General features: G+C 48.6%; 6 protein-coding genes, 1 long non-coding RNA gene and 1 other non-coding gene across 21 annotated transcripts; 4 read left to right on the forward strand and 4 right to left on the reverse strand.

Annotated features, from left to right (window-relative positions):
- Positions 1–6,363: 6,363 nt before the first annotated feature.
- SCARA3 (scavenger receptor class A member 3) lies at positions 6,364–41,088 on the forward strand. Its single transcript, XM_035110736.3, has 6 exons — positions 6,364–6,945; positions 18,260–18,316; positions 20,022–20,141; positions 26,724–26,822; positions 29,235–30,278; positions 38,766–41,088. The coding sequence occupies exons 1-6, from the start codon at positions 6,939–6,941 to the stop codon at positions 39,203–39,205; spliced, it is 1,767 nt and encodes a 588-aa protein (XP_034966627.1). The 5' UTR covers positions 6,364–6,938; the 3' UTR covers positions 39,206–41,088.
- Positions 41,089–72,951: 31,863 nt separating this feature from the next.
- On the reverse strand, positions 72,952–93,823 carry CCDC25 (coiled-coil domain containing 25). Its single transcript, XM_060273209.2, has 9 exons — positions 93,695–93,823; positions 92,012–92,062; positions 87,392–87,431; positions 83,141–83,192; positions 82,399–82,474; positions 80,924–81,027; positions 77,943–78,145; positions 76,376–76,421; positions 72,952–74,768 (listed from the first exon to the last, which is right to left on the reverse strand). Exons 1-9 carry the CDS (start codon positions 93,717–93,719, stop codon positions 74,739–74,741), a joined length of 627 nt encoding a protein of 208 aa, XP_060129192.1. The 5' UTR covers positions 93,720–93,823; the 3' UTR covers positions 72,952–74,738.
- A 3,100-nt stretch (positions 93,824–96,923) lies between these two features.
- Positions 96,924–102,652, forward strand: LOC132591849 (uncharacterized). Its single transcript, XR_015949261.1, has 4 exons — positions 96,924–97,291; positions 97,738–98,035; positions 98,375–98,452; positions 102,518–102,652. It is a non-coding gene; the product is annotated as an uncharacterized LOC132591849 (long non-coding RNA).
- An 887-nt stretch (positions 102,653–103,539) lies between these two features.
- ESCO2 (establishment of sister chromatid cohesion N-acetyltransferase 2) lies at positions 103,540–124,934 on the forward strand. Of its 9 annotated transcripts, none has more exons than XM_088666991.1 (12): positions 103,540–103,782; positions 106,577–106,700; positions 113,970–114,029; positions 116,045–117,035; positions 118,993–119,089; positions 119,280–119,340; positions 119,489–119,612; positions 119,812–119,943; positions 120,431–120,520; positions 121,139–121,276; positions 122,743–122,927; positions 124,068–124,934. In XM_088666991.1, the coding sequence occupies exons 1-12, from the start codon at positions 103,557–103,559 to the stop codon at positions 124,198–124,200; spliced, it is 2,361 nt and encodes a 786-aa protein (XP_088523117.1). In that variant the 5' UTR covers positions 103,540–103,556; the 3' UTR covers positions 124,201–124,934. The 9 variants fall into 9 exon arrangements, with proteins under 9 accessions (XP_088523117.1, XP_088523118.1, XP_060129193.1 ...); XM_088666992.1 differs by having other exon boundaries at positions 116,054–117,035; XM_060273210.2 differs by lacking the exon at positions 103,540–103,782 and adding an exon at positions 105,921–106,204.
- Positions 124,935–127,669: 2,735 nt separating this feature from the next.
- Positions 127,670–138,215, reverse strand: PBK (PDZ binding kinase). 4 transcript variants are annotated; one of them, XM_088667002.1, is made up of 9 exons: positions 138,010–138,215; positions 136,620–136,765; positions 135,838–135,909; positions 135,093–135,189; positions 132,752–132,894; positions 130,595–130,764; positions 129,492–129,621; positions 128,639–128,809; positions 127,670–128,246 (listed from the first exon to the last, which is right to left on the reverse strand). In XM_088667002.1, the coding sequence occupies exons 3-9, from the start codon at positions 135,893–135,895 to the stop codon at positions 128,041–128,043; spliced, it is 975 nt and encodes a 324-aa protein (XP_088523128.1). In that variant the 5' UTR covers positions 135,896–135,909; positions 136,620–136,765; positions 138,010–138,215; the 3' UTR covers positions 127,670–128,040. The 4 variants fall into 4 exon arrangements, with proteins under 4 accessions (XP_088523128.1, XP_088523127.1, XP_060129195.2 ...); XM_088667001.1 differs by lacking the exon at positions 136,620–136,765 and having other exon boundaries at positions 138,010–138,032; XM_060273212.2 differs by lacking the exon at positions 138,010–138,215 and having other exon boundaries at positions 136,620–137,706.
- A 425-nt stretch (positions 138,216–138,640) lies between these two features.
- Positions 138,641–203,060, forward strand: SELENOI (selenoprotein I). Of its 2 annotated transcripts, none has more exons than XM_035110738.3 (10): positions 138,641–138,867; positions 177,440–177,508; positions 178,258–178,366; positions 181,930–182,004; positions 184,219–184,481; positions 191,415–191,523; positions 193,678–193,726; positions 194,844–195,024; positions 197,267–197,449; positions 198,623–203,060. In XM_035110738.3, the coding sequence occupies exons 1-10, from the start codon at positions 138,811–138,813 to the stop codon at positions 198,743–198,745; spliced, it is 1,218 nt and encodes a 405-aa protein (XP_034966629.3). In that variant the 5' UTR covers positions 138,641–138,810; the 3' UTR covers positions 198,746–203,060. The 2 variants fall into 2 exon arrangements, with proteins under 2 accessions (XP_034966629.3, XP_088523129.1); XM_088667003.1 differs by lacking the exon at positions 138,641–138,867 and adding an exon at positions 148,563–148,720.
- LOC118083278 (U6 spliceosomal RNA) lies at positions 141,102–141,208 on the reverse strand. Its single transcript, XR_004692357.2, has one exon. It is a non-coding gene; the product is annotated as a U6 spliceosomal RNA (small nuclear RNA).
- A 1,501-nt stretch (positions 203,061–204,561) lies between the features above and the next one.
- Positions 204,562–211,315, reverse strand: LOC132591936 (sterile alpha motif domain-containing protein 12). Of its 2 annotated transcripts, none has more exons than XM_060273213.2 (4): positions 211,027–211,315; positions 208,946–209,096; positions 206,741–207,032; positions 204,562–205,089 (listed from the first exon to the last, which is right to left on the reverse strand). In XM_060273213.2, the coding sequence occupies exons 2-4, from the start codon at positions 209,027–209,029 to the stop codon at positions 205,085–205,087; spliced, it is 381 nt and encodes a 126-aa protein (XP_060129196.2). In that variant the 5' UTR covers positions 209,030–209,096; positions 211,027–211,315; the 3' UTR covers positions 204,562–205,084. The 2 variants fall into 2 exon arrangements, with proteins under 2 accessions (XP_060129196.2, XP_060129197.2); XM_060273214.2 differs by having other exon boundaries at positions 208,946–209,120; positions 211,027–211,161.
- Between the last annotated feature and the right edge of the window lie 4,736 nt (positions 211,316–216,051).

The raw sequence follows: 216,051 nt of genomic DNA on the forward strand, positions 1-216,051 counted from the left end.
TTGGGGTTTGTCAGATCTGAGAGAGGGCAGCTCTGCAGAAGGGGACACACATACACACCTTAGAATCATAGAATCCTAAAGTTGGAAGAGACCACAAGGGCCATCCAGTCCAACCCCCTGCCAAGCAGGAAACACCATCAAAGCATTCTTGTCATATGGCTGTCAAGCCTCTGCTTAAAGACCTCCAAAGAAGGACACTCCACCACACTTCTTGGCAGCAAATTCCACTGCCGAACAGCTCTTACTGTCAGGAAGTTCTTCCTAATGTTTAGGTGGAATCTTCTTTCTTGTAGCTTGAATCCATTGCTCCGTGTCCACTTCTCTGGAGCAGCAGAAAACAATCTTTCTCCCTCCTCTATATGACATGCTTTCATATATTTGAACATGGCTATCATATCACCCCTTAACCTTCTCTTCTCCAGGCTAAACATACCCAGCTCCCTAAGCCGTTCCTCATAAGGCATCGTTTCCAGGCCTTTGACCATTTTGGTTTCCCTCTGGATAGAAACCTCCCTGGATAGCATCATAAGATTCTTGGGGGGGGGTTAGACCCCAATGTGGGAACATTGAGGGTGGCAGGAAAGGATATGTATTCGTTATTAATATCCTTCCTAACTTGTGCTAACAAGTTCCTTTACTTGGCAGAGTTACATTCCCCTTTTTACAAGCACAGCAGATATCTGGGTGCAGGCTCGTGTGAGCCTCTCACTGTTATACAATTCAGTTTGTCTCAGATTGATTTGTATAGTTCCTGGTAAATTCCCTTTCATCCCTCTTAAAAGAATAAAGACACAACGATCTTATTCAAAGTCAATAAAAGAAGTTTACTCACATCAGTTCACAGTTGGATTCCTGAAGGCAGACTTTGTTACAAGTATAATAAAAAAAATTCCTTCAGTAGCACCTTAAAGACCAACTAAGTTTTTATTTTGGTATGAGCTTTCGTGTGCATGCACACTTTGTCAGATACACTGAAACAGAATCAACCAGACCCTTATTTATATTCAGAGGGTGGGGGGGTGGGAATGGGTGATGGGCTGATAGGAGTGGTGAACCTGTTAATGGCTGTTAACGACTGCTGATGACTGCGGATCTACATCATATTTGGGGTGGGGTGGGGTGTTTAATCCCAGTTCCTAGCTACGAAGCTGGTCGAACAAAGAAGAAAGTGAAAAAGCGAGAGAGAGAGAGCTGTGTGACTTGTCCTTTTTGTTACCTGGACAGGTAAGGTCACTCCCACCTCTACTCACATGCAAGGAAGGATGCTCCAGCCAGGAGGAACAGGAAGTTTTGACTGGCTGGACCAACATTCCCTTGCATGTCCACTCTAGGAAAACAAGGACTGTTGTATTTGACTACTCCCAGAGGATTATACCCCACACCCAAAGGGTCATCTCACCTGACCCCTTTCATTCTTAGGTGCACAGTGGGGCATTGCCAAAGACTGCCCTCTGGAGCCAGGGGAAGCTATTATTGTGGGCATCTGTCTCTCTTGGCAGACAGTGGAGGAGTGCACCTTCATGGGTAAAACCAAACCATTGGAGAGTTTCTGCACCTGCTGGGGCTTTAGAGGCCGATACAGGAGAGACATTTTTCATTGCAGCTGGGGCAGATGAAGGTGTCCGGTTGCGCTGTTGCAGATGTACTGTGGTGTTTCTTCTCTAGCCACCCCTTCTCTCGTGTGTGTGTGTGTATGTGTGTGTGTGTGTGTGTGTGTGTGTATATCTGGGAAGCAAATCCAAAAGAGGGTAGCTGTAGGTGGGTAATTTGCACTACGGTGCACAAATAACTACAAAATCCAGGCCGGTGCATGAAATTCAGCGAGTGAGACTCACTCCTATGGTGGCACGATGAGCCCTTCCTTCTCGGATGCAGGAAATGCTGGTGTGATCAGAGAGCAGGACCTTGGCCTAGCTGGGGCCATTCACAGAATTGTATATTTGTAGGGCTGGAAGGGACCCCAACGGTCATCTAGTCCAACCCCCTGAAATGCACGAGATGTGATCAGCAGCTGACAAGGTGGCTGAGATTCTGAGCTGCTGCGTGCCTGCTCAATGCAGAGTAATCACCTGAAGGGGGGGCACAGAGGCTGGCTTTGGGGGGGGAGAAAAGAATGAGCAAGCATTGTGGGGGGGCTTGAAAGTGAGTCTCCATTTCCTGATGGGCCTCCCTTCTGTCAGCAGAGGGCAGCAGGCCCAAGCGATCAAGCCCTCTGTGGGAAGACTCCGAGGGTCTCTTGTTAGCCTGTTGCAAGAAAGATCACCAGGAGAGCCCTGGAGTGCATCCTGTTCTCCCAGCGGCCAACCAGATGCCCATTATGGGATATCTGCAAGCAGGATTCGAGCACAACAATACTCCTGCCCTCCTGCAGTTTCCAGCAACAGGTATTCAGAAGCATTGCTGCCTCCAACTGTTCCCCCTGCAAAAAATAAAATAAAAATTGGGACAGAGCAGAGCCATCCTGGCTCTAGTAGCCCTCACCTCCTCCGTGAATTTCTCTGATGCACATCCCTGCCTCCTGTGGGAGGGAGTTCCACAGTTTAAACATTTGCCGTGTAAGGACTTTTTTCTGCGCCTCCTGAATCTTTAAGCATTCCACTTCATTGGATGGCCTTAGGATCTTAAGCTGCAATCTTAAGCCCACTTACTGGGGGGGGGGCGGGAGGAGGTAAGCCCCCCTCAGTTCAGTGGGACTGACCTCTGAGCAGGCCTGTCTAGGATTGCACTATTGGTGAGGAAACCACCCAAATTTTCACCACCAAGTGTGCGAGCTTCTACATTCTCTAGAACTCTTCATCAGGTTATGTAGATAAACAAACCAGGGTGTGGGGGGCTTTTGGGGGGGAATAGAGAGAAACAGTTGACTGATGTTAAATGTATGGCATGTGTGCATGTGGTCACAGTCCCAAAATGGAATATGGGGGGAATAAATCTTGGAATTGTAGAGTTGGGAGGGGTCCCCAAGGGTCATCTAGTCCAACCCCATGCAATGCTGGAATTTCCAAAGGAGGGAGCAGCCATTGTATGTTCTTTCTTCCCAGAAGTCCTAGGTGCTACCTGAAACATGCAAGGCCCCACCCAGAGCCTCATTTGAATGCCTCCTCCCATCTTCCATCTTTTTTCTCCCCTCTCCCCCTTCGCTTCATTTTTGAAGAATAACTTGAATGCCTGGACACTGTTTTGGGATGTTTTCCTTGGCCTAATAAAGGCCAGTTATTGATTTTGAGATTTTTTTCTTATGGGCCAGCAATGCTATATTTGCTTTTTTTGGGCTGTGTGTTCCTTAGAAACCCAAGTTTGTGAAAACAACTCGAAAGGAACAAATCCAGGAAGGACTTCTACAAACTCACCCCCACCGAAGGTCCCTAAGGCTTGAAGTGATGATGGCTGCAGTTTTTTAAAATATGAACATGTTCTCAATGTGTTCCAGAATGTTAAAGCTGGCACCTCTACAAGATTTTGATTCCTTCTTTAAATAAAAGAAATGGGCAGTTGGCCAGCCACTCTAGAAATCCCCATTTCAAGAGACTCGGAAAGAGATAAATGTAAAACTGTGATAAATGCACATTTCTATTTACATATAGGGTCTGTAACGCATCTGATAATAATGGCATTTGTATGTTTACATGTGTATGCTGTTGTGTGCCTACTCAAGTATGTCATGACAGTGAGTTTTTAAAAAGGCTGAATGGTGTCTGTCCCTTCCCACAAAATGTGACTTTGTTGGAAGGGCCCCCAAACTTTAAATCAACTCAACTGAGACAGTGTGTACCAAGACAGTATCATTTTTCTAACACCTTGACTTGTCAAAGAAATCACTGTTCTACGGTATAAAATGCTCCTTATTTCAAACGAGTCTGCAGTCTCCATTGTGCAGGGCAAGTCACTTTTGCTGTCACTTTACAGATGGGAAATTGTGGCTAGCAGCTCCACACTCAACATATTTAAAGCAAATTCAATGCACACGGCCCCTCAAGAATCCTGGGAACTGCAGTTGGTTAAGAAAGCTGGTACCTCTGTGTAGGGTAAACTACAGTTCCCAAGATTCTTTGGGGAAGTCATGTGCTTTTAAACTGTTGAGTGTGCTTTGGATGATAAACAACTGTTTAGCAAGCAGTGGCTTCCCTTGGTGTTCATCTGCCCACCTGATATTGGGCAGATCCAGACCTCCACGCCACTTATCCAGGCCGCCTTATGCGGCTTAGGACCCTCGTACCTACGGGACCGCCTCTGCCGGTATGACCCGCAGAGGCCATTAAGGTCCACAAATAATAACATACTGGAGATCCCAAGTCACAAGGTGGTTAGGCTGGCCTCGACCAGGACCAGGGCCTTCTCAGTACTGGCCCCAACCTCGTAGAACGCTCTGTCTCAGGAGACTAGGGCCCTGCGGGATTTGTCATCTTTTCGTAGGGCCTGCAAGACAGAGCTGTTCCGTTTGGCCTTTGGACTGACGCAGTCTGACCCCGGGGTTACCCTCCTCTAAGGTTTTATCTTATAATGGTTTTATCTTATTTGTAGAATTTTAATTTTAACATTGTATTAATCTGCATTTTAACTGAATGGTTTTTTTCTATACTTGTGTTGATATTTTCGTTGTTAGCCGCCCTGAGCCCGGTCTTGACTGGGAAGGGCGGGGTATAAATAAAATAATTATTATAATTACTATTATTATTATTATTATTATTATGATCAACGGCACCTGGCAGTGGCTCCCTAGGGTTACGGGCAAGGAATCGTTCCCCAGGCCTACCTGGTGATGCCAGGAATTGAACCCAGAACCTTCTGCATGGAGCTCTATCCCTGAGCTATGACCCTTCCTCAGCTGGTCATACAAAACATCCCGCAAAGCAGAGAGAGGAACATTTTGGCCACAAACTTGCACCTCTTCAAAGTCTGGAAGGGTGGTAAAATCCCCCTAGATGCTTGGCAGGACAACCAGCTACCAGGGCCATGGGATGGCATGTTTGCAGCGGTGATACTTTTCCATTTGCTCATGGCTTGCATGTTTTAATCCGCTTCATAGTGGGTCCATTGCAGAGGACACGGCTGCATAAACAGGTATGCAGCCAGACACACAAACACACAAGCGCTCTCCCTCTCTCTCTCTCTCTCTCTCTCTCTCTCTCTCTCTCTCTCTCTCTCTCTCTGCTTCCAAAAACCACACCCCCATGACATTCACACTGGAACATCCCAGTGTCCTGTTGCCCCCCCTCCCCAACACTTAAACACTGCTATATGCCAAGGGACCCAGGTGGCGCTGTGGGTTAAACCACAGAATCTAGGGCTTGCTGATTAGAAGGTCGGCAGTTCAAATCCCTGCAACGGGGTGAGCTCCCGTTGCTCGGCCCCAGCTCCTGCCCACCTAGCAGTTCGAAAGCACATCAAAGTGCAAGTAGATGAATAGGGACCGCTCCGGCGGGAAGGTAAACGGCATTTCCGTGCGCTGCTCTGGTTCGCCAGAAGCAGCTTTGTCATGCTGGCCACATGACCCAGAAGCTGTCTGCGGACAAACGCCGGCTCCCTCGGCCTATAGAGCGAGATGAGCGTCGCAACCCCAGAGTCGGACACGACTGGACCTGATGGTCAGGGGCCCCTTTACCTTTATATGCCAATATGCACCCAACGAAATGCACCCAACGAAACTGAGCATGGGAAGGCTTCAGGCAGGCGAAAGAAATGATGTCTTCACACAGCACATTGTTAGTCTGTGGAACTCGCACCCACAGGAGGCAGCGATGATCAACCGGGATGGCTTTAAAAGTGGATTAGACAAATGCTTGGAGGAGCAGAAGGCTGTTGGTGGTTACTAGCCCCAGAGCCGTGCTCGCCTCCATGGTCACGATGCTTCTGAATCCCAGTTGCTGGAAGCCGCAGGGGGGGGGGAGTACTGTATTGCTCTTGAGTTCAAATCCTGCCTGCAGGTTTTTCACATGCATCCGGTTGGCTCCTGTGAGGACAGGATCCAGGATGCTGAACTAGGTAGGCCACTTGGCTGATCCAGCAGGCTATTCTTAGGCCCCTCCAGAAAAGGCATGCTTGGGGGTGGGGAGACCCCGGGTCCCCCCATCTCCCCCCACACACACACTGCCTGCCTCCTGCTTGCCGCTTTCTCTCCCCGGGCCCTCCTCTCCCCCCCTTCCCCGGTGAAGAGGACATTTGTTAGCAATTAGGGCTGGAGGGAGGGGACCTAGCGCATATTTCGGCAAAGCTCCAACGCCGCCTCGCCTCCCTTTCCTTTCCTTCCCTCCCTCCCCCACCCCCACCCCCTGCTGGATTTGGGGGCAGCGGCCATGGGAGGGAAGGCTCCAGCCAGCCGGAGAGGCGGCTGGCATATAGAGGAGCCACTCGCCCTGTTTTGAAAGCGCGAGGAAGTTTGTCTGGGCAATGGCCCAGGGGCAGCAGCACGCAGGAGAGGAGAGAGAGCCGTGCGCCCACGAGGCAGCGCAGAGATGCGGCTCTTTGCGCCCTGAGTGAAGGCCACTCTCTGGGGCGAGGGGAGCCAGACAGGGGGTGGATGTTTAGCCAGGAGGAGGAAGGGGAACCCAGCCACCTTCATGGGGCACTGAAGGCGTGAGTCTCGCCCACCTCCCTCGGCGCACCGATGGCCAGGTGAAAAAAAATGGCCCACTTTTAGCCGCGCTGGATGGAAGCGAGGACCCCCTTCTCCAGGCTGCGGGGAAAGGATGTCCACTCCACGCTCCGGAGCCGCGATGCTCTGTTCCCCCCCGAGCCGCGTCCGGTGTCTCTGGGATGGGCTGCTGGGATGTGGCGAGGCCCTCTGAGCTCCATCCTCGAGGACCAGAGACGTCTGGCAAGCTTCGCCTCTTCACCTGCAAGGCCGGCCGGAGTCAAACCTCCCTCCCTCGCTTGCTTGTTTCGGTAGAAGCGGCTCGGACTGGGCCGTGGTGGCCGCAGTCGTCCTCGGGGAGAGGATCATGAAAGGTGAGTCGGAGGCAGCGCAAGCTGCTGAGCGCCACAGAGCTCTTCGTCGCTTCCGCTACAAGAGAAAACGGTGGCGACCCTTCTGGAAATGGAAAGGAAAAAGGTCTCCCTTTAGTGAGCTGAGGTTTGTTTAGAATTGATGCAGCTCTTCAGAGCCACAGTTATGATCTGTCATCTGCCCTGAGGTTCGCACTGGAGAAGGTCCTGGGGGATTGCGCCCCACCTTAACGAATACGGGCAAAGGCGTAGTAGATTTATTTGAGTTTTCTGCCTTGCACACACACCCAATTGACTTGGGCTGGCCCACATTGAACACATATGGTAGCACTGAGCCTGAAGTCTTGTGGTTGACTCTGCAGACATGATGTTAGCCGCAATCAACAGGTTATAGTGTCCAGATCAAGGGAAGGAATTGCTGTTGTTTAGTCGTTTAGTCATGTCCGACTTTTCATGACCCCATGGACCAGAGCATGCCAGGCACTCCTGTCTTGCACCGCCTCCCGCAGTTTGGTCAGACTCATGTTCGTGGCTTTGAGAACACTGTCCAACCATCTCATCCTCTGTCGTCCCCTTCTCCTAGTGCCCTCAATCTTTCCCAACACCAGGGAGTCTTCTCTTCTCATGAGGTGGCCAAAGTATTGGAGCCTCAGCTTCAGGATCTATCCTTCCAGTGAGCACTTAGGGCTGATTTCCTTCTGAAGAAGTGTGCATGCACACGAAAACTCATACCAATGACAAACTTAGTTGGTCTCTAAGATGCTACTGGAAGGAATTTTTTAAAATTTTGTTCCTTCAGAATGGATAGGTTTGATCTTCTTGCAGTCCATGGGACTCTCTTCCAGCACCATAATTCAAAAGCATCAATTCTTCGGCGATCAGCCTTCTTGATGGTCCAGTTCTCACTCTATTCTGCCTAGCTCAGACTACACCTGGAGACCTGTGTCCAGTTCTGGCAGGTGAGGGCGACCGAGTTCATCAAGGGCCTGGAAACCAAGCCTTACGAGGAATGGTTGGGGGAGATGGGGATGCTTTAGCTGAGATTCCTGAATTGCAGGGGGGTTGGACTAGATGACCCCTGGGTTCCCTTCCAACTCCACATTTCTATAATTCATAGCTATCCTATCATTTCTTACGAAAGGCTGTGTTTTGATATATTTCATAGACAGCCTAAATCTCACAGGTGCTTAATTCAAAATGAGCAAATGCTGGAGACCCTGAGATGTTTGTGAGAGAGGGGCAATGCAGAGAGGGAGACTGGGCTAGGAAGGCAGTCAGGAATTGTTACCAGGGGTCTGAGGAAACTCAAGAGCCGGGGGTGGGGAGGGGGAAGTGGATGGGAGAGGCGGGGCCGGTGCGGAGGGAGTCCGGGGTTACGCAGAGGGCTCACAGCTCTGGCTACAACAGCGGCTCATTGCTTGCCTTCCAGTCCTCAGGACACCCCCCCTCCCACTCCCACCCCCACTTTTTGGTCTGACTTCAGAGATCAAAAGTACAGCTCAGATTTCAGAGTGCAAATTACCAGAAAAACAGATGGAGGGGCGGGGTGCGTGTGTGCAAGACGCATCATTTAGCGCTGATATTCATAATTGCTGCGGGCTTGAAACTTGACCCCGCAACTGTCGCTTGGTTCCTGGTGCAGGAAATTGCAGAAGCGCCGTTTGAATCTGCTCTTGGCCCAGGCAGCTTCTCAGTCCTGAACTGAACACGCCCTGAAATTTCGTTTTCCCTCGCTCTCATCCTGCAAGCGCCACCCTCTGGGATCGCTGCGTGCCGGTTCTGCCGCCATGGAGTCACAGAATTGTAGAGTTGGAAGGGACCCCCAAGGGTCATCCAGTCCAACCCCCTGCAGTACAGGGATCGCAGCTGAAGAATGCCTTAATTAGAGGTTTTTAAGCAGAGGTTGGGACGCGGGTGGCGCTGTGGTCTAAACCACTGAGCCTAGGGCTTGGGCATTTCCGTGCGCTGCTCTGGTTTCGCCAGAAGCGGCTTAGTCGTGCAGGCCACATGACCAGAAAAACTGCGGACAAACGCTGGCTCCCTCGGCCAGTAAAGCAAGATGAGCGCCGCAACCCCAGAGTCGTCTGCGACTGGACTTAATGTCAGGGGTCCCTTTACCTTTACCTTTTTTTTTAAAGCAGAGGTTGTATGGCCATCTTTCATGGATGCTTCATCTGAGATTCCTGCATTGCAGGGGGTTGGGCTAGATGCCCTTTGGGGGTCCCTTCCAAATCTACAATCACAACCTGACTTGTGGGAAAATAGCAGTGCTAACCCCACATACCTGTGTGTGTGTGTGTGTGTGTGTGTGTGAGAGAGAGAGAGAGAGAGAGAGAGAGAGAGAGAGAGAGAGAGAGAGTCTTACATATACAAAGACGCTCTGACCTACATCCTAGTGTTGAGACACGAATGCAGCGCAGAACTAGGGCATCATCAGATGGCATGGAGGGGGCAGTTAAGTGGGATTTCCTAGTCATTAGGGACCCAGGTGGCATTGTGGGTTAAACCACAGAGTCTAAAGCTTGCTGATCAGAAGGTCGGCGGTTCGAATCCCTGCAACGGGGTGAGCTCCCGTTGCTCGGTCCCAGCTCCTGCCCACCTAGCAGTTCGAAAGCACATCAAAGTGCAAGTAGATAAATAGGGACCGCTCCGGCGGGAAGGTAAACGGGGTTTCCATGAGCTGCTCTGGTTTGCCAGAAGCAGCTTTGTCATGCTGGCCACATGACCCGGAAGCTGTCTGCGGACAAACGCCAGCTCCCTCGGCCTATAGAGCGAGATGAGCGCCGCAACCCCAGAGTCAGACACGACTGGACCTGATGGTCAGGGGCCCCTTTACCTTTACCTAGGAAGACAATGGACTCAATGGACAACCCCAGAAGAGCGCTGCTGGATGAGGCCAATGCCCAGCCTGCTCTTCTCACAGTGACCGACCTGATGCCTCGAGGGGAAGGAGGATCAGAGCCCACGAGCCCCTCTCCCCTTTCCTGCAACTGGGATTCAGAAGCATTACCACGGATGGCCTTATATCCTCCTCCACAAATCTGTCTAATCCTGTTTTAAAGCCATCTAGTTTGGCGCCCATCACTGCCTCCTGTGGGAGGGAGTTCCATGGTTTAACAATGTGCAGCGTGAAGAAGATGAAGCTTCTCTTAATCTTTCCCGAATCTTCCAGCGTTCAGCTTCATTGGATGCCTGGGATGATGTCTCCTTTTTGCAAATGAATGGGAGCTGGGCAACCAGACCAGACCCTGAGTCCTTCTGTCAAGTCTCTGGATTCCAGCCCCCTGCCCTAAACCAGCTGATATGCAGAACAATCCCTGTTTCTTTTGCTTAAAAGCTGCTCCTGTCCAGACAAAAACCGGAGCTCTCTCCCTCTTGCACGCACCGCAGGCTTCGTTTTTGGCTAACGGAAACCCGTCATTACCAGATCCCAAACCAGAGTTTACAATAAATAAATAAATTAAAGGCCTGCATCTCGCAAACTCACCAGTCCCGAGAGTTCAAGCTAGCAATCATCTCCTTTCCAAATGGAGGGCCTGGTCCCTTCCTTGCTCTCCTTCAAAGGCCTCCTGGAGCTCACCCTGATTTTTGTGGATCCCTTCCATGCTGTAATCACTCAGAAGAGTGACGATCGGCAATCATGCTGGGGAAGTGGAAGGGCTGAGTATTGCGCTGGACCTTGATGAGCATTTGTGCGGATCCCAGACTGGGTTTGGAGCTTATTAATTTGATGATGATGATAATTTTGGGCAAATAAAGGAGTATGTGACAGAGGTTTGGAAAACTCTACACAGGCATGGGGAGAGTAGGCAGAGAACCCTTTTCCTCTTCTCAGCGCCTCCTAAAAGTAGACCCCAGTGAGGATTATCCAGCCAAGCAGGCAGATTCACTCCAGACAAAAGGATGATCCTTGGGGGTCTCTCTCTCCAACACTGCAGCTCTATGATTCACACAAATTCCTGTGGCGTCTACTAATTTTTATGGCTTTAAAGTGAGATTAGACAAATTAGAATCATAGAATCGTAGAGTTGGAAGAGACCACAAGGGCCATCCAGTCCAACCCCCTGCCAAGCAGGAAACACCATCAAAGCATTCCTGACAGATGGCTGTCAAGCCTCTGCTTAAAGACCTCCAAAGAAGGAGACTCCACCACACTCCTTGGCAGCAAATTCCACTGCCAAACAGCTCTTACTGTCAGGAAGTTCTTCCTAATGTTTAGGTGGAATCTTCTTTCTTGAAGTTTGAATCCATTGCTCCGTGTTCGCTTCTCTGGAGCAGCAGAAAACAACCTTTCTCCCTCCTCCATATGACATCCTTTCATATATTTGAACATGGCTATCATATCAGCCCCTTAACCTTCTCTTCTCCAGGCTAAACATACCCAGCTCCCTAAGCCGTTCCTCATAAGGCATCGTTTCCAGGCCTTTGACCATTTTGGTTGCCCTCTTCTGGACACGTTCCAGCTTGTCAGTATCCTTCTTGAACTGTGGTGCCCAGAACTGGACACAGTACTCCAGGTGAGGTCTGACCAGAGCAGAATACAGTGGTACTATTACTTCCCTTGATCTAGATGCTATACTCCTATTGATGCAGCCCAGAATTGCATTGGCTTTTTTAGCTGCTGCATCACACTGCTGACTCATGTCAAGTTTGAATAAGGCTATCTGTTTCTATCAGCTTCCAGGCAGAGAAGCAGCTTGGCCCTTTCCTGAAAAAAAACTCATTTGGTCGAAGGAATAGAATTGTAGCGTTGGAAGGGATCCCCAGGGGTCATCTAGTCCAACTGCAGTGAAAGAATCCCCAACAGATGGCTATCCAGCCTCTGCTTAAAAACCTCCATCACCTTACGAGGGAGTCCATTCCCTTGTCAAAAAGCTCTTGCTGCCAGAGAGTTCTTCTTCCTATTGTTCAGTCGGTGTGTACAAGCAAGCTTTTGAGCTGCACAGGTCTCTTCGTCAGGCACAATGGGAAACATAACTAGACCACAGGTGCCCCTTTCGCAGGCCCTTTCCGCAGGGTGCAGCATACGCCTCTAACTTTGGACCCCAAATCTCCAGGGTGCCCCTCAGCACTAAGATTTTCACCTGGCAGCCCTTGGTCCTTCAGATGGCAAATATTTGCTTGCCTTTGCCGCAGGACGATCTAAAGGGTTAGGGATAAACCCAGGTGCCAGGTCTGCTCTGGAAAACAGCCTGCACCTGGCCGAACCGCTTCTCCCTTCCCCTTGTTGATGTAAGGGAAGGTGGGGGTTTCATAAGCTGTTGACCCAAGGAAGGCTGTCCGATGTTGAAAGGCACACATGGCTCTTTGCAAACCCGTTTGCTGGATTGATTTCGCTCCACATGAAAGGCCGGGCTGAACTCAAGCCCACCGGTAACCATGAGAATGCCACGGGGGCGCAAGGCCTGGGGAAACACAATGCCCGCCCTCTGGGCAGCCACCTGGGAGAGGCTAAGACAGGGGCTCCTGTCTCTCTCGTGTGTGAAGGGCTGCTGCGAGGAGAGCCAGCACCATCACCTGGCAATCTGGGGCATCTGCCAGGGCCCAGTATCGATGCCTGCCCCCGACCTCATAAGATCCCGCTGGATCAGGCCAAAAGCCCACCTTGTCCAGCATCTCTTCTCACCATGGCCAACCAGATGCCCCAATGGGGAACCCTTCAAAAGGTTTTATTTATGTAATGATGAATTCAAATAGGAATCAATTCCAGTATGATAGGCAAATAAAAATAAATTCCAGTGGAAAAAATCCCAGGACAAGGCCCTGTTTCGACAATTCTTCATCAGCAATTACAATTTCAGGTTAAGAATGGACCTCCGGAACGAATCAGCAATGTTTTAATGGTCAGAGTGTACCAAGTATGTAGGCAAACATACTTGGTACACTCTGACCATTAAAACATTGCTGATGAAGAATTCCTATTTGAATTCATCATTACATAAATAAAACCTTTTGAAGATTTATTTGAAATTCATCTTCCTCCTGGCCCGAGTTCTTGCAATTTACTGTTTATTTCCGGACTTCACCAAGAACTCCAATTTCCACACCAATGGGGAACCCAGCAAGCAGGATCCGAGCACATCAGCAATGCTCTCCCCTTCTGTGGTTTCCAGCAAGTGGGATTCAGAAGCATGGATGCCTCTGACCATGGAGGCAATGGATAGGGGCCATCAAGAACCCTCTTCTCCTCCGTGAATTTGTCCCATCCTCTTTTAAAGCCATTCCAGTAGGTGGCCATCACTGTCTCCTGCGGGAAGGAGTTCCATAGTTTAACTCTGTGCTGTGGGAAGAAATCATAGAATCATAGAATCGTAGAGTTGGAAGAGACCACAAGGGCCATCCAGTCCAACCCCCTGCCGAGCAGGAAACACCATCAAAGCAATCTTGACATATGCCTGTCAAGCCTCTGCTTAAAGACCTCCAAAGAAGGAGACTCCACCACACTCCTTGGTAGCAAATTCCACTGTCGAACAGCTCTTACTGTCAGGAAGTTCTTCCTAATGTTTAGGTGGAATCTTCTTTCTTGTAGTTTGAATCCATTGCTCCGTGTCCGCTTCTCTGGAGCAGCAGAAAACAACCTTTCTCCCTCCTCTATATGACATCCTTTTATATCCTTCCTTTTATTTCTCCCAAAAAGCCCAACATTCCATTTCATTAGATTCCAACTCTACAGTTCTATAAGTCCCTTTGTTGTCCTTTTATTTTTATTTTCTGGCTCAGAAACGTCCGCCAGTCTTGCGTTGCTGACAGAGCAAGTCAAACCCTCTCTTTTTATTTTTTAACCCTAGCAGGCACTTAGAGGAATGGGTCTGCAGTTGTGATAATAATGGGTAATGAATTGTTTCCCCTCGCCCTCAAACTGAGACATTGGTTTCCGTCAGCCTCCGGCAACCAGGCGCCATTCACAACCTTTGAACTACAACTCCCTGGGGCCATCTCTTTTGTACCCAGGTTTATGTATGTATTTATTTCGCAAAATTTATATACCACTTAAAAACAACTCTGTAACTCATTCAAAATATAGAATCACCAATCAACTTAAGACAGGTTTTTAGAAGTCCACATTCTACATGTCTGGAGAGGCTTGCCTAAACAAAAAGGTTTTTAGCAGGTGCTTGAAAAGAGTACCGGGAGAGCGTTTGCCTGGTGTCAAGTGGCAGGGAGTTCCAGATTGATTCACTCCCCACTGGTATCTGTATTTTGTACCATCTGTACCACTGTATTCTGCTCTGGTCAGACCTCACCTGGAGTACTGTGTCCAGTTCTGGACACCACAGTTCAAGAAGGATACTGACAAGCTGGAACGTGTCCAGAAGAGGGCAACCAAAATGGTCAAAGGCCTGGAAACGATGCCTTATGAGGAACGGCTTAGGGAGCTGGGTATGTTTAGCCTGGAGAAGAGAAGGTTAAGGGGTGATATGATAGCCATGTTCAAATATATGAAATGATGTCATATGGAGGAGGGAGAAAGATTGTTTTCTGCTGCTCCAGAGAAGCAGACACGGAGCAATGATTTCAAACTACAACAAAGAAGATTCCACCTAAACATTAGGAAGAACTTCCTGCCAGTAAGAGCTGTTTGACAGTGGAATTTGCTACCAAGGAGTGTGGTGGAGTCTCCTTCTTTGGAGGTCTTTAAGCAGAGGCTTGACAGGCATATGTCAAGAATGCTTTGATGGTGTTTCCTGCTTGGCAGGGGGTTGGACTGGATGGCCCTTGTGGTCTCTTCCAACTCTACGATTCTATGATCTGCAGGCAGGGCTTGCCTAAAACCCTGGAGAGCCGCTGCCGGCCAGTGTATACAAGACTGACTCAACATAATGCCGTTTCCACTATTCCTGTATATTCTGGGACCGATCAGATTTGTAGTTCGAAACATCTGGGAGGCTCCAGGTTGGGGGAGACTGGCTTATGTTGCTTTCAAACATAGGGCAGGAGTTGCCTCCTTTCTTATTTGGCTTCGAGGTGTTTCATTGTTTTTTTATGGCCCTATCGCCAGCCACCCTCGGCTTTATGGAGGCAGGATCAAGAGGGAACGGAAAAATCAATAGCAGACTTTGCTGAAATAACTGTGCCCTGAGTGCCTTTGGAAATGAAGCCCTGGCCCTCATCCATAGGAACAGAGGGATCTGCTTTATACAAGGCTGGGCCATTGGTCCATTCAGAATCATAGAACTGTAACGCTGGAAGGGACCCCCCACGGTCATCTAGTCCAACCCCTTGCAAGGCAGGAATCTCTGCTAAAGCTCTGCTTAAATCCAACCTCTGCTTAAAAACCTCCAAGGAAGGAGAGCCCACCATCTTCTGAGGACATCCGTCGTTCCACTGTCAAACAGCTCCTACTGTCAGAAAGTTTTTCCATATGTTGAGTGGAATCTCCTTTCTTGTCACTTGAAGCCATGGGTTCGAGTCCTACCCTCCAGGGCAGGAGAAAATCTTTTATTATTATTTATTACTATATATTGAATTTATATACCGCCCTAAACCCAGAAGTCCCTCTTCCATGTGACAGCCCTTGAGATACTTGAAGATGGCTCTCATATCTCTTCTCAGTGTCCTCTTTTTCCTTCTAAACATATCCCCCCACCCCCCACAACCTTTCCTCACACACATGGGAGCCAACTCCTAGGGGGTCGAAGTCCCTTCGCCCTCCCCTATAAAATATTTGAGGTATCCGCGGGGGCCCCAGGCTGTTGGGCATTGCCATTCAAATGGTGTGTGTGTACCGTGTCATGTGCTTGATTATGTGGGGTGCGGTTTACCTGGGCCCCCCAAAACTTTATTCAAGTTGCCACCCCTGCTCACACACAATACTGTTCCCCAACCTAGCAGCTAGGTGGCATTAGCCCGGAGGAGCCCCTCGCTTAGTTGTAGCTCTCGCATCTTGGCTCCTTCTTCCGAGATGCTGGTGAGGACACACAAGGGGCCAGCGAAGGTCCTTGTTGTGTAAGGAAACTTGTCTGACCAATACAGGAATTGGAAGGGTGGACACCATCTAGACTGACCCCGTACTCCTACCCACAACCGTGTGTATGTTTGTAAACCACAATCCTAGCTGGGATTGGGTGAAGAACCCGCCATGAGGGCTCTTGAAATCTTTCATCTGTCTTCGTCATCCCTCGATGGCCGATGTCTCTGCCAACTTTTATTCTCCTTGTCAGAGTGCCCGGCTTGCGGCTGGTAAAGAAATCCCTGGTGCACCCTCATCTCTTTAATGAACGGCAGCATCCAAGAAACACAGAGCGGGGTGGGGGGGAGCGAGCTCTTTCCCCCCCGAAGCATCCTGCTTGTCTGTGGCCGTCTAGCGCTTTCGAAAAAGGCTGGACGCCTCAAGGGAAGTGGGTCAAAAGGAGGTTCCTGGCCAGAAATTCAAAGTAGCTTGACTGCCACCTGTCTGTCTCAGGAGACAATGAAGGAGTGCACATTCTGGGGTGTAGTCATAGAATCTTAGAGTTGGAAGGGACCCCCAAGGGTCATCTAGTCCAACCCCCTGCGATGCAGGGTTTCAAATCTTGCTTTGCTTTGAATCATGGAGTCATAGAATCATAGAGTTGGAAGAGGGCCATCCAGTCCAACCCCCTGCCAAGCAGGAAACACCATCAAAGCATTATTGACATATACCTGTCAATCCTCTGCTTAAAGACCTCCAAAGAAGGAGACTCCACCACACTCCTTGGTAGCAAATTCCACTGCCGAACAGCTCTTACTGTCAGGAAGTTCTTCCTAATGTTTAGGTGGAATTTTCTTTCTTGCAGTTTGAATCCATTGCTCCGTGTCCGCTTCTCTGGAGCAGCAGAAAACAACCTTTCTCCCTCCTCTATATGACATCCTTTTATATATTTGAGCATGGCTATCATATCACCCCTTAACCTTCTCTTCTCCAGGCTAAACATACCCAGCTCCCTAAGCCATTCCTCATAAGGCATCGTTTCCAGGCCTTTGACCATTTTGGTTGCCCTCCTCTGGACACGTTTCAGCTTGTCAGTATCCTTCTTGAACTGTGGTGCCCAGAACTGGACACAGTACTCCAGGTGAGGTCTGACCAGTCAAACCGTTGGAAGGTTTGCAGGACCTGCTGTGGCTGTAGAGAGCGACACAGGAGAGGCATGTTCAAGCATCCCAGGGGGTGCCGTGAGTGGCAAGTGGCCCGGGGGGTGCCGCCCACGGCGAGCGTCCCAGGGGGACGAGGCAGCGATGTCACACCCCCCCTCAGGGATAATACCCAGGGCGGACCACACTCGCCACACACCCTTTCCTCTGCCAGCAGGCATTTTTTTGTTGCAGCCGGAGCAGAGGAAGGTGTCCGGTTGTGCTGCCGCAGATTCTTCTCTCTACGTTCCTGCCAGTGGTCATTTCTTTGCTCACTGCTGTGCACAACCTGACTGCCAGTTTCCAGGCAATGCGGTCGTCTGCAAGGGATTCTCCTGGGGGGGGGGCAAGTCTGACGTTGCCAGCCTTCATGTCGATGTTTGCAGACATAATTGTACTGCAGAGTTAGTCTGCCAAGGGGCCTGGTGCCAGAGGCCAGCTCCCCATAGAGCGTAGAGGTGTAGGGGGATCGCTCCCCTAATAAAAAAGTTAATCAGATGCCCAACTGATATCTCTCGACTGAAATATTTAATTGCTTTGTACAAGGCTGCTCTTAAACCCTCGTAGACAGGGCAAACAAGTTAGTGGGGTAAGCCTCAGGGGTAAGCTCCAGGCACATTAATGCCACATGGGCAAACTCTCACTTCATAGGGGATCCGGCAATTCTTCAGCTAGGGCCAAGGGCTGTAAAGGCTTTTCTCCATTTGACATTTTCAGTGCTGGTTGCAAAGTGAGGGCAAGGGGTCTGAAGGGGTAGTTTGGCATGCCAAAGGGACAGGTGGCTTGTTTAAAAAATGTTTATTTATTTTTTTTATTAACGTATTTATTAAGGTTTTTTATATATATAAAAAAAGAGAAATATAAAAAGAAGAAACAAAAATGACATACAACAAAAAGAAAAAAGAATACAAAAACACACAAAAAGAAGAAAATTTTACAAAAACCAAAAATTCATATTTGATATCCTTATTACTAATCTAATCTGTTGACTTCCTCTCCCTCCTCCCGCTACGCTTCTTTACATATCTAGCTTAGTAAATTCTTAATCTTACATACTTCTAGATTTGCTTAAATATTATCATAATACCATATCTAGTGATTCTAAACAATTAAACTCTTTTGTTTAAAAAATGTTTAACATCGTGCCCCTTTTGTTCCATGGAAGCAGCTGATCCCTGCACTTTGTTCTTATTTTTTAACAAAGCAATGTTTTCATTTTGTATTTCAGAGGAAGAGCTCATTGGAGAAGACGGCGAGATGCCATCTTTCAGATACAGGCCAAATGGTAAGAGCCGCTGGGCAGGGAGTGTGTTAGAGCCCAAAAAGAAGTGTGTGTGTGTGTGTGTGTGTGTGAGAGAGAGAGAGAGAGAGAGAGAGAGAGAGAGAGAGAGAGAGAGAGAGAGAGAGAGAGAGAGTGCTCGCATGCTTGCAAGCGGTGATGTTAAGAGAGGGAACATACATAAAAGTATTGGGCATTTGAAACATGCCACATGGTGTGTGCAGAGTAGACCACACAGATGGAAACACTGAAGAGACGCAAGAAATATCTTTGCATGGTTTAATAACAAAACTCCTCTAACATACATCTTACATAGTGTCTATAACAGGCATCCCCAAACTGCGGCCCTCCAGATGTTTTCGCCTACAACTCCCATGATCCCTAGCTAACAGGACCAGTGGTCAGGGATGATGGGAATTGTAGTCCAAAACATCTGGAGGGCCGAAGTTTGGGGATGCCTGGTCTATAATCATCACCCACCCACCCACTAGGGGAGAGTAAGGTACATACCCCACATTATACATATCATTCACAATTGCTGACACAGCTAATTTCAGTGACTTACCAGCACCTGCTACACTGCTAAAAGGTAAAGGTAAAGGGACCCCTGACCATTAGGTCCAGTCGTGACCGACTCTGGGGTTGCGGCGCTCATCTCGCATTATTGGCCGAGGGAGCCGGCGTATAGCTTCCGGGTCATGTGGCCAGCATGACAAAGCCGCTTCTGACAAACCAGAGCAGCACATGGAAACGCCGTTTACCTTCCCGCTGGAGCGGTACCTATTTATCTACTTGCATTTTGACGTGCTTTCGAACTGCTAGGTTGGCAGGAGCTGGGACGGAGCAATGGGAGCTCACCCCGTCACAGGGATTCGAACCGCCGACCTTCTGATCAGCAACCCCTAGGCTCTGTGGTTTAACCCACAGCGCCACCTGCACTGTAAAAACTAGGTTAGGGTATGCACTCCTACTTTTAAAGTGGTCCACATCCTGTGGAACAATAATGAACCCTAACATTTAAACAAGATATTTGACAAAAAGTGGCGGCGGCGGCGGCAACGTAATATGAACTAGGACTCCTCCCACAGCTTTGGGGTCCCTCCAGACGTCCTTTTTACTGAACATTAATGATTATTTGTGCTCGTGATGCTATCGGAGTAGTCAGGTGAACGTGATCAAAAAATGGTCAAGGGGATGGAGTGATTCCCTTGCGAAGGGAGTCTGCAGTGTTTGGGACTTTTTCGTTTAGAGCAACGGCAGGCAAGAGAAGACATTATAGAAGTTTATAAAATCATGCAATGCCCAGAATTCTTTGAGGGAAAGAATGTGCTTTAAAGTTAGGGTGTGTCCACATGACAGCATGCACTGAAGAAGGGAACCTGAGCATGGACGGGTAGAGAGCAGAAAGTTGGCTGAGATAATGAACTGTTGTGAATACTTTAGCTGAGATTCCTGCATTGCTGGGGTTGGACTAGATGCCCCTTGGGGGTCCCTTCCAGCTCTACAATTCTATGGTTCTATGATGCCAGCAAGCTTTCTGGGTCATTTGGGGTGGGGGAGTGGAGTGTTCAGGCCAGGGGAGAAACCTCCAGACAAATGTAAACTCCAGCACTTCTGATTAAGACATTTAAATTTGACACTGACACGCAAACACCTCTGCTAGACACACAATAGTCTCCCATCTCTGCTTTATGCCCCTTCCCAAATCCAGGCCGGATGAGGACCAACTGCAGTCAGTGCGAGAAGACCCTGACCCTGCAAACGTCTGTGAAAGTCCTGTATGTCTTTGTCGTCTTGCTCATTGTGGCTGTGGTGGTACTGGCAGCTCTGGGTGAGTAGGACACCCCCCCCCTCCTATCTCTCAGGTCCAGGAAACAGAAACCGAAATCATCAAGGGGGTGGAGTGACTCCACTACGCAGGAAGGTTGCAGAACCCTGGGCCTTTTTAGTTTAGAGAGAAGACCAGGAAGAGGCAACATGGTAGAAGTTTATAAAATTATCCATCGCATGGAGAAAGCAGACGGAGAATTGTTTTCCTCTCTCAAAAAGCTAGGACCAGCGAAGATCCAATGAAGCGGAATGTAGTAAGATTTGGGACAAAGGAAGGGCTTCTTTGCAAAGTGCATAGTTAACCTGTGGAACTCTCTCCCACAGGAAGCAGTGATGGCCACCAACTTGGATGGCTTTATTTTTATATATATATATATAAAGATTTTTATTCAGTTTTCAATAAACAAACAACACACAAACAAAAACAACACAAAACACAATTTCAATCTTTCTTATATCTCCTCATCTCAGTTTCAATCGCTCTGCCGAGCTATGACTTCCCTCCCTCCCGCCATTTGGTTTTATTGATCACTCTTATCTCGCAGTTCATTTTTGTCCACATTTTAACTCGGTTCGTAAGAGTTCTGTGTTCAAGTCCTGCTTTGGGCACCTGGGCAGCCATTGTAAGAACTGGATGCTGGACTAGATGGGCCGCTAGTCTGATGAAGGAGGCTCTACTTCTTACATCGCCTACGAAAAGCCTTCTCACACACGCGAGACAATGTCTGTCCCCAGCCGATCTGCTAGAACAGGGAGGGTGCCTGCCCTCTTTCCATCCCAGGCCTCTCTGCCTGGGGGTCTTTCGCTGCATCCAACCTCTTGGACCAGCATCCAGCTCTCCAGGAAAGGAGGCCCTTCTCTCATCTCTGGGTCTCGGCCGAGACCACCCACTGCCTCTTGGATAGGCTGGCAGACCAGGTGGCCAGTGGGCTGAGAGCCCTTCCTTGGTCTGAGGCAGTAACTTCCCTACTGCCTCCAGGTGGCCTTCCCTGCCGTGTTGTTTTGGGCAGAGAGAAGCCGTCCTCTCTCTCGAGATCACATGCCCCGAAGCTGAACTGAACTTGTGGGCCTGGCGCTCAGCTGAGAGGAGCCTGAGGTTTGAGTCCTGTCCCAGCCCACAGCAGAGCCACAAATTCTGCAGCCCCGGCGGCTGCCTGGGTGGCGAAAGAGCTCTGCATTCATATATTCAATGGCCTGATCCAGCACCAGACTCTCCCTACGGTCTTGCAAGAGAATCGCATAGCACGCCTCAGGTAGCAGATGCCCGATGCCCGATACAAATCGTGCAGACTGATGCAAGAGTCCCCCATTTGCAACCTTCACTCAGAAATCAGAATTTCAGGTTTGCTTGCTGCAAAATTTCAGGGTGTTTTTTTTTTTTTTTAGCCTAAGACCACCTTGTTCCCTCCCACGGCCACCGCTTTGTCGGGGCGCTCCGCTGAGCCCAGCTGGCCAGCGGTCGCCCAGGAGAAGGCCGCAATTCGGCCTCTTTTGGCGGTGGAGGCAAAGGAAGCAGCGGTTGGCAGAGGGGTGGGGGTGGGGAGAGCACGCGTGCGAGTGTGCGTTCCAAGTCTCTGTGTCCAATCCCTGTGTCCGTGGGGCACATGCGCAGTAGCGCAAACCTAGGGACACAGGGAATACTGAACGCAGAGACACTTGCACTTTATTATATAGGATAAAGCGCCAATACTTTTCTAAGCACCATACAGAGATTAAGAGATTGAAACCAGCATGTTCACAGTTGGAGAATCACAGCACAAAATGAACATGACATGGGGAGGGAAGAGGAAAGCAAAGCCAGTCCTTGAAATTAGTAACTGGCAAGGGGGCAGGAGGGGGGAGTTTGTTTGGAAGGAAACCAGATCTGGGTCAGGAGTATTTTTAAAAATAAAGAATCCATTTCTGAAGAATGCCGGAAACTTTGGGAACTGGTACGTTGATCGGCTGCATTGTAAGCATTTTCAACATTGCAAGGTTGGTAAATGAATCTGCACATTTGCCCCAAACCTGGTTTGACGTAAAAAGAAGATTGAAATCACACACACACACACACACACACACACACACACACACTGCATCAACCAAGCAGCGTCACCATTTTCCACCTCATTTTCCCCAGGAAAGGAAACCTCAAGGGTACAATACAAAGCGAAAAGCGAGGATCAGATAACCAGCTGGCTGGGAGGAACCGGTGGGATACGGTGGGCTGCAAGCGAGAAACATGAGTCAGGAAAAGCAGGCGATTGCCAGGAGAGAAGGGGATGTTTCTTGGGGATGCATTAGCCAAAAGAACGTGAAACAGTTCCGCTCTGCTTAGCCCTTGGCTGCAGCCGGGATCTCCACCCTGGAAGGAGGAGGCGGAACAATTTCAGAGGGTAAAACGCAGCAAAGGGGGGGGGTGCAGGAGAGCGGGGCGTCCTGCTTGCAGAAAGGAAAAGAGATTGCCGTTAGCTACATCATTCGAGCCACATGCTTCCCATCCTCTGAATCCAGTGCTAGATTTTGTTGTTGTTTAGTCGTTTAGTCGTGTCCGACTCTTCGTGACCCCATGGACCAGAGCACACCAGGCACTCCTGTCTTCCACTGCCTCCCGCAGTTTGGTCAGACTCATGTTGGTAGCTTCGAGAACACTGTCCAACCATCTCGTCCTCTGTCGTCCCCTTCTCCTAGTGCCCTCCATCTTTCCCAACATCAGGGTCTTTTCCAGGGAGTCTTCTCTTCTCATGAGGTGGCCAAAGTATTGGAGCCTCAGCTTCACGATCTGTCCTTCCAGTGAGCACTCAGGGCTGATTTCCTTCAGAATGGATAGGTTTGATCTTCTTGCAGTCCATGGGACTCTCAAGAGTCTCCTCCAGCACCATAATTCAAAAGCATCAATTCTTCGGCGATCAGCCTTCTTTATGGTCCAGCTCTCACTTCCATACATCACTACTGGGAAAACCATAGCTTTAACTATACAGACCTTTGTCAGCAAGATAATGTCTCTGCTTTTTAAGATGCTGTCTAAAATATTTCCAAAATATGAGATAAAAAACAAATACAATAAAACCTACATTTAGCAACAGTGTTTTGTTTTGTGTTGTGTAGGCTCCTATTTGTTATGTGCAAATGGCTTGAGATACCTATGAGGTCCATAAATGACCATATAGCATCTATTCAACACAAAAAACAGCGACAATTTGTTGTTGAAAAAAGACAGCTGGAAATATAAAGGGCCCCATTACCTTCAGTAGCTTAAGCCCTGACCGAATCCATAGATGAATTATGCAAAGCCTTGTTGATTCATTCCCAGAAGTTCATATCAATTGGACTATCATCAATACTGGGGCAGATCCGCACCATATATTTAAAGTACTTGCAACACCCCAGGGCACCTCCTTCTATTCCCGCTCAACCACTGAGATCACTTGCAAGAGTGTTGTTGGTCATTCCCCAAGTCGGTGAGGCTTGTTCAACAATAACCAGAAACCGAGCCTTCTGTGTCATCAGCCCAGACCCGTGGAACTCTCTGCCACTGGAGATTCAGCAAGTGTCAACTTTTTAGAAACCGTTGGAAAATTTTCTATTCCACTAGGCCTGTGCGGGCAATTAAGACTGCGTCCTTCCCCAATGTCTGTTTCAAACTACTTTTATACAGCTTTTATCGTCCGGCTTTATGTTTTTATTGCTGTAAACTGCTTTTATATATATATATATATATATATATATATATATATATATACACACACACCCTGTTTCTCAAATTTTAAGACATACCCATAAAATAAGCCATAGCAGGATTTTTAAGCATTCAAGGAATATAAGACATACCCCGAAAATAAGACATAGTGATAGGCGCAGCAGCAATGCCGGCTGCAGCAGGAGGAGGAGGAAAAAAATAAGACATCCCTTGAAAATAAGCCATAGTGTGTTTTTTTGGAGAAAAACACACACACACACACACACACACACACACACACACATATATATATATATACCGTGTTTCCCCCTTTTTAATACGTAGTCATAAAGTAAGCCAGGGCAGGATTTTTAAGCAGTTGTGAAATCTAAGACACCCCCTGAAAATAAGCCATACCTTGTTGCGTTCCTTTAGAGCGCAAGCGCTCGCCTGGCAGGGTAGAGTTACACGGAGGGATGCGGAGGAGGGAAAGCGCTCCCCCATCCCCCATCCCCCATCCCTGCCAGTTTCCATGTCCTGAGGCTGAGCGGCGGCGGGAGGCCCGCGGGTCCTTCCACGCCGCCGGGGCGACGGACGCCGGCGAGAGCGCTGCTGGCTCCTTCTGCGCCGACGGAGTGTCGTGGGCTGCATGGCCCAAAGCTGAGCGGCGGCGGGAGGCCCGCAGGTCCTTCCGCACCGCAGGGGCGACGGACGCCAGCGAGAGCGCTGCTGGCTCCTTCCGTGCCGACGGAGTGTCGTGGGCTGCATGGCCCAAAGCTGAGCGGCGGCGGGAGGCCCGCAGGTCCTTCCGCGCCGCAGGGGCGACGGACGCCGGCGAGAGCGCTGCTGGCTCCTTCCGTGCCGATGGAGTGTCGTGGGCTGCATGGCCCAAAGCTGAGCAGTGGTGGGAGGTCCGCAGGTCCTTTCGCGCCACCGGGGTGACGGGCGGCGAGAGCACTGCTGGCCCCTTCCGCCAGATCAAGGAAGCGGCCTGCCGGGTCGGTGCCCAGCAGCGCCGCGCGGAGCACCAGATCGAGTAAGCGGCCTGCAGAGTCAGCGCCCAGCAGCGCCGCACGGAGCACCGCCTCCTCAATCCAGCTCGGGGCTGCTGGGCACTGACTTGATCTGGTGCTCCGCGCAGCGCTGCTGGGCACCGACCCGGCAGGCCGCTTCCTTCATCCGGCTGAAGGGGCCAGCAGTGCTCCCACTGCCATCCGTCATCCCGGCGGCGCGGAAGGACCCGCGGACCTCCCGCCGCCACTCAGCTTCGGGCCATGCAGCCCACGACGCTCCGGCGGCGCGGAAGGGACCAGCAGCGCTTCCGCCGGCGCCCTGGTGGCAGGGAAGGACCCGCGGACCTCCTGCCGCCGCTCAGCTTCGGGCCATGCAGGCCAACCAGACCCAGTAGGCCGCCTCCGGGATCTGGCAGCAGCAGGAGGCGGCTTGCTGCGTGTCCCGAGCCCTGAGCCAGCAGGACCCAGTAAGGAGGTACCGTACTTATAGTAACAATAAAAAAGACACCCCCCGAAAATAAGCCATAGGCTTATTTTCTTGAGTGAAATAAACATAAGACGGTGTCTTATAATGTGGGAAACACGGTGTATATATGTGTGTGTATATATATATATATATATATATATATATATATATATATATATATGAGATGGCACAGTGATGCACAAGTATTTTTTGTATAATTAATTAAATGAAACACATTTAGAGCAGGGGTTGCCAACTCCCAAGAGAGTGTGATCTACTTTCAGAATTAAAATCTGGTGGTGATCTACCCCCATTTTTTGGGGTTCAGCTCAAAGTTGTTGAGCTTTTTTAGGGAGAAAGAAAGGGGGGTGAGCAGATTTGGTAACCTTTTTGGGGGGAGCACTGCCCAAATACTTTTCTTACGGGGGACAACAGAAACTTTTAGAGATTTCTTGGGAGAGACTTGCATAAAAGCACTCACAACCCCCCCCCCCAAGCTGGAAGCCAGCTAGGGGCCCCCATCCACCTCTCTCTCTCTCTTTCTCCCCCAACCCCAGCTGGGAGCCAGCTAGGGGCACCCATCTACCCCCCTCTCTCCCTCCCCCACCCCCAGCTGGAAGCCAGCTAGGGGCAGGGTGGGAAATCCCTCTGTGAGTTGGGGCTCCCGCTTTCCTCCAGCTACTCACTCAGGCCCTTTTACGTCCTGAGGAAAGCGGAGCCATCCCACACATGCAGACAAACTCACACACACCCCTCCCTCTCTGCCGGCATGAGGGAGGAGGAGCCGGGGAGCTCTAGGCAGGCAAGAGGAATGGGGAGCAATCCAGCCATTCTGTGCAATGCACTAACACAGTCACACATAAACTGGTAAGCTCTGTATCGGAAAGAGGGAAGGAGCTCTCCCTGCAATTGAGCTTTTTTGTGGGGGAGAGACAAGCGTTCTTGAGGGGTTTTTTAGGGGGAGAGCTCTTTCTTTTCTTTTAGGCTGGCAATCACTAAGGAACCCACAATCTACCCGGGATCTACCAGAAACGTCCTGGGGATCTACAGGTAGATTGCGACCTACCTGTTGGCCATGCCTGATTTAGAGCACACGACTTCTCCCCGAAGAATCCTGGGAACGGTAGTTTGTTCGAGGTGCTGGGAATTGTAGCTCTGTGAAGGGGGAGGGGTCTTTGGGGGGAAGGCATGTGTTCCAAATGTGTGTCGGATAGTGTGTGGGTCTGCCCTTTCCATTTTTTGCATGTCTTGCTTGCCGTATAAGTGTGAAAATGAAGCAATTGAAAGGGACTATTAAAGGAAGCTCTTCCTCCGAGGCTGGGAGGACGTCTCCTGCAGAGGCTCCAGCAACCCACCCCAGAATTCACACCTATCAAGGTGAGCTTGTGTGTTCAAAGCCAGGTAGCCCCAGGGATAATGTGCACACTTTTTGTGTCGTCCTTGCAGTCTTCAAGAAGGTGGATTCTATAGCTGACGATGTTAACTCGGCCCAGACATACTATGAGAAGAAAATCGGGTCGGTCCAGGAGAATCTCCAAGAGCTGGGTAAGTTAGAGGTTTTTATAGAAAGATTAGGGATCTGCCAGGGATTCCTTACCTGTGATTCCTGCACTGCAGAGGGTTGGGCTCGATGAGCCTTGGGGTTCCCCTCTGATTCTGTGATCCAACTAACTCAGTATTGATTACAGCAGCTCCCCAGACTGAGGTTGCTCCCAGCCCTGCCTGAACACGACAGGGATTCAAACCAGGACCTTCTGCATGCCAAGCAGGTGTCCTGCCTTTGAACTACGGACCCAGGTAAACCACAGCCAACCTCGGTCTCCTCCACCAAATCTAGAAAAGGCTGCAGCCTCAATGTTACCTCTCAGGGCAGAGCAGGGAGACTTCCCCCACAGCTCCTTTAACAGGTGATGTTGGAAGGGACACCTCCTCCTCTGAGTTATCGATCTGTAGGTACAGGCATGATTAAAATTGCCAGGCTGCACAGGGGGTTGGACTAGATGGCCTTCGGGGGTCCCTTTCAACTTGACAGTTCTACAGTTCTGCGCACAGCTAGCTTTCCACGCTGCTTTCTGCTGCTGGGATGAGCAGTTTCCACCCTGGTGACTATAAATGTAAGCTTCCGCCACGTGCTTAGGAACAGCTCTGCGCTGCGCTCGGAGGTCTCTGTTTAGCAGGTCTTGCAAGATCTTGCTTGCAGAGGAAATGGATGAGTAAGACTTTGAAACGAGAAGAACCAACATCTGCTTAATTGCTGAGCAACACGTCTTGTGAGGGAGCGAGAAAGTTTGCTGTCAGTCAGCAAACTGAGGGTTGGATTTTGCAAGCATCTGCAAGCAATTGGGACGTCTCTCTGACTCACTGTCAGGAACTGGAGGAAGCCAGTCTAGCAGTCCCCTCCTAAGCTAAGATATCAAGGGGGCTTACTCCCTAGTTCAGCGGCTCCCAAACTTTTTGCAGGGGTGTCACTGTCCTCAGGCTTCCAGCTCATCCCCAGTGTTACCCTTCCTACACTGAGGTCCAGCTCCGAGGGCCTTCTGGCGGTTCCCTCGTTGCGAGAAGCCAAGTTGCAGGGAACCAGGCAGAGGGCCTTCTCGGTGGTGGCGCCTGCCCTGTGGAACGCCCTCCCAACAGATGTCAAAGAGGAAAACAACTACCAGACTTTTAGAAGACATCTGAAGGCAGCCCTGTTCAGGGAGGCTTTTAATGTTTAATAGATTATTGTGTTTTATTTTTCTGTTGGAAGCCGCCCAGAGTGGCTGGGGAGACCCAGCCAGATGGGCGGGGTATAAATAATAAATTATTATTATTATTATTATTATTATTATTATTATTACCCTATAAAAAGGATTATTCAGAGCAGTGGTTTGAACAACCCTCTTGAGGAGAGAATAACACAACAGTAGCAACTAATTCGATTTTCAAAATCCAATCAAAACTCTTTCGTTTAATGAATTCCACGAAATGGATGAACCTGATCTAGTGATACCAGCTTTTCAAAGTCTGATAGTCATTTATACCTCCAGCCCAGGAAATTTTGGAGCCTTCCTGCCCTCCAATTGCAGAGGCAGAGCTAACAGCCACTGAAGGCCCCCTCCTTCTCCATGAAATTGTCCAATCCTCTTTCAAAGCCATTTAGGTTTGTGGCCATCACTGTCTCCTGTGGGAGGGAGTTCCACAGTTTAACCCTGCACTGCATGAAGAAGGATTTTCTTTTATGTGTCCTGAATCCAGCTTCACTGGATGTCTGTGAATGCTAGTCTTATGATAGAGAGAGAGAAAAATACTTTTCTCCATCTGCTTTCTCTATGCCAGGCATACATTTATAAACGTCTATCATATACTAGAAAGCCTCAAATGTGGCCTCCTTTCTTGACTTGATCTATCTCATGGGTGGCCAACTTTCAAGAGACTGTGATCTACTCACAGAGTTAAAAACTGGCAGTGATCTACCCCTTTTGGGGGGGGGTTCAGGTCGAGGTTGTTGAGCTTTTTTAGGAAGGAAAGGCATCCATGTTTTGGGGGGTTCGGGTCAAAGTTGAGCTCTTTTTTTTTAGGAAGGAAAGCCCTGTTAGGGGGGCTTCTGTTAGGGCAAAGTTGTAGAGGGAGCCAAAGTTGCTGAGCTTCTTTGGGTGGAGCCAGTGATCTACCAGTGATCTACCACAGACATCCAGTGATCTACCAGTAGATCACGCTCTACCTGTTGGACATGCCTGATCTATCTCGTTGCCCTTTTCTGTGCCTTTTCCAGCTGTTCGATACCCTTTTTGAGCTGAGGCGACCAGAACAGTGAACAGTAATCAGGCAAATCCGCAGAGTTTTATTTCGGTGGTGCGTTCTGCAGTTTAGCCACGGGGAAGGACAAGGCCTGGTCAACTGCTGGGTATGTGCTAGAAGCTGTTTAACCAGACACTTCAACCTGCTTTCTTTTTTTCTCCACCCCACCCTCCAATCCAGATCAGAAATCCGCGGGCAACTGCTCCTTCTGCCATGATGCAGGCCAGCTGGGACAGGAGATCAGCAGGCTGCAAGAGGAGCTGGAGGAGATTCAGAAGAAGCTTTTGGCACAGGAGGTGTTGCTCGACCGGGCTGGCCAGACCCACCAGCAGCTCTCGTCCGCCAGCAACAAGATCAACGACGAGGTGGACGGTTGCTTCTCCGCCATCCAGCGAGTCAACCAGAGCCTGGCGCTCTTCCTGGCACAGGTGAGGGGCTGGCAGGGGGCCACTTCCGAGCTGGGCAGCTCGCTGAAGGAGCTGTCGCAAGAGCGCTTCGACATGGAGGCCGCCGTGCAGCAAATGAACTTCACCGTCGGCCAGACCTCGGACTGGGTGCACATCATCCAGAGGAAGATGAATGAGGAGACCCTGACGCTGCAGAAGATCGTGTCCGACTGGCAGAACTACACCCGACTGCTGGGGGGCTTGAGGGCCACCTCCTCCAAAACGGGGGAGCTGGTCAAGAGCATCCAGACCAGCCTGGGCATCACCTCGCAGAGGATTGGCCAGAACTCGGAGGGCATGCACGACCTGGTCTTGCAGGTGATGAGCCTGCAGCTGCAGCTGGACAACGTCTCCTCCTTCCTGGACGACCACGAGGAGAACATGCACGACCTCCAGTACCACGCCCGCTACACGCAGAACCGGACGGCTGAGCGGTTCGAGACCCTCGAGGGCCGCATGGCCTCCCACGAGATCGAGATCAGCACCATCTTCACCAACATCAACGCCACCGACAGCCACGTCCACAGCATGCTCAAATACCTGGACGACGTCCGGCTCTCGTGCACGCTGGGCTTCCATGCGCATGCCGAGGAGCTCTACTACCTGAACAGGTCGGTCAGCCTCATGCTCAGCGCCACCGACCTCCTGCGGGAGCGCTTCAGCCTTCTCAGCGCCCGCCTGGACTTTGACATCCGGAACCTCTCCATGGTCATGGAAGAGATGAAGGCGGTGGACACTCGCCACGGGCAGATCCTCCGGAACGTCACTGTCTTGCGAGGTGAGAAGCGGCGTCGGGGAGGCAAGCGGGAGGGACAGGGTTGTTTTGATTATTGCTTGTTAAATTCATTAGCCACCCTTTTCGTGATGGCGACTCAAAGTGACTTATGAAAAATAAAACGATAGATGCATACATTTAAACCGGGGGACAGGATATACATTAAAGGATCTCTCACCCACTCCAAAAGGCCATAGACAGTTAAAAAGCCTAGTTGACATTGTTATTACTATGATTATAATTACAGTGGAACCTTGGTTCTCGAACACCTTGATACTCAAAACATTTCAGCTCTCGAATGCCAAAAACCTGGAAGTTAAGTGTTCCGGCTTTCAAATGTTTTTCGGAAGCCGAATGTCCATGCAGTTGTCAGCTATTGTTTCCGGGGTGCCTGCACCATTCAGAAGCTGCACCTTGGTTTTCGAATGTTTTGGAAGGCGAACGGATTGTGTCCAAGAACCAAGGTACCACTGTATTTATATCCCAGTTTCTTCCCCGTCCAGGACTCAAAGTGGCTTACACAGATAAAGGAATGTTTTTGCACAGTGCTTGAAAATATGCAATGAAGGTGCCAGCCAAGCCTCTCTGGGGAAAGCGTTCCACAAACAGGGAGCCACCACAGAAAAGACCCCGCCTTCTCCTATTGCTGCAGGTGCCTTCTGTGCTAACTATTAGGCACCTGCTGGAAACTTTTCGTTTCCACCGGGCCGATGCAGGCAATTCAATGTACGTCCTTCCACTATGGTTAAATGCGGTCTGTTTTTAACTTTTTGTGTTTTTCTGGTATGCTTTAGGTTTTTATTGCTGGAAGCCACTTTGACCTATACAAATATTTTAAGAAATAAATGAAATAATGAAAGACATCTTCCCTGCCCCCGCGGCCAGCTCTTGTGCCAGGGACTCTGTGCCCTCCCTGCCCCAGGGTGTCTTGTGACCCCCAGGTGATCCAGTTTGGACTCAGGGAGGCCTAGATCCTGACCTGCACATTGTGGACTTCTGGGGGCCACTCTAGCCCCCAGCCACCCATGCAACAGAGTGGTAAGGGCTGCTTTCGATGTGTGGATTTGGGTTTTTGCAGCCCCTCCCGAATCTCCAGAGCAGGTTTATTTGGGCTGCCAAACCCAAATAAATAGATGAGTCACGGGCTTGGGCGACAACCTCTAATATTTCGTAAGCTTGTTTTTGCCAATTTGAAGAGCTGTCTTTCCCACCAGCTGCTGGCCTCTCAAAACAAACTTTATTCAGGGGCTAACCAAAGTGGATGTCCATATAAGAAAAGAACATAAGAAAATCTGCTGGAATGCGAAGCATTGCTGCCTCTAACTGTGAGAGCTATCAAGAGCCCTCTTCTCCTCCTCCATGAATTTGTCTAAGCCTCTTTTGAAGCCATCCAGGTTGGTGGCCATCACTGCCTCCTGTGGCAGGGAGTTCCACAGTTTCAACTCTGCACTGCATGAAGAAGTCCTTTCTTCGGCCTGTCCTGAATCTTCCAGCTTTCAGCTTCAGTGGACGCCCGGGAGTTCTAGGAAAGAGAGAGAAACAAAATCCGCCCTCCCTCCACTTCCTCCATGCCATGCTTAAGTTTGTAAACTTCTGTCGTGTCACATCTTCCTCGCTGTTTCTCTAAGCCAAAAAGTCCCAAACCGTTCTTCATAAGGGAGTCACTCCAGCCCCTCAGTCATTTTTGTTGCCTTGGATAGCCTGCTTTTATTCCAGATTCACTAACCAGAATAGCTATTTTAAAAAAAACCTGCTTAGAAGCAAACAGACAACCAGTAACAATGAGATCACACCAGGCATAATTTTCTAACTTTCTCTCATGTCGCCTCCTGCTTGCTTTCCCTCTAAACTAAAAAGCCTCCAAACTCTGCAACTTTTCCTCATGGGAAAGATCTGCTTCCCCATCTCAGGAATATAAATTGCGGGGTCCCCAGCAGTAGAAGAAATGCCTGTTCAGACAACGTGTCACATTGAGTTGCCCTTTCGGCCCCAATCTACGGTGGTCGCAGGAGCATAAGAACATATGTGCTCATTTCAGCTGATAAAGTCATTCCTTCACTTGGTGACCTGCAGGGAAAAAAAGAGTTTCCAAACTAGCTTCTTTTAGGCCAAAGATGATCGATGGAGGATTAATGTGCAGGCGGAAAGTCCTGCTGGGAATGTTATCATAGAATTGTGGAGTTGGAAGGGACCTCCGAATGTCATCTAGTTGAAACCACAGTGGTGCAGGAATCACAGCTAAAGAATCCTTGATGGATCCAGTCTCTGCTTAAAAACCTCCAATGAAGGAGAGTTCATCACCTTCCGAGGGAGTCGGTCCCACTATCCAATGGCTCTTAACAAGCTGGAACGTGTCCAGAAGAGGGCAACGAAAATGGTCAAAGGCCTGGAAACAATGCCTTATGAGGAACGGCTTAGGGAGCTGGGTATGTTTAGCCTGGAGAAGAGAAGGTTAAGGGGTGATATGATAGCCATGTTCAAATATATCAAAGGATGTCATATAGAGGAGGGAGAAAAATTGTTTTCTGCTGCTCCAGAGAAGCGGACACGGAGCAATGGATTCAAACTACAAGAAAGAAGATTCCACCTAAACATTAGGAAGAACTTCCTGGCAGTAAGAGCTGTTCGGCAGTGGAATTTGCTGCCAAGGAGTGTGGTGGAGTCTACTCCTTTGGAGGTCTTTAAGCAGAAGCTTGACAGGCATATGTCAAGAATGCTTTGATGGTGTTTCCTGCTCGGCAGGGGGTTGGACTGGATGACCCTTGTGGTCTCTTCCAACTCTACGATTCTATGATTCTATGATTCTATGATTCTATGATCAGAAGGTTATTCTGAAGGTTTAGTCGGAATCTCCTTCCTTGCCATTTGAATCCACTGGTTCAGACCCTCCCCACTGGAGCAGCAGAAAAGCTTGCTCCATCTTCCATGGGACAGCCCTTAAGGTGTGTGGAGATGTCTGTCATGTCACCTCCCAGCCCCTTCTTTCCTCCAGGCTAAACATCCCCAACTCCCTCAACCATTTGTGGCCTGATCTGCTGCCAGGCTGCCACCGAATCCCTTGAAGGAGCAGGTGGCGCTGTGGTCTAAACCACTGAGCCTCTTGCGCTTGCTGATCGGAAGGTCGGCGGTTCAAATCCCCGCGACGGGGTGAGCCCCCGTTGCTCTTTCCCAGCTCCTGCCAACCTAGCAGTTCGAAAGCACAGCAGTGCAAGTAGATAAATAGGTACTGCTGCGGCAGGAAGGTAAGCGGTGTTTTTGTGCGCTCTGGCTTCAGCTACAGTGTCCCGTTGCGCCAGAAGTGGTTTAGTCCTGCTGGCCACATGACCTGGAAAGCTGTCGGTGGACAAACGCCGGCTCCCTTGGCCTGAAAGCAAGATGAGCGCCACAACCCCATAGTCACCTTTGACTGGACTTAACCATCCAGGGGTCCTTTACCTTTACCTTATCTAATCCCTTGAAAATGCCGCCAGGCCACGAGCGACCTAGGCATCAAGTAGGCCAGAGGCAAGGCATCTGTTTGCATGTGAGCGCGGCGTTCGGGGCGCAGCAGCGTTAAGGACGTGGTCCCCGCAGGTGGTTCCCATTTGAAACACGCTGCAGCATGCATCATAAAAAACACACAGGCCTTTGATTGGAAGCAGCTGAGTGCCAGCGCTCTGGCTGTGACTCCAGCCTTTTAGGAAGATGCTTCACACATTGCAGCAGGGAGTGAAATAATAATAATAATAATAATAATAATAATAATAATAATAATAATAATAATTTATTATTTATACCCCGCCCATCTGGCCGGGTCTCCCCAGCCACTCTGGGCGGCTTCCAACAAAAGAATAAAACACAATAATCTATTAAACATTAAAAGCCTCCCTGAACAGGGCTGCCTTCAGATGTCTTCTAAAAGTCTGGTAGTTGTTTTCCTCTTTGACATCTGTTGGGAGGGCGTTCCACGGGGCAGGCGCCACCACCGAGAAGGCCCTCTGCCTGGTTCCCTGCAACTTGGCATCTCGCAACGAGGGAACCGCCAGAAGGCCCTCGGCGCTGGACCTCAGTGTCCGGGCAGAATGATGGGGGTGGAGACGCTCCTTCAGGTATACTGGACCAGGGCCATTTAGGGCTTTAAATGTCAGCACCAACACTTTGAATTGTGCTCGGAAACGTACTGGGAGCCAATGTAGATCTGAAAGTCTATGGCGTGTGGGGGAACCCTGCTGCAATGCGAGGATCTGCTCAGCCCCCCCCCCCCAGGGTGCGCTGCTGCTACGGCTGCCGTCTCAGCGCATTGGACTTTTGCGTGCTGCCGAAATTCCAGACCTGGGCCTGTGCATAGTTAAACTGTGGAACAACTGACCTCCACAGAAGGCCATGATGGCCACCAACCGAGATGGCTTGGAAAGAGGATTGGACAAATTCGTGAAGAAGGAGAGGGCTCTCGATGCCACTAGCCAGAACGGCTCAACTCTGCCTCCATAGTCAGAAAGAGCAATGCTTCTGAAATCACAGGAGGGAAGAGTGTTGCCCTTGTGCTCGGATCCTGCTTGCAGGTTTCCCCACAGGGATCCGATTGGCTACTGTGAGAACAGGATGCTGAGCTAGACCAACCATTGGCTTCCTAGAATTGATGCAATGGACCAAGTCTGATACTGGTCTGAGTCTCCCTAGTTGCCTGGAAGCTGGCAATAATTACTTAGTGATGAGAGCACTCTGCATATGCTCAGAGTCCTCCTCTATTTCTCCCACACACCTTTCAGGACAGAGTTGGAAACGATGCCTTATGAGAAACGATGCCTTATGAGGAACGACTTAGGGAGCTGGGTATGTTTAGCCTGGAGAAGAGAAGGTTAAGGGGTGATATGATAGCCATGTTCAAATATATGAAAGGATGTCATATGGAGGAGGGAGAAAGGTTGTTTTCTGCTGCTCCAGAGAAGCGGACACGGAGCAATGGATTCAAACTACAAGAAAGAAGATTCCACCTCAACATTAGGAAGAACTTCCTGACAGTAAGAGCTGTTTGGCAGTGGAAGAATGCTTTGATGGTGTTTCCTGCTCGGCAGGGGGTTGAACTGGATGGCCCTTGTGGTCTCTTCCAACTCTATGATTCTATGATTTTATGAGTTCCTGATTTTGGAGCTGAGCCTTCGATCAAACAAAGCCCTAGATTTGGGGTGCCAAGCCGGGACCTTCGCCCCCCCCCCACCTCCCTTAAGTTTCGAGCCTCTTAGGAGCTGGCCCGGTTGCCACAGCTTCAGCAAAGGTTCCCCCTCTTCCCTGGCCCAGCTGCTCTGAGTGCTGTTTATCCTTCCTGCTGCTGAGCTCTGTTATTTTTTTATTATTATTGCTATGGAAAAAGAGTGCAATGCACAGCGAGCTGGCGCAAGGCAGAACCACCCCTGGGTACTGGCTCAGACTGGCCAGTTATGTGCGTGGCCTGGCAGAATGGTCTGAGTCAATACAGGATTGCATCCCAAGCCGGCAGGGCTGTGAGCTTGCAAACGCCAGCTGGGGTGGGGTGGGGGCGAAGAACCTCCTGGAGGTTTTCTTTGGCTTTCTCTGGGTGGGAGTTGAGCGCTCCAGGCCGCTCTGGATCTCTGTGCTTGCAGATCCGAGCACATTGAGTTCCCAGACCCTCCCAGCCAGGTAGTCAGATCCAAGCGCTGCCAGGCTTCACCCTCAGGTTGGCAAGGAGAACATCGCGCAGTTGCCCGTGACGTGACATGTTGTTGCAGAAAGACACCAGCCCAGAGGTGCCTCCGCGCAGTCTCTGGGAGGCATGTTTGTTTGCAAATGTCCCAGCTCAGCTTCCAAATCCTAGAGGCCGAGCAATAGAGCCAAGAATCTCAGCGAGACTGCTTTGCTGCTGTCAACCCCTCCAGAGGGGCCGCATTCTGCATAGGTTGCTTCCAAACGACCTGTTCCATGAGCATTTGGCCCGTTTTGTTTGCAAAGAGATTACTTGACCGCAGCTCTATTTATTCAGCAGTCGTTCCGATTGGTTTGTGGGAAGATCAGACGACATTGTGCCAAGCAAGACTTACCCCCTAGTGCTTTTTTCTGGGGGTACTCAAGTAAAGGTAAAGGGACCCCTGGCCATTAGGTCCAGTCGTGACTGACTCTGGGGTTGCGCGCCCATCTCACATTATTGGCCGAGGCAGCCGGCGTACAGCTTCCGGGTCATGTGGCCAGCATGACAAAGCCACTTCTGGCGAACCAGAGCAGCACATGGAAACGCCGTTTACCTTCCCGCTGTAGCGGTTCCTATTTAGCTACTTGCATTTTGATGTGCTTTCGAACTGCTAGGTTGGCAGGAGCTGGGACCGAGCAACGGGAGCTCACCCCATCACAGGGATTTGAACCGCTGACCTTCTGATCAGCAAGCCCTAGGCTCAGTGGTTTAACCCACAGAGCCACCTGGGTTAAGACTTGCCCCCTAGTGCTTTTTTCTGGGGGTACTCAAGTACCATCACATTTTTTTTAATGTTAAAAGTGTGGCACTTACTGTAACAGTTTCATGGTGAGCAACAGCATCCTTTTCCAAAAAAAGAGAGAGGCACTGGTTATCCCCACAGTTACCAGGGCATTCTCTTTGCCTATTAAGATTTTTATTGAAGATTCCCGCCCCCCGCCCCAAAAAAACCAAATGATACTCGAAGATACGAATGTAAATAAAAAACAAGAACAGCTACGGAAAGTACAAACAGAACATGTCGTCCTCTCTTAAAGCTAGTTCTCTACTTCCCACAAGTTAGATTAGTGGAGATTCCTGCATCGTAGGGGGTTGGACTAGATGACCCTTGGGTTCCCTTCCAACTCTAAGATTCTATGTTTCTATGAAAAGGTAGTAGCCCCTCCCAACTCTCACCTGGCTTCTTTCCTTTCTTCTCCCAGTCTCCCACCCTGGGAGACCAGCACTTCCCTCACCTGCCTCCCACCCCCAGGGTACCAGGGCTTGGCCCATCACCATTCTCATTGCAAAGAATTCCAGTCTGTGGGGAATGTGGGTTTGTTGGGCAAGAGCTTTGGATCCAGCACAGAGCAGGCAGGTCTCTGTGTCTCCAGCTCCCAGCCTGCTTCCGGCTCAGCTCACACACACCCCAAACTCTGGCTCATGTTCCCCCACCTTGCAGCTGGGTGAAGGGGCTGGGGAAATGGCCCACCCATCAACAACAACAACAACAATTCATTTATACACCACCCATTTGGCTGGGTTTCCACAGCCACTCTGGGCAGCTCCCAACAGGACATTAAAAACACGATAAAAGATCAAACATTAAAAACTTTCCTGAACAGGGCTTCAGGTGTCTTCTAAAAGTCAGATACCGTATATTCCGGCGTATAAGACGACTGGGCGTATAAGACGACCCCCAACTTTTCCAGTTAAAATATAGAGTTTGGGATATACTCGCCATATAAGAAATACGACCCGACGTATAAGACGACTCCCGACTTTTGAGAAGATTTTCATGGGTTAAAAAGTAGTCTTATACGCAGGAATATACAGTAGTTGTTTATTTCCTTGACATCTGGTGGGAGGGCGTTCCACAGAGCGGGTGCCACTACCAAGAAGGCCCTCTGCCTGGTTCCATGTAACCTCACTTCTCGCAGACAGGGAACCGCCAGAAGGCCCTCGGAGCTGGACCTCAGTGTCCAGGATGAATGATGGGGGTGGAGACGCTCCTTCAGGTATACTGGACCGAGGCTGTTTAGGGCTTTAAAGGTCAGCACCAACACTTTGAATTGTGCTCAGGAACATACTGGGAACCAATGTAGGTCTTTCAGGACTGGTGTTATGTGGTCTCGGTGGCTGCTCCCAGTCACCAGTCCAGCTGCCGCATTCTGGATTAGTTGTAGTTTCCAGGTCACCTTCAAAGGTAGCCCCACGTAGAGTGTGTTGCAGTAGTCCAAGCGAGATATAACCAGAGCATGCACCACTCTGGCGAGACAATCTGCAGGCAGGTAGGGTCTCATCCTGCATACCAGATGGAGCTGGTGGACAGCTGCCCTGGACACAGAATTGACCTGCGCCTCCATAGACAGCTGTGAGTCCAAAATGTCTCCCAGGCTGCGCACCTGGTCTTTCAGAGGCACAGTTACCCCATTCAGGACCAAGGAGTCCTCCATACTCACCCGCCCCTTGTCTCCCAAAACAGTACTTCTGTCTTGTCAGGATTCAACCTCCATCTGTTAGCCGCCATCCATCCTCCAACTGCCTCCAGACATTGGAGGGCCCCAGCACTTAGCTGTAGCTCTTACAACTCAGATCCTTATTTTGGGATGCCGATGAGGATATTCAAGTGGTCATTTTTCTTACAAAGAAACCTGTACAGTTCAGCAATCTCTTCTATAGGATCCCAAGCCTCACTTGAAAAGGGGACTCAGGGCATCATCCAGACTGACCCCCATCATAGTCTCATACTGATACCCTGCCCCAGATGTTGTTGCATAGTTTGCTGTTGCTGACCCCTGCCCATATTCCCCTCTCTTCCTATCCAGGTGTCCCTGGGCCCCCCGGCCCCCGAGGATTCAGAGGCGACATTGGCGTCAAAGGGCCGACCGGGAGCAGAGGAGCGAAAGGCGACTCCGGGAGCCTGGGTCCACCGGGGCCCCCAGGAGCCCAGGGCCCCCCGGGCAACCCAGGCCCTCCAGGCGAGAGGGGCCTTGTGGGCGCCAAAGGCCTCCCTGGCTTCAAAGGGGCCAAGGGAAGCTTCGGACAAGGGGGCGCCAAAGGGCAAGCGGGCCCCAAGGGCGATGTGGGGCCCCCAGGGCCTGGGGGGCCACCGGGACCAGCTGGACCTCCTGGGCTGCAGGGGAAGCCGGGCATCCCAGGGAAAATGGGGCCGCCGGGCCCCATTGGGCCGACCGGGCCAAAAGGGGACCCTGGGATTCAGGGTCGGCCGGGGCTACCAGGGCCCCCGGGACCCCCGGGGATGTGAGCGGTTCCTTTCTCCCCCATACAAAAGGCGGTGGTGGTAGATGTGTTGGAGGGGGGCAGGCAGGCAGACTCTTTTCTACTGCAGCCACCTGCCCCCCACACCCCTGAAAGGCGCAGCCCCACCACCCCAGATCCTGCCCTCATTTATTCTGCACAGTTCAGGGCAGCAGCTTGGGGGGGGGGACTGGAGAACCACCCAAGGCAAAGTGTTGCAGCTGCTAACCTCCAGCCCCCCCCGCCTTGTCTCAAGCACCTTCTTTGCCCTCCGCTCTGCCCCCCCCCCCGCAGCCACCCCAGGACCACAGAGATCGAACCGCTAAACAGATCACCAGATCCCTGGCAATTTGCCCTTCCAAAGGCTCCATTGGTCAACCTACGCGTGAGTGAGGGTGTTTTCCATTGCAGTGGAAGAGCAAAATTTGTACATGTGTAGATTTGGGTGTGTGCATATGTGCGTGTGAAAGGTTGCCACCTTTTCCCCTTGCCCTGCTCCTGTGCCTTTTAGCAGCAGCCCAACACATAAGAACCCATAGTTAAGCTATGGAACTCCCTCCCACTGGAGATGGCCACCGACTTGGATGGCTGCACAGTTGCCTTATGAAGATGCCTTATGAAGAACGGCTTAGGGAGCTGGGTATGTTTAGCCTGGAGAAGAGAAGGTTAAGGGGTGACATGATAGCCATGTTCAAAGATATCAAAGGATGTCAAATAGAGGAGGGAGAAAGGTTGTTTTCTGCTGCTCCAGAGAAGCGGACACAGAGCAATGGATTCAAACTACAAGAAAGAAGATTCCACCTAAACATTAGGAAGACCTTCCTGACAGTAAGAGCTGTTCGGCAGTGGAATTTGCTACCAAGGAGTGTGGTGGAGTCTCCTTCTTTGGAGGTCTTTAAGCAGAGGCTTGACAGCCATATGTCAAGAATGCTTTGATGGTGTTTCCTGCTTGGCAGGGGGTTGGACTGGATGGCCCCTGTGGTCTCTTCCAACTCTATGATTCTATGATCCCCAGCCTCTCACGGAGCAACACCTCCATTGCCTGGAATCGCAGAATCGTAGGAAGGGACCCCAAGGGTCATCTAGACCAACCCCCTGCAATGCAGGAATTGCAGATGGATCATCCCCAACAGGTGGCCATCCAGTCCCTGCTGAAAAGCCTCCAAAGCTGTCCTGAGTGAGGAGGCTGCCTTATCCCTAGTCAGGGGGAGATCTGTCACTCTCCAGAGACTCGGCCAGAGGAGGGTTTTTCCTCCAGAACCTGCTGGAGCCCCGCCAGAGACTGAACCCGGGATCTTTCACATGGAGAGGCTACAGAATACTATCTGACCTTCTGGGCGGGATCCACAGAATATATACAAGCGTGTTCTAGCCTCTCTCACCTTCGCACAGTGAAACACACACCCCCGCCCCTGTTTCAGGAATTGGTGCCCCACCACCGGGAGGTCAGCCTGGAGGAGGAGCGGGCAGTGGGCCAACATGCCAGCTCTAGCTGAGGAAGACCTCGGTGGGCTGGAGGCAGCTGCAGACACCCCAAAAAGATTGCACACGTGCACCCCACAATCCCCAAATTTTCCCCCAATGTACCCTCTGCAGCGATGCAAAGGACTGTGGGGTGCAAGATCGTTCACCCTCCAAAATATTGTTGCCCCACAAGGCTGCCCGTTCTTGCGACAGCTGTGTGTGTGTTGTGTGGGGATCGGTTGCAGTGCTGCCTGTTGCGTGCGTGATGCGTTGTTTCTGTGGGCGCATGCATGCCCATGCGCCCGTTCTATGGTGCAGCTGGTTTGCGTCATCAGTCCCCTGCCGATGTGTAACCCTGGTATCCATGTATCATGTAACAGCAGCCACATGTATAATTCCAAGACCAATAAAGATACGGATGTACAAGTCTCATCGCTTGACTCCCTTGGGTGCAGGGTGGCGGGGGGGGGGGGAAGGCACCCTAAAACCAAGGAGAGACGGAGGGCAAAGGGGTCCCAGCCTGCATTCAATCGGAGAGCTGTTGAAAGGCTTCATAAAGAGTTTGATATACAGGGGGGAAACACCCTTTTTTGTACTCACAGGACGAGTAACATATCCATATTTTCATTCCATTTATCCCAGCTTTTCCCTCAAGGCGGCTCAGACAATTTAAAACAACACAGATAATACGCAAAACAAGTTGGGAAGATAATAATTAAACAGTAATTAAGCTCTGGTAGATATATTAAAATGCAGGTAATTCTTTGTTTGTTACTATGCTATGCATTTTTTGTGTTTTTATACTCTAAACCGGCCCGTGATCCTTGGATGAAGGACGGTATAGAAATTTAATAAATGATAATAGTAATAGTAATAATAATAATAATAATAATAATAATAATAATAATAATAATAATAGCAGCACAGCATTGCTACAAGCCCTTTCCTTATAAACAGTCAAAAAGGAAAACAGCTACCAGATTTTTAGAAGACATCTGAAGGCAGCCCTGTTTAGGGAGGCTTTTAATGTTTAAGAAATTAGTGTATTTTAATGTTTCTGTTGTAAGCCGCCCAGAGTGGCTGGGGAAACCCAGCCAGATGGGCGGGGTATAAATAATAAATTATTATTATTATTATTATTATTATTAACAAGCCAGTTCCCTAAGGCCTGATGGAAGAAGAAAGTCTTTACCTACCAGTGGAAAGACAACAAGGAGGGAAGCAGTCTAGCTTCTCTAGGCAGGGAGTTCCAAAGTTGCCTCTCCAACATTTCCACCAAGCAGGCCTGGGAGGCTGGAGAAGATCTCAGAGCCTGGGTAAGTTCATGCAAGGGAATATGGCATTTCAGACAGTTGGAGCTAAACTGTATATAATTCATGCAGCTCCCTTGGAAAAGGAAAAAATAAAGCTGCCCCCACTCTCATCGAGTTACCGGTATGTCTCACCATTTTCAAACTCTCAAATATGGCACAGTTTCTCCCTCACAGCCCATTTGAGAGCATGCTCTCTCTTTTTTTCCCCCATGTGAAATTGACTAGACCAGAAGCCCCATAATCTGGTCCAGTTAATTTCTCCTGTACAGTGGCAGGGAATTCCCGCAAGGCACACACTAATGGAATTGCCTTTGAAAAGGACACAGAAACTTCAGAACACAGCGGCGGATACAGAAGCCTGCTTTTCCAACAGTCGGATGTGGATCATCAGATCTTCTTGCACCTTCCTTGGCTCCCAGTGAACTATATGTAAACTCGTGCACTGGCTAAGGTCCTCAGATGAGGCCTCATCCTGCTTCCAACTAGATTAGCAGAGCAGGTTAGGAGAGCTCAAAACAAAGAACTTCCTTCCTTCCTTCCAGCATTTCAGTCTTGCCAAGGCAGCCAAGGATAACAAAATAATAATAATAATAATAATAATAATAATAATAATAATAATAATAATAATATTTGGGGGGGGGACCAAAGCATTGCAAAATACATAAATGGTGCAACAGCCAGCAAAGTGGAAAACCAAAACAAGATAAATAAAACATTAAAGAGCAAGAATAGAGAACAGCAGAGCAGAAATGAGAAAAACAAAAGCCAGAGATCTTTAATCATAAGAACTGATTAAAAGTTCAAGAGCTGCCAAAAATAACATTTCAGGGCCTGGGAGCCAACACTGAAAAGGCCTGGCCTTCATAACCTGCCCATTTTAGGGAGTGGTCCTCCTGCCAGGGGTGCCAACTTGAATAAAATATGGGGGGAAGCCCCGCCCCACATAATCACAAGATGCAGTGCACACACACCATTTGAATGGCAATGCCCATCAATTGGGGAGGGGGAAGGCCCCTCAAATATTTTACTGGGGGAACCAAAGGGACCTCAGCCCCTAGGAGTTGGCACCTATGGGCCCCGCCAACCATCTTCCTCCTCCGTCTCTGCGTTGCCCGTGCAGCAGGGAGAAGGGGGAAGGGGACCAAACTAGGATTAGAAGGCTTTGCCTGTCATTGTCTCTAGCGCCACCTACTGTCGGGCTCCCTGCCATCTGCCCTATGGGTACCAGTCACCAAGGACCCTACAGTCTTGAGCAGGTGCCAAGCCAGATGATTGTGGTGCGATAACTGGAGAGGGGAAGGCCTGTTTCCGCCTCCACTGTGTTGACAAAGACGTGGGCACGCTCCGCCTGTGCCCACACCAGCACGCCTCATGCTCATAAACCCCCCTTTGCAAATCCACATGGCTTCCGTGTACAGATGTGGACTCTTCCGCACAGCAGTTGCAAGGGCGAACGGGCTTCCAGGCGCCTCCTCGCTCGACTCCCAGCTGCGAGCATCTGGAGAACAGCTCCCCGAAGCCACAGGTCTGTTCCCGGATGGGAAGCAGACGTAGAATAAAGCAGAGTAGCTGCTGGACAGCAAATGCTTATCTCATCCTCAGAGGAAGGCTGAGCCTTGTGGACAGACATTCGGAGGGTCTGTTCTGGGCAGCGTGAGCCATAGAGTCATAGAATCATAGTGACCACAAAGGGACGCAGGTGGCGATGTGGTCTAAACCACTGAGCCTCTGGGGCTTGCCGATCGGAAGGTCGGCGGTTCGAACGGGATGAGCTCCTGTTGCTCTGTCCAAGCTCCTGCCAACCTAGCCAGTGCAAGTAGATAAATAGGTACCGCTGCAGCGGGAAGGTAAACGGCGTTTCCGTGCACTCTGGCTTCCATCACGGTGTTCCATTGTGCCAGAAGCAGTTTAGTCATGCTGCCCACCTGACCCGGAAAAGTTGTCTGTGGACAAACGCCGGCTCCCTTGGCCTGAAAGCGAGATGAGCCCCGCAACCCCATAGTCGCCTTTGACTGGGGTCCTAGTTACAAGTAGGTAGCCGTGTTGGTCTGCTGCCAAAACAGAATAAAAACAAAATAGAAAAATTCCTTCCAGTAGCACCTTAGAGACCAACTAAGTTTGTCATTGGTATGAGCTTTCATGTGCATGCACACTTCTTCAGATACACGAAAGCTCATACCAATGACAAACTTAGTTGGTCTCTAAGGTGCTACTGGAAGGAATTTTTCTATTTTGTTTTTTATTTTGTCCAGGGGGTCCTTTACCTTTACCTTTAGTGACTCCAAATGTCATCTAGTCCAACCCCCTGCAATGCAGGAATCTTTTTGCCCAACATAGGGCTCGAACCCATGACCCTGAGATTAACAGTAGCATGCCACACCGACTGAATATATTGGCAAACACAGCACCCAAAAATGCATCACGTTGTTTGCAAAAATGTGTACCTGACTCACAACAGTGTTTATCAGGGGACGTGCTCACTAAAATGCCAGTGAATTTGCATGAGATTTTCCTTCCTAACAATTAAAACAAAACCCGCTCCAGAAATGTGCAGACCCAAATGTAAGACTGGAAGAATGGGGAACGGAGACAGCAGTCATTGACAGATCCTTCCGTCCCTTCTGGAAAGGGCAAAGGCTAAGCCTCCAAGGACCAAGGAAGAAGATTGAAAAGCATAACCAGAAATTAATAAACAGCAAAAGAGGGACCCAGAGGGATTGTGGTCTGCGCAGGAGGGCCTTTCAGCTGCCTTCTTTCCCCATCTGGCTTCATTCAGGAAGTGGGTCATTCTAATCTTTCAACCCGTATCCAATCTGTTGTGTTTTGCTGTGTTTTTTGTTTTGTTTTTTTTTAGGCAGAAAATCAAACAATTTAGCCTCTGGAAAATGGGGATAGGGGGTGGGAGCGATCACAATGTGTTTATTTATCTGGAAATGCTTTTGTGTTTCAATGCAACAAGCTCAGTCCACGATAAAATCACACCACCCCGACTTCTGACCAGTTCCCAGTTTGGGCGAGTGCCTGGGAATGGCCCAGGGGGACATGGGTCTGATAGCCCTGAATTATAAAGGGAGAATAACAAGACTTATCGCAACAATAGGAATTTATTTCACAACAGGCCGGATCTCTCTTGAAGATGTAGAGCAAGAAACATGGAGGCTGCAGTCTTCCACACACTTACCAGGGAGTAACGCCTGCCCGCCCCCCCAAATATGTGGAGCTGCCTTCTGAGTAAGCATGCAGGGCGTCAACTGGGCGGTGTGCCCAAATGTTACAAAGGAAGATGATAAAAAACCAACCTAACCATAGCCTGGCAACTGAAGTTGGGAGTTGATGTATTGTTGTTGTTGTTTAGTCGTTTAGTCGTGTCCGACTCTTCGTGACCCCATGGACCAGAGCACGCCAGGCACTCCTGTCTTCCACTGCCTCCCGCAGTTTGGTCAAACTCATGTTCGTAGCTTCAAGAACACTGTCCAACCATCTTGTCCTCTGACGTCCCCTTCTCCTTGTGCCCTCCATCTTTCCCAACATCAGGGTCTTTTCCAAGGATTCTTCTCTTCTCATGAGGTGGCCAAAGTATTGGAGCCTCAGCTTCACGATCTGTCCTTCCAGTGAGCACTCAGGGCTGATTTCCTTCAGAATGGATAGGTCTGATCTTCTTGCAGTCCATGGGACTCTCAAGACTCCTCCAGCACCATAATTCAAAAGCATCAATTCTTCGGCGATCAGCCTTCTTTATGGTCCAGCTCTCACTTCCATACATCACTACAGTACAGTACTGGGAAAACGAGTAGTTGATGTATTACTTTGTTTTATTTATTGGAGATACTTTGTATTTTTATACAGTGGTGCCTTGGTTCTTGAACTTAATCTGTTCTGGGAGTCCGTTCGACTCCCGAAACCGTTCGAAAACCAAAGTGCGGATTCCGATTGGCTGCAGGAGCTTCCTGCACTCAAGCAGAAGCCGCATCGGATGTTCGGCTTCCGGAGAACATTTGCAAACCGGAAGATACACTTCCGGGTTTGCGGCATTCGGGAGCCGATTTGTTGGGGAGTCAAGCCAGTTGAGTACCAAGGTACCACTGTATATTGTATTTTCAAATTGCAGTCTTCTTCTTCATCAACCTGGCAAAAAATTTTTAAAATGAAAGGCAGCCTCAAGAGGTTGCAGTTTTGAGAGGAAGGGCATTAAAGGGGAATTTAAGCTACCCACAACCACCAGGGCTTTTCTCACTCACCTGGAGTACTGTGACCAGTTCTGGGCACCACAGTTCAAGAAGGATACTGACAAGCTGGAACGTGTCCAGAAGAGGGCAACCAAAATGGTCAAAGGCCTGGAAACGATGCCTTATGAGGAACGGCTTAGGGAGCTGGGTATGTTTAGCCTGGAGAAGAGAAGGTTAAGGGGTGATATGATAGCCATGTTCAAATATATGAAAGGATGTCACATAGAGGAGGGAGAAAGATTGTTGTCTGCTGCTCCAGAGAAGCGGACACGGAGCAATGGATTCAAGCTACAAGAAAGAAGATTCCACCTAAACATTAGGAAGAACTTCCTGACTGTAAGAGCTGTTCGGCAGTGGAATTTGCTACCAAGGAGTGTGGTGGAGTCTCCTTCTTTGGAGGTCTTTAAGCAGAGGCTTGACAGGCATATGTCAAGAATGCTTTGGTGGTGTTTCCTGCTTGGCAGGGGGTTGGACTGGATGGCCCTTGTGGTCTCTTCCAACTCTAGGATTCTATGATTCTATGATACTCAAATTCCCTCCTGCTTGCATTGCCAACTGCAGTCTCCCACTCGCTGGATCATCGCCTTGTCGTGGTGTGAGGGCTTGCACATTCCTATGACCCTTGTGAGCGAAGCCGTCGGGAATCTAGTACTCCCAGCAGGGTCACCCAAGGCAGTAAGGTCAAAGGGGAGGAGCTAGACAAAGAATGATCCAAGAAGTCCTCTTTCATAAAAAAATAAATAAATTCATTTTTATTAAATTCATTTTTATTAAAAAACAGCCAATTAACATATCCATAATCATAATCCAATTAAAAACAATAAACTAAAATAAAAAACCAAATTACAGTACAAAGTATTCATTATTAATTTTTCCAGGCTCCCTATCGTCTGGACCTCTTGAAGTAAATCTCCAATATCTTCGTTCCTGCCTTCTTCTTGTTGTTCTCATATTTTCCACATTCAATCTTAACGCTTTAAAGTTCTCCGTCCCTGGCTATGTGACTCTCAATCATGTCAGAAATCATATATTCTTTCATCCATCGAATACAGCTTTATTTGTAAATATGTGTTTTTCCAACTGTCTATTTGCCAGCGCAGCTTTTCCTGACTTCATTCCAATCTTCCAAGTCTATCGTTTAGAGTTTAATGACGCAGCAACTCCCATGTTGTTAAGTTATTTCAAGCCGGGCTGTTGTCCAAGCCTGTTGTTTGATGTTAAGTATACTGTTTGCAATACTGCAATGTAAATGAACTGTATTCCTCAGATATAAGTCATTTGGCGATCAATCAGCTTTCAGAGACCACACGATCCCCCTTCTGGGCCCTAGAAGGGGGGCTGCTAGACATCCATTTAGCCTTCTCTCTCGCTCATAATGAAGAAATTCTGCAAACAATGGATCCCACTGCTAAAGTCTCCTGTCTCACATCTACTTTGCCCTTTGCTCTGCCACCAGGGCGACTCCAGAGTTGATCTTGACTTCCATATCCTTGCATTTTTTTGAAAGCAACACCTGGGCCCTGATTCTGAAGAGAAAGAGAAGGGGGTCCAGCCCTTGTCTTAAGATGCTCCTGCAGAGTGGGGGAGTGGTGTAAGAAGATCCACAACGGAAAACAGGCACCAAATATCAAGCCCAACTTTTTCCTTTTTGTGGTCAAGTCACACATGTGTTGATCATTTGCTGGCCTTTCTGAAATGCGCCAGATATTTGCTGACCAACCAAGCCACAGCTGGCCAGCTGGTATGCTATTTAAATCACAGAAAGAAATAAAAAAAATGCACACGTTTTTGCCCAAGAATTAAACAGGCTTTTCTTTTTTAAAAAAACAAACCCACCAACACTTCTGTTTCAGATACCTCCTCCTCCAGCTCCTCTTCTGCCAAAATCTTATTTGTTCTGTAGGCCTAAGCATGTGGCAAAATTAAGCGAGGGAAAGGCAGATGCGGAACAGCTGGAGGAAGACCCGCCAGTTCTTCCAACAAGGATGTAAGCACCAAAGAAAAACCTGCTGGATCAGGCCAATGATGGCCCAACTGGTCCAGCACCATGCACTCACAGTGGCCGAGCAGATGCCCCAAACGGAGACCCACAAGCAGGACCTGAGCACAAGAGAGGCATTCTCCCCTCTTGTGGTTTCCAGCAACTGGTGCTGTGTTCAGAAGCATTGCTGCTGCCAACCGTGGAGGCAGAACGCAGCCATCCTGGTTAGCAGCCATCGATAGCCCTCTCCTCCTCCAGGAATTTGTCTCGCCCTCAGGATCACTCTCTTCATTGGTTTGGGTCCTCCCCTTCCTGATGGGAGCATCAGGAAAGAAGCCAGCTCCATCTTCCCTTTGAGATATCTGACTGCTATCTCCTCTCAGTCTCCTCTTCTCCAACAACCATTCCTCATAAGGCTTGGTTATTGTTAGGGAATTTTATAAGGGGGGGGCACCCAAACGAGGCTTCATTTGGGAATCAAGATTGGCACAAATGCCCTCAAGGGGACCCCATTTGATCCCACAGCACCACTCTAGTATCGCACCGACACGAACCCCTCAAGATCAAGCCCTGTGTAATAAAGGCTCCCTTTCCTACCCTTTCTCTGTTGCCTGAGACTCTATGAAACCATATTTCTTTATGAATGAATACCGTGTATCTGTATTTCTAAATGAAACCACCTTTTGCGACTCTGTCCAAGGGCTCTCAGGGATGCAGGGAACAGCCATAATCCTTTAAGCGAGAGGTCAGGTAGCCAGGGTGGTGCTCCTCTGCATATCCATAATCCATTCAGGTACCATCTCCTGACATTCCCGACCCTCCGAAGCCAGAGGCAATACTCACACCTGGACCCATTGTTTTTCCCCGGCCAGGTACTCAAGGATCCCCTCCCAGATACTTACTGGTACTTGCTTAACAACGTCCTGGGACATCGTGCATTGTTACCTTATGCTAATCCTGCTTACCTCCTGTTTACCTCCCACCACCCTCTGTATATATATATAGGGTCTGACACTTCTGTTTCTAGTGTATCTGAAGAAGTGTGCATGCACACGAAAGCTCATACCAAAATATAAACTTAGTTGGTCTTTAAGGTGCTACTGAAGGAATTTTTTTATTTTGCTTCGACTCAGACCAACACGGCTACCTACCTGTAACTCCTGTTTACCTGTATGCTAATGCCCCTTGCACCTTCCCCTTTTCTGACGTTTTACCCTGTCACAAGTGATGTATGTATGATGCTTTCGATGTGCATTATGGGATGGTGGTGGGAACTTTTAAAAGTTCTTGCAGCCCTGTTCACGGTGTTCAGTCTGGCATTGAACCTGCTGCGCAGTAATAAACCTTGCTGTTTGCTCCGGATCGTGGCTGGACTCCTTCCTTTTATACTCCGCAACGACCACAGGCCCTTGCCTGATGAGCTGGGTGGCTGAGCATTCTCACACCCAGAATTTTGCCCTAACAGCAAGCAAAAAGACAATGGGAAGGCTTTCCCCATTTGCCTCCCTTCCTGCAGAGGAATATTTGAGGTCACTGGGAGAGTTGAAATGGCTCCAGGATTGCTCTGTTCCAGGCACATGGTTCATATACCGTATTTAGATATGTGTGCATTTATGAATATTTATATTTCAGACCTTAAAATGCTTATAACAATGGCAAAGTTTTGCCCAGAGACGCACAAAGGCAGGGAGGAGCAGCAGGGGTTCCAAGGAGGCCAGCTTTTCAGAGGCTGCTGGATTAGGCCGGTGGCCCATCTAGTCCTGCATACAGCCAGATACTCCCCCTGGAAAAGCCACAGAGAGGACTTGAGCAACACCCCTGCGGTGTTTTCCAGCAACTGGGATTCCGAAGTATTGTTGCTTCCGACCGGTGGAAGCAGAGCAGAGCCATCCTCATTTGGAGCAGCAGCCTCAGACACCCTCGCCTTCCATCCCTGGCTGCTGGGGGTCCCTGGAATTTAATCCCTGCTTAGCAGGACTATCTCAATTCATGTCCCCACCTCCCCGGCCACATCCACCCCAGGCAGCCTGCCTGGCTCCAGAAAAGCCATGAAGGGCTGAGGAATTAAAACAAAGCTGCTCTCCGCCTCCCCTTCTCCAAACATCCCCCCACCCCCCACCCCCACCCCCCAGACACACAGGCACACCCTGCATTTTGGGAGCAGCCAGCAGCGTGGGAAATAGCCAGGGTGCTGACTGCCTTCGAATCAAATGAAGGGTTGAATAAAACCACAAACCCCCCCGCCCCCTTTCCAGCAACTGGGGGGAGAGACCGTTGCTGGATTTCCATTCTCCAAAGTAAATTGCCCAGCCTCACGCAATATGGCTTTTCTTACACAAACACACATATATATTATTGCACACCACACCAGTCTCCGAAAGTTTGGTTTCCTTGCACTGGAGGAAGGTCAGCGGGGACTGGGGGGTCTTTAAGATATTTGGTTTTATTTGCATAAATACACAAACTCAGCATAGGGTGGAGGGGCTTGAGAAAAATCAGGTTTCAGGGTGACCTTAACGGATTGGAGAACTGGGTCCAAACTGAGAAAGTGGATTTCCGTTGGGATAAATGTCAGGTTCTGCACTTAGGCAGGAATGACCAGATTTACTAATATAAGACGGGGGACACCTGGCTTACTAACAGTCCATGTGAAAAGGATCGAGGGGTCTTGGTGGACCACAAGCTTAACGTGAGTCACCCGTGTGATTCAGCAGCAAAAAAAGCTAATGCTATTCTAGGCTGCATCAACCGAAGTCTAGTGTCCAGGTCAAGGGAAGGAATAGTCCCACTCTATTCTGCCTTGGTCAGACCACACCTGGAATACTGTGTCCAGCACTGGGCACCACAATTAAAGGAGGATGTGACAAGCTGGAAGGTGGGCAGAGGAGGGCAACCAAGATGATCCAGGGTCTGGAAACCAAGCCTTGTGAGGAGCGGTTGAAGGAGCTGGATATGTTTAGCCTCAGCAAGAGGAGACTGAGAGGAGATATGGGTACAGATATGAGAGTCATATTCCAATATCTCAAGGGCTGTCACATGGAAGAGGGAGCAAGCTTGTTGTCTCCTGCCCTGGAGGCAGGGGCGGAGGAAGCGGGATGCAGTGGGGGCGGTCTGGCCCGGGTGTCACCACTGAGGGGGGTGACAAAATGCCAGGCAGCACTCACCGCAGGCACTGGCGGAGCTTCATGCTCCGGCACCAGGGGCGGGGGCGGGGTGCACGTTCTGGGGGCAGGGCGCCCAGCGCGGGGGAATGGGCAGCCACCATGGTGCCCTCGGGATCGCGCTGCCCAGGGTGGAGTGCCCCCATCACCCCTCCTTTCCGACGCCCCTGACTGCAGGGCCTGCAGAGCGCCCGAGCCATGCGTCTCTCCTGGGAGTGATGTGGTGGCTTGGGCACCCACAGGCTCCGCGCTGCCCCAAATGGTCCACCCACTGCCTCCCCCTCAGCTGTAGGGCAGCTGAGGGGGAGGAGGCAGGCAGACTCCTCGGAGGCCTTGCAGACCATCCTGCCCCAGCTCGCCCTGCCCTGCTGTAGCCTTATCAGCTACTAAGGGTCCTTTAAGTTGCGCCCAGGCAGGGACAGAGACAGCCAATAATGACACCGGGGGTTGAATCCAGAGAAAGAGTTTAATTCTTAAATTTACGAGACTCTCGGTGATCAGCTCACGACAAGAGTAAAGAAACACAAATTTGCAAAGCTCCTTATACACTTCTTGGGCTCCTTTCCCCCCTCCTCTGTAAGAGTGCGCACGCAAGGGGGTAATGGGTTACAAATCCATATAAGGAAAATCCGTATCCTGTCCTTCTCATAAACACAAAGGGGGTCACAAGTACATATAAGGAAGATCTGTGTCCGGTCCTGTGCATAAACACATGCTGACTCATGCTACCCCGGTAGCATCCTCACTCAGCCTTGAGTAAGACTATGCGTCAAGCATAGCAGCTTCCAGCGTCAAGCTCATCCACTGATAAGCCTTTCTCTGTGTTCCAGACAAGGCCAGCTTATTCGGCCTTGATAGGAAGCTGTCTCACTTACATTACACTTTGGCACACAGAGAGGCAAAGAGGAAAGCATTTTAAGAAGCATTTTAGGAGGAAAGCATCCCAGGGATATGGGGGGGGCGCTAAGCCATACAGTCAGAATTATACAATGCAGGTAATGCAAACTATAGGATCAGATTTAGCTCAATAATACAATTAGCAAATCTCTCTCCACACTGCAAGCGGCTGGCCCCACCCCTGGGCGCAGGGCACGCATGCCGTCCCAAGTGCCCGATCGGCTTGCTCCGCCGCTGCCTGGAGGGTAGGACTCAAACCAATGGATTCCAGTGACAAAGAAGGAGATTCCGACTAAACATCAGGAAGAACTTTTTGACAGTAAGAGCTGTTTGGTAGTGGAACAGATGCCCACAAGAGGTTGTGGATTCTCCTTCCCTGGAGGTTTCTAAGCAGAGGTTGAATGGCTACCTGTCATGGATGCTTTAGCAGGGATTCCTGCATTGCAGGGGGTTGGACTAGAGGACCCTTGGGTTTCCCTTCCAGCTCTACAATTCTATTATTCTAACTCCTGGAGGTCACTGCAAGGTCTGTGCTTCACCAGCAGTTGTTGGATATCAAATCAATGCTGGGCTTGTACAAATCCTCTCCTAAACCTGTGAAACCATACTGGTCCCATACTGGTGAACTAGAAAGCAGGCTCAGAAAGGAGGTTTCTGTGTCCCGTGACCAGGGAGAAATCATCTCCAGGATCCAAATGCTCAGGCACATTCTGGGGCAGAAGGAATCTCCCCTCCGAGCTGCATGGCCTGGTTTGCATTACGGAAAAGTTTGGCCGGGGGCCTTGTTGACAGGCGTCCAGGCGAGGTTGACACGCTACCCTGTGATTGTGGGAGAAAGGGAGCCGTTCACAAGAAGAGACTTGGAGGGGTTGGCATCTGCGGGGAGGAAGAGAAAAGCCGCAGAACCACCAACGTGGAGGGAGCTGGTCGCCGAGCAGCAAGGCTCAGTGGTCATCACCCGGCGGAGCTCTTGAATTCTCCGCAGTTTGGGCATCACAACTGAAAGACGGCAAGCGCTCAGCCCAACAAGGAGGCCTCCAGCGTCTGTTCCATTCAGATGAATGGGATTCATGCAAGAGCACTAGGGGAGATGCCATGTCCCTGCAGTGAATGATCAATAAATAATAATAATAATAATAATAATAATAATAATAATAATAATAATAATAAATTTTATTTATACCCCACCCTCCCCAGCCAAGGGCTCAGGGCAGCTATAGATATAAAACAACTGATTAAAATGCAACTTAAGAACAAGACTAAATATATAAAAATTAATAAATAATAAATAATAAGAATAATAATTTATTGTTTGTACCCTGCCCATCTGGCCGAGTCTCCCCGGCCACTCTGGGTGGCTTCCAATCGAATATTAAGACAATACAGCATTAAAATGCAAATTAAAAATTAAAAGTCAAGCAGGGTGAACATGCAGGACCCCCCATCCAATGGTCCCTATTTCCCAGGGACGTCCCTCATTTAAAGAAGCCATCCCAGTTTCTGATTTGATCCTGGAATGTCCCACTTTTCCTCAGGACGTCCCTATTTTAATTGGAGAAATGTTGGAGGGTATGGAGTTATGCGACTCAGTCCCAAGCCATCTGAAGGCAATCTTGTATAGGGAAGGTTTTTTTAATGTTTAATTATTTTATGTTTTTATATATGTTGGAAGCTGCCCAGAGTGGCTGGGACAACCCAGTAAGATATGTGGTGTATAAACAGTAAAATGATCATTATGGAATGGGGCGTCCCTATTTTCATTGGATAAATGTTGGAAGGCATGGAACAAGGTCTGCTCCCCCTGCAAGAATTCTGTGGCCATTATGCGACTTTTGCTCTCCAAAGTTCAAACGCTCAGGCTCCAGACAAGTATTCCGGAACTGAGAACAAAGGAAAAAAGAAATGGAAGCCCCAGAAGTCAATAGAAGTTCTGTTAGTTTGCTGTACAGTATTTGCAACATAAATTCTATTAATTGGGGGGGGGGAGATGTTTGGGTGGGGGTGGGGGTGTAAGGGGGGGACTCCAGGTTAATGGTTAGGAGACTTAGAACAAGATGAATTTTAACAAGGAGAAATGTAAGGTACTACACTTCATTGGGCAAAAAAAATGAAAGGCACAAATACAGGATGGGTGACACCTGGCTTGAGAGCAGTACATGTGAAAAGGACCTAGGAGTCTTGGTAGACCACAAACTTGACATGAGTCAGCAGTGTGATGCAGCAGCTAAAAAAGCCAATGCAATTCTGGGCTGCATCAATAGGAGTATAGCATCTAGATCAAGGGAAGTAATAGTACCACTGTATTCTGCTCTGGTCAGACCTCACCTGGAGTACTGTGTCCAGTTCTGGGCACCACAGTTCAAGAAGGATACTGATAAGCTGGAACGTGTTCAGAAGAGGGCAACCAAAATGGTCAAAGGCCTGGAAACGATGCCTTATGAGGAACGGCTTAGGGAGCTGGGTATGTTTAGCCTGGAGAAGAGAAAGTTAAGGGGTGATATGATAGTCATGTTCAAATATATAAAAGGATGTCATATAGAGGAGGGAGAAAGGTTGTTTTCTGCTGCTCCAGAGAAGCGGACACGGAGCAATGGATTCAAACTACAAGAAAGAAGATTCCACCTAAACATTAGGAAGAACTTCCTGTCAGTAAGAGCTGTTAGACAGTGGAATTTGCTGCCAAGGAGTGTGGTGGAGTCTCCTTCTTTGGAGGTCTTTAAGCTGAGGCTTGACAGGCATATGTCAAGAATGCTTTGATGGTGTTTCCTGCTTGGCAGGGGGTTGGACTGGATGGCCCTTGTGGTCTCTTCCAACTCTAGGATTCTATGAGAAGCAAGCCAGATAATTTTCAAAGCAGATAAAAACTGCTCTGAGGAGGTGGGAAACGGGGCGCACGATGTCACTGGTTCCAGCCAATCGGTGATGTGCACAGCCAGATTCAGCTCACAATGCACAGAACCCATAAAAGGCTGCAGCAGCCTTTGCCAACCTGGTGCCCTCCAGCAGTTTTGGACTCCCATCAGCCCCAGATGAGTCCCATCTCACTTCCTGCCCCACCTCTTGGTCCACAAAAGTCCCCCCACTCCATCACAGAAGGGCCCAGAAGTCCCATGTGTTTACTGGACGGCGATGCCTCATTTTTACACTTTTCTGGCTCCCCGCGACACAGTCAGGAGGCCTGCTTATCTGTGCTTGACTCTGTTGGCTTCCAAGGCTGAGCCAGGAGAGGTGGAGGCTTAAGAGCTTGTTTTGGTTGGGTTTCTACGTTTTCCGTTAAGTGACGTTCTGGCACGCAACTGTGAAGAAACGGCAAGAGCCGCCCGCCTCTCTGGGAAAAGAGCCCAGCACCTCGGGGCAACCAAGTGACTCACAGCCATGAGGGGTCCTATTGCAAAACAGGGCAGGGAGAAAAGGACAAATTGCCATCTTGCTTGGTTTACAGGAATGTTGCCGGCCTGTCATGGGACACCAGAAGACAGCTGAAGTCAGCAGTGGCAAGTTAGCCGTCATAGGCTCTGAGATCCAGGCGTAGGAGGAGGGAGCTGTGTGCCAGATTTGGTGGGGCGAGGGAGCCTGGGTGGTTGGGAGGCATCAGGCAAGAAGGTACAAGACGGTGCCATGGAAAAGAGAACTGCCATAAAGAGTGGAGTAAATTTGTAGACTATGCCAAAGATAAATATAAAGGAATGAAAACGCTAGCGGTTATGAGTTAAATCCTATATCTTTGATTTTAAGCTGAATTGGATAATATGCCAGAAGATTGAACTAATTTACCTGCTGGGAGGAGGAGGGAAGTCAGAGCTGGGAAAAGCTACGTATTGTATAGTTGTTAAACATTTATTGTACAAATTGTTAAAATTTGAAAAAGAAATCAATTAAAAAAAATTGGTCCAAAAAAAAAAAAGGAAAAGAGAACTGCCAATATCTTCATGGCCCTCCTTTTGGTGCAGCAATAAAACCGACAGCACATTTGCAAAGCTAAACAGGGTCAGGTATGGTTTCAAATTGGATGGGATAATGCATGTTGAGATTCCTGCATTACAGGGGGTTGGACTAGATCAGGCATCCCCAAACTGTGGCCCTCCAGATGTTTTGGCCTACAACTCCCATGATCCCTAGCTAACAGGACCGGCGGTCAGGGATGATGGGAATTGTAGTCCAAAATATCTGGAGGCCAAAGTTTGGGGATGCCTCGACTAGATGATCCTCGGGGTCCCTTCCCACTCTACAATTCTATGATCTTGCCATCACACAAATCTATAGTGCTGTTGCATTTGGAATGCTGGGTTCAGTTCCGGTCGCCTCACCTCAAAAAGGATGTTGCAGACTTGGGAGAAGTCCAGAAAACAGCCACCAAAATTGCATGGAGGATGGAGCAACTCCCCTATGAAGAAAGGTTGCAGCGCTTGATGTTGTGTTTTTACTTTTTTTTGTTGAGAGCCACCCAGAGTGGCTGGGGCAATCCAGTCAGATGGGTGGCATATATTATTATTATTATTATTATTATTATTATTATTATTATTAGGCTTAGAGAAAAAAGTGCCTGCCAGGATACTTGACAATGGTCATTGATTGCATTACCTGGGCAGCCTGGCCATTCTGTTGTGATAGTTAATACTCTAGTCCTACTCTATACCCTATTCATACACAAATATGCCCTTAAGACAAAGCAAAATAAAAAAAATCCTTCCAGTAGCACCTTAGAGACCAACTAAGCTTGTCATTGGTATGAGCTTTCTGTGAAGTGTGCATGCAGACAAAAGCTCATACCAATGACAAACTTAGTTGGTCTCTAAGGTGCTACTGGAAGGATTTTTTTTATTTTGTTTCGACTACGGCAGACCAACACAGCTACCTGCCTGCCCTTAAGACGGGATGTGCAAGCAAAATGACAATGGGAATGCTTCCCCCATTTGCCTCCCTTCCTGCAGAGGAATATTGGAGGTCATTGGGAGAGTCAAAATGGTTTCAGGATTGCTCTCCTGTACTATTCCAGACACAAGGTTTATATACTTATGTATGTGTTTACCTTTCCCAATTTTGAACCAATCAGTTGTTCATGGAGTTTTCTTGGCAGGGATACTGGAGTGGCTTGCCGGTTCCTGCTTCAGGTGGATCACGTTCAGGCAAAACTCTCCACTATGACCTGTCCGTCTTGGGTGGCCCTGCACGGCATAGCTCATAGCTTCTCTGAGTTGTTCAAGCCCCTTCGCCACGACAAGGCAGTGATCCATGAAGGACAAGGTACAACAAGGCTGTATATTGTCTCCCTGCTTATTTAACTTATATGCAGAATTCATCATGTGAAAGGCTGGACTGGGTGAATCCCAAACCGGAATTAAGATTGCCAGAAGAAATATCAACAACCTCAGATTTGCAGATGACACAACCTTGATGGCGGAAAGTGAGGAGGAACTAAAGAACCTTTTAATGAGGGTGAAAGAGGAGAGCGCAAAATATGGGGATTTGAACTACCGACCTTCCTATCAGCAAGCGCAAGAGGTTCAGTGATTTAGACCACAGCGCCACCTGCTCCTTCAAGGAATTCGGTGGCAGCAGATCAGCCCACAAAGGGTTGAGGGAGTTGGGGATGTTTAGCCTGGAGAAACCAAGCCGGAATTAAGATTGCTGGAAAAAATATCAACAACCTCAGATATGCAGATGACACAACCTTGATGGCAGAAAGCGAGGAGGAATTAAAGAACCTTTTAATGAGGGTGAAAGAGGAGAGCGCAAAATATGGTCTGAAGCTCAACATCAAAAAAACCAAGATCATGGCCACTGGTCCCATCACCTCCTGGCAAATAGAAGGGGAAGAAATGGAGGCAGTGAGAGATTTTACTTTCTTGGGCTCCTTGATCACTGCAGATGGTGACAGCAGTCACGAAATTAAAAGACGCCTGCTTCTTGGGAGAAAAGCAATGACAAACCTAGACAGCATCTTAAAAAGCAGAGACATCACCTTGCCGACAAAGGTCCGTATAGTTATAGCTATGGTTTTCCCAGTAGTGATGTATGGAAGTGAGAGCTGGACCATAAAGAAAGCTGATCGCCGAAGAATCGATGCTTTTGAATTATGGTGCTGGAGGAGACTCTTGAGAGTCCCATGGACTGCAAAAAGATCAAACCTATCCATTCTGAAGGAAATCAGCCCTGAGTGCTCACTGGAAGGACAGATCCTGAAGCTGAGGCGCCAATACTTTGGCCACCTCATGAGAAGAGAAGAATCCTTGGAAAAGACCCTGATGTTGGGAAAGATTGAGGGCACTAGGAGAAGGGGACGACAGAGGACAAGATGGTTGGACAGTGTTCTCGAAGCTACGAACATGAGTTTGACCAAACTGCGGGAGGCAGTGGAAGATAGGAGTGCCTGGCGTGCTATGGTCCATGGGGTCACGAAGAGTCGGACACGACTAAACGACTAAACAACAACAAATGTGTTTACCTTGTACATTTATGAGCATTTAGTTTATATATATATATATAAACTATATAGTTATAGTATATATATATATATATATATATATATATATATATATATATATATATATAAACTATATATATAGTTTATACACACACACACACACACACACACACACACACACACACATATATAACATTACATTGTCAAGAGCTGCTTTGAACCTGCTTCTGCCATGGAAAAGTGGCATACAAATAAACTCTGATTGCCTCTGGCTAGCCTTCCCTCGCAGGTGCTTTCGAGTCCATGTGGCCGTGCCTGATTTAAGGTCATGCCAGGGCACAGGAGGGGCGAGCTGGCAAATACCCGAGCCGCTTCCTCTCTCCAAAACAACTGCTCTCCCCACGCAGAGCTGCAGGCGAAGCCAGGGGCCTCTTTCCCATGAACTCCTGGACCCCCTCCAGGCTGCTATGGCAGGGAGAGCAAATCTCCTTTGGGAAGAAGAGAGGGAGGAGGGAGGGTAGAGGCACTCCAACAACAAATGATGGGGTGGAAGTGGGGGGGGAGAGGAGAAAGAGGGTCTCCAACAGCCCTCCCAGAAGAGGACATTAGATCTCTGTGGGGAGGCCACTATTTGTGGATGGCAGCTCCCGACATTTATTTTTTGAAATACTTTTCTGCGGGGATGGAAATTCTGCTAAGGTAGCACTTTATGGTTGTTAATATAGGGAGGGGAGAGGGGGGAGGAGGAGAGGCTGGCAAGGTTGCGGAGGGACTGCAGAGTAGAATTTCAATCACGTTAGCAGAAAACCTTGAAAAGTCAACTTGTTTTCTGCTTCTCCGGAGAGTAGGACCTGCTCCAGTGGAGTCCAGTTACGAGAAAGGAGGTTCTGACTAATTATTAGGAAGACGGTAAAAGCTGTTTTACAGTGCAGTAGATCACCTCTGAACTAGGGACCCAGGTGGCGCTGTGGGTTAACCCACTGAGCCTAGGGCTTGCTGATCAGAAGGTCATCGGTTCGAATCCCTGTGACGGGGTGAGCTCCCGTTGCTTGGTCCCAGTTCCGGCCAACCTAGCAGTTCGAAAGCATGTCAAAATGCAAGTAGATAAATAGGAACCGCTACAGCGGGAAGGTAAACGGCGTTTCCATGTGCTGCTCTGGTTTGCCAGAAGCGGCTTTGTCATGCTGGCCACATGACCTGGAAGCTATACGCCGGCTCCCTCGGCCAATAATGCGAGATGAGCGCGCAACCCCAGAGTCGGTCTCGACTGGACCTAATGGTCAGGGGTCCCTTTACCTTTACCTTTAGATCACCTCTGAAGGTGGGGGCCCTCTGGCAGGGATTTTTTCGCTGTCATTCCTGCATTGCAGGGGGTTGGACTAGATGGCCCCTGGGGGCACCTTCCAACTCTAGGATTCTGTGATTCTATGAAAAATCAGACAGGCAGCATCATCTGGAGAAGAGATGATTAAGGGGTGATATGATAGCTATGTTCAAATATATAAAAGGATGCCATATAGAGGAGGGAGAAAGGTTGTTTTCTGCTGCTCCAGAGAAGCGGACACGGAGCAATGGATTCAAACTACAAGAAAGAAGATTCCACCTAAACATTAGGAAGAACTTCCTGACAGTAAGAGCTGTTCGGCAGTGGAATTTGCTGCCAAGGAGTGTGGTGGAGTCTCCTTCTTTGGAGGTCTTTAAGTGGAGAATTGACAGCCATCTGTCAGAAATGCTTTGATGGTGTTTCCTGCTTGGCAGGGGGTTGGACTGGATGGCCCTTGTGGTCTCTTCCAACTCTATGATTCTATGATCTGACAGCAGGCCAAAGACGGTGACTGCTGAAGGCTCTGGGCTGGAGAGCTGAGCTCCTCAGTGTCACCTCCCAGCTCCAGGCCGGCTGATGGAGTGGGCTATCTCCTCATTTTCCTCCTCTGAGTTGCTGTTGAACACACTTTCCCCATGGAGAGCCCTCCAGGTGTTTTGGCACATCAGCCTCGGCCAGTCATTGGCAGCTGCTCTGGAGAGCAACTTGATTCCAGATGCAGGAACCCACTTCTCATCAGATGCCAAGAGCCAGGGAGACAGGGGGCCACTCAACCAGGGTGGAAGAGGGGGCAAGATCTTGGCTGTCCGATGGAATACAATCGTTGCAGAAGATCGCCTTAAAATGCTCTACCATAACATAGATGGAATCAATGTCAGTCGATGACCTTGGGTCTGGGGGGGGGGTCTGCAATAACCTTATCCCTGCCTTATCCCTGAACCCTCCAGATCCACTTAACCTTTTCTCTCGGCCAGCCTCTTCCACCTTTGCTGAAAGGCTCCTTGTGTTTTTGGGAGCCTGGCAAAAGCGCCTCTTGTGGAAAAGTTACTTTGTCATCAGAACCAGGCCTGCCAGCGGCCCCAACAGCTGGGGAAATGTTGACCTTGGCCGGCAAGGCTGGAGCGAATGTAAACCCGAAAAGACCGCTGCCCTCGGACACCCCTCCCTCCCGCTGAGCCAGCAGTGCAAAGTCTGAGCTGGCTGAAGGAGGGCTGGCCATCAACCGCTGCTCTCTGACCCTGGGAGGGGAACCTTTTGTCCCTCCAGGGGTTTTCGTGAAGAGTTGACAGCACACCTGCTTACTGCAGCTAGAACGGCCATCGCACAGTTTGTGAGAGATTTAGACACAGTCAAACCTTGTTATAAGAAAAACCTGCTCCAAAACTCAACAACTTCAACCCTGCAGTGGCTGAGGAGGGAGGGAGCACAAGGCGAGCTGAGCTTGGGAGACACTCTGTAGGTTTTGTGGGTTTGTCACTGTATTCTGCTCTGGTCAGACCTCACCTGGAGTACTGTGTCCAGTTCTGGGCAGCACAGTTCAAGAAGGATACTGACAAGCTGGAACGTGTCCAGAAGAGGGCAACCAAAATGGTCAAAGGCCTGGAAACGATGCCTTATGAGGAACGGCTTAGGGAGCTGGGTATGTTTAGCCTGGAGAAGAGAAGGTTGAGGGGTGATATGATAGCCATGTTCAAATATATGAAAGGATGTCATATGGAGGAGGGAGAAAGGTTGTTTTCTGCTGCTCCAGAGAAGCGGACACGGAGCAATGGATTCAAACTACAAGAAAGAAGATTCTACCTAAACATTAGAAAGAACTTCCTGACAGTAAGAGCTGTTCGGCAGTGGAATTTGCTACCAAGGAGTGTGGTGGAGTCTCCTTCTTTGGAGGTCTTTAAGCAGAGGCTTGACAGGCATATGTCAAGAATGCTTTGATGGTGTTTCCTGCTCGGCAGAGGGTTGGACTGGATGGCCCTTGTGGTCTCTTCCAACTCTACGATTCTATGATTCTAACCCTAAAAAAGCTCAACAACTTTGGTTGGCCCTCATGGCCCTTCACTTCGTCAAATTGAAAAACGTTTGGACACCACTGCCTTACGGGGTACCCAAGAGCCCGTCTAGAGTCCTCTTTTTAGGTTCTCTATCGGTAGGAGAAAATAACAGAGGCCAACCAGAGAATATTGAGAAGCAAAGCGGCTAGTAAGCCTGATCTTTATTAAAGTACTAGCTGGCCCTGCCACGTGTTGCTGTGGCTAAGCCCTGTGACTGATCCTGTGTTGATCCATGACATAGCCCACCCCCTCCTCCCCCCACCCCCGGCTTTCCCCTGTGATTTCCCCCAACCTGTCCCGTCCCATGACGTATCACGCCCCCTCTTCCCACCACCCCCAGGTCATGACAAGCTGGAACGTGTCCAGAAGAGGGCAACGGAAATGGTCAAAGGCCTGGAAACGATGCCTTATGAGGAACGGCTTAGGGAGCTGGGTATGTTTAGCCTGGAGAAGAGAAGGTTAAGGGGTGATATGATAGCCATGTTCAAATATATCAAAGGATGTCATATAGAGGAGGGTGAAAGGTTGTTTTCTGCTGCTCCAGAGAAGCGGACACGGAGCAATGGATTCAAACGACAAGAAAGAAGATTCCACCTAAACATTAGGAAGAAGTTCCTGACAGTAAGAGCTGTTCAGCAGTGGAATTTGCTACCAAGGAGTGTGGTGGAGTCTCCTTCTTTGGAGGTCGTTAAGCAGAGGCTTGACAGGCATATGTCAAGAATGCTTTGATGGTGTTTCCTGCTTGGCAGGGGGTTGGACTGGATGGCCCTTGTGGTCTCTTCCAACTCTACGATTCTATGATCCCTTTTTAAGACTGGAATTATGACAACTTTCCCCTGCAATATAAAGTTTTGCTGTATCAGGAAAACGTGATCTATGTTGTGTTTATTTGTAGGACATATGTCGGGGTTTCTATTAAGCCAACCTGTAACTGGATTTTTGCACTGCTCCTGCTGCTATTAGAAGCCAAGTCATGGTTTGACTTACCAATATATGTGCAAACCCAGACTTATGGTTTGTCTTGTTCCAAACAATCGGCAAACAGTAGCCAAGTTTTGTTTCCTTCTTTTGGTTTGCTTGGGAGACACAAACCAAAAGTCCAGGTTGACATGTAAAACGTTTTTAGTAGTGCTGCACCAGCAGGACCAAGGAAGGAACTAAGCGGTCACAATTTTCTAAATGTGGCCTGTCAGGCTTGCTAAATAATTGTTTGGCTAAGTGTGAAATTGTGAAGAAAGGAAGAAGTTAGTTAACGTTTTGAGGTGAGGTATTTATTTTTGTCTTTTGGAGAGGCCCAGGGCTGTTGTGGAGGCAGCCTGGTCCGTGAGGGTGGCGTTATCGGCGACGGCGGGATCTGTGGGGTAGGCAGGACCGTCTTAAGCGCCCCTGGCACCGTGGTGCGCCGGATCTCTCCAGCGCCCTCCCGCCCTGGGGGTAGGGGTGGGGTGGGTCGGTGTGATCTCAGTGTGGTGGTGGGTCCCGGGAGGCGGCGGGATCAGCGGGGGTGCGATCCGTGGGGTGGGGGTGTGTGGAGTGGGCTTGCTCGGGGGGAGGGGGTCGCGGGAGGTTAAGGGATGAGGGGCGGGATCCGTAGGGTGGGGGTGTATGTGGAGTGGGCTTGCTCAGGGTGGGGCAGGGTCACGGGAGGCGGCGGAATCGGCGGGGGCGGGATCTGTGCGGTAGGGGTGTGTGTGGAGTGGGCTTGGTCGGGGGTCGCTGGTATGTGATCTCCTGGACGGGCGTGGGTCCCTGGGGAGCGTCTTGGTCTCGGGGCGGTTTGCTCTCTGTTGGAGGCGTGGTCTCCGGGGCGTGAGGGATTGTGGGAGTATGTTTGTCCGTTGTTCATTGAATGTCCACTGGAGGGCGCAATTTTTTGACCACAAATCCAGGTTTTTACCTGTCTTAGGGGTGTCAGCTGGTCAGTGTAAGTGCATGATTACCTGCTCACATGTGAGTTTGAGGTTGTGGCCAAATTTCAGGACGGTCGGGTAAGTGCTTGTGGGAGAAAAGTGGGGAATAACACACATGCACCTCCACCACTTAGATAGATAGATGATAGATAGATAGATAGATAGATAGATAGATAGATAGATAGATAGATAGATAGATAGATTGCAACAGGGTCCTCACTCACCCCATGCAGGAGGGAGCAGAGGAACCCAGAACATTGGTGTGCAAGCTCTTATATAGACTATTGAAATTACTCAAGACCACCCCCCAAAACATCATATATACAGTACATCACAGAAAGAGGTGGTCCCCAGCAGAAATTGGAGTGTGTTGCTTCTCTCCTGTCTGCCGGGATACCTTATAATGCAGGGGTCAGCAACCTTTTGCAGCTGTGGGCTGGTCCGCCATCTCTCAGACCATGTGGTGGGCCGGACTATATTTTGGGGAAGAAAAGAATGAATTCCTATGCCCCACAAATAACCCAGAGATGCATTTTAAATACTTCATTCCTGAATCTCTTACGCATATTGAGAGTGTGCGCAGCTTAACAGATACTAGCCAGACTGTATTTACAGGGAGGCGTAAGCCCCTACAGTCCATAGACAGTTTGAAAGCTTTTCCCATTTCCTTCCTCCTTGCAGAGAAATATTTGATGTCAATTTGGGAGAGTCAAAATGGCTTCAGGATTGCTCTCCTGTACTATTTCAGACACATGGTCTATATACTTATGTATGTGTATTTACCTTGTGCATTTATGAACATTTATTTTATATATATAAGACCTTAGAATTTCTATAACAACCTTCATACACTAAAGTGTGGGATGTTGCCCTAATGGAAAAACTAATAACCTGAGAGTCCTTAAGGGCCAAAGCAGAAAAGGACAATTTCGTACCTGTTTGGTCAGACTTTAAGCCTCTTCCGCCTTCCCTGCGCTTTCTAGGCAAGGCCCTGAAAAGTTTTCCCATTGCTCTGCCCCGGGGAAAACCCGTCGTTCATAGTTGGGAGGGGGATTATAGGGACAGAACTACGGAAACTGCATAGAAACTTGTTCATGTTTGCTACTACAGCGGCAAGGATATTATTCGCCCCAAAATGGAAAGACGCAGAAGTCCCAGCAAAGGATGAATAGATAGAAAAGCTGATGGAATATGCAGAAATGGCAAAACTTACCAGAATAAGAAATCAAGTAACAAACTTTTTCTAAAAGAATGGAAATGGTTTATTGAATATTTGCGGATAAATTGTAAACAGATAAAAACATTGGCAGGATTATTGTAATAACCTGCAGTTTGGTAAGAGTATATATTTAAAGTAGATGAATAAATGAGCAAATTAATTTGGATACGCAGAAGATATTAAAAATAAATTTAAGGAACCGCAGAAAGAGGGGGAAGGAAGTCAAGTTTTAAATGTTAAAATGATTGTAAAATGTATAAACTTTAAAAGCATAAATAAATAAATTTAAAAGAGAGAAAGAAAGAAAAGAAAAAGAAAACTCGGTGTTTACCACTGAATCGTAACAAACATCAATCAGGTTTTTTTGTGGACTGACGTTTGTTCCAATTCATCAGTAAACAACACGGGACAAGTGGAAGTAGAAGGTATAACAAGGGCCCATGTTTTGCAACCTTGTCTTGTTTTTTTAGCATTATGCCTATGCCGTAAATGGTTCCGCTTTGCTACCTGCGACACATTCACATACCTGTTGTTTGTTTTGGTTTCATTGTATGTCTGTATTTGTTCAGTGGTGATCTCCAATTGTCGTTTGGACTTTGTGTATATTGTTACAAAGGTTGGACGCCACTTCCAATCTCTGCAGGGCTGTGGCAGAGAATCAAGACGTAGCGGAGGAGGTTGTCGTAGGTTTAAGAAATAGGATCAATTCACATATTCACACCTGAATTTAGAGGAGGGGTTTCAGACCTTGCGGAAAGACCTACATTGGCTCCCAGTACGTTTCCAAGCACAATTCAAAGTGTTGGTGCTGACATTTAAAGCCCTAAATGGCCTCGGTCCAGTATACCTGAAGGAGCGTCTCCACCCCCATCGTTCTGCCCGGACACGGAGGTCCAGCTCCAAGGGCCTTCTGATGGTTCCCTCCCTGTGAGAAGCCAAGTTCCAGGTAGAGGGCCTTCCCGGTGGTGGCTCCCGCTCTGTGGAACACCCTCCCATCGGATGTCAAGGAAATAAACAACTATCTGACTTTTAGAAGACATCTGAAGGCAGCCCTGTTTGGGGAAGTTTTTAATGTCTGGTGTTTTTAATATTCTGTTGGGAGCCAGCCAGAGTGGCTGAGGAATAAATTATTATTATTATTATTATTATTATTATTATTATTATTATTATTATTAATGGATCACTGCCTTGTCGTGGCGAAGGGGCTTGAATAACTCAGGGAAGCTATGAGTTGATATTATTACTATTATTATTATTATTATTATTATTATTATTATTACCTGCTCCACTGTTCTGTGATTCTGTGATTCAGAGCTGGTGTGTGGGTCTTGTTCCTCCAGCCAACCCAGACCGGTCAGGAGGCGATAAAAGCTACAGCTAGGCCTGGATAGAGCCCAGTTGCTGACTCAGCCATCCGAGGGGATGAAGAAGGAAGGAAGGAAAGGCCATGAACTTTTTTAGGTCCAAGACATGAGGCAGTCTAACCTCACTTGGCCCTGAGGAAGAGAGTATGGGGTGGGGAACTGGGACAGATCTTGCTGCCTGTCTGATTTTTCACAGAATCACAGAACTGTAGAGTTGGAAGGTACCCCCAAGGATCATCTAGTCCAACCCCCTGCTATGCAGGAATCTCAACTAAAGCATCCATGGCGGATGGCCATCCAACCTCATATCTCAGCCTAATCTACCCCACAGAGTTGTAGGAATAAAGTGGGGAGGAGTAGGAGGAGTTTTATATACCTCCTTGAGTTCCTTAGAGGAAAGGTGTGACCAAAATGCAATAAAATAAATGTAATATGCAGGACATCTCCACAGCAGTCTCTACAAGGGCAGGCCAGTCTTTGGACCACCGTCCTGCCTTTCCGAGCCTCGCAGGCACCTAGTTGGCCACAGTTAGAAGACGGGCCTGATCCAGGAGGCCCTTTTGAGGTCCTGAGGTTATTATTAGGAGGCCCAGCCAAAGAAATGACGGAGGCCTCCCACGCTGGCTGGGCAGGAAGCCGCTGAGCGAGCCAGGAGGCATCATGAGACCAGCAGCAGGAAAGACTCACGATGTTCTGCAGATCCCTCCAGAACAAGCAAGAGGAGAAGGCGAGGAAGTCCCCACCCAGCAGTGTCTTCTCTGGGCAGCTGGCTGGCGGACACTTGCCAGCCAGTCTGGAAAAACAAAAACTGCTCCAGGCAGGGGCACCATCCTGCAAGCTCTGAACTGGGAAAAGGACAAGGAAACAATGCAGAGAGGACTGGACTCTCTGCACAACCGTGGACTCACCTGGGCCGTTGGAGACAGTGGCTTCACAAGGCCAGCAGTGTCCCGATTATTTGTCTGCTGCATCAAAAGTGTGCTTGTGTTTACATTGTTCCTTAAGAACGTAAGAAGAGACTGGTGGATCAGGCCGGTGGCCCCTCTAGTCCAGCATCTTGTCCGAAAGTAGCAAGCAGGATCCGAGCACAGAGGCACTCTCCTTAACTGAGTGCGCTCAGAAGCACTGCCTAGCCATCAATAGCCATATCCTCCCTGAAGTTGCCTGATGCTATCTTCAAGCCATCCAGGTTGGTGGCCATTGCTGCCTCGGGATTATTATTATTATTATTATTATTATTAAACAGATTCAATAACAGCAAACTTATTAGGGGATGGGGAAGAATTTGATCAGTTTACTGCATTTATTATTGGCTGGGCCTCCTAATAATAACCTCAGGACCTCAAAAGGGCCTCCTGGATCAGGCCCGTCTTCTAACTGTGGCCAACTAGGTTCCTGCGAGGCTCGGAAAGGCAGGATGGTGGTCCAAAGACTGGCTTGCCATTGCAGAGACAGCAGTCACGAAATCAAAAGACGCCTGCTTCTTGGGAGAAAAGCAATGACAAACCTAGACAGCATCTTAAAAAGCAGAGACATCACCTTGCCTACAAAGGTCTGTATAGTTAAAGCTATGGTTTTCCCAGTAGTGATGTATGGAAGTGAGAGCTGGACCATCAAGAAGGCTGATCGCCGAAGAATTGATGCTTTTGAATTATGGTGCTGGAGGAGACTCTTGAGAGTCCCATGGACTGCAAGAAGATCAAACCTATCCATTCTGAAGGAAATCAGCCCTGAGTGCTCCCTGGAAGGACAGATCGTGAAGCTGAGGCTCCAATACTTTGGCCACCTCATGAGAAGAGAAGAATCCTTGGAAAAGACCCTGATGTTGGGAAAGATGGAGGGCACAAGGAGAAGGGGACAACAGAGAACGAGATGGTTGGACAGTGTTCTCGAAGCTACGAACATGAGTTTGACCAAACTGCGGGAGGCAGTGGAAGATAGGAGTGCCTGGCGTGCTCTGGTCCATGGGGTCACGAAGAGTCGGACACAACTAAACGACTCAACAACAACACTGCAAGAGAAGTACACAAATCTGGTGTTTTCCTAGTGGCCCTTTTCTAAGTTTTTAAAGATGGATGTAGCTTGACAAACATTTCATTAGCCCAGGTGACTTTCTGCAGCTCGGTTTTCCTTTGCCCTGCTGCATGACACTGCCCCGAATGTGAACTCGGGTTTACGTACTGTATGTGGGCTTAGCATTTCAAGGCAGCTCCTGCTACATGGTGTCTCTGTCTCCTGCTGGCTTTTGCAGCAGTAGCCATAGCGGAGTTTATTGCCTTTAAATGTTTTGAGCTTCCTTGTGGCAACAGTTTGGGGAAATCTGGATTATTTCATTTTTTTAAAGAAGAAGCTGAGCCTGGCTTACCGCATCTCTAGATCTAAGAAAACAGAACAGAGCAAAACAAGAGCTTTGTTTGAAGTGATGCAGCCCCAATTATGTGTGATTCATGTTGTGCAATTTATTTGATTTCTGCAGTGAAGAGCCTCAAAACATTGTGGCCTGTGTATGTTTTGGCAAGTTATGCAAACAGCTTCCCTTAATCGGCGAGGAGCTCATGGAAAAACAAACCCTTCCTCGTCTTGCAAAGAACACCATGAATCAAAGGATACGAATCTAAGAGTTTACCAAGAGCTCCACCTATGTGGAGCTGGCACTCTGCACATGCCTCCAAAGCTACTGGATTCCCTTAGGTTCCACTCTGTGCAGCAGGTATGAGCTCCGGTGTGTAGTAGTGGCAATGGCATCAGAGTGGGACCTGGGAGAGACCACGGTTCAAATTCCAACTCAGTCATGAAGCTCACTGGGCGACGTTGGCGGCCAGCACCAGCCTCTCAGCCTCACCAACCTCACAGGGTTGTTGTGAGAATTCAGTGGGGGGCAGGGAGAACCATGACCAGGAATCAGCAAAGTTTTTGTGGCTTGGGCAAGTTCACGGTCCCGAAGAAGCCACAGTGGGCCAGAGTGTGTGCATGCGCATGCGCAAACACTATTTCCAGTGCGGAGGAGACGTGCGCAGCTTCCTGCAGCCAATGGGAAGCTGGCCAGCATCACGTAATGCGGTCCCCGCTCTGCTCTGCGCCGGTTTAGCGTGGTGCACGGGAGCCAACCAAGTGGGTGGCGGGAGTCCATGGGCCGGTTAAACAACCCCCATAGGTTGCCGACCCCTGACCATGACCGTCACTTGGGAGTTCCTTGGAGAATAAGTTGGGCTATAAATGCAAATGATAGTAATAAGAAGTAAGCGAGCTCTGTCTCAGGCCATCACCCATCTCTAGGTATAGAATTGTGAGGAGCACAAGGCTCCAAATGTGAGCTAATGCTCTCTTATGCATCTGCCACATTCGCCACCACTGCTACCTTGAGGAGACACTCTTATCCAGCCGTTTATTGGCTGTGGGAGAGAACAAAGGCCTCTTGTTCAGACCTCACCTGGAGTACTGCGTCAAAGTTCTGGTCACCCCAATTTTAGGAGGATATTGACAAGCTGGAAGGAGTGCAGAGGAGGGCGGCAAGGGTGGTGGCCTGGAAACCAAGCCTTACAAGGAACAATTGAGGGAGTTGGGGGTGTTCCACCTGGGGAAACTGAGACTGGGAGCTGGTGTGAAGACCGCCTGCAAATATTCAAAAGGACTGTCCCGTGGAAGATGGAGCAAGCTTGTTCTCTGCTTCTTCTGAGGGTAGGACTCAAAACAACAGATTCCAATGTCGACGAGGAGGAGGAGTTTGGATTTGATATCCCGCTTTATCACTACCCGAAGGAGTCTCAAAGTGGCTAACATTCTCCTTTCCCTTCCTCCCCCACAACAAACACTCTGTGAGGTGAGTGAGGCTGAGAGACTTCAGAGAAGTGTGACCAGCCCAAGGTCACCCAGCAGCTGCATGTGGAGGAGCGGGGAAGCGAACCCGGTTCACCAGATTACGAGTCCACCGCTCTTAAGCACTACACCATGCTGGCTCAAGGAAGGAGATTCTGACTTAGCATGAGGAAGAACTTTCTGATGGCAAGAGCCGTTCCGACGGTGCAATGGGCCACCTCAGAAGCCGGTGGATCCTCCTTCATTGGAGGTTTTAAGGCAAAGGTTGGAGGAAGACCTGCTGGGGATTCCTCAGCTGCAATTCCTGCACTGTGGGGAGTTGGGACTAAATAACCAATCCTACAAACCTATGATTCTAAGCAACCATCAGACTTCCTGACTCCAGAGTTGCAAAGAGGATCAAACTGATAAAGTAACTGGCTACCAGGAAAGACATGCTTCTCCTTTTTAAGGGTAAACACTGATGCCTTAATTTAGGACACCTTAAAATTAGGAAGATGGGAGATGTTTTCCCAAAATGCCAATTTCTGCTCTCTTCACCCCAAATTCATCCCACATAGGCAACAATGGTAATCTTAAGGAACAGACGTTAAAACAGACACGTCAAAGGAATGTTTCCGTGTCTCCTTTGTGCACAAGCATTCCCCCTTCTTCTCCATAGGAATAGATGAGATCCCAAAAATGTACAGTCATACCTCGGTTTAAGTACGGCTCGGTTTGAGTATTTTCAGTTTAAGTACTCCACGGACCTGTCTGGAACGGATTAATCCACTTTCCATTACTTTCAATGGGAAAGTTCACTTCAGGTTAAGTACGGACTTCTGGAACCAATTGCACTCATACTTCGGGTTAAGTACGCTTCAGGTTGAGTACTCCGCGGACCCATCTGGAACGGATTAATCCACCTTCCATTACTTTCAATGGGAAAGTTTGCTTCAGGTTAAGTACGCTTCAGTTTAAGTACTCCACGGACCGTCTGGAACGGATTAATCCACTTTCCATTACTTTCAATGGGAAAGTTCGCTTCAGGTTAAGTACAGACTTCCGGAACCAATTGTGTTTGTAAACCGAGGTACCACTGTATTTAAGGTATAAAAGGTATAAAGGTATATAAGGTATAAAAGAGAACAACAATTACCAGACCTTTAGAAGGCATCTGAAGGCAGCCCTGTTTAGGGAAGCTTTTAATGTTTGATGGATTTCTGTATTTTAATGTTTGATGGATTTCTGTATTTTAGAATTTCTGTTTTGTTGGAAGCCGCCCAGAGTGGCTGGGGGAACCCGGCCAGATGGGCGGGGTATAAATAAATTATTATTATTATTATTATTATTATTATTATTATTATTATTATTAGTTTGATGTTGGTCAAATGAGCATCTTTCGGGCTCCAGGACTTTTCTCCATACTCAGCATCACTCACCGGGACAATGGCAGAGCCCTGTTGGGCCGGGCAAAAGGGTGAGCTCTCCATAGCCTGACAGCTTGCAGATTTGAGAGAGGGGGGAGAACCTAACTCTTAACAAGCACAGAAATCTTAATCTTTACTCTTGAGTCCTCACTTTCTTCTAGATAAGGTATACACCCTGCTCTCTTACTCTTATAATTTCAGGTCTGTAACAAATAAAAGACGGATAAAATGCTTTTTCATGCAGCAGTTAAGCCATCACTTGCTCCCACAGGAAGCGGGGATGGCCACCAATTTGGCTGGCTTTTTTTAAAAAATAGACTAAATATCTTGTCAAAAGAACTGCTCTTATATATGATCTGGGCAGCACAAGCAGTAATTGTGACTCAATGGGAAACAGCCCAAAATCTTACACCAGACCCATGGTTCTGCTCACTCTGGAAGAGCTATAATGAAGAAAGCCATGCATAATTTGAGAACGTCCACACTCGTATTTATGTGATCTGGAATTCCTTTATGACATATAAAGCGAAACCATCATTTTCAAGACAACCATCGCACAAGCCTGGCAAATCCGGAACAATACTCTTGCAATCTGATACAGTCGAAAGTTTTTACTTGGACTTCATGATTTTAACCCATGTGCAACCGGACTCATTTTCTGTGCCTATTTTTATTGTTTTTCATCCTTTAACGTTCGTCTGTTGCTGCAATTGTTCTCCCTGTTTCATATACATAACACCACGAAATAATGGAAAATTCTACCCCACCAAAGAGATTAGACAAATTCAGGGACAAGGGGGCTATTGATGGCTCTTAGCCACACCAGACGTGCAATGCCAGCACGGGAGGAGGCTGTGGTGCTTCTGGGTACCAGTTGCTAGAAGCCACAGGACAGGAGGGGGTTTTGGGGCTCAGATCCTGCTTTTGGGTTCCCCACAGGCATCTGGTTGGTCACTGTGAGAACAGGATGCTGGGCTCCCTTTGGCCTGACCCAGCAAGCTTTTCTGTGGTTCTTATGAATGTTATGCTCACTTTCTGTTTCTTGGAACTCCGGGATCTGTTACCTTTAAGCCAGGAATGTGAATGGACGAGCATTAAAACTGCCGCCTGCATCTATCTTTGCACTATAAATTACACAATGGATTGTAGCATGCACACTACCTTTTCCTTGCAAATAAACCAATCACTCGTCCATTAGCTCTTGGTGTGCAAGTTTTTTTTATTAGGCATCAGGGTTGCAGCAACAGGCACACATTCAAGCAATGTGTGTTAACTCTGCGCCAAAGATCCCATTTCTCACAGAAGGGCATGCTGAGCCTCTCATGCAGACTGCACACGTGTGAAGGTTCAGACATACGCACTTAACCTCCTCTAGAGTCGTTCTTGAGGACAGGCAGAGCGCTGATCTGTAGACATGATGGAGGTGTTAGGGGAAGCCCTAGGCCAGACTCTCCCCAACCTGACGCCCCCAAACGTTTGGCCCACAAAGTCCACCCAGCATGGCCGCTTGACTAGAACCATAATCCAAAACATCAAGAGGGCATCATGTTGGGGAGAGCTGGCCTAGGCTGAGGTTGGCGCTTCTTCATCTAAGGTCCCTGATGGGGTAGCAGGAGCATATGGTTGGTCCTGACCCCAGGGCAACGTGAAAGGCGTTTTCTGGGAAGCCTGGGAGTCAGGTCTTGTGGTAGGAACTTCGAGCCTCTGGAGGGGACAAGGGCTGTCCTGTGCTCTTCTGCACTCTCACCGATGCTGTTGGAGGAACTGGGAACTCAACCCCCACAATCTGAGGCTTCCCTGTCTGGTCTTAAAAAGCAGCTGCTTCTCCGCTTTGAAAAACGTCAGAGAGGACCTGTGATGCCCCTGCTTGAGAAATTTCAAGGACTGCATCTTGCAAGCTTCCCCACTGAGGCGAACCATACAGCTGTGAGCCCTGCTGGCCGGAGGGACACCCCCTCTGCAACCCCAAGCTTTGCAAAGGAGACGCTGAGGATGAGAAGTGGAGGAGAGAAAAAGCCAAAACGCAGGCGGGGGCGTGGAAAAGACACAGAGAAACCAACAGATTGCCTAACTGCAGAAAGAGAGCATACTGAGGGAGAATCTCGTTGCCAGCCTTTTTTTTAAAAAAAAAAGACTGAAAAAAGGGGCGGTTAAAGTTTGTTATGGAGGGATCCGTCAAAGGAGAGCTTTTCCTGAGCAGCTGCTACTACTAGGGGAACAGACAGAAGAGAAGCAAGCAAGGAGTCCCTCACACGGGAACTGCTGGTAGCCGAGGGTGGAGAGGTGCAATTCTGCCACCAGAGAACCTGGGATGATCCGACAGCCAGCCTCACTCAGGGCACTAGTGGGCTGCACAGAGATCACATGGAAGTCCAGTTTTGCTTGAACAGGGGCAGTGAGCTTTGTGGGGCCCCGGAATGGAAGTCCTGTCCCATCCCTCCCCCCCCCCCCCCGGTTACATGACTGCTCAAATGAGTGATGCTCTCGAGATCCAGGCAAGCGTTTTACAGCACAGGCGATGCAGCTGCGCTGAGCAGATTCCTACAGAGTTTAAAGAGAGAACCAGACTCTTGACACAGTTGCACTCGCCCAAAGGGAGGAGGGGGACCACAAACCCATCACTTTAAAAAAAAAATACCCTAAACCCAAACACTGTGAAATGAAGACGTCCCCAACAGGTCACAGACTCCGATTCAAAGGTCCTCAGGAGGCTTCGGGCATGAAAAGCCACAGCCGCCACCACCTCCCCAAGTTCCCCTGGAAAGGTGCACGCCTCTGAGCGGCTCTGGAATTGGAAGGTGGCAGCCACAGAGCACCTGCCGGGATGCTCAGTCCAGGAAGGAGAGCCGCCCACCTCCTCCCAGACGCCAGCCAGAATGATGAAACGGGCGCAGAGACTCCCGAGTTTGCTTGCTTATTTTTGGCACCGACAGCAAAGAGCTCAGGTCCATCTTCATTGTCCAAGAGGAGGGTGCCTTGCTTTACATGAATTCATCTGAGTCGTTGCCGTCCTGCGGGAGGAGAGGACAGAAAAGGATGTTTTAAGGGCAGGCAGGCTTTGCAGGGCTTTGGGCAACTCTCAGGCTGCATCCCAGACTTAATTCTCCCTCACTGGGTCCGCATCTACCTGATCATCACTGAAAGATGAGTGCCATCGAAAGCCCCCCCCCCCCATGAACTTGTCTAATCCTCTTTTGGAGTCATCCAAATTGGTGGCCATCACTGCCTCCTGTGGGAGGGAGTTCCACAGCTAAGCAATGTGAAGCAGCTGGGCACAGGGAGTTCACAGGATTAAGTCCTTACTGCCTGCTCATTCTAGTCACATCACTCCAACCCTTACAGGCAAATGAGTCTGGAGTTCACTTTCTGGCTGGGAAGCCTCTTCTGCCTCCTGGGCACAGCCAGGGGCCGCTTGTCTCCCACCCAGAGGCTAAATTCTTGCTGGGCCCATCTAGCTTTTTGAGTCTAGAGACAAAAGCAACGGCACAGTGGATAAATGCAAGACTCCTTTCAACGTTTTTTCAAAAGGGAGGCATGGGGAAGCCACAAGGCAGTCCAATTAATTTTTTCTTTATGCTCCACTCTCGAGCTAAGATTGGCTTAAAGTTATAATAATAATTACACTAATAATTTTTTTTTTATTACCCTGCCCAACTGGTAGCTCCAGCCACTCTGGGTGGCATCCAATAAATATAAAAATCTAATAAAACATCAAACATTAAAAACTTCCCTAAACAGGGCTACCATCAAATGTCTTCTAAAAGTTGTACAGTACAAGTTATTTATCTCCTTGACATCTGATGGGAGGGCATTCTGTAAGGTGGGTGCTTCTACCGAAAAGGCCCACTTATGAACAGGGAGAAAGGGCCCCAAAGGAGAGAAACAAAAGGCAAAGGTAAAGGACCCCTGGACAGTTAAGTCCAGTCAAAGGCGACTATGGGATGCAGCACTCATCTCGCTTTCAGGCCAAGGGAGCTGGCGTTTGACCACAGACAGCTTTTCCAGGTGATGTGGCCAGCAGGACTAAACTGCTTCTGGCGCAACAGAACACCGTGACGGAGACCAGAGTGCATGGAAACGCCGTTTACCTTCCCGCCGCAGCGGTACCTATTTATCTACTCGAACTGGCATGCTTTTGAACTGCTAAGTTGGCAGGAGCTGGGACAGAGCAACGGGAGCTCACCCCGTCGTGGGGATTTGAACCGCCGACCTTCCGATCAGCAAGCCCAAGAGGCTCAGTGGTTTAGACCGCAGCGCCACCCACGTCCCACCAGGGAAAAAGAGGAGTGGTGGGAGTGCCCCTCTTTTCACAGGGCTCTTGCTGCCCAGCTTGACCAAGAGGTACTGGAGAGGCACTGGCAGCGCCCTTGCATAATAAGGGTGCGGACTTTCCCCAGCTGAGGAAGCCTGCAAGGGGAAAGCATGAACTGTAGAATCATCAAGCTGGAAGGGCACTCAAAGGCCATCCAGCCCAACCCAGCTTGCTCTCTCTACCCAGGGATTTTGCTCAGCAAAGGCGAACGTCAGCGGTGGAACTGAAAGGAGCTGGCCACCCCGCCCATCCAGCCTGCTGCTCACTAGGGCAACAGGCTCCTCGCGAGAAGCACCCTGGACATACCTGGTTGGAGGACATGTTTTCCGCCTTCATTAAGGAAGAGTAACTCCTGCAAAAAAAAGGCAACAGTGCATTCAGACATTGCTCAGCTAGAGAAAACCTGGCTGGCAAAAGAGTACGGAGATCCCTTTGGCCCTCTAATGCAGGGGTGGGGAACAGAATCTGGTTGGCAGGACTGTGACTAGCCAGGACGGCTCTGCTCCGCTTCCAAAGGGCTCGGAGGCAGCGATGCTTCTGAGTGCCAGTCGCTGGCAGCCACAGGGGCAGAAAAGGATCTTGGGCTTGGGTCCTGCTTGCAGGCTTCCCTTGGGGGAATCTGGCCAGCCGCTGGGAGAACAGGATGCTGGGCCAGATGAGCCACTGGCCTGATCCACCAGGCTCTCCTTCTGTGCTTATGAGCCACCTGCCTATCACCTGAAATCAGGTAAGCCAATTTCAAAAGGAAAGGAGCAGAGGGGCACTCACAAGTCTTACGTAGCCCACAAACAAGGATCCCATATGAAAGCAGGTGACCCCCGAGGGGCTTACTTTAAGCATCAGCCAACAGACTGGCGCTTACAGCAAGGATGACTTGCCGAGGAACAACCACGTTTTCAAGGCTCCTGATTTCTCCTTTGCAGACACGTTTTTACTTGCCCTACACATGACAGCACCTATGCTGTGGGCACGGTTTGGGTGAAAACGGGGCCAAATTATTATCCCTCCAGGGCCTAATTTGGCCCACAGGCTGCAGCATTCCCACTGTTGCTCTAATAGTTCCTTCAAGAGCTTGCAAGATCAGAAAAGCTGGAATCCAAAAGAATTCCATTTCCCACAACTGACGGTCAGCCTCCCACCTGCAAAGGTGAAGGGACCCCCCGGATCGGCACCCCATGAGGCTCAAAGGGCTGCTGCAACCAACCTTTTTTAAAAAAAACCACAGAAGTCGCACATAGAGACCCACACACCCTCGGTCATCTCTGGACCTTGGCCAAAGTCAAACCCAGGCAGCCCAAACACCACTGTTTCCTGACACAGCCAAGGAAGAGGAGCCCAGGAGGCAGGGAACTGCAACCAAAGCCTAGCAGGCAGGAGGCAGGGTGCATGGGCCAATCCCGGCCTGCTTGAAAGCACCCTAGTGGGGCACTCGCATGCTTATGCCATTGGCCAGCACCAACGAGGAAGGGCTGGCAAGAGAAACACTGGCCAAGGAACCAACCATTGTCATGGGGGTGGGGTTGTGCCTCTCCCGCCCCCCACAACCCCCTGCCAGAAAGCTGCTTGCCTATGTCTGCAGCAAGGCCAAGAGGCATCGCTCCCGCTGCTCGGAGAGCCTCTCAGCGCAACACATTGCTGGCCCGCAGAGCCAATGGAGGCAGGTCCTAAATCGTGGCATAATATCACGGTTATTTAACAGTTATGTTTGAATTCACCTAGAAAGGGAAGACAAATCTGAGCCTAGCCCTGTTGCTCAGGAAAGCAGGCCGGCTGCCTTTGTTTTCTGCTTTTTTCCCTACACCCACCCACACACCCCATTCAACTGGGACGGGCCCAACTCGACTTCCCAAAAGGGGCTCATTGACTTGCTCACCTGAGCTCTTCCATCTCTTTCTTCTTCTTCACCTCCTCCTTCTCTTTCCGCTTCATCTCCTGGATCTGGGCTTTCTTCTCGTTCCTCTCCTCCCGGTCGCGGGATTCCTTCTCAGCAGCCAGGTCCGGGAAGCGCTCCACTTTGGTCTTCTCCAGCCGGTTCAGGATCTCATTCACCCTCTTCTCCACCGTGACAATCTTCACCTGGGGGACAGAAAAGAACGGCGATCGGCATTTGGGAGACCTGCACCCACCTTCCCTGGACAGCACAAACGGCAACTGAATCACAGTCAAGCAGGAAGACACAGCATCCCCGAGAAACCTCACCTTTCCCACCCCCATGAAGTAAACACAGGAGGGAAAGCACAGGGCCCTGCTCTCCTTCACATCTCTAAGGAGGGAATGAGGCCAGATGCTGCTGCGGCTCCTGCCAGGACCAAGCAGAAGGTTGCCATTGTCACACTTCCACTTCTAATTATTAAGAACTGAGGTTGTTTTGAACAGCTGTCAGACACGACTCTGCCCTTCCATCATGTCACTAGTTCAAAACATTAAGTCAGCAACTTCCTGCCTTCATTTGCTTAAAAATACATTTTTTAAAAAAATTAATCCCATGCTACAGGGCCTCCAGTATCTGATTCAATCCTTCTGATGTCATTGGAAAGGCTTCTTTCTTCCAGGCTCAAGAGATTACACCACTCGCCCAGAGTAACACAGGAAGTCTGCGCAACGGCCAAAGCACACCCCCAGGAGGCCAGGCTGCCTGGTTCACTGCATCCATCCCCTCTTGGAGGCCATCACCACTTCCCACCTCCCCTTGCTATCCCTCAATCCTGGCCACATCGCCAGGGCTTCAAGCCCGAGCGACCCTGTGGGGAAGTCTCACGCACAGGAGAGGAGAGGGATGAAACGCATCAACAAGTCACAGGCCCATGTTAAGTGTTGAAATCAAAAAATGCACCTCTGAAATGTTCCGCTGCTTGGAGTAGCTCAGGAACTTGAAGGAGAAGGAGAAAATGGGGTTTCTCATCCCCAATTATAGGCCACTGGCTGTGTTTTACAGGTCTGCCTCTGGCTGGTGGCTTTCCTTTGAATTCCAGGCTTAACTTTCCACACACAAAAAGTGGGGAGGGAGGTGATGTGCTTTTAGGCCCCAGGTTTGCAAGGGCAATGCTGAACATGGGAGAAGCATGAACTTTGCAAGGCGCCTTGTAAACAAGTGGAGGCATTGGCCCATTTGGCCCAGCCTGGGAGCTCTGGCCAGAGTCTCTTCCCAACAGGCTTTGAAAGAGGAGTAGACAAATTCCTGGAGGAGAGGCCTATCAATGGCTGCTAGCCATGATGGCTATGCTTTGTCTCCAAGTTCAAGGCTGCTGGAAATCTCAGCAGAGAAGAGTTGCTCTTGGGCTTGAATCCTGCTTGCAGGTTTCCCAAGGGGGCATCTGGTTGGCCACTGTGAGAACAGGATGCTGGACTCAATGGGACACCAGGCGCTTCTTATGTTCCCAAACTCATTTTCTAAGGTTTTTTTTTTTTTAATTTGGGGGGTGGTGGTGGACCAAAAGTGTATTGAGGCATCTTAAGGCCCAACACACAAGCACATTCCGAGGTGATGACAAGAAAGCACCCAGCTCAATCCCTGTGGTCATCTCCAAGAGCCCTGCACAGCCCCTCTGAAAATGAAGCAGTGGAGACTCAGCCCTTCCCAGCTAAAGGTGATGCAGGTGGGGCTTCATCAGTCTGTCCTGCAAACATGGATCTTGACCCCGCCTACACGCGTCTCTGCCTCAGCTGGACCATACTTCCATTACCCAAAGAGCTTTGGCACACTTTCCTAACAGAAAGGCTGCAACCAAAACAAATCACATAAATGAAAGAGAGTGGAAAGAGAAGTTGCTGAATTGGAACTCATTACCAAGCTTAAAACCATGGAGCCACCTGGGATGAATAAAGACATCAGATTCTTATCTCATTATGCATGATCAAGCTTTCTTTAGCACCTCAGCCCTTGCTCCCCACCCCAGGACTAATTGCAGCCATCAGCAGTCGTTAACAGCCATCTACAGGTTTACCACTCCCATCCGCCCATCACCCATTCCCACCCACCCCCACCACCCTCTGTATATATATAAGGGTCTGACACTTCTGTTTCAAGTGTATCTGAAGAAGTGTGCATGCACACGAAAGCTCATGCCAAAATAAAAACTTAGTTGGTCTTTAAGGTGCTACTGAAGGAATTTTTTTATTTCACATAAATGAAGTGAGCCTGCAGCACTTTGAACTGATCTGAACGTAGGAACTAGCAGAAGGGGCCACCAGGTCAGAATATTAGAATGCTAAGCAAGTTAAGAACCTAATATGAGCGTGCTGGATCAGGGCAAGGGCCCATCTTGGTCCAGCATCCTGTTCTCACAGTGGCCCAACCATTAGGGGAAACCTACAAGCAAGAGCCCTCTCCCCCCCCCAAGAAACTGGCCTTTGGAAGCACTGCGGCCTCAAACTGTGGAGGCAGAGCCTCGCCATCCTGGCTAGTAGCCATCATTTGCCCTCTCCCCCTCCAGGAATTTGTCTCATCCTCTTTTAAAGCCATCTAAGTTGGTGGCTTTAAAGTAAGTGCGGATAGAGGCAGGCGTGCACACACACACAAAGGAGAGTAGCGTACAGCCACTGTCCGCTTCAAGCCTTACTTAACCTTTGTGGCTTCTCACATGAAATCATAAATGGTTGCTGCATAACGCACAGCTTGGCAGCGCGAACGCAGTTCCCCCCTGCAAACCACCCCCACCAGCAATCCATGCACCGCACAAACAGTGACCTCAGTGGGAGGGAAGCCAAAGGGTGCTGTGATGCCTGAAGAATGGCAGCAGGAACTCCCACCCACTCCTTCCTCACTTTACCCATCCATGCGGCAAAGCTCCCTCTATTTCCTTGGAGCCAGGAGGTGGGTGTCTGAGAAGATGGGAGCAGGGGCAAGACACTTACATCCTTCTGGCGATGAAACCCGATCTGCCCCACGTCCATTTCTGCCGTCTTCTTTAAGTTGGCCCATGAAGTGTACACAATGTTGACATTATTCATTTTGCAGCCTAGAAGAACAAAGAGGGGCCGTTCTGTTCACCAAGCTGATTCTTCTCTCCCGCACACCCACTTTCAACCATATTTCCTAACAACTCTTCGTAAGACTCGGTAAGCCAGCATGGTGTATAGTGGTTAGTGTTGGACTGGGTCCTGGGAGAGATCAGGGTTCAAATTCCCACTTGGCCATGAGGCTCGCTGGGTGACCTTGGGGGCCAGACACTGCCTCTCATGAGCCTAACCTACCTTAGAGGGGTGTTTTGGGGATTAAACTGAGGAAAGGGGGAGAGCCTGGTGCACCACCCTGAGCTCCTAGGAGGAAAATGGTGGGATACAAATGTAATAAATATAAACGAATCCTATATAATAAAGTCCCTGTGTCTCTGTGTCCAGATTATGTGTGTCCCTGGGTTACTGCGCATGTGTCCCAGGGACACAGGGATTGGAGGCAGAGACAACCGCCAACCGCCGCTCCGAAGCCCCGTCTCATGCTGGAGGTGCGCTGCGAGGCGGCGGGGGAGAGAAGCACTCCCCCCCCCCGTCGCCTTGCCACGCACCGCCGGCATGGGACAGCGCTTCCTCGGCGAAGGCAAGCAGGCGAACTGTCTGCCTGCTTGCCGTAGCCGAGGAAGTCGAAGCGGCAGCGGGCAATTCGGCTGTGGGACTGGCTTGGCGGCGGCGGGGAAAAGGGGAGGCATTCCTCCCCTTCTTCCTGCCACCGCCAAGCCAGTCCCGGAGCCGAAGTATGGCGTGGTGGGGGTTTTCGCCGTTTGCCTCCCCCTGGGGGGAAGGCAAACGGCAAAAAGCCCCCGCTGCGGGGTTGCTGGCTCTGTCGGGTGGGGGGGGGGAGAAGCAGAAGATCCGATCGGTCTTCGGCTTCTCCCTCCCCCTGCCCAACAGAGCCGGCATTTGGCTCTGTCAGGTGGGGGGAAGGGAGAAGCAGAGGATCGGATTGCTTCTCCCTCCCCCCACCCGACCCAGGGTTCGGAGAAGCGCTGCGCAAGCACTTCTCTGAACCCCGGGATGTTCTAGCGCCCGTTATTGAACGGGCTGAAATACACTAGTAAAGAATAAGAGTCCTTTAGGTTGGCAACAATGCAATGTCAGCAGCTGTTCCCCAAGAGACTGGTCACCTCTCCAGAAATGTTCCGTCAGAGAGTTGGTTGTTGACTGGGCTGGCAAAGGAGGGGAGGGAGGATGTCTTAAGCAGCTCCTGTGATGCCTGCCCCTTGCACGACAACAGGTGGGAGAAGCCACACCACCAGAGCAGTGTCAACTGGCTCCAGCTGCCCCCAAAGGCCTCATTCTCCACCCAGGATTCCTCTCTGAATCCTTGCTGGTTTCTCCAGGCCAGGGCATGCTGCAGAACAGCAACGCCTTACCTTGAATGCTGTTGGCTTTCACCAGGTGGGCGCAATCTATCAAAACCTCCCTTGGGATGTCATCCATCGTCTGCCCCTGAAAGGAAGCAAGGTCGGGAGTGAGCAGCTCATGCGGAGGAGGAGAAGACAAAAGGCATGCTGGGAAGGAAGCGGACTCTGCAGGCAGAGTGAGGGCTCCCTGCGACCGAACTGCAAGCACGGGGCCATTGCAATTAGTCTGTTCCCGCAAAGCTAACCACCAAATTAGTCAGAGTAGACCCATCAAAACCCAGAGATTCCAACGGGTCTGCTCTCATCTCAGGAGAACTTAGTCGGAAGCAACCTGAATAGTTTTGCAGCACTTTAAATGCTAAGAGAATTACGGAATAAAACTTTGCAGAGTAGATGCATCCGACATAGTCCACAAAAATCAGTGAATTTGGCTTTCAGAGACTACAAGATGTTGAAGAAAGCCAGTCACAGGGGCTCTTCCTTTTATGCAGAATATTTTATAGGCTTTATAATAAAATGGCCTTGATCAACTCCGACAAAACCTGCAGAGTGTTGCAAGCATATATCAGAGGACCTCTTTCAAACATGATAGTTTTCAGCAGCTGGTGCATTAGCTTGGGGGAGGCTGACAGGCCCTGAGAGGAGGGGGCGATGGCTGCAGCCCCCAAAGTGGACAAGTGGCCCTCCCTCCCCACCCCTTGGCTGAGTAAGAACCACCACAGAGGGCAAGAAGCAGAGCAAGGCTGTTTACCTTGTGCAGCCGGAGGTACACATGGGCAGAGGAGAGCTTGTCCACATGGAACCTACACACAATACAGCAGAGATTTGAGTGAGATGATTCAACCCAAAAGAAATGTTGCCCTACGTACCACTCCAAGAGGCTGGTGGCCACCTGGCTATCAGCATCTTGAAGCATGCATACTTGATAGCGGGGGAAGGAATTTTTACGGCTTATCACGCTCACATCTCTGCAAAAGTATGTAATGGCCTGAAGAGGAAATTGAAAGGCTGGAGGAAACAGCTGCTCAAACAGCGCCAATTCCCTCTGAGCCAAGTGCTCCCTCTAGTGATCCAAAGGCCAACAATGCGAGATGAATGAGACTAGGCCTGCGCATAGTAAAACCATAGAACTTGCTCACACATCATGGAGGAAGAGCGGGTTCACAGTCTGAGCAGCAATGCTTCTGAATAACAACAGCTGGAAACCACGGGAGGGGAGAGGGCTCTTGTGCTGGAATCCTGCTGGTGGGTTTCTCATTGGGGCATCTGATCGGCCACTGTGAGAACAGGATGCTGGACTGGATGGGCTACTGGCCTGATCCAGCAAGCCCTGCTTAGGTTCTTATGTGGAGCTTTAGAACCAGGTGAGGAACGTGAAGATGTTGTCCGACTCCCAACTCCTACCAGCCCTGGCCATGATGGCCAACAGGAACATGGGAAGCTGCCTTATACAGAGTCAGGTCATTGGTCTACTCAGCTCCGTACTGTCTGCACTGACTGGCAGAAGCTCTCCGGGGTTTCAGGAAGGGGACCTTCCTAGCCCTATCTTGGAGATGCCGCTAGGGATTGAAACAGGGACCTTCTCCAGCATTGTCCGAAGGGTGCAGTGTTACCTTGCTTTACAAAAACCTCTATAGCCATTTCCCCCACCAAGGAATAGAGCCAGTCTATGAATCATCCCATTCTGAAGCTTGCATTTCCACTAGCTTCCAATGGCTAAGAAATATCAACAAACCTGGGTAATCTGCCTTATTGCTCAGCAAGACATGGGCCCTAAAAACGTTCCAAACACATCAGACACCTTCAACCAGTCACCCTGAAGGATGAAGCTGACCAGTCCATCCTTCTGACTGGTCCACAAGCCCCTCTCCACTGTGGCTCAAAGAGGCAGCATCTACAAGAGGGAACATGCAGCAGCTCCTAGTTTCTGTTTCATAATCTGCCCTCACCTGCTGTCTGTTCAACTACAGTGGTACCTCGTGTTACAGACGGGATCCATTCCAGAGGCCCATCCGTAACGTGTAAAGCCCGCAACTCATAGTGCTGTGTCTGCGCAGGCGTGCGGTGCAATTTGGCACTTTTGCACATGCACGAAGCGCAGTTTAGCGCTTCTGCGCTCATGCGAGCGGCGAAACCTGGAACTAACCCATTCCGGTACTTCTGGGTTGCCGCGGGACGCAAGACGAAAACACGCAACTTGAAGCGGACGTAACGTGAGGTATGACTGTACTGTCATTGATTACATTATTCACTGTAGTCATTGCTTTAACGGCTCATTTCATTCTTCATATTTGAAATAAACCAAAATAAAAAGCACAGCAACCTTTTGGGGGTTAATGGTGGGGGGGGAGAGAGAATGAATTATGTTGCATTTGCTTTGCTTAATATACAAAATGGCTTGTGTAAAATCTGTTGGTGGATCTACTGAAGTGCAAAAAGATTATCATGTTAAATCCTTTGGATCCTCGCTGCCTTTGGGTGTAACCTAGGCACCACTTTCTGTGCCAAGGCAGAAGTGCATTTGTTTGCCAGGAACCTGATCATTCAACACCCACTCCTTTGTTTACAACATTTCTGTGCTGCCATTATCTAAACAGATCCCAGGGGACTGTAGAGTTATCTATTCGTTAAAGTCTAACAGAATAAAACAGCAACATTAGCAAATGTAATAAGAGACAGCAGATAAAAATTACAAAGCTACCAAGTGATTACAGAAATAAAAATGCCAAAAAGATAGCAAAGTAGACATGGAAAGGCCTGGAGCCAGCTGGACTCAGATTAAAGAGAAAATATAAGGAAGGATACTCCAGTAGTACAAAACATTTGGCAGGACAACAAACATCACAACTGGATGTTGGGAAATTATCACTGGAAGCTTTTTGGGATGCGGGGGGGGGGGGGCAGAACAAGACAATCTTGAATTATTGAAAGCTGCTGCATACACCTGTATTGTGGGAAGCTATCAAATCAAGGTTCTGGCCCCTGATATACTGGGGGAGGGGCATGATAAGCAGGGGGGGGGCGTTTCTTTGCATTTAGAGTAAAATGTAAAAATAGGATCCCACCTCCAGTCTTATACAATGCAGTGCAGTGCTGGAAGCGCTCTAAAATGTTATTTTGCTGTCAGCTTTACTAAGGAGCGTGATTCATTTCACAGACTAAATGACCATCACAAGTACAAAAGAAGATCACCTGCTGGATCAGGCCAATGACCTATCCAGTCCAGCCTCCTGTTCTCACAGTGGTTGACCAGATGCCCCAACGGTAAACCCGCAAGCAGGATCCGAACACAAGAGCACCATCACTCATAGAATCATAGAATCATAGAGTTGGAAGAGACCACAAGGGCCATCCAGTCCAACCCCCTGCCAAGCAGGAAACACCATCAAAGCATTCTTGACATATGGCTGTCAAGCCTCTGCTTAAAGACCTCCAAAGAAGGAGACTCCGCCACACTTCTTGGCAGCAAATTCCACTGTCGAACAGCTCTTACTGTCAGGAAGTTCTTCCTAAGGTTTAGGTGGAATCTTCTTTCTTGTAGTTTGAATCCATTGCTCCGTGTCCGCTTCTCTGGAGCAGCAGAAAACAACCTTTCTCCCTCCTCTATATGACATCCTTTAATACAGTGTTCCTCAACCTTGGGCCTCCAGCTGTTTTGGAACTACAACTCCCATCATCCCCGGCCACTGGTCCTGCTAGCTAAGGATGATGGGAGTTGTAGTCCCAAAAAAGCTGGAGGCCCAAGGTTGAGGAACACTGCTTTAATATATTTGAACATGGCTATCATATCACCCCTTAACCTTCTCTTCTCCAGGCTAAACATACCCAGCTCCCTAAGCCGTTCCTCATAGGGCATCGTTTCCAGGCCTTTGACCATTTTGGTTGCCCTCCTCTGGACATGTTCCAGCTTGTCAGTATCCTCCTTGAACTGTGGTGCCCAGAACTGGACACAGTACTCCAGGTGAGGTCTGACCAGAGCAGAATACAGTGGTACTATTACTTCCCTAGATCTATTACTCTCCCCTCCTGTGGATTCCAGCAACTGTTTTCTGAAGCATTGCTGCCTCTGATTGTGGCGGCAGAGCAGAGCCCTCCTGGCTAATAGTCACGGATAGCCTTATGCTCCATGAATGAAGAAGACATCTGAAGGCAGCCCTGTTTAGGGAGGCTTTTATTGCTTAATAGATTATTTTATTTCATTTTTCTGTTGGAAGCCGCCAGATGGGCGGGGTATAAATAATAAATTATTATTATGTGTCTAATCCTTTTTAAGCCACCCAGGTTGGTGGCCATCCCTGCCTCATGCAGGACTCAGAGCAACGTCCATAGTCCATCTCTGTGCTGCACGAAGAAGGACTTTCTTTTTATCTTTCCTGGGAGTTCCAACATTCATTTTCTTTTTATGTCAACGAGTTCTGACGTTATGAGGAAAAAAAATTCTCTATTCAGTTTCTCCACACTATGCACAATTTTTTAAATTTCATGTCACCTCTTGCTTGCCTTTTCTCTAAACTAAGAAGTCCCAAATGCTGTGTAACCTTTCCTCACCGTGTGTGTGTGTGTGTGTGTGTGTGTGTGTGCTTTTCTGAACCGAACTCTACAATAACTGTCACTGCCAAACTACATTTGTCATTACCACCCATTGGCTCAGTTTAGAGGGGTCCTTTTGGAACTCTTCTTAATCTGTTTTTGTTTTAGCCACCCTGAACAATTCCAGCAAACTCAGCCACCTCACTGCTCACCCCTAAGTCTGGACCATTTAAGAACAAGTTAAAAAGCCAAGGTCCCAATATTGATCCTTGGGAGACTGCACTTTCTGCATCCCTCCACCTGGAAAACTGTCCATTTATTCCTACTCTCTGCTTCTTGCTACTTAACCAGTTCCTTATCCATATCTTCTCCTATTTCATGTCTGCTAATCTTACTCAGGGAGTCCTTACTACCTTATTGAAACCTTGCACCCCAGTGCATAAAGAGAGGCTCAGATCAGATCAGTACTTACCAAACATCTTCCGGCCAGCCATGTTTTATTAGGTCTTCATCTGCGAGGAAAAAACCAAGCCAAGCAGTGAGCAGAAATAATTCCCTTTAGGCAAGCTTTTAATATTTAATGCTGTATTGTGTTAATATTCAATTGGGAGCCGCCCAGAGTGGCTGGGGAGACTCAGCCAGATGGGCGGGGTATAAATAATAAATTATTATAATTATTATTATTATTCAGCCCTCCCTGAGTGTCAGGTTACAACTGGACCTTTGGGATTATCGCTTGAGTCCATTGGGTCACAAACCAAACTGTGAAATAGGAAGATCTCTCTGGAAACAACGGAATTCAGCGCTAAACTTTCAAGACAGGAACCATTATTTCAGTTTGAACCATGCTGCAAAATTTGAATGCTGAAGTTCCTAACAGGATCCGAGCAGATCTGTAGCATTGCTGAACGCTTAATGCAGCACTAGCAGTTCAAAAAGGTGATGTAGACACACACGTTTAAGTACCATGGGACAATAGAGTTCTAACCTCTTATACTTTGGCTTCATCTGGTTAGACGTGCACAAGATTGTGCTGCTAAATGTTTCTTCAGTTTAAAAACACAAACAGATTTCAAGAGAGATATTGGGAGAATAGCTCAGAAATAATTCAGAAGCAGCTGTTTTATTTCAATAAAGGTGCTCTAAACAACCACCACTGTACAGCAAATATAAGTAAGTAGGGAAAGGCCCTGTGTAATTAATATTACTAAATATATTTATGTCTCTGAAAATGACCTCATAAGATTTAAGTGACCCTTAACAAAAAGGGACGGATGGTTGCTACTTAATCTTATGAAAGACTTCTTACATTAGCACAATTTGGGACAATTGCCTGGTAGTACCGTGTTTCTCCTAAAATAAGACACGTCTTATATTTATTTTTCTTTTAAAAAAATACATTGTGGCTTATTTTCGGGGGATGTCTTATTGTTACGTATGGTACGGGGCTTTCTTGCACCGCCCGCTGAGCCTGCTGCTGGGTCCCAGGGCTTCATGCGGCACGGCTGTGGCTGCTGCCGGCTCCTGCCGGGTCCTGCAGCATTGCGCGCCGCCCGCTGCTGGGTCCTGTGGCTTCGCGCGCCGCCCGTTGAGCCCGCTGCCTGGTCCTGGGGCTTCGTGCGGCGCGGCTGAGGCTGCTGCTGCTGGCTCCTGTGGCGCCGCGCGCCGCCCGCTGCCGGGTCCCTGGGCTTCACGCGGTGCGGTGCGGCGCGGCGCGGCGCGGCACGGCGCGGCGTGGCTGGGGCTGCTGCCGGCTCCTGCCGGGTGCTGCGGCTTCGTGCGCCGCCCGCTGAGCCCGCTGCCGGGTCCCTGGGCTTCACGCGGCGCGGCTGGGACTGCTGCCGGCTCCTGCCGAGTCCTGCGGCTTCGCGCGCCGCACCGCACTGCGTGAAGCCCAGGGACCCGGCAGCGGGCGGCGCGCGAAGCCGCAGGAGCCGGCAGCAGCCCCAGCCGCGCCGCACCACGTGAAGCCCAGGGACCCGGCAGCGGGCGGCACGCGAAGCCGCAGGACCCGGCAGGAGCCAGCAGCCTCAGCCGTGCCGCGCGAAGCCCCAGGACCCGCTGCTGGGTCCCTGGGCTTCACGCAGTGCAGCGCGGCGCGGCTGGGGCTGCTGCCGGGTCCTGCGGCTTTGCGCGCCGCCCGCTGCCGGGTCCTGGGGCCCGTTCAGCCAGAGCTCCGCGCGTCGCTGTGCTGGGGCTCCTGCTGTGCTGGGGCTCGGCGCAGCGCGCGCTGCTGCGTTTGCCGGCTCGCTCTGGGTCGTCCCGCTGGCTCCCCCAACACGTCTTATTTTGGGGGGATGTCTTACATTTTTTGGCCTTCAAAAGATCGTGCCATGGCTTATTTTAGAGGCACGTCTTATTTTAGGAGAAACACGGTAGAGAGGACATAAATTCAGAGGAGATTTCAAAGGTTATTTTAAAGGGACCAAGCACAAACAACAGAACAATTCTGGAAAACATTTTCCTTAGGATTAAAAATAATGTTGGTTTCTGAAAAGTCATGGGTGACCATCAAAGAGTAATTTTAACAGTTGCATGTGCAAAAATAATCAACCAGCTGATGTATTTCAAGGAACTGCTCATTAATTTCTTGAACTCCTACCCAAAAAAATTGCTTCCACAATTTCAATATTATAACATTGGATAGTCTGTAACAAGGTACTGTAAATAGAAACTGTTTTCCCTTTCTTTTGAAAATCAGGCAACTTTTGGGCTACAAACTAATCAGAAAAAAAGAATCTAGAAGATGACTTGCTTTTGAGAAAGTACCGGTATTTCAAAGCTGTTGCTTCTTAACAAAAACTGGATAGAGATACACACCATTTAGCTAAATACCAGTTTATACATCAGAATTGCCTGACTGGCCTCCTTGGATTCCAATTTTAAGATAAAATTCCCCACCCAATCTCAGTGGGGCTGAGATCATGGATCAAGCACTTGTTCGCAGTCCTATGTTAGGAAGTTCACTAAAAGCAAGAACATGCTCAAATGAGGAATGTTTTACACAGAAATGACATAAACATGTTTATGCCATCAGCCTTTTGCTGAAATGCAGTCTGAGGCACCCAAGAATTGACTCTATTAGTTCCATCCCCAATAGCGGGTCAAGAAGCCAGTTTCTGCACATGCTGTAGAGCAGGCATCCCCAAACTTCGGCCCTCCAGATGTTTTGGACTACAATTCCCATCTTCCCCAACCACTGGTCCTGTTAGCTAGGGATCATGGGAGTTGTAGGCCAAAACATCTGGAGGGCCGCAGTTTGGGGATGCCTGCTGTAGAGGGAACTGAGGGGCAGATGGGGCTTGTCAACCTGGGAAGGGAGCCCATCTAGGAGAAGAAAAGCTCTTGATCAGGGGTCCCCAGACTACGGCCCGCAGGCCAGATGCGGCCCAATTTGCCTCCCAATCCGGCCCGCAACGACCCCCGCCACCCGCTGCTGCCGCCTGCTCTTACAGCATGCAGCGCAGCGGCGCTCTTCCAGGTCGAAAAAAGCGCCAAAAATCGTTTGTGCGCATGCGTATGGGCATGCGTATGAGGTCATTTCCGGGTTGGGGGAGGCCCATACGCTTGCACACAAACGATTTACGGCGCTTTTTCCGACCTGGAAGCGCACCACCGCGCCAGTAAGTGTGTGTGCGCATGCGCACGGGCGCGCACTCCCCCGCCCCGCGATCGGCATGGCAGGCACCAGCCCAAAGCTGGGTAAGTCTGGGGACCCCTGCTCTTGATCCTAAACCTCTCCTGCCTCGTGGGGTATCTTCGGGAGGAGAAAAGGCTAAGGAGTAAACCCTACACAAATCCGGAGCGGAGTCCCTAAGACAGTTGGATGGCACCTTGAATGCCTCCTTCCAGCAGCTCCTGCTGGTTCCAAATGTCTTGCTCTGCTTTCCTTTGAACCACATCAGTGAGGCCAGAGGGGGGGGGGAGTCTTCTCAACTGGGCAGTCCAGGACCTCCATGCACAATGCCCAGCACCCTAGGAAGGTCATTTCGGTGCTCCTATTGCAGCAGTTTGACTTCACCCCTGGAGGCACACTATTGTCTCTCAAGACAGACAAACGCCAACAATGTCTGCATGCTTAACACCGGTCCTGAAAGACCTACATTGGCTCCCAGTACGTTTCCGAGCACAATTCAAAGTGTTGGTGCTGACCTTTAAAGCCCTAAATGGCCTCGGTCCAGTATACCTGAAGGAGCGTCTCCTCCCCCATCATTTTGCCCGGACACTGAGATCCAGCTCCAAGGCCTTCTGGCAGTTCCCTCGCTACGAGAAGCCAAGTTACAGGGAACCAGGCAGAGGGCCTTCTCGGTTGTGGCACCCACCCTGTGGAATGCCCTCCCACCAGAGGTCAAAGAGAATAACAATTACCAGACCTTTAGAAGGCATCTTAAGGCAGCCCTGTTTAGGGAGGCTTTTAATGTTTGATGGATTTCTGTATTTTAATATTTTGTTGGAAGCCGCCCAGAGTGGCTGGGGGAACCCGGCCAGATGGGCGGGGTATAAATAATAATAATATATTATTATTATTATTATTATTATTATTATTATTATTATTATTATTATTATGCTTGTGCAACAGGATTCTCGGTTTCCCTCCCTTCCAGCACTTGCAGAGCAGATTTTGGGGACACACAGTGGCTGCAAGCCAGAGAAAATGTGGAAGCAGGCAAACTCCCATCCACTGGCTCCTCTAATGGTTGCTGCGTTAAGGGCGGACTTCTTCTTTTTTGCATGTTTTTATATTAAATTAGTGTTAATGCAGTTGCCTTTCACTTCAGCGTATCTAGAGGTACTTATGTTTCCCATGAATTTTACTCCTGGACACTGTTTTGAGAGCAGCATGTATCAAGCTACCATAAAGTGTCAGGGGTTTAATCCTAAAACGGTTTTTGTTTTCTAAAACAATGCTGGGCAAAGAAATCCCCACTGATCCGGATAAAGGCTTGTTTTCTGCCATACCAAAGAGCCAATGAGTTCTGACTGAAGATGCACAACTTATCAGAAGGTTTGTTTTAAAATAAAAATGGGGTCAAACACAAAATACATAAAATCGATTCCATCTTGACAGGCATATCCAGAGTATTGTACTTACTTTCATATTTATCTTTTCCCATGTAAATTGTGTATGCAGCGCCAGGAACAACTGAGAGGATGGAAAAGGAAAACAAAATGAGCAAGTTTTGGATCAAACCCCACACAGACATACAGTGCTCCCCCCCAACTTATTTGCATCCCACCCACAACACAATCCACTCTAGGTCCTGCTCTAGCTCAGAGGTTCAGAAGCTCTGTTCCAGGACCACAAGTTCTCCCAGAAGTTCTTTCAGGTGGTCCAGATGTGAAAATGCGAAGAGGCAACCCCTCTTCAGTCTCACACCTTTGGCAAGGACAAAGAGGGGGGGAACCCCCAATAATTCTAACAACCTACAGCACAGGACTGTTGCAAGAATGAAATGGAGGGGGGGGGATTAACTAGGTATGCCACCCTTGATTTTTTTGCCTTTGGAAGGTTTTTTTAAAAAAGCCTTCAATGTTGTGGCCCCAAAGCTGCCAGAGGGGGCCGGAGCTGAAGCATTCAGGGAAGTGGATCAGGATTCTGATGTCCATATCAGCTCCAAAGACTTTGAATTGACAATGAGCTACGGACAGGATACTTTGTCAGCGCTTCCTCTGCCCCAAAGTATGTTTCCTAATGAAAGCAGCCAAAGGAAAAACTCCACAGCTAAGGTTGCCTGAAATCTACGAAACATTTTCCTTCAGAGTCTTTTTAAAAAAAACGAATCAAGGCAGATATGATGCCATGGACCAGCTACCTTTCTAACCCTCCATAGCATGTACAGTCTTTAAACATATTCTGGTTCTCAGGACTGAGGTTGAATCCTGACAAGACAGAAGTACTGTATTGTTTTGGGGGGACAGGGGCAGGATGGTGTGGGGGGTACCCTGGTCCTGAATGGGGTAACTGTGCCCCTGAATGACCAGGTGTGCAGCCTGGGAGACATTTTGGACTCACAGCTGTCCATGGAGGCGCAGGTTAATTCTGTATCCAGGGCAGCTGTCTACCAGCTCCATCTGGTCCGCAGGATGAGACCCTACCTGCCCCGCAGACTGTCTTGCCAGAGTGGTAAATGCTCTGGTTATCTCCCGCTTGGACTACTGCCATGCGCTCTACGTGGGGCTACCTTCGAAGGTCACCAGGAAAACAAAACTACAGTAATCCAAAATGTGGCAGCTAGACTGGTGACTGGGAGTGGCCACCTGTTTAGGGAAGCTTTTAATGTTTGATGTTTTATTGTATTTTAATATTTTAATGGAAGCCGCCCAGTGGCTGGGGGAACCCAGCCAGATGGGCGGAGTATAAATAATAAATAAATCACCATCATCATCATCATCATCATCATTCTCTCTCCCCCCCAATGCTTTTTGTACCTTGAAAAATAATAAAGAAAGAAACTGTGTGTGCGTAGAACTACTATGTGCGCGACCCTTGAGCTCCCCTGAAGGAAAGCAGCAGCCTCGAACTACCTCGCGGGGTTGTTGTGAGGATGAAATGGTGCGCTGGGGGGACCCCCCCTCCGTGCTCCCCCCTCCAGCTCCTCTGAGGAAAAAGGGGGATGCCAATAAAATAATAATAATAGTGATAATTAAGTAGATACAGGGCGAATAAACCGAGGCGAGGAGCCCCCCCCCGGGCCCTATGGAGAGCGGAATGAACAAGGTGGGCGTGGCCGGCGCCGTCCCCTCCCCCCTCAACCCCCCCCCCCGCGCCGCCTACCGTTGGACGTGAAGTAGAACACCATGGCAACGGGCCGCCGGACGGGTCTCCTTCGCGTCCGCACCGGGTGGGGGGGAAGCGCGAAGGAAGCCAGAGGCGCTTCTGAGCTCCGCGAGAACAGCGGTCAGCGACTTCCGGCGGCGACGGCTTCCCGGAAGTGACGCTCCCTCACGTCCCATAGAGCTAGGAACAAATGGGAAGGGGCCCTCGGAGGCCGTTCGGCCTAGTGGGCTCGATGAGGAGAGCGCGGCGCCGGGGTGGGAGCCTCGGGTTCAAATCCCCTCTCCTCCGGCGAGGGCAGTCGCCACCTCTCGCCCCGGGAACGAGGAGCCCGTGGGGGGGGGGGTGGAAACCCGTCAGACATTTCGGACTACGACTCCCGTCAACCCCTGACCATAGGAGTCGCCGATGGGGCTGATGGGAGTTGGAGTCCGAAAGAACTTCGGGCGGCGGGAAACGGATCCTCAATTGCGAAGCCTACCTCGCGGGGGTGTTGTGTGAGGGGCGAAGCGCTGAGGAAAGGAGGTCCTTGGATGTTCTTCATAGAATTGTAGGTTTGGAAGAGGACACCAAGGGTCATCTAGTCCGACCCCCTGAAATGCGGGGATTTTTTTTGCCCCATGTGGGGCTCAAACACACCACCCTGAGATTCAGAGGCTCATGCGCTATTTTAATTATTTTAAAAAAATATATATGCTGGCTGGCTGCACCCTTCGTTGCAATTAATGGATTGTTTTTCAAATGTTTATTTTCCATCAATTATTGATGGTAATAATTAGAAATAAATGATCCCCGAGAAGGGCACAATAAAACAATTATGATAATGCAACAATAGACTCCCAGCTCATCACATGGCCCTGCACGGCACATGGTTTCCCCGCAGAACATCCTGGGAACTGTAGTTCCCAGAGCTACAATTCCCAGGAAGCTTAACAAACTACAGTACCCATGCTGCTTTCAGAGGGGGAGGGAATCACGTACTGTACTTTAAATGTGAAAATATTGCGTTTTCAATCTGCTGGACGCACTTGATCTGCCCTTGTTTGTTTGTTTTTTTTAAAAAAAAACACCCAACAATACCCTAAAACAATAGCATATGAGAAACAAATATCAGCAGAAATGAATATGATGATGATGATTTATTTATACCCCGTCCATCTGGCTGGGCTTCGCAATCCCAAACCACTCTGGGCAGCTTCCAGCAACAGAGCCGTCTTTCCCATAGGGTTTATTACCGCGCCAGGGCGCAGTGGCAGGAAAGGGCTGGAGAAGCGCTCCGGGGACCAGCGAGGGAGGGATGGAGGCTGATCGCTGCGTGCCCGGCTCGCCGCCGCCGATCACCTCCTCCTGCCTTCCCCAGAACTGGACACAGGACTCCAGGTGTGGTCTGAGCGAGGCAGAATAGAGTGAGAGCTGGACCATAAAGAAGGCTGATCGCCGAAGGATTGATGCTTTTGAATTATGGTGCTGGAGGAGACTCTTGAGAGTCCCATGGACTGCAAGAAGATCAAACCTATCCATTCTTCAGGAAATCAGCCCTGAGTGCTCAATGGAAGGACAGATCCTGAAGCTGAGGCTCCAATACATGGTCACCTCATGAGAAGAGAAGAGAAGACTCCCTGGAAAAGACCCTGATGTTGGGAAAGATGGAGGGCACAAGGAGAAGGGGACGACAGAGGACAAGATGGTTGGACAGTGTTCTCGAAGCTACGAACATGAGTTTGACCAAACTGCGGGAGGCAGTGCAAGACAGGAGTGCCTGGCGTGCTCTGGTCCATGGGGTCATGAAGAGTCAGACATGACTAAATGACTAAACAACAACAAAGGTGCTATTTTTTTTATTTTGTTTCGGCTTGAGCTTCAGGTCCTCTCACTTCAGAATCGAAACCTCATTCTCAGGGTCAGGGGGCAGTTGCCTCTCAGCCCAGCCCAGCTCAGAGGGCTGGATGAATGCCACCCATTTTGCTGCTGGCTGGCTGATCACAGAGAGGCCCTGAGCATCACAGAATGTCACAGAAGACATTTGTGATGCAGGCGTTACCACGGGAGACAACAGAACTCCCTGCCTGAAGTCCGGTCAGAGCAGCAGAGCAGTTGTCCCAACTGGCAAACATGATGGAGGACATCGACCGTTGGTTGTCATTGCTTCTGCTTCTTTCCTGCCTGTGGGTAAGTAAGCTGCTACCTACTTTTTAAGCAGAGCTTGGACAGCCATCTGTCATGGATGCTTTTAATTGAGATTCCTGCCTCGCAGTGGGTTGGACTAGAGGACCCTTGGGTGTCCCTTCTAACTCTACAATTCTGAGCCTAGGGCTTGCCGATCAGAAGGTCGGCGGTTCGAATCCCCGCGACGGGGTGAGCTCCAGTTGTTTGGTCCCAGCTCCTGCCAACCTAGCAGTTCGAAAGCACGTCAAAGTGCAAGTAGATAAATAGGTACCGCTCCGGCAGGAAGGTGAACGGTGTTTCTGTGTGCTCCTCTGGTTCGCCAGAAGCGGCTTAGTCCTGCTGGCCACATGACCTGGAAGCTGTACGCTGGCTCCCTCGGCCAAGAATGTGAGATGAGTGCCGCAACCCCAGAGTCGGTCACGACTGGACCTAATGGTCAGGGGTCCCTTTATCTTTACCTTTAGCCCTCTCCTGGCTTGTGATTCCTAGCTGCCAGTGGCTTTCAGATGCAGATCACCTCTGACAGTGGAGGCAGAGGGACAGATGCCTCTCTGCACTCTTTTTGTACGGGCATTTCTCCTGCCTGGACAAAATGACCCCCCTCCCATCTCTCCCTCTGTGCTGTTCTGATGCTTTCAGAGGAAGCAGTGAGGGCCAATTTAAAGAAGGGGATTGGAAAAGTTCACGGAGGAAGAGAAGGCTATGGCTGGCTCCCAGCCACAATGGCTCGGCTCTGCCTCCACATTCAGAGGCAGGAAGGCTTGCGAATTCAAGTTGCTGGGATCCACAGGAGGCAAGGGTGCTCTTGGGCTCAGATCCTGCACCCACTAAACCAAGCCACTGTCCTCGGGGTGTCAGGGAGGATGTTGAAATAAGATTCAGCCGTCTGCCTGGGAGGAGGAAACTCCTTGCCCTTTGCTTCAGGCGGCAGAAAGCCTTGAACAGGCCCTGCAGACTATGAAAGGGATTCAGACCCATTCACCTCCCCGCCCCGCCCCCGCCTCTGTTGCCGTCGCTCTGTTGCCTTCAGCTCTGTTCTTTTTGCCTTGCTGTTCTCCAACAGGTTCTTCTTCGTCTCAAAAGAAGAAAAAGCACCGTGCAGCAGCACACAGATGAGTCTTGATTCCTGAAGTGCAGGGGGTTGGACTAGATTACTTTGGGGGTACCCTTTCAACTCTACAATTCTGTGATTCCATGAAAAATCAGACAGGCTGCATCATCTGTCCCAGTTCTCCAAAGGTCATAGAATTGTAGACACTGAGAGTCATCTAGATGGACCACTGGCCTGATCCAGCAGACTCTTATTATGCTCTTTTGTTGCCCTGCTTCTCTGGTTTTTCTTAGGTCGTGCAGGATCCTGACCTTATATCTGCACAACTTGGACAGGAAAGTGAAGCATCTCGCCCAGCAAAGGCAACTGATCTGCCGCAGGTAAGGCACTCCTAGAAACCGCCATGCGCTTGCAGTCTGAGGGGATGCAGATCCGAGGTTCCTTGTGCTCTTACATAAATAAAATATATTATTCACTTTATCATATCAAATAACTGGGTTAATATAACAGTTATTTATATAACAGTTACTGGGTCTTCTGCTTACTCTGTTGAACTTCATGAGTTATTTCCGTTGAACTCTAAGTTATTTGATATGATATAGTGAATAAGAGCACAACCGGTTACATCTTGTGTGTTTGTCAAAATACCATGAAACCTACAAAAGCAGATAGGCTCAAATGGAGAAGCAAGGACACCTGACCTAAAATTATTATTTTTTAATACCCCTGCACTCCTCTCTTCCCAGCTGAGTCTGCTGTCCCTAAAGTCCTGGTTTGGGGAAAAGGGTTTTAAAATATCTTTTTAAAATATGTGTTTTCTTCACAGAGCAAGGATGCGCTGCACCGGTGGACCTGACACCTGTCATCGCAGGAACTGCCGGGATGTGCTTCCTCCCCTTTGCAGTGACTGTTGCCGTCCATAAGTAACACCACCATTGCTTACTGCAGAGGTCTCCAATGTGGCGGGTTCAATCCCTGGCCTTCTTGTGGGTTGGACTGGGTGACCCTTGGGGGTCCCTTCCACCTCTACCACTGTATAATTCGGTGTTGAGATTCCTGCACTGAAGGGCAGTTGGACTACATGAGCCTCAGTTTCGCCCAGTTCCTTGCCTAACTTCCTCCAGGTAAAGGTCAATCAATCAATTAACCAACATAATATGGGCCTCTGGTCTATATATATAAAAATGTAGGTGCATGTTTGTACGGCCGCACCTTTCTCCACAACCGCTTGCCCGATCGCCCTCAAATTTGCCCACAACATCAGGTGCTCATGTGGGAGTGTCTCTATCCACTTACATTGGCCAGATGACACACGTAGGACAGGTAGAAACCTGGATTTCTGTACAAAAAAGTGCCCCCTCCAGTGGACATCCAACAAACAACATCCAACATACTGGCAAAATCCCGCCCACTCCCCATTTTTTAAAATTCCCCTTAATTTAGACCTTTATGCCTCTCCACAGGTCAAACAGCCCCCCGAGATCCATCCTGCCCCAGGACCAAGCCCGCCCAAGGAGACAGACCGCAGGGCCCAGGGATAGGTAAGACCTTGCCTGGGTGGGATAGGGGCGACCGAAATAGGGGGCAGGGATAGGTAAGCCCTTGCCTGGGTTGAGTGGGGGGTGGGACCGAATACGAGTCAGGGATAAGTCAAGCCTTGCCTGGGTGGGGTACGGGAGGCCAGAATAGGAGACAGGGATAGGTAATGGGACGGTACAGAGTGGGGGGAGACACAGGGATACGCCTATCTAAACATAACACACGGAAAACAGGGGGACTCTGACGGTCAGGGGAGTCTGAAGGGGGTCTCTGAACCTCCATTTAACAAACTGAGCCACAGCAACGCGTGGCAGGGCCAGCTAATAATCTATAAAACAATGTTAACAATGTTAACAAAATAGCAACTACCGTGTTTCCCCCTTTTTAAGACGTAGTCATAATATAAGACGTAGCAGGATTTTCAAGCATTTGAGAAATATAAGCCACACCCCGAAAATAAGCCATACCTAAGACGGCCCTGGATAGAGCTCCTGAGGGTGGCCAGCCTCGCTATCGCCACCTCCGCTACTGCTGCCACCCCGCACGCTCTTCGTCCCCCTGTTGTTGTTTTAGTTAGTTTCTCCCCGCTGCAGCGTCTCCCGGGTCCCGCATGCTGAAGCGCGGGCAGATAAAGGTTCGCTCCGCATAGGATCGGCCTGCCGCGGCTGCAGACCGGAGCACCGAGCCAGCGGCCTAGCCTCTTTCTCTTTTTTTGCCCAGCTGAGGAGGCCTGCAGCCCCGCCGCCGGAATCGGCGGCTGCAGGGCGGAGCGCTCCGCAGCGCCGAGCGCTGGGAGAGCCTTGCAGCGGGCGGAGCGCCGAGCCAACAGCCTGGCCTCTTCCTGCCCCAGCCGAGGTGGTCTGCCGCCCCGCCGTCAGAATCGGCGGCTGCAGAGCGGAGCGCTCCGCAGCGCCGAGTGCGCGGAGCGCCGAGCCAGCGGCCTGGCCTCTTCCTGGCCCGGCCGAGGAGACCTGCCGCCCCGCCATTGGAATCGGCGGCTGCAGGGCGGAGCGCTCCGCAGCGCCGAGCGCTCGGAGCGTCCTGCAGCGGGCGGAGCGCCGAGCCAGCGGCCTGGCCTCTTCCTGGCCCGGCCAAGGAGACCTGCCGCCCCGCCGCTGGAATCGGCGGCTGCAGGGCGGAGCGCTCCGCAGCGCCGAGCGCCCGGCAGCGCTGGGCAGAGCAAAGAGCCAGCGACCTGTCACCTCGGTGCCTGGAACCTGCTGCTGCTGCGCAGAGCGCCCAGCAGCACCATGCAGAGCACCCAGCAGCACCCCGAGCCCTCGGCCCGGCCCGGCCAAGGAGGCCTTAAGGTACCATAAAAACATAATTAAAAAATTAAGACATCCCCTGAAAATAAGACACCGTGTGTTTTTTTGATGAAAAAATGTTATAAGACGGTGTCTTAAAAAAGGGGAAACACGGTAACAACATAAGCTAAGCACTGTTAAGGTCATACACACTCTCTCTACACCTAGGGCTGCCATATTTCAAACAGTGAAAATCCTGACAGAGCTTTTTTGGCAAAATTGCTTTTTTAAAAATGCCGTTTTAGGGGGAAACGGCAAAACGGCATTGCCAACGTGAGCAGCTATACGTCTGGCTTTTCCCAGACATTTTCCCAATTTCATAGCTGCCAAGTTCTCCCTTTTTTTAAGGGAAATTCCCTTATGCTGAATAGGCTTCCTCGCGAGAAAAGGGAAAACTTGGCAGCTATGCAATTTCCACCCAGACGCTACTGCCGCCTGCAGAATTCTCGGAGATATAGCAAACCTATCTACCCCCCGTGACTCATTGCTGTTGCACTGAGCGGATCAATTTTCCAGGGGTTCCAGGCACAGGGCCCATGTTTCCTTCTGGAAATGAGGCACATTAAAACACCACAGATATATGGTTTATTCACACATATATACAAGCTGAGGCTACGATGGAGGGCTTCACAGCATTAACATCTCCAAAGGGCCTTGCTTTGCCAAGCCACAGCCTTGGAGTCAAAGAGAAATCAAGCATCGCTCTGTTTCTCTCATAGAACAGAATAATAGAACAGATTGGGAAAGGACCCCAAGGTCATCCAGTCCAACCCCCTGCAACGCAGGAACCTTTAGCCCAACATGGGACTCCAACCCATGACCTTGAGATTAAGAACCTCATGCTAAGTTATATAAGTTCCCATTACCTCACCAGGAAGCTGGCCTGGCTATTCTGAGAATTAGAAGGATGCCAAGGCTTTCAGCCTAACGCCAACTGATAAAACATTTTATTATCTTTGTACTTTTGTCCCTCTGGCCAAGGGTCCTTTCTGGTTTATTTCTTTTTATCCTTCTGTTTTCTTTCACAATGTTCTTCTTTTTGTTCTAATAAGACTGCTCCCTTTCCCTTATGGGATATTCTAGAGCCCGTATAGCCATGAGTAACCAAACTAAGGCCCGGGGGCCAGATCCGACCCAATCGCCTTCTAAATCTGGCCCACGGATGGTCCGGGAATCAGCATGTTTTTACATGAATAGAATGTGCCCTTTTATTTAAAATGCATCTCTGGGTTATTTGTGAGGCATAGGATTTCGTTCTCCCCCCCCCCCCAAAAAAATAGTCCAGCCCTCCACAAGGTCTGAGGGACAGTGGACTGGCCCCCTGCTGAAAATGTTTGCTGACCCCTGCCGTGCTGAGTCCTTTTGTAGGTTCTCTGTCAGTAGGGGAAAACAACAGAGGCCAACCAGAGAATATTGAGAAGCAAAGCAGCTTCTGCAACAGGGTCCCTGTTCCCCACACACAGGAGGAAGGAGAACCCTGAACAATGGTGCGCAAGTCCTTATATAGACTTTTGAAATTGCCCACCCTGTAGTCCAAGACCACCACCCCAAACATCATACATACTTCACAGGAGGAGGCGGTCTACAGCAGAACTCCTGCCTGCCAGGATACCTGATAATGATCACTGATTGCATTGCCTCGGCAGCCTGGCCATTCTTTTGTGATGGTCAATATTCTAGTTCCTGAGGCCAGGTCACAGGCTCACCCTGACCCTTAAGACAGGATTTGCAAGCAAAAAGACAATGGGAAGGCTTTCCCCATCTGCCTCCCTTCCTGCAGGGGAATATTGGAGGTCATTGGGAGAGTCAAAATGGCTTCAGGATTGCTCTCCCATACTATTTTCAGACACATGGTTCATATAATTAGATAGGTGTGCATTTATGAGTAAGGTAAAAGGTAAAGGAAACCCCAACAGTTCAGTCGCAGGCGACTCTGGGGTCGCGGCACTCATCTTGCATTATTGGCCGAGGGAGCCGGCGTACAGCTTCCAGGTCATGTGGCCAGCATGACAAAGCCGCTTCTGGCAAACCAGAGCAGCACATGGAAACGCCGTTTACCTTCACACTTGGAGCGGTACCTATTTATCTACTTGCACTTTGACGTGTTTTCGAACTGCTAGGTGGGCAGGAGCTGGGACCGAGCAAGGGGAGCTCACCCCGTCACGGGGTTTCGAACCGCCGACCTTCTGATCGGCAAGCCCTAGGCTCTGTGGTTTAACCCACAGCACCACCCACGTCCCAAAACTCATTTATGAGTATTTATTCTATATTTGGGGACATAGATGGTGCTGTGGGTTAAACCACAGAGCCTAGGGCTTGCTGATCAGAAGGTCGGTGGTTCGAATCCCTGCGACAGGGTGAGCTCCCGTCTCGGTCCCAGCTCCTGCCAACCTAGCAGTTCGAAAGCACGTCAAAGTGCAAGTAGATAAATAGGTACCGCTACAGCGGGAAGGTAAACGGCGTTTCTGTGTGCTGCTCTGGTTTGCCAGAAGCGGCTTTGTCATGCTGGCCACATGACCCGGAAGCTGTACGCCGGCTCCCTTGGCCAATAATGCAAGATGAGCGCCGCGACCCCAGAGTCGGTCACGACTGGACCTAATGGCCCGGGGTCCCTTTACCTTTTATTCTATATTTGAGACCTTAACATTCTTATAACATTCTGTTGCTGGTGACAAACAAGACAAAGTGAATGAAGGCCTGTTCTGACCTCCTTCCTTTGCCTTTCTGCCTCTCCCACCTGACGCCCTCCAAAAACCCCAGCGGCCCGGCCCACCCACCGGAACCATCCAACAACATCAGCTTCCTGGACTACAAGTCCCAAGAGTCCCGATGCCACTGCGCCTGAAGCCCCAAGTCCCGATGCCACTGCGCCTGAAGCCCCAAGGCCGCTGGCAACCAGCGATGCAGAGCGCCACCAGCCCGCCCACCCGCCAGTCCTGGATCTGTCGTTATTCAGGGCCCAGCCAAGCTGTACCAGGAGGCGTGCCAGTCTGCTGAGAAGGTGTGCCAGCCTGCTGTGCCTGGCCCACCAGCTGCGGGCGTCGCTGGAGCAGAGACAAGGGGCTGGAGAAGGGGCGCAATGGGCCATACATGGAGTACCCTCTCTGCCTGCTTTGCGGCCGCTGCAACCCCTACTGCATCCACCCGCCCACGCAGTACAGCCCTTCCCTCGTGGTTTGAGCATGCTGAGTGGCTGAGCGTGCAGGAAGGCAAGGTCCACATGCCGAACTCCTCCTGGATGCGCCTGGGCAAATGAAGTCCGAGCAAGAACTGTCAATGCCGGGCCCCAGCACGATGCTTCCCGTGTCCCCCAAGAAGCGCCCCAACATCCTGAAGCGGTTGCATCTCCGCATTAAGCAGTCCGAGGCCAATGAGTGGGGGCTGGTGTTGAAGCTGGACGCCTCCCGGACGTGCCCAGGCAAAGAGGGGCTGCCCTCCAAGCTGGACAGGAACAAAGGCAAGTGGTGGATGAGCAAGGCAGCTGCCCCCCAGCCTCGGTACCCAGAGAAAACCGTCCGCCTGCCCAGGAAGGTCTTGGCAGAGAGGCTGGACCTGAGCCTTAAAATCCACAGCAGGAGCATCCCAAAACCCATCCTGCAACCGAAAATGAAGCTCGAGACAGAACCGCCAATGTCGGCCCCCAGCACGATGCTTCCCGTGCCCCCAATCAGGCGCCGCAGAATCCTGGAGCCGCTGATTCTCTGGATTAAGAACTTCTTGCCGAGGGTGTGAGGCCAAGCCGGCAAGCCCCCCAAGAGGCAGTCCCCCGAGATGCCGTGGTCCCCTTCGTCCTCTCCCGATGCCTCCAAAACACGAGGGGATCTTGCCGCACAGGCAGGACTCTCAGGAGCCCGCAGAAAAGTCCGGGGCGCTGAAGAAATTGTCCAGTGCAATTCAGGAAGGCCTCGTCCAAGCAGGAATCCCGCCTTGGCAAAGACGCTCAGCCCTCTTGCCTTTGCGTGGAAAAGGCCCCTTGGCCAGAGGGACCTTGGCTTTCCTTATCCTCCACAGGCAGGACACACCAGGTCTGTGTTGCTTCTTTCTCTGTGAGCTGGGGGGGGGGGCAGAGAAAGAGGCCATCGCCGCCTCTTGTGGGAGAGAGTTCCACAGTTCGACTGCAGGGTGCGTGATGGGCTGGAATGGATCTAGTCCCCCCATCCCAGACCCATCAACTGCCCCAGTTTGAGCAAAGCATCCTGGAATTACAGCAGCAGCCATGCCAGCTCGATCCCAGGCCTGAGGAGACGCTGGCTGTCCTTGACGTGACCAGGCCAGCAGGACAGGACAGGGGACCCTTTCCGGCGCTGCCAAGAGAAGGAGGCCGGTGACACTTATCGCCCCCCCCCCTTCCTTGTTATCAGCAGGTGCCAAGGGACGGGCACTTTCCCCACCCGCATCGTGTTGCCTGGCAGAAGTGTGACGGAGCCGGGCCAGAGTCTGGCCCATCCAGCCCCCCAGAAATCCCACCAGAGGGATGGAGCCTCTCTCTGATTGGCCAGCAGCCCTTTTGGAGGGAAAATAAAAGGAGCCGTTTCTGAGGGAGAGAGTTTGGTTTGGGAGAAGAGGCAGGGGGGAGATAGGGAGGAGGAGAGGGCTTGCGTGAGGGAGAACTGGGTCTGACTGGGCCTGATCCTTCACCCTGAGGAGAGGAAAGGCCCTCCCAGTTTGGAGAGGGAGACCCGGCTGGGGGTCTGGCCTGGGGAAGCAGCTCCCCCTGGGTCTCCTTCCAGGGCCTCTAGGGAGAAAAGACCCCCAAGCCAGTCACTGGGGGGGGAGGGGATCCCCTGAGGCTCCCTTTGCTTCTTCCTCCCTCCCTGGAACCTGCAGGTTCTGAGCCAGGCACCCCCAAACTCCGGCCCTCCAGATGTTTTGAGACTACAATTCCCAGCATCCCTGCCTGGCCACTGGTCCTGTTAGCTAGGGATCATGGGAGTTGTAGTCCCAAAACATCTGGAGGGCCGCAGTTTGGGGGTGCCTGTAGACTGAGCTCCTCAGGAAGGACAAAGGCGGCTGAACCTGCAAACCTAGCCAGGATGGAAGGAGGAAGAGAATAATAATAATAATAATAACAACAACAACAACAACAACAACAATAATTTATTATTTATACCCCACCCAACAACAACAACAACAACAACAACAACAATAATAATTTATTATTTATACCCCGCCCATCTGGCTGGGTTTCCCCAGCCACTCTGGGCGGCTTCCAACCGAATATTAAAAACAGTACAGCATCTTCGAGTAAAAAGGGAAGGAAATAGTTTGGATTTGCAGAAATTGGGATGCTTAAAGCAACATGAGTGTGAAACGATAGGTAAAAACAGAGACAGTATTGATTGTATATACATTCGACAATAAAAGGAAAAAAAAAGGTATGCTGATGGAGATAACAGGAAGTCCAAAGTTAAAACATTCTTCTTCTTTTTTAACGTATTTGTATATACAGTTTTCTTAATCTTTAAGTTTTCTTTTTGTTGTTTTAGTGCTTTTTGTATTTATATATACTTTTCCCCCCTCCCTTTCTCCTTTTTGTTGAGAAAGGAGGGCCTGAGACATTGTATGGAAAGTGTAAAAAATGTATATGTTTGGTGAAGGAAAAATAAATAAATATTATTTTTATTAAAAAACAACAACAGTACAGCATCAAACATTAAAAACTTCCCTAAATTCTCAGTTGACCTTCTCCTGCATCCCTCCGAACACCCTCTGGGCCTTTTCTCCCAGGGCCCTGGGTCTGTCATGCCTCAGGAGTGGTCATGGTGATGATCTGGTGATGTTCTTGAGAGTTGCATGGACCCCTTCCCCTAAATGGGTGGGGGGAGAAGGCGGGAGGGAGACTGCAGTGCCAGAGTTCTAAGATAATAATAATAATAATAATAATAATAATTATTATTATTATTATTATTATTATTTATTATTTATACCCCGCCCATCTGGCTGGGTTTCTCCAGCCACTCTGGGCGGCTTCCAACAGAAAATTAAAACACAGTAATCTATTAAACCTTAAAAGCCTCCCTGAACAGGGCTGCCTTCAGATGTCTTCTAAAAGTCTGGTAGTTGTTTTCCTCTTTGACATCTGTTGGCAGGGCGTTCCACAGGGCAGGCGCCACCACCGAGAAGGCCCTCTGCCTAGATGGCAGAGAGAAAAGGTAGACCGGAAAGGGAAGGAGTGTTTTTTTAATGGGGGAGTGACAAAGTCTCTTTTTCAGGCATGACTCTGCTGGGGTTCAGGAGGAAGTCACCCTTCTTTTCCTGTAGGCAGGAGGAGTTGCTGGGGGGGCCACTTGGGGAGGGAAATCTCTGCAGAGGTCTTGGGCTGCCTGTGCTTCCTCCCTCCCTCCCAGGACTCCACAACTTGTTTAAACTTTGAGCTCTGCAAAATAGTTGAAAAGAGGCTGTATCAGCAATCCTAGAAATCATCCTCATGATCCGAGGCTGGGAGAGGTGTGCTGAGTTCCAGGGGGTTGTGGGTGGAAAAGGAGAAATGGATGGATGGGGAACACACCCTAAACAAAAAAGTCAAGAAAGCCCGGGAGGGAGGGGAGCATCCTTCTTCAAAGTCTCTTACCTGGTGCATGTTTCTGGGTGTCAGAAGAGGAGGAATATGCAGAGCAGGTCTTGCAGATGGACTCATAAGTAATCCCCAGTGGCAGAAGACAGATTGAATTGGTATCACCAAAAAAAACCTTTGAAAATGGGGCTCCTGTTGGGAAGGGGGTACCCCATTTGGGCTTCTCTAGGGGCAGCAGAATGTTTTGGGCCGGAGAATCCCTGCAGGGCCTCTGAGGCTCCCTTTGCTTCTTCTTTCTCTCCCAGGACCCCGCAGCTTGTTTTCACTTATTGACTCCTCGAAGATGGACGGTGGACCTGGTCAGGTTGTCTCCTGCATCCCTCCCCACAACCGCTGGACGTTTTCTCCTAGGGCCCTCCGAGACATCTGGTGAGTTCCAGGGGAGTGGAGATGGGAACACAGATGGATTGAGAGATGGATGGTGAAGAGGAAAACCACCCAGGCAGGCTTTTGAATTTTAGGTGGTATGTCTACTGCAGATTCCTGGCTAGTTCTTGGTCAAGGTTCTTTTTTTAAAAAAAATGGTTGCTGTTTTTTAAGTAACAAATACATTTATAACAAAATAAATTACAAATCCTTTTATTTAATTTTTTATTTCAATGTTGCCATACATGTACATAATCTTTACATATTAATATGTGTATAATACTTATAACTGTTAACGGAAAATCTGAGGGCTCCCCTTGGACAAAACAAGACTCCAGCCAAGAATATCAGAGCAAAACAGCAGCCAGTAGGTTTGGCCTTTATTAAAGAAAGTACTGTCGCGACAGGGCTCCACCTGCAACAAGGTGAAGCAAGATGGAGACCCCGAACAAAGGGGGTCTTCCCTTTTTATTAGCATCCCACCACCAATGTACACCCCTAAAGATACATCACTAATATGTCACTAATATGTCATTGATACATCACAGAAAGGAGGGGTTCAGAGGTAGAAATTTGAGTACCTGGCCAGCTGCTCCTGGCCTCCTGTCACCCCCTCCCTGTTACATTCCACGGGACAAAGAGAAGTTTCACAGTCATTATGAAGGTGATAGCTGTTCTTTGATTTGATCCTGAGTCAATCCAGTTTGGGAGGAAGATCCATTGTGTAGAAGATAGTCTGCTGTCTGGCACAGTTGGAGGTAGAAATTCCCTTGCCAGAGGAGGCTGCATATGTGTTGCGTTGGGTCAACCCTCCAAGATCCCCCCTTTGATAGTGAACCTATGTATTATAAGAAGAATGAAGGGGGGGGGGTATTTTTCCTACAACAACATATATATTTTATTATGTTTATAACCTGTTTGCAAGTATTTCAGCATAAATTTTGTAATCTGTATTTAATAACAATATAGGTCTATACTGTAATTCTGTGTCATTTCTCTATTTGTTCCCGGTTTTGGAAGTAATATTTCCACGTGTCTGGTAATTTTCCTTCTTCTAATATATTGTTTAGGAGTAATTTTAAGGGTAATGATAATACATGTTTTAATTTATTATAGTGAATAGCTGGTAGGCCATCTTTACCTGGAGATTTCCCAGTTTTACTTTTTGAGATGGCTTTTGAGATGGTATGGAAGTGTTTGAAAACCTGTTTCCTGTTCATTTATTTCATAACACGTCTCCCCCATCCTGTCTACAGAGGACCTCAAGATACTGACATTGTTCTTCCAACGCACCTGTTTTATTCTCACAGCAACCTTGTGAGCTGGATTTAATGGTGGGAGGTAGCCTTGCTGGGTCCATTGAGGGCAGGATCACCTACGACGGGGATTTGTAACTAACAGATTGTGCCTTCTAAAGGGCGTTCATGGTTACTCAGGAGTCTAGGCAGGGGTTCAAATCCCCTCCATGGGTTAGAGCGTGATGCTTATAACACCAAGGTTGCAGGCTCGATCCCCATATGCATTGCAGCTGCGTTGCAGGGGTTGGATTAGAGGGGCTCCTCGGAGAAAAGAGTGACCACCATCCTGAGAAGGGAGCAAAAAAATGTTCACGACCCTCAATCCTTTAGAGAAGTCCCAGGAGTTCCAATGAGATTAAAAGGTAAAGGACCCCTGATGGTTACGTCCAGTCGCAGACGACTCTGGGGTTGCGGCGCTCATCTTGTTTTACAGGCCGAGGGAGCCGGTGTTTGTCTGCAGACAGTTTTTCCGGGTCATGTGGGTAGCATGACTAAGCTGCTTCTGGCGCAACGGAACACCGAAACCAGAGCAGCGCATGGAAACGGCGTTTACCTTGCCGCCAGAGCGGTACCTATTTATCTACTTGCACTTTTTGGCGTGCTTTCGAACTGCTAGGTTGGCAGAAGATGGGATAGAGCAACGGGAGCTCACCCTGTTGCGGGGAATCGAACCGCCGACCTTCTGATCGGCAAGCCCTAGGCTCAGTGGTTTAGACCACAGCGCCACCCGTGTCCCTTTCCAATGAGATTAGGTAAAGGTAAAGGGACCCTTGACCATTAGGTCCAGACGTGACCGACTCTGGGGTTGCACGCTCATCTCGCATTACAGTGGTACCTCGGTTTATGAACACAATTGGTTCCGGAAGTCTGTTCATAAACTGAAGCGTTCATAAACTGAAGTGAACTTTCCCATTGAAAGTAATGGAAAGTGGATTAATCCGTTCCAGACGGTCCGCGGAGTAACCGTTCATAAATTGAAGCGAACTTTTCCATTGAAAGTAATGGAAAGTGGATTAATCCGTTCCAGACGGGTCCGCGAAGTACTTAAACTGAAGCGTTCATAAACTGAAACATGGGTATAATTGGTTTCGGAAGTCTGTTCATAAACTGAAGCGTTCATAAACTGAAGCGAACTTTCCCATTAAAAGTAATGGAAAGTGAATTAATCCGTTCCAGATGGGTCCGCGGCGTTCATAAACTGAAAATTCATAAACCGAGGTGTTCATAAACAGAGGTTCCACTGTATTGGCCGAGTGAGCCGGCGTACAGCTTCCAGGTCATGTGGCCAGCATGACAAAGCCGCTTCTGGCAAACCAGAGCAGCACATGGAAACGCCGTTTACCTTCCCGCTGCAGCGGTTCCTATTTATCTACTTGCATTTTGACGTGCTTTCGAACTGCTAGGTTGGCAGGAGCTGGGACCAAGCAACGGGAGCTCACCCCATCACAGGGATTCGAACCGCCGACCTTCTGATCAGCAAGCCCTAGGCTCAGTGGTTTAGCCCACAGCGCCACCTGGTTCCCTTTTTCCAATGAGATTATTTGCAGGTAAATCCAGCAGCGATCCAGCGCTGGCTGAGGAGAGGTATTTGTTTCTGAAAAAGCAAGCAGAGAAGCAGCAGCGACCCTCTCTCTGAGATCATTTGGAAGAGATCCCCAAGGATCATTTTCTAGTCCAACCCCCTGCAATGCAGGAATCTCGGGATCTCCCTGAACTGCACTGAGCCTAGCAATCCAACCAGCAAGCCACCAGACGTGCAATTTGATCCACTGCGTGGATCCCACGCCACTCCCAGCCCAGGGACACTACTTGCCGAGAAACTACAATCCCCACAATGCCTTGCGCCAAAACCCGGGCTTCTCCCATCATCTGATTGGCCAGGACTTGTTGACAGTGAGAGGTTGGCGCTATTGGTCGGGTAGCCCGCGAAAGGCGGGCTTCTTCCTTTACTCCCGCCTCCAGAGGCTACGCTCTGTGCTCGGGCCAATGATCGCCGAGGCAGCGATCGGACTGACCAATGGGCATGAAGGCGCGAATGGGGAGAGTTTCGAACGGAGCCGCGGCGCCGTGAGGGGAAAAGAGTGGCGGGAGCTCTGAGGCGCCTTTGGGTGGGAAACGTGAGGTAAGAAATGGAGCAAAGGCGCGTTTTTTGTGAGGGGGAAAGTGGGCGCAGGTAGAAAGAGGCGGGAGGCGAAGTTTTTAGGGCGGTTGGGGGGGGGTCCGAAATCTACCCTGGCTAAGAAGCCTCGGTCGAGGGAAGGGGCGCCTCGGCCTACTTTGGCGCGGAACTCCCCGCACGTAGAAAAGAAGCCCCTCAGGGAGAAAGCGCGGAGGGGTTTCCCTAACAAATAAAAGATAAAGCCATAAATAAAATGAAGCAGGGAAGGGGGGAGAGAGCCATAGAAACAGTTCTTCTTCCTGGCGCCGGTGCTTGTGGCCACGCAGCGAAGCTGGAGGCTGTGGGCTTCGGGACAGAGAAAAGAAAGGCAGGGTGAAGCTGCGGAACTTCCTGCCACCGGGGCGGCTTCGGAGATGGGGGTGAGCTTCGTGGCAGCAGCCAAAGGCCACGGCATAGGGAGAGAAATAACTAGAAGCCCATCGATCTCTATATGGAGAAGCAGAACCTCTCTTTCCTCAGATGTGTGTGTGTGTGTAATCTATATATATAATCTATATAAAAATAGCTTTAAAAGAGGATTAGACAAATTCACGGGGGGGGCTGGGGGCTGGACTAGATGACCCCCTGGATCCCATTCCTGTTGGCTCTGGTTTCAAACCCTGGACTATCTGCAACAGAGAGCCAATGAATTGCAAAGACAGGGAGGATCCATGGTAAATACTTAAATTTGGGAGCCCCAATCCTCCTCTCTCTTTTATATCAATTAACAATTTATATTTTATTCTGGCTGGTTTATTATTCCAAATGAATTTTATTAAATCTTTATTCCATTGCTTGAAAATTTTTGCCCCTGTCCCCAGGATTGGCAGCATTTGAAACATAAATAACATTCTTGGCAGTATATTCATTTTGATAGCCGCTATCTTCCCTAGAAATGTTAAATTTAATCTTTTCCATGTTTCTAGGTCTTTCTTCACGCTGTTCCAAACTTTTATATAATTATATTTCACCAAATTATTTGTGTTGTTAGAAATCCATATTCCTAGCTATTTAGCTTTCTTCACCACTTTCAGGCCTACCCTTTCCTGTAGATTTTCTATCTCTTCTTTCCTTAAATTCTTGACTAGAATATTCGTTTTATCTTTATTTATATTAAACCCCGCTAGATCCCCAAATTCTCTAATTTTCTCCAATGCTCGAGGTATACTCCCTTCTGGGTCTTCCAATGTGAGTATGACATCATCTGCAAATGCCTTTAATTTGTGGATATCTTTCCCAATTGTTATGCCTTTAATCTTTTCATCCTCTCTTATATTTTTTAACAAGAACTCTAAATGTAAAATGAATAATAATGGAGAGAGGGGACAACCTTGCCTGGTTCCCCTCTTTATATGAATTTCTTCTGTTAATTCACTGTTTATAATTAATTTGGCTCTTTGTTTACTATAAATTGCCCCTATACCCTTTCACGAATTTCCCCCCAAATCCTATTTTTTTCATAAATATCCATAAAATTTTGTCGAATGCCTTTTCGGCATCCAACAGCAAAAGGGCCGCTTTTTTGTTTATCTTAACACTTAGGTATTCCAGAATTGCATAACACTTGATAGATTCTCCAGCAGGGAAACAGACAGCAAGCACAGTTTTATACAGAAGCGAATATACTGGTAGCTGGTTATTTCATATAAAAACAGGTTCAATAATCATTTCTGGCCCCACATTCCTACTCTAAAATTCTCTTATTCTACTCTCGCAAGAGGCAAGGGTTCTCTGGTTCTCCCATCAGAGGCAGCAATGCTTCTGAATAGCAGTTGCTGGAAAGTGTGCTTTTTCTCTAAGCTTGCTTGTGGGTTTCCCTGTGGGGCATCTGGTTAACTGGATGGGCCCCCATTTGGACGGACCCAGAAGCCTCTCCTCTTTATAACTGGATTTTTAAAATATCATCTTCCATTATGTATGTGTTATAAGAATTTTGAGGTCATATATATATATATAATAATTGTTCATAAAACATGTACATGGATGTACAGAAACATGTCTGAAGCAGCACAGGAAGACAGGACTGACTGACACCATTTTGACTCTCTCAGACCTGGCGTTCCTCTGCAAGGAAGAAGGGGGGGGGAACCTTCTCATTGTCTCAGGAATTAAAGTGATAATCCCTGGCATCCTGATACCTGGGTGCCAGACAAAAGGGTGTGATTAACTTGGCTGGGAAACAGGGAAATGTAAATATCTCTTTTTGTTGATTAGGTTTTGGGGGCAGGGTCCAGGATGCTCAGATTACTGCCACCAGACCTCCCCTTTCATGATGTACCTATGATGAATCTAGGGAGAGGGGTCTTGGGCTACACCCCTTCTGTGACATATGGATGATGCTTCTGGGGGGTGGGCTGAAACCAATTTCAAATTTCTTTTTAAGGGCAAGACACCTTTGTTTGGGGTTCCTTCCTTGTTCTCCTGCGTGAGAGGAAGGACCCTGTTGCAACAGCGAAAATAAAGGCTTTGCTTCTCAAACTTCTCTGGTTGGCCTCTGTTATATTCTCCAACCGATGGAGAACCCAATAAGGGAATAAGGGCAGATTTTTGCCCATATATGTATTTGTCATCTTACACATCCACCACACGTGGAAATTTTCAATTTCGGTGTACCAAATTTCAGTATCTTCAACTGCCTAATCTAGCTCTCTTAAAACAGTGTTTCTCAACCTTTTTTGGGCCAAGGCACACTTGTTCCATGAAAAAAATCACGAGGCACACCACCATTAAAAAAGTTAACAAATTTAACTCTGTGCCGCCCTATATTGACTATATAATTATGACTGTAAGAAACACTTGCCAATTGCTGTGTTGGTTGCAATCTCCTGTAATAAGGCTTCACAAGCCGCTGATTTCTCTGCCACCACAATCCTTTGCTCAGCAAGTTTCAGGTTGAGCTCATCCAGCCAGCTCCTTTAAGTTTGTCTAAAACCACCCTCCCGTGGTGGTGGCTGTTGAGAGCTGCGCTCGCCCCGCATCATGACCCGGCCGGCTTCCTTTCCGGCGCGTTAGTGCTGTATATTGGCGGCCGCCAGGCACGTGACAATGCAAATCGCCCTTCTCGTCGCCGCACGTCGCGGCACACCAGCCAGCGTCTCGCGGCACACTAGTGTGCCGCGGAACAGCGGTTGAGAAACACTGTCTTAAAAGATTGCATAGGTTCTGCTAAAGTTAGAATGAAGTGTGCTTTTTCTCTAAGCTTGCTTGTGGGTTTCCCTGTAGGGCATCTGGTTAACTGGATGGGCCCCCATTTGGCCTGATCCGGAAGGGTCTCCTTCCTTAAGCACCTAGGCCAGGCATAGGCAACCTTGGCTCTCCAGATGTTTTGGAACTACAACTCCCATGATCCCTGACCACTGGCCCTGTTAGCTAGGGATCATGGGAGTTGTAGTTTCAAAATATCTGGCGCGCCAAGGTTGCCTATGCCTGACCTAGGCGGCTCCGGCCCAGCCAGTTAATGGGGCCCCTTGGCCCAGGGCTGCTAGGCCTGCTCCCCCAGTGCTTTGCACCGCAGCTCCCCTCAGCTCCACCAGGATGCAGAAACTACCGGTACTCTGCTGCTGATTTTTGGTTGAAGCACATGAGCTCCTTGTTGGAAGAAGCGAAAAGACCCAGGCTGCTTTATGCTGCTGTCCCAAGGCTAAAAGGTCTACCAGTGTAAACGGGTGGTGGTGGTGGGGGGTCAGGAATATTGGTGGCATGCAAAGATAGGCAAGGGATGCAAACATGAATTCTCATTCTAGTCCAAGCTCTGCAGGCAGATAGACCACATCTGTCAACACATGACTGACTAACCCACCTGCCTCTGACTTGTAGGCGCTTTGCTGAGGACATGGCGTTTGTTACTCCAAGGAAGCGAAAATGCAGTGATGACGGGTGAGATTGCTGTTGCAAGTTATCCGAGAGCTTGAACTATTGCTGTGGATGGATTTATTTCTATACATGTATTTTATACATGAATGCCACAAAATGTTTGGAATGTACAAAATCCTGCCCTCTTCCTCTTAGCTGCTTTCATTCTTCACTTTCCTAATTAAGGATTAAGAGGTTTGGTTTAATGTTTTCCCAGTTGGAGTAAGATGTATTGCAAGAGACACTGTTGTAAACAAAAGCTGCCCTTTTTCCCTTATGGGTATTCAAGAGCCGTATAGAGTCTTTAAGTGGATTCCCTATTGGTAGGAGAAAATAACACAGACCAACCAGAGAATATTGAGAAGCAAAGCAGCTGATCTTTATTATACTGTTGCAACAGGGTGCTCCCCACACACACAGGAGAGAGGAGGAGGAGAACCCAGAACAAAGGTGTGCCAGCCCTTATGTAGACTTTTCAAATTGCCCACCCTCCAACTCCAGACCACCACCAGAAACATCATACATAGATACAACACAGGAGGGGTGTAGCCCAGCACCACCTCCCCCAATACATTATACCGTACATACAACACAGGAGGTGGTCTGAAACAGAATCCTGAGTGTGTTGTCTGGCAGATTACCTGATTGCATTATCTGGGTTTTGGCCACTCTTGTTATAACTACAGTACTTAATTCCTGAATCCAGGTCCCAGGCTCACCCTATTCACACCTTAAATGTGTCCTTGCAGAGAAACATTTAGTCAGTTTGGGAGAGTCAAAATGGTTTCAGGACTGTCTTCCTGTACTGTTTCAGACATGTGTATATATTTATGTGCATGTTTGCCTTGTACATTTAATTTATATATTTGATACCTTAAATTCTTATAACAACTGTAATGTGCTATTTAACTTAGATCCAGTTTGTGATCTCCAATATCGTGCATAATGAATTTTGGCTCCTGTGATAATACAGGAAACTACGGTACCATCTCAAAGGAATGGCCAGATATCAGAAAAGGCAATCAGATAAGGCATTATCAGATAACCTGGTAGACAGGAAAAACAACATTCAAATTTCTGTTGTAGACTGCCTTTTCTGTGATGTAGGTATTATGTTTGTAAGGGGTGGTCTTGGGCTACACCCCTTCTGTGATGTATGTATGATGTATGGAGGGGTGGTCTTGAGGGCAGGGAATTTCAAAATGGCTATGCAGTCATACCTCGGGTTACAGACGCTTCAGGTTGTGTCTTTTCGGGTTACGCACCGTGTGAACCTGGAAGTACCCTAACAGGTTACTTCCGTGTTTTGGCGCATGCGCGTAAGCGCTAAATCACACTTTGTGCATGCACAGAAGCACCGAATTGGGACCCATGCGTGCGCAGACGCGGCACTGTGGGTTGCAAACTGGCCTCTCGCATGGATCATGTTCGCAACCCGAGTGTCCACTGTACAAGGGGCAAGCACACATGGTTTGTGGTCCTCCTCTCTCCTGCATGGGAGGGGAGCACCCTGTTGCAACAGCTTTAATAAAGATCAGGCTTACTAGCTGTTTTGCTTCCCAATATTCTCTGGTTGGCCTCTGTTACGGTATTTTCTCCTACCAATGGAGAACCTAGAAAGGACTCTATAAGGACTCTTGTGTACCCCATAAGGGAATAAGGGCAGGTTTTGTTTACAACAGAGTGAAATATTAACTCCATATTATTGTAATGGATTACACTTCCTCACACCAGCCAGACTCCGACACCCAGCCCAATGCCCGAGCCATCGAGGATGTAGTGACTCCCTCAGGAGCCTCTGGGGAATGTAATGGAAATTCTTGCTGGGAAAAACTTTTTCCAGAGTCTCCTGAAGGACAGTGTCCACCATACTGGGAGAGCCTTCATGGTTTACTAGTTATCTGGAGGAAGCAATTTACAGTGCGCTGTTTCTTTCATATGGTCTGTGTATGATTCTTTGGATATGGAGTTGTCACTGGCTATGGTTGGTATTTTACTGTGTTATGTTTATGCATAATGAAAATAAATATTAACTTTAGATTTTGCAGCTTGTTATTAGTACACAGGAATCCAGTGAAAAAACTCAGGATGGAATTCGTTGAGGATCTGCCTATAACGGATCCTGCAGGACACAGGACTGTATCTCAAATGTTGAGTTTCCAAGATGAAGAAAACGAAAATCAAAACCCGTCCCAAGCATCAAGAGTATCACAGAAGCTCGATAAGTCTCCACTACAAACAGCCAGTGTGCCAAAGCGGATACAAAGAACGTCTCCTGAGTGTGGCACTGCATACTGTTCCACTGTACCCACCAGCTCCTTTTACAACAAAGGGAAGCAATATCTAAACCTACTGGAGAGGAAACTAGCAAAGGAAAGCCACCCTCTTAATCCAATAAATGATGGCGGAAACCTACCTACTGCCAACAAGACTGAGACAACACAGCTGAAAGTGACGACAAGCAGGAGCAGAATTTCAAAAACACCCAAGCGCCCTGCTGCTTCCAGGCAGGCCAAGGCTTTGCCAAGAAACACCAAAAAAGCCAAGATGGCGGTGGTGCTTCCCAAGCCTGTGGAGGGGAACAAGGATGCTAACTGTGCTATTGAAAATAAAGTGGAGACTCCTTTCAAAGTATTAAGCATGAAATTCAAACCTGTGCCGAAACTCCAGACAGGGGCAGCATTCTTTGCCACTAGAAAGGAATGGCAGCCTGGCTCTAAGAAGAAACTTTCATCTCCCTTGTCCCCCCGCTCAGTTAGCAAGCCCACAGTAAAAGAGAGACAGGGCAGACACTTGACTCATTCCAAGCTCTACTTGTCCACTGAAAGCAAAGCAACTGAAGCAGGCAGGAAAGGAAGCCCAAAAGAGAGAAAACTTGATCGTGTGGAAGATGGTGTGAAATTGATCTGCAACACAAGCCAGGAGACTGTGTGTGAACTGAACCTGTTGCAAGATACCAGCCCTCTCCAAACGTCTCATTCTGGTTGCTCAGAGACTCTGGTAGAAAAGGAAACTGATGCTGGAACTCAGGTATGTAGAATCTATGAAAACTGGTAACCAAAGTTTGCATTTATGGAATTTCTGTTGCAACATTTTTGGAACTTCACCGTGTAGACAATGGGTTGGTTTTTTAATAATTTTTATTCATTTTCAATTAATAACTTTCCAATTAATGACAAATCAATTCCAATCATGCCAAATCGTAATACAAACAATACAGCCAATTAAGCAGTCTGAATTTTTTAAAAAAATTAAATTCAGAAGGGGGCTTCCTATGTTCTGCATATTGAGAGAAAATGTCCTTCATTTGTTTTCTGTTTTTCTTCCTTGTTGTTTTCCACTTTCATAGTTCCGATCTTAACCGTCCTTATCTTCTCCATCAGCCACTGGTGTATGACTCACTATCTTATTTAAATAAAAAAATTCAGTAGCACCTTAAAGACCAACTAAGTTTTTATTTTGGTATGAGATTTTGTGTGCATGCACACTTCTTCAGAAAGTGTGCATGCACACGAAAGCTCATACCAAAATAAAAACTTAGTTGGTCTTTAAGGTGCTACTGAAAGAATTTTTTATTTTGCTTCGACTCAGACCAACACAGCTACCTACCTGTAACTATCTTATTTAACAATGTTTTGTCCATTGAATATTTATTTTAATTTGTATACTGCCCTTCACCTGAAGAGTGATTCAAACATAAAAATACAAAATGAGAACACATAATACATAATAAAGCAAATACAAACCAATAACCCCACCCCCTCCCACAAACAAATTTTAAAAGGCCATAGAATGGCAATCAGCCAGATGCCTGGTTGAAGAGAAACATTTTCACTTGGCGCCTAAAGATAGGCAATGAAGGCTCCAAGTGAGCATCTCTGTGTGGAGCATTCCACAAACCGGGAGCATAAAATGCCCTTTCTTGTGTTGTTGCCCTCCGGACCTCTCGTGGAAGAGGCATAAAAAGAAGGGCCACAAATGATGGCTGCAGGGTCTGGATCTGTTCATATGGGGAGACCGAACCTTCAGGTATTACGGTTCTGAATGGTGTTGAATGCACTGTACATCAGCAGGTTATATGCCATCCTTTAATCCTTTTTAAAATCTCACAAGCAAGCAAAGAAAATTTCAATTAATATAACACTGTATAATAAACACTTAATATTAAAGCAGGTGTTAAAATCAGTAAGATCCAATAAAGCCATAAATTAAAACTACAGTGGTACCTCTGGTTAAGAACTTAATTCGTTCTGGAAGTCTGCTCCTAACCTGAGGTACCACTGTAGCTAATGGGGCCTCCCGCTGCCGCCACACGATTTCTGTTCTCATCCTGGGGCAAAGTTCTTAACCCGGGATACTACCGGGTTAGCGGAGTCTGTAACCTGAAGCATTTGTAACCTGAGGTACCATTGTACTTCAGAAAAAATACTGAAAGGCCAAGGCCAAAAATTCATAAAATTTGGTATCTGGGTAGCCTCTCTGGAGTAGGCTTTCCATGTATAAGATGTCAGAATTGCCGGGGGGGGGATGGAAACACCTCTAGTCACCACATATTTTAACTTTCAGCAACTTGGAGACTTGAAAAAAGGTCTCATAACCTTCAGCAGTAAAAAGGAGGATTTTGCAGAAATCTCTGCTTTCCATTCACAGAATTCACTGGGCCAACAAGCCTCTTGTTAGCACGGCAACAGTTTTAGATATGGCTACTATGCCATGGTGACTCTGGCATTGCATGACAGCTAGTGAATCTTATTAAATCCCACCTTTCTTTCATGACATGGAAGGTGGTGTTTGCAGTGGTGGTTTTCTATTAAGCCACTGACCAGACCTAGATCTATGCTTCTTTTCAGCAAGGTTGCTCCATTGCATTTCTTCATATCATTCCCTGAGACCTTAAATGGAAACTTCTGAAGGGGTAACCAAGTAGCAAAACTTACTATTGGGGCACCTTGAAAATTTGCCTTGTTGAAAAACTTTTGTTCATTAGGACCCTGAAGAAATCTTGCAGGGATCACCAAAATACATGGACAAGCACAAGACTGCCTCTTCCAGCAAGCTTTCTAGTACGATAATCAAGGATAAGCGTAAGTAACCTTGAGAATGTACTGTATTACAATTTCAGATGCATCTGTTCTGTGGCCATAGAAAGCTTGGTAGGCCACCCTATCCTATTCATCACAATACTCTGAATAGAAAAAGTTCTCCATGTCATTGGGACCTGGGACAAATTGCCAATGGAGGATAGAAATCACAATATTTTTCTCCTTTCCCCAGAGCCATCTTCAGCAAGTGACACCCATCCATTTTTCAACACACCTTCCAGCAACAAAAAAAGGTATGGCAATCTTGTTCTGATATTCAGAAGTGATATGTAGGTGAAAAGAGTTCTTCAGTATACTTTTCTTTATGAATCTGTTTTCCCCTGTGAATATTTACTATATAACCAATTACTACAAGATATAAATTCCTTCAATAAATTTCAGGCCACACATTTTCTCAGATGAGCAGTCTTCAGCTGTGGTGCTCAGTCCAGTAGGACAGAAGGTCCCTGCCATTCTGAGAACCAGCAAGAAGACAAAGGAATTGAGCAAAGATCAGATGATCATTGTAAGTATATTTCTGAATATATTGTTAATGACTGTCCGGTCAACTACTGCCATGCAACATGGAGTTTCTATTTTAGAATAGAAAATCTTAGCCGCTAATCAGCTTTATATGTACTCCTAAAACATTGTACAGTTTTTTTCCTGATGCTTCAGGCTGGTTTGGGCATTGCAACATGGTCACTCCCTCTTTCCCTACACAGGATGCTGGCCAGAAATATTTTGGTGCTACTGTCTGCAAATCATGTGGTATGGTCTACTCAGCTGCAAGCCCAGAAGATGAAACACAGCATGCCCAGTATCATCAGCGGTTCCTTGAAGGAATAAAATATGTGGTAAGACACAAACTAAATGCACCATGGTTTACTTTGTGAATTGATTTTGTTTTGGACAACAGAATTCCCTAGAGCATTCCTTGCTAAATGGAACAGGGAATTCTTAGGAATCTGAGCACAAATGTTATCTGAGAGGGATCTCCACAATCCAGCACACACTCCAGCATTTTGCGTGTGTTGCCATATAAAAATCATGGAAGTACTTCACTTGAGTGTATTTCACATTGCTGAGACTCAACCTGGTGCCCTCCAGATGTTTGGAGTACAAATCACATGGTTCCTGAATATCGGCCTTGCTGGCTAGGGCTGATGGAAGTTGGAGCCCAACATCTGGAGGGCCAGAGGTTGGGGAAGACTGCCATAAAGGAACATGCAGGTTGTTTTAATGACAGATTTAATATATATATAGTGGTTTACAACTCTCACTAATTAAACTCTTGGGCATCTACACTTTTTGCCCTCTGCTGTCTTTTTCTCCTTTTGATAGAGCTGGAAGAATGAACATGTTGCTGCAGAATTCTGGGATGGAAAAATTGTCTTGATTCTTCAGGATGATCCAAAATATGCCATCAAAAAGGTGCAGTGCTGACTTTCTTCTAGCTTTGCTCCTCCAAATGGAACTGGTCTGCTACTTGATGCAAAGGAAGAATCTGGAGCAAACTTGAATACACTCCTGATTCTTTTTTCTTTTAGTTGTGGCTTGACCCTTTTCACAAAGGTGGGTGTGGTTTACCCCAAACAGCTTGGTAGGTCTGCAGACTGGAGATTCTCCACAACTGCTGTAAAATATTTGCCCTACTTCCAAGTAAAATGAACTCATTTTAAATTGTGTATGTGTTCTTGGGTTTTTTTTAATAAGGGAAAGTCTCCACCTTCCTTACCATATCAGTTCTATTTACTTTTTTTGGCTCTTTTCCTTTTTAGTTTGTTAAATTTGAATTTTAAAAAATGATCTTGTTTGGAGCAAAATTAGGGTGTTTTTTTCCAGCCACACTTCCTGTATTGTTACCAAAAAAAGTATACCTGTTGCCTCAGATTTTAGGATTTAATCAAGAGATCTTCAGTTGTTTCTGCAGATAATGTAGGTATTTAGGTACCAATGTAGGTATTTAGAAGAAAAATGTTTGTTGTGATCTGGGTTGAGTTTTGTCTGGTTTAGATGCTGAGCTTTGTATATGGCATTTTCCTTGCACAGGCTGAAGCTGTACGGGAGCTTGTAGATAATGAGCTTGGATTTAAACACGTTGTGTTGCGCTGTCCAACCCAAACATACCTGTTTGTATCCACTGAAAAGAAGATTGTTGGCTGCTTAATTGCTGAGCCAGTCAGACAGGTGAGTAGCTTGCCAAGTGGAAAGAGTGATAATCTGGTTCAGGGCAGACCCTTGATACTGGAGTTCATCCTTAGAGGTGTTTGTGACTTGGCAAAGAGAAGGAGCAATGCAGTTGACTGGACCTCCTTCAGCCATGTGTCTTGCTACTTGAATAAAGCAAACCACTTAAGTCCTAAGAACCAGGTTTGCAGGTAACTCTTGAATTGCAACTTATCACCAAGCTCAAAACCATGGAGGGACCTGGTTTGAACAGAGATATCGGGTTCTTATCTCATTATACATGATAAGCGATCTTCAGCCATCTCAACCCTTGCTTTTTCATGCAAAACCATTTGCAGTCGTTTGCGGTCATCAACAGCTATCAGTCAGTCAATCACCCATTTCCACCACCCTTCTGAGTGATCCCCCCTCCCCATCCCCACCCCTCCCCACCCCTTCTCTACATAAGTGCCTGGAAACTTCCATTTCACTGTATCTGAAGAAGTGTGCATGCACACGAAAGCTCATACCAAAATAAAAACTTAGTTGGTCTTTAAGGTGCTACTGAAGGAATTTTTTTTAGGTAACTCTTACTGCACTGAAAGCAGGATTTTGTCACTTGGAGCAAACTCTTTTGACAGTATGGAAACCATTTAAAAGCGGTTGGGAGTTTCTGCTGTTCATTCTTAGTTGTGAAGGGAAACATATTGCTAGACTAGGGAAGTAAAAGTTACTCATCAAGTTTGATAAATGTGGAGTGGAGCTCTGGCTGCAAGTCTCCACAGTGCCTGGCAACTCCTCTTTCTGCTTGTAGTTCTAGGCCCTTGCTAGATGGGACTCAAGGGGCTTATCCTTTCCTTAGCTAGTGGATTCTCTTGGGTTACGTAGTTCCCTTTACAGAGAAAGAAGTGTCACCTGCTTAACAGAGCTGCACAATATATGTGTTCCAGAGCATTAAATTGCTCTTGTCCTAGATAAAGGAAAAAGTAAATGGGGAGGAGAGGCCAATTGCAAGAAAAATTAATTTTCTCTGCTGTCTTGTATGTCAGAACAAATCTGTCTCTTAGAGCCTTTTAGCTGGTGTCTTATTCTGATCTAACAGCATTCTAAATGAGTTTCTGGGCTGGTATCCATTCCACTGCGGCTCTCCCCCAGAGATGAGCCCACTGACACATTCCCATCCATGCCTAGATGGCTGGCTGTTGATAGCATTTTAATTCTGGTAATTGTTAATCTGTTGCTGTAAAAATAGCTTCTTGAAGGCTAACAAATGTCTTATGGATAACATTTGTAGGTAACTCTCTACTTCAAGAATAATTGAGGCACTTCTGGCATTTGGTACAGATGCCCCAAACAACATGTGCCAACCTGCTTTGGGCATCGTGGTGCGTCCCATTGAAGCCTTGCATAAGGTGTGATTTGTTAGAGGCTTGCTGCTGTTTCCCCCACCCCACTGCCTTGCTCTAAGCGTATCCTGTTGTTCCTAGGCTTACCAAGTGCTTTCAGAGCCTACAACCGTGTCAGGGTCTCCTACTAATGACAGTCTAGAGCATCAGCGTGCCTGGTGCTGCTCAACGAAGCCAGAGAAGGTGTTCTGTGGGATCAGCAGAATCTGGGTGTTCAGCCTGATGCGGAGAAGAGGCATTGCCAGCCGTCTAGTGGATGTGATGAGGTAAGGAAATGTAATATCTGAAAGAAAAGTATACAGCTCAGAGATGACCTTCTGGGATCACAGCCAGTTTTCAGCTTGTTTTAAAGGAGGTTTACCAGCAAGTAATACTTAGGAGCTGGTTCCTGCTGAAAGACCTGGTGTATGAATCACATACAGCAGGGTGTTGAGAGAACCTTGGACTTAACTGCCTCTTTGACTCCCAAGCCTGGTGCATATGCTTTGGTCAGTGATAGTTTGGGGCTCTGTATAACAGAAACGAAACAATTACAGTGGTACCTCGGGTTATGAACAGAATTGGTTCCGGAAGTCTGTTCATAAACTGAAGCGTTCATAAACTGAAGTGAACTTTCCCATTGAAAGTAATGGAAAGTGGATTAATCTGTTCCAGACGGGTCCCCGGAGTACTCAACCTGAAGCGTACTTAACCCGAAGCATGGGTGTAATTGGTTCCGGAAGTATGTTCATAAACCGAAGTGTTCATAAACTGAAGCAAACTTTCCCATTGAAAGTAATGGAAAGTGAATTAATCCGTTCCAGATGGGTCCGCAGCGTTCGTAAACTGAAAATTCATAAACCGAGGTGTTCATAAACCGAGGTTCCACTGTATTCCTTCCTCCTCACCCCACCCACCCCAAGGCCCACTTTCTGATGCAGATCACATCCTTGCAACCACCCAATGAATAAAACATTCTTCATGAACCAAGGCTTGTGAGAATACATTACCATACAAGTATGCCCCAAGCATCACCCACGAGAGAAGGTTTGCAGATCATACACAACACATTGAAGCTTGGTGTGAGGCTTAAGTTTTGGATAACACTAGTTTTTTAAAACAAGCTTTTCCTTCTAATCCAGAAAAATGTGCACACCGATTGTGAGTGTTTAGTGATGAGAGAAAAGGCACTCCTTGCATGTCTGGTGTGTTCCCCATTTCTTTAAATCTGACAAATTTAAATATACAAACTGACAGTAAATTGAAATGAGCATGAAAACAGGACTGAATCCTTGCGTTACATTCCTTCAGTAGCACCTTAAAGACCAACTAAGTTTATATTTTGGTATGAGCTTTCGTGTGCATGCACACTTCTTCAGATACCTGAAGATTAGTTATTACCAGATAACTTTTCTTTTCTTTTCCAGACGTACATTCTTATTTGGCTCTTTCTTAAACACCAACGAAATTGCTTTTTCTGATCCCACACCAGATGGCAAGCTATTTGCAGCCAGGTATTGCCAAACACCCAACTTCCTTGTTTATAATTTCATTAGTTAAGGTCAGTTGAAGGTGTCTTCCTACAGCATGAGCTCCCCTTCTACGAAGATTCAACAAGCTATTTTGTCATTTTCCTTGTGTTATATTCTGCATTTTAACATTGTAATATAAATTAGGAGCGGCAACAAACCATGTTTGTGTTGCTTTAAAAAGTTTTATTCTGAAAGTTGAAACTTTCAAAGTTGATTGTAAGTTTTAGATGGTATGAAGAAAAGGCCAATTTAGTCTATCTACAGCTGACATCTGCTTGAGCTATTTGAATACTCTGCCCCCAGTGTTCCGAAGCTTTGAACTCCTTCCGTCAAACCTATTAGTATAATAGAAGATTGGCTTCTTTCTTTAGCCAGCTGGATCAGAGGTGAGAGTTTGAAGTCAGGGGCCAGTGGTCCTTCAGATATTGGACCTAATGGTCAGAGATGACTAGAGGTGTAGTTCTGCAACATCTAGAAGGTGACTGATTCTCCATTCATGTTTTAAGCTAAAGAAAGTCACTCTTGACAAAGTAAAATCTTCCTTGCAGAATGGAGGTAGGAAGAGTCTGAGGTGTTTGAATGCTGCTATGGACCAGTTAACTATTCTTTTTGCACCTGTTGGTAGCTCCCCAGCACTTGAGGCTACTTCTGTAATCCTAAAGCATTGGATTTTGAATCCTGAGCCTGTGTCTGTGAACTGCTGCAATTATTGCACTAAACTTTGTTCAAACAAGTCTGTTCAAATAAAATATTTGTAATTTAGTCTCTGTGTTCATGTCAATATTGCTGTGTCTGGTGGGGTTTGTTGGCTTCCATCTGTCTTGGGAAACAATGGAAGCGTATGCCTTTGTGGGCAAAGTCTTTCAGGAATATGACAGGGATACCAAAAAGCCTGGCCCATAAAAAGAACTTGTAGCAGTCCTCACAAGTTTAAACGGGGTTAAAACAAAAATCACCTATATCCTTTCACTTGTAATGAAAACAATCGATAGCTAACTTACTACACTATTGTCTTTTCTATATGCTTTTCTAGTCTACGTGCTCCAGAAATGTAAAGCCTATAAGGCACAGAGACTTCCACTTGAGTAACAGTGGCTGAAAAGAACTGAAAAGCTCCCTCCCTTGCCCATTAGAAAAGCTTCCCCCCCCCCATGCTGATTAGATTGCTAAGAGAATGTGGGGTCAGGGAGATAGAGAAGAGAACCAGGTGTAGATTTTTGTGTGAAAAGATGTAGGGTTGATTCCGATATTGATCATGAATTACTGGGCTGAGCTTGTGCTCAGTGACACCGTCCGTAATTCTTCATTGTATCTGGTTCCTGCTGCAGGGGTTGGATCACAATCTTATAATAGAATTTCCAACTGTACAGGTTCTATGATTCTGTGTCTGCCTGCTTCAGCCATGTCCTTGCACTCTGCTCTAGTTGATAATTTCAGGGTCCTGGGGTAGGAAAGAAACTAGATCCCACAAACTTGGGAGTAGGCCCACCTCTGCTCTTTTGTGCATCATTCTAGTTCTACTAGTAGTGGCATCTGTTGGGAGACAATGGAGTTACAGTGGTGCCTCGCTTAATGAACGCCCTATAAGACAAAATTTTCGCTTAAAGAAAGGATTTTTCTAGCAGAGGTTGCCTTGCTAGACGAATTCGTTTTACGAAAAACTCGTCTAGCGAATCACGGTTTCCCATAGGAATGCATTGAAATTCAATTAATGCGTTCCTATGGGCAAAAAAATTTTTCAAAAAAATTCGATGCATTCCTATGGGATTCGCTAGACAAATTTTTCGTTATAAGAATAGACCCATGGAACGAATTAAATTCGTCTAGCGAGGCACCACTGTACTTGTAATTAAATGACAGAAGGAAAAGATTCACAATGGGCAAACACATCCTATCAAGCCTCTTGAAATTGAAAGGGGAGTTGATCTCACTGAAATGGAGGTACAGAAGCTGGAAATGGGGCCTTGCTTTGTTATGTAATTTATCTTTATCACCTAAGAGGAAGCTTCCCGGCTATCTCTTTCACTATGGCCTTGAGCTAATATTCTGCTACACATACAGCCTATTTGCTGAAAATGGGACTTTTGCCAGAAGGTTTAAATAAAACTCAACCTGGAGTGGCAGGGGATTGCTTGCATCAATTTTCAGGAAGTTGGTGCACCAATGAGCTCTTACTTGTTTTACTCCTCTAAGTGGATGCACAGCAATGCCATTGGGATGATAGAATACTAACAACACAAATACACCTGTTAGACTCAACAGCTTATGATGCATTTTAGGAAAGTATTTTGTAGCTGTTTGTGTCAGATTGTAGGTGTTTGTGTCAGATTCAAATGAAGGAGGCTGCCTCTGGGTTTATCAGAGTAGAATATCTTTAATATAATGGTCTTAATCCCCACATGGAATCCTTTCAGATGTCTTGTGCATGAGGTGGGATAGTCTTCTATAATCCACACTGCTTTTATGTCCACTATTCTGTACCAAACACTACGTAGTTTCCCCATCTGGGCTCAGAGCCTTATGGCATCAGCATATAAACAGCTAAACGTCGTGTGCCTGTATGGTTGTCATGCCATTTTGTTTGCCATTGCAGAGTTCTATCCCATCCTACATGAATGATCTGGAATAGGAACACTCCAATATTTCTCCCAATTCCTCCTCAGTAATTAACCAATCTAAGCCTCAACTCCACCATCTCAGCTGTCTTGTCTAGCTTTGACCCCCCAAGCATGTTGTAAGAAAAACTGGGAGTATACTAACAAAGGTGCTGGATTTCAATTTCCTACCTCACAAGCTCCTTGGAGCTTTGGATTCATCTGGGAATGAAACCCAGACCATCTTGATCCTTAGCCCAACAAGTAGTTGAATGCAGAGGGACCTGACTTTACATTAGACCAGTGTTTCTCAACCTTTTTTGGGCCAAGGCACACTTGTTCCATGAAAAAAATCACGAGGCACACCACCATTAAAAAAGTTAAAAAATTTAACTCTGGGCCGCCCTATATTGACTATATAATTATGACTGTAAGAAACACTTGCCAATTGCTGTGTTGGTTGCAATCTCCTGTAATAAGGCTTCACAAGCCGCTGATTTCTCTGCCAGCACAATCCTTTGCTCAGCAAGTTTCAGGTTGAGCTCATCCAGCCAGCTCCTTTAAGTTTGTCTAAAACCACCCTCCCGTGGTGGTGGCTGTTGAGAGCTGCGCTTGCTCCACATCGTGACGCGGCCGGCTTCCTTTCCGGCGGGTTAGTGTTGTATATTGGCGGCCGCCAGGCACGTGACAATGCAAATCGCCGTTCTCGTTGCCGCACGTCGCGGCACACCAGCCAGCATCTCGCGGCACACTAGTGTGCCGCGGAACAGCGGTTGAGAAACGCTGCATTAGACAAGAGAACCCAGCGTAAAATCAGCGGCCACACCGAAGGAGAATTGGTGCAAAGCCAAAAGATAAGCAAGGAACATCACCTCACTGCCAAACAGCCAGAGGAAAGAGGCATTTTCTTTTGTGCCAAACTGACAAGTTTGAAAGGTTTTATTTCAATAGCCACAAATGTTCTGATATTTACTCATAAGAGAAAAGTACAAGTCAAGATCAAACACAACCAGAACAAGAGGAGGAGCAGGGAAGGGAATTGAAAGACCAAGTTGCTTTATATTTACAATACTAAAAAACTAATTACAAGGCTGCTAAGCATCAGCTTATCAGGTGTGTGTGTGTGTGTCACTTAAGACACAACTTTGTGGGATATGGAATATTTACAGTCAGCGTCTAAATAGCTTGATATGAAACCTTGTCAAAAGCCCCCAGTTCTAATATAAAACTACGGGAAACTAACTGCCATAGTGCAGGGTTGTTTAAGAGGGCACTTATTGTATGGATCCTTCCGCCTCCAAAACACCCACAATATGTGCAGCTGCAGGGCGCTTTTCCGGCTCCTCCATAGTGCAGAGAGAAAACAGCTCAATGACTTTTTGATAGGAAGGATCCAACTCTTCGATGTTGAGTGGTGGCCGAGTCCCAAGGGCGGCGTAATAGGCGTCTTCATCGAAGTCATCTTCATCAAAAGAAGACTCTAGAGAGACATGACAAACAGGCCAGAGCAAGCCAGTCACCAGATGAAATAAAGGCCCTCGCGGTTGTTATGCTGGTATCAAAGGAGGAGAGAAAGGGGATAGAAGGAGCATGCTCTAGGAAAGGCACAAAATTAAATCACTTGAGGATCTTTGTAAAATGCAAATTTTACACACACAAAAGTCTTTCTCTTATCACTTGGAAATGTTAAATAAGTACAACTGAGTAAAAGTTGTATTAAACCTTCCAAATATTGGGCTGTAAAATAATGTCCAAAAGTCCCTAGGCCAGAGCCGGCTCCCCAAGACCATACATAGAAAGCTTGGTCCAACAGAAAGCCAGTTTCATGAGCAAGTCTGCACTCGGCTGGACCAAAAGGAAGCACAAACTCACCTTCATCTTCTTCCTCCAGGTTAAGATGAGGTATCGAGAGGGTCATCATTTCCCAGAGTGTAAGCCCAAATGCAAAGATGTCAGCCTTGTCGGTGATGATGCCATCTCCCTCAAGAGCTTCCTTGGGCTTCCAGGGCTCCGTGCCAATATAATGAGCTTCTGGGTCACTCACTGCATGGAAACATAATCCAAATCAAGTTACAGGAAGGTAGCCACTTTGGTCTGCTGTAGTCGAAACAAACAAAAAATCCTTCCAGTAGCAACCTTAGAGACCAACTAAGTTTGTCATTGGTATGAGCTTTCATGTGCATACACACTTCTTCAGATACACTGAAACAAGTCACCAGACCCTTAAATAATAATAATAAATTTATTATTTATACCCCGCCCATCTGGCAGTCTCCCCTGCCACTCGGGGCGGCTCCCAATTGAATATTTAAACAATACAGCATTAAATATTAAAAGCTTCCCTAAACAGGGCTGCCTTCAGATGTCTTCAAATTAAGATAGCTGCTTATTTCCTTGACATCTGATGGGAGGGCATTCCACAGGGCGGGTGCCGCTACCGAGAAGGCCCTCTGCCTGGTTCCCTGTAACCTCGCAATGAGGGAACCGCCAGAAGGCCCTCGGCGCTGGACCTCAGTGTCCGGGCTGGACGATGGGGGTGGAGACGCTCCTTCAGGTATACAGGACTAAGGCCGTATACCTAGAGAGAGAGGGTGGGAAGGGGTATTACTCAGGAGGGTGGTGGGAATGGGTGATTGACTGATAGGTGTGGTAAGGGAAGATGCAGCAAAGAGGACTTGGCCCTTGAGACAGCAGCCATTAGGACATTAAAAGACGCCACACATACCCATCATATTCTCATCCAGAGTCAGTGAAACACCCACGTCGCAGATCTTTATTGACTCAAAGTCCCCTTTAATGACGACATTGGAAGATTTGATGTCACCGTGAAGCAAGTTCTTGTCGTTGTGTAGATACTGAAAGTCAGAGATGAGGATGAGTGCCTTGCTACCAAGGGGAATAAGAACTGAAAGATAATTTCAGAACAGGTGTGGGCTTTAACGCAAGTCTCTCTTCAGGAAATGCCTCTCAAGTTTTCGCCTCAAGTGCCAGGCACCGTTAAGGCGAAGGGTAGAGAGTTCAAGGCCCCCTGCTTTGAGGGATCCTGCCCTAATTCACTCAGGATCCTTGGACCACACATCTTGGAAAGGCCTCACCTTTAAGCAATGTGGATGTTGGTAGGCACCCGAGTTTAAAATCCTGCAATGTGACACCTTCAAAGGGCACGAATAGTGTCAGTAAGTGATTTCAATGAGTTAAAGCGGCTTGCGATGGTGCCAGCATTGCCAAGAGACAGAAATGTTAGAAAAGCATGTGACCAACATACGGTGACAAGCCAGATAACTCACCTAGCTAACTGTATAACCCCCCGCTGACTTCCTCAGGACACCTCTGTCAAATTCCTCTCCTTCTGTCGAGTCATCCCTACTCAGCCGTCCTGAAATTCCTGCCCTGGTTCCATGCCACTCTTTGTAAATGGGGGCCACATCACTTCCATGTGCTATACATCAGTTATTACTGCTGAAACTAATTGACTGCGCAACGGACCACCAGCCTTGCAGCAGTAGACATGACATCACCACTCTGCATTCTAAGGGGCTTTCCAACCGTGAACCAGCCTCCCCCAGTCCAAATTCCCTGTTTGCCCCCTGCACAGCTTGTTGCTCCCGCTGTGAACTGGACCTTTATTTGTCTCCTGAAGGTCCCTTGGGACCTCTTATCCCTGGCACTCCAACCTCAGACAGCCACTTTCCTCTGAGAGAGACTCTTCCCTTTGCTTCAGAACCAGAGAAGCATCGTGTTCAAGAGCATCGTGCCAAGCTCGTGTTCTTGAGACCAATGACTCTCCCGTCGCTACAACATCACATGCCAAAGCCTCCACAGACCTACCTTCAGGCCCCTTGCCATGTGCAAGGCAACTTTCAGGATGGTCGCAGCCGGAAAGGGCCCCAGCTTTTTCGTGTTCCTATCTTCAATTAGGTCATTGAGAGACTTTTCTCCCCCATATTCCATGGCAAGGCACATGCTCCCATCTTTAGCTTCAGCAAACGCACGATAGCCTTCAAAGACAAGCGCACAGCCATTTGTTTACGGGCCAGAAAAGCGATCTCCATCTAATGCCAGCCCACATTGCAGTTATTCCCAACCTGGAATAATGTAAACCTTCAATGAACCAGGTTGGCATTCAGCCGGGGAAAAGCCAGGTTTTATCCTTGTTACACAGTTTCCCCCATGTTCAAGTACAGTACTGCTATTTTATTGATAAAGCTTCTATCACTGTTTCAAAAACAAGATAAAAGATAACACATACAGTGGTACCTCGGTTTAAGTACACAATTGGTTCTGGAAGTCTGTACTTAACCTGAAGCGTACTTAACCTGAAGTGAACTTTCCCATTGAAATGGTTACAGGTAGGTAGCCGTGTTGGTCTGGGTCGAAGTAAAATAAAAAAATTCCTTCAGTAGCACCTTAAAGACCAACTAAGTTTTTATTTTGGTATGAGCTTTCGTGTGCATGCACACTTCAGATACAGTGAAATAGAAGTCCCCAGGCACTTATGTAGAGAAGGGGTGGGGAGGGGTGGGGATGGGGAGGGGGGATCACTCAGAAGGGTGGTGGAAGTGGGTGATTGACTGACTGATAGCTGTTGATGACCGAAAACGACTGCAAATGGTTTTGCATGAAAAAGCAAGGGTTGAGATGGCTTGCGATGGTGCCAAACCAGGTCCCTCCATGGTTTTGAGCTTGGTGATAAGTTGCTGAATTACAACTTATCACCAAGCTCAAAACCATGGAAGGACCTGGTTTGAACAGAGATATCGGATTCTTATCTCATTATACATGATAAGCGATCTTCAGCCATCTCAACCCTTGCTTTTTCATGCAAAACCATTTGCAGTCGTTTTCGGTCATCAACAGCTATCAGTCAGTCAATCACCCACTTCCACCACCCTTCTGAGTGATCCCCCCTCCCCACCCCTTCTCTACATAAGTGCCTGGGGACTTCTATTTCACTGTATCTGAAGAAGTGTGCATGCACACGAAAGCTCATACCAAAATAAAAACTTAGTTGGTCTTTAAGGTGCTACTGAAGGAATTTTTTTATTTCCCATTGAAAGTAATGGAAAGTGGATTAATCTGTTCCAGGCGGAGTACTTAAACTGAAAGTACTCAAACCGAGGCATACTTAAACCGAGGTATGACTGTATTTATTATACTGTCATACCTTGGTTCTTGAACGCAATCCATTCCGGAAGTCCATTTGACTTCCAAAAACATTCGAAAACCAAGGCGTGGCTTCCAATTGGCTGCAGGAGCTTCCTGCACAAGTTCGGGTTCCAAAGAATGCTTGAAAACCGGAACACTTACTTCCAGGTTTTCGGCATTCAGGAGCCAAAACGTACGAGTACCAAGGCGTTCGAGAACCTAGGTACGACTGTAATGGCATTAAAAGTACACCTTGGAGAATAAGGATAAAAATTTTGCAACTACGTGTGCCTCCCTAGGGAGATAATCCGGGTACCGCCATCAAGAAGGCTCTCAGCTCATCACCCATTTTAACTCAGATGGCGAAGAACGTGGAAGGGCATTTAAAGATCACTTCAATAGACAGGCAAGTTCGTAGGTTGCTTTGCAATTCCTAGCCGCTAGTCGAGGCAGGTGCCTTATTCACAATTTACAGCTAGGGAACAAAAGCTGTTTGGACACCCCTGGATAATTTCGAAGAGCCACCTCCAGCCCATTGGCAGGAACAGTGCCGGGCCCCGTCCTCACGTGCTTAAATGCAGGCTTCTTCAACATGCCATAGCCTGGCAGTCCGCAGCTGGTCTACAACTGCCCACCCTGCCCACTGCTACATTCCCATGGGACAGAACAGTGGACCCTACTCTTTAATGCCAGTTATGGCTGGACCATTTGAGGCTGCAGGCTCCTGCATGTCCGCAGATAGGCAAATGGAACCTCGGGAATATCAGCCTGGGGGAAACCGCCTCTGGCTAATGGGTCTGAATGAGGATCCCCCATTCCCCCCCCCCATTCAAAGCTTACCCACAATGTTTGGGTGCTGAAGGGTTTTTAGAACCTTGGCTTCTTCAGTCAGCATTTGTTGATACGTATCTCTCCGGGTGGCGTCACATTTGAGATTGATTTTCTTCACAGCCCAGGGAGAGCAAGAGATACCTTTGGGGGACCTGGGAACAAACTATGGAAATCAGAGAGGGGGATCTGGCCAAACCAGATTACTTGGACCACAGGAACGTCCGTTTTCTTCTACTCTGATGATAGCTGAGGTAGCAGATTCAATCAGTTTTAATCACGAGGCTATAGTATGATGACGTTTAGGAGGAAACGGCACATATTTCTCTTACCCCAACCCTAGATCAGGTACGCTGACAAATCCAGAATTAATTTTACTATAATATGTCTCTAAATACACCCTCACATCAGCCCAGAAATCCTTTGATGTGTCAGCCTCAGGGTGGATAAAAATCAATGTTTTTTTTAAAAAAAATCAAAAAAATTGATTTTTTATTTAAATTGGATTTTTTTGATTTAAATCGATTTTTTTTATTTAAATTGGATTTTTTTAAATAAAATGCTTTTTGAGGAAAATATATTACCATCCAAAGGTTATTCCATCATGAAATAAAGATTAGTTTTTTAATTATGTAGAATAAGGTTGTATATGTTTAATTTTTTTGGTAAATAAATTCCATTAATCCATTCACAATGTCATGCTCTTCCAGAGGTTTTTGTAAGATTATAAGATTATTGGGCAGTTTCTCTGCCTACAAGATATTATCACAGGTGCTTGGTTTACTTTTGCAGTTCTCAAAACTGAATTTGACTCAACAGAGATCACATGCCTCTTCTTCACAGCAAAAATGTTATAACATGGACAGAGTTGAGAAAAAGACCTTAATCCTATTGTTCTACAAACCTATGAATACAGAAACAACCCCTTCAGTGCTAAGTTTGAAGAAGTTCAAAGAATAGAATAGAAACAATATTTTTCTGATTGTTTGGAGTGAACAGTATTTAAGTTTTTCATGTGTAGGCTGGGCTGACAGTCTAAGTTTCTTAAAATATATATATTTTGTTTTTGTTTAGCCAAATTAGTTAACAAACATGGATGTTTGTTTAAGCAAATAACATATGCTGTAATGTTATTGTTTCAGTTGAATAAATCTATTTAAATTGTTATTATTAAGGTAATGATTATTTTTCTCCTTCCTAAGTACAACAGTAAAGTTGTCCAAATATGAATAACCCATTAAACTGGGGATAAAAAACTAATCTGAAAAGTTGTTATTCTAAAAATCTTCATCTACTTGCATATTAAAGTTATACCAGCAAGAATTAGTCTTTATGTAGAAAACTATGATTTAAATCAAGCCTTACTGACTAGTGATTTAAATCTTGATTTAAATCAGTTTGATTTAAATCAAATCCACCCTGGTCAGCCTCAGACCCTCAGCCAATCCAGATTGCAGTGCATATTAAGAACAGCCAGGAGGCACCATATCAATGAGCCTGCACAACAGACAAGCGTTTCCAGCATCTGAGCCACAGGGAAAGACAACTCACCCCAAGAGGCATATTGACCCAGGGGAGACCGCCTTCTCTACCCTGAATCTGGCAGTTAGGTGCTTTACTAAACCAAATATTCCTGGCAGCTTTTAAATTACTACCTGTGAGAGTATCTGTTGCTAGAAGTAGTTTTGTTTTTTTAATTGCACTTGTTTTATTTTGAGTTTTTAACACCAATGTGCCCTGGGCTCCTTAGGGAGGAAGGGGCAAGATGCGTATTTAATAAATACATCTTCTTTCCCAGCCCCCAGCAGCATAAATCCACTCCACTCAGCAATCTCAGTCTTGCTGCTTGAAGTCCCCACCGTCCTTTAAGACAGTGTTTCTCAACCTTTTTTGGGCCAAGGCACACTTGTTCCATGAAAAAAATCACGAGGCACACCACCATTAAAAAAGTTAAAAAATTTAACTCTGTGCCACCCTATATTGACTATATAATTATGACTGTAAGAAACACTTGCCAATTGCTGTGTTGGTTGCAATCTCCTGTAATAAGGCTTCACAAGCCGCTGATTTCTCTGCCAGCACAATCCTTTGCTCAGCAAGTTTCAGGTTGAGCTCATCCAGCCAGCTTCTTTAAGTTTGTCTAAAACCACCCTCCCGTGGTGGTGGCTGTTGAGAGCTGCGCTCGCTCCGCGTCGTGACACGGCCGGCTTCCTTTCCGGCGGGTCAGTGTTGTATATTGGCGGCCGCCAGGCACGTGACAATGCAAATCGCCCTTCTCGTCGCCGCACACCAGCCAGCGTCTCTAGTGTGCCGCGGAACAGCGGTTGAGAAATGCTGCTTTAAGACAACTTACCTTTTCATAAGATAAACATTGACTCCAGTTCCATACCCAAGCTTCTGCATGAAGGGAGAGGCTGGAATAGTTATTGAGGGTGAAGAGCTACCCTGCCCTGTATTTGCAAAAACAGAGATGTTGCTTTTGTTATTAGACATGCAAGAAAAAAATCACCACTCCATGTGTTTTCCATATACAACGGAACAGTAACGCACCTGATACTTTCTTCCCCTTGTTAAGGATGGCAAACCCCCTCCTGTTACAACAGTTTTTCAAACAGAGCAAGGTATGGCAACACCCCATTTGAATCCTTCTAGTCCCAATATTTAGAGGCCATTCACTCACTGCCCTGGAGGAGAAGAGCAGTAGCAGCAGCAAAACAAAAACCTCTCAACTGCTTCTGCCAGGGAGGTTTATGGGAGCTACAGCAGGGATGGGGGCTGTGTGGCCCTCAAGATGTGGCTGGATGCCAAATCCCATGAATGCAAGCCAGGATGACCAGTGCTCAGAGATTTTGGGCCACAGATTCCCCATCTCTAGCATAGAGGGAAACATCTATAAAGATGTTTAAAGATTCTTTTAAAGACTGTCTTATGACAAAAAGACTTGATGCTCTTAAGGAAGCTTTTTCGATCATCTTTTAATATATTTTTTTGGAAACTCTCTCATCTTGTTATTTTAGAGGGAAACATTTATAGTTAAAATGAGCACCCAATTTTGCCCGTAACACTCCCTAACACACATTGACAAAGCATAGCCTCACCTGATCTCTTCCCCCCAGGTGGCTTGCTGGGGGTCTTGAAAGCAGTTTCTGCATCCATGGCTGAGAATTCTTCTGTTGGGAGAGAAAGAAGAGTTCTTACAATAGTCCCAATTGCTCTCCCCACAGTTGTTATCATTGCCAATATTTACCCACCCTTCAACCCTAAGTTCCCAGGATTTTTTAATTTTGCTTCGACTCAGACCAACACAGCTACCTACCTGTTCCCAGGATGGGTTAGGGCACTTAAAACCGCGAAATTAAAAGCAGTTTTAAACAACTTTCAATCATAAAAATTAAAGGCTTGGGGGCAGGGGAATTTTGGGAGCATTTGGGGTGTGGGTTTGTAAGGACTGGGGCTCGTGCAAACCCACTGCACCCCACTTCGACACCCTCACATGACCCCCAATCCTAAGAAAAACTCCCCCTCAAGTGCCACGTCTTCTAGATTTTTAATTTCGACGGGGGAGGGAGGAAATCCCTAAACGAACCGCCCCACCCCCCAGCCAGGGTCCTTTGCAACCCCCAAAATAAAAAGCTGCGGGGGAGTTTTGGGAGGATCGGGGGGGCAGTTAGGGGCCAGGGCTTGCGAGCCCCCAAAGGTCCTGCGCAATCCAAGGACTCCCCGCCATTGGACCCCCTCTTCCTTGGGAAATGAGGGGCGACGTCCTGGGGCCGCTTTTCCCCCCAAGCGTTTAATTTAAAGCCGGGGGGGATCGCCGGACGCCCCCTCCTCAGGGTCATTGGGCGGGGGCTCCCTCCCTCTGCGACCCCCGCCCCCTCACCTTGAAGAGCCGGAGACCGACTGACTGGCCCCTTCCCAGCTGCCTCCGTTTGAATCTTGGCGGGAGCGAGAGAGGGGACGACGGTGGCCGGCGAGGCAGGCTCAGGAAGCGGGGGGGGGGGAAGGGGCGGGGCCAAAGGGGAGGAGCTAGAGAGAGGAAAGAAAGAAAGAAAGAAAGAAAGAAAGAAAGAAAGAAAGAAAGAAAGAAAGAAAGAAAGAAAGAAAGAAAGAAAGAAAGAAAGAAAGAAAGAAAGATGAATGAAAGGGGGGGTTGGGTGCAGGAGGGGAGTAAGTAACACCCCAACCTTTATAAACATTCCTGTAACAGAAGTTTTATCGTGTTTTTAACATTCTGTTGGGAGCCGGCTAGAGTGGCTGGGGAAACCTAGCCAGATGAAGGGACAAGGTATAAAAAAACCAATAAAATAAAATAAAATCCTTCCAGTAGCACCTTGAGAGACCCACTAAGTTTGTCATTGGTATGAGCTTCCTTTTGCATGCACACTTCTTCAGATGCTTCAGACCAACACGGCTACCTGCCTGCAACTAGAAGGTATAAAAAATTATTACTATGATGATGTGCCTTTCCTGTGACCAGCCTCTGTATCAGGCTCGCGGCCCATCTTCCCTCCCAAAGGAAACGCGCAACCGAATCGCTCTAAAGCAGCCGGGTTTCCCAGCCTTGGGTCTCCAGCTGTTTGGGGACTACGGTACAATTCTCATCATCCCTGACCACTGGTCTTGTTAGCTAGGGATGTTGGGAGTTGTAGTGCAAAAACAGCTGGAGACCCAAGGGTGGGAAATACTGCAGGGACGTCCAACTCCCAATAGACTGCGATCTACACACAGTATTAAAAAAAACTGGCAGTGATCTACCCATTGTCATAAAAAAAATCTAGCAGTGATCTACCCAAAGTTTTTGAGTTTTGGGAAGCAAGAGTTGTTCAGCTTTTGTAGGAAGCCAAAGTTGTGGAGCTTTTATAGAAAGCCAAAGTTGTTGTTGTTTTACTTTTTTTTTTTTTTTTTTTTGCTTCTTCCAAAGAATCATAGAATCATAGAGTTGGAAGACACCACACGGGCCATCCAGTCCAACCCCCTGCCAAGCAGGAAACACCATCAAAGCATTCTTGACATATGCCTGTCAAGCCTCTGCTTAAAGACCTCCAAAGAAGGAGACTCCACCACACTCCTTGGCAGCAAATTCCACTGCCGAACAGCTCTTACTGTCAGGAAGTTCTTCCTAATGTTGAGGTGGAATCTTCTTTCTTGTAAGATCTACCAGTAGATCACAATCTACCTGGTGGACATGCCTGTGCTAAAGCATTGCAATACAGTAGAAGCAGCGCGAATCAAAGCGCGCCATTAAGCCGTCGGGTTGAAAAAAGATACACATTAAAACCCAGGACTCGGGCCAGGAGACGCTGGGGAGGCCTGCGTGTTCCCAAAGGGTGGCAGAATGCCCATGGAGATGCGGGGCAAAAAGTCCCTCGCATTTCAGCCAGAAGCGCCGCAGTAGAGGAAAGAGGGCAGCGGAGGGCAGAGAAGAACGGAGCCTCGGCACAAACGGAGGGAGAGCGCCCCTTCCGGCCGGCCGGGCGGCGGAAAGACGGAGGCAGGGAGGCGGGCGCAAGTAGAGAACAGCCGTCCGCAGCCTCCAACCCGGTGCCTGCAGCCCTCCGTAGGTTTCTCCCGAGTCCCGCCCAATCAGAAGCTTCCAGGCAGAGTGGGTGGGAGGGAGCCGCCCATCAATCAATAGGGAAGGCAAGGACCGGGAAGAATTAAAGGAGCCGTATTGGACCCCAGGCCTTGAGTGACAGGGCTCGGTACCCATTGGGCGTGCCGCCGTCTCGCGTATGCAGGCGGCGGGGAGGTGCCTCGCTGACGTCACGGGTGGGCCGATGGCGCGCGTTGGAGGTTGTCATCCTTGCCTCTTCCAAGATGGCTCCGCTGGAGCGAGGAAAGGAGGGAGGGAGGGAGGGCAGCGCCTTGCTGACGTCACGGGTGGGCTGATCTCCTGCGGCGAGCGGGAAGGCGGGGGCGGGGCGAGGTACGGAAGCCGGCGAGGGAGGGCCGCGTCGCTCATTCCCGAAGCCGGGCGTGCGCGCTGTGAAGGAGCTGCCCGGCGGCGCCTGTTACGGCGGGCAGGCGCGTCTCTCTCTCTGTCTCTCTCTCGTTCTCCGACAGCAGCCGCCATGTCCGGCTACGAGTACGTGAGCGCCGAGCAGCTGGCCGGCTTCGACAAGTACAAGGTGGGCGCGCTGAGGGGGCGGCGGGCGCGGGACCGGCTGGATGACCCTCGGGGACCCCCTTCCTCCTCTCCCGGGCGCGGCCGAGGCGCTGCTGCTGCTGCTGCGCGCGGGACCCGCCCTTCCTCTCGTGGCGCGGCCGAGGGGCCTCTGCGTCTCCCGCCGGGGCCTCCTCCCTCCGCCACCCTCGCCGGCCCCCCTGCCTTTGGCCTCAAAGGGTCGGCGAGGGAAAGGGCCCCCGCGCCCGGGCAGGGTGTCTGCGGAACTCCCTGCTGGGCGGCCATGCAGAAGAAAGACCTGCCGGGCGCGAGTGCGCAGCTGCCCCGCGTTGGCCGGGTCTGGCGTGCCTGCGCTGCAATGTGGGCCGAGCCGCTTGGGGGGTTCCCTGGGGCAGTTCGGGGGTCCAGCGAGGACCCGGGCGAGACCCGGGCTCAGGTCCCTTCCGCTGGACTGCGGAGCTCCCTGGGGGCGGCCTTGGGCCTCGCAGCCCGACCTACTTCGCAGGGTGGTTGTGGGGGTCATGGGCGCCCCCTTGAGCTCCTTGACCCCAATCACTTGATCAGCGTAGAGCCATAGGATGGTAGAGTTGGAAAGGAACGTTCCCAAGGGTCATCTAGCCCAACCCCATGCCATGCACGAAATAGAATCGTAGGGCAGATTCCCATGAATGATTCCCCGGTTTGGATTCCCACGTGGGAAGAGAGTGTAAGGGGGCAGCTGCACGCACATGAGAATCCTCTCCTGCAGGGAGCAAGGGTCTCCACACAGAGCCCCTGGGACAACTTTTGGGATTCAGGTTTCCCCTTCTTAGCCCTGTGGTGCCAAAGTTTAAGAGGGACCTTTCACCTCCCCAAAGGGGTGACATGCATACTTCTCCTCCTACTGTTATTTTAAGTTTGCCAGACATGTGCTGACTGTCAGGACTGCATCTGGTGAGAGAGCCACGCGGGAATAAATGGGAGAGGAGGGTGAAATTGTAAAATCTCAGCGGCTTAGTTCAAGCAATACCAAATGTTCTTTCCTTTGGCAAGGCGCAGATTGCAGGGTGTGGCTGGTAGTTACAACTTTGTGGCAGAGCAGTCGTGGCTTCAGTCCCCATCTTCTCCAGTAGGGCTCAAAAAGACTCATGGTCCAAAGTCCTGCAAAGACATTGCCTGTCGGTGTCAACAATACTCAGCTAGAGGGACAGTGATTATGACCCACTATTGATAGCCCACCTTTTCCGCAAGGAGCACAAGGTGGTGTACCTATGTCTCCCAATGTTATTCTCATAGAATCATAGAGTTGGAAGAGACCACAAGGGCCATCCAGTCCAACCCCCTGCCAAGCAGGAAACACCATCAAAGCATTCTTGACATATGCCTGTCAAGCCTCTGCTTAAAGACCTCCAAAGAAGGAGACTCCACCACACTCCTTGGGAGCAAATTCCACTGCCGAACAGCTCTTACTGTCAGGGAGTTCTTCCTAATGTTGAGGTGGAATCTTCTTTCTTGAAGTTTGAATCCATTGCTCCGTGTCCGCTTCTATGGAACAGCAGAAAACAACCTTTCTCCCTCCTCTATATGACATCCTTTTATATATTGAACATGGCTATCATATCACCCCTTAACCTTCTCTTCTCCAGGCTAAACATGCCCAGCTCCCTAAGCCGTTCCTCATAAGGCATTGTTTCCAGGCCTTTGACCATTTTGGTTGCCCTCTTCTGGACACGTTCCAGCTTGTCAGTATCCTCATGGCAACCCTGTGATATAGTGTGTGTTTATGATACATCATGGCCAAGTGGGCTTTCCCAGGTCATGGTCTGGCACTCTACCCACTACACCACACTGCCTTTCTTAGCAATGGAGTGGCCAAACCACTGCTGCCTTTCCTCCCAATCTTGGAGCGGGGTAGAGATGCCTATGAAACTCCAGGGCTGATCACCACCAACTTTTGCAGCTCCAAGGCTGTGAAGGGGGCTCAGCTCATCATTAAATGAGTCAGGGGAGAACCATATATGCCCCCTTGAGCTATTTGGGATAGAAATGTCATCCTGAACATCTTGGGGCTCCTTGGCTGAGTGGCAGCCAAATGGGCGGCTTCGTTTTCCCTGGGAAAGGGAGGCTGGAGTCTTGCTTGGCAGCCATGTGGCTGAGGCACCTAGAGCACATTGCCCAAGAGAGGACCACACAGGCTAGCTGAAGGCCTCCTGCTCTTTTTTCTTTTCTTTCTTAGCTAAGCGTTTATTGTTTTGAACTAAAAATATGGAACACTTGACGAATTTGTGTGTCATCCTTGCGCAGGGGCCATGCTAATCTTCTCTGTATCGTTCAAATTTTAGTCTATGTGCTGCCGAAGCGAGCACAGGCCTCCTAGCTCTTGTTGGAAAATGAGATTGGGGTGGGGCTTGCTTAGGCACAAACTGTCCAGAGGCTGTCACCCTTTTTCCCCTTTTTCGTTAACAAGGCTAGTCAACAATTGTGCATCCTTGTAGATGAGTGGTTTGACTGGAGGAAACCATTTCAGTTTGCAAAACAGATTTTCTTACAAATGTCTGTTACTCTCCTGATGATATTTGGGGGATTGGGGTTGGAGAAATACAAGGGGGACGTGTAACCAACTGCTTCTCTGTGTCCCCAGTCTGCTCCCCCCTTCTCGTTCTCCTCCCCCCCCCCCAACCGCTTACTGTTCTTCCTGTTTCCATCCTCCCTGCACACCAAGGTGAGGGCCAGCATAAATGTTTGTGGTGATGATGATGATGATGATAAATGTCCTCAGAGGTTAAAATTCATGCTGCCCTATATACCGTATGAGTGTTTTGCTCAATGCCCCTCACTTTTCTATCCTGCTGTTGTCCCCTTGAGCAAGTGCATTTTTATACAGTTCTTAATTTTTCTGGTGCTTTGGAGGGGGGGAAGAGTGTTTTCTTCTTCTTGTTGTTGTTTACTTCTTTAAATCTTGGGGTAGAATGCCTCAGTCTTTCAGTAGGAGAGTTTTGCAGTCAGAACGGCTGGCCGGTCACCATGGTTCTGCAGTCCGTTGGGACTGTGGTTTTCCGCACAAATTATTCCTCTAAAAATCCACCTCTGAGTGCTCACCCACATCACGTTCAGTTTGCATGGTCATAGTTGCTGAACCTTGGGCGTAGGAAGGCACCCTGTCTTATCTGGTACAGATTGCCCCCCTTGGGAATAAACCTTTTGCTTCCATCTGCACCTTTCTGCCATATGCGAGACTCAAATGGTCAAGACTTCCTTTCTCTAATTATAGAAGCTGGTTCAATAAGAGACAGAGATTTCCCAGTTTTGAACATTGCTCCGTGGTGCCGACACGGTTACCTGCATGCCTTGCAATTTTTGCAGTAGCCGTGGATTTGGAGTGGCCTGATTATTACCGGCTTAACTTGAGGTGGGCTGAGTCACTTGAGATTTCTGAATTGCTCTTGAGAGTTATGTATAGGAACGAGCTGATTATCTGAGAGGCAGCCTTTTTTGGGGGGGGGGGACGCAGCCTCTTTGTCAACAGGAGGAGTTCATGTCTGCACATTGATAATGATCTTAGAATGTGAGACGAACCCTGCAGGATCACACCAAAGGCCCACCTAGTCCAGAATCCTGTTTTCTTCTGTTGTCTTCCAGGGGGCCTGACACTGGAGCTCATAAATGGCCATTATGAGTAGTAGCCTTTGATAGCTTTAGCCTCCATGATGCTCCCTAAATGCCTTTTTAAGCCATCAAAGTGGATGGTGGTTGCAACATCTTAAGAGTATCAGATTCCATAGTTTAGCTGTGTATATATTATGTGAAGAAGCTCCCCCTGATCGTTTTGGTTGCCCTTGTTTCCACCTTCCCCACCTTCTATATTCTAATATCCTTCCTAGATGCAGGAGCCAGAATCAGTGACTTGGATCAGAAGCAGATTTAAAGGTCTCGGCTCTGGATAATCACGGTGCTGCAGCCTTTTCTCCCTGTCAAAACAGGCTAACCAACTAATTGTAGTTTGTGTGGGGCTTCAGTTTAGATTTCCAAGAAAGCAAATTACAAAGCAAATAACAGAAGACCTACGGTAGGAACTTTCAGCTGCCTGAGGACAAAATCAATTTTTTTTCCCAGGCAGGAAATTGGAGCTTATAACTGTGATGGTCACAAAGAAAAAACAGATAATGTGTAGGCAATTTCCGTTGAAGGTGGAGGCTGTCCGGATTAAACTTTCATTAGACACACAACACAGTTGTTTGTCCCTCTCTCCTGACCTCATTTTCACTGTTTCGTTACCAGGGAGTATACCCAAAAGCCTGTCTAGGAAGATTTATAAAGCTCCCGCCCTGGTCCATTTTGGGACAGCCAGAATAGTACTTTCGCAAGGATAAGTGCACACAAATTTAATAATTCATTCTGTTCACAAAACCTGATTTCTGGAAAATCTGAATATTTATTCTGTCGTCTTCTTCTTTGGCGATCACTTGTAGCCGAGTAAGATTGTCTTCCATAAACACGGTTTTAACAATGGGTCCGTAAGTGCCTGTGGAGGCCAATTCTGGACCCACACGTCCTTCCACAGTGGGGACATTGGTTTCATGGCGAGAGTTGATCACGGTGTGGATTTGCCAAGTGTGCCTTCCTCTTAGCACGTTTCCCCCTTGTGTCCTGAGATCGAGTTTCTTCAAAGCCCAGGACACCTTTGGTAAAGGCAGTATTCCAATCGGAGTGCTTGCAGGTGAGTGTTTCCCAGTTGTCAGTGTTTATACTACAGTAGATTTTTTAAGATTTGCCTTGAGACAGTCTTCAAACCTCTTTAGTTGACCACCAGCATTACGCTTTCCATTTCTAAGTTTGGAAGAGAGTAGTTGCTTTGGAAGACGATCATCAGGCATCCGCACAACATGACCAGTCCAACGAAGTTGATGTTGAAGAACTAGCATTAGTTCGCCTGTCTTCCCAAGTGATGTGTAAAAATTTTCAGACACACCATTGATGGAATCTTTCGAGGAGTTGGAGATGGCGTTTATAAGTGGTCCGTGTTTCACAAGCATATAGGAAGGTTGGTAGTACAATAGCTTTGTAAACAAGCATTTTGGTTTCCCTGCAAATGTCCCGGTCCTCGAACACTCTGCACTTCAATCGGAAGAAAGCCGCACTTGCAGAGCTCAGGCGATGCTGGATTTCGGCATCAATGTTGGCCCTTGTGGAAAGATAACTGCCCAGGTAGGAGAAGTGATCAACATTTCCCAACGTTACACCACGGAATTGGATTTGTGGCGCTGCAGAGGGGTTATTTTGTACTTGTTGGTGCAGCACTTTGGTTTTTTGGATGTTGAGTGGTAGGTCAAGCTTTTCGTAAGCTTCTGCAAAGATATTTAGGATGGTTTGGAGGTCATCCTCTGAGTGTGCGCACACTACGTTGTCATCAGCATACTGAAGCTCTATGACGGAAGTTACGGTAACCTTACTCTTTGCTTTCAGCCTGCTCAGATTGAAGAGCTTTCCATCTGTTTGATATATGATTTCTACTCTGGTGGGGAGTTTCCCGTCGACAAAGTGTAGGATCATGGCAGTGAAAATAATGAATAGAGTTGGGGCAATAACACAACCCTTCATTTATTCTGTAGTGATTATAACAGACCATCACTCAGTCGGCAGAGATGTGCATGCTTCTGGGAATTTTGAATAAGACACAATCCAACTGGCATGTCTAGATTATCTGTAACGTAATGCTTCCCTCATCCAATCCCAAGTGTTCACACACATTCATAAAACACATTAGTGCGTGATATATATTGAATGCTTTCAAGGGTTGGTCACCTGGAAAAATAAAACACAACTTTCAGATTGTCCAACTTGACTGCTGTACTCTTTATTTATTTATTTATTTATTTATTTATTTATTTAACGTATTAATTCCACAAAACAAGGCATTTCTAAAAGTGGAACATTTTATTTAGTAAAACGAGGTACAGTGGTACCTCGGGTTATAAACGCTTCAGGTTACAGACTCCGCTAACCCAGAAATAGTACCTCAGGTTAAGAACTTTGCTTCAGGATGAGAACAGAAATTGTGCTCCGGCGGTGCTCCAGCGGCAGCGGGAGGCCCCATTAGCTAAAGTCAGGCTTCCTCAAACTCGGCCCTCCAGATGTTTTTGGCCTACAACTCCCATGATCCCTAGCTAGCAGGACCAGTGGTCAGGGATGATGGGAATTGTAGTCTCAAAACATCTGGAGGGCTGAGTTTGAGGAAGCCTGGCTAAAGTTGTGCTTCAGGTTAAGAACAGTTTCAGGTTAAGAACGGACCTCCGGAACGAATTAAGTTCTTAACCAGAGGTACTACTGTAATGGGGGGGAAAATTCCAGCCCTTTCACTGGTGCTCAAGTTACAGTGGTACCACTGGTTAAGAACTTAATTCGTTCCGGAGGTCCGTTCTTAACCTGAAACTGTTCTTAACCTGAAGCACCACTTTAGCTAATGGGGCTGCCGCGCCGCCGGAGCATGATTTCTGTTCTCATCCTGAAGCAAAGTTCTTAACCAGAGGTACTATTTCTGGGTTAGAGGGGTCTGTAACCTGAAGCGTTTGTAACCCGAGGTACCACTGTACTCTGTGTTGATTTTTTTGCCACTAAATTGCATTGTGGTTTAATGAGTGGGGCAGGATTCTCTCCCCTCCCCCCCCAGCTCCCCACTGTGTCTGCTGGGGGGTAGAACCTTGCCCCAAGCAGGTGGGTCTGCGCAGTCTCCTTTGCAAATGACTCGAGCGCTGCAAGATTCCATTAAAGAGTTGATTCCGGGTTTTCCTGTTGGAGCTTAAACTGAATACTGTACTCATATGAGGTTATCCTGGGGACACTGAGCTGATGGTCTTTAATTGCAACAGCCCCGTCAAACTCCACTGTTGACAGCAGCATGAGTGGCAGCCCGGGCTTGTCCTACTCAGAGTAGACTCCTTGAAATTAATATACATGACTTGTTTATTTATTTAGAGCGTTTGGCACCCCGCTCTTCAGCCCCAAAGGCTCCCAATTGAAACAAGACAGTCCCTACCCACCGGCTTACAATCTAAAACCCACAGCACACAAGGAAAAAGGAACAGGGCTGAATGAGGAAAATGAAAACTCAGGCAGCAGATTCTAAGTTTTTGTGGCTTGGGCCGGTTCACAGTCCTGCAGACGGCACGGTGGGCCGGTGTGTGTGTGCGTGCGTGCGTGCACACACGCATGCGCAAACTATTTCCGGCATGGAGGAGGCATGCGCAGCTTGCCAGCTCCTGCCGCCAATGGAAAGCCGGCCAGCGTCATGAAAGGCGGCCCCTGCTCTGCTCCGTGCTGGTTTAGCACGGCACACGGGAGCTGACCGAGCAGGCGGCAGGGGTCCATGGGCTGGTTAAATGACCCCCCCCCCATGGGCCACAAGCGGTTGCCGACCCCTGTTCTAAACACTTGCTCCTATAATGACCCGCTGGCATAGTTCAGGGCCAGGAGGTGCCTCATGGAGCTGGCCTGTCACTAATGGAGCGAGCTCCGCTTCTCACTTTGTTGGATACAGCCCTATATTTCAGAATACCAGCTGGTGGGAATCACAGGTGGGGAGAGTGCTGCTCTTGTGTTTGAATCCTGCTCGTGGGCTCCCCTTTGGGGCATCTGCTTGACCGCTGTGAGAACAGGATGCCGCCGGACTAGATGGGCCGTTGGACTGGCCCAGCAGGCTCCTCTTTATGTTCTTAAGTGAAACTTCCTGGGAGCAAAGCAGCCTTCTAGAGCAGACAGCCCAGTGCTTGTCTCTTCCTCGGCTGCCTGTTTTCTTCAGGGGTTCTAGGTAAGCAAGGGATTTCCCTGCCCTCTCATGCATGCCTTTGCACGCTCCAAAAACAAAGAGGCATTGTGTGGCAGCCCTGGCTTCTTAACGTTCAGAGTCCAAGCTGGAGCTTGCGTGAGGCTCGCGCTGCCGTCCTGTGACCCTGGCTCTGTGGGTCCTACTTCTTCTCCAGGGTGCAAAGTCCTCTACTCTTCCGGTTTCCGGCTCGATGCCTCTGGGTGGAGAGTTTTAAGGGGAGCGATCAGTTCGCTTCATTCACTTGGACATGAGAACAAGCTGTTGCTGGAATGAGTGGGAGGTTTCAGAGAAGCCGAAGCGGAGCTGAATGCTGTGTGAAACGATGGCTTTCCACGGGGCAGCTTTTGCCTCTTATTATCAGGAAGTATATTGAGAAAACCAAGATAAGCATGTGGCAACAGTACCTTAAGCTTCTCATGCCTTGGTATCCGTGTTCTCTGTTCAATCCGCACCCAAAAATCTGCCTGCATTTGACATGGTTTTCATAGGTTGCGATACTGGAAAGCTGTTCGCTTAAGTCAAGCAATTCCCAAGCTATCAAAGAAATATAATGACTAACTTGTAGCAGAGCAAATTCAATGTATGTATTCTCACCTTTCCTCCCAAAGGTATGTGTACTTTGGCCCCAGGTATATGAGGCTGGGTATATCACAACAGCGAAAACCTGTGCATTGTCAGGGCTCAGAATCCCTGCCTCTGTGGAATTGGGACACCCAGCTTTTGCCTTTTAAGAGCTTGGAATCTTTTAGCAAGAGGAAGGGGTAGAATCATGGAGCTGTAGAGTTGGAAGGGAGCCCAAGGGTCATATAGTCCGACCCTCTCCTCCTCCATGTATTTGTCTAATCCTCTTTTGAAGCCATCCAGTTTGGTGGCCATGCCTGCCTACAGGAGTGCACTGCTTGAATAATACTTTCATAGAATCTTTCTATGAACTTTCTTAACAACGTTCCCTCTCCTGCATTACAGTGATGTTAAACAGAACACTTCAGTGGTCATTTCTGGCTTTGGAGACGTTGTTTACGCCTCTTCAACCCTGGAGGCGATCCTGCAGCTGCCTTGAAACTAGAAACTCTGGCCTGTGTGAGCGAGGCTCTGAGCCTGGCCACTTAAGTGATATTCTAGACCCCTTCACAAATGTTTAGCCTTTTTAGAAGGAAACCTGTCTTCGGTTTCTGGATATACGAGGACTGGGCCAACATGCAGGCTGAGTAATGGCTCAGTCAGACATAAATCCTTGTTCACTTAGGAACATAGGAATCTGTGCACATGGTAGACAGATGCCATGGAAAGCAGCACAAAAACACATTCTGAAACTGCACCTTTTTCGTAGGAGCAGGAAGCGGCCTTATACAGATGAAGGACATTCCCAGTTCTACCTGGCCTGACCCTGGGACCTTCAGCAAAGCAGATGCTCTCCTACTGAGCTTCTGCCCTTGGTGAAGGGAAGAAAGGAGCAGGGTGGCCGTACTTCAGAAAGATACACAGGGACACTTGCCGCCTGGGTGTATGAAAGCCACAAATGTAAACATTGAATTAAGATGCCCATCCCATAACATCAGACATACGGGGCTGGCTTGTGGCTGCTGCATTTCTTCCAGTTTAGTACTGCAATCTCATCTACGGCACTCTTTAACATTCGCTTGGGGTCTGCAAGACTAAAAATAATTTGCTCCCCTTAGCGTGCTACCTTGATGGGCAGCAAAACAACTGTCAGCTGGTTTGAGAAAACAGCGCTTGGTAGGGGGAATTCTCCCCTACTCTGCCCTCTCCAAACCCAGGAAGGTGTTAACACAGATGAAGATGTGTTGGCTGTTGGATTTCATCTCAGTTTGCAGTTCAGAGAAGGTCATGTGTGTCTCCTCCACCACCAAGCAAGTTATTTTGATGTGGAGCAAATCATTGCTGTGGGAGTTGTAGTTGGTGTAAGGCAGAAAAGCGGGTGGCCGGGGGGGGAGTGGAGAGAAGAGAACCCCGTAGTCTATGCTGCTGGGATTACTGGAAGTCCTGACTCTTGTCTTTAGTGAGAGGAAGGGGAAGATGATGCAGCGATGGATAGGTGAGAGTCTTGTGGCGAATGGAGTGAGGATCTTGTGGCGAATGGAGTGAGAATGGAGTGAGGACTGTGGAACTGGCGCACAGTGGCAAATAGAAATTGCTCTTTTTTAAAGTCCCTAATATGCTTGACCTGTGGTACAAGATTTCCAAGGGACAGCATCCTTTGGTCTGCAGGAGGGAAACGAATGAGACGTTGGCAACCACCCTGGGACCTGGACAGCAGGAAGCTAGGAGGAGATTGCAAGCACAGTTTAAGAACGTATGAACTGCTCTATGGCAAATATATCACACGTTCACATCTGAAAGCAAGGCTGATGGGTGCTTCTGTGTTTGGGGGCAGGAGGGGAGGTGGCGGTGGATGCTTGTGTAAGACTTGGGAGGAGAGAAGATTACGTATACTGTATGGTGATACAATGCCTAATACAGGTAGGTAGCCGTGTTGGTCTGAGTCGAAGCAAAATAAAAAAATTCCTTCAGTAGCACCTTAAAGACCAACTAAGTTTTTATTTTGGTATGAGCTTTCGTGTGCATGCACACTTTGTCAGATACACTGAAACAGAATCCACCAGACCCTTATGTATATTCAGAGGGGGAATGGGTGATGGGCTGATGGGAGTGGTGAACCTGTAGATGGCTGATAATGACTGGAAACAGTTTCAGGAACAGACTGGAAAGAGAAGTTGCTGAATTGGAACTCATTACCAAGCTTAAAACCATGGAGCCACCTGGGATGAACAAAGACATTGGATTCTTATCTCATTATGCATGATCAAGCTTTCTTTAGCGCCTCAGCCCTTGCTTTTCCCCCGCAGGACCAATTGCAGTCATCAGCAGTCGTTGACAGCCATCTACAGGTTTACCACTCCCACCCCTCTGAATATACATAAGGGTCTGGTGGATTCTGTTTCAGTGTATCTGATGAAGTGTGCATGCACACGAAAGCTCATACCAAAATAAAAACTTAGTTGGTCTTTAAGGAGCTACTGAAGGAATTTTTTTATTTTACAATGCCTAATAGTTGGGGAAGGAGATGGCCTGGGTCAGGGACTGCCTCTTTTGTAGCTTTTGGTTACAGGAAGCTGTTGGCAATGCTGCAGGTGTTTCTTTAATCCCTCTTGGGGTTGAAAGCTAGCCAGGGAGGGAGGGAGGACAGGGCAGGGCCACTTTCCCTGCAACTCAAGGAGCAAGCTCTTTTAACCACCTGGGGATCGGCATGTGCTATCTTGAGATTATAATTGAGGTGTCCCATTCCTCCTCCGCACACACACACACACACACACACACACACACATAGTTCAGCTGCATTGTGTAATACTGTAAACCGCAGACCCAGGCCAACGTGGGTCAATGTGGGTTTTGAAGGGCGGGCAGGGTGGTTGTAGAGATGATGGTACGATTGCACCAGCCTATTGACTTGGCTTTCTTTTGGGGATTTTGTGTGTGTCCTTCTGGTGGTCATGTGGCCGCCTGTCATCGGCCCTGCGAGTTAATGCTGTTTGCAGCTGGCTTCTTCGTCCTAGGCCAACACAACATGTGCTAGGAAAGAGTTTAGGCTGGCAGGGCGATAGGGTGGGTCCTTCTCGGTTGCCCTGCCTGAGCTTTGGAGATGCATTTGTCTCCTTTCCTGGTGACATTCCAAGATGAAGTGCTTTGTCCTGGCAAGCCTTTGGTCGGTTGGCTCTTAGAGTCTATTCTTCTTTGACTTTTCTGGCAGCCTGTTTCTGAAGAAGTATCTGAAGAAGTGTGCATGCACACGAAAGCTCATACCAATGACAAACTTAGTTGGTCTCTAAGGACGCGGGTGGCGCTGTGGGTTAAACCACAGAGCCTAGGGCTTACCGATCAGAAGGTTGGCGGTTCGAATCCCTGTGAGGGGGGGGGGTTCCCGTTGCTCGGTCCCAGCTCCTGCCAACCTAGCAGCTCGAAAGCACGTCAAAGTGCAAGTAGATAAATAGGTACCGCTCTGGCGGGAAGGTAAACGGCGTTTCCGTGCGCTGCTCTGGTTCGCCAGAAGCGGCTTCGTCATGCTGGCCACATGACATCATGATGGAAGCTGTATGTCAGCTCCCTAGGCCAATAATGCAAGATGAGTGCCGCAACCCCAGAGTCGGTCACGACTGGACCTAATGGTCAGGGCTCCCTTTACCTTTAAGGTGCTACTGGAAGGAATTTTTTTTATTTTGTTTCCTTGGCAGTATTTGATTTATATTGTCGGCTGTCTCCTGGGAATTTTTTGTAGTGTGCCTCTTGATTGATGTGTGTGTGTGTGTCTTTCATCTTCTTGTGAGCCACCTTGAGTGCCTCATGTGGAGCAGGAATACAAACCAGGAGCGAGGAACCTGTGGCTCTCCAGGTAATGCTAGACTACAACTTGTGACAACGCCCATCGTGTGTGAAAAGGATCTGGGGGGTCTCAGTAGATCGCAAGCTGAACATGAGCCAACCTTGTGATGCAGCACCAAAAAAGGTGAATGCTATTCTAGGCTGTATCAACGTGTGTCCAGTTTGGGGCACCACAATTTAAGAAGGATGTTGACAAGCTGGAAGGTGTGCAGAGGAGGGCGACCAAGAGAATCACAGAGTTGGAAGAGACCACAAGGGCCATCCAGTCCAACCCCCTGCCAAGCAGGAAACACCATCAAAGCATTCCTGACAGATGGCTGTCAAGCCTCCACTTAAAGACCTCCAAAGAAGGAGACTCCACCATCAAGGGTCTGGAAACTAAGCCTTATGAGGAGCGGTTGAAGGACCTGGGTATGTTTAGCCTGGAGAAGAGGAGACTGAGAGGAGATAGGATAGTCACCCGAAAGGCTGCCCCATGGAAGATGGAGCAAGCTTGTTTTCTCCTGCTCTGAAAGGTAGAGAACCCAAACCTACGGCTACAAGTTGCAAGAAGGGAGATTCCGACTAAACACCGGGAATAATTTTCTGACAGTCAGAGCTGTTTGAGAGTGGAACAGTCTCCCTCGGGAGGTAGAATCATAGAATCCTAGAGTTGGAAGAGACCACAAGGGCCATCCAGTCCAACCCCCTGCCGAGCAGGAAACACCATCAAAGCATTCCTGACATATGCCTGTCAAGCCTCTGCTTAAAGACCTCCAAAGGAGGAGACTCCACCACACTCCTTGGTAGCAAATTCCACTGCCGAACAGCTCTTACTGTCAGGAAGTTCTTCCTAATGTTTAGGTGCTGGTCTCTGTTTCCCTGGAGGTTTTTAAGCAGAGGTTGGATGGTCCCCTGCCATGGAAGCTTCAGTTGAGATTCCTGCACTGCAGAAGGCTAGGCTGCACAATGTCATGATCCTTTGGTGAGCCTGGCTGGGGCTGGTGGGAACTGCAGTGCAGCAACGGCTGCAGAGGAACAGGTCCGGGAATGCTGGTGGTGGCTTTCCAGGGTTCCTTTCCAAGGGACTTTTCTAGCCCTGCCTGGATATTGTTTCCTACAAAGGCGCCTAGGAAGCTACCTGTTGTTGAGTCAGAGTGCTGCTCCATCTAGTTCAGCGCTGACTTGCCGTGGCTCTCCAGGGTTTCAGACAAGGAATCGGCCTTGAGATGGTGTGGGTTGAACCTGGGGGGGTACGATTCAGACGCTCCACCCCCTGAGCAATGAGCCTTCCCTGGGGGAGTGTTCTTAGGTGAACAAGCAGCCAGAGGTACATTGCAGTAAATGGCCCTTTTCTTGCTAAGTGAGCTGTAATTAGCTAGGCAGCCTGGCTGACTTTTAATTTATGAGCAGATCTGCGCTGGTGACCAGCACCTCCCCACCATTCTGCTCTGACTTTATGGGGGCCCATTTGGGAAATTCCTTTTTGTGTGCTGCAAGATTGCTACTTTTCCGAATTGGGTGTCAAGTGTGAAAAATCCTGTGTGAAGCATTATGGGTTTTTTCAGGGCTAAGCTACCGGATTGGTGATCCGCTTGTGAATGTCTGTAGCCAGAGAGGGTTTTTTTTTTGGGGGGGGGGTGTTCCGGTGATCAGAGAAGGGAGGTGAGTGTGACTTTTCACTCTCTTCTTGTCCATCTCCTTGCCTCCGTTGCCCAGCCCACCTGCCTCCGTCTCCTTGGATAGAATAGAACGGGTTTCCTGAATTGATTTTGTGCCCTAATGTCCTGCCTTCCTTCTGTCGGTAGGTAGCTTGCTGCCCCTTATTTATTACTGTCTAGCCACAGTGTTTGCTCTGTCCTGCCTTTCATCGAATCCATGCACCCAGGAGGGTTTTTGCAAACAGAGCAGGAACAATAAGTGCACAAAAAGCAAACCGTGGAACAATAAAATGGTCCATAGTGTCATTAAGCATGCATAGTTCGAGTTGGTTAACTGCATGCTGGGATAAAGCTGTCTTTGTTAGCTGAAAGCCAGGCAGCGAAGGAGCCTGGGTGGGCCCCGTTGTGCTGGGAAGGCAGGCAGGACGCCTCCATCACCCTCCCTCCAGTCCAGCAAACTTGAAAGAGCAAAAGCAATAAGGAAATTTCATTAGAGAGGGACAAGGGCAGGCATAGGCAAACTCGGCCCTCCAGATGTTTTGGGACTACAACTCCCATCATCCTTGACCACTGGTCCTGTTAGCTAGGGATGATGGGAGTTGCAATCCCAAAACATCTGGAGGGCCGAGTTTACCCATGCCTGGACAAGGGGAATTGGATGGGGATGATAAATACTGTGTACTGTTCTGATCGCCTCACTTCAAACAGACATTGTAGACCTGGGAAAGGCTGCAAAAAGGAGAAGCAAAATGATCAAGGAGATGGAGCAACTGTTAAAAGGTTTGCAGGGGACCACTGCAGAGGGTTTGGCAAAATCCCCGTTCCCCATTTGTGGCCCACAAATAGCGAGGAGAGTTTTGGCTCACCCCTGGTATAAGCTGCTCTTCTGAGAAGCTCCGGGCATAATAATAATAATAATAATAATAATAATAATAATAATAATTTATTTTTACCCCGCCCATCTGGCTGGGTTTCCCCAGCCACTCTGGGCGGCTTACAACAGAAAAATGAAATAAAACAATTAAACATTAAAAGCCTCCCTAAACAGGGCTGCCTTCAGATGTCTTCTAAAAATCTGGTAGCTGTTTTTCTCTTTGACATCTGATGGGAGGGCGTTCCACAGGGCAGGCACCACCACCGAGAAGGCCCTCTGCCTGGTTCCCTGCAACTTGGCTTCTCGCAACAAGGGAACCGCCGGAAGGCCCTCGGTGCTGGACCTCAGTGTCCGGGCAGAATGGTGGGGGTGGAGACGCTCCTTCAGGTATACAGGACCGAGGCCATTTAGGGCTTTAAAGGTCAGCACCAACACTCTGAATTGTGCTCGGAAACATACTGGGAGCCAATGTAGATCTTTCAAGACTGGTGTTATGTGGTCTCGGCGGCCGCTCCCAGTCACCAGTCTAGCTGCCGCATTCTGGATTAGTTGGAGTTTCCGGGTCACCTTCAAAGGTAGCCCCACGTAGAGCGCATTGCAGTAGTCCAAGCGGGAGATAACCAGAGCATGCACCACTCTGGCGAGACAGTCTGCAGGCAGGGAGGGTCTCAGCCTCAGGGTAGCTGCTTAGCTGGACTTATTTCCCCGTAAGGTACATTGCGCTGTGCTCGCTATTTCCACATTGCAGCACATTGCGATTGTGTCATTTTTTTATTTGTAAGTTCCTTGCAGGAGGGACCTGTTTTCTTGCTGACCAGTCTTAAGGTCTCACCTGGTGAGCTTGTGGCTGAGTAGGGGAGGAGAGCCACAGCATAAAAATCCTCAGTTCACCGTTAGGTTGGGAAACAGTTTGCGGCATCTCCTGAGGAAGCTGGACCTCAGTGACTGGGGGGGGGGCTGCTAGCTAGAACTGCTGTGCGTGAGTGGATGCAAAAAGGAGCAGGTAATAACAAAACTGGTGTCCTCCTCAGCTTGCCTGTGCAATTCTTTCCTCTCAATCGAGAGATGAGCCAGGAACTGTTCAAGGTCCCTTGCGCTGCTTTGCTGCCGTTTGCTCAGGGAAATACCTTTGATCATGGTGGAAACGGAATGATTTCCACGTAGGAACTTCAAATATTTGTTTTATTTCAGTGGCTGACAAAACGGAGATTAAATTTTAACAGTCAGGCATTTCAGCTCCTGCCTCCATCGGGTCCTCTGGCGTCAGTCGAAGGATGCTGTTGCCAAGGTGATTTTAGTTTAGATTTTGCTGCAACCTGCCAGAACCCAAACTTGTATGAAGTGCCGTGCGGAGCTTTAAAGACTGTGCATATACACATGCTCTGCTAAGCATTATCAATGCACAACAATGAACCTGGGCTACGTACACAATATTTTCACACCACACGAAACGTAACTGGCTGATGATCACAATACTAATATATCATATTCTGTAAATCACCTTAACATGAGACACACATAACGCCCAAATCAGTCACATAATATATAGTCTTATAAAGTTCAGTATCAGTCCAAACGAGAGAAGTAACAATTCCATGAAGTAATAAAAAGAGAGAAGTAATGTAGGTGCCTTAGGGATCCTGAGGCCTCTGGGAATCAAATTAATTTTTACATACTTTATTCAGTCAGCGTTGCTGCATGCATCTCTAATCGCACCTTCTGTTTTGATATTGTAAATAGCAAAGTGTCTTCCTTTTCATCATGAGGAAAATGAAACATTCCCAATAACTTGTCTTTTTCTAAATCAGTGTATCCAAACTTCTTAGAAAGCTCAGCCATGGTATTACAACCAATGCACAACAATGAACCTGGGCTACGTACACAATATTTTCACACCACACTAAACGTAACCGGCTGGTTATCACAATACTAATATATCATATTCTGTAATCACCTTAACATGAGACACACATGTCCTAGAATCATAGAGTTGGGAGGGACCCCCAAGCAGGGAAGATTTGATTTAAATGAAATTGATTTAAATCACTCGTCAGTAAGACTTGATTAAATTCATTTTTTTACAGAAAGGTTCGACCTTGCTGGTATAATCTTAATATTTACAACCAGCTGGAGGTTTCGTTTTTGGAGTCATAAATTTTCAGAGTAGTTTTTACAGTTTTATTAAAAAATTCCTGATTTGGTTATACCATTAGAAATACATAGGCAGATAATTATGAAATTATTGTTTATATTTGGACAACTTTTCTGCTGTACTTTATTGGAAGGAGAAAAATAATCATTTCCTTAATAACAATTTAAACAAATTTATTTAACTGAAACGATAACATTATAGCATATGTATCCATGTTTGTTAACTGATGTGGTTAAACGGTTTAAAAAAACAGACTGAGTTTTAGCACACATGAAAAACTTAAAACAAATCCTTATTTCCTGATGAATAGCCTTTGGACTATATTGTAAATGTAACTTAAATAGAAAACCATCTTTAGAAAGATTTTTCCTCCAAAAGCATTTTATTTTGAAAATCCGATTTAAATAAACAAATCAATTTTTTAAAAAATAATTTATTTTTACCCACCCTGCCCCCAAGTGTCATCTCGTCCAACTCTCTACAATGCAGGAATACACAGGTGGCCTGTATGGGGCTCGAACCTGCAACCATGGCGTTATCAGACGTCTGAAAACTTCTTTGTGTCCTTCTCTTTTCCTCCTGCTACTGGAACTTGTCTGATGGGCAGTTTGCAGCTTGCATTCAGACTTTAAGAGCAGCTCAGTTGTTTGCAGAAAGCCTTGAGGAAGGGCTATAGCTCAGAGGTAGAGCACTTGCTTTGCATGCACCCAGGCGCCAGCCTCTGCAGAGATTGACCTCCTCCTTCCATCTGCAGGGGCCTTTGGCCTCCCCCCCCCCCAAAAAAAATTGGGGGCGCTGGGCAGTTTTTTGCACCCTGGCGCTGCATGTGCTAAAGACGGCCCTGCCTAGTTAGCACCTCCCAAATAAGGCTGAGAAAAAGACCCCTGCCTTGAAACCCCGGAGAAGCGCTGCCTATCAGTGTGCACAGTATTGAGCTAGATGGGCCAAGAGTATAAATAAGTTTCCTGTGTTTCCCCTAGAGGCACCCCAGGGCATTCATGCAGTGCTCCTTCTCCCTGCCCCCACCCCACCTGCAGTTCTGTGCTGCTGCAACCCAAACCTCCTTGAACTTTGCAGACTCCAGCAAGGAAGGAATTTAGACCATGCTTCCATCTGCAACGACTGTGCATAATTTAAGGGGTTGGTTTCCTCATGCAAGTAGCGCAAGGCAAAGGCACTTCAGGCTTTGTGTCAGAGGTGGAAAAGACAATAGGTTTATAGCAGCGTTGCACCCATCCAGCGTTTGAAATTAACCAGGCGCCAAGGCACATTTCCCACCTGGCTGTTGGTCACTTGCGACCAAGTAAAGACGCCCAGGTGCCAGGATGCTGCCTGAGGACTCTCCTGTCTGGAGGTGCAATGCCTGGGAATCCTTGACTCTGGCCTGTTTTAACACACCAGCAAGATCTCCTCTAGAATTCTGTCTGTGATATTTCACCTGCACAATCAGAACGAATTTCAAAAAGCCATATTGAAAAATATGGCTTTTGAGCCGTCTGGCCCCCAAATGGCAACTAGGCATTCCGTTTTGGCAACTGTAACCCTGGTTTAAGGAGCTATTTGGTGCCTAGCCTATACAGTGGTACCTCTACTTACGAATTTAATGCATTCCAAACGCATATTTGTAAGTAGAAAAAAATTGTAAGTTGAATCCCATAGGAATGCATTGGGAGAAAAAATTCGTAAGTAGAAAAAATCCTATCTAAAAATTCGTAAGTAGAAAAAATCTAAACCGCATCCAAGATGGCGGACGGAGCTCCATTCGTAAGTAGAAACATTCGTAAGTAGAATTATTCATAAGTAGAGGTACCACTGTATATATCTTGAGTTATATAAAGCTGCACCCATCTTAAATTGCTCCAGGTGTGCAATGGGGCCAGCCCATTCTGCCCACATGAAAAACATCCGCAATCATTTTAACAACTGGTTCTGTTTTTTCCTTGGCGTTGTAACCATGTGCCTTGGAGGTCTACATGGCAACTTGGCGAGGTGTATTCCTGTTGGTGTGATCACAGGTGGGGACTATGGTTATCAGGCCGGTTTAGGATAAGAGTGATTGGTGACCTTAAACCTTTTCACTCTTCTGATCTCCCCCCCCCCCCATGGTTCCTGGAGGCCTTGCCAGCCCTGCCCTCGGGACTGTTGAATCTACTTCCCAATGCCAGGTTGGTCCATAATATCTATTATTATTTTTATTTTTATTACACTTAATTATGACTCTCATAACACTAGACGTCTTGGACATCCAACAAAGCTGAATGTTTGAAAATTCAAGGCAAACAAAAGGAAGTCTTTCACACAAAGCATAGTTAAACTGTGGAACTCTCTCCCCCAGGTGTGAGTTGTCCATCCAAGTTGCATTTAAAAGACAATCAGGCAAATTCATGGAGGGCTATCCATGGTTCCTAGCCAGGATGGCTCTGCTCTGCCTCCACAGTCGTCATCGTCTTCTTCTTCTTTAGTGACCACTCGTAGTTGAGAAAGATTGTCTTCCATTGTTGTTGTTGTTTAGTCGTGTCCGACTCCTCGTGACCCCATGGACCAGAGCACGCCAGGCACTCCTGTCCTGCACTGCCTCCTGCAGTTTGGTCAGACTCATGTTCGTAGCTTCGAGAACACTGTCCAACCATCTCGTCCTCTGTCGTCCCCTTCTCCTAGTGCCCTCCATCTTTCCCAACATCAGGGTCTTTTCCAGGGAGTCTTCTCTTCTCATGAGGTGGCCAAAGTATTGGAGCCTCAGCTTCTTCCATAAACATGGTTTTAACAGTGAGTCCGTAGGCGAGAGGCAGCAATGCTTCTGGATCCCAGTAATGATTATAAAAGAGGCATACTGGCCATTGTTAAAATTCATAAAACTGGCGACTGCCAGAGACACGAGGTCCAAAATGCATGTGGCAATGAATCAATGGGCAACCCTACCAAGTAAATTTGGGGAGATTGGGAACCGCTGGTGGTCTAGAGGCATCCCCCTTGCCCCTTCCTGCCTCTTTTCCAGCAGTCTGCCAGCTCTCTGAGTGTCTGTCCCTTGTCTTGGGCTCTGGGAACAGGTTGGGGATTCTGAGTGTCCTTCGCACTCATTTGCGGAGATTGTCTTGGATGTGGCATTGAATGCCCCTGAACTGCTGTCCTAGGGAACAGAGTGGCTCACTCTGTGGTTGCCATGACAACCGTGGCGCTGTCCCAATGCGTTATCGGGTTGGTGCATGTGGCAGGACACCCTATTGATCTGCTTTTTCTCAGGCAGGGAAGAGGGAAGGGTGTTGGAAAATGGAGATTTTTTAACACACAGTCCTTCGTCATTGTCAGACCAGTGCCAAGGTTTAGGCTTTCAGCAGCCTTTTTCCTCCGCAAGGGGTGGGGACCTGTTAGGATGGTGTGGTTCCAAAGGCTGATGGATCCAGATGTATCTCGGAGGACTCTGGGCCGGGTGATTTTTCCATCTGATGTGACTGGTGCTTCTTTCAGAGTCCCAGTTAGAATCATAGATAGAATCATAGAATCATAGAGTTGGAAGAGACCACAAGGGCCATCCAGTCCAACCCCCTGCCAAGCAGGAAACACAATCAAAGCATTCTTGACATATGCCTGTCAAGCCTCTGCTTAAAGACCTCCAAAGAAGGAGACTCCACCACACTCCTTGGCAGCAAATTCCACTGCCGAACAGCTCTTACTGTCAGGAAGTTCTTCCTAATGTTTGGGTGGAATCTTCTTTCTTGTAGCTTGAATCCATTGCTCCGTGTCCGCTTCTCTGGAGCAGCAGAAAACAACCTTTCTCCCTCCTCTATATGACATCCTTTTATATATTTGAACATGGCTATCATATCACCCCTTAACCTTCTCTTCTGCAGGCTAAACATACCCAGCTCCCTAAGGCATTCCTCATAAGGCATCGTTTCCAGGCCTTTGACCATTTGGGATGTGAAGATGACTGTAGCTGTTGACGCGATTATATATTGCAGTCTATTGCGTTAAAATTTAAGTTCCGTTGAGTTCAAATCCTAACCTCATAGTTACAATCTAAGAAATGAAGGAAGCAATAAAAAATACAGTTGGAAATAAATATGAATACAGTGGTACCTCATGTTGCGCACCCTCCAGGTTACAGAATCTTTAGGTACTTCCAGGTTTCGCCACATGCACAGAAGCGCTCTGCGTGCCATGCGCAGAAGTGGCAGCTCTAGTTACGGATTTCCCGGGGTGCGCACAGCGCCCCAAAACAAATTAAATCTCCTGCCTTCAACTGTGCATCCCGAGACACACCATGGACCACCTGAATGAAGCTCACAGGCCACTGGACCGCAAATCAGGAAGCCCACATATTTTTTCTCTTCTCGTATCACTAATTTCTCTTGCACACCTGGTTTGCATGTGATCCTAGCACAAATGGCCAGGCATGAGTGTGTAGGCACTCCCAGGAAAATGATGACTGCCTTTCCCAGGTGTTTAGGAGCTTGGCGCAGTCTCTCCTCGCGGGACATATCCAGTGAGATATGTCCATTCAGCCCTCAGCGGCACCCTGTGACATTTTCGCAAGTCCTTTTCAATAGAATGTCATTTGCATCTCTTGCGCCAAGTTTCAGGTCTCCACGTTCAATGCAGTTCCGTTAGTGGAGGCGTCCAGGGTGCTATTTGACGTCTTTCGATTGTTGAGGCCTGAGGATGTGGGAGAGGCAGTTGGACGTGTTTGGCTGGTGGCTACCTTTGAAGCGTAAGCTGGTCCAAAAGAGGGCGGCGAGGTTGCAATTGGGGAGTGGTAGATAGATATGATCTGTTTGGAGGTTTCTCATAATGGGCATCTAGGGGCACCATTGGCCTGATCCAGCAGATGCTCTTCTTGAACACAAGAACTCTCTTTCAAATCAGAACCAGTGAAGGCAGTGAAGGTCCTGTGTGAGTGCCTGGAGGCAGTTGGAGGATGGATGGCGGCAAACAGATTGAGGTTGAATCCTGACAAGACAGAAGTACTGTTCGTGGGGGACAGGAGGCGGGCAGGTGTGGGGGACTCCCTGGTCCTGAATGGGGTAACTGTGCCCCTGAAGGACCAGGTGCGCAGCCTGGGAGTCATTTTGGACTCACAGCTGTCCATGGAGGCACAGGTCAACTCTGTGTCCAGGGCAGCTGTTTATCAGCTCCATCTGGTACGCAGGATGAGACCCTACCTGCCTGCAGACTGTCTCACCAGAGTGGTGCATGCTCTAGTTATCTCCCGCTTGGACTACTGCAATGAGCTCTACGTGGGGCTACCTTTGAAGGTGACTCGGAAACTACAACTAACCCAGAATGCGGCAGCTAGACTGGTGAGTGGGAGCGGCCACCAAGACCACATAACACTGGTCTTGAAAGATCTACATTGGCTCCCAGTACGTTTCCGAGCACAATTCAAAGTGTTGGTGTTGACCTTTAAAGCCCTAAATGGCCTCGGTCCAGTATACCTGAAGGAGTGTCTCCACCTCCATCGTTCTGCCCGGACACTGAGGTCCAGCACCGAGGGCCTTCTGGCGGTTCCCTCGTTGCGAGAAGCCAAGTTGCAGGGAACTAGGCAGAGGGCCTTCTCGGTGGTGGCGCCTACCCTGTGGAACGCCCTCCCAACAGATGTCAAAAAGGAAAACAACTACCAGACTTTTAGAAGACATCTGAAGGCAGCCCTGTTCAGGGAGGCTTTTAATGTTTAATAGATTATTGTGTTTTATTCTTCTGTTGGAAGCCGCCCAGAGTGGCTGGGGAGACCCGGCCAGATGGGCGGGGTATAAATAATAAATTATTATAAATTATTATTATTAACACTCTTGATGCCCCGCCCCCACTGTGGTTTCCAGCAACTGGTATTCAGAAGCATTGCTCCTGATGTGGTCGCTTCATTTTGTGTTCTGTTTCCCAGCTGGAAGGATGAAGGGGCGTTTTTTTAAAAAAAAAATTCAAAGGGTTTTGCGGGAAAGGGCATTATTTTTTAGAGGTTTGTGCTTATTTTGGCCCTGTGTTCCATCTAAAACTCTGCAATCACAATAACATACTATGAAATGCCTTGGGAGCATGTGACTTCTGGCGTGGTCAACTCAGGGCCCGCCAGGCACCTGATACCTGAAACACAAGTTCCTCCAGGTTGCTAGTACTCAGTAAGATATAAATACTTTCTTGGGTAGTATCCAGACCAGTCAAGCTGCCTCCTTGCAACTGTGGGTTGACTGAGTTCATGTTGCCCCCGGTCTCCTCTCCTCCTCTGCTCGGTCCAAGATATGTTGGTCCATTGGGATAAAAACAAATCTGAACCATCAACGGGATTATGCTCCTTGAGGAGGACCAGCTCAAAGCTTACAAAGTAGGTAGCAAGCTTCGAAGAACTCATCTCCATGTTGATTACCCAAGGTGATTGGGCTTGAGGGCATGGTAAGAAAAAGAAGCCCCCAGTATTGGCCAAGGTGTCATTTCAGAAATATAGGGAATGTCATTTCAGATTTAAAATGGGAGGTGTTCTTTCTTGTCTCATGGCTATGGTTGGCATTCAACTGTAGGTTTCACTTGACGTATACCAGGCATAGGCAAACACTGGCCCTCCAGATGTTTGGGACTACAATTCCCATCATGCCTAGCTAACAGGACCAGTGGGCAGGGATGATGGGAATTGTAGTCCCAAAATCTGGAGGGCCGGAGTTTGCCTATGCCTGGTATATACCCACTGACGTTAATGCATCTAGCGAGGGCCTTCCCAGATCGCTCAGACGGCAGATCATGAGACTCAATCTCAGGGTTGTGGGTTCGGGCCCCACATTCGGGGCCAAAATGATTCCTGCATTCTGCAGGGGGTTGGACAAGGTGACCCTCATGGTCCCAACTCTACAGCTCTGTGATTCTACGTTATTTTCAGTGGGTGTATTCTGAGTAACCCTCGTTGAATACAACCCATTGTCTATATGGGATGGGAGTCTGATACGCATGTGGGACGGGCTCCATGGTGCTTGCCTCCCCCTCAAAAGAAATGAATGGTTGGGCCAGCGAAATCACATTGCATGGTGCTAAACTGCTTCAGCGAGCAGAGTGGTACAGCCGTCCACTTAATATATAGCCGATATGTTTTTCAGTCCATTCAAAGTGTTGGTGCTGACCTTGAAAGCCCTAAACGGCCTCGGTCCAGTATACCTGAAGGAGCGTCTCCACCCCCATCGTTCTGCCCGGACACTGAGGTCCAGCGCTGAGGGCCTTCTGGCGGTTCCCTCGTTGCGAGAAGCCAAGTTTCAGGGAACCAGGCAAAGGGCCTTCTCGGTGGTGGCACCCACCCTGTGGAATGCCCTCCCACCAGAGGTCAAAGAGAACAACAATTACCAGACCTTTAGAAGGCATCTCAAGGCAGCCCTGTTTAGGGAAGCTTTTAATGTTTGATTTCTGTATTTTAATGTTTTGTTGGAAGCCGCCCAGAGTGGCTGGGGGAACCCGGCCAGATGGGTGGGGTATAAATATTATTATTATTATTATTATTATTATTATTATTTGTGGCAGACCAGTTTGCTTTGACACCGGCTTGTAGGATCAGTGGCTCTGACTCAGAGCATTCTTAGAAAACACTAAGGATATGGGAATGCTGGCACAGAATTGTATCACGAAAGCTCTGAAGAGCTGGTAGGACTTGTCGAGGCTCCCAGTTCAGTGATCCTCTATCGATCTGCGTTGCGTGAAAGTTCAGGCAGACTGCCTAGACGCAGCAACCTTCAGACAAGGGTGAGCTGCGATGCAAGCTCGCCCGTCTATTTCGGGATGGATAATGATGCTTGGCATTTATGCAGCGCACTTCAGGTTATTTCTGTAACCCTTAAAACACTTCAGTAAGGTAGGCAAGTGTTCTCAGCCGTCGTGAGTGGATTTGCAATGGTGGTATTCCCACCCTAGGACAGAGAACGCAAAAGCACTTCGTGGCATGGCAAGGGCGTTTGTGTTGGCTTGAACTGCAGTCCTGCTGGGCATGTTCAAACCCTTGAGTGTGCCTGAAGTGGCTCCTTGGATCATGGCCAGAGAGAGCTTGCAACATCCAATAAAATATTCTAATTTATTCCCTCCCCACCCCCCACCCCGTGTGTGTGAGAGATGCGGCAATGTAATTTGTCGATGGCTTCCATATGGAAGAAATAGCCTGAACTGGTTAAAGGTATGACCTCTCATACTAGATGGGACTAGATGAATCCCAAACCGGAATTAAGATTGCCGGAAGAAATATCAACAACCTCAGATATACAGATAACCTCAGATATGCAGATGACACAACCTTGATGGCAGAAAGTGAGGAGGAATTAAAAAACCTTTTGTTGTTGTTGTTGTTTAGTCGTTCAGTCGTGTCCGACCCTTCGTGACCCCATGGACCATAGCATGCCAGGCACTCCTGTCTTCCACTGCCTCCCGCAGTTTGGTCAAACTCATGTTCGTAGCTTCGAGAACACTGTCCAACCATCTTGTCCTCTGTCGTCCCCTTCTCCTAGTGCCCTCCATCTTTCCCAACATCAAGGTCTTTTCCAAGGATTCTTCTCTTCTCTTCTCATGAGGTGGCCAAAGTATTGGAGCCTCAGCTTCACGATCTGTCCTTCCAGTGAGCACTCAGGGCTGGTTTCCTTCAGAATGGATAGGTTTGATCTTCTTGCAGTCCATGGGACTCTCAAGAGTCTCCTCCAGCACCATAATTCAAAAGCATCAATTCTTCGGCGATCAGCCTTCTTTATGGTCCAACTCTCACTTCCATACATCACTACTGGGAAAACCATAGCTTTAACTATACGGACCTTTGTCGGCAAGGTGATGTCTCTGCTTTTTAAGATGCTGTCTAGGTTTGTCATTGCTTTTCTCCCAAGAAGCAGGCGTCTTTTAATTTCGTGACTGCTGTCACCATCTGCAGTGATCAAGGAGCCCAAGAAAGTAAAATCTCTCACTGCCTCCATTTCTTCCCCTTCTATTTGCCAGGAGGTGATGGGACCAGTGGCCATGATCTTGGGTTTTTTTGATGTTGAGCTTCAGACCATATTTTGCGCTCTCCTCTTTCACCCTCATTAAAAGGTTCTTTAATTCCTCCTCACTTTCTGCCATCAAGGTTGTGTCATCTGCATATCTGAGGTTGTTGATATTTCTTCCGGCAATCTTAATTCCGACTTGGGATTCATCTAGTCCAGCCTTTCGCATGATGAATTCTGCATATAAGTTAAATAAGCAGGGAGACAATATACAACCTTGTCGTACTCCTTTCCCAATTTTGTACCAATCAGTTGTTCCATATCCAGTTCTAACTGTAGCTTCTTGTCCCACATAGAGATTTCTCAGGAGACAGATGAGGTGATCAGGCACTCCCATTTCTTTAAGAACTTGCCATAGTTTGCTGTGGTCGACACAGTCAAAGGCTTTTGCATAGTCAATGAAGCAGAAGTAGACGTTTTTCTGGAACTCTCTAGCTTTCTCCATAATCCAGCGCATGTTTGCTATTTGGTCTCTGGTTCCTCTGCCCCTTCGAAATCCAGCTTGCACTTCTGGGAGTTCTCGGTCCACATACTGCCTAAGCCTGCCTTGTAGAATTTTAAGCATAACCTTGCTAGCCTGTGAAATGAGCGCAATTGTGCGGTAATTGGAGCATTCAACTACCAAAGTGCAATCCATTAAAAAATGACAAGCAGTGAAATCTAATACGGTTTGACAGACGACAAATAAAAAGCAGCAGGTTTTATCCTTGATATGGGCCAGCAAAAAGGGCCTCTTTCTGAAAGATCCAGCAGAGCAAACATACCGTATTTTGCAGGTCTCCAAAAAAGAGACAAAACAAAAATGACAGGTAGCCACAGTGATATAGCACACCTTTTCTTAGGACCATCTACATTTTTGCAAAATAGTGAGCAAGGTTGAAGAAAGGCGACTCTGGAGTGTGAATCTAAATGGGGCCACAATTGAAGCCATTTCCCAGGCAGAGAGAGCTTTGAGCGGAGGGGATTGGCTTAGTCCAGAATTTGCATTTCAGCGGGCGTTGACAGCTCTCCTCTGCTCTCCTCTGGGATCCTAGCGGAATGATGAAAGCCTTGCAGCTCAGTCAGTGCTTTGGTGTGCTTCTGCAATGCGCACAAAGGACGGAGATCTGGGAATGGCTCTCCCTCGAGCTTGCCAGCCGCTGCTGCCTCTTGCTGACATGTTAGGAGGCCAGCATGATGTGCTGCAGCCCCAGAGAAAAACGCCACAGGGCTTTGGGCAGGGCTGCTTCACTTGCGCGCAAGAGCCCCCCTCTCCCCATCCGTCTCCCTTTGGGGTGAAAGGGAATCCAGCAGCTTCTCCCCTAGGGAGGAGGAGGAGGAGGAGGAGGCCCCCTCTTGCATTGCATCAGGTGTGGGTTGTGAATGACTGCGAAGGCAGGCAGCTGCGTTGCTTGCCTCTGTGCAAGCAAATTGAATTATGGGTGCTGGAGGAGACTCTTGAGAGTCCCATGGACTGCAAGAAGATCAAACCTATCCATTCTGAAGGAAATCAGCCCTGAGTGATCACTGGAAGGACAGATCGTGAAGCTGAGGCTCCAATACTTTGGCCACCTCATGAGAAGAGAAGACTCCCTGGAAAAGACCCTGATGTTGGGGAAGATGGAGGGCACAAGGAGAAGGGGACGACAGAGGACGAGATGGTTGGACAGTGTTCTCGAAGCTACGAACATGAGTCTGACCAAACTGCGGGAGGCAGTGCAAGACAGGAGTGCCTGGCGTGCTATGGTCCATGGGGTCACGAAGAGTCGGACACGACTAAACAACTAAACAACAACAAAGTGCTGGGCTAAATGCATCTCTCTCTTCTTCTTTTTTCACAAAAATTCTGCAGGCAAAAGCCAGTGATGCCTGATGAGGTTATGGGGCAGAGTTGTACTCTGGCTGCACAGAGATGGGCTGGATGTGGTGATGCAGCTGGCAGAACAAGTGGCATAAGCTGTGGATCATGCACAGCAAGCTTTGCACCCCATAATTCCTCCTCCTGCACAAGACTGCCTCCCTCCTCTTTGGAGCACCCTGGCTCCTTGAAACTGTGATTCAGCAGCCTCTGCCTTCTGAAACTTCCATCAGGCCACACACACATTTCAGTCCCAGGTTTCTATCCTTGGAAACGCAGAGTTTCTTGGAAATCCTTCACCCTAGCCAACATGCGTTGTTTGCCAGCAGCTATAGAAGGGTTGTGTGTATTAATATAGTTCCAAGCAGGTTTAGAATGAAGGCCAGGCCTGGAGTAGTTCCAATTCTGTGTTGGAAAAAGAAAAACGGGAGCCAGTGGGAACTTGTTTTGGATTACAGGTAGGTAGCCATGTTGGTCTGAGTCGAAACAAAATAAAAAAATTCCTTCAGTAGCACCTTAAAGACCAACTAAGATATCTTACGAAGTGTGCATGCACACGAAAGCTCATACCAAAATAAAAACTTAGTTGGTCTTTAAGGTGCTACTGAAGGAATTGTTTTATTTTGTTTTGGATTGTTTGCAGTGGTCCTCACTTAAACTCCAGGTACATGAGGGGTACAAAGCAGAGGCGTCACTCTTGCAAATAGTCTAATTATTTTTACAGGAACAGGTCCCTGATAAGGGTAGTTCACACCTGCCGCAATCCAGGCCTACGGTCAAATGCAAAATGTTCCATAGTTTAGCATCCAGCCCATGGGTACCCCTTCCTAGCGTAGAACTTAGAGTGTGGGTTGATAGTTTTGATACTGGCTGGTTGTTGTTTTGCTGTTACGTTATGCATTTTGTGTCTTTGTATTGTAAACTGCCCTGTGATCTTCGGATGAAGGACAGAGTTAAACTGTGGCACTCACTTGTGCAGGTGACGGTGAAAGCCAGAAACCTAGATGGCTTTCAAAGAGGCGTGTAAGTCAATCCATGGCCAATATCCATGATGGCTGGGCCAGGCCACCACACTCAGAGGCAGCAATGTATCTGAATAACAGTTGCTGGAAACCACAGCAGAGGGAAACACTCTTGTGCTGTGATCCTCCTTGCAGGTTTTCCGTGGACATCTGGTTGGCCAACCTCCGGCCCATGGGCTGGATCCGGCCCACGGGCCGCCTGCTAGGCAAGTCCCCTGCATGCTGTGCTAAACCGGCACGGGGACTTGCCAAGTGGTGCCGGAAATTGCATCTGCGAACGCACAGATACTAGAAACTGCGTCTGCGCATGCCCAGACACCAAAAATCACTTCTGCGCAGGCGCAATTTGCGGCGCCACGGACATGCGCAGGCACAATTTCCGACATCACGCTACGCATGTCCAGCCCACGGACAATAATGCGTGGGAATGATCCGGCCCACAGCCGGAAAACCTTGCTGACCCCTGCCGCAGCCTCTAGAACAGGCATAGGCAAACCCGGCCCTCCAGGTGTTTGGGGGCTACAACTCCCATCATCCCTAGCTAACAGGACCAGTGGTCAGGCATGATGGGAGTTGTAGTCCCAAAAGATTTGGAGGGCCAAGTTTGCCTATGCCTGCTCTAGATGGAGGAGAGGGGTACTGTTACCATGTTTTTGAATTCAGACGTCAGCACGGGCTCAAGTTAACCTTCCATTTGGCCCTGAGATGCTTTGGGAAATGTTAATCCTTTGAAAGGGTTGCATATATCTACCAACAGACTTGTGTTTTTATCCTGACCGAGAGAGGTTTGGTTTTGCTGTCTTCCGACTAAAGAAAATGTTGCTTCTGGCTGATTTATAATGGGCTTAGTAATTGAACGTGGCTAATTGGAAGGGGCATTATTGCAGGGCAGGCTTGAGCAAGAGACACTTGAGCCTCGAAGCTCTGCAGCGCTCGTAATTCTGCAGAGAGATGATAGCTGGGCGGAAGCCTCATCAAAAGGCAGTTTCTGTCACTTGGCTGTGGAACAGCGCTTTGCTTTGCTTTGCTTGATATGGCTGCCCATCAATATAAATTCTCTCAGAGGCTTGCAAAATCAATTCTGCAGTATTTTTAAATACAAATTAATTAAAGCAAAAAAACAACAACCGGTAAGAACAATACCCTATTACAGAGACAGAATAAAACCGTTTGAAGCTCAGCTCAAAGCTACACTTTGAGAGACTGCATAAGGCTTACTTGAAATTGCATTGAAACAGCAAAGGTCTGCATTTACTGTGAAATATTTATAGTTTTTCTGCAGGGGAATATAATCCCCCCCATGCCCCCAGTAAAATAGACTTGGATTTTTATATTTGCTGTTTTGTAGCCAATGCTTTTATAAATAAGAGAGGAGATTGGCATGATTTTTCATTGACTTCTAATGATCCTTACCTCTGTGATATACTGTAATTATTTATTCTTCTGAGTTGCTGTGGACTCTCCTTTGCTGGGGGTGAGTTGCGCGGTGGCTAAGATCGCTGATGATGCTAAATGGTTCAGGGTTCTTAAAGAGAAAAAAGGATTGTGAAGAGAGCTCCAAAAGGACCTCTCCAAAGTGAGTAAATGGGGCAGCAAATTTAATGTAAACAAGTGCAAAGTTATGCACGTCGAGGCAAAAAAAAAAATCTTAAATTTCACAAATAGGCAACTCCTCATTTTAACAGGTGTTGCATTCTGAGGCACCAATCCCACCCTGCTCCGCCCCCTTGCAATGCCGAAACTGCTGCGCACATGCCAGTCGTTCTCAGATGGGGAGTTGCCTATGCTCACTTGTGGGGTTTGAACCAGTGGTGATGATGGTCCAGGAGCAGGTTCTTGGGGTTGGCGTGAATAGCTGGATGAAGACGTCAACATAGTGTTCAGCAGCTCTGGAAAAAGCAGACTCCGTGCTTGGGAAACAATTACTTACGAAAACAATGTCAGAGTTATCGAATTATACACGCGTACAGCAAAGAAGACTGGTGTGTAATTTGCTCAGAATTGGAGAACATTCATTGATGAGACAAAGAAATCACGCTCTTTTATTTTTTTGAGACCAGGGCTCGACAACCTAAGGCCCATAGGCCACAAGCGGCATGGGGGTTGTTTAACCGGCCCACGAGCCACCCCTGAAACAAGCCGCCCGCTTGGCGAGTCCCCGCACACTGTGCTAAACTGGCACAGCACAGCGTGGGGACTCGCTTCCGCGGCGCCGGAAATTGCGCACATGCGATCCAGCCCACAGAGGGATCTCCGCTGGAGTGACCAGCCCAGGCGAGGTAAACCTTGCCGATTCCCCCAACAACATCCAACATTCGGACTATTTAATTGCTCATCTTCTAACATTGTGTATGCCATCAAATGCCAACAGTGCCCTTCAGCTCTCTATATTGGACAAACAGGCCAAACCCTACGCCAAAGGATAAATGGACATAAATCTGACATCAGGAACCACAAGACAGAGAAACCAGTAGGAGAACACTTCAATCTCCCAGGACATTCTATACAAGATCTCAAAGCAGCTGTTTTATTCCTGAAAAATTTCAGAAACAGACAAGAAAGAGAAATTGCTGAATTGGAACTCATTACCAAGCTTAAAACCACGGAGCCACCTGGGATGAACAGAGATATCGGATTCTTATCTCATTATGCATGATCTAGCTTTCTTTTGTGCCTCATTATGCATGATCTAGCTTTCTTTTGTGCCTTGCTCCCCCCCCCCCGCAGGACCAATTGCAGTCATCAGCAGTCGTTAACAGCCATCAACAGGTTCACCACTCCTATCAGCCCATCACCCATTCCCACCCCCACCCTCTGAATATAAATAAGGGTCTGGTTGATTCTGTTTCAGTGTATCTGACGAAGTGTGCATGCACCCGAAAGCTCATACCTAAATAAAAACTTAGTTGGTCTTTAAGGTGCTACTCAAGGAATTTTTTTATTATGCAAAATAAACTTCATGAAAAGGAACTGAGGGCCGTGCTCAGGTGCTTTCTCTGTAGGCTGGAATTGCAGGTATCTTGTGTTCTCTTGGCAGCGGCTGGGCTCTGAAACCAGAGCAGGTGCTTCTGTAATAGGACCGGAGGCTACGTGATATCCAGGCTAAAGATTACACCAGTAATTGTGTCCCAAATACCTTCCCTCCTGCCAGGTGAACTTCAGACCTTGCCAGCCAGCCAGCCAGCTGCCTCCTCCTCCTCCCCCTCCCCACCCCTCATTGCCAGAAAATGCCCCTGCATTGAAAGTCCCTTTCTCTGGAAACTGTGCCAGCCTTGTCCAACCTGGTGCCCTCCAGACATTTTGGACTGCAACTCCCATCAGGCTCGACCGTCGTAGACCTGCCGGCTGGGGCTGATGGGAGTCGTAGTCCTGACCACCCAGTTAGGCAAGGCTGGCATATAGACAGTTTAAGTAGCACCATGCTAAAGCTGTTTTCTGAAGGGGAAGCAGAAACTGTTAGTTTACTTCTCTAGGTGAAGTGTGTTGTTTTCAAACTGGAGCACAGAACTGTAACTAATCAATGGTGCTTCTAGAGAAAATGAGCCACTTGGCTGTGATGGAGATGAACTAGTTTATTGTGACGTGAGTTTTCGTAGGCTGGAAGTTCCTCCACCAAACTGGAGGCTGGAACCTTTTGTCCACCAGGTCTGCCTTAGTTTCCAGCCAGAAATGGAGTTAACATGGCCCCTTGACCATAGCTGCCAAGTCTCCCGTATTCCCCGGGAAACCCCCGTTTTTCCAGCCATTCTCAGCTGGAAAAACAGATTTTTTTGTTTTCCCCCGGTTTACTTACCGGCCGGGGGAGGCTCCTTCTGTGCATGTCTGGAGTCTCTGGTCATGCACAGAAGCGATTTCTGGTGCAGCGGCCATTTTGGAACTGGGCGGAGCATGCTCAGAAGCGACTTTCGATGCTGCTCTGCCCAGTTCCAAAATGGCCGCAGCGCGACTTCCGACGTGGCGGTCATTTTGGAACTGGGCAGAGCATGCTCAGAAGCGACTTTCGATGCTGCTCTGCCCAGTTCCAAAATGGCGGCAGCGCTACTTCCGGTCTGCCGATCCTTTATTTTTCCGGCAGGAACTTGGCAGGTATGCCCTTGACTCCAACACAGCACAGTGGTACCTTGCTTGTCGAACGGCTTAGTGTTGGAACAAATCGGCTCCTGAACGTCACAAATCTGGAAGTGAGTATTCCGGTTTGGGAACGTTTTTTGGAAGCTGAACGTCTTCCGCGGCTTCTGATTGGCTGCAGGAAGCCGCACCTTGGTTTTCGAACCGTTTCGGGAGTTGAACAGACTCCTGGAACAGATTAAATTTGAGAACCAAGGTACAACTGTACAAGGTTATGGATGATACCTTCCCTAGCTTCTGAGCTTAGAAAAAGGGCAGTATGTGTAAGACAAAGGAATGCTGTGTGATTTGGCATCTTTAGGATCTTGGCCTGCTTTCCTGGCTAGTCTGGGCCATTCCTTTGAAATGGTAAATACCTATCGATACACAAAAGATGCTCATTTGGCACATCTGGTTTGCAGTTAACGGTTACTTGCCAGACCAATGGGAAGGATTTGCAAGTGAAAGAGCTATTGGGAAAGGTTTTCCAAGATGAACAGAGATGGCTTTGGGATTGCTCATCCCAAATAATCAAATGAAGTGGAATTTTCTCAGGGAATATTTTCTAAATTTTGAAGGGCAAAGGATTGGTTTTCTGTGGAGTGTGTGTCTGCTATGTGTCTGCACCCTAATAAAATTATAACAGCCATGAAGCTTACCTTGGGCCAACCACCACCTCTCAGCCTAAACTGCCTCAAAGTTTACCTCGTATATCTTTGGGGCTGTCATTGGGGAGAGTGAAGTGGCCTCCGCTTCAAATGACGAATGCTGAAGGCAGCCTCTATGTTCAGGAGGAAAGACAAGGAGGTTCCTTCACGGAGGCCTGGGCTGATGGCTCAGGTTAGGAGTCGTAGTCATGCACTAACTCACTCTAAACCAGGGGTCCCAAAACTAAGGCCCGGGGGTCGGATGCGGCCCAATCGCCTTCTCAATCCGGCCCCCGGACAGTCCGGGAATCAGCATGTTTTTACATGAGTAGAATGTGTCCTTTTATTTAAAATGCATCTCTGAGTTATTTGTGGGGCATAGGAATTCGTTCATATTTTTTTCCAAAATATAGTCCGGCCTTCCCCAGGTCTGAGGAACAGTAGACTGGCCCCCTGCTGGAAAAGTTTGCTGACCCCTGCTCTAAACAGAGGCATGCTTAGCCTAACCTTGTACCAACCACTTGCAAAATAGTTACAGGTAGGTAGCCGTGTTGGTCTGAGTCGAAGCAAAATAAAAAAATTCCTTCAGTAGCACCTTAAAGACCAACTAAGTTTTTATTTTGGTATGAGCTTTTGTGTGCATGCACACTTCGTCAGATACACTGAAACAGAAATGACCAGACCCTTACACACACACACCCCTCTGAATATACATAAGGGTCTGGTTACTTCTGTTTCAGTGTATCTGAAGAAGTGTGCATGCACACGAAAGCTCATACCAAAATAAAAACTTAGTTGGTCTTTAAGGTGCTACTGAAGGATTTTTTTTATTTCACTTGCAAAATAGTAAGTGACCTGATTGTTTGGCTTTGTAAACTAAGTTTAGGGTTATTCTAGCCTACTCCTACTAATTGATTAAATTGAAACTTGCTCTTGATTGCCTTCAGGTTTGAAGATTGATCTGATTATCTTCTGGTGTGAAGATTGCGCCATCAAGCCAGCCTTCCCTCTAGTATTGCTCCGTCCCAGACCCCAGATCACCCAGCCTGCTTTTCTTCCTCCGCCTCCTATTCAGTACTTCCCATAATAGTAATCTGACACTCTGGTGCTTAAAAGCCCAAACAATTGAGAAGTGAATGGTCTGGGGCTGCATCTCAGCAGGAGCTGTCAAGGGAAGAATGAATGGGATTATTATCTTCATCTAATCCTTGGTGCTGTCCAAAATTACAAATATTAAGGTGGGACTGATCTGTGGCAGGGCTTGTTTGTGTGTAAACCCTGGTGGCAGTGGTACGAAAAACTCAAACCTAACACCACTATAACCCTCATTCTTCTCTAAAGTAAGCAGAATTCTGTGACCTCTTTAAATTACACATATGAAGCAAATTGCTGAGCACTGTAGACTTGGGTGTCCTGGTTGGGTTTCCCCTCCTCCCTTGCTCCTGATGCTGTCCTGGTCTGGCTTACCATTACGTCTCAACCTGGCCTCGTGGTCTGCTTCTCTCCAAAGAAACCATGAAAAGTAACAGGGCCAGCCCACCCATGAGGCAAGGTGAGGCCATCGCCTCAGGCAGCAGGATCCACAGGGGCGGCAGATCCAGCAACCAATGAATGAACCAACCAATGAACCAAGTACTACACTTGGGCAAAAGAAATGAAAGGCACAAATACAAGATGGGAGACACCTGGCTTGAGAGCAGTACATGTGAAAAGGATCTAGGAGTCTTGGTAGACCACAGACTTGACATGAGTCAACAGTGTGATGCAGCAGCTAAAAAGCCAATGCAATTCTGGGCTGCAACAATAGGAGTATAGCATCTAGATCAGGGGAAGTAATAGTACCACTGTATTCTGCTCTGGTCAGACCTCACCTGGAGTACTGTGTCCAGTTCTGGGCACCACAGTTCAAGAAGGATACTGACAAGCTGGAACGTGTCCAGAAGAGGGCAACCAAAATGGTCAAAGGCCTGGAAACGATGCCTTATGAGGAACGGCTTAGGGAGCTGAGTATGTTTAGCCTGGAGAAGAGAAGGTTAATGATAGCCATGTTCAAATATATAAAAGGATGTCATATAGAGGAGGGTGAAAGGTTGTTTTCTGCTGCTCCAGAGAAGTGGACACGGAGCAATGGATTCAAACTACAAGAAAGAAGATTCCACCTAAACATTAGGAAGAACTTCCTGACAGTAAGAGCTGTTCGGCAGTGGAATTTGCTACCTAGGAGTGTGGTGGAGTCTCCTTTGGAGGTCTTTAAGCAGAGGCTTGACAGGCATTTGTCAAGAATGCTTTGATGGTGTTTCCTGCTTGGCAGGGGGTTGGACTGGATGGCCCTTGTGGTCTCTTCCAACTCTATGATTCTATGAATGCCTCATTCGCTGCCACAACAGCGGCTGTAGCATGCTCCTTGGCCGCCTTCTCACCAGCCCCCTCAATGCCACCTCTACAGCAGCCTCTCAGCAGACAGGAGAAGCTGCTGGTCTCCTATTCACCAAGAGACCAGGAGCAGCATCTTGGGGGTCACCCAGCCCAAACTGCCCCCTCCCAGGGTTCTCGTGTGGGTTAAATGGAGGGAGAACCATGTAATCCACTTTTAGCTCTGTGGAGAAAAAGGTGGAGTATAAATAAATAAAGTTGTTGTTGTTTAGTCGTGTCCGACTCTTCGTGACCCCATGGACCATAGCACGCCAGGCACTCCTGTCTTGCACTGCCTCCCGCAGTTTGGTCAAACTCATGTTGGTAGCTTCAAGAACACTGTCCAACCACCTCGTCCTCCGTCGTCCCCTTCTCCTAGTGCCCTCCATCTTTCCCAACATCAGGGTCTTTTCCAGGGAGTCTTCTCTTCTCATGAGGTGGCCAAAGTATTGGAGCCTCAGCTTCACGATCTGCCCTTCCAGGGAGCACTCAGGGCTGATTTCCTTCAGAATGGATAGGTTTGATCTTCTTGCAGTCCATGGGACTCTCAAGAGTCTCCTCCAGCACCAGAATTCAAAAGCATCAATTCTTCGGCGATCAGCCTTCTTAATGGTCCAGCTCTCACTTCCATACATCACTACTGGGAAACCCATAGCTTTAACTATACGGCCCTTTAGTAAATAATAACCAACAAAATAAACTCCAGGTTTGCTGGTGGCGCTGAATTCCTGAGTATACAAACAGCTTTAAGGCCCTAACCCAGCCTTTCCCAACCTGCTTTTGACAGCAACTCTCCTGCTATCTGGGGCTGGTGGGAGTTGTAGGCAAAAACAGCCGGTTGGCAAAGGAGGTCCTCGCCCCTACTTCCTTTACCTGCAGAAAAGAATAGATTTCAGAAGAGAGCTTTGCTCAACTGGGGGTATGGCGCCAACAAGAGCAAAACCTTTTGGCTTCGCAGACAGGATGCTAAATGTTTGACAGGTTGCCGCCTTGTGTTCTGGGCCATTAGCAGTGGCTCACTAGACCCAGAAAGGGGCTCTTCCTCCTTCTTGTCTGCCATAGGTCAAGGCGCAATGTTTGCAGCCCTTCCTGCGGGGCCAAAATCCTGGATTTCCTACAGCGCAGGCAAAGCAAAGCACTCGGCTTGAGGGATCCCTTCCACTTACTCCAAATGCTCAGGAGCAGCCTTTCCCGACTTCCGCAAGAAGGATAGAGATAATGGGATTTGAACAAATCTGCCAAGTGCCCCTCTGCCATTAACTGAAATCTCATTACCTCCTAAATCGCTTGGTAGTTCCGTCCTTGGAAACGGAGCGGAGCTGGTGAGTCAGGTGCCAGGGAGGCTGGCCAGACGCCACTCCGGAGACCCAGCAGCGTAGCAAGGCATCACTCGCCCTGCCGGCCTGAAGCAGGCGGCTATTGCAGAGCAAAACTGACCTTCTGACTGATGTTGCCCATTTCCCCAAGTGCTTCTGGGGCACGACATGACATTTAAGAGGGAGGGTGGTTGGAAGCATATATAGAGATGGGGTGGGATTATTGCAGCACCTTGGTGTGATTAGGAGACTTCAAATGTGCACTTGTTTGTGGCTGAGTTTCTGGCCTGTGGAGGCAGGTTGAGCCGGAACTCTCTCCCAAAAGCAACCTCTGCCAAGGGGGTGGGCACATGCCTTTGGCACCCACCACAATGGAAGAATTGCCCTCTCCTCCCATGCTTTATCCCAGCTTTCTCTAACCTTGTGCCATCCCTTTCTTTTGGAATACAGCTCCCATCAACGCTAGCCAGTTTGGCTGTGTTGGCCTGGAGAGCACCAGGTTGGGGGAAGCTGGTGTTTGGCGTGCATCTCTCACTAAGAACATAAGAGCCTGCTGGATCAGGCCAGTTCCCTAGAAGTGGGGAGTCTGCCATCGTAATGCTTGCTTCCCCCAGTACGTTTTGGGGACAGCCTGATCCCTGCATAGATCCAAGAGAGCGTCATTTGACAGCCTGTTCCCTCCAGCTGCACCCTGCACCTACCGTCTTTTCCCTCTGTCCCACCCCTTGCTTTGCTTATCATTTAGCCCAGTGGTTCCCAAAACGGGCCGTATCACCCACCCATCCCTTGGGGGGCAGTGGGATTACCTTGGGGGGGGATGCTAAGATGCGGGGAGGGGGGTCTGGAGATGTAAAAGACTATCAGATTTTTAAAACCTGGTGTCACTATATCAAGTTATTTTTATTATTTATAAAAATTTCTATTCCATCCTTCACCTGAGGACCACAGGGCATTTTACGATATAAATCAGGAAGCAAAAACAATGACCCTTGCTCTCTCAATCTTTGTTCTTCATTAAATTTCATCCATTCTGTTGAATTAATTAAATAGTTTCAATTGGATTTCGAATAAGTGTGCAGCTCATTGTTCCTGTATGGGTTTTCATTGGGTTGTGCAAACACCTGTCCCGAATAAGACCACCTTCCTATAGGACAGGGTGCACTGGGGATGAGTCTGGTCTCTCGGAAAAGTTCGGAAACTGCTGCTCCAGTGATTGTTCTGGAGGACTCAAAAGCTTGCCGGCAACCTTGATGCCATTTTGGTTGGCCTGATAAAAGCATGGCACAAATATGCATTTAGGTATTTCTCTGTAGCTCTTTCTAGAGAATCTTGCTGGGTTAGAAAATCGCCAGCCTAACCTCTCTCTCCTCTCTGTTTCCTTCACAGTACAGCGCTGTGGACAGTAACCCACTCTCCCTGTACGTCATGCATCCCTTCTGGAACACGGTAGTCAAGGTGAGTTGGCCCTCCTGCCTACCTCCGTGACCTGTCGAGCGTGCTTTCTTGAAGCTTGAAGTGGACCTGTTGGCATCCCTGTTGGGGGAGAAGTCACCAGAGATGCACAAGATCACATAACACCGGTCTTGAAAGATCTACATTGGCTCCCAGTACGTTTCCGAGCACAGTTCAAAGTGTTGGTGCTGACCTTTAAAGCCCTAAATGGCCTCGGTCCAGTATACCTGAAGGAGCGTCTCCACCCCCATTGTTCTGCCCGGACACTGAGGTCCAGTACCGAGGGCCTTCTGGTGGTTCCCTCGTTGCGAGAAGCCAAGTTGCAGGGAACCAGGCAGAGGGCCTTCTCGGTAGTGGCACCCACCCTGTGGAACGCCCTCCCATCAGATGTCAAAGAGAAAAACAGCTGAAGGCAGCCCTGTTTAGGGAGGCTTTTAATGTTTAATTGTTTTATTTTATTTTTCTGTTGTAAGCCGCCCAGAGTGGCTGGGGAAACCCAGCCAGATGGGCGGGGTATAAATAAATTATTATTATTATTATTATTATTATTATTATTATTATTATCATCATCATTATTAGCTACACTCATGTCCTGGAGTCCTTTTTGTGTTGCCGCACGAAGGATAAGCAAGAAAGACGAACGTCACCCTAACTCTCAAGGAGAGTCTCTCTTCTCCTGCCTAAACGTCAACTGTACATGGCTGATCAATTAATGTGGGTTTTCTGCATGTGTCTTTGCTGTTTTCTCACAGATTTTCCCTATGTGGCTGGCCCCAAACTTGATAACGTTTAGTGGCTTCCTCCTGCTTGTCTTCAACTTCTTCCTCATGGCATACTGTGACCCTGACTTTTATGCATCTGGTAAGACCGTTTTTCTTTAAACAACAAGAACAACAGGAACAGCAAACGCTGTATACACATTTACGGGCATGAAAGTGATATGAGCGGAGATGGTGCATGTTCTTCACTCTGTCTCTGCGCATTGAAGGCATCTTGACTTCCTTGTGTCTACAGTGACACACTCAAACCTCAGTTCTGGACTGCAGGGGGGGGGAAATGGCCCACGGCTATCTCGTCACCCCACACATCTAAAGGGGAGCAGAGTATTGGGTGTTGCCTAAAGGCTGCCAACGCTGCTGGGAAGGGCTGGTGCTCTTGCGCTCCAATCCTGCTTGCAGGTTTCCCATAATGGGCATCTGGTCGGCCGCTGTGAGAACAGGGCACTGGACTGGATGAGCCATTGGCCAGATCCAGAGCCATTGGCCAGATCTTGAACTGCTGCCATAGTCCTAGCCCCCGTCATTGCAGGGGGTTGGGCTAGAGGTCCCTTTGGGTCCCTTCCGACTCTACAGCTGTAGGATCCTATCCAGGTTGGCTGGGAATGCCGGGGTGTTTGTGGTACCTATGCCTAGGGAGTTGCCTTCTAGCCTTGGAAACCTGACAGCTGGGAGGAGGTGTTGCTGGGAAACCTCTTTACAAACTGGATGATAAGCTCCAGGACTCTGCCCTTGGCTGGCATGAGCAGGGAGTTGTCAGTTTGCAGAGGTGATAATCACCCGTTATCTGATGGCCTAGACAGAGCTCTCTGTCGAAACCCTGCCAGGAGTGTTGTGGTCCTGTACTGGGCCTTCCCTGGAGGTGTCTCCTGTTCTTTGTTACAGGTAGGTAGCCGTGTTGGTCTGACGCAGTCAAAATAAAAATAAAATATCCTTCCAGTAGCACCTTAGAGACCAACTAAGTTCGCCATAGGTATGAGCTTTCGTGTGCGTGCACACTTCTTCAGATACCAGGATCTTCAGATACCTGTTCTTTGGCCTCTGAGCATCATTGGTCGTCCCACAAGTCGGTGAGGCTTGATTGACAACAATGACCTTGAACGCCACTAGAGATTCAGCGGGTACCTTCTGTTGTAACTTTTAAACCCCTGCCCCAAACTGAATTGCCAGGCCGATGCAGGCAATTAAGAAGGCACCTTTCGGCAATCGTTAATTGGCGTCTGTTTTAAACCTCTTATTGCAATGTGTTAATGGTTTTATTGCTGCAAACTGCTTTGATATTTTTTTTTCTGTTCTACAACGGTATACAAATATTATTATAAATAAATTAAAACACATACAAGCCCCATCTCCTGCCGGCCGCTCCTGTTGCTGCTGCTGCTTGTGTGGCCTCCTCCTTATCGTCCTTCACAGGGACATCTCGGGGAATTTTCCCAGTAAATTGTCCTGGATAGTCCTTGCAGCATTTCTCTTGCATGTTTCCAGTTAACCCATTTATTATCCTGACCTTCATTTCCGATGCCTCTTCAGTCTTGGGCAGGGATCCAGCCCCTCCCTGTATGTCAGCAAACTTCTTCAGCAGGGGGCCAGTCCACTGTCCCTCAGACCTGGGGGGGGGCAGAGTATATTTTGGGGGGGGGGGAGGGAGAACAAATCCCTACGGCCCCCAAATAACTCAGAGATGCATTTGAAATAAAAGGACACATTCTACTCATGTAAAAACACACTGATTCCCGGACCATCCGCAGGCCGGATTTAGAAGGCGATTGAGCCGGATCCAGCCCCTGGGCCTTAGTTTGCCTACCCATGTCCTATGCAACACCTGTCATGCTGGTGTTGAGTTTTAGCAGTCGTGTTTCTGGGGAACGTAGACAATCCAAGGCGGAGAAGCAATGTAGTGAGATTCTCAGTCCCTCTGTGCTTCTGTGTTTGTGAACCGAGAGGACACAATGCAGTTAGTATGGCTCCCACAGGTAATTGGTCTAGATCAGGGTTCCCCGACCTTGGGTCTCCAGCTGGTTTTATGGATAGATATCTTTCTTGTCATTAGATATCTTTCTTGTCATTGTCCCCTTGCGGGAACAACGAAATTACTCGGTTGCTACATCCACTCCGATAAAGCATTCCGCATAATCCAAAATTACAAAACCTAATTAAAAACAGTAAATATAATACAAAATAACAAGTAAAATAAGATGACTTCAAAGTCCAGGCTTTCCATTTAAGGCCAAAATCGCTCTAGAGAAGAAACTGTTCCTGAGACGGCTCGTTCTTGCCTGCATAGTTCTATATGCAGTTTTGGAACTACAACTCCCACCACCCCTAGCTAGCAGGACCCAGTGGTCAGCGTTGATGGGAATTGTAGTCCAAAAACAGCTGGAGACCCAAGTTTAGGAAACCCTGGTGTAGAGGTAATGGCCGTTAAAGCGTTGCCTTAATACACATTTGGGGATTTTTCTCACGGGCCAACACAGCCTTTTCTGCACAAGGCTGAAAGTGAAAGCTTCAGTTTGTAGGCTTCCGCAGGCTTTAGGCCCCTGGGGTTATCTTCCTGTTCTGGTCCCAGAAATGTCAAACGCGAATTGAGAACACCACTTGGGCTCTAGAGTTGAGCCCGCAGTCCAGCTTCTGTGGGCGGCCTTCCTCTTAGGCTTGGGTGCAAACGGGTGAGCATTGGCTTCTTGACACATACAAAGGTGGCAGGTTGTGAAGCCCTGGGTCATGGGTAGGCAAACTAAGGCCCAGTGGCTGGATCTGGACCAACCGCCTTCTAAATCCGGCCCGGGAATCAGTGGTTTTTTACATGAGTAGAATGTGTGCTTTTATTTAAAATGCGCATCTGGGTTATTTGTGGGGCTTGGGAATTTGTTCATTTTTTTCTCCAAAATATAGTCTGGCTCCCCACAAGGTCTGAGGGACAGTGGACCAGCCCCCTGCTGAAGACGTTTGCTGACCCCTGCCCTGGGTCTTCAGATGAAGGGCGGCATACAAATCTATATATATAAAAACGTAAGAAGGACATGTGGGTGTGTTTCCACTTTTCACCAAAACCGCTTGACCGATTTTGACACATCACATGCGAATGTCCGAAGGATATAGGAAAGTTTGCTAAGACAGATGTCGCACCTCCGCCAGGTAAAACCCCCAAAAAACCCTGTTCCAGAATGCACCTCTCAGCCAAAAGTGCATGCTGGGAAAAGAACCAGGTTACAAACCAGCACCCTCTAGCGGCGGCTACACTGGTACTGCACCTATAAAACCTTCCCTCTCAACAGCACCTTGGCTCCCGTTTACATACTAGGCTGAAGCCTTTACAGACTAGGCCGAATGGAGGTACTGACATGCCTGGGGGAGGGGACGGGATAGGTCAGGACACAGTGGGGCCAGTCACAGGGATGAGCCGGGGGTGGGGGGAGAAGGGGGAGTGATACGTCATGGGTCGGGGCAGAGGGGTGGTATCACAGGGATAAGCCGGGGAGGGGGTGGGATATGCCATGGGTCGGCACAGGGTGGGAGAAATCACAGGGATGAGCCACAGCAACGCGTGGTAGGGCCAGCTAGTATAATATATAATTATTATAATAACAATAATGATCATAATACCAATAATGATTGTGCAGCAAACTCAAAATGGTTTTCTTTCCACAGCACCCGATCAGCAGCACGTTCCGAACAAGGTGTGGGTCATGGTGGGCCTCCTCAATTTCATGGCTTACACGCTAGGTAAAAGCCGGTTCTTTACTGTATCTTTGTGTCTGTGCCTGCGATAGATAGAAGGGGGTATTTGCGACAGTGGTCTCAGCAGTTGTTGGGGCCAAACGACTAGCATCTTGATTTCAGCAAGGCCTCTGACAAGGTGCCCCATGATATTCTTGTAAAGAAGCTGGTAAAATGCGGGCTAGACAATGCTACCATTCAGTGGATTTGTAACTGGCTTACTGACAGAACCCAAAGGGTGCTCATCAATGGCTCCTCCTCATCCTGGAGAGAAGTGACTAGTGGGGTGCCACAGGGTTCTGTCTTGGGCCCAATCTTATTCAACATCTTTATCAATGACTTGGATGATGGGCTTGAGGGCATCCTGAGCAAGTTTGCAGATGACACCAAATTGGGAGGGGTGGCTAATACCCCAGAGGACAGGATCACACTTCAGAATGACCTTAACAGATTAGACAACTGGGCCAAAGCAAACAAGATGAATTTTAACAAGGAGAAATGTAAAGTACTACACTTGGGCAAAAAAAATGAAAGGCACAAATACAGGATGGGAGACACCTGGCTTGAGAGCAGTACATGTGAAAAGGATCAAGGAGTCTTGGTAGACCACAAACTTGACATGAGTCAGCAGTGTGATGCAGCAGCTCAAAAAGCCAATGCAATTCTGGGCTGCATCAATAGGAGTATAGCATCTAGATCTAGGGAAGTAATAGTACCACTGTATTCTGCTCTGGTCAGACCTCACCTGGAGTACTGTGTCCAGTTCTGGGCACCACAGTTCAAGAAGGATACTGACAAGCTGGAATGTGTCCAGAGGAGGGCAACCAAAATGGTCAAAGGCCTGGAAACGATGCCTTATGAGGAACGGCTTAGGGAGCTGGGTATGTTTAGCCTGGAGAAGAGAAGGTTAAGGGGTGATATGATAGCCATGTTCAAATATATGAAAGGATGTCATATAGAGGAGGGGAAAAGGTTGTTTTCTGCTGCTCCAGAGAAGCGGACACGGAGCAATGGATTCAAACTACAAGAAAGAAGATTCCACCTAAACATTAGGAAGAACTTCCTGACAGTAAGAGCTGTTCGACAGTGGAATTTGCTGCCAAGGAGTGTGGTGGAGTCTCCTTCTTTGGAGGTCTTTAAGCAGAGGCTTGACAGGCATATGTCAAGAATGCTTTGATGGTGTTTCCTGCTTGGCAGGGGGTTGGACTGGATGGCCCTTGTGGTCTCTTCCAACTCTACGATTCTATCCAGGGGCCCCCTTCCATCACCACAGTGTTCATAGCCCTCCTCTAACAATGGGTATATTGCAAGGAGGACTCTGCTTTCCCCTTTGTATTGAAGCTGCTCTTAGAAGCACACCTTGAAAGAAGACACTGCTCAGTCAGAGGTGGCCAGGGGTTCATCGTCCTTAACTCTTAAATGATGTGATATATATATACACACACACACACACACACACACACACACACACACTTTATATTTTCCCCAGAGGCCCCCCCCCCAACAAAAGATTCATTATGAAAACCTGCATTCATGAACACTACAGCTTACAACAGTATATATGTGTTAAATATATTCTTATTAACCGATCCACAAGCTACTATAAATCTTTGCGACTAGGCTTTGGTTTTCTGGAGGGCTTGTGAATGAAAGAAACCCCCACCGTTCTCCAACAAAGGTCTCTTTGTGCTTTGTTCCTCTCGCCTTGCCTGGCTCCATTTGTGGGTCAGTTTCTCCGCAAGGGCACCATGCCACCCTCTCTTGTACCAAGCGTTCACGTTCGCGCCTTCTAAGCCCTCCCAGAACATGGCTGTAAGAGAAGTCCGGTTAGCGCTTTATCCACTGAGTCCTGATTCTGTTTAGGAGCGCAGGAAGCTACAGAGTCAGGCCACTGGCCCCCCCCTAGCTCAGTATTACCTACACTGACCGGCAGCAGTGGCTTTCCAGGATTTCAGGCAGGAGTCTCTCCCAGCCGCACCTGGAGATGCCAGTGGGGTTTGAACCCGGGACTTTCTGCTTGCAAGGCAGACACCCTACCCCTGATCTATGGCCCTCCGACATATAAACACAGATTCTTTAGCACAAGCTCTGGCTTTTTGGCTTGTGCCTCTCTCCTCCCAGCCAGCCACTGGGACTGCGAGAGATGCAGGCTGCAGGGAGTTGACCCATGCCTCTGACACCCACCCCCCCGCTTCTCCTTATCCCCCTCCCCCCTTCTAGATGGCGTGGATGGGAAGCAGGCCCGGCGCACGCAGTCCAGCACCCCTCTGGGAGAGCTCTTTGACCACGGCCTGGACAGCTGGGCCTGCATGTTCTTCGTGGTGACGGTCTACTCCACCTTCGGCCGGGGCCCCAACGGCGTCAGCGTCTTCGTCCTCTACCTCCTCCTGTGGGTGGTCCTGTTCTCCTTCATCCTCTCCCACTGGGAGAAGTACAACACAGGGGTTCTCTTCTTGCCCTGGGGGTACGACATCAGCCAGGTGGTAAGTGAGTGCGTCGCTTCCTGACCCTCCGCTTCCCTCTTCCCACTTCGCTTATTTCCTTTATTTCATTTACAGTGGTACCTTGGTTCTCAAACTCAATCCGTTCGACTCCCAGAACCGTCCAAAAACCAAGGCACGGCTTCCGATTGGCTGCAGGAGCTTCCTACACTCAATTGGAAGCCATGTCGGACGTTCGGCTTCTGAAAAGTGTTAAAAAACCAGAACAGTCACTTTGCGGCGTTCAGGAGCCAAAACATACGAGTACTAAGGCGTTTGAGAACCAAGGCACGACTGTATAGGCTTCCTTTGGGGTTTTTTAGGTTTCAGAAAGTTTACAAATTTAATACGTATTTTCCCAAATCACATTCATTTCAGATTTGACTTCCCCTCCACCCCCTCCATGGTTTTCCCATGTTTTCTAAAATTTCTTCGTATTATGGTTATTCTGTGTCCTAACTTCTCCACAATATTATCCAACAAATATTTCGCTGATGTTCTTCATTGAAATCCTTCCTGTGTTTTTACATGTTTACAGTAATGCTTTAAATATTCAGCAAAAGGTTTCCAGTCCTCCCTGTAGCCTCCCTCTTCTAGCTCTCCTCCTCCTCCCCGTTTTACCCCACAACAACTCTTGTGAGGTATAGGTTAAGCTGAGAGGCAGTGATTGGCCCCCAAAGTCACACCTAGTGAAGGAGGAGTAGTAGTTTGGAATTGATATTCCGCTTTATCACTACCCGAAGGAGTCTCAAAGCGGCTAACATTCTCCTTTCCCTTCCTCCCCCACAACAAACACTCTGTGAGGTGAGTGAGGCTGAGAGACTTCAGAGAAGTGTGACTAGCCCAAGGTCACCCGCTGCAAGTGGAGGAGTGGGGAAGCGAACCCAGTTCACCAGATTACGAATCCACCACTCTTAACCACTACACCACACTGGCTCTCAGTGTGGGAGGATTTGAACCCAGGTCCTAGTCCAGCACTCTAATCACTACACTGCAGTGGCTGGCTATAACCTTTTCCTGCATGTGGATTTACTTTTATTGGTTTGTTTTTCATGTGCTGTTTTATTTTGACAATTGAGTATATTTATTATTTTTATTTTTTGGTGTTGTGAAACCCAATGTGGGGAAGGAGCTCATTTGAGAGGCAGAGGGTTGAAAAGAAACACTCGCCGTATTTTTCAGACCATAACACGCACTTTCCCCCTCCTAAAGCGGAAGGGGGAAAGTCGCTGCGTGTTATGGAGCGAATGCCAGAGCCCGTGCTAGGAGTGTGGTGGAGTGTCCTGCTTTGGAGGTCTTTAAGCAGAGGCTTGACAGGCATATGTCAAGAATGCTTTGATGGTGTTTCCTGCTTGGCAGGGGGTTGGACTGGATGACCCTTGTGGTCTCTTCCAACTCTACGATTCTAAGAGCCAGAGCCACGCGCAGCGGGAAACCGGCTCTCGGGCTGCTTCTGTGACAGCGAGCGAGGTGAGAGGAAAGACGGGAGGGCTGTGTAGTGATTCCGCCTCCAAGGATGCATTGCTGCACTCAGAGTGGGTGGAGTGTTTGTCACAGTGGCACAGTGCGCCTCCTCTTAAGGAGGGTTGCCTTGGGCTAGTCAGTGTGACAACAGAATTTCAGTGCCGGGAAAGACTAAAGATCGGCCCCAGGCCAGCTTGAGCAAGCCATGCCTGCTTATTGCTTTGCTGGTTTGGAAATGGCAGAGTGTTCCCCTCCAAAGATTACAAAATGGCCATGGAAATCTTTGGAACTCCCCGCCTCTTGATGTCAAGCAGGCACCCTCGCTGTATTATTTCTGGCACCTGCTAAAAACATTCTTGTTTAGACAAGCCTACCCTTTCGAGGGACCCAGGTGGCGCTGTGGTTAAACCACTGAGCCTAGGGCTTGCTGATCAGAAGGTTGGCGGTTCGAATCCCTGTGACGGGGTGAGCTCCCGTTGCTCGGTCCCAGCTCCTGCCAACCTAGCAGTTCGAAAGCACGTCAAAATGCAAGTAGATAAATAGGAACCGCTATAGCGGGAAGGTAAACGGTGTTTCCATGTGCTGCTCTGGTTTGCCAGAAGTGGCTTTGTCATGCTGGCCACATGACCTGGAAGCTATACGCCGGCTCCCTCGGCCAATAATGTGAGATGAGTGTGCAACCCCAGAGTCGGTCACGACTGGACCTAATGGTCAGGGGTCCCCTTTACCTTTTACCCAGATCTTTAGAAAGCTGATGTGGATTTTAACCAGGTTTTAGTATTTTAACTTCTTGTATGTTTTAAAATGTTTTCCCTTGATTCATCTTTTTTTAAAACCACATTGAGGTATTTTAGTTTGGTTTGCAATGAAGCGGTGTATAAATTTTTATGAAATAAATGAAAATAAAACATCGCGGGTAACAGTTACAGCGGAGGCGCTTGGAGTGAAAGAAGGTCTCTTGCAAGGAATCCCTGCGTTGAGTCAGTTGGGTTGCACTAGAAGGGAATGAACTGCTAACAATAGGGCTGCAACATTTTATGGGGCAATTGATTTCACAACACTTTGGATCAGTTTTTTTATTTGTGCCAGTGATAAGCCAGGCAGCTGAGGAATGGAAGCTAATTTCAAAAGCTGCCAGGCAAGAGGCAACTAGCATCTAGATAGCATCTAGATCTAGGGAAGTAATAGTACCACTGTATTCTGCTCTGGTCAGACCTCACCTGGAGTACTGTGTCCAGTTCTGGGCACCACAGTTCAAGAAGGATACTGACAAACTGGAACGTGTCCAGAGGAGGGCAACCAAAATGGTCAAAGGCCTGGAAACGATGCCTTATGAGGAACGGCTTAGGGAGCTGGGTATGTTTAGCCTGGAGAAGAGAAGGTTAAGGGGTGATATGATAGCCATGTTCAAATATATGAAAGGATGTCATATGGAGGAGGGAGAAAGGTTGTTTTCTGCTGCTCCAGAGAAGCGGACACGGAGCAATGGATTCAAACTACAAGAAAGAAGATTCCACCTCAACATTAGGAAGAACTTCCTGACAGTAAGAGCTGTTCGGCAGTGGAATTTGCTACCAAGGAGTGTGGTGGAGTCTCCTTCTTTGGAGGTCTTTAAGCAGAGGCTTGACAGGCATATGTCAAGAATGCTTTGATGGTGTTTCCTGCTTGGCAGGGGGTTGGACTGGATGGCCCTTGTGGTCTCTTCCAACTCTATGATTCTATGAAAGAGGCTGTTCTGCCTTCCTTCCACTGCGACACAGCAGTCGCTTCTCAGATGTCTGTGACATCTGTGGTTTTCCCCTTCCTTCCTTCCTTCCTTCCTTCCTTCCTTCCTTCCTTCCTTCCTTCCTTCCTTCCTTCCTTCCTTCCTTCCTTCCTTCCTTCCTTCCTTCCTTCCTGCTGCTCCACATTTTAATAGAGGAGTCTGTCAGCCAAAGCAGTCAACATCCATCGACTAAGATCTGCAGAGTCCTCTGACTTAATTACTTGGCAGGCGCAGTTGCCTTGGAGTGGGGAGGAAGAGGACCATGTGTTCTGCCAGCCACCAGCATCTCGGTCAGCTGTGCTCACAAGAAGAAATTCCTGGGCCCCATTGGGCCATTGGCCCACCGAGTCCACCTTCCTGTTCTCACAGTGGTTGACCAGGAGCCTGTGGGGAACCAGCGAGCAGGACCTGAGCACGAGAGCCCTCTCCCCTCCTGTGGTTTCCAGCAACTGGCTGCCTCCGACTGTGGAGGCAGAGCAGAGTCACCCTGGCTAGTACCCATTGCTAGCCTCCTCCATGAGTTTGTCCAGTCCTCTTTTGACCATGGAGTTTTCTTGGCAGGGATACTGGAGTGGCTTGCCAGTTCCTTCTCCAGGTGATCACTGCAGATGGTGACAGCAGCCACGAAATTAAAAGACGCCTGCTTCTTGGGAGAAAAGCAATGACAAACCTAGACAGCATCTTAAAAAGCAAAGGTCCATATACCGTAGTTAAAGCTATGGTTTCCCCAGTAGTGATGTATGGAAGTGAGAGCTGGACCATAAAGAAGGCTGATCGCCGAAGAATGGATGTGAGGGACGAGGGATACAGGGAAGTCCCTCCCATCTTAAGTTCCAGCCCATCCCCAAGCGCGGGAGAGAGTAAGGAGAGCTCTGCCTCCAGCGGAGAGTCAGGAAGTGGTGTCCGAGGCTCAGGCAAGGTTGTGGAGCCCAGGCCGCAGGTGGGACAGGAAGTAGGACGCACAGGGGGGAGGCCAATTCCCCCAACTCCCGAATTGCGACGCAAACGTAGGGGGAAGAGGTTGGGTCTGCCAAAGCTGTGGTGCTGGAAGAAAACGCGCCAATCGCCATTCGGGAGTTCAGACACCTCACCTTAAGGATGCATTTTTACTGCTCTGAACACTGTAAATAATCAGCACTAAATAAAAACCGTAAAAGACCATGCTGGAGTCGTTACTCTAGAGTAGCCATACCAGGCCCTCTGACAGGATGCTTTTGAATTATGGTGCTGGAGGAGACTCTTGAGAGTCCCATGGACTGCAAGAAGATCAAACCTATCCATTCTTAAGGAAATCAGTCCTGAGTGCTCCCTGGAAGGACAGATCGTGAAGCTGAGGCTCCAATACTTTGGCCACCTCATGAGAAGAGAAGAATCCTTGGAAAAGACCCTGATGTTGGGAAAGATTGAGGGCACTAGGAGATGGAGGGCACTAGGAGAAGGGGACGTCAGAGGACGAGATGGTTGGACAGTGTTCTTGAAGCTACGAACATGAGTTTGACCAAACTGCGGGAGGCAGTGCAAAACAGGAGTGCCTGGCATGCTATGGTCCATGGGGTCACGAAGAGTCGGACATGACTAAACGACTAAACAACAACAACTTTTGACCATCTCTGCCTCCCGTGATCATCTGCAGGCACGCAGCTTCTGCCTTCTCTCCCTCTTGGCATTTCCCTGCTGTGCCTCCCCTCCCCTCCCCTCCCCAGCCCACGGCCATTGATCCCTTTCTGAACAGCCTCTCACCACGCTGGAGCCTTGGAAGGGCCCTTTGCCCCCGGATGTTTCCCGTCGGAGAGGTTTTGTTGACTTGGACTTGAACATTTCCGTGGCGGAGCAGAGACCTCTGCACGATGCTGTCCCGTAAATTGCACTGGGGCGGGAGAAGAGGGGGGGGTGGTACCTGCGTTTGTCAATAGATTTTGCAGGTGGGAACGTAAGGCACTTGGGGCAAATTTCATTCCTGAGCCAAAAGGGAAGAAGCAGCTTGAAGTGTCCCTCTTCCTTGTCCCCCTTTGGTTGTGTGTTTTCAAGAGTTAAATGATCCTCCCACAAGAGGCAAGGATGGCCACCAACTTGAATGGCTTTAAAAGAGGATGAGACCAATTCATGGAGGAGGAGGCAGCCATGGAGGGCTCTGTTCTGCCTCTGTCCTGGAAATACCAGTTCCTGGAAACTGCAGAAGGGGAGAGTGTTGCTGTGGTGCCCTGGCCCTGCTTGCAGATAGATTTCCCTTTGGGGCAGGCATAGGCAAACTCGGCCCTCCAGAGGTTTTGAGACTACAACTCCCATCATCCCTGGCCACTGGTCCTGTTAGCTAGGGACGATGGGAGTTGTAGTCCCAAAACCTCTGGAGGGCCGAGTTTGCCTATGCCTGCTTTGTAGCATCTCATTGGCCCCTGTGAGAAGAGAATTTTGGACCAGATGGGCCCGTTTGGGCCTGATCTGACAAAACTCTTTTTATGTTCTTAAGACTCAAATGAATTCAGATCTCTCCCTCTCTCATGGGAGTTACCATATTTTTTCCATCTATAAGACACCCCCTAATTTTTCACATTATTTTTTAGGGGGGGACCTCGTCTTATACACGGAAAAATACGGTAACTTTTTCAGGCTGTGCAAATTGCCCATGGGACTTAACTCCCGCAGAGGGCTAATACTTGGGGCTCAAATCCCTGTCCAAGCAGGAAGGCACTGAAGTGGTGCCCTTGGGGGGCCAGAGAGCACAGCCCAGGAGCACTGTGGGTTGTGCTGTGTGTTTTTACATCTTCTGAGCCAGCCCTTGCTAATGATGTTAAACCCAGAAGAACTTTCTGACAGTAAGAGCCATTCGGCAGTGGATCATCGGTCTCCCTCGGGAGTTTGTGGGCTCTCCTTCCTTGGAGGTTTTTAAGCAGAGGTTGGATGGCCCTCTGTCATGGATGCTTTACTTGCATTGCAGGGGGTTGGACTAGATGACCCTCGGGATCCCTTCCAGCTCTGTGATCTCTTTCTTCAAAAAGCTCAGGACCAATATAAGTGGTTTTTTATCCACCCCTCCCATGAAGTCGCCAGGCAGTGGGCATTGTGACTGAGCAGGGATTTGAATCCTGGTTTCCTCTCATCGAAGCCCTGCCCCGCTTTCTCCCCTGCAAGTCTGGTGGTGGAAAGTGAGGTGAATCAGATTAAAAACAACCTCTTACCAAAAGCAAGAACCCAAAGGAGTGGCTGGATGGTTCCTAGCACCTTTATAAAGAAGTGTGTGCCTGCCTGCCTCTTCAGAGACCACTTCACATTGTTGTGACGGTCTCTGCAAGGGCAAACCTGTGATACAGACCAGGACAATCCCAGCCGTGTTCCAGCCGAGGCTGCGGGTGACTATCCCAGCCGTGGCCAAGCTGGCACCCTCAAGATTTTTCAGGCTTCAGCTCCCACCAGGCTCAGCTGGCACATCCCAGGGGAGCTGCAAGCCGGGCAGGTTTTGGGGTCTTCTGTTTGCAGCCAGCAGTTTCCACTGGGGGTGCATTTGTAGGGACATGGTGGGATGGAGAGGGGGAACTGGCTCTGCGGGGACTGTTTTTCCACCCCAGGGGCATAAGCCCGGGCTCCTTTTGGCAGTGTCATAACATGGCTAAGAGCTTTCTGATCACTAAGCCCTTCTATCCACACACCAGCTGGCCGGATGAGTCTTTCCAGATGCCGCAATTCTGCCTCTCTCTCTGATTACTTTTCAGACCATTTCCATCGTGTACATTGTGACGTCTATTGTGGGCGTGGAGGCCTGGTACAACCCTTTCCTCTTCAATTTCTTGTATAGAGACCTATTCACTGCAATGATCTTTGGTAAGCCTGTCTTTTAAAATTTCCTAATACCATACGGTGCCATAATCCCAGGTTGGCCCTTCTATGTTTTCTTTTGTTCGCCATGTGCTCCCCCCACCCCCTTTCTTTGGAGTACACAAGGGTCACAATTGAGAAACTGCTTGCTCCAGAATTTTAGACCCTATTTAAGATCAACGAGGTATTCTGGACTTGTGGATAGTGGCAAGATTTCATTGAGGCCAGTCTGGGGCAAATGTGTTGTATAATTACAACGTAAGTAAAAAATCTGCCTAGCTTTTTATGTGCTGTTTGTTTTTTCTTGGTCTTTCATCTTAAGGTTACAGGTAGGTAGCCGTGTTGGTCTGGATCGAAGTAAAATAAAAAAATTCCTTCAGTAGCACCTTAAAGACCAACTAAGTTTTTATTTTGGTATGAGCTTTCGTGTGCATGCACACTTCTTCAGATACAGTGAAATGTATCTGAAGAAGTGTGCATGCACACGAAAGCTCATACCAAAATAAAAACTTAGTTGGTCTTTAAGGTGCTACTGAAGGAATTTTTTCATCTTAAGGTCCTGGGTAAGGTTACATAGAGTGCGTATTGCAGGGGGTTGGACTAGATGACCCTTGGGGGTTGCTTCCAACTCTGATTCCTATAAAATAAAATGCAAAATAATGAATAAGCCACAAAGCATACAATGATGATGATTTTATTTGTACCCCGCACATCTGACTGGGTTGGCCCAACCACTCTAGGCTGCTTCCAACAAATTATAAAACCACAGTAAAGCATCAAATATCAAAAAACTTCCCAATACAGGGCTGCTTTCAGATGTTTTCTAAAAGTAGTGTAGTTCTTCATCTCCTTGACATCTGATGGGATGGCATTCCACAGAGCAGGTGCCACCACCGAGAAGGCCCTCTGCCTGGTTCCCTGTAACTTCACTTCTCGCAGTGAGGGAACCGCCGGAAGGCCCCCGGGAGCTGGACCTCAGTGTCTTGGGTGAGCAATAGGGGTGGAGACACTCCTTCAGGTATACTGGACCGAGGCCATTTAGGGCTTTAAAGGTCAGCACCAACACTTTGAATTGTATCTGAAGAAGTGTGCATGCACACGAAAGCTCATACCAATGACAAACTTAGTTGGTCTCTAAGGTGCTACTGGAAGGAATTTTTTTTATTTTGTTTCGACTACGGCAGACCAACACGGCTACCTACCTGTAACTTTGAATGTAAATCCTTTAGGACCAGTGTTATATGGTCCCGGCAGCTGCTTCCAGTCACCAGTCTTGCTGCCGCATTCTGGATTAGTTGTAGTTTCCGGGTCCCCTTCAAAGGTAGAATGCAATGATAAAAGCATTCAACAGATAGATTTACAGGGTGGGAAGTTGCTGCACTGATTCAGCTTTTGGGGGGTTTGCTGTAGTGTTGTTTAACAAAATGAAATCCAAACAGTCACAATGTGCAGTACAGTGGAACCTCGGAAGTCAAACTGTATTTTCTGTATTTTAATGTTTTGTTGGAAGCCGCCCAGAGTGACTGGGGGAACCCGGACAGATGGGCGGGGTATAAATATTATTATTATTATTATTATTATTATTATTATTATTATTATTATTATAAACATAATCCTTTCCAGAAAGACGTTTGACTTCCAAAACATCCGAATTCCGAGGTGCGGCTTCCGATTGGCTTTTTGCAGCTCGGAAGCTGTGTCAGACATTCGGGTTCCGAGGAACGTTTGAAAACCGGAGCACTTACTTCTAGGTTTTTGACGTTCAAGCGGAAACATTGGAGAACCGAGCGGTTTGAGAACTGAGGTTCCACTGTATTTATTTTTATAGCCTGCCTTTTGGTCCTCAAGGGCAACTCACAACACGCTGAGTATTAACAGAACAGAACGAAGCAGTTGCATTCTTCCACGAATGATAAAAGTGGCCAGCAGTGCAGGATGTGACGCTGCTAAGCCATCCCACCAGCCCAGAAAAAGCTTCCTTTTTCACCAGCAGCTGCTCTCCCCTTTTCGGAGACACTCCTCGCATTCCCCTGCCTCAAGTTGCTGTTACAGATCCAAGTGAGGGTTGTGGAACAGACTTTGCTGTGTGGCTGCGCCTGTCTTTGCTGTGAAGGGAATCGCGTGCTCTGAGTCGTAACCTGGCCCTCCTCTCTCCCGTAGGTTGCGCGCTGACTGTGACGCTTCCCATGAGCCTGCTGAACTACTACAAGTAAGTCCTGTCTGAGCTCGGTTGTCAGGGCCCCATGCGGTTGGCTGCCCCACTTCTGCTGGGGGGTCAGTGCCCCTCAGTGTCTCCCCAGTGGGGAGAGTTTTGAGAAAGCAAAGTGGGCACAAGCGATGCCAGGGGCAAGCCTTTGCTTTTGAGACTATGGAGCCAAGAGATTGGCTGGGCCCTCTCTCTGAACCAGCTGGGCCAGGCCTCTTGGACAGAGCCTGGCCTCCTGTATGTATTTTATTTTATTTATTTTGAGCATTTTGTGCCCCCTCTTTTCAGCCAGGAAGGCTCACAGTGGCGCTTACGTACTATCAAAACGAGACTGTCTCGCAGATTTATACTGCCCTCCTAAAAAAAAACCCACGACACGCAAGGAGAAAGGGACAGGGAGGGAAGAGGAAAATGAAAACTCAGGCACCGAATTCTAAATAGTTGTTCCTCTAATGACTGGCTGGCCCAGTTCAGGGGCAGGAGGTGCCCGGTGGAGGAACTGGACCTCCAGCAGAGCTGGTGGAATGAGCCCTACTGCTTTTCTGTCTCCCACTGAGGCACTGGCTGCCCCCAGGTGACCTTTGAGGGGAAAGGAGGCCTGATGGGGATGGAGGGGGCTCTGCTTCTCATTCCCCATCTTCCTTTTGCTGGCCACACTGCAGCCCTGCAGATGAGGCCCCGTTGGAAGAACTATATCGGGTTCTGCCTCCTTCAGAGTTAGTCTGATGGTGCTCCCAGATGCCTTTCAGGACTCCCTCCCCCCCACATTTTTTTTTTGAAAATTTTATTTATTGAAAGACTCGTATACCGCTGTGTCATTTTAAAATATCAAAGTGGTACCATACAAAGTTAAAAACGAACATCAGTTAACCATTGCAGAAGAATGCATTTGTAATTGCCCGGCAGAATAGAAAAGTTTTCAGCAGATGTTTAAAAGTTGGCACAGAAGGCGCCTGCTCAGTCTCCAGTGGCAGGGAGTTCCACAGGACTGGGCGGGTGACAGTAAAGGCTCGGTTTTTTGTTGTCAAACGAGCCTCACCAGCTCTTGACCAGCAACGCTCCTGCAGGGGACCTCTTGCTAGTGCGGGGCGATCTTGCTGACGCCTCTCTCGCCTTTCAGAGCCTACAGAAGCAACACCCTGAAACACCACTCCGTCTACGAGGCGATGCTGCCCTTCCTTTCGCCGGTCCTGCTCTTCATCCTCTGCACCATTTGGATCTTCCACTCGCCGACGCAGATCCTGGAGACCCAGCCCCGCCTCTTCTACTTCATGGTCGGCACGGCCTTCGCCAACATTTCCGTAAGTTCCTTCTGCTGCAAAGACACGCGCGCAGAGGGGCTTGGCAGGGCAGGAGCAAAGCTGCTTTGCCTCAGGGGTGGGGAACCCTGGGTGTGGCCCCCCAGCCCTCTTTACCCGGCCCTCAGCCATCTCCCTTGGCCACGCTCCTCTCTGGGCTTGCTCCCCAACCCTCCTCCAGCATTTCCCCCTCGCTTCCCCTTACGTCCTTGAGCTGTAATCAGTTCCTCCTCCAGTGGCGAGATGCGCATGGCGAAACCTCTGGCTTCCCTGTGCCTGGACTCTAACCTCCTTGCGCAAGAGTTCCCCCAGGAGACCGCTTTGCCCTGCATGTGCCGACCCCACCAACGGAATGGGCACTGCAGGAGGTGCCACACGGGACCCTTAGGAACTCCCGGCCTGTTGATATCAAGCACTGCCTTAGCTGTACTTTTCGGCACCTGCTAAAAATATTCTTGTTTAGACAAGCCTACCTGGATGATAGACAGGTTCATGTGAATTTTAATCTGTTTCAGTATTTTAAGTTTTTGTTTTGTTTTGTTTTAAAGCATTGTTGTATTCTGCCCCCCCCCCAATCAAGCACTGTCTTAATTTTTATGAAATACATAAATAAGAGTCATGTGGTACAATGGCCCCTGGAAGGCTGTCCGCTGAGGATCATAGGATAATAGAATCATAGAACTGTAGAGTTGGAAGTTAGAGTTCCATTCTGGAGGAAATCAGCCCTGAGTGCTCACTGGAAGGACAGATCGTGAAGCTGAGGCTCCAATACCTTGGCCACCTCATGAGAAGAGAAGACTCCCTCGAAAAGACCCTGATGTTGGGAAAATGGAGGGCACAAGGAGAAGGGGGCGACAGAGGACAAGATGGTTGGACAGTGTTCTCGAAGCTACGAACATGAGTTTGTCCAAACTGCGGGAGGCAGTGCAAGACAGGAGTGCCTGGCATGCTATGGTCCATGGGGTCACGAAGAGTCGGACACGACTAAACAACAACAGAGTTGGAAGGGACCATGAGGGTCATCTAGTCTAACCCCCCCTGCAATGCAGGAATCTTTTTGCTCAATGTGGGGCTTGAACCCACCACCCTGAGATTAAGAGTCTCATACTCCGCTGACTGAAATAAATAAGAATAAGAATGTGCACCCCACCACCCAGACCATTCTAGGCAACCTCCCAAAATTTCAACACCTCTTGCAATGGTTTGACCCCTTTTCCGTTTTAACAGTGCAAATTCTCCAAACATCTTCCATATCTCCTCAAAATCATTTCTCCTGCATATTCCCCATCTTACCTTAATGGCACGTGTTCATTTATCATTAATAGCTATATCCCACTCCTCTTTATATCATTCTTCCATTTTATATTCTGCTTGCCCCTTCCACTTCCTAGCTATAATAGTTCGTGCAGCTGTCAATAAATTTGTCCTAGCCTGTGAACCTTCCACCCCACCATAAATTGGTAATAACGCTACCTCTGGACTTTCAGTCAGCCTTAACCCAGTGATTTCTGTTATCTCCTTAAACACCCTTTGCCAAAAGAAAATGTGGACCTTTTTAAGGAAGAAGCTTTTTAGGAAAAGCCAGACCCTCTTTTTTCCCCCCCTTCTTTTTTAAAAGGAAAAACTTCCCTATCCTTGGTCTAACTTTTCAGGTTACCTGTACTGGGGAGTTTGCTCAAGGGGCAAGGAGCAGAGCCTCCCAGATTCCCCACGACAACTATAATAATAATAAACTTCCACTTATACCCCGCCCTCCCCAGTCAAGAACCGGGCTCAGGGCGGCTCACACCAACAGAATTACAATAAAACATAAAAACAATGAATTAAAATACAGATTAAAATACAGTATTAAAATTTAAAGTGCAGCCTCATTTCAAGTAGTCCATCAATCCAAGCCCATGAGGGAGGAAAACACAGGGGTCAGACTATATGGGTTTGCTTGTGCAGAAAGCATCTCCGTGCCAGCAGGTGTTTGGGCTGCCTGCCCTCCAGCGTTGCCCTTGGATTCCTGCCCACTTGTGGGACTGAGTCTCTGTTCCAGAGGATCCGTCCACGCTGCAGCAGTAGAGTTTTGCCAGTAGCCCTAGAGCGGTGAAGTTCTAGAGCAGCACCCTCAGCCGTGCTCCAGGAAACAGCCCTGGATGGATTGGAGCATTGCCTTGCCTTGGGGGGGCGGGCAGGTGCTGGGCGGACCTCTCCTGCCATCCTGGTCCTCCGTTACCAGCTGTTCCTCCTCTCCTCCCAGTGCCGCCTGATCGTCTGCCAGATGAGCAGCACCCGGTGCCAGCCTATCAACTGGATGCTCTTCCCGCTGGCCCTGGTCCTCTTCGTGGTGCTGACGGGCGCCTTGCCGGAGAGCGAGACCTTCCTCCTCTACCTGCTCACCACCTTCATCACCGTGGCGCACATCCATTACGGAGTCGGCGTGGTAAGTGATTCTCGGCGCCACCCTTGCCCGCTGCAGTTCGCCGCAGAGCCCAGCCAAGGCCTCCCATCTCTTCTCGACGGCTTGGGCTCACCTTTGGTTTGCTCCTGCGGCAGCGGAGTCTCCGAGGCAAGCTGAGCTGGGGGCTGGCCTCTTCACCTGAGCCTTGACAAGGGACCCAGCGGCGGTTTGGCAGGCAGAGGTCAAAATGCCGCCAGAGTCTCCTTGTTTCTTCTGCAACAGACCCTGGGTGGTTTCACCTGTCGACCCAGCCCATTCTTTTTTCCTTTAAAAGTTTTTATTGGGTTTTACGTTTTTAACATAATCACATCTGACAATATAATCACAAAATAAATTCCAGATTGCCTCCTTTCCCCCGACTTCCCCTTCTGGTTTATAACATATTAACTGCTTCTGCTTGCTATCTTATCCCTTCTTCTTAGCTGTTGAGCAAGCAGGAGGGAAGGTCATAGAAATGCTAGAATGGGCCGTGGGCCTCATCCAGCAGCCTCTTCTTACGTTCTATGTTCTCCACACTTTTCAAGTGGTCCTGGGGAAAAGGTTTAGGAGCCACTGATCCAGCTCCAACCATCTCCTCCTCAACAATGTTGCCTCCGCCCCACGCCCCATCCATTTTGCAGGCAAGGCAAAGGGGAGGCTATAAAGGAGGAGGGCACACACACAGCAAAACTGCCAACATCGGCCCCTTACCTTAGACTTCCTGCCCATGTAGTTCTGGGCAAACCAATCCGAATCCATCGCTTTCAAATTAGCTAGAATCTGCCCCTAGGAGGGAAAAGGGAGAGAAAGGATGATGCTCTGGGGCAGCAACAGCAAAAACAGATAAGAGTCCTAGAACTATAGGCTCGGAAGGTACCCCCAAGGGCCATCTAGTCCAACCCCCTGCAAGGCAGGAATCACAGCTTAGGTGTTGCTTCCCTGTCTTTTGACCCAGGAGCACAGCAGGAAAATGATACGGGGGAAATTGGTGGGCAGAGGGGGGATAAGTGGAGGTGTCTGGCAGAAGGCACGTTATATGTAGAACTAAAAGGCAGGCCGAGGAGAAGGAAAGATGGTTCTTGGAGGGGAGGGGGCCACGGTCAGGAGTCTGCCTTCCTGCAACCCGCCCCCCTCACCTTGCCCCTTCTCTCTACCTCTGCTTTCTCCCCCTCCCAGGTGAGCCAGCTGAGCAAGCACTTCAACATCCGCCCCTTCTCGCTACGAAAGCCCAGCTCCGATTGACTAGACGTGGAGGCGGGAGAGAAGAAAGTCGGCCCACCGCCTGCAGGGCCTCTGTGAACGCAGCCGCCCGTGTAAATACACTTCAGCCATCACCACGGAACTAAATTTGACCCACTTTGGGTAGCAACGAGGCCTGGCAGCCTTGCAGAGGGACGGACCCTTCTTGCCCTGCCTCTCCCCCCCCCCCCTCTCCCACGGATGCGCAGGTGGCTTGGGGACGACGACGACTGAACCACCGCAAGCATGTGCTGAACCAGCATGAAGCCTCCAGACCAAGCATGGGTTCATGCCACCCAGAACTCTCGAGGGAGACCCCCAAAAAACCACAGACAGGGGCGCTGGCCGTGTCTCTGAAACCACACGATTGCCGCAACACATCTTCAGCTTACGCTGAGACAACGTGGCCCGCTCTCCATGGACCCAGCCACGCAAGAGGGTTTTTGTGTGTGGCTGGAACAAATCAGCTGCTTTAAGTAAGGGGCCTTGGTGGCAGTAATCACACAGTGAAAACAGGACTATTATATGTCGGTTATATTATCCCTCCATCCCCTCCTCTCCTCCTCCCTCCATTCCCCTGTTGTGGCTTCCACATGGCCAGACCAGATGTTGAACTCGTCAGGTGCCGTCTCCACATTTTCCGACAGGATTACGTTGTGGCAAGCAGCACTCTTCTGTGGGATAGCCTCTGCGCTCGCTGTCGGGGTGGGGGGGACGGCGACCATCCGTTTCCAAGAACCGTTTTGTCAGGCGTAGAACCCGGGCGGGCGGGTCCATTCCATGCAGCTCTGCTTCCCTCTAGAGGAAAGAATCCAGGTCTCCTTTCGTCGAAACGGCAGCCGAGCTCGGTGTTTGCCTCCATGCCCAGCTCTAGTAGATGAAGGTGGCTTCCCGCTGTGTTTGTTCTCCAATTGGAAATGTTGTGTTCAGCTACCCTAACCCTGCTTGAACCGTGTGGTGGTGAAGTCGGCGCTGATTTCCCCCTCCCTTCTTCCGTTTGATTTCATGAACAAGCCTTGTATTTGTGTTTTGGGTGGGGGGGGGGTATGCCCGTGCGTCCTGGTATGAAGGGTGCTGCCTAAACCCAACTTTCTTGGAACGGCGGCACCCGGAGGAAACCCAAGCAAAGCAAAGGATGTTCCGACGTTATTCCAGGGCAGGGGCTGCTTTATGGCTTCTGCTTCTAAAATGAGAGGGGGCAGCCACCTCTTGTGGATGACACATTCCACTCTGGGGGGAGAGAGAGAGAGAAATTGGGAATTGGGAAATGACTATTTAACATTTCTTTTTGTAAGCTGAAATCATTATGTCAACAAGCAATGTGAAAAATCCAGGAGCCAGTTCTTAGCTCTTTCCTCTCTCTGCTCCTTGTAAATAGATCCTTTTCTTTTCTGTTTTCTTCTCACACCTGACTTTAAATGCCTCTTTTTTTTTCTTTTGGCGTATTAATGAGCAAGGGAAGAGCTTGTTCTGACCCTTAGTGATGCACCTCTCAAAAAAGCAGCAGGAAAGAGCTCTGGCCAATGGGCATGGAGGACGAAATTCTTCGCTTGGTGAATGTTTTCATGGCTGTAAAAGGTGAACCAGAGATGGGGATTTGGGGAGACTTTTCTCTCGCTCGCTTTTTTTTTAATTAAATGATTTTGCACAGAAAATTTTGGGTGTACAGAGGAATGGAGACGTGCTTTGAATACTTGACGCTATCACAGCCGAAATGAAATGCAGCAATCAGTTGATAATTTTTCAAGAAACGGTGCACTGAGTTAGACCCACCCCAGGCCGCTTTCCAATTCTGGAGGCGGCTGAGTCAGAGGGAGAGTCTCCTTTATTGTGTGTGTGTGTTTGACTAATGAATCATTGTGAGAACACGAGTTCCTCTTCACTTTCCCTCCTTGCTTTGGAAGCAGGGGTTCTCAAATTGACAGTAACTGGTGGCGAAATTGCACAGGCCCTGATGGCATAAGACGAGATGACGGCTTTTTGAAGTGAAGTCGGGGCGATGTGCATCCTAGGCCTGCCTATGACGAACCATAATGATGTGACTCACTAGATCATTCCTTGAAGTGCTGCCTTGGGAACATGCTCCATGCTCCAAGGATGCATGTCCGGGGGGGGGGGCAGGCTAGCACTGAGTGGACAAATGGACAAAAGGTGTTAACTTCCTGGCCGTTCCCAAGGCAGGCTTTGCTTGGCTGTCGCCTCTCAAAAGGAACCCGGTTCTGTTTCCCTTACCTATCTAGGCTTCTTAATAAGGAACCTGGTGCCTTAAGAAGATTTGCCTCAAGTTGAGGAAAAGGTCGGCTGTCTCAAGCAGAATGTTGGAAAAGTAGTTGTCCAAGTTAAAGGGAGCACAGCGTAGCATCTTCAGCTGCAGAAACTGGGGGGACGGGTTTAATTTCTGCTGTTTCGTCATCTTTGTTGTTTAAAGCTCATTTGGCAATCTGGTAGGAACTCCGATGCGCCATGGAACAATTATTATTTCTGTCTCAGGTGTTGGTGGCATCAGAGGGTTTTGTGTGTGTGTGTGTTCATCTCAAATAAAGGCCTTGCATGTTGAAGAGGTGACTGTGTGCCCATTGCCACTCCCTGCCCACTCTCGGGAAGGGATTGTAAAAACGCTTCGAGGAGTCCTCTCTGAACCCGAACCCGCCTCCTCCTCCCGATATTCCCTCTGCGACTAAAAGGGGCATTTGAGGCAGCGCCCGTGACACTTCCTTAAACTACTCGCTCCACATTTTGCAGTCCTTTGTTGCCGTCGGAAATAACTGCCCCGTGTTTTTGTACGTTCTGAGAGCAAAATCTTCCTTTCTCTGCCTTGATTCACTGCTGCCTGGGTAGCTGCGGATGTGCTGCTGGTTTGCTCGACCTTTTAAGACGCACCTCGGAAGCAGTTCTCCGGAGGCCTGGGCAAAGGAGCTGCAGGGAGCAGCTTAGCACCCCACCCCACCCCAAATCAGCACTCTGCAATCCCGAAAGATTCAGGCTTTGGTAGTGGCGACCTTTGGTCCAAGCAGTGGTTTGCACGGAGACACGACCAGCGTTCCCCGTTGCTCAGCAACTCCCTGGCAGGCAGAGAGGTCTGGATCTAGAAAGTCCCTGTGCTTTGAAGAAGCACCTCTTCCCCCACCCCAAGCCCAACTGCAGGCATGAATAAGATGGATCAGAGCTGGCTCCTCGGCTGTCCCCTCGCCTTGATTTCAGAGCAGGGTGTTCGGCACATGAGTCTCCACTGCCGTAGGCGTGCACTTATGTGTGAGGGGCTGGGCAGCTATTCCAAAGTGTCGTTTTCATTTGAAAAGCGCTCCTAGGAAGTAAGATATTTTGTGATAACGTAGAGCAGGGGGTGGGGGGTGGGGAATAATTGTGTGCCCCCTCCCCAATCTTGCTGGACTTGTGTCAGCGGTCTAGAGTGATGTGAGCAGGAGTCCAGCAAGATATGGGCCCCACCACAAGGTTCCCCGCCCCTAACTTAGATACTCCTGTTTCTGATCTCCCCACTAAAGGGGCCCCACTGCTATCTTGGGTTGGTCTGTTTCTCTGGGTAGGACAGACAGACACACCTGGAAGGCTTCCAGAGCAGGGCAATGGCACACTTCAGATCGCTCGCGGTTGGGGAGGAAAGTAGCCGGAACCTTTTCTCTGCATTACAGCCTTACTCTGAAAGTGCAGGCAATTGGGACCAGGAACGAACCATGCATGCATTTTGTACCAGTTTAGCTTCTGGGTCTCTGTGGCCCTGGCGACTTCCCTTTTTTTTAGAAGCTGATTTTTAAGCTATCACGTGAAAGGCGAGGTTGGAATCCTTCCTTCTCTCCAATGTATTGTATTGTGCTGGGGTGGAGGGGGGTCACATTTTGAATGAGGGGCTTTGATCGCTGCTTCTTTTGCCCCCCGCTAAATATGAGGGCGAATGTTCAGTCCCTTGGGCCTCCGCAGGTTGCCTCTGCCTTCGTTGGTGCTCTCTGCCAGGAAGGACCCTCCTCGGACAAAAGGAGGGTCTCTCCGGCCGCTATTCTGCAAAGCACTGGTTGCGCCAGACTCTGCCAAGGGCTGGGTTGCGTCAAAGCAAACGGACTGTACAGACCATAATTATTATTATTATTAGTGAAAGAAAATTGCAATAGGAAACCTGTACATTTCTCACGGCAGATATCCCCGCAACCCCTTCTTTCTTCACGCTTCCATCAGGATTCATGTCTGTCTCATATGTACATTGTTGGAGGTTGACAGTCTTGCAAATGGAGTTGGATTCCATTCCATGAAATGCTATTGGTGAATATTTATTGTATTTAAAAACGGAAACAACAAAGCTTCAAAAAAGAGAACCTATTATGAAATAAAACTTCAATTAAAAAATTTCCCAAGCTTTTTAACATCTCTGTCTCCTCATCTCTGTGGGTGTTTCTGCCGTGGAAGCAGTTTGGGGAGGGGGGTTCCCCAAGAAAGGCCTGTCGGAACAAGATCTTCTCTTAACGGTGGAAAGACAAGGAGAGAGCCCGTCTGGCTTCTCTAGGAGGAGCGTTCCAGAGTTGCCCTTGGAACCAAGTGAGCCTCCCCTGAAGATCTCAAAACTTGGGCTCGTTCATATGGGGGAAATGCTGTTTCAGACGTCCTGGTCCTAAGCCACCAAGCGAGATCCTTGCTCCTGTTGTGTTCTGGGCTTGGGGGAAGCCAGAGAGAGGGTGGCTCATAGCTTGTCTTGCTGCTTGGAAAGTGTTTGCCATCTCTGTCATGTGTGTTCCCCTAGCCCAACGGGAGCTTCAGGTGTGTTCACCTGAAGGAGCATCTCCACCTCCATTGTTCAGCCTGGACAATGAGGTCCAGCTCCGAGGGCCTTCTGGTGCTTCCCTCCCTGCGAGAAGCGAAGTTACAGGGAACCAGGCAGAGGGCCTTCTCGGTGGTGGCGCCCACCCTGTGCTACATGCAGAGTCAAATGCCTTTCAAAGGCTGCCCAAGGAGGTTGAGGATCAGCAGAGTGGGTTTTGAGACAACGGCGAAGACCAAAGAGGAATTTGCGAAGGGACCTTGGTGGGTCCTGGCCAGAGAGGGTTGGACTAATTGACCTTTGGGGTCCCTTCCAAATCTAGCATCCTATGAATTTAATTGTAGGGGTGCCTTTTTAGGATAGGGGAGCAGAGATGCGAGAAGGCCTCAAACGCAGTGCTGGTCCCTAATACTCGTCCATGTTCTCTGCCTGCTGGTTTCTTTCTCTCGCTCGCCACCTTGTGGCTGAACAAAACTGCAGCACAACATCCCAGCTCCAGCAACAGTCCGTGCATGCTTCAAGCTTGTGAAGATACAGTAAATTTAAACACGCAAGGACTCAGCCTCATATATTCTAAAGTAATATTTTTGTATGGTGCACTGTAATAAAAGGTATTTTAATTTTTCAGGGCAGGAAACAGGTGACGTACGGTATCTGTTTTATTTGTAGCATCATACTGGGCTTCCGGGAAGCAAGTCCTGGTTGGATTCAAAATGACAAAACACTTTCTTGAACAACAGTTTTGTTGTTTTACATCTTGGCAAATCAGTCAGACCCCTGGTCCACCTAACTCCAATTATCCAATTGTCCACCTAACTCCAATTGTCCACCTAACTCCAATTGTCCAATTGTCTAATTGGCAATTATCAAGAACACAGCTTTGTGAGACAGAAGGATAGCAGAGAAATCTATCTGCCTACAAACAACTTTAGCTGTGTTCCTTCCAGACACTTGCAAAAAATACTCGCCCAGTACGCTCCGTCACAAATGTCTTTGCTTCTGTTTTAAAACGTCCAGAAAACTTTCCTCCTAAGTTTAGATAACAGTCCGTAGCAGCGAAAGCTTTATCCAACTTTTCATGCCTGTGAAATAACTCACGTCAACTCCCTTGTTCATTAAAACAAAGAGATTTATTGCTTAGGGCAGCTCACACCGGGAGAGTTCATCTCCATCTTCAGCTCACAGTATGGCCCACCTTGACTGGCAGAATCTCTGCAGGAATCCCCCCCCCCCCAGCCTGCAGCTCCCAGGGGTTGAGCCTTGTACCTTCTGCATGGCAAACAGCATACCTTCCGCTGCTGAGCTGCAACCCTTCGCCTCACCTACAAAGCGTGGGCCATCCTCCTCTGACCAGATGTTTGCAGGAGGCCCCTGGGAGGCTACAGGCATGGGGGGGGGCAGCCCCCTTCCCCAAGAAAACCCACATTCTGCCACGAAAGCCTTTGCCCCCAGGGCTGCAAACTGCTGAGTCCCAACTGCAAAGCAGCTCCTTCCATTCTACAGTCCTTGAAGCCTGGCCTGGCATTGGACTTTGGGCTCCACCGTCCTGCTCGGAGGTCCAGTTGCGGCGAAAGGCTGGCACCAAAGCGAGCTCCTTTTTTTGCATCCCAGACAGAGCAGCTCACCTCCCTTGATCACGCTGTGTGTGGAAGAACGGAGAAGGGATGGTTCAGTTTCCTTCAGAAATATTGCAAGACAGCTTATTAAAACGCTTCCATCGGTGGAACTGGCACTGCTACAGGTGCGATGAACACCTGCTCCGCATTTGTAAGAACTCAGACTTAAACATGGCAGCCCCTGCACTTTGGAACTCCCTGCCTATTGACACCAGGGAGACGCCTTCCCTCTCCTCTTTTCGGCACCCACTAAAAGTATCTGCCTATCCACATGCTTGGGACCCAGGAGGCACTGTGGGTTAAACCACAGAGTCTAGGGCTTGCTGATCAGAAGGTCAGTGGTTCGAATCCCTGTGACGGGGTGAGCTCCTGTTGTTCGGTCCCAGCTCCTGCCCACCTAGCAGTTCAAAAGCACATCAAAGTGCAAGTAGATAAATAGGGACCGCTCCGGCGGGAAGGTAAATGGCGTTTCCGTGCGCTGCTCTGGTTCGCCAGAAGCAGCTTTGTCATGCTGGCCACATGACCCGGAAGCTGTCTGTGGACAAACGCCGGCTCCCTTGGCCTATAGAGCGAGATGAGCGCCGCAACCCCAGAGTCGGACACGTTTTCCTACAGTTGTACACATGATACAAAAGGAAGGGAAGGAAGGGAATTAAGATAAATGGATCCCCCTCGCATCGGGTTACAAGCTGCGCTAAACCAGAAGTAGTTTCTCCCAGATGCGAACTTTGCCCTGGGATGCGAGTGGAAATTGCACGCCACGGGAGGCGCGCTCATGTTAAGAACAGTTTCAGGATAAGAACAGACCTCCGGAACGAATTAAGTTCGTAACCAGAGGTACCACTGTACTGGCTTTCACTGCAGAATTTTTATCCCCTGGTATACCCCCCCCCCCCCGGTTTTCTTTCTTATTTTTCCTTCTGTCATTTTCCCCTTATAATTTTATCCTACGCCAAAGGATAAATGGACATAAATCTGACATCAGGAACCAGAAGACAGAAAAACCATTAGGAGAACACTTCAATCTCCCAGGACATTCTATACAAGATCTCAAAGTAGCTGTCTTACTACAAAAGAATTTCAGAAATAGACTGGAAAGAGAAGTTGCTGAATTGCAACTTATCACCAAGCTCAAAACCATGGAGGGACCTGGTTTGAACAGAGATATCGGATTCTTATCTCATTATACATGATAAGCGATCTTCAGCCATCTCAACCCTTGCTTTTTCATGCAAAACCATTTGCAGTCGTTTCCGGTCATCAACAGCTATCAGTCAGTCAATCACCCATTTCCACCACCCTTCTGAGTGATCCCCCCTCCCCCTCCCCACCCCTTCTCTACATAAGTGCCTGGAAACTTCCATTTCACTGTATCTGAAGAAGTGTGCATGCACACGAAAGCTCATACCAAAATAAAAACTTAGTTGGTCTTTAAGGTGCTACTGAAGGAATTTTTTTATTTTTATAATTTTAAGTTTTCAATTTTAAAATTCACATGTGGGGGATCAATTTTATTAAATGAATCCATGCCCTCGATCTCACCACCCCCAACCCCACACATTCTGCTTCCTTTCCAGTCCCAATAAGGACTTTGACAACACCCAGCAGGTGGGGACAGTTATGGGGCCCCCGTGAAATTCCCCACCCCCGCCTGCTTTGGGTGCCCTTCCTCACCTCCTGTAATGTCCAGCAAGTCTTTCATCTCCTGCTGAATGCGGAGGTGCAGGACTTGGCGTAGCAGCTCCTGCCGCAGGCTCCAGGGCGCAACCCCCATGCGCTCCAGGGTCTCGTTCGTCAGACGCAGCAGGGCCTTTCCAGAGATGGCGTGGCTGTGTGCCGCTTCCAGGAGGGGCTTCCCCTGAGCCCCCAGGGACCCTCGGCTCAGCCAGGAGCAGACCTCCGAGACAGTCCACTGGGCCACTGGCCGCCTCACCTCGACCACCTCTTCCAAGTCCTCCTCCAAGCCCTGTAGGGCAGAAGTTTGGTAAAGTAAAAAAAATTGAGTGTTTTGCTTGTTTATTTCTATTTATTCTCAAGAACAGGCACCCCCAAACTTGGCCCTCCAGCTGTTTGGGACTACAACTCCCATCATCCCATGTCCAGGGCAGCTGTCTATCAGCTCCATCTGGTACGCAGGCTGAGACCCTTCCTGCCTGCAGACTGTCTCGCCAGAGTGGTGCATGCTCTGGTAATCTCCCGCTTGGACTACTGCAATGCGCTCTACGTGGGGCTACCCTTGAAGGTGACTCGGAAACTACAACTAATCCAGAATGCGGCAGCTAGACTGGTGACTGGGAGCGGCCGCCGAGACCACATAACACCGGTCTTGAAAGATCTACATTGGCTCCCAGTACGTTTCCGAGCACAATTCAAAGTGTTGGTGCTGACCTTTAAAGCCCTAAATGGCCTCGGTCCAGTATACCTGGTCTAGCACGGAGGGCCTTCTGGCGGTTCCCTCACTGTGAGAAGCAAAGCTACAAGGAACTAGGCAGAGGGCCTTCTTGGTGGTGGTGCCTGCCCTGTGGAACGCCCTCCCAACAGATGTCGAAGAGGAAAACAACTACCAGACTTTTAGAAGACATCTGAAGGCAGCCCTGTTTAGGGAGGCTTTTAATGTTTAATAGATTACTGTGTTTTATTTTTCTGTTGGAAGCCGCCCAGAGTGGCTGGGGGAACCCAGCCAGATGGGCGGGGTATAAATAATAAATTATTATTATTATTATTATTGTTATTATTATTATTATCCCTGGCTAACAGGACCAGTGGTCAGGGATGATGGGAATTGTAGTCCCCAAAACAGCTGGAGGGCCGAGTTTGGGGGTGCCTGCTCAAGAATAATATCTGTACAAAATAATAAAGATGTCAGGGTGACACGTGTAATACATCAAACAGGAATAGGAGCTATAAAACTGCTAGCACAATTGCAAAGCTGAGTAGGGTTCAGTAGGGTTTCAAATTGGGAGGGGAACTGCATGCTGAGATTCCTGCATTGCAGGGGGTTGGACTAGATGACCCTCGTGTCCCTTCCAACGCTACAGTTCTATGATTTATCGCCACCTCCACCCCCTAAATTATTTTTGGTTTGCAATCCACACACCGCATCCTCCAGTTTAGCAAAGCTCGATCTTTAAGCACAGAAGTAGAACCAGCTGGATCAGGCAAACGGCCCATCTAGTCTCGCAATTCTCACTGCGCCAGCCCAGATGCCCGTGATGCGAACCCGCAAGGAGGATCTGAGTGCGAGAGCAGTCTCCCAGGGCGGACCCAAGACATTTGGGCACCCGAGGCGAACCACAAAAGAAACCCGCCCCCTCCCTCCAGGGGGGAAAGGGGGATTTGAAGGTCTACATCAGGAACGAGAGAGGGAGGTAAAATCAGCCTTACCCAACGGCTGAATCAGAGGGCATTGCAGAGGCAAGAGGCCCACTCCGAATCAGACAGGGCGGGTCCAGCCCGCAGGAGACCCCAGAGGATGAGGCAGGTCCAGTCTCCAAGGAGCGCACCACAGCGTTCGCTGTCACCATGGAAGCAGCAGTAGCAGGCGATGCCTTCCTCGGAGGCCGAATTTGCTGCCACGGTGGGTCCTGCTGCCCGAGGCGGCCGCCTCACTTTGCCTCATGGGTGGGCTGGCCCTGCCATCGGTAGCCCTCTGCTCCTCTCTGAATTTGCCCGGTCCTCTTTTAAAGCCAGCCAAGTCGGTGGCCATCACTGCCTCCTGCAGCAGGGAGTTCCGTAGACGAACTCCGTGCCGCATTGGAGGACATCGCCATGGAAAGGCTCACTCTCAGCGGCTGGGCGGTTTGACAAAGTTCAAATTGGGGGGGTGGGGTTCCGAGGGAGGGCTGCGTTGAGAGGTTGGCGTAGAATAAATGCACTCACCGTGTCCGCAGTTGCGGGCTCTCCCCATTGGGCTGCCTGGCCATTCAGGACCCCCGCCAAGCCACTCCTGGGACTGGTCTCCATGAGGGCCCTGCGGGGGAAGAGGCAGGGTTCGGAGGCTGCAGGCTGGCGGGGGCAGGCGGGGGGCTACCTGCAGACAAGGCGGGAAAGAGATCTAAGCAGAGAAAGATAAAGGGGTGGAAGAAGAGGCACCTGAGCTGTCCCCCATCAGAGGCTGGAGTAAATGCAAAGGGCTGTAACAGAGAGAGCTAAAAAGGGGGGGGGACCCCTCTCCCATCTCCGCTGCCAAACATTCCCCTCTAAAGCAGTCTCAACCAGCGAGTGAAATGCTGGCTTAACAGTGGTGATGATGATGATGATGATGATGATAATAATAATAATAATAATAATAATAATAATAATAATAATAATAATAATAATGCTATTTATACCCTGCACATCTGGCTGGATTGCCCCAGCCACTCCAGTCTCTTTTTGATGGTTGACATAATCTTCTTTCTTCTTTGGCGATCCCTCGTAGCCGAGGAATATTGTCTTCCGTAAACACGGTTTTAATAGTGAGTCCATATGTGACTGTGGAGGCCAATTCTGGATCCACACGTCCTTCCACAGTGGGGACATTGGTTTCCGGGCGGGAGTTGATCATGGTGAGAGTTTGCCAAGCGTGCCTTCCTCTTGGCAAGTTTCTCCCTTGCGTCCTGAGTTCGAGTGTCTTCAAAGCCCAGGACACCTTTGGTCAAGGCCATTCTCCGATTGGAGCACTTGCAGGCCAGTGTTTCCCAGTTGTCGGTGTTTATGCTACTTTTTAAAGATTTGCCTTGAGAGAGTCTTTGAACCTCTTTTGTTGACCACTGGCATTACACTTTCCATTTTAAAGTTGGGAATATAGTAGTTGCTTTGGAAGACGATCCTCAGGCATCCGCACAACATGACCAGTCCAACGAAGTTGATGTTGAAGAATCATTGCTTCAACACTGGTGATCATTGCTTCTTCCAGTACACTGGCATTAGTTCGCCTGTCTTCCCAAGTCATGTGTAAACATTTTCAGAGACACCATTGATGGAATCTTTCAAGGAGTTGGGGATGGTGTTTATAAGTGGTCCATGTTTCACAAGCATACAGTAAGGTTGGTCATACAATAGCTTTGTAAGCAAGCATTTTGATTTCCCTGCAAATGTTTATATTATAACATAACAAGTCCCTGCTGGATCAGGCCAGTGGTCCACCTAGTCCAGCCTCCTGTCATCACAGCAGCTGACCAAATGCCCCAATGAGAAACCCCTTATCAGGATCCGAACCCAATAGCAACTCTCCCCTCCTGCAGTTTCCAGCCACTGGCATTCAGCAGCGTTGTTGCCTCTGACTGTGAAAGGCAGAGCACAGCCATGGTGGCGAGCAGCCATCGAGAGCCCTCTCCTCCTCCATGAATTTGTCCAATCCTCTTTTAAAGCCATCTAGGCTGGTGGTCCTCACTGCCTCCTGTGGGAGGGAGTTCCACAGTTCAGCTACCGTAGGCAGGGTCAAGTTTCTCCTTTCCCCTTCCTGTTCCATGGAACGTTTTATTAGACCGCCGCCTGGTCCCTGCTTCACACCCAACGCCTTAGTCAAACACGAGCCACTCTGATAAGCACTCAATCAGGCTTCCTCACTTGGCTTCCACCACTTGGGCTACAGGGGTGGCATTGTAGGCCAAAACATCTGGAGGGCCGCAGTTTGGGGATGCCTGATCTATTATGTTTTCATTTATGAAGATCTTCTATATGTGAGACCCTAAAATTCTTATATCACAGGCTGCGCAGCACAGGTTGTCCTGAGCCGCACACACGTCTCAAGCAGCCCTCGGGAGCCCAGGGGCCGTCTGAGCTGCCCTAAGATGCCAAATGAAATGAAGCCCCAGCATTTGAGGGAGGGGCCTCTGCAGAGGAGCCTCTCGCCGCCCAGCTGATTCCGGAGACATTTCCAGGGCCAAAAATAGATGTGGGAAATGGCCTTGCTCTTGTTATCATGGGGGACTCAGGCTGAGCACCTGGTCCTGACAGCCTGCAGCCCGTGAACTCACCTGGCTCCCCACTCCAGCTCTCTCATCCGTCCCCAGCAAAGGCTCCGGGGGCTTCGTTCGGCTGTGCCCCCCACCGCAGATCTCCTCCTGCCCGTCTCCAGACCTGCCTCGGAAATGATCTCAGCTGTTTTGCCTTCCTCTGCATGCTCCTCCCTGGAGTTCAGGCCCAGGCAGGATAGGACTCTGTCTCCTGGCTTTCTGCCAAGCCAAAGACATGCCCTTTTGTGTTCCTGATAGAGCAAGTGTTGCAGAAATGTGGTAATAGGCTCCCCTCCTCCTCCTCCTCCTCTTCTCCCGGCATGTGAAAGTTTGCCTAATCGGACACAGATAAGCATCCGAGTTTCACTCATGCAGAGTCTTCAATGCACACACCCACATGTGTGAGCACACAATATTGCATCCCTTTTAATGATAGGGCAATGTTTAAGTGAATAGCCCAACCAGGCACAGCACTATCCAAAACTCCATGTCTGAGGAACAGACATGAGGAATCCCTGAAGAACAGAAGGCCCTCTGCTCATTCTCAGAGGAGCTCTCTTATTTATTACTGCACTATATATCCAAAAGCTGTGGGCACTGCCATTTAAATGATCCTGCAGGATCAGGCCAAAGGGGGGCCATCTAGTCCAGCATCCTGTTCTCACAACGGCCAACCAGACGCCTGCGTGAAACCTGCAAGCAGGATTTGACCACAAGAGCAACTCTCCCCTCCTGCACTTTCCAGAAACATGGACTACCTCCAACATTTAAAATGCACCCAGGGCTAGCAAAGGAAAATTAAAGAACTGCATAACGTTTAGAAGACATTTGAAGGCAGCCCTGTATTGAGATTTTTTTAATGTTTGTTATTTTACTATGTTTTATATATGTTGTAAGCCACCCAGAGTGGCTGGGGAAGCCTAGCCGGAAGGGCAGGCTTTTCACTATGAACTTGGGGTCATAGTGAAAACGCCATCTCCAACTCCTCGAAAGATTCCATCAACGGTGTCTCCAAAAAAAAATTACACATCACTTGGGAAGACAGGCGAACTAATGCCAGTGTATTGGAAGAAGCAAAGATCCCCAGTGTCGAAGCAAGGATTCTTCAACATCAACTTCGTTGGACTGGTCATGTTGTGTGGATGCCTGATGATCGTCTTCCAAAGCAACTACCCTATTCAAAATTTCCAAAAACAGGCACATCTCTGCCGACTGAGTTATGGTCTGCTATAATCACTACAGAATAAATGTAGGGTTGTGTTATTGCCCCAACTGTATTCATTATTTTCATTGCCATGATCCTACACTTTGTCGACGGGAAACTCCCCACCAGAGTAGAAATCATATATCAAACAGATGGAAAGCTCTTCAATCTGAACAGGCTGAAAGCAAAAAGTAAGGTTACCGTAACCTCCGCCATAGAGCTTCAGTATGCTGGTGACAACGTAGTGTGCGCACGCTCAGAGGATGACCTCCAAACCATCCTAAATATCTTTGCAGAAGCTTACGAAAATCTTGGCCTATCACTCAACATCCAAAAAACCAAAGTGCTGCACCAACAAGTACAAAATAACCCCTCTGCAGCGCCACAAATCCAACTCAGTGGTGTAACATTGGAAAATGCTGATCACTTCTCCTACCTAGGCAGTTACCTTTCCACAAGGGCCAACATTGATGCCGAAATCCAGCATCGCCTGAGCTCTGCAAGTGCGGCTTTCCCCGATTGAAGTGCAGAGTGTTTGAGGACCAGGACATTCGCAGGGAAACCAAAATGCTTGTTTACAACCTATTGTACTACCAACCTTACTACCGGTATATGCTTGTGAAACATGGACCACTTATAAACGCCATCTCCAACTCCTCGAGAGATTCCATCAATGGTGTCTCTGAAATTTTTTTACACATCACTTGGGAAGACAGACGAACTAATATCAGTGTACTGGAAGAAGCAAAGATCACCAGTGTTGGAGCAATGATTCTTCATCATCAGCTTCGTTGGAATGGTCATGTTGTGTGGATGCCTGATGATCGTCTTCCAAAGCAACTACTCTATTCTGAACTTAGAAATGGAAAGCGTAATGCTGGTGGTCAACAAAAGAGGTTCAAAGAAGGCAAATCTAAAAAAACGAAGTATAAACACTGACAGCTGGGAAACACTGGCCTGCGAGCGCTCCAGTTGGAGAACAGCCTTTACCAAAGGTGTCATAGACTTTGAAGACACTCGATCTCAGGACACAAGAGAGAAACATGCTAAGAGGAAGGCACATTTGGCAAACCCTCACCAGGATCAACTCCTGCCTGGAAACCAATGTTCCCACTGTGGAAGGAATGTGTGGATCCAGAATTGCCTCCACAGTCACTTACAGACTCACCATGTTTGGAATTTTTCCGTTTAGAGAAAAGGCAAGCTGGAATGCATGACAAGAAAGCACAGCTTTCTTGGATAGAGGGAAATGGATAGAGGGAAGCTTTTCTCCCTCTCTCCTAACACCAGAACTCCTGGAGATCCAATGAAGCTGAATACTTTAAGCTCCAGGACAGATAAAAGCAAGAACTTCTTCACGCCCTGCAGAGTTAAACTGTGGAACTCCCTCCCACAGGAGGGCTATAAAAGAGAATAAGATGATATGTGTGAGACCGGAATGTTGGCGAGATGGGCCTTTCGCCTGATCCTGCAGGCTCAGCTTATATTCTTATATTCTATTTTGCCAAGCCCAGCCTGGCTCCAGTGCCATTGCCCCCCCCCATCACCATAGCTGCCAAGTTATCCCTTATTTTAAGGGATTTTCTCTTATGCTGAATAGGCTTCCTCGCGAGAAAAGGGAAAACTTGGCAGCTATGCCCATCACTCACACCTGTGCTCTAGCCCCGCCTACAAGGAGCTCCCACCTTGAGCACACAAGCCTTGGGGCTGCATCCTGTCTGGATCTTGGACACCCAGCCCAAACATTTGCATGCCTGATACCAGGTGCGGCCTCCTGGGGACACCTAGCCAAGGATGCTCTCTGCCAGGCTGGACCACGCAGACATCGCAATGGTCCCTTCCCTCTCTGTGCTGCTTGCAAGCTGCCTGCCCTTGGTATTGGGAGTTGCTTGGGATGGAGGTGAAGCCCCCGCGGTAAGTCTCTTGCATTCATACTCCCCCAGGGTGTTCTTCTCCCGCTACGTTTTGGGGTTCCTAAACTTGAACGGTTATGGGGGGCCCCCTTTGCAACCAGTAATGAGGTCTCGGCAACCAGTAATCTTCTTCAATGGGGTTGTTCCACGACTGATCACCACAATTCTGTAAAACAAACAAATGAACAAACAAACAAACACCCCTACTACATCTCAAATTTTGATTAAAATTGCTGTACTCGATGATCTCACCTGTCAAAGTCCCTGCTGTGAATTGTTGTTGCTGCTGCTGCTGCTGCTGCTGTTATATTTACCGTGGCCCATACTTCCAGCACATATAAAAAATGAAAAGAATGAAAGGAAATGTGTTTTTAGAATCATAGAATCATAGAGTTGGAAGAGACCACAAGGGCCATCCAGTCCAACCCCCTGCCAAGCAGGAAACACCATCAAAGCATTCATGACATATGCCTGTCAAGCCTCCGTTTAAAGACCTCCAAAGAAGGAGACTCCACCACACTCCTTGGTAGCAAATTCCACTGCCGAACAGCTCTTACTGTCAGGAAGTTCTTCCTAATGTTTAGGTGGAATCTTCTTTCTTGAAGTTTGAATCCATTGCTCCGTGTCCGCTTCTCTGGAGCAGCAGAAAACAATCTTTCTCCCTCCTCCATATGACATCCTTTCATATATTTGAACATGATTTTTGATGAATCCCTTATTCGTATATGTTTGAGAAATTTGTTCTTCTCTCTTTTGTATTTGTTAATAACTTGGAAATTCGGGGGGGGGGGGCTGTTAAAAGAAAAAAGACGTGTGCAGGGGCTGGCCAAGGGCTTTGGAGCCAACAGAGGGGAAGCCATGTTATTCGCACTACGAAGCTTTGGGTCATTTTAACTGGAGTGGCTGTGCCTCTCCAAACATCCTGGGGGGCTGTGGCTTGGTGGTGGGATGTGCCGAGAGAGTGATCCCAAACGGGGACCCCTTGAAGCAGGCTGAGGGGCTTCACAGAGCACCCATCCCCAGGGTTATGGGGGCAGAGAAGGGAAGCCTTCAGAACCTTGTGGAGAAGCCCAGAGCCACCTTAGAGAGGATGCTGCCTCACAAGAACCAGGAGTTGCTCCCCCCACTTGACCCCCTTCAAGCATTGCCCCATGGAAAACATGCCAGGCCTTCCCCCCCCCCACCAGTGCTGCCCCACCTCTTCTGCAAAAAAAACGAGTTTTGCATGCAGGGTGGGGGACATATCCTGCCCTTCCAGGAGCCAGGAAGAAACACATGTAAATCTTCCTGCAGAGGATGTTTGCTCTCTGAGATTTACTCATGTAGGGATGTGTTCCCTTCCAGGTTGATGAGTCTGTGTGAGCAGAGTCATGATCCCAATGAGGCTGGCAAGGAAGGCTTGTAGGTCCCAAAACAAGGGCTGGAGAGGGAGACACGCACCCCATAGAAGAGGGGAAAGATGGAGGCTACACACACACCGAGAATCCTGGGAACTGTAGTTTAAGGGTGCAGGGAATTGTAGCTCTCTGAGGGTTAAACCATAGTTAGGACATAAGAAGAGAAGGCTGGATCAGGCCAGCGGCTCATCTGTTCTCACAGTGGCCAACCAGATGCCCATCACTGCCTCCTGTGGGAGGGAGTTCCATAGTTTATGCACTGCGTGAAGAAGGACTTTCTTCCCAGGATTGTTTTTGGGAGTGGGGGTGGGGGCATGTGCTTTTAAATGTAACATAAAGGTAAAAGGTCAAGGACCCCTGGACGGTTAAGTCCGGTCAAAGGCGACAAAGGGGTTGTGGCGCTCATCTCGCTTTCAGGCCAAGGGAGCCGGCTTTTGTCCACAGACAACTTCTCCAGGTCATGTGGCCAGCAGGACTAAACTGCTTCTGGCGCAATGGGACACCATGACAGAAACCAGAGCGCACGGCAATT

Source organism: Zootoca vivipara, chromosome 3 (genome assembly GCF_965207765.1).
Source record: "Zootoca vivipara chromosome 3, rZooViv2.hap1.1, whole genome shotgun sequence".
NCBI lineage: Eukaryota > Metazoa > Chordata > Lepidosauria > Squamata > Lacertidae > Zootoca > Zootoca vivipara.

Bases quoted from the DNA above. Each gene is read 5' to 3' on its own strand.
- SCARA3 (XM_035110736.3), top strand. The intron at 26,823-29,234 runs GTAAGTTAGAGG...CCTCCAATCCAG, and splicing joins GGAGAATCTCCAAGAGCTGG to ATCAGAAATCCGCGGGCAAC. The intron at 30,279-38,765 runs GTGAGAAGCGGC...CTTCCTATCCAG, and splicing joins GAACGTCACTGTCTTGCGAG to GTGTCCCTGGGCCCCCCGGC.
- CCDC25 (XM_060273209.2), bottom strand. From the start codon at position 93,719: ATGGTGTTCTACTTCACGTCCAACG. The intron at 92,063-93,694 runs GTAGGCGGCGCG...CCATCCTCTCAG, and splicing joins GTTCTACTTCACGTCCAACG to TTGTTCCTGGCGCTGCATAC. The intron at 81,028-82,398 runs GTAAGGCGTTGC...TTGTTCTTCTAG, and splicing joins GAAAGCCAACAGCATTCAAG to GCTGCAAAATGAATAATGTC.
- ESCO2 (XM_088666991.1), top strand. From the start codon at position 103,557: ATGCCTCCAAAACACGAGGGGATCTTGCCGCACAGGCAGGACTCTCAG. The intron at 119,944-120,430 runs GTAAGACACAAA...TCCTTTTGATAG, and splicing joins TTGAAGGAATAAAATATGTG to AGCTGGAAGAATGAACATGT. The intron at 120,521-121,138 runs GTGCAGTGCTGA...TTCCTTGCACAG, and splicing joins CAAAATATGCCATCAAAAAG to GCTGAAGCTGTACGGGAGCT.
- PBK (XM_060273212.2), bottom strand. From the start codon at position 136,935: ATGTTTATAAAGGTTGGGGTGTTACTTACTCCCCTCCTGCACCCAACC. The intron at 135,190-135,837 runs GTGAGGCTATGC...TTGCAAATACAG, and splicing joins ACCTGGGGGGAAGAGATCAG to GGCAGGGTAGCTCTTCACCC. The intron at 128,247-128,638 runs GTGAGTTTGTGC...ATGTCTCTCTAG, and splicing joins CCTGGAGGAAGAAGATGAAG to AGTCTTCTTTTGATGAAGAT.
- LOC132591936 (XM_060273213.2), bottom strand. From the start codon at position 209,029: ATGGAGACCAGTCCCAGGAGTGGCTTGGCGGGGGTCCTGAATGGCCAG. The intron at 207,033-208,945 runs GTGAGTGCATTT...TCTGCCCTACAG, and splicing joins AGCCCGCAACTGCGGACACG to GGCTTGGAGGAGGACTTGGA.